Below are 216193 nucleotides of genomic sequence, written 5' to 3' on the forward strand. Positions count from 1 at the left end.
TGCTCTGCTAGCACCTCACCAGGTCCAAGAAACACTGGACAGTTCCACAGAGCCTGGACAGCAGTTAAACAACCGGCTACCCCACAATGTGGCCAGCACCCAGCTGTCTCCGGTCCCCCGCCCTCGGCCCCGCGCTTGCAGGACAGACAGTAAGTACCCTGTCCTTTTAAGAGACAAGCTCCGCCCACTCTCTTCTCTGCCCCCTCCCCCTTTTCTCCCTCTCCCCTCCTCCCCCTCCTCTCCTCTCAATAAATTCCACACTCAAACTCTGTCTGTATGGTGTATTCTATCATCCGCTGTGGCGTTCACCCACCTTGTCATTTCCAGCAAGCTCATGGCCATTGCCACCGTTGTTTGAGAAGGGATATAAACCAATGTCTGGGGTAGGTGGGATGGCTCGCTGGGTAACGGCACTTGCCCCCAACCTGATGAACTGCCCTTAGGACTCACATGATTAAAGGGGAAACACAACTCCTAAGAGCTGCCCTCTCAGGCTCTCTTGTAGCACTTGCTCCCTCAGGCGAATAAAGAGCAAGTGGTGAGGTCAGCGCCTGGGAACTGGTGTGACCGCACCAAAGGTTCAGCTGGGAGATAAAGCTGTAGAGATGACCACAGTGTGCGTGACCTTTAATGCCACTGAACTGTGACCAAATGACTACAATGGCAACTTCTATATTTTATCACAGTAAAAATTAAAAGAGAGCAAAACAATTCTACTTTACTATCAATTCCCTGTGACCATTGCAAGCCTTAATTCAGCAGCTACATATAAGAAGTGAAGTCCAGGCTTCACAGTACACTCCCCTAATCCCAGCACTGGGGAGGCAGAGGTAGGCAGATCTCTTTGGGTTGGAAGCCAGCCTGGTCTACACAAGTTCCAGGCCAGTCAGGGCTGCAAAGTGAAATCTTGTCTCAGAAACAATAAAGGTAGCCCACCTTTAATCCCAGCACCGGGGAGGCAGAGGCAGGCAGACCTCTGAGTTCCAAGACAGCCTGGGCTACACAGAGAAACCCTGTTTTGGAAAAAACAAAAACCAAATAAAAACAAAACAATAAAAGTGAAGTGGGCTGAAGCAGGTCTGATCTGGCCATGATGGCACACACCTGTTATTCCAGTACTAGGGAGGCAGAGTCAGAACTGTATTTGAGGCCAATGTGGGTCACATAGTGAGGCCATTTCAAACAAAACAAAACAACAAAAAGGGGCTGGAGAAATGGCTCAGCAGTTGGAAGGACTCTTCTTCCAGAGGACCCGGGTTCTGAGCACAGACACAATAGCTTATAACTGCTCTCACTCTAGTTCCAGGGGATCCACAGCCTTCTCTGGCCCCTATGGCATCAGCCAGGCATGTGGTGCACAGACACACATGTAGGCAAAATACTCATATTTGTAAGACTGAAAACTAAAAAAAAAAAAAACCAAAAAACAAAAAAACCAAACACCCCAAAACCTAAGGGCTGTGGATGTAGCTTGGTGGTAAAGCATTTGCCTAGTGACATGCACTAGGCCTTAGGGTTAATCCTTAGCACCAAAAACGGTATGTGGGGGGGGGGCAATATGACTAGCCACTGAAGACAAGTGGTTCAATTAAACCCTGCCATAATGTTGGCATTGATGGCAAACACCAGCAGTCTCAGCATTGAGGAGGTTGAGGCAGGAGGATTATCTTAAATTCAAATACCTAAGTCAAAGCAAAACCATGTCTCAAAAAAACCCCAGAAGGCCAGGCGCTGTGATATACACCTTTAATCCTAGCACTCAGGAGACAGAGCAGAGGCAGGAGGATCTCTTTGAGTTGGAAGACAGTCTGGTCTATACAAGAAGTTTCTGGCCAGCCAGACTCCTTAGTGAGATCTTGTATCAGAAAACAACAGAAGTAACTGGAGCGGTGGTGGCGCATGTCTTTAATCCCAGCACTTGGGAGGCAGAGGGGGTGGATCTTTGAGTCTGAGGCCAGCCTGTTCTACAAAGCGAGTTTCAGGACAGCCAGAACTAGAACCCTGTCACAGAGAAACCCTGTCTCGAAACAAACAAAAACCCAAACCAACCAACAACAACAAAGAACATCAATTAAAAAAAAACAAACAAACCCATACACACCCAAAAGCGATGGGGGCTCCTTTTTTTTTAAGTTGAAAGTGCATTTAATACACTTAATTAATTAATTTATTTTCTTTTTATTTTTTTTAAATATTTATTTATTTATTATGTATACAATATTCTGTCTGTGTGTATGCCTGCAGGCCAGAAGAGGGCACCAGATCTCATTACAGATGGTTGTGAGCCACCATGTGGTTGCTGGGAATTGAACTCAGGACCTTTGGAAGAGCAGGCAATGCTCTTAACCACTGAGCCATCTCTCCAGCCCTATTTTCTTTTTTTTAAATTTATTTATTTATTAAAGATTTCTGCCTCCTCCCTGCCACCGCCTCCCATTTCCCTCCCCCTTCCCCGATCAAGTCACGATGGGGCTCCTTACTCTGACAACACAGATGCTGCCACAGTGGACCTTGGAAGACTAAATGTCACATGGCAGGGTCATAGTGTCTTACTCGGTATAGTACAGCGAAGGAGGAGAGCTACCTGTGGTCTGGAATGAATTTATGGAAATTCAGGTGCTGCTAGGGAGGTAGTGATGGTGGGCAAGGAGGCAGCCACCCAGGTTGCCAGATTCTAGCCACAGTCTATGTATTCCCCACTCCAGGAGCTGCGAGGACTTACCTTGCCCCTATAATTGCCCAGCTAGCATCTCCTATGGAGGCAGCTCTAAATGTGGATGAGCAACAGGGCCAGGACACCTTGCTGGTTTAGGAGCAGTGGCTTCAGGGGCTCTGTCCCTCCAGGAGGCAGGGCTCGACTATAAGGTCAGGAGGTCAGATAGATCACACAGGGCGGGCTCAGCATAGCTGCCCATAGCAGGAAGGTCAGACAGATCTTTATTGGGGGTAACCCACTGACAACACAGACATCTAGGACAGGCGTAGATACTGGGGAACTGGGGCGGTACATCTCCATCAGTCTCATTCTGGCCTGGGTGAGGCTCAGGCATGTAGGAAGCGGTTAAAGGCATTGTAAGCTGACTCCAGATCGAAGAGCATCTGGCGAACCTGGGAGTCATCCAGCTCATCAGACGCGGACATTCCGCTCAGGGTCTGCAGCCTAGGGGCACAGGCGCAAGTGCATATGAGCGGTAGGACTATGATGTCACCACGGGGCTGGCTCCACCTGCTCAGGACAGCCACTCACCATTGGCTGACGGTTTGGCGACCCTCAAAGTCTGGAGGCAGGTGGCTCATCCGGTGCATGGTCTCCATTAGCTCCCGTAGGTCCGGCTGAATCTACAGAGACGAGGGCCAGGCTGAGACCCTACCTACCTTGTTCTGTTCCCCTCCATCCAGGCCCAGGTTCCCTGCCCGACTCCTGTACCTCATCCATGGCGCGGATCTCCAGACGCAGCTTGTCCATGATTGTAATGAAGAGCTGGGAACACATGCATTAGGGATCCCATTCAGTAGGGGTGCAGAGATCCTCTGCGGCCTACAGACCTGTCACAAGGGCCACGATCCCATCCATCTTCCTCTCCGCACTGTATACTAGTGGTTCCTTTCTGCCTGAGGACTACACCGAAGACCTGCCTAGGTTACCGACCTTCTGGGTCTACACACATTGGGGACCACAATTGTGAGAGTAGTGTGGGAATCTGGGGTACACAACCCCTTCAATCTGTGGCCCTGCCAGAGTAGATCACGCGTATGTTTCCCTTCCCGGTACGGAACTCAGTCATGGGGGACTCAGGCTCTATGGATGCTTCTCTCCTGAGCCACAGCTGTGGTGACCCCTCCCAGGTTACGGCTTAGCACCAGGAACTCCACGAATACACACTCATGACTGACCCAGGCTGGTAGTTCCTTCCCCATAGACCCCACAGGGCCCTCCCAGGAGCTGTAGGACACACCGAAACTACATCTGCGATGCAGCGGTTGAGATTGCCCTTGTCGTCCTTGATAGTGATGGGTCGGTCCTCCTTGATCCTCTCCATGGCAAGTGGGCAGTCCAGCTAAGGGGCACAGACATGGTCTCAGGGCATCACCGGGCCTCCAGGAGGCCAGGGTATTATTCCCACATCCCACCACACCTTTCCTGTAGGATGGAGGGAAGGACCGGTTCACTCACTCTGAACTTCCGGCAAAACTCGTCAATGGAGCTGATCTCTGAGCCTTGAACCTGTCGAAAGGCAGCTTTGTACTGGACCAGGAGCCTGGAGCAAGCGGCAGTGTATCTAGGGAGAGGAGAGTCTAGCTTGGCTCACTGTTCTCCCCCTCAGCAAGTCTAGATACAGCAGCTTTCATGGAAGGGCCGAGAGGGCCAAAGACTTCCTAATGGGTCTGTAGACAAAGAGAGTTCTGGACAAGAGCAGGGAGGTATGCCATAACTACCACAAAGAATCTGTGTGGGCTGGCCAGGAACTCCACACCAGAGCCCAGATGTCTACTCTATTCACCTCAGACCAAGGTGTCAGAAATCCCTTACCACTGGGCAGCCCCTGGTCCAGCCACACTGGCTTGTCATCTCCAAACAAAGTGCCAGTATCCATGCTGGACAGTGATTCCTTAGACTATGCTGTCCCCAGGCGGCAGCTTATCTCCTGAGGGCAGAACCATACTCACCCTTACAGAATGTCCCTGGCTAACTTGGCCCGAAAGCTGGTAGCCACCAGGACTACCCCATAGCTTAAGTCCTGGACCTACATTTGTGCCGCCTACTGAACCCATGAGCGTCAGGGAAGGGAGAAACATGCTTCTGAGAATTGGTGGCCACCAACACCTGAAGCCAAAGGCTTGCTCACTCATTAGGGGTGACGCAGTCCTTGATGTACGCTTTCTCCAGGGCCTGCATGGTCTTCACCACTGCAAACAGCTCCGCCATGTTGTCATACCTAAGACACAGCCATCCGTCAGGGCACAGCTCCGAGGCCGGGAAGCCTTGGCATCTGGAACCCAGGGCAGCCACCTGCTGCTCTGTAGCAACGGCACAATACAGCCCACCCCTCACTCCATTCCTGGTAGATAATCCTCAGGAACTGTCTCCCTAGCCTGACCCCATTTCCTCCCCAACCACTGGTGTGGTGGCAGCTTTGGGAGGAGACCGCTGGGCCTGCCACGGAGGGAGGCCAGATGGGCGCATGCGTGTGCTCAGATATTTGACTTACTTCTCCCGCTCCCGAGCATTCTTGTACAGCTTTACTTCCTGTTGGGAAAGTGGGCAAGACAGCCAGCATCAGTAGGTGGTGACGGAACCAGCGACTGTCACATGGTGTTTGCAGTGGCTGTGGCCAGTTAAATATCTACTACTTACCTCATACAGCTCCGGCTTGTTCGCAGGGGCTGCAACAGAGCAGGCGGGAGCTGACAGGTGATCACAAGACGACCCCGGGGCTGTCCCATCTCAGCTACTTCCCGTGCCATGTACCAAACAGCTCAGAGGGAGCTACAGAATAGGGGTTCTAGCCTCACCTCCTACCAGTACTGCCTCTAAGAGCCTACAGACTGAACGCTGGGTTTAGCTCTCCACCCACAGCAAGGTGATCATACTTTGTCGATAGAACTATTACATGATACAAATAAAAGTCTGCCACGTGCTTCACAGCCTAGGGTTGGAAACCCAGAGGTACTCAGGATACCAGAGGTTCTGGCCACATTGCAGTTCATTGTCTCCACCCAGCAGGGCACTTCTGGCCCCTCAGAATCCACCATAAAAGGCTCTGGCACTCGCCACCCCCAAGGCCTATGAATATGGGATGGAGGTGGCAGTGTGGTCCCTTCCCCAACAGTCCCTGCAGCAGGGGAAGCCTGGGCCCCTCCGTTTTCCTCCTGCTTAGGCTACACTCACCTCCAACGCCAGGAGTAGCTGGGATTCCGTGAAACATCCTGCAGGCCCTGGCAGCTACAGCACAGAGACCTGGGAAGCAAAGCCAACACTAACTCAAGGGGTCCCTGACACCTCAAGAACAGGGCTCTGGCGGGGGTGTGTCAGTGTCTTGTGAATAGCTTTTCTACTCTCTTAGGAACAACAAAGGATGCTACGGACTGTCATGGGGTAGCCAGGAGAGTCCTTCCTGGAAGCTTGGTTAAGGTAGGGAAGAGCAGCTGATGGAAGAATTGGGGTAGCATCTTGAGCTTCGGAGAAGGGCCTAGTGTTGCAACACCTTTCAATGGAAATTAGAACTGGGTGTCTAGGGCTATGGGGAGTGTGAGTGGAGGAGGGTTTCACTCTAATTCTGTGGGAGCTACTGGAGGAATGAACCAAGGCAAGCTTGTTGGTTGATGCCTTCTAGAAAGGGTGGAAGCAGGGCCCAGGGAAGGTCCTGCCTAATAAGGAAGTTGAGGTCAGTGGCTTAACCAGTTAAAACCCGCCTCAGGTTTTGAAATTGGGCGAAAACAAAAGTTCAAGGAAGGTAGGCAAACTGAGATGGAGTGGCCCGATGAGGAGCCTGAGATACTGAGGTCGCAGGAGCTAGGAACAGCCTGCGGAGTCCCCGGAGAAAGGTGAGCACCCTCACAGTCAGGGAAACCTGAGCTATGAGCCAGTAATGCCACCTGACAGCGCCCACCGACTACTGAGACACGGACCGCGCGGCAAGGGCCGCTGAGCCCAAAGGAGACGGGATCGGGCCTCTTAGTTCAAAGGGCTCCTATGCTGCGGGACCCAGCCATAGCTGCCGCGTACCTGGGGCGTTTGGAATCCCGGAGATGGCGACAGCAGCTGGGTGCTCGCTTTTTCCGCCTGCGCCTGCCGGGAAGCCCGATCGGCAGCTCGGCGCTCATTCTCCCAACTTAAGCCTACGCACAGAGCAAGCCCAATCAGTGGGTCGGCGCTCGTCCTCTGTGCCTGAGCTTGCGCTCTGGGGCAGCAGCGCCTGTTAAGGATTTAAGTCACATCGTCCACCCCTTTCCCAGACAGACACACAAATGGGACAGGCGCTTAGTTTATTAAAGTTTCTTTTTTTTTTGGGGGGGGGGCAGAAACGATAGGGCCAGGATCAGAAGCATTTAAAGAAGAGCTTGGGACCTTGGTCTAGTGAGCAGGCGCTGGCCGGCAGTCTCGCACCCAGGGCGTCTCGGTCCCCTGTGCTCAGGTGTCTGCTGCACAACTGCAGCTCCTGCAGCTGCACGAAGATCTTGTCCCAGAGGTCGGAGCTCAGGGGCCCCTGGATGGTGCAGCCTGTGGGGGCAGGGGGAGGTAGGTTTAACTTGTAGGCGGGCTTTTCCATCTCACACACAGGGGGCATGGTGCTCATGCCGTACCTCAGAGCCTACATTTTGGCTTGCCCCAACGTAAAATGTACCCAACAAGGCTTTGAAATTTGTATATAGTGGGCCCAAGGATCTCTGGAGGCTACTGAATGCCAGGACTCGATCATTAGGCCTGAGATACCAGTAGGCTCAGGGTATCAGGGAGCTGTAGGAAATGGCACAGGTGCCAGAAGTACCAGGGTGCAGGAAGTGGGGAGAAAGGCACAGGAAGATGCTCAGGTTTTTATCAAATTTCAGCTGAACAAGGCAGTGCCCGGCCAGTCCACCGGTACAGCTCTAAGGTGGAGAACGCTTTGGTGGTAGCAAAGCTCATTTATGAGCAGGGAGGGTGTGGGTAACGCCCCCTACCAGGAAGGAGGAAAGAGAGTCCTTTAGTGGAGCTGGTAGCACCTGGATTCCAGTCATCTTCCTGCCCACAAGAACGAGGAAATAATTCCCTGTACTGGACCCTGGTTTGCTACTCTCCTGACCCAGAAAGCCCTGTATTGTCATGCAAATCAAGAGGTTCTAATCTTAGCTTTTTTTTTTTTTTTTTTTTGGTTTTTCGAGACAGGGTTTCTCTGTGGTTTTGGAGCCTGTCCTGGAACTAGCTCTGTAGACCAGGCTGGTCTCGAACTCACAGAGATCCACCTGCCTCTGCCTCCCAAGTGCTGGGATTAAAGGCGTGCGCCACCACTGCCCGGCAAGAGGTTCTAATCTTCCTGTTCACTTTCAGAACACCTGTGAAACTGCCTAGGCAGTCAAGAGTATGCATGCCTATCTGAAAAGTCACCAAGTATCTGGAAGATGGCACCTTAAAAAAACGAGGTGTGGGGGTTGGAGAGATGGTTCAGCGGTTAAGAGCACCGGCTGCTCTTCCAGAGGACCTGGGTTCAATTCCCAGCACCCCACATGGTGGTGGCTCACAATTATCTGTAATAAGATCTGGTGCCCTCTTCTGGCATGCAGGTAGAGCACTGTATACATAAAAAATAAATTAAAGAAAAAAGTATGAACTGCTTTTGTAGAAGCTCTTGGTTGGGTTCCTTGACCCCACAATTATAATCCAATTCCAGGGTTACCAGACATGCGCATGGTGCACATACATACAGGCAAAACACTCATACAAAGAAAACTGAGCAAATCTTTTTGTTTTGAGACAGGTTCTTTGTATAGCCCTAGCTGTCAGCTAATCTAAATTAATCGTGTATATCATTAATCTGGCACACACCACCATGTCTTGCACAAAGTAAGTAAATCTTTTTTTTTTTAAAGCTCTTAAAAATAAATGCAAACAGGGCTGGAGAGACCGCTCAGAGGTTAAGAGCACTGGCTGCTCTTCCAGAGGTCTTGAGTTCAATTCCCAGCAACCACATGGCAGCTCACATCTGTAACTTTAGTTCCTGGGAATCTGATACCTTCACACCAATGCACATAAAATAAAGTTAAATAAATTACTTATTTTTAAAAAAGCATTGGGCCTGGAGCAATGGCTCGGAGGTTAAGAACACTAGCTATTCTTCCAGTGCTCTTAACCACTGAGCCATCTCTCCAGTCCCAATTCTTAATGCTTTTTATTGTTTTGTTAAGGTTTTTCTTTCTTTCTTTCTTTTTTTTTTTTTTTTTTTTTGGTTTTTCGAGATGGTTTCTCTGTAGCTTTGGAGCCTGTCCTGGAACTATCTCCTAGCTCTAGTAGACCAGGCTGTCTTCAAACTTACAAAGATCCATCTACCTCTGCCTCCCAACTGCTGGAATTAAAGGTGTGCACTGTCAATGCCCAGCTAGCAAATCTCTGAGTTTGAGGCCAGCCTGGTCTACAGAGTTCCAGGACAGCCAAAACTACACTGAGAAACCCCACCTCAAAAAAACAAAACAAGCCGGGCGATGGTGGCGCACGCCTTTAATCCCAGCACTCGGGAGGCAGAGGCAGGTGGATCTCTGTGAGTTCGAGACCAGCCTGGTCTATAGAGCTAGTTCCAGGACAGGCTCCAAAGCCACAGAGAAACCCTGTCTCGAAAAAGCAAAACAAAACAAAACAAAACAAAACAATAACAACAACAAAAAACCCTCTCCTACAAAAAGACCAATAAATAAATAAATAATAAATATTTGTTTGTGTGTGTACTGTTGTTTTGTCTGCATGTCCACCTATGTACCATGTGAAATTAGTCTGCCTGCAGAGGCCAGAAGGCAGCTTCACGTCCCCTGGAACTGGAGTTACAGAGGTTGTGAGCTGCCATGTGTGTGCTGAGAACTGGGATTCTCTGGAAGAGTAGCCCTTAACCGCTGACCATCTCCAGAGTCTCCTTTTTGAGACGGGGCTTCACTATGTAGCTCAGGACACTGTTTGAAGTAGTCTGCCTGAGTCTCCCTCGTGCTGGGTTACAGGTATGAGCCATATCTGGTTCTTTCCTGCCATATTCTGAATAACCAGAGACAGTCTCTCACCCCTGGCCCTGTTACACCATAAGCTGCCTTTCACCAGGACAACCTCCTAGAGCCCGGGTGGTAGCAGTGACTGCCCCTTCCTCTGACAGGTCTCTGGAAGGTAAGTCCTGCGTTAGGTGATACATGGTAGGAGACCCTGTAGCTTCCAGCTCTTACCTGACAAGCCAAGGAAACTGAGGCCTTGGGGCCGCTCTTGGAGGGCAGACAAGAGCTCCTCCAGACTGGCACAGCTGACCTCAGGATTGGCAGACAGGTCCAGAGAGACAAGTGAGGGGCAGCAAGGGAGGCATCTGGAATAACATGGGAAGTGAAGGGCTGAGCGTCCAGGGAAAGCCCTAGCTTTATTACCAGGGAAGGCTGACCCAGACGAACCCACAGCTCTGGGAGGCAGGGACCAAGCCTAGCAGAATCCAGACTCCTGGTCCAGCTTGGCACAGCACTAGTTAGAGGCAAGACTACGATGGCCACCTTTGAACAAGCTGACACCGCCCTGAAAGACAGCTGAGCCGCTAGGAGCGTGTTGGGGGGTGGAGGAAGAAACACTTCACCAAGGAAAATAAAGGATAGACCAGAGAAAAGTTCTCGAATGACAGAGACTTAAGGAGGGTAAGGACGCCTGCCAGAGCTATCCCCGGAGACAGCGGAAGTCAGAAAGAGGAGACGCCCTGACCCATCTCTCACATCAGGGTCCTTCACGGGACAGTCGGTGGCTGCGGGAAGGTGTGTTACCTGCTCAGTTCTCTCACAGCCTTGTCACTCAGGTAGTTTGCAGACAGGGTCAGGTGGGCCAGAGCACAGCCTTCCTAGACACAAGCACAGGGCAAAAGGCCATGCTAGTGGGCACCTAGCCACCTTCCTCCCGGCAGAGACCCATACCCGAGAAAGCTGTTTGGAGATGAAAAGGAACCTCTCTTCCAGGCTACAGGTTACAGATAGCTTATAAAGATCATAGAGCTGAGCCGGGCGGTGGTGGCGCACACCTTTGATCCCAACACTTGGGGGGCAGAGGCAGGTGGATCTCCATGAGTTGGAGGCCAGCCTGGGCTATAAAGTGAGTCCCAAGACAGTTAGGACTGTTACACAACCACTGGCTGCTCTTCCAGAGGACCTGAGTTCAATTCCCAGCACCCACATGGCAGCTCGTAACTGTCTGTCTGTAACTCCAGTTCCTGACACCTTCACACCAATGCATATAAAGTTAAAAAAAAAAATCACAGGAGCCTGGTGTATCCTTGTAACTTGTCTGAAGTAATACCATCCCAGGAGCCCATGGGTGTTTCCTCCTCTCCTCAAATTCTGCACAGTACTGCATGGTTTCAGCTGTAGCACCTTGGGTTTGGGGCCTACAATGAACAGAACATTGTGTTCTGGCTTGGCAGTCCCCTCCATACCTCATACCTTGGTCAGGTATTTGATAACAGGCTCCATGAGACTCAGGTTGCTCTTGCTGGCTGCCACAGAGCTAAGCTCCAAACGTAGGAGGGCACGGGCTGGTAAGTTCTGCAGCACCCTTGCCAGGGCAGGAGCGCCGAGCATATTGTAAGACAAGGACAAGGTCTTCAGGTGCTCAGCGTCTGTACAGGGCAAGAACTTTCGTCAAGGCATGCAGATACCCACTGCCCTCTCCCTACCCTAGAGTTCTGACCCCAGAAACCTTGTGAAGCCTTTAAAGAAATTGCTACCCAGCCAGGGAGTGGTGGCACACACCTTTAATCCCAGCACTCGGGAGGCAGAGGCAGGCGGATCTCTGTGGGTTTGAGACCAGCCTGGTCTACAAGAGCTGGTTCCAGGACAGGCTCCAAAGCTACATAGAGAAACCCTGTCTCAAAAAACAAACAAGCAAAAAAGAAACTGCTACCCCTGAATTTTTTTTTAAAAAAGATTTTATTTATTATGTATACAGTATTTTGTTTGCATGTGTGTCTGCAGGCCAGAAGAGGGCGACAGATCCCATCACCATGTGGCATGTGGTTGCTGGGAATTGAACTCATGATCTCTGGAAGAGCAGACAGTGCTCTTAAACTCTGAACCATCTCTCCAACCCCGTTTTTTTTTTTTTTTTTTGAGACAGGGTTTCTCTATAGCTTTGGAGCCTGTCCTGGAACTAGCTCTTGTAGACCAGGCTGGCCTCGAACTCACAGAGATCCGCCTGCTTCTGCCTCCTGAGTGCTGGGATTAAAGGCATGCACCACCACTGCCCGGTGCTACCCCTGAATTTTGTTTTTTTTTTGTTTTTTGTTTTTTTTTGCTTTTTCGAGACAGGGTTTCTCTGTGGCTTTGGAGCCTGTCCTGGAACTCGCTCTGTAGACCAGGCTGGTCTCGAACTCACAGAGATCCACCTGCCTCTGCCTCCCGAGTGCTGGGATTAAAGGCGTGCGCCACCATCGCCCGGCTTACCCCTGAATTTTGTCTGGGAGATTGAGAAGCTAAGGCTTATGTCCAGTCTCCCGAGCCCAGTTTCCCCATTTCCATGGCTGGCTGCTGGGGATGAGGACATCTGTGAATGGAGGTTAGGACAGTGCTCTGACCATGGCCACCTAATCCCAAGCCCCTCCCTCTTCTGGGCTCCTCTGGGTGGTCCCAGTTCCCAGCCCTCTGTACTAGGATGTCACTGAATCAGGTGGCTTCATGATAAAATTGCCTCAGGAAAGCAGAAAGTTTAATCCAGAGGTATAAATGGACTTGAGGGCAGACATGGCCTTTCTGAGACTCATGTGGTGTGTGGGGACCAGGATGGGTCCTGAGAATCCAACGCTGGTTCAGAACCAACTTGTGTTGGAGCCCCTGATAAACCAACATGTATGCCTGCGGTGCTCACAAGAACTGGTCCTTCCCTCAGAAGCTAGGTCCTTGTATCCTGGGTTCCCTCTGCTCAAGGTCCTAATTCTCTCAACTCTGGGCTCAGGGAATACACTTAGCTGGTCATCTTACCTTGGAAGGCACTACCCAGAGCAGCCTGGTGGCTCTGGAAGAAGCTGGGGCTAAAGCCACAGGCTTGCAGGCGCAGGGTGCTGAGCATGGGGCAGGCCCGCAGAAGGGAGGCCAGGGCCTGGCCACAGCCATCTCCCAGTGGATTCATGCTTAAGTCCAGTTCCTCCAAGTTCTATAGAAGACATGGTTTGGGTACTGAGTTCCCAGATACCCATGAGCCCACCTCCCCACAGAGTCTGGTCTCTGCATGGGTCCCATCCAAGGGCCAAGCACCGCCCGGCTCTCCCAGCTCCACCACAGCACCTGTGAACGGCTCAGTGGGAATACTACTGCCTTGCCGGTGTTGGCCCACTGCACCCTGGGTCTTTACCTGTAGAGCGGTTTGGCCCGAGGAGCCTTCAGCAAGCTGGCGCAGACCTTCCTGGCCCAAGTGATTGGAAGAGAGATCAAGGAGGGTCAGGTTAGGCATGGTGCCCAGGGTCGCCAACAGCTCAGGAGTGCAGGCGTCTCCTAGTCGGTTCCCAGCAAGGCGCAGCTCCCGGAGCATCGTATGTAACTTGAGGGCGCGCAGTAGGGGTGTGAGCTGGGCTTGGCACAAAGCCAGGGAACAGGCACTAAATGAAGGGCTTGAACTCTGCTGCTCCACGGCCTGCAGCACTTGCCGGTGCTCCCCTGAGAAGAGAGATAGATACAGGGTAGGCGGGGTCAGAGCTTGAACCTGCCCTGGAGTCTTGCAGGCAAAGCAAGCGGCCCAGGAGGTAATCCTGAGCCCATTCCTACAAGCCTTGGATTTAATACCACACGAGCTTGCATATAAATCTGGAGGGCTCTGATTTCTGTCAGCCACACTCACACTGTCTGGTCTTGGAAACAAGCTTCCTGGTGATCTCCAGCCCCTCCGGACTCCTCCCTTGCCTTTCCCTGTGTCTTAGGTTGCTTCAGAATTCTCATTCCAAGAGTCCATGATCTCAGAGCTGTCTGATCCTGTCACCCACACGTACACATGTAACACGTTTCTCCAGACATGCGTATATGCAGGGAAGTGGGGACTACATGCCCAGCTCCTCATGCCTAGGCAGAGCTACCTCACCTTGCCCCAGGCTCTGGCAGGCCCTGCGGTAGCGGTCAGTCAGTGGGGGAAGGTCCCATGAGGTCACTTCGGCCAGCACCTAGAATGTGTATCTGGTGAGCAGCCCCGCAGAGCCGAGTAAGAGGGGTAGCCTGTGCCCGTGGCCCTGCCCCGCTGCCCACCTCGTCATTACTCTGCAGCACATCGGGGATGGGGTCCTGCGGAGCCAACAGGGCTCCATCCTTCCGTAGGGTGAGCCTTGGAAGTAGCCCACAGGTTTGGTAGTAGCGCTGGGCAGCTTGCTCTGCTAGCCAGGCTACAGAGTGGACGTCACTGCTACAGAGAAGAATGACATGCTGAGCTCAGATGCCCCAGGTCCTACTGTGGTGCTTAGCATCTCCTCCGGATAACTAGCCTCTTATCTGTGCAGCCCAGCGACTACCTGCTCTTCCAGCAATTTCTAAGGCCAACAAAACCTTCTTAGACTGTGCTAGGGATCCCCGCTTGAGCTTGTGGAGGGCTCCCTGGGGCTCAAGGGAGCAGGGTGTCAAGCCAGGAGTCCTTCTCACACACCCATCCTGATAGTCACATGGGGGTGCTGTGTAGCCTACTGCTGACAGCCCAGGCAGAGCTGCGTGGCCGACAGAGGAGTCTGGGAATAGGAGAGGGCACATGTATGCCTTACCTGTGTGGGACAGGAATGAGGAAAAGGTTATCCTGAATTTGAACTCGAATCCGGATGGGAGGAGGCTGGACCAGAAGCTAGCAGGCAAGGACACAGGGAGAGGACAGTCAGAAACCAGAGTTTTCTACCCCCACCTGTCTCAAGTTGGAAAGACGGTGCTATGCACCCACCAAAGGCTGGCCTGCTGTGCAATTTTCCCTGGTGGGTCCTGAGGTCCTAGGCATGCTGGGACTCTCTGGAGGCTCTGCAGCCGGGCTGCCATCTCCTGCTTTAGTCCGTGTGCCCCAATCATCGAGACATGTTAGGCGACTCTGCTTGGCACCAGCCCGGCGCCTGATAGAGCATCGCTCGTAGTCTGACCCTGAAGCACTGGGCCTGCTCCGAAGGCTCACGGGTGTATCTAACTCCAACCAGTCCCCAGCCAGGAATTCCTCCTCGGGAATGAGCGCTGCTTTGGGGGCAGGGACTTCATCTGAGCTCCGAGGCAGTCCAGGTACCAGGCGGCGGTTCTGGGCACTGCCCACTCCTCGGATGGCAGCTTGGTAAGCAGAGCGGCAAGCAATTGCTGTGGCCGTCTCTCTACTTTTGGATGATGGCTCAGGGGTCTGGGCTTCATCCTGCTGTGCTTTGGTGGATGGTCTCAGTCTTTTCTGAGATGGCCTGCAGGGACCCACGCTGTCCTCGTCCTCTGAGCTGCTACTGCTGCTGGTTGGCCTCTGCCTGTTTTTTTGAGGTCTAGACACAGCAGACACAGTTTCCTCCAGAAAGACCTTAGCAGGGGCCGGAGAGACCTCTGGAGGTCTAGGGGTACACAGGGAAAGCTCTGCACAGGGGCTCGAGGGAGGAGAAGTCTCAGGATCAAAGAGATGGTTACTTGGGATGCTCTGGAGGGCAGAGGAGCCATGGGGCGCTAAGGAAGAGAGAAGAGATCATGAGAGAGGACCCCCACCTCTAGGGCAAGAGTCAAGGAGATAGGGGAGGCCCTGCTTACCTTGGCCTGAGGAGGCCAACTGGATCCTCCTCTCCATGGACGCTGCCTTCTGCCTTGTCTCAAGGTCAAGGTCCCTGAAGTACAGCTTCACCCACTGCTGCAGCGTCTCCAGAGGGCTGAGGCCCTGTGTGGCACTCAGTTGAGCAAAAGCAACAACAGAGTCCATTACAGCCCCTGCCTGCCCAGCTCACGCCCAGGCTCACCTTCTTGGTACGGAGAGTTACAGATGCCCCTCGCTTGATGAGCAGTTCAGCTACCTCAAAGTGGCCACAGTTGAGGGCATCATGCAGGGGGGTGATGCCGTCACAACCCTGGCCACCTGGGTCATCTACTGCTGCTCCATGGTCCAGGAGGAAGCGGACGATCTCTGGGGGCAAGACCATATGGACTCAGTTCCCAGAACCATTCTCTCTTGCCTCCTGACTCATATATCCACCATGCGCCCGGCCTGACCCCACTTACCAAGATGCCCATAGTTGCATGCTTCATGTAGAGGTGTCCAGCCACAGTAGTCTCGGGGATTGAGGGGATGGCCCTAGGGACAAAGAAATGTCCTGGCCCTGAGCCTGAAAGGTCTACTCCTTGGTGTAACTGTTTCCCTCTTTAGGTATTACGAAAGAAAAAGAGGAGGATGTACCCTGGCCCTTCCAGTGCCTTGCTGGCTGCACTATCACAATAGATTCCTAGGCCATGTACTATCTTGCGCCTTGGTACAGATAGTGCCTGACTACAGGGCTTGGAACAGGAGGGAGGAAGCCAGAAATCTGTTGTCCCTTCCTGTCCTGACTTGGCCAGCCCATTCACCCACAGCAGGGATGCTACACATCCTGTCTCTTTTTAAAAACAAGCAATAAAGGAGATATTGCCTCGGCCCACAGCTCCCCGAGGAAGCCAGAGCTCAATGATCTCGCTGGGGATTTTGGCCCACCTGCCTCACAAGATCCTGGACGCGGCGCAGTTGGCCTTCAATGCAGGCTCGGTGCAGCAGGGTCTCTCCCATGTCATTGCGCCGGTTCCACTGTAAGTGCAGTCGCCCCGACATGGGGCAGGGGCGTGAGGGGCAGGAGCATAGCCGGGTGCAGTGGTATTGGGCAGCAGGGAGGGGGTAGGGGAGCTGTCCTCACCTTGTTTACCTTCCGCCGGCCCAGACAGCCTTGAAGCTCCTCATCTTCCTCCAGCCGCCGAGACAGACTGTCAGCATCGTCCTCTAGAAGAGTAAGGCCACTGACCTTTAGCCTAAAGCCTGCTATCTCCCCTGACCCCTAGGGCAGAGGAGCCAAAAGCAGGGAAGTATAGCGCTGGGGTCTGTGAGCTGTGTAGCCAGGTAAAGCAAAATGGACTCCCAGCCCAGCCTCACTCCACCAAAAGCCCGCTTCTGTTATGGATTATTTGTTTGTTTGTTGATTTATGTTTTTTTGAGACAGGGTTACTCTGTGTAGCCCTGGCTGTCCTGGAACTCAGAGACCCACCTGCCTCTGCCTCCCGAGTGCTAGGATTAAAGACATGCATTGTCACCACCACCGCTGCCCACTTCTAGCTCACTACTCCACTACACCCAGGGGCTGAAGAACACGAGGCAGCCGCTGGATCACAGCAGTGTTGACTGCTTCTGACTAGTGATTTCCCCAGAGAGCTTGACTACTAGGTCTCCTGTTCCATATAGGCTGTCAGCCTCCTCCAATCGCTTCCACAGAAGCGCTGGTTGCCCTTCCCAACTGCGCTGTTCCACCCCTTTGTGTCCCCAGCAGGCTCCATGAAGACCAAATACACACCAGTCCATCCCAGGCACATCCCAGAGCAGACCCAGGCAGAAGAGGCACGTGCAGCCCCCCCAGCACACGAGGCAGCATTCGGCCCTCACCACTCTCTGAGAGCTCCAGCTCACTGGTCTCCAGGGCCTCACTGGCTTCGTCTTCCTCTTCCTCCTCCTCCTCTTCTTCCTCTGTGTCTTTTGCCATACTCAGTTTCTGCAGTTTAATTTCAGTGCTAGGAGCATCTTGGGGCTGCAACTTTAGTTGCACGGTATAAAGGTGCTGTAAGATCTGTCTCTGAGGAGCAGAGACATCCATTTAGGAACAAATAGCAACACAGAGAGCAATTAGTGCAAACAGTAACACAGAGAGCAATTAGTGCAAGCAAAGACAGACTTGAGGCAGGAGGATTCTAAGTTCAAGGTCAGTTTGGGCAACTTAGTGCGACTCTGCCTCAGAACGAAAATACAAAAAGGGCTGGGGATATATAGGTCACAAGTAAGGTCTTAAATTCAAAAGCTAGGAGCTGGATTTATTTGGGGATCCAATGTTTATACCTGAAGCTGGAAGAGCTGGGCCTGCTGGGCACAGCTCAAAGCCTTCTGGAAGCATGGTGCTAGCAGCTCATACGCATCACCTGCTTCCTCACGTGACAGCGCAATATTGAACCAAGTCTTAGCTTCCTGGAACAGAAAGAGAAGCGCAAAGTTGGTAGCTGCCTAGCGCATCCAGCTGGCCAGCCGTAAGCTAGAAGATGTGCTTTGTCCCTGCCTTATTGCCAACTGACAGACCATGACAGTCTTCAGAAGAAACAACCTTTTCAGGGGCATCTGCTCACACCTGCCACTGGAAAACGGTGGGCTCAAGAAAGAGCCACTGAAAGACACCCGGGAACAAGGACATGTCACCTCCGGGGCATTGCCCTTGCGTAGCCTCAGCTCCTCTTCATAGTGGTGCACAGCCTTGCGGTGATCCTTCATGTCCCACAGCGTGGTGGCCAGGGAGACATGGATGACAGCCAGCTCGACATCTGGTCTGTTCAGCAGCTCGGCGAAGTGCAGCTGGAGAGGCAGCACAGTAAGGCTCAGACCCACACTTCACATATTGCTGGCACTCTCCTCCCGCCCCCGGGGATGGCTCGGGGTGAGGGGGACACTCACCTGCTTCTGGTAAGCCTCTGATGCCTTTGGGAAGTCCCCCGCCTTGGAGAAAAGGTCCCCCAACTGTTCACAGATAGCCATGGCACGTTGAGGATCATTGCCCTCAGCCTCTTCCAGCTGCTGCTGCAGCTGGATCACTGACAATACTGATGGAAAAAGTCTCATGTGAGACAGCAACACAACACGGGGTCCCAACCACACAGCCAACCACCCACCAGCCGCACTCCCTTAGGCAGGGAGCTTGGGAGCAGGGGAAAGTGCCTTCATGGACCATAAGGTATAAGGGGTACCGGGGTACCTGACTGACCACTTGGGACTTTTGAACAGCACTTAGTTTGAAGATCTGAACACTAATGACCATCAGCGTCGGTTTCTGGGCTACAGCATGCCATTGCAGTACCTACTGGCTAATGTGGCTTTGTGATAAAGCCAGTCAGTTTCCCACACACCTTCTTGTGGCCCAGACACACTGCGCAGTGGGCTTGGGCAAAAGTCTACCCTGTATTCAAGTTGCCACTTTCCCCAAAACTTAAGCTTGGGTCTCTCTTGCTGGGAGAGCAGAGTCCTTCTCTCATCCCTGGGGCTCAATTCCAGGCCCTCTTGCAGTCTCACCATGTTTGAGACTCTGACAGACAGCCACTCTCTGGACAGGCTTCTGGGAGCCCAACTTATAGGCCTTCTTCAGGGCTCGCTTTGCAGCTAGGAAGTCCCCCAGATCTTGGAGTACCTGGCAAGAGAAAAAAGTGAGGCCCACAGACTCGCTAAGGCCCATGCCCAGCAGACAAGGACTCGAGAGCTACCTGGGACACTACCACGCAGCATTCACTTTCCATGAATCTCATCTTCATAGCGCGTGCACACTCCCGGGCCCCCTCCAGGCAGCGCATGGCCTGAGAGTGCTGTCCTCCGCGCCAGTGGATAGCACCCAGGTTGTATCGGGCCCGGAAGAGATCTTCGTAGAGATGGTTCTGCCTGTGGAGGATGGGGCGACAGGAACTCAGAGAGCCCAGTGGCCACCAGCTTTGGAACAGTGGACACTGAAACACGTGTGGTGCTGCTGATACCCAGCCAGTCACGGCTATTAACACCACCTAGGCCCCACCCCACCATGCTGCGGTTTCAGGCTGAAACCTGCTTCCCTCAGCCTGCAGCACAGACGTGAATGGAAAGTGGACAACTTAGACAAGCTGTCCTCTTGGAAGGATCCCAGGGAACCACCTGCTCCCTCTTGGGATAGGGATGGTGCCTCACTCAGCGAGAAAGATGCTCTTCTTGAAGTAGTCATGGCACCGGGCTGTCTGCTGCAGACTCTCAAAGGTGAGGCCCAGGTTGAGGTAGAGCCGAGCCCGCATCTCACTCAGCTCTCGCTGGGTTAGTGTCCCTGGAAGACAACAGCTCTAGGAACTCAGCTGCCTCCTCTGGCTATGGGGTTATCAGGTCTACCCAGCCTTTATCCCATCTTGTATTGAGGGAACCAGCAGTCTGCTGCAGAGAGTATACATAGAAATAGCAGATGCTGGGGGCTGGAGAGATGGCTCAGAGGTTAAGAGCATTGCCTGCTCTTCCAAAGGTCCTGAGTTCAATTCCCACCAACAACCATCTGTAATGAGGTTTGGTGCCCTCTTCTGGCCTGCAGATATACACACAGACAGAATATTATATACATAATAAATAAATTAATTAAAAAAAAAAAGAAATAGCAGATGCTACCGGGAAGTGGTGGCGCACGCCTTTAATCCCAGCACTCGGGAGGCAGAGGCAGGCAGATCTCTGTGAGTTTGAGGCCAGCCTGGTCTACAGAAAGAGTTCCAGAGCAGGCGCTGAATCTATAAAGAAACCATGCCTCAAAAAACAAAAAACCAAAACAAACAAACAAAAGCAGGTGCCTGACAGGATCAAGTTGGTAAGCAACAAAGTCCCTGGAAAGTAAGGGCCCAGAAAGCAGGATATGGAAAGAACCCAGGGAAGGGGCACCTACCCTCTAGTTTCTCATCCACAATAGCTAAGCTCTTCTCAAAGGCAGCCTGTGCCTGAAGTAAGGCATCTCTTGCCTGGCAGTGATCATACACATCTAGATGGGTGCGGCCAATGGTGGCCCAGGCTCTCTGCAGCTCAGTGTGGTTGGACAGGGAAGCAGCCAAATCCAGGTAGAGATGCTGGTGCTAGCATAGGAAGAAAAAGTTTTGAAATAATCCCACTTCACGCAAACCCAGAAATCTGACCCTAGGGGAAGCTACCCTTGTACAAGAGAACCTTCTGTTTCCCGAGTTTCCACAGAGTTTAGTTGTACACATTGTCGCATCTTTTCTGTGCCAAGGGCTGTCTATGATGACAGCTGCTCTGCCCTGGAGCCAGCCAGTGCTGTCACGCCAGACCACTAAGGGCAGCCTGGAGTGTTGCTCCCAACAGCAATGGGTCCTGATTCTTCCTCTTCCCACAGAGCAAAAACCACAGTTCCTTAAAAGTTTTAGTTGTCACAAACCCATTCATGCTCCAGTTCCCTACCAAGAGCCAGGCAGCACCCGAAGCAGACATAACGGTGTGGCTGACAACCATGTCAGCTACTGTGAGATGCTTATTTGCGTACCGACCCTCTCTCCACAACAAGAAGACCCACCCCAGAAGTGCAGGCCCTCTACCTTCAGGGCAGCTGAGTAATTCTCCATCTCTGCCAGCCGTTCTCCGATCTTGCGGTGGGCCACTGCGCAGCCTAGGGTGTCCTGGACGCTCTCTAGCAGATGTAGCTCCTGCTGGTGCTCCTCCAAAGCTTCCTTGAAGCGGCCTGCCGGAAGAGGGGAATAGAGTGCTCACGGTGCGACATCATCCAGCCATCCCCAGCCGCCACTCCTTCTCGCCTCTGCGGCTCACCGTGGCCAGCTAGCAGCTCCCCCAGCTGGTGGCAGTAGACCGCCTCCTCGCGCAGTTGCCCATTCCTCTGGGCCCTGGCCTTGGCCTTGTTCAGCTCTGCCGGGAGGAAGAGAGGATCAGGATTAACGCGGGAACCGATCCGCACCCTGTGCTCCGCACGCCCCAAAGTACTCACGGCGAAGCTCCTGCTCCAGGGTCATAGTTACACATCCACCACCGCCGCGGAAATCTGGACTTCCCGCGCTTCCCTGGGACCACGCCCACTTACTTTGCTCCACCCATAACACGCAGGCCCCACCCAGTCTTCTGCGCGCATGTCTAACCCCGCTCCTTTGGTGGTAGACTTTGCAGTAGCGCTTGATGGAACCGGTAGTTCGACCCCAGGCCTCCTGGGAGTTGTAGTCCGACGGGCTCAGGCAAGGTGCCATCAGGTAGCGGAATTTGTGTTGGGCCTTCTAAGCCTTCTAGGCGGCAGGCACAGTGTGGGCACCCAGGCAGTCGGTGCTCTTATTTACAGACCGCTTCGGGTGGGTTCCCAGGACTACAGCCAGTATGTGGCTGCTGGCTGGGAGCACTGGGGCACTTGAGGCACTGACCGTGCTGTCCTGGAGTCTACCTGCCTGTCTATTACAGGTGTTATGTAATGCTGCCCTCACTTCCTCTAGAAATTAAAGCACACACAACCTGTTTATATTTGAAAAACTTTTTTGTTTGTTTTTGTTTTTCAAGACAGGGTTTTCTCTGTAGCTTTGGAGCCTGTCCTGGAACTAGCTCTTGTAGACCAGGTTGGCCTCGAACTCACAGAGATCCGCCTGCCTCTGTCATGCTGAGGTCAAAGACTTATGCACCATACCTAGCTTGTAAGTTTTACCTTAAAATTTTTTAATTATTATATTATGTGTATGGATATTTTGCCTGAGTATCTGTGTACCATATGTATGCCTAGTGTCCATGGATACCAAAAGAAGGCATCACCTAGAACTGGTGGTTAGTGGTTAAGAGCACTAGCTGCTCTTCCAGAGAACCCAGTTCATGCGAGTCCAGAGAACTCGCATGGCAGCTCAAAAGCTATCTAACTCCATTTCCAGGGGATCCAACACTCCCACACAGACATACATGCAAGCAAAACGTCAATGTGCATACAGTAAAAATAAATCATTGCAAAAAAATCTAGCCAGTGATGGCACATACCTTTAATCCCAGCACCCAGGAGACAGAGGCAGGTAGATCTCTCTCGATGTGTTCGAGGCCAGATCTACAGAGTGAGTTCCAGGGCAGCCAGGACTTCACAGAGAAACCCTGTCCTGAAAAACCAAAACACAGCAATACTATACAAAGAAATCGTTGGGAATGAGTACTGTATGGAACTGTCAGATGCCCCGGGGAAAGGACAGAAGGTCTCCGGATTGAGGAAGGGGAGGAATGTGCTTTCTGAACTAAACAGAGTTTCTTTATGTGGGTGTTGGTATTCCCAGAAGATGCAATAAAGACACTTGAAAACTGCATAGCTTTGTACTGGAAGACACTCTAGGCTGGAGAACTGAAACCAATAGATTCTTCACCTGCAAAAGGCCTGGAACTGTCCTTGGAATCCTGTGATTTGGGGTACTCTGTTCCCCATTACGCTGAAGACCCAGCACTTGCTGTGAGATGGAGCTCTCACCCCCGGCTATGAGGCAACCTCAACAGTCAGCATCTACCAGACTGTACACTGAGAGTCCCAGTGAAAACAGTGCAGAGCCCAGAAAGCCATAGGAGTGGGATAGAGAGGAGTCTGTCTGTCTTTCTTTCTTTCTCTCTCTCTCTTTTTTTTTTATTTTGGTTTTTTGAATCAGGGTTTCTTTGTAGCTTACAGAGATCCATCTGCCTCTGCCTCCTGAGTACTGGGATTAAGGCATGTACCACCCAGCTGAGTCCTAGGGTCTTTTTCTTTTTTTGGTTTTTGGGACAGAGTTTCTCTGATTAGCCCTGACTGGCCTTGAACTCAGAGATCTGCCACTTCCCACGGGCGCTGGAATCACAGGCCCGCGTCCACTGTCCACCACACTAGTCAGCAGATAAGTGTGTCTTCTATTGTAATGACAACAGTGGGAGCACACACACCTTTAATCCCAGCATTTGGGAGGCAGAGGCAGGTGATGTCTTTGAGTTCAAGGTCCTGCTGGTCTATACAGTGAGTTCCAGGACAGCCAGGGATACTTAGAGAGACCCTATCTCAGAAAACAAAGCAAACAAACAAAAAAACCAAAACCAAAACAGCAGAGAAAAACCAAAAGAATACCAACCAACCAAACCTCAAAACCATGGAGTATAAGACCCAGCTAGAGGACAGATGGTAACACCTGCTGGGAAGAGAGTGATACTGAGGGCAGATATAGGCCTAAGAAGGGCCCCCTGTCCCAGCACTCGGGAGGCAGAGGCAGGCGGATCTCTGTGAGTTCGAGACCAGCCTGGTCTGCAAGAGCTAGTTCCAGGACAGGCTCCAAAACCACAGAGAAACCCTGTCTCGAAAAAACCAAAAAAAAAAAAAAAAAAAAAGAAGGGCCCCCTGACCCCGCTGACCCTATCAGCCACCTGCTGCAGGCTGGGGCTGGGCAGGTCTGGGCCTTGCTACCTGAAGGCTGCAAGGATGTGGTGAGATCCTTCTTCCAGAGTTGTGTCCGGTGAAAAGGAAAATAGGACACAGGTAGACCTCCTGAAGGGCAGCTGTTAGACTAGGTCGTGATGGGTCTCAGGATGTCAGAAGAGCTACAGAGGTCAGCCCTTTTCCCATCTAAAGCATGCATGCCTCTAAAATTAAGTCTACTGCCTAGCGGGCAGGCTGGTGAGGGACACTGTGAAAGAAGGGTGGAGTGGGAGGAAGGGATAGAATCAAGAGGCTTAAGACATGGAGCGGACCCCAAGGCTGTCGGGAAGACCACGAATTGCTTTCTGTCCAGCCCTAGGATTCATAAAACAGGAGCCTGTTGAGATCCAGCTGCTCTACTGTATGCAGTATTGTGGGAAAGTTTCCTCAGACTGTGCCTTGCCCTGGAAAGCTGTATTTTACAAGCATCTTTAAAAAACTATTATTATTATTTGGGGGGCACACATGCCATGGCACGAGTATAAGTCAGAGACAACTTTGTGAAGTCAGTCTCCCTTTAGAGACAATCCAGCTTCTCTATCTGGGTGCTTCACACGACTGGAGGCCTGGGGATGGGGTACAGGCTGATGAGCAAGGCAGGCTAGCAGAGCACAGGAAGCCCCACCCTGAGGCTGTCTTCTGGTAAGGAAACACAGACAAAACATGGTTTGGAATTATTTTTTTAACTACAGGTACATACAGAAAATACTCAAAGAAAATGCAAACGGCAGAACTGACATGTAAGTCATTTCCAACAATCATAAAAACACTTCTTGCTCTGCTCATTAGAAAATTATTTTTATTGTTTTGTAAATGTCTCACTTTGGGCAAACTGAGGGACGTGGTGCTCACAGGAAGTGGGGATGAGACAGGCGGAGGGGGGAGGCCTGGCTTGGCCTATGCAACCCCCTCTGGCAGCCTCCCCAACACCTACTGAGGCTGAACCCCTCTCCCATCCTCAGAGACAACAGAAAAAGAGCCAGGTTAGGACAGCAAGATAACAAGACTCTGGACACAAGCCTGGAGATATGGTGCTCCCCCCCAAGAGCTCATAGTGATGATTCTGAAGGTCTGTATGCCAGTCCCTAGCAAAGCCAAGAGACATACTAGTCTTCTCCATGGCTGGTTCCTCTAGGTTAGAAGGCTCAACTGCTGCACATGACAGTCATAGTGTAGCGGCCACACCGAGCATGTCACTAGGAGGCTGCTGTAGTCCTCCTGGGAACTCTTGGACAGCCACACCCCTAGGTGGATCTCAGCTGGGCATGGCCCCAGCCCTACCTGTGCCTTGGGGTATGCCTTTCATCTCCACAGATACCCAGAGCTCAACTGTTGTCTCTGAGCCCCTGCCAGCCCAGCTTCACTCTCATGCACAGTGTCCCTGATGGCTTGCGCCCATGGGGGAATAAGCCTCCTATCCTGTTTCTCCCCAGGAGACTTTCAGGCTACCTTCTGTGAATCAGTCTCTCACACATCTAGACATAGGTTATTAGGGCAAGCTGGCCTTGCCCTGCCTTTTCATACTAACACCATAGAATCTAGAGGGACTTCTAGAGGGGCCTCCTCTGTTTTCCAAAGATCCTCTATGCCTGATAGCTGAGCATGCTTGAGAGGCTGCCCCTAAAGGCAGAGAAAATCAAGGAGCTGCATCTGCTCCCATAGATGTGCTGGGATCTGACATGGGGTCCTTCGTAGTAGGCAGAAGCCAAATATTGGCCTTCTTACCCCCCCCCCCCCCAGCCTGGTTACGTTTGCAGGAGAACTCCCACAAGCCCCATGCAGGAAGCCAAACAGGTGTAGAAAACCTCTCAGCCTATGAGAAGGCAGAAGGGCCACACTGGCCGTATTCAGGAAAACAGATGGGACCTATACCCCGCGTCACAGTTCCTTCTCTTCATTTCTCAGCTCTTTGCCCTCTTGAAGGTCAGGGTAGGTGGAACATTAGTACTTGCACCCACAAGGCCAAGACTACCCTGTCCCTTAACTTGGAAGGTACAGAACAGTTCAGGCCCAGGCAGTTTGCATGGGATGGTGGGAACTACTTTGAGGCATGTGGAGGTCTGGTTAGGGCAGAGGAAACCGGTTCTTTGGTATTAAAGCAACAAAAAGCTATGATAGAAGAGCCTCATCTCCTAAGCAAAGACAGAAGGAGGCAAGTCCTACCTTTCTCAGTATCTCTGAGGAACCCAAGGAAGAGAGGATCGGGGCCTAGCCCTATCAAGCATGGCTGCTTCATATTCTGTGAGGCCCTAATACTTGTCCTGCTTACAACCACAACTCAGAGAATCTGTGAATGGCCCAGCAAGGGGAAGGCTGACCTTGCCTAGGCGATAAACCATGCTGCTCTGCCTTGGTCCTGCAGTGCCCCTGCCACCATTAAATGCAGGTCACAGACAAGGGCTGCCTCCTTGGCACCCTGAGGACACCTGGCCCTCTATGCTGAGTTAAGCGAATGGGTTATTTCTCGCCAAAATCACATCACTTAAAGAGCCTGTAGAGTTTCATTTTTTCTTCGAAGAGACAGAATTTCACCCTGCATTCCGAAAACATTTGCTGAGCCCTACTAGCCAAGTCCTGCTTCCTCTGAGTGGCAGCTGGGGAAGCCCAACCCTCTGGCTCACTGGCCAGGCTTTAGTCCCAACCTCTGATAAGACTGTGGGGGAGGCAGTGTCTCTTAAGTCTCTCCTGGGGTGCACACATAGGTGCAGTATCAGGGACAGGACAGGTTCTGACCACCGGGCCAAACCAAATCTCCCATGAGGTCCATTCACAGCCACACCTTCCCCTCCAACAAAACAGAAAGTAGGAAACAAGGCTGCCTTTTTAATTGCAATCAAATATGCTGTCTGAAGTCAGCCAGGGCCCCTGAGCCTGGCCAGAGAACCACCGTGCCACCTCGATGAGAGGATGGGAGCTGGGGTAAGGGTGGTTGGCTTCTTGCCCTCCTCACCACCTGTGCCTGAGGAGCCCAGAGTACTGTTTCCACTGTGGTCAGCCCAGCCTCTGGCTGCCTGCAGGAGGTGGGAGGCAAAGGGGAGGAAGGTGAGCCAGAGGCGGGGACCCCATTGCACACGCATGCAGACTTTCTCAATGTTTGATTTTGTTTGTTCTCCTCCTTTGCTAAAATGATCATAGTTGTGTGAAGCTGCTGCCAAGCCAGGGAGGGGTGGGACAGCACTACTGGACTGCAGCCCTCTGCTCCTCAGGTGTCCTGGGCCCAGCCTACTTCTGTATTTGGAACAGGAAGAGCCGCAGGTTAATGTTCTTGGCAGCCAGCAGCTTGTTGCACTCCACAGAGTCGATGATGGGCAGCGGCACATAGTCCGTCTCGTTGCTCTCATTGGTGAAGACAAAGTGGTAGATGACAGGACTGATCCTCACATCATCATATGGGCCCTTGAGCAGAAGAAAAGAACACTCCAGGGGCGCTGTGACCTTGCTCTTGAGGAGTAGCTGGAAGGAAAGTGTGCGCTTGCACGACAGGTTGGGGTTGCGCTCCGAGTCATTCACACGAGCCTTCAGGACCCATGTCTGGTTCAGTACTGTGAACCGTGGTGTTTCATAGTACAGGCGTGTGATGAAGTCATCAGTGCGATAAGGCCGGAACTGAACCTCTGTGGAGACAGACAGGGCCAGACAGCCAACTGTTAGTGCTGGGGAGGGCCAGGGGGTGGCGCCTTCCCCAACAGGCCAAGGACAGGCTCAGCCAGGGAGGAAGGCAACTTACCCAGATAGCGTGTTCTACTTGTCACAAGGTAAGTCAAACGCAATTATGGCAAATGGAAGTGCACATTTGGGGGAACAACTACAAACAGAATTAACACCAGTTAGCTGGAGAGTCCTGAGGCTGTGGGACATTAGGCCATGTGGCCCAGGAGTGGCCAACCCATAGAGCCACCCTCCTTACCCTCAGTCCCCTGTCCCCGAAGGGGCGGGGTAAGCAGACACACAGACAGGATACAGTTCTGAGAACAAGTGCACTTTATTGGTTCTGATACAAAGCTGCCAGAAAAGCCGGCAGGTGGGCAGATGGTATCTGGTCCTGCCCAAGGGGAGTGCCAAGTCCTTGATGTTGACTGTGATGTGGATTCTGCCCGGCTGTCTGTAGGGCTGTCGCTTAGCAGGCAGACCTGCCTTTGCAGTCCTGTGGCTGGCACGTCCTGCTGTAGATGTATGGGCTCTTAGGCAGCCAGTCCTTTTTTTGGGGACAGGTCTTCCCACCCAGCCTCTGCTGTAGCCACATGGCCTGGCCCACCCAGACCCTACAGGCCATGAGATCAGCCAAGGCTACTCTTAACCAAGGGCCAGAGTTTTCTGCTGATGCAGGCCCCTGGGCCCTTTGCATCTCAGGCCTGTTTGGGCTAGTCTAGGCAGCATGGCATGACTGACTGTCCAGGACTGCCCTGGGTGCTCTGAGCTGGCCACCTGCCGTAGGCTGAGCAGCAGAGGGAATGAAGTTTCCCCGAGTTGCCCCAGTATCAGCAGGTGCTTCTTGTTCTCTGGTACAAGTTGTGGTCTGGCTCCTGCTCCCCGACATGTTCAAAGTTGGTGGCAGATGCCTGGGAGCCATGAGATCCAGTGAGCATAGGCTCAGTCCAGTCTACTCATATGTAGGCATCCACTCCCAGTTCTACAGTCTGAGCTGAGACCCTCAGCTTGTTCTGGAGCCCTGTCCAAGCTTCTTGCCAGTCTTAGGAGGCCATGTGGCCTTCAGTGAACATCTGCAGACAGGACCTGACTTGATGGAATGTTCTTCTTGTTCTGTGCTCCAAAGGTAAGGCCCCCAAGCTCCCAGACTGCCCCAAACATACCCAATTTTCTAGTTAGACCCAACACCCCAAATCTGTGGATCCCCATACAGTGAGGGGGGGTCATCTTGCCGGGGTGGTGGGCAGAGGCAGGGAGGACAGGTGGGAAGGACCTCTGTAAGAGCCATGCAGGTGCATCCCTCCTTCCGCTCAATCTCCAACCTATCTTCTTCCCCAAAACATCTTCCTGCCCATCTGAAGCTTTCCCAGAGCCTGGCCATCGGCGCAGCCTGTGCCCACTGCCCAAAGCCTACTGCCTCCCTGGAGCCTCTAGCCCCAAACAGTACCTGTGTGGCATGCAGGGGAATGTGGGGTGCCTCACCTGTGTAGCCAATCTTCTCAAAGCTGAGCAGGCTGAAGATGCTGTTGTAGAGTTGCATCTCCTTGCGGTGGCTCTGATCCATCTCATCTAGGATCTCCATCAACTCATTGCCTGTCTTGGTTGGGTGAGCACATGCAGCTTCATGCACTGTCAGCTCATGGAAAGGGCCATGCCACGGGCAGCCAATACGCTTGTACTTGCACTGTGTCACCCTGGAAGGAGTTGAGAACAGTGGTCATCTCTGTGGCTGGGGCAAATAGCCATGCCCAGAAGTATTTCATAGGCTACTTCTGTTCAACCACAAGCCCTTCCCTGTAAGACACAATGAATTTTGAGCGCAGCCACTCAGACCACACGTAGGTATGTATGTGAAAGAGGCAGGGAAACTGAAGGAGAGAGAACTCTACAGCTTTTAGCCAACATGCCTCCTGTGTCCAGTACTGATGTCTCTCTGCCTAGAGGTGAGTGGTTCTTGACCATGATACATAGCCTCATTCTAGGAAAGCTCTTGGTGCCAGGGCCTTGCCAGGCAAGTGGTTGTTTCTATGTGCTGGGACTGGGTTGCCAAACAAAAGAGTTTCACTCAAACTTTCCAGAGCTTTCAAACTGATCCTGCTGTACTGGACTTTCTAAGGGTCTAGCCAATAGCCACAGAGAATTCTAGAGGATCACCATATTATCCAGAGAGCAACTAGTGTAGACCCTAACTGTCTTCTATTCAAAGGCATGCTCTCACCACCTGGGCCTACAGGGTTATTTCTGAGCCGTAGCCCACATGTGTGATCACAAGGCCCCACCTTCACCATGGTTACCTGTCCTGGCATTCCTCTTTCTGGTGCCTCTCTAGGAGGGAGCGAGGGAACTGACGCAGACAGAAGCCACACTCTGAAGGCAGTTCGCTCACAGCTTTCTCCACGGCCAGGTTCCGGCAGCAGAGGCTCTTACTGATCTCACAACGACAGTTGGGACATGTGGCCTGCTCCTCCTTCAGCCGGGCATCTGCTAGTAGGTGGATAAAACAGCCAGCGCACATCAAGTGACCGTTAGTACACTGTGGAGAAGGAAAGGGAGGTGAAGCTCACAGTCCTGTGGATCCTTGCACGCACACGTGCCCACCCACACCTGCTGGGCTCAGCCAGAGCAGATGTCCTGAGGGATTTTAGGTAAGGAGAGTAGAGGAGTACCCACTGGGTCCCAAGTCTTGCTGGTATCTAACAAACACTGAGAGCTGCTTGGAGGGTCATGCTAGGATAGAGCTAACTCTGGTTTTGTCAAGAGCAGGTCCTTATCATGTCATGAGGGTCCTGGCTACATCTAAAGCAGGCCTGGATGGAAACTGACTTGACCACATCTGGGCTTGGAACCTGGCTTTTCCAGTTTTCCCATAAAAGCCTGGTTTTTTGCTTGACCTGGCAGATCCCGGATACCTAGCAAGCAGCAGTTCATGGGGGTCATGGTTGCTGCTGAAGCAGGCATGTTTCCCTTGCCTTCCAAAAGGCTGTTCATGTGGGGACTAGGAGTGGCTCAGGTTGAGATCAACCCTGGCCCCTCCATAACCAGCCCTTGCTGATAACACAGGTGAGAACCAGCAGTTGCTAGCACCCAGGGAGGGCGACTACCTACTGGGGTTGCTCTAGAGCCAATGGCACAAAGCCTATGGCAGGCAGGAGGCTAAGTTGGCTCAAGCTAGGTGGGACCTGGTTCTGAGTTGAGCTGATATAAGCGGGATCAGCTGGAGCAGACCTGACAGCTGGAGGTCCTTGCTTACATAGACAAAGACTGTTAGAACCTGGGTCTCTTACAGAGTCAATATACTCTGGGTATCATTTGGTACCATAGAAAATACTGGGTGGGTCGGGTTGGGCATGTGGCTCATTGATAGAATGCCTACCTAGCAAGCTTGAGGTCCTGGGTTCAATCCTCAGTATTGAAAAAAGAAAATTCTAGAAACAAAAAAACTTGGATGGGTCGAGAACCCTATACCAGGGTGGGCTTCCACTATGAGAAAGCCCTCTCACACCATGAGAGACTCAGTGTTAAAGGGGAGACCAATAGCTGGGTATGGTGGTGCACACCTTTAATCCTAGCATTCGGGAGGCAAAGGTAGGCAGATCTCTGTGAGTTTAAGGCTGGTGTGGTCTACAGAGGGAGTTTCAGGACAGCCAGGTCTACACAGAGAAGCCCTGTCTTGAAAAACAAAAGAGAGAGAGAGAGAGAGAAACCAATATATCAGGCTACCATGCTGCGGCTGCTCTGTACAATGTAGTGTGCATTAGGAAAGAGACATAAGTAGTTACTGCCTGGCCACTCCAGGAGGCTCCATCTGCATAACTGCCATGATTAATAAACCTTAGCTACCATCTTATCGCGTGCGTCAACAGGCTGTCTGATGGAACCTACATGCTGAAGACTGATGGTGACAGAAGTCTGCTGCAGAACCCATGCCCACAGGGACACCATATATATCTATAGACAAACATAAGTTTGACTGAAAAATTAAAACATGCAACCATGAAGAGAGTAGCCTGGCTGATCTGGGCCTGGATGAAGAGGACATGGCAGGGGCCAGCCAGAATGTGGGCTATCTAAAATGGAGATGGAACAACCACTCTGCTGTGCCCACTCCAGGTCTGGAGCTGGGTATAGACGTGACAGGCGCTGACCAAGGGCCCAAATCACAGTCCTCTTATACCCCATCTGCCTGGGGACTTCCTGGGACAGTGACTACTGTTCCTTCTGGAAGGCAGGAGCGAATACAACACAAAATTAAATGCTCATCTATTTCAGAGAGGCAATCTCAGGACACCCCCATAGAGCGGGGTACGACCACATAGCATCCTTCAAGAACTCTACCCAGAACTGGGAGTGGTATAAGCTCAGAACTCAGGAGGCAGAGGCAGAACGGTTTAAAGTAAGATTGGAATACAAAATGACTTCTGGGCTACATAAGACCCTCTCTTAAAAATAACAGAAGTTCACCCAGCAAGACACCAGCACTAAGATACCCAAGGACCTTGCAGCCCCACCAATCCATGTGCACAGCTTGAGTCACTTTCTGGCAAGCTGCCTGAACTTAGAGGAAGCTCTGGGCTTCTGCGCTCAGGTCTACAGTCACTTTTAGGGTTTACCAGCCTGAGCAGAGGGGCAACAGCGTTTTTCCTGGCTGCAGCCTGCTCCTCTCAAGGTTTCTAAACCATGCAGTGGATAGCTGCTCTGAATCTCAGTCCAAGCAGACTTGGAAAGGAGTGCTGGGCCCCCTTAATGAGAGGGTAAGGCTGCCAATCCCATCACTGCTCTTCAGTATCACTCCTGCCCCCAACCGTGGAAGCCACCTAAGCCTGGGCTAGGTCTGGCCACAGGGCCTATTCTCCTGGGAATTCCAGACTCAAATCAACTCCATTCCACAGGAAAGTTGTACCTACCCTGCTTTCCTCTGGGTCCCTCTAGGACTCTGGGGAAGTTTGCAAGGTCTGGGAAAAGTGAGGTGCCACAGCCCTGACAGTTGGGCTCTAAGTGGCAAAACAAGTCCCAAGATGTTCTCTGGCATACTGGCCCAACCAAGGTTCAAGGCAAACCCTCTTAGAGCCCCTCACCAGCCATCTTCGGGACGGTGTCTAGGTAAGCTGTACATAATGCACAAGTCTAGCACCTTCCCGTAACTTCCTGAGCAAGACCTAACTTCAAATATATAGGTTCAGGGCAGCCACATTTAGCCTTAGCGGGAGAGATTGTGCCTATCCCCTAACTTGTGCCCACTGCCTATGCAGAAGCTTGACCACAGATGACTCCATAGTGGCAGTTTCAGTGCCTAGGCCCCTCCAGAAACTGCTCCTGCAATGGCCAGGCCAGGCAAACTTTGGACTCACACCCAAGAAAACACTGTAGGTCTTTCCAGGCCCTCTGGTGACAGATACTGACTTGGCGCTCACTTTGAGCTCTGCCCTCATCCTATAGGTCACCAATAGCATGATCCTGGACTTATCATCTTCTCTCTGTTGGTCTCAGTTTCTTCCTGGGCACAGGATGAGGTAGGAGAGGCAATGTGTTGTAGCAAAGCTTGACACTCAGATTACAGCAGCCTCAGAACAAATGCCACCTCGGCAGTTATCCATGTCAAAGCCTAGAGAGCTCCATCTCCATGGGGCTAAGGTTCTAGGCTCCTTTAAATTGTCCAGAAACAGTCATTTGCTGCTCCTATACTTGCAGGCCAGCACCCAGCCCTTCCATCTACTGACCTGCAGGCAATTCACATGTGCTCAGACTGTGCATCTATACAAGGGCAGGAGTGTTCTATTTGAGCTGGGCTCTCCTTTGGGTGAAAGGAGATAGGTGGAATAGCTATGCTCACAGAGAAGCCCTGCCCCTGAGCCATAAGCAGGTCTTAGAAATGGGTTCTCTACAACTTATAGTTGGTTACAAGTTCCTTGTGGTCAGTCAGTCTCTTTCAAGCCTAGAACATAGTCCTCACAAACATAGGGGGCACAAAATATTATGATGGTACCCAGATCCATATGAACAGTCTACCCTCCTGCTTAGGGCATCATGTACTCACAGATGCTTGATGTAAGTTACTGGTACCCAAACGCACTAATACCAAAGTGCTGCTCAGTCACCTGGAGACTCTTTTTCTCTAGAGTCTTCCATGGTGTCTTGGATGCAGGTAAGGAATCAAGGCTAGTGGCACCTTGAGGATTGACCCAGTTTCTTGAACTTCCATAGCCAAGCATGGGCCTGAGCAGAACTGGCTCCTTGTCCATGGGTACACAGCCAGTGCGACAAGACCGTTCTGCTGAGGCTAGAGTTGAAATTCTAGGTTAGCCATATTCATAATTCAGCTGGGCTCCAGCAAAGTGTAGTTTTTACTCAGAAATGAACACCGCTTAGATTTAAAAGTAACTCAAAATAAACTATCAATGCCGGGCGGTGGTGGTGCACGCCTTTAATCCCAGCACTTGGGAGGCAGAGGCAGGCGGATCTCTGTGAGTTCGAGACCAGCCTGGTCTACAAGAGCTAGTTCCAGGACAGGCTCCAAAACCACAGAGAAACCTTGTCTCGAAAAACCAAAAAAATAAAAAAAAAAACAACTATCAAAACACACACACACACACACACCCCAAAATCCAAAACAAAAAGCCTACAGTTCTTCCTTAGATCCTAAGCAAACCTATTCCTGCCTCAAAGAACAAATCAGGGGCCACAGAGTTGGCTCAGCAATTAACAGCACCTGCGGTGGCTCACAGTCATCTATAAGTCCTGTTTCAGAGGATCTGAAGCATTGTTCTGAACTATGTAGGCACCAGGCACATACATGGTACATATATACACATGCGGGCAAAACGCTCATGCACATAAAAATAAAGGAGGAAGAGGGTGAAGGAAGGATCATCATTGCCAGTGCCAGAGGATGCCAGGCCATGTGTGTGATAGCCCCAGACACCAATCAATCTCAGAAGGGGGCCTGGGCAGAGGTGGGACAAATGTTCTCTGGACTTCTTCTCAACCAGTTATTCAGTCTCTCATACTCAGAGGCAAAGGCAAAAGCAGAATATATCAACCATCCTCTGGGGCAGAATAGGAAAGGAAGAGAATCCTTGTCAAAGGGAGAACAGAGGGCCAAAGATGGGTTTTGTTAGTCAGGCCAAAGAAGAAGCAAAGAGGCAGGTAGGGACGTGGAGAAAACAGCTCAAGTGGAAAACATGTAAACTGGGCAGTGGTGTCGCACGCCTTTAATCCCAGCACTCGGGAGGCAAAGGCAGGTGGATCTCTGTGAGTTCGAGGCCAGCCTGATCTACAAGAGCTAGTTCCAGGACAGGAACCAAAAGCTATGGAGAAACCCTGTCTCGAAAATCAAAAAAAAAAAAAGTGGAAAACATGTAGAACAATGAAACAGGTTCCTGGTCACAGAAAGTGTCTGGGCCCCTATCAGATAGAGCTGGATTCACTGTGTTCTATGTCAGAGGCCCACTTAAGTGATCCCTCAACTCAAAGGTTTTTAAAGGGTGGGAAGAAGGAGCAGTATCTTTGCCAGATGCAGCGCAAAGAGGCTGAGCCTGGTTGATACCCAAGGTCAAGGCTGGGTCTATCTTACAAAAGTCCATTCTGAGCTGTATGTGAAGGGCTGTAGGGGGAAAGCTAGGGGAAGTAGGTCAGGGCACAGGCTACAGTTGCAACTTCTCAGGCTGGGACTCCCACAGACAAGGCACTTACAATGTGTAGCTACTGACTGGTTACATTGCCCTCTGGCCTCATGAGTACATCCAGAACAGGGAGACAGCACAAACTGCCTGTCCATCTGCCCAGGTTGGACTAGTCACAAGTTCTTATGTGGGTTTCCCTCCAGCCTTCATGCCACCTACCAGGCACCTGCCATAATGCCTGCCTTACTTTGGAAGGGCCCACCCTAGACTCGGGAAGGTGGCTACACATCTTGCTAGGCCAGTTGCCCAGGATATACCTAACACCCACACAGAGAACATCAAAGCATACACCTATTGTACCTGCTGCAGGACTTGACACAGGCCCCAGGGATAAGAGCTACTTGGTGGACGGCCTTGGTTAGACAACCTGAGCAAATTTTCTAGTCTGTGATATGTCAGCGTATGAGTATGGGCCATGGGAATCGGCCCTGAAGGTCCTAAGGCTATCTTAGGACTAGGTGGATGAGCCCACATACATACCCTGCTCTTGTCAACTTCCCAGTGTTTCCTTGGCAGCACAGGTGGTATATGGATAATGCACTCTCAAGTTACCACACACCCAGCCAACTCCAGTGGCCCATGGGGTTTTCCCCACAGTCCAATGCCTGTCATAGCGTGGTTACCCACTTTCCACTCCAGCAGAGCATCTAAGTCAGCTCCCAGGATGCACAGCATGGATGGGGCCACCTGGAGCCATGTGTTCTGCTGAGGTCAGGCAAATATTGCCAGCGAAAGTTGAAGGTGGAAACTGGTCTAAAGAGATGGACAGCCCATCAACACGGGTTAGACAAGAAGGCTAGCGGAAAACACAAGAGCTAGCCGGGCGGTGGTGGCGCACGCCTTTAATCCCAGCACTTGGGAGGCAGAGGCAGGCGGATCTCTGTGAGTTCGAGACCAGCCTGGTCTACAAGAGCTAATTCCAGGACAGGCTCCAAAACCACAGAGAAACCCTGTCTCGAAAAAAAAAAAAAAAAAAAAAGAAAACACAAGAGCTGAGCTCAGGCGGAGGTGGTGACCAGCAGTGGATCCTGGCCAGGGATACTGACACCTGTGCCCAAATCCTGAGAAGACTAGGGAAGAGCCCTGAAGAGGCCTTCCTGGCACCTTGGTGGGGACAGCAACAGGACCCTCCAGAGCTGTACTGCACTGGCAGGAGACTCTGGCAACACTCGAAGATGCTAGGAAATATCCTTCCTTCCTCTCGCTGAACTCCCATTTTACAGATCTGTGCACAGGCAAAGTTCCAACATTCGCCCCAAGGCTCTTCCAAAATCTCATATTCTAGAGAATTCTCCCAGCCTTTCCAGGTGACAGGGGACCATCTTTGCTCTAGGTTATTTACATACACAGAAAGGAGATGGGAAGGGGGCTAGTGGCAGAGCCTAGAGATCAATGTCAATGCCCACAGCTCCTCTGGGTCACCAAGGGTGCCCACCTTCAGTCTGGGATGGTGCCTCCACTCAGGCCACTCTATTACACTTCCTCAGCAGCCCAAGCCAGAGCAATCCTAACACAGTGTAGACTGGTTTGAACCAGCCAATCTCATTAGTTACTCTGGGCAGAAGCACAACGGTGGCTCTCTGTGTAGACCAATATCATGTGGTCTATCACCATGCCAGGAACAACCAAGAAACCCCCGAGACCCTTGGGACTCCCTTCCACTGGCTCGTCTTGCTGGACTCTCACTCACTCCTAGGTAGGGAAGAGCTCTTTCACTAAGAAGGACCAAGACGCCAAGACAAAAAAAAGAGGTTGTGAGCAGGTTCTGATGGCTCCTAACAGGAGAGGTGACTGGTGCTAGAACCGGCAGCTGTGGAAAGGCATAACACCTAGGAGGGTGAGTGTCCGTTCAGGTCCCTGGAATCCCCCCCAACACACACCAACAACCTCAGGCCAAGACAAGAACGTAGAGATCCAAAAGGTAGGAAAATAGCTACACAGACTAGACCTATGCTGGCTCTCCGCCAGGGGCTCGCTCTAAAGCAAAGCAGGGAAACAGGCCTCACCAGCCACTTTCCGCTACTCTAAGTACAAAGAAAGCTGACAGAAGCCGGGAACTGAGGGGCAAAGAGACCAGGGGAAGGTGGGCAGACACTTCTCACTGAACCGGAGGCCTGCTCTTTTACTTGAGAGAGGGTATGTTAGGCCCACAGACAACAGTACCCTGGGTCCTACTGGCACACTTGGGTCTTCAGATGGGAAAAGCGAGGACAAAGTTCTATGCAAGGACAACGTTGGAGGCCAGTTTGGCATGGGTGAGATGGGCCTGAGTAGGAAAACTGGCTAGGTTGGGGCAGGAGAAAGTACCAAAAAAGCAGGTGGCTTCACCTAGGTTAGGCCTGGGAAGGGATGAGAGGCCCTTCCTTCCTCCAGTTCTTCAGAAGGACACGGGGCTTCACTGGGCAGAAAAGGAGGTATACTTTAGTAGTTCAGGCATGGAAGGATTTTGGGGGGGTGTGGCTGCCAGAATTGGAGCCCTATCTCCACTTAAGCAGCGTCTTCCTCCAGGGGGTCTAGAAGTAAGGGGCAGTGTTGATGAGGAGTAGGAATGGCGGGCGGGCACCTGTTCATAGCTCTCTGCGAGGTCAGCGGAATGGGAGCTGGAATATGTCAAGGGGGACACCCTGGAGGAAGCAGAAGGTGCAAACAAGGAATCTAAGGAGGAGAGCAGAAATTCAGACGGGGAAGTAAAGGGGACCGTAGGACACGGAAAATGAGATTCAGAGCAAGAAAAGGCAGGAGCCTCGAGACGGGAGCGGGGCTTCGCGGGCCTGTTAGGTGGATGTCTGGGTAGAAAAGGGTTCCCGGCCACCGGCCCCAGGCCTCCAGGCGACGCGGCGCCGTGCCGGGCCGGCGGCCCTACCTGGTACACGGAAGCCTTGGGCAGGTCCAGGCACACGGTGCAACACAGCACCGAGTACAGCCGCTCCTCCAGCTTCCCGCTGCCCGCTGCCACCGCCGCCGCCGCCGCCTCGGCCGCCTCGGCCGCCCGCAGCCGCTTCTTGGGCGGCGCGTCAGGGTCGCCGGCCGCCTCTTGCAGCTGCCGAGCGCCGGCCAGGCCCGCCTCGTCCGGGAGCCCGGGCCCCGCCGCCTCGCCTAGAGCCGCCGCAGCCGGCCCCGCGGCAGCCCCAGGCCCGGCCCCTACCCCGACCCCGGCCGGCACGGCACCCGCGGGCCCCGCAGCCGGGCCACCCCCGCCGGCCTCCTCGGCGCCGGACATCGCGTCCGGCCGGCCCGGCGGGCGGGTGCCGGCGCGCTCGCCGGCTGGAAGTTAGGGTCGCCGCGCGCCCCTGCCGGCTTCTCGCTGCCGCGGCGACCCTGCAACCTGCCCGCTGCGCCGCTGCCTCAGTGGGCCTGGCCCGCGCGTCGGCCCGCAGCCGTCCCGGCCACCAACCCCGGCGCGGCCGCCATCTTTGTTTTCGCTGCGGACCCCCCCCCACGCCACCGCCCCCTCGTCCTCCTGGTCACGTGTGCTCAGCGCAACCCAATGGTAGCGCCGCGAGGGGCTAGACGATGAGGTGGCCACCGCCAATGGACGAGCGAGAAGGCCGGAGGGCCCGCCCACTGTAGAAGGTGAACAGAAGGAGGTGGGGTCCAGGAGGCTGGAGGGGCGAGGGGTGACGGGGGCTGAGGGGAGGGTTGCGTCCCTGAAAAGGTACAACCCGCTCTGGGGTTGGGAAAAACACCGAGACTTTTACTCCTTGAGAGTGCAAAGCGCCCCTAGACTCCCATGTCGGGGTGTGCCTGTGCCATTGTCCACCGAAATTCGGGCTTCCGTGCGCCAGGCTCTGGCCTAGCTGCCTAGAGTGGAAGGGCACTAATTGGAAAAACCCACTGACGACCACACTTGCGCGACGGGATAAACGTCGACAAGACACCAAGTACCGGAACAGCGAAGGACTGGGTACACTCTAACCCACCCCTCGGCCCAGCCCCGGGATTGGAGGCTGAAGAAGGGTCCATAGAGGAAAGTGTGGTTCTTAAGTTCTAAGACATGGCTTGTACACACAAGAGGGTGGCAAACAGGTAGTAAGCAAATCAGTCCACAGAAGGGATGTGCAGTTCCCGGGAATCGCTGATGTACAGCCCGCTTCTGCCCTTCACTGCGGCAGCCACCAGCTTGTGAAGGTCACTGCCCCAGAGGGCCACCTGCCAGGTCCACCAAGGATATATGCAAATCTACCATGTCCCAGGAAACCAAGACCCAAAAACTGCTGTGTCTTTTCAGCATGGAGTCTCTCTTTCTTTCTTTCCTTCTTTCTTTTTTTGATACAGGGTCTCACTGTATGTAACACTGGCCATTCTGGAACTCAACTTCTGGAAGCCAGTCTGGCCTAGAACTCACAGACATGCGCTTGTCTCTGCCTCCCAACTGGTATTAAAGGCCTGCACCACCATGCCTAGCACACTGTGGTTCTCTTGGCAAGTCTGCCAGAATGCCAAGGTGAATAATGCCTTCTATTAGTTAAAGCACATTGCCCCTTCTTTACTCGGGGAAATCAGCTGATACCCTAGAGGCCTTAGGAAGCTAGCTCAAGAATAAGCAGATTCCATACTCCTGTACATTCCTAAGGTTTATTGGAAATCTGGCCTCTGACTCACAACCGTGTTCCTCCCAGAATCAGGCCCCAAGTGTGCTGAAGACTTGTTGCATTCTGGTTTAGGGACGCTTCCACACATGCATGACCAGAGAAGGACAAGCACCCAAGCTCTGCCCCTGATTGGTGAAAGTACAGCAGGCTCCCTTCAAGAGGGAGGCAAGCCTGCCCCTAAGGGAGAGGCTCTAGATGTAGGCCAGTAGGAGGGGAAGCAGTGCCTGGAACAGAAGCCCTGCCTTGCTGTCAGCCCCACGGTCTCACTCCCACTGCAGACGCTGTGTGTGCAGGGCCCGGCAATAGGCCCAACTGCCTGCAGCCAGGGCCCAACGACAGACATCCTCCTTTGGCAACAACAGCAGCCTGTCCACTTCCAGACGGCTCAGGAGACCTGCCACGCCCAGCATGGCACCCCCCCACATCCCGTAAGTGTTGGCAGTGAAAACAGCTACGATAAGGATGGTCACTGCCACCACCAACAGTACCGCCTGCCCAGCCACAGAGCACCCTTCAGGTCCAAGGTGGTCACCAGCCACTGCCAACACCATGCCTCCTCCCAGAAGCAGATTGGCAGAGGAGCGGTCCCCATTCACCCAGTGAAAATCGAAGGCCAGGAGAGGCAGACCGATGACTGTGGCAACCCAAGCTCCAGCGAGACAGTCTTCATGTGTGCTCAGCCCCGGGGCCAACATCGTGATGGCAGCGAAGGTCTGCAGCAGGAAGCCAGCAGCAGCTCCTCGACTGGACTGTTGACACGGGGAAGACAGACATGTTAAGGAGTCAGGAGCCACCCTTCTAAAAAGGAAAGAGTTTGAGGCTGTCGAGGAGACCGAGGCTCATATATGCCTCCCACCACCCTCTTTTAGTGCAGGGATCTTTCTACATAGTCTGAGAAAGCAAGACTATTCACCTGTACAGAGCTCACCGCTGCGTGCAGAGACACCGCTGCCAGCACCAGGTGGGACAGGACGGTACTCCACTCGCTCCTGGATTTGGAGACCATGGCACCTTGAACAGCAGTGAGTTTGAGGAGATCGGAAAGGGGGCTTCAGATTTGGAGAGAAGAAAGCACAGAGGCTGGCGACTTGGAGTCCTTAGTGCCGCTCTTCAGGAATCTCAAACTCCAGAGACCTATGAGTAGACATCAGGATAGATTCAGCCCCAAACTTCTTGGAGCTCTGAGGTCACTGTACTCACCTGCAGGGAAGAAAGACTAATTTACTGGGGAAGGGGACTGGGAGGGGAATCCTAGCGCCCAAGCGAGGTACTCGGAACAGCAAGATGCGCAGTCCCGTGCTGTGGCCGGGACCGAGTCCTTAGCGCTTGGAGAGAAACGGTCTTCCACGTCCGGGCAGGGAAGGAGCGGCAGCACAGGCCAGCCCGAGACAGCGGGCAGCACCTGGCGACACCGAGCCGATGGCCGGAACCTGCCCACAACAGTCAGCCCCGCCTCCTAGCCCGCCTCCTAGCCCGCCCTCCCGCGGGGCTGACCCGTGCAGCCCGCTTACCTCCACCAACGAGAGGAGCTCCGGCTAGAGCGGCGGGGCGGGGCCTGCTGAAGGCCGAGGGAGGCTCTGGAGGGGTGGGGCTGGGAGGGTGGAGGTCACTACCAGAAGATGTTCACTGCAGGTTTGTGTTCTACACAGGGTCTCTCTGTGTAGCCCTAGCAGTCTTGGAACTTGCTGTAGAGACCAGGCTGGCCTCCGACTCACAGAGATCCGCCTGCCTCTGCCTCCCGAGTGCGGGGAGTTAAGGTGTGCGCATAGGCTTCAGGACAGGTTTGCTCGTGCACCGGGTTGGTGAAGGGTCCAGAATCCGAGGCGGGGATGTAGGCGGGGCTTCCGAAGAGTAGGTGCGGACTGAGAGGAGAGAGGCGGCGCTTCGAGGGGTCTGGGCGGAGCCGCGAGGCGGGGCGGGGTGAGGCTTCGAAGGAACGTTGCTTGGCTGTGGGCGGGGCGAGGTAATGCTCGAGGGGGAGGTCTGGGCGGGACTGGGTCGGGCTCCGGGGGAGGGGTGGGATCTGGGCTGGGCTACCGGAGGAGGAGAGGTTGTACACCTGTGCACCGAAAGCTGTTGCAAGCGTAGGCGCATACCTTGGTGGCGGTCTCCACGCAGTGCGGGCCAGGATTTCCGAAAGAGGCTAGACAGCCGTTAGACCTCTGTGCGCCCACTATTTTGCGAAATAGGGATTGAAAAACGCTTGACAGTGTCTTAAGGAGAGGTTTTGCAGTTCCCCGCGGTCGCCCGTCAGTGTGCACCCTCCGCCCGCGGAAGATCGTCCGTGGGGGCGGCCGCCGCGAGCATGCGCATGGGCACTGCGGCGGGAGGGTGCGGAGTCCTGGTGCGGGGACGCGGGGCGGCGCGAAGCGGTGCTCTCTGCCGCCCCGCGCCCCCATGTACGCCTTTTACTCTCTGCTCATCTACATCTTCTACAGTCTTTTTCGCAGGGATGGCGGGTCCGCGGCGGCCGCGGACCCCAACGACCCCACCCAGGTGAGCGGAGTGGGCCTGCATCGCGGTTGGTTACCACCATCACCCTGAGATCTGGTCGTGGCCGACCTGTGCAGCTTATGTCCTTAGGCGCCAGCGCTAGGAAAAAGGGCTGTTCCTAGACCAGTTTTTTTCTCTATCTAGGTGTTGGGGTCATAAACATCAGCCCAAACCCCTTAGCCCATATCAGAAGGGAAAGCCCCACATGCTGCCAGCACCCTCACTGACGCCCCATACTCTCTTCCCAGAGGAACAGTGGTAAACCTAGGGGTCGTCGCCGCCCCGATCAGTTCACATCAGAGCTCTGGACCGAGCTGAACAGCCTGGCGGGTAGGTGCATGCAGAGGAGCTGCTGGGGAAGGGTATTGAGGGAGCCCTGAAGTTGGGGTACTGAGAGAGAAATATTAGCCTCCAACTAGTGTTATGGAATGCCTCTTCCTTCCACTACTTGGCCTCGAAGGCTGCTCCAAATCTGAGGATGGTCAGAAAGGAGCCGAGGGTGGAGCACCTGAGGTGTCTCTGGAAGAGGCACTTATGCGCCTTGCTGAGTTCCTTTCCCTCCAGTTGGGGGCAGAAGAGAGCTGTGGGACGCCTCCTGACCCGGGCAAGGTGAGCACTCGGCTCCAGCCTTTCCCCAACTTCTGTGCTTCTCACATCCCCAACTCCTCTGCTGATTTTTACTTCCTGCACAGCCTGGTGAGGTCCCCCCGCTGTTGACAGTGACAAGCCAGCTCTTGGCCCTTCTGGCATGGACACGGAGCCCCAGGGGGAGGCAGGCCCTGCTCCAGGGGACACAGTCAGCCTGCCCAGTGCAGTCTTCCACTCTAGATGGTTTGTAAAGGGTACCACCGTTTGTGGAGGGAGCTGGGTCTATTAGAATCTGCTCTGCTCTCTAGGCCAGAAATTTCTGTACTTGTAACTGGCCTCACTGTGGCTCCTTAGGGTCCCTGTCACAAGAAGAGAGCTCCTCTCAGCCCACTCCCATCCTGGATGAGGTACCAGGGGATGAAACCCAGGAACTGCAGCCTCCCCAGCTGGAGGAGGAACAGAGAGCTTGGCAGCGGCTGGAACAGCTTATTCTTGGACAGGTAAGAGAATCAGGAGCAGCAGGGACTGGGTGGGTGCAAGACCCAAAAAGGAATGGCATCCTGTCCCTGACTCCTCCGCAGCTGGAAGAGCTGAGACAGCAGCTGGAGCAGCAGGAAGAAGAGCTGAGCAGGCTGCGCCTGGGAGTGGTGAGGCTATTGGGGTGGGCTCAGGAGACAGACTGAGAAGTCAAGGGAATGCCAGGTGCATCCTGATGGCATCCCTCTCTGTCAGGGGGCGACAGATTCAGAGAAAAGAGTTCAGCATCTCACACTGGAGAATGAAGCCTTGAAACAGAGTTTGAGCCTTACTCGGGAGCTCCTGCTGCACTGGGGCCCTGGCCCCCTCTCCAGAGCTCCACAGGTACTCCGCTGTTTGGCTGCGTGGTGTCTGCAGTCCAGGCTCCTGTACGCCTGGTATCCAGCCACAGTACTTAAACCTCCTCAGGACTTTGTGTGTGCTTTAGTAGGGGCCCATCTCTAACTACGGAGAAACTCCAGGACAGTCTTTGTAGGGTAGCTGCATCAGTGAGGCTGATGCTCATAGAAGACACCCCCCCACACCCCATTCTTGGTCTCTTTGAATAACCTTAGGAGAACAGAGAGTCTGGGACAGGGAGCCCTGCACGGAGTTGGTTACCATGGCTTTCGTCCTTCTTGCCACTCTTGATCTGGCTTTTCTGTGTGTGAAATGGAGCTATAGGATACCCTTTCCAGAGTTTCCATGTGGCTCCCACTCTCCTATAGGAGGAGGCAGGGGCTCTGTTGGAGCTGCAGGGACAGCTTCAAGAAGCCCAAGACACCACAGAAGCCCTCCGAGTCCAGGTGGGCTAGGGGACCTAGGGATAAGGGGGGCTGTGATGCTGGGAGGTGACGTCTGGGGCAGGGCCTGGTGCCTGTTTCCTCAGTGACTGAAGTGGGGTTGGGAGGGACAGCTGGGAGTCCAGGAGATGCAGCTGCAGGGCCTGCGAGGAGCCCTCCAGCAGCTCCAGCAGGAGACAGAACAGAACTGCAGACAGGAGCTGCAGCAAGTTCATGGACAGCTGGCAGGTAAGGGCTAGGAGAAAATGGTTTGGGAAATGCTCTGGAATCTGTTCTTTTCCTCTCAATGGCCTTCCTCTTCTAGGACTTCGGGCACGGATGGCCAGCCTTCGTCAGGGCTGTGGGGACCTCCGAGGACTGGTCAGCACCTTTACCCAGAGTTGTCAGGGCTCTCTGAGTGAGGCCCAGGGCCAGGTCAGGAACTTTCCTCTCCTAGTACCTTCTCTATGGGGAGCCTCTGTTATTGTTTCCCCCTTTCTGTCCCTCAGAAGCTGTCTGTACTAGTGGGTCAGTTGTAAGCACTTGGATCAAAATAATTTCTTTTTTTTTTGTTTTTTGTTTTGTTTTTGTTTTTTCGAGACAGGGTTTCTCTGTGGTTTTGGAGCCTGTCCTGGAACTAGCTCTTGTAGACCAGGCTGGTCTCAAACTCACAGAGATCCGCCTGCCTCTGCCTCCCGAGTGCTGGGATTAAAAGCATGCGCCACCACCGCCCGGCTTTTTTTTTTTTTTGGTTTTCAAAATAATTTCTGAGTGGCCCAAAATGTCCTCATTTGTCTCTTTCTTTTTTCTTTTTTTAGGGGGTAGAGGGTAGTGGTTGCAAGACAGGGTTTCTATGTTGCCTTGACTGTCCTTAAACTCACTCTGTAGCCCAGGCTGGCCTTGCACTCAGAGATCTGCTGCCTCTGCATCTCGAGTGCTGGGGTTAACGCTGTGTGCAACTGCTGTGTCCTCATGTCTGGGCTGTGAAAACTGGCAGTTGCTGAGAAACCTGGAAGGATAGATGGGAGAATGAATGAATATTTTTGTCTATGGTCCCTAGATTCTATCGCAGATTCACTGAATGATGCCCACAGGAGTCCATACTCACTGAAAGTTGTATGGCACCACAGCTGGTCATATCGCTATCAGCACCCCACTTCACTTGACATTGCCCTGGCAACTGTTCTTGTTTTCCTCACAGGTATCCTGGGCCCTTGGGGCTCTGTCAGCAGGAGGGGCTAGGACTCAGCTTCCAGAGGGGCAGCAGGGCCCCCCAACTGGATGCTCAGGGCGGCTTTTGGAACTCAAGGGTAAGATTGGCTTTGGGAGTGGAACAGCGACGACTACAGGATGGAAGAAGAGGAGCCAATCTGCTGGTGTGGTCCCCAATGCAGGGAATATCCGTGTGCTATGTCGGCTGAGACCAGCTGAAGGAATACCTTCTAGCCTGGTGAGCGTGGAGCCTGGACAAGGGGGGACCATCACCACCTGCTACCGAGGGCGTCAGCACCGCTTTCGCCTGGACTGGGTCTTTCCTCCAGATGCCAGCCAGGAGGAGGTGACAGCCACCTTTGCATCTGTTCTGACCCTTCTTCAGAATCCCCTGGGTCCAAAAGAGGCCCGTTCCCTCTTCCATGACTGGCTAAGTACCTAAAAGGTGGGAGGCTGGGCTCCATCAGGGAAGGGAGCCGGTGAAAGTCCTTAAAGGCAGGAATGGCTTCCAGCTGAGCCTGTCCAAGGTGAGTTACTGTTTGCTTAGAACTGGCCGCAGGCATGGATGGGTACCACAGTGGTGAAGACATGGCTTCACTGACACACACCCTTCTTATGATCCAGGCTCTATCCATCTGTGAAGGCAGAACTTCTTGCTTTGTGGACCTAAGGCAGGTTAGGTGGGAGCATAGGTGATGAGCGAGCAGGGCAACTGCCAGCCCCAGTGCTCTCCCCCACTGCCTGCTCCAATCAATCCTGCTCTTCCCTCTTCTCTGGCCAGAATCAGTGGAAAAGCAGTCTACCCCAATATGCTTCACACATGGTCTCCACTTGCACATAAACTGTGCTGCTGGAGTCTCTGGGGCTGAGGTGGAGACTCAGAGCTGAGAAAGGATTAAGTTAGGGCCAGAGCTGGCAAAGAAGACCCAGACTGCTCTGGTCTCAGAAACGGTATTATGTAGTGGCTGGCAGGGGTAGACCCACCACTGACTGACTTCCCATCTCCTGGCCTCATCTCCCGTCTCAAACTGCAGCCATACACAGCTCCCTTCACTTTTTATTGTACTCTGGGCAGCCTGGACTGGGTCCTCAGTCTAACAGACTGAACCAAAGGTATCTCTCAGGAGGTTCCAACCGGTATTCCTCGTTTTTGTACCACCCAGTTCTGAACTTTTTATCCTCACTCTGGCAATTCTAGAGTTTGTTTATATGATCATCCATCAAGACATCAATCAGAAATGACAGCCACGCCAGGCGATGGTGGAGCACACCTTTAATACCAGCACTTGGAAGGCACAGGCAAGCGGATCTCTGTGAGTTCAAGGCCAGTCTGGTATACAGTGTGAGTTCCAGGACAACTGCACAGAGAAACCCTGTCTCAAAAAGCCAAAAAAGAAAAAAAAAGAAGAAATAGAAATGACAGCCGCTCAATCTCTAGGGACCTTCTAATATGAAAGTTGGCCAAGTGGGTACTCAAGGCTATTAATTGTGTCTACAACAGTTTTGTCCGACACTGTGAATGTTTTAGCCCCATGGCCCTATATCTCTCTCAGTCTCTATTTCTCAGAGCTTGAGTTCCTATAGTCTTGCCTGGTGACTACCCCTGTACTCACAGAGACCCTCTTGACCTTTTAAGTTTTGCTTTTTTGAGACAGGGTTTCTGTGTGTTGCGCTAGCTGTCCTGGAACGCACTCTGTAGATCAGGCTGTGTTTTGGTTGTTGTTGTTTTTTAGATAGGGTCTCACTGTGTGCCTCTGGCGGGCTTGGAACTAGTTCTGTAGACAGGCTGGCCTTGGTGCAGAGATCTGCCTGCCTCTGCTTCTTGAGGGTTGGGATTAAAGGTGTGCGCCACCATTTCCTGTTTAGGTTTATTCTTTTCTTTCAAGTACTACTCAGTTTCTCCAGCACACATTTCCATTAGCTGCTATAGAGGAATGACCTGGAAAAGCGTAGAAAAGATGATTAGTACTTGGCTTCTAGTTGCCTCAGGTTTTAACCTGGAAGTCCAGCCCTGGCATCTGAGCTCTTGACCACTGCCCCCAGGACCTCCTAACTGGTCCCCAGGATTCTACATCCTCTTCCGGAGTATCAGTTTTGTTTGTCCTTACCCCACTAATCCCTAGTGCACCTGCTGTAGAAAGGAAGGGGAGCCACTTCTCAGGGAAGTCACACTTTTCCCACTTTCCGGTCTTGAATAGGGAAACAGGGAAGAGCTAAGGACACTTCTCTCGCCTGTTTTATGTCCCTAGGTCTTCAGGCAGCTAGAGCCAGCAGTGCTGTCTTGCCTCCAGGGGTACAGTGTCTGCATCTTCACTTATGGTCAGACTGGGACTGGAAAAACCTACAGTATGGAGGTGGGTTGGAGTTCACACTTGGGGGTGGGAGGTGGGGGAGCCTCGGGGGTTTGTATGAGAGTCCAATGTGGCAACTGCACACTGTCCTCAGGGCCCACCTGAGGACCCTGGCATAGCTCCTAGGGCACTGCAGTTGCTGTTCCGGGAGATGGGGACTGGAGGGCACCACCATGTGACCCTCAGCATGGTGGAGATCTACAACGAGGCAGTCAGGTCAGGGATGCGTGGGCGGCCTTTTCCTTGCCCTAGGGTTCTGCAGCCACATTTAGAGCCCAGAGACCAAACCCGCCCTTTCTTACCAGGGACCTCCTAGCTACAGGGCCTCCAGAGCGCCTGGTTGTGAGGCAGGGACCTGCAGGGCAGGGGGGAATTCAAGTGGCTGGCCTCACGCACTGGGACGTCCCTAACCTGGAAACCCTGCACCAGGTAAGGCTGCCCTCTTCAGGGCCCCTGTCTGCTTCCACCTGGGGGCAGAGACCCCCCCCCCAGCTGATACACACACACACACACACACACACACACACACACACACACACACACACACACACACACACACACACACACACACACACACACACACACACACACACACACACACACACACACACACACATATATATATATATCTCCAGATGCTGAGTCTGGGGAGGAGCAACCGAGCTACGGCAGCTACTGTCATGAACCAGCACAGCTCACGCTCCCACGCCCTAGTTACGTTGACTTTGCGCTCAGCATCTCCATCTCGTGCCCAGGGTAGCACAGGTACCACTGATTGTGCTTAATTTAAGTCCTGCTGGGTTTCCAGTTAACTAGAGGTCTCCATTCACATCGGTTTCATTTGAACCGGCAGGCACACTGCACCTGGTGGACCTGGCAGGCTCCGAGCGTGTGTGGAAAGCAGGGGTGGCCAGCCCGCTGCCGAGAGATCCCAATGGCGCCCGGCGCCTGCGGGAGGCCCAGGCAATCAACCGCTCTTTGCTGGCGCTAGGAGGAGTGATGGCCGCGCTCCGAGCTCGGCGGCCGCACGTACCTTTTCGAGACTCACAGCTTACACGCCTGCTACAGCCGGCGCTTGGCGCCGGCACCACCGCAGTGCTGCTGCTGCAGGTGGGTTCCCGGGTTGGCTCAAGCCTGAGGCACTGCCCACCAGAGCTATGTATGAGTGTCTCTCTCTTGTAGATCTCAACGAGGACCGAAGATCTTGGGGAGACGATCTGCTCGCTCAAATTCGCCGAGCGAGTGGGTCAAGTGGAACTGGGACCAGCCCGGCGCCGTAGAGCCCCACGCTCCGGAACCCCTTCTTCTCTCAGTACTGACACCCCACTCACTGGGACTTCCTGCACCCCTACACCATCTCCTGGCAGCCCTCCAAGTCCCAGCCCCAACTGCTGTTCTGGCTTGACTCTAGAGCCTCCAGCGGACCTGCCTCCGTAGATCTGGGTCAAAGCCCTTAGGACTGGTCTTGGGATGGGAACAAACCTCTGCTGGCAGAGGCAGCAGTGAAGTTCCTATACCCCATCTTCCAGGTCAACCTCTTTTGTCTTTTCTTCAACTCAGGCCCTAGCTGGCCCCCAGAATCCTACAGTTTCCCCCTTTGCCTTCTTGATCTGGCCAGGGACTGTCGTGCTCGGAGAAAGGATTGCCTCCACCCTTCCACCCCCAGCTGGGCCGCAGGCCCTCAGCTCTCACCTTATCACCATTTGCCCTTATCACCGCCCTCAGCGGGGGATCCGGAGCTGCAGGAACCAGACCCCAGACCAAGTGGTTTCCCAACTCACCACCCTGCCCCCAATATCAGACTTGGAATTAAAGCCTTGTAAATTCTTTTACTGTTAATTTCTCCCCTACTTCCACCACCCCAAATCATGTAGGGTCCAGATTTCATTTCCTAACCCTCCCCCCCAAAAGGTGCTACCTCGTACCCAGGCAGCTGAGGGGTGGGGGAAGACGAGAATGGACCCACTTTTGGCTCGCCCTCCCCCAGCCTGGAGCCAAGAAGGCGCGGTGACAGAGGGATGGCTTAGATGGATGGCATGACAGAGTGGGATAAAGGGGAAGATGCCCCACTCTAGGCTGAGCGCTGCTTCTCCAGACCCCGTCCCTGTGTGTGGGAGAGTGATTGGCCAGACCTGTCGTGTCTAGCAGAGGCAAAACCCTTTCTGGAGTAGCCCAATTAAAGTTATGGGTTTTCAGCAACGCCGTGCCTGGTGTTTTAAAGCTATTGCTGTGGACATGCTCCTAGCTCTGGTCTCCATCAAAATGGTACCCAGGGGTAGAAGGGAGAAGCAGCCCCTGCCTGCCTCTAACGATTACAGGCTGTGCCAGGAGAGCAGCCAGCCGGGGGCAGGAGCAGCCAGGTCCCAAGGATGGCTGGCCCACACATCATAGATGCTCTTGTTGGGTGGTACTCCCTGGAAGAGGGAATCTAGATCACAAAGCAGGTCCGGGGATCCTTGGGATTCAGTACCTACACTCCAGTAGGCTGGGCTGGTTGAAGGCGGGCACTGGGGACAAGAGGTGGGAGGTAGTGTGGCCAAGGGCACTACTACATTGGGAGTGTAGATGGGCAAGTAAGAAGTGGGTAGCTGTCCCCACAGGGAAGCTCTGCACCCCCTGCTGGACATCCCCATGGGATCTTGGGAACCCTGAAGTAAGTGAACTGGCCAGGTGCCTTGCTCTGGGGAAAGAGAAGGCCTGATGACTTCCCCTTGGGAAGTCTCCCCCTCTATTCTTGTGGGCCCAGGAAGGGAGCAGAGGGGCCACAGAGGCTTCCCAGTGGAGTTACGGGACACAGTACACATCTCTTCTTCCCCCTTGGAGCTGGTACCTGCCTGAGCTGAACTGCTCTGTCCAGCTAGCGCAGGCTGCTGGGGCCCTGTCGATCCTTTCCCGGGGTCCGCTAGCAGGGACTGGATGCTGAAACCGTCCCTGGATGGTGGTGGGGGACTGGGCGGCCGGTAAGGCCGGCCGTGGAGCACGAAGGGGCTCAGGTCCTTGACGAAAGCTCTGCGTGTGCCCCGGGTCTGCCATCGCCGGCACAGAGCAGTGTTCTGAAGGCGCAGCGCCTCTGCTGGGATCAGGTTCACATCCACAGCCCAGAAGTTGCCCTTGGCCTGGGGCTTTGCAGGGTCCTTGGGCACCTAGAGAGTAATTGGCTTGGGTGTGACTATCCCACCCAAAGGGTCAGGGTTTCCACGTCCACCCCACACCGCTCCCAGAGTTTGACCATAGACCACCCTACCTTCCGGAAGCACCGGTTAGAGGAAAGGTTGTGGCGGATGGAGTCCTTCCAGCCTTCGTAGTCGTCCCTGAAGAAGGGGAACATTGCCTGGACCTGACGGATGATCTGAAAGTAGGCAGTGTTTGGCGTGATGAGCCAGGGATAGCAGTGCCCTCTCCTTCCCCCCACAGCCGGCAGCAGGGCACCTCTTCTCAGGGAGACAGACCTCTGGGCCCAAGGGCAGCAGAGTGTGTGGGGGTTGTGGAAGAAGGGTCTTGAAAAGAGTCCCCGAGTCACTGGCAAGGATGAGTGGACTAGGTAGAGGCCGCACGCGCGAGCCTGGGATAGGTGTGACCCACCAGCATGAGGGATCCTCTCACCTGGGCCAGCTTCAGCCTGCGGAAAGGTGCTGCCTGAATTACCAGAGCGATCATGGCCAAGTAGGTGTAGGGGGGCTTGTCATGACGCAGGTATCTCTTCTTCCTCCTCTTGGGGGGAGACTCTGCCTTTGGAGACCTCTGATGAGAGGTGTTGCAAGACATCACGCAAGGAAAGCGGCCCTGTGTGGGGGTCTGACCTAACAGGGGGCTCAGGGCAGACCGACTGTAAATCGAGGTGGGGTCCCAGTCTGAGGCCGTGCTGGGACAGGCAGGCCAATCCCTTCTTTATCATTCTGATGGAAGGGGGAGGAGTGAGGAGGAAGAGGCTGTGGGGGAGGGGAACATGTGAAGGGCTTCCACAATTAGCAGGTTTCAGTTAATCTTGGAGGGAAGGGCAGAAAAGATTCCCGTAGGGACTTTTGGTGGCCTCCTGAGGTCAGTCTCCACTCCCTGGTTGCATTTGGGTGCCCGGGCATCCCCTATAACCTGAAGGAAAAGCCCTTGACAAAGGTTTACCCCCCCCCCCCATACCTTATCTGCTTGGTCAGGTCCCTAACCCCCATTTAACAGATGGGAAGTGACTTCCCCAGCCAAATTACCCTGAGGGACGTGGGGAATTCCCGGGAGTTCACGACAAAGTAGTCAAAAGAAGCCACGTCCTAGGTAGGGGGTCTACAACCCGGGACTTGATGGGGGGTGGGGGCGGAAGGATGAGGAGATGGATTGAGGGACGACTTCCTGGGCCAAAAAGGCCTAGAGCTTGTGCCCTTAAATAACGCGAGGAGAGACTTGTTATTTTTCCAGGGGTAAGGAATAGGAGCCCATGTGGGCCCTATCTCTTCCTGGACATCGAACTGGTGGCTCTACCCTTTGGGCTCAGTCACCATTTGTGTTCTAAATGTTACCCAAGTTCTCCTGGCTACTACCCTGGGAGGTTTGCAATGAGGGTCTGAATCACCGCACTGACAGCACACGTTGGTACGGGAACCAATGGTCCCAGACCGACATCAACACTAAACACTTTGAGATTCCACCTTTTGGATAGAGACCTTTGCTGGTGCCGAGGAAGGCACCGTCATGAGTACAGGGGGGAGCCGGGGCACACGTGAAGGATGAACGCAGTGGGACTTCTCTTCTCCCGACTATCCTACCGCTGGCTAAGTTAGGATCTTATCCCAGGCTCTTCTTTCAGCCCTTATCTGCCTTCCCCTGGAATCCTATCACCTCCTGGCCCTCTGTTTTCCGTAGCTGAGGGTTCCTGTGTCTCACCAGGTAAACAACGCTGGCCTCAGCCCTATTCAGCAAAGAAATCGTTCTCTTTTACAAGCCTGAGGTTTCCCCTTCCCACTGGTCCTGCCTTGCTACCAGGCTAAAGCCTGGCTCCCTGGCTGCTCCTCCCTGACCACTGTGTCCTAGGGCCCAACCAACATCCAAACTGCTGCCCGCCCATCCTCTGGGACACGCTGCTCTCTCCTTCGAACAACGACGCTTCTGCTTTGAAGGAAAGACTCCAACCCGTCTTTCAAAGACCAGGATAGAGATCAGCCTTCCGGAACACCTGAACAATTGCCCTTCCCGCCGCACTCGAGACACCAGGATGTTCGTGTCACAGAACAGAGCATAAAAAACATTCCATAGTATCAACCAAGCTACCGGGGCTGGCCCCGCCTCTGGAGGGCGCTCTTTAGGCCCCGCCCTTGTAGAGTGGCTCTGCCCAGGACTCCCACCCGGCACCGCGGCTTCCGCTCCGGACACCTCGGGCCGGAAGTGTCGCGTTGCCATGGCGAGGATGGGCGCGGGGCCCGCCCCCGTGGCGCCTGGAGCAGCGCCGGGTCCCAGGGTCGGCCGGGCCGGGACCGGGAAGCGATTAGCCGGGCTCCAGGTGAGACGGCCGGCGGTTGTAGGTGAGGGTCGGGCCTGTCTGGGAACACAAGAGCGGTCGGGGCGAGGCGAGGCGCGGCGCGGCGGGGCGGGGCATGGCGGGTGAGCCGGAGCTGCTGTCTCTGCGGCCCGGAGTTGGCCCTGCCGGGCAGTGGAATGGGTCGTGAGGGGCCTGCAGAAGGGGCGCCCCTGAGGCGCCAGCGGAGGGGTTATTTCTTTTTGTGTGTGAAACCTAACAGCGAAGGTAGTTCTTGAAACCTGTTGGTCAGGTAGGTCGGCCGACAGTCTTCATTCTGGCTTGAGGACAGCGAAGGGACTTTCCTATATACTTCATGTGAGTTTTGGAGTTCAGTAAAGCACCCTTGAGGCTTCAAGTGCCCTCGCCTGGAGGCTGTGCCTCATGGATTGTGGTTAGGAGAGGAATGTAGACCAGCCTGTGAAAAGCGTTTGGGCTTCTTTGGGTTCCTGGCTGTACCAGTGCCGGAGGCTTGAGGCAAAGAGGATCAATGATTTGGGTACTGAAGAGAGGTAGGTGTGTATTGGATTGCCCCAGACTCGGGAGACAGAGCAAAGCTAGTTGACCCCTAAGCCCTCCTTTCTTCCTGGTCTTTACTTACATGGGGGTGCCGGTGAAAGCGAGGGCATCCATTCCTCAATTAGCCCTCTTTGGTGTCTTTGCTCCCCAGGAATTCCCTTATAGAATTGAGGTTTACTTTGAAGGCTTTGTCTTGCTGCAAGCAGCCTAGCTCTCCAGAAGGCCGCCTGATTCACTTCAAGGAAACCAGAGCTGCCACTGGCCCAGCATGGGAGCTGAGTTCTTTGAGGGACTGTTGGCTTGGTGAAACCTGTCCTGATGCTGCCTTCATGTTGTCATGGTGATGGGACCTTTCGAGCGCTGAGGGGACCACTTGCCTGCCTCTCCTCCAAGTTTTACCCAACCTCTCCTGATGATGCCTGGGTTAGGTTTCTTCCCTATTGGCCTCTCCCTCCTTTTTTGGAATTACTAAGTCTTTCAAATATTATTGTTTGGGATGAGTGCATGCCATGGTGTTCAGGTGGAGGGTAGAGGAAAACTTTATGGAGTCCATTTTCTCTCTCTGATGGATTGATTGATTTGTATGTATGTATGTATGTATTTTTCTTTTTTGAGACAGGGTTTCTGTGTGTAGCTTTGGAGCCTGTCCTGGTACTCACTTTATAGCCGAGGCTGGCCTCGAACTCACAGAGTCTGCCTGCCTCCGCCTCCTCAGTGCTGGGATTAAAAGCATGTGCCACCACCTCCCTACTCTCTTATTACTTATGTATGTATGTATTTGTTTTTGAGACAAGGTATCTCTCCATAACTCTGGCTGTCCTGGAATTCACTGTGTAGATCTGTAGACCAGACCAGCCTTGAACTCACAGAGATCCACCTCTTTCTGCCTCCCAAATGTTGGGATTTTGGAACTATGTCTGAGGGATTCTTGAATGTACGCTAGGGTCTGTTTTGCCAGCTGATCATGGCAGTGCCTTTGCTCCAGGCATCCGAAGTGTCTCAGTCACAGACAGCCAAGCAGACTGCCAGGCCTGAGGTTCCACATGTTCTCTGTCCCAGCCGTGCTCCGCTCCAGTACCTATTCTACATCCACCTAATGGTCAAAGCGAGCTATCGGAGGCAGTCACAGGCTGTTTCCCTACCTCTAGGCTCTCTCGGGACTTCCTTGTGTATGTCCCTTGAACATGCCAGAGTAAAGCCTGTGCTGTGCGTGTCCTGTCCGTGAGCCCCCCCTTCTGTGTTGGACTCTGACATCCAGTGACTGTTTGTTCATTGTTTACTGGTGCTTCCTGTAAGTCAGGCACTGGGCTAAACTCTAAGGGAACGGAAATAAATCCAGAAGAAGAGACGCGTCAAATAAAATACGATGAGATAAGAGAGTTACAAGGTAGCTATGGGAGACTACTGAGGAGGTAATGCGTAAGATCAAGGTGTGATCTAGGTGGTTGAGATGCGGCAGGAGCACTCTCCAGACAGAGGCCACAGTGATCGTGAGGTGGGATGAGGGTAACAATGGTACAGTGGGAGTCCTGGATGAATGCGACAGGCTTGGGCTTAGAGAAGCCCAAAATGTTTCAGATTTGCCAGCCACGTGATTTCCTTCAAGACACTTTAGCTGTTTTGTAGAAAATCAGCCCCAGACCGCATACAATTGAAGTGCTCTTTCAACAAAATTTGCATTTTCTATCAGATATTGAATGGTATTTTTACCTTATTGTTATTATTACCAAAATAATTTTTTATTTTTATTTTTTAAATATTTATTTATTTATTTATTATGTATACAATATTCTGTCTGTGTGTATGCCTGCAGGCCAGAAGAGGGCACCAGACCCCATTACAGATGGTTCTGAGCCACCATGTGGTTGCTGAGAATTGAACTCAGGACCTCTAGGAAGAGAGACAATGCTCTTAACCTCTGAGCCATCTCTCCAGCCCCCCAAAATAAATTTTTTTCTTTTTTTTTTTCTTTTTTTTTTTTTTTTGGTTTTTCAAGACAGGGTTTCTCTGTGGTTTTTGGAGCCTGTCCTGGAACTAGCTCTTGTAGACCAGGCTGATCTCGAACTCACAGAGATCCGCCTGCCTCTGCCTCCCGAGTGCTGGGATTAAAGGCGTGTGCCACCACCGCCTGGCTTCTTTTTTTTTTTGGATTTTTCGAGACAGGGTTTCTCCATAGTTTTTGGTGCCTGTCCTGGAACTAGCTCTTGTAGACCAGGCTGGCCTCGAACTCACAGAGATCCACCTGTCTCTGCCTCCCGAGTGCTGGGATTAAAGGCGTGCGCCACCACCGCCCGGCCCCAAAATAAATTTTTAAAAGATATAGTTTATGGTCACTGGGTTTGGTGGTACACACCTTTAATGTCAGCATTCGGGTGGCAGAGGCAGGCAGATTTCTGCCAGTTTGAGGCCAGCATGGTCTACAGAGCCAGTTCTAGGACAGCCAAGGAAAGGCTACACAGAGAAACCCTGTTCTGAAAAACCAGGAAAAAATTGTTGAAGTAGTCCCTTTTTATCCTTTTGATGGTCTATAGGAGTTGTAGTGTGTTCCTACGTGCACGTGGGTGGGGTGGTGTTGGGGGCGGTTGGTCTGGTTTTGGTGATGCTGTGGATTGAACCCTGGGTAACAAACTCAGGGCATCTCACATGCCTGTTTCCTACGACTCCAGCTTTCCTTCATTTGAGGAAGGCTCTAACTGTATAACAAGGGTGGCCTTGAATTTGTTATGTTTTGACCTGTGCCTCCCTGTTGGGATTGCACACTGCCATTATATCATGCCCCATCACTCAGATCTTTATTTGGTGGGGTCTTGATATGTATATCCCAGGCAGGCCTGGCACTCAGTTTCCCAAATTTCTTTGGTTACAGTTACAGGAGTAGATTGCTATGTCTGGCTTCTGTTTCCAAACTTTTTGAGACAGAAACTTTGTGTTCATTTAATAGGAACTCCTATTCCCCTCCTCTAGTGCTGGAGGGTTGTGCTGTACCCTGTCTCTAGGAGTTTGCCTAGTGTCTCATAGGCTGAATCATAAAACTGTGGCCTTTTATGTCTTACACTTTTGAAGCATGTGTCAGAATTCCATTCCTTTTTATAGCTTGGTAATATTCCACTGTATGACTGTGCCCAGTCTTGTTTGTTCCTGCATTGAAGGGTAGGTGGCTTGGTTATACTTCTTTTCTCTTATGATTATGGCTGTGTAGGTAACCGGCTAAAAGTTTTTCATTTGGGAATGTCCGTTTTTTCCTTTCCTACTGCTGGGGTGATAGAGCTACATTTCATTCTTTCATTGAGGTTCAAAGTCCTATAAAGCAAAAATGGAAGTAACATCGATCGCTCTTTAGCAAATTAGATCGTTTTGTCTGTGGATCTGTTTTCTTACCTCCTGTACCCCATGAGAAGCAGCTCTGTTCAAAGGGAAACTGCTTTCTCACTTGTTCCCAGTCCCCTTTCTGATATCCTGTGAGTTTGTTTGAGATGGGCTCTCACTTTGTAGTCCTGGCTGGTCTTAAACTCAGTATGCGGAGCAGGCTGTCTTTGAACTTGTGAGGATCTTTTGAGTGCTAAGTTTACATCACATTTGGCAATCTTGAGGGATTTTGTTTGTATGGGTGTTTGATTGTTTGTTGTTTTTTTTCAAGACAAGGTTTATCAGTACAACAGCTGTAGTTGTCTTGGAACTCACAGAGATCCTCCTGCCTATGCCTCTGAAGTGCTGGGATTAAAGGCATGTGCCACCCTGCCCTTAGTATGTTATATCTGGTTATTTTGAGACAAGGTTTGTATAGTCTGGGTTGGCTTCAGACTTGCTGAGGCTAACTTTGATCCTCTTTGAAGTACCCCTGTGTGCCACCATGACTGACTTCCTTGAGATAGTTGAACTTGATCATGCTATGTACTGTACCTTTTCTTTCTTCTCGTTAGTGACTTTAGGGCCATATCAGTGTCTTGCTTGTTACCACCATTTTTTCCTCCCATTTTGTTTCCAGGAGTTTGCTAATTATAATTTTTTTCTTTTGCGTGAGAGTGTCTCCGTTGGTCATGCCCTGTGTATAAGGGGAATCTCAGAAGCATGAACATTGTTCATTGTAGGACCCTGCACTCTTTGTTCTAAGTCTGGAACCCTTATGACTGTGTTTCTTCAAACCAGGTGTCACAGCCGGCAATTGGCCCCCAGGCAGGTTTGACCTGCCTCGTGTCATGGTCTCTCTGGGACCAAAGTTTGAGTCAGAACAGTCTTTTGCTTGCTCTTCAGGGCTCACTTCTGTTAGCTTTGTTGCTTTTCTGCCTGACAGACTGTAGTTTCCAATCTACAAGGGGGTCACAGCCCAGGTAGAGACATAAGCAGGACAGGGCATGGGAAGTAGTACCTGTGGCTACTAGATTCTTGTCTGCCTTCCTTTGTCCTCACCTCGTCCTCACTGAGTGTTAAATGCAGATGTTTGCTGCGACATTTAGCCTTTGACATATTGCTTTGGGTTAATCAAACCTAGTTTGGAGCCAGATGGCAAAAGGAAAGGAAGTTAGAGAGAGCTTCCTTTGCTATCTGGGCGGGGCCTTCCCAGATGCTCTACTCAGCTGTGGGTACTGAGCTGGCTGAAAGTGTTACGTGTGCAATTATATGGGTCCTTCCCATGGAACAATTAGCCCTGTCGTTACTGAGCTAAAGAACATTAATTTTGTTTGTTTTTCATGACAGGGTTTCTCTGTGTAACAGCCTTGGCTGTCCTGGAACTCACCAGGCTGGCCTTGAACTCAGAGATCCGCCTCTGCCTCCCGAGTGCTGGCATTAAAGGTCTGTGCCACCATGGCCTGGCTAATGTTCATTTTTGTAGATCAAAAAAAAATAGGGGAAAAATGAATTTCATATGGTTCTCCTGCTTGTGTCAGGGGAGTGGAAGCATTGAAAAAGAACTCAGAGCCTCAGATGAGAACCTGAAGAGCAGCTGAGACCAGAGCGTAAGCAGGTGTGAGTTGCCTATGAAGCAGGATCAGAGAAGAGAGCTAAAAGTCTTTTTTTTTTTTTTTTTAAGACAGTCTTCCATAATCCAGGCTGGCTTCCAATTGGCTGCCATTCAGGGATGGCCTTGAACTACTTACACTCCTACTTCAGCTCCGGAGTGCAGGTTTGTTACGGAAGAAAATGTCAGAGCCTGGACTCTTAACAGTCCCAATAAAGTAGGGTTAGCCACTCCTCCTTACTAAGCCAATTAAAACAAGCAAGCAGTAGTAAAAACTAAAGGAGATGTATTTGTGTGGTTCATTGAGAAGGGGACTTGCTCAGGAGGGGATTAACTCTGGGTCTCTCTGTCTGTCTTCCCAGTGGAGAAAAATTGAATAAATCTCTTTTTTTTTCTTTTTACTCTTAATTTGGTTCTTTGTTGCTTTACTGAATGTGATCAAGGTGCTTGCTGCCCGGCCTGATGGCCTGAGTTCCATCCCAGGGCCTCTGCGGTAGAAAGGAGAGAACCAGCAAGATGTCCTCTGGCTTTATGCGTGCTTCATGGCATGTGTCCTCCCTCGGTAGATGGACAGATTCAGTAACTGGCTTATTGAGGGTAGGTGGCTTGTTAGGGCAGCCAGGCCCCAGGCTCTGACTTTAATTCCAAGTAAGAGGCTTTAGGCATGTGCCATCCTGATTTTGGTTTTGTTTTTGAGACAGGGTTTCTCCGTGTATCCCTGGCTGTCCTAGAACTTGCTCCATAAACCAGGCTAGCCTCGAACTCAGAGATTCACCTGCTTTCTGACTGCTGGGATTAAAGGTGTGTGCCACATGCCCAGCGCCCACTTGGTTTGCACAGTGGTGGGTATGGAACTCATCCATGTTCAGCATAGCAGACAAGCACTCTGCCAGCTAAGCTATGTCCCCAGAGAGGAAACTTCTTTTTTTCTTTTTCCCTGAGACAGGGTTTCTTTGTGTAGCAGCTCTGGCTCTCTTGGAACTTGCTCTGTAGACCAGGCTGGCCTCGAACTCATGGGGGAATCTACCTGCCTCTGTCTCCCTAGTGCTGGGATTAAAGACAAGTTCTTTGTTGTTTTGTTTTGTTTTTGAGATAGGGTTTCATTACATACTACTACTGGCTGGCCTGGAATTTGCTATGGCTATGTTGATCAACCTTTCCTTGAACTCAGAGATCTACTTGGCTAGAGAGGAGACTCTTTTTTTTTTTTTAATTTTTTTTGGTTTTTCGAGACAGGGTTTCTCTGTGGTTTTGGAGCCTGTCCTGGAACTAGCTCTTGTAGACCAGGCTGGTCTCGAACTCACAGAGATCCGCCTGCCTCTGTCTCACAAGTGCTGGGATTAACAGAGAGGAGACTCTTGATAATGTACAGCACACAGGGAGGCTGTAGTTCAGGCTGGTAATTGACTGTGAGCCAGTGGGAAACAATGGAGCCTGGTGGAGACTCACATGGATGTGGGAACATCACAGCAACCTGAGTGGCCACGGTTGAGTTGCCGAGGTGGACAGAGTGCTTTGAAGTCTGGTGTACTCTGGCTAGACACAGATTGCTCCCAAATGTAGTGTTTTTAAATCAACACTGAGCTGGGTGTAGTGGCTCAAGCCTGTAATCCCATTGCTTAGGAGGGTCAGAGAGGAAGATTTCTGTAAATTTGAGGTCAGCCTGGGTTCCACAGTATAGACTAGCCTGGGCTACAGTGAAGGGACTCTGTCTCAAAATCTTGGGGGTGGGGTGGAAGCTGGACACAGTGCTGCATGCCTTTAAATCCAGTACTCTGGAGGCAGAGGTAGGTGGATCTCTGTGAGTTTGAGGGCAGCCTGGGCTACAAAGTGAGACCCTGTCTCAAACAACAACAACAAAAATCTGATTAGTCTGAGGTCTTTGTGGTTAGGGATGTGAGAAACACTCAGTTAGCTGGTCCTGGCTCTGTGTCCATGACCATGGATTGTGGTCATGCTGCCAGCTAGGACTGTGTCATCTAGAGGCTCAGCTGGGGCTGAGGGCCAGCTTTTCAGAGGGTTTTCTCTTAGGTCTGTGAGATGGAGGCTTCAGTGCCTCCAGTGGGTCTTCCCTAGGATCAGGAGTGTCTCTCGGACAGTTGTCCTCATGCAGAGTGAATGGGCTATAGGGAGCACAGAGAAGACATAGTGCCTTTGCCCACCTGACCCTCGATACACTGGCTTCCTTATCTGGTGAGCACATTTTAGCTCTGTGCTTATTCCTTAAATGATGCTGGATCCAGAAAGTATCCACGTCAGAGGAAGAGGCTCCTAGGAGAAGGTTGAGCTCAGAAAGCACGTATGGAGTAAATAAGTGATTGAATGCATGGGATAGGAAGAGCAGAGAGCTCACCTTTCTAGATCCGAGGACTGCCTGGGTGACGGTCACCATGATGGAGTGGCAGAGATACAGTAGAGGGACTCAGGGCAAGGACCCTGATATTGAGGACACTCCCAGCTCTGAGCTCAGTTCCTAAGAGTTTTGTCCATTGCTTGGTGAGTGGTTGAGGCTGAAAATGGAGAGCCACAGGAGCCATGCTCATGAGTGACACAGGAGAACTGCTGCAGGAGTCTAGAGGCAGGCAGGCAGGAGTGGAGCCCTACTGTAGAGGAAGGTGGGGGAAGGGCGGGGATGTTAGACACCAAGTGTCTTGGGTTGTGGATGAAGGGCCTGATTAGGGCTTGAGATACCTGTTGGCCTGCCACAGTGGTTGTGAGTGAAGTTGCCTGAACTCCACAGGGTGAGCCCAGAAACCTAAGCCTCTCTCTTGTGGATTCTCAGCTTTCTCTGCCTTGAAACTGGGATGCTTATTCTTCTGGCCTCCAGGGCCGTCTTCAAGTGCCTTCTGATGGCAGTTTTGTCTGCTCAGGTTCTAGAACGACAAATTGTTTTCCACAGTGCTGCTGCCCAGGTCGCCCTGTTGATTCTTATTGCTAGTGAAAACAGGCTCTCTGGAGGGCCTTATGTCCTTGGTATGTGAGAGGGGCTTTCCACATGCTCTGTGTCAGAACACTGGTGAGCTTCAGGGAGCCGTGTGTGGGAAGCCTGGACCTGTGTTCCTGTAGAGCAGCAGACCCCTGTGGTGGGTGGCTGACTAGGGCGTGTTTCTGTCCCACAGACCTTGTGGTGGGGGCTGGGTCATGTTTCTGTCCCACAGACAGTCCTTCATCCCTCCCATCATCGAGTCTTCGTTGTTTGTTGAGACAAGGTCTTATTGTGGAGCCTTGGCTGGCCTGGAGCTCACAGAGATCCACCCACCTCCAGAGTACTTGGACTAAAGGTGTGCACCACAGGGTCTGACCTAATCCTTTGGTCTTTTAAGTAGTCAGTGTTAATTTTCTCTCTCTCTCTTTTGAAGTCTTGTTTTGTAGCTCAAACTGACCTTGACTACCTGCCTAAGGCTCCCAAGCTGTTGACATTACTTGTGTCTTTTTAAATTTTTGACTTTTTGGTGTATGGGTATTTTGCTGACCATGTCTGGTACCTGCTAAGGTCGGAAGAGGGTACTGGAGCCCCTGGAACTGGAGTTAAAGATCTTTGTGAGTTGCTGTGTGGGTGCGGGGAACTGAACCTGGGTCTTGTGGGAGAGCAGCAAGTACTCTTAAACGCTGAGCCACTTCAGCTCTTGTTCATTCTATGTTGAAGTGGGTTGGACCACATGCAGTAACTAAGAAGTGGTCCATAGAAATCCCTTCCCTAGATTCCCTTTAGTGCTGCTGTGCCTACCTGTGTAATACAGATTTCAAAACAGTGAGATACGCTGCACGACTTTCTGCAGGGTTCACAGCTTCCCTTGAATTTGTGTGTGCTTGCTAGCCCTGTGCAGAAGTGAGACAGTCTAGGCCTTCTACACCCAGCTCCCCACCCTTACTCTGAGAGCCCTGGACAGCTCTCGTCTGTTGTCTAGAACTGTTATGTGTGAGTATGTTAGGACCTGCTTGGAATATTCTACCAATAGTCTCTTTTTGTTCCCTTAGAAACAGAATTTCTCTTTGTAGCCATAGCTGTCCTACAGCTTGTTCCACAGACCAGGCAGACCTCGAACTCAGAGAGATCCGCCTGCCTCTGTCTCCCAAGTGCTGGTATTCAAGGCGTGTGCCACCACCGCCCTGCCCTACTGACACTCTTATAGCATGGCACCTTTTTGCTGTCAGCGTCCATCTAAGCTACACTTGACAGCTGGAGCAGACCACAGTTTTTCTAGCTGTCCACCTCTTCCAGACAGCTTGTTTCTTTCTAACTCTTAGTTATTATAAAGCTTTTTATTATTGTTGTTGTTTATTTATGCATGTGGTGTATATGTGCACATGCATGCCCATGGAAATCAAATGGGAGTTGGATCCCCTGGAACTCAAGTTAGCTGCCCAGTGTAGGTGCTGGGAAAAGTGTGTGCTCCTAACCACTGAGCCTTCTCCCCTGACCTAGATGGTTTTATTTCTTTGAGATTAATATCAAGTATAGTTTTGGGTTAATATCAAGTATAATCTTGGCTGGTCTAGAACTCTCTGTGTAGATAAGACTGACTTCAAATTTATGGTGATACCCCTGCCTCTGTTTTCAGGGTACTGGGAATACTGACATGAGCCACCATGCCTGGTTCTCACTGGTTTGTTTATTTATGGTTGTGATTATAATTATAATTATGATTATTATTTTGTTTCTTGGTTTCTCTCTCTCTCTCTTTTTTTTTTTTTTTTTTTTTGGTTTTTCGAGACAGGGTTTCTCTGTGGTTTTGGAGCCTGTCCTGGAACTAGCTCTTGTAGACCAGGCTGGTCTCGAATTCACCTGACTCTGCCTCCCAAGTGCTGTCTTTTTTTTTTTTTTTGAGACAGGATTTCTCTGTATGGTAGGCCTGGCTGTCCTGAAACTAGTTCTGTAGATCAGATTGGCCTCGAACTCACAGAGATCCTCCTGCCTCTGCCTCCCAAGTGCTGGGATTAAAAGTGTGTGCCACCACCACTTGGCTTTGTTTATTATTTTTTGAAATGGGGTCTTATGTGGTCTGTAATGGCCTCAAACTTGCTATATAGCCCAGGATGACATTTAGCTTCTGATCCTCCTTCCTCTGCCTCCCAAATGCTGAGACTGATAGGCATACAGTACTTCGCTTGATTTTATGACATGCTGGGGGTTGAACTCAGGGCTTTGTGGATGCTGGCCAAGCACTCTACGTTTACTGCTTTGAATGTGCGCATGTGTACATTGGTGTGGACATGTGGGGCAGAGGATATGTGTGCGTGTGCGTGGAAAGGCCAGAGGCTGGCATTAGCCTAAGTGGCTCTCCTGTATTTATTTAACTTATATTATTGACACAACGTTTCACTGTGTAGCCCTGACTGGCCTGGAACTCACTGTGTAGACCAGGCAAGCCTCAGAATTTATAGCAATCTATTTGCCTCTACCTCCTGAGTGCTGGGATTAAAGGTATCTACACCTCCTTGCCAACTCCACCTTATTTTTTGAGGTAGGATCTTTCACTAAAGCTGGAGCTCAGTAGCCAGGTGGTGGTGGCACACGCCTTTAATCCCAGCACTTGGGAGGCAGAGACAGGTGGATTTGAGGTGAGTTTGAGGCCAGCCTGGTCTACAGAGCAAATTCCAGGATAGCCAGAGCTGTACACAGAGAGACCCTGTCTCAAACAACAACAACAACAAAGCTGGAGTCTGTGATTTGGTTACAGTGACTGGCCAGTGAGCTACAGGATGGCTCAGCTCCCCTGGGGTTGCAGACACAAGCCACAGCCTCGGGATTTTCTGTGGATGTTGTGGATATGCTTACACAACAAGCACTTCTCTGACCTAACCTCCTCTCCAGCTCCCTGCTTTATTCCTTTATCCTTAAGCAAACACTCAGGGGCTTAGGTACTGGATTCCATAATAAGCTGGACTATGTAATATAAATATAGCCTAGGTAAGTCAGACTTTCTCGTTCTGACCGTCCTGCTCGTTCATGCACATTTCATGCTGAGCTTCGATGCACTGTCGGGAACGGCACAGTCTGGGATGAGCGGGCGAACACCCACTTTACAGTTTTCACACCCATGAGGGTCTCCCTCTGTTTGCTTAGGTCTCATCTCCTACCTTGCAATATTATTTTATGATTCTCTGTGCAGGCCTTCTGTTAAGTCTCTTAGTATTTGTGTTCTGGGTTTCTCTCATGATAGTAGACAGAGAGCTCCTCTGGTGCTGTCTTCTCAAGATGCAGGTTTCGGTTGAGAGAAGACCAAGGGAAGGAAAACAGGGAGACTTCGGTAGCATCTAGGCTGCAGCATTCAGGACCAGACAGCTCTGTCTGTGTTCGGAGCTTTAGTGGTTCCCTTAGTTACTCTACAGGGTCAGAGAGCTTGGGAACTGATGCTAGTCAGGGTGGAGGGTAGGAAGCAGAGCGAGAACAGGACTGTGTATGTGTGAGTGCTGGAGTGTTGGGGTTGGGTTCCTGGTCATAGGAGCGACAGGAAAGGAATGGGGATTTGCAGTGAGACTATGGGAGAGGGCATCTACTTTGGTGAGCAGGTAGACGGTACAGTTGTGACAGAGGCATTAGCAGGAAGAAGAGGTCAGTGATGTGGCAGAGACCTGCAGAATTCATCCATGAGAATACTCAGATCATCAGGAATTCCGCTACAGTGTAGGACAAGACTCCATGGAGAGGAGACAGTGCTTTGCAAGTGTAGTGATAAAGGCTCTGTGTATATGTGTGTGTGTGTGGGGGTGGGGGATAGGAGCCCACTGAGAGGGCAGCTGGTGGGATGGGAGCTGCACTGAGAAACTGCAGTCCATCAAGAGAGGATGTGGGCTTCCCGGTATCACTGGGCAACCATTAAAGCAGTCTGGAGGTGGTGGTCCACACCTCTAAACCCAGCATGCAGGAGGCAGAAGCAGGCAATCTCCATTGAGTTAGAGACCTGTCTGGTCTACAAAGCAAGTTCCAGGATAGCCTTGGCTGTATGAGAACCTGTTTAGAAACAAAACTAAACAAATTCCAAAACCTATTGTTGGCTTTTGGGTCCTGGGAACATGTGGATCAGAGGTCAAAGCTCCCTTGCCATTTAAGCCAATGCTCTGGTGAGGGGTTCCCTCTGCAAGGGGCTGCTGAGCTGCAGGGATCCACCTCAGCATGTGAGAGCCTTAGGACCTCTGTGTTGCCCGCGCTTGAGTCCTGCGAGTCAGGGCCTGAGAATGAATGTACTCACTCTTTTATATATATATACTCATTATATAAATAAAGGATTTATATAATGTTTCGTAGTAGATATAATGTTCTGGCTGGCCTTGAACTTACTGGGATCCTCGTATCCGAGCCTCCTGAGTTCTGAAATTGCAGGTGTGAGCCACCATACCTTGTGCGCCATGTAGGTTTAATTTCATCTCCTTTTTATAATACAGACTGGTGAAAACTAAGTGTAATCGGATTTGTGGGATTTCCTTTCAGTTTCTGGGTTTTGTGTCTTGTTTATAAAGCTCGCTTTCTCTCTCTCTCTCTCTCTCTCTCTCTCTCTCTCTCTCTCTCTGTGTGTGTATGTGTGTTAGGGTTATGAAACATTTTTGTCCTTTGTCCTTATACTCTTGGATTTTTTTTCTTCACTCTCTAATCTTTTTTTTTTTAGATTTATTTATTTATTATCTATACAGTATTCTGTCTGTATATATGCTTGCAGGCCAGAAGAGGACGCCAGATCTCATTACAGATGGTTGTGAGCCACAATGTGGTTGTTGGGAATTGAAATCAGGAGCTAGCTAGCTCTCTCTCTCTCTTTTCTCTCTTCTCTCTTCTCTCTTCTTTCTGTTTTGTTTGTTTGTTTGGACACAGTATCTCACTATGTGGCCCTGGTTGTTCTGGAACTTGCTTTGTAGACCAGGCTGGCCTGGAACTCACAGAGATCTGCCTGCCTCTGCCTCCTAAGTGCTGTGATTAAAAGCTTGTGCCACACTGCCCAGCTGGCTTTCTTTTTCTTAAGGTCATGTGTGTGCTGCCTGGAGTTTATTTTGGTGTTTCCCAGGCAGCTTGCCACTGCCAGCATTTGAGTCCTCCACAGTGTGGGCCTCTGTGGCCCTCCTGTGTCAGTGTGGGTTCTGAGGGTCCTTCCTGCCACCCAGTTTCCTACAGGGCCATGGGCTCTGTCTATACCCCTGATGACCGCTGCCTTTTGAGCACTTTCTCTGGAGTGTCCTGTCTCTGAAGCTCCTCCATCTGCCCTCTTGGCCCTTTCCTCCCGTGTAGCTCCCTGTTATTCCCAGTCCTGTTCCCCGTAATTGGTCCCGTTTCCCTGGAATGTCTTCCTGCCCACTTCCTGCTGTGGGATCTCTCCTTGCCCTCCCACCTCATTCTCCAGTCTCTGCCACCGGTGTGAAGGCCTTCGCAGCTCCTCCAGGTGCTTCATGCTGGCTTGACCGCCTGCCTTACCTTCATTCCTTGCCCGGTGCCTGGGTGCTGTTCTTTCTCCAGGTGCCACAGTGTACCTGTGCTGTGGCAGTTTACGCTCACCTTGCCAAGTACAGAGCTCTCGACATAGTTTCTACCAGGAGTAATCTTCACGTGGTCTAAGTTCAGCTACATTGTACCAGGCACAAGTACTTCCCCCATACCTGTTCCCATTTCTGCTTCCTTCTGACACAAGTCTTTCTCATGTTTACCATTATAAATGTACATACCATTGTCTGTATATAGCAGTGGGGACTGGACCCGGGCCAGTGTGACTTCTGGACAACTGCAGGTGGCTGTGATTGCCTGCTTGACTGCTGGGACCTGAACCTAGGGAGTTCTCTTAGCACCAAGCTGTCTCTCCAGTCTGATCTTATGTCTTTTTTTGTTTGTTTGTTTTGTTTCTTGAGACAGGGTTTCTCTGTGTAGTCCTGGCTGTCCTGAAACTTACTCTGTAGACCAGGCTGAACTCGAACTCAAAGACCTACCTGCCTCTGTCTCCTGAGTGCTGGGATTAAAGGCGTGTGCAACTACTGCCTAGCATATTTTATTATTTTTTTTAATAGATGAATAAGCACGATTTGTTAGTGCTCTTTTGACCATAGTGTGGTGTTCTAGTTAGGTTTCTGTTGCTATGATAAAACACTGAACAGAAATAGCTTGAGGGAGGGTACAGGCGTCATCTAGGGAATCCTCAGAGGAACACTGCCAGTCACTGGCTTGATTTCCATGGCTTACTTAGCTTCCTTGCTTATAACCCAGGACCACCTGCCCAGGTGCCACTGCCCACGGTGGGCTGAGCCCTCCCACGTCTGTTATTTGAATAAACAAATCCATTTTCATTTCACACTCAGGAAGGCTGCCTGGGAATAGAAATGGCACAAGGGTGTCTCAGTGAGCTGCTGGCTGTACAGAGGGCACAGGTAGGGGTCATCACTCTACTGCTTGGTTTTTATCAACAGGACACAAACTAAAGTCACCTGGGAATTCCAGGAGGAACCTCCCAACAGATAAAATGCCTCTGCACTCTGGCTTCTGGGCCATTGTTTTGACTGCTGATATGTGTTTGTTTATCCAGAGTCTTGTCAGCTTCTACATCCATGTCAGCATCTTGCAGCCGCTTTCAGACACTGATCTGCTTTGACTTGTGGTGGAAATGAACATACAGATATTATTCTACAGAATGACGGAACCTTATTTGCATGCCCATTAGTATGAGTTTCTAAGGAGGCACCTATCTTGCTACAAACCAGATAAACTCTCCAGCTGACTTCCTCTTGTCACGCTCAGCTCAGGGCCTCTTTGATCAGTTTCCCTGTTGCTGCCCCATGTCTTCTTCAGTGCCAGCTTCCTCCATGGTGTGCAGCCTGGGACACAGAAGCTCTCTCCTCTGCCGCCTTGACTTGCTGAATGGGCTTCAGTAATAGGGGTCCTAGGAGACAGGTATCAGAGAAAACATTCTGGGTCTGGAGATGAACCTTCAGAGGGGCACTGTGGGTGCTCGTCTGTGAGCATCCGAGCCTGTGGACAGTGCCCTGGCTGCCCCCTCTAGCTGTCCTCCCAACCTGTGGACAGTGCCCTGGCTGCCCCCTCTAGCTGTCCTCCCAACCTGTGGACAGTGCCCTGCCTGCCCCCTCTAGCTGTCCTCCCAACCTGTGGACAGTGCCCTGCCTGCCCCCTCTAGCTGTCCTCCCAACCTGTGGACAGTGCCCTGGCTGCCCCCTCTAGCTGTCCTCCCAACCTGTGGACAGTGCCCTGCCTGCCCCACTAGCTGTCCTCCCAGCCTTTCCCTCCTTTCCTCTCAGCTCTTTGTCCTTTCTCTGGACACCTCTCCTTTGTCCTTATTTCTGGGTCATCTGCCTCCACCCATACTATTCCTTGTTCCCCAGGTGTTTAGGCTCCTTGTAGCTCTCGGGCTCCAGGCTCACTACAGATACCATGTGGTAGGTTAAAAGGCACTGTGGTTTGGTGATTAACAAGGCAGTGCTGGCTACACATCAGATGGGAAGCTGTCATTGCAGGTCTGTGGGCAACATCTGGGAAGCTGATAAAGGACTTCTTGGTGTGACAGGGCTATCTCAGCAGCCCTTCATTTGGGTCTGGAGCGCTTAGTCCTGCTGGAGTCAGTACCTATAGCTTTCTCAACCAGCGGAATTGGTTTGTCTGTAGCAAAGGCTATCATGGCTTGGTTTTCCTGAGTATAAATTGGGAGTTATAGTAAGTGCTTCCTAAAGGGCCTTATAGTTGGGAAGGGTAGGAAAGCCGTGGGCCCCAAGAGGTTGATTGTGTTCTCATTGGAACTGTAGAGAATGGGGTTGGAGTTAGGGTGCTGATCTCGTGCAGGATGAAGGCCAGCTGCCCATGGGACTCTCTGTAGGCTGGGTCAGTCCAGTGGTGCTCAGGCTGAAGGGTGGGGATTGGGGTCAAAGTCCTGTAGGAGGCTTTCCTGTGCTGGGTCCTACATTCCTGGTTCAGCTCAGCCAGGCTTGAAGCCCAGATCTGGAGTAAATCAACCAAATTATCTCTGTTTGACATTCCAGAGAGGCTCTAGGAAGGATTTGTGGAAGTAGGGCAGGAGCTGCCTTCCTCAGCCCCATTTTGGCCTGGGTGTGATGTTGGGGCCATTTGGTAGAACGGTTGGACTGGCTATCAAGCCTTAGTAGGTTAGCTGTCTTCGTGACTCTGGCAGGCTAGGAAGAGGAACCACGCCTTAGGGTCAGCTGGGTCAGCCAAGGCTCAGCTAGGCAGGAGGTGGCTTTCCTCCTAGAACTTCAGAAGAGCCCACTGGCTCTCAGCTGGCCTGTTCCCTTTGAGGCTGGCTTCTGGAGGAAAGCCAGCCAGCCAGCTCCTGGGATCAGGGGACTGAAAGCTTAGAACTCAGCCTGCTGGGAGTTGAGCTAGAACGCCGTTGGAGTGTGAACTGTCGGTGGACGATATGTGTGGTAGGCCTGGGCTCACTGGGGTCCCCTGGGTCCCCTGTAGTCCTATCCCCTTCACACAGTCTGTCCTCAGGCACGTTCCAGAAAGGTCAGGAAGGTGGGTCCACAGAAGTTGGGGAAGACAGCCTTCTGGGCAGTTTGCTATACTTATCTTCCCTCTGCAGCCTTGCACTGTTTGCAGATATGCATTAGATGAGACACCCAAAAGCCAGCCTGCTTTCTACTTGACACATGGCTGCTGTCCTCGGGTTGTCTTCTCGTCCTTAGGACAAGGGCATGAGGATAGCTTTCCATTTGTCTAATGATGGGGGCAGGGAGATATCTCTTAGTTCCTCTTCCCCGTGGGTCTGGTGTCCCCATGACTTCAGCTGAGTGCCACTCAGGATGGCAGAAATACTGACTGGCCTGAACTGGCTTCGTGATGGGAGCAGGGCAGATGCCAGGCCACAAAGGACTCGGAGCAGAGTCTGTTAAGCCTTTATGCTATCCCTGGAAAGCCAGGGAAGAACCCTTGCCCAGCCAGGACTCTGAACTTGGCCCTGGGGTGGCAATTCTCTTGTTTCTGTTGAACTGTTTAGCCTGCACAGCCTTTCTGGAAAGGATGGATAGGGTCCTGAGAGTCCTTGTCCTACTCTTCCCTCAGTGTATGGGGAGCAAGCCGAGCAAGCCCCAGGACATATTGTTGACTCTGTGTGCTGTGGGCAGAAGGTGGGTCACACACAGGACTCGTCTGGTGCCCTGCTTCTCCCCATGAGATGACTTTGGTGTGTTTCCTTATTCATATTTACTCCTCAGGTGTGTGTGACGGCCGGAAGGGGAGACTCCCCTGAGAAAATATTGGCAGGTTTCCTGTATCCTCGCTGCCTAGAGATTGTTACCCTTGGACACTGGAAGCTGGACCCCCAGGACTGACCATACACCCTGGCCTTTGCTGTTGTACCTCCTGAGACCTAGCTGTGCTGGCTGGACACCAGCCAGAGGACTGAGGGCAGCCAGCATGGAAGAAGAGCAGAGGGTCCCGGGGGCTGCCAGGGGCTTGCTGCTGATTGGCCCTGCCTTCCATTCTCCTAGGCAAGGTGCCAGGAAGCTGGAACTTTGTAATCTGGGTAATTAGCTTCAGACCCTGGACTGAGGCCGGCCAGGTCTTAGGGCTACTTCCCACAGGCTGTGCACCCTGACCCCAAGAGGGAGGCGAGGCGCTGTATACAGAGGCCCTGCCAGCTGAGCAGTTAAATTGTCAGTCCTGCTTGGGGAACGACTGCAGCCACCCCCCCCCCACCTTCCACCCCACCCCCTGCCACACTGCCCTCCCTGCCTAGGCTCTGCCCCTTAGGGCAGCTGGGCCTGGTCATAGTGTGGGGCCTTCCATTTCAGCCTTGTCAGGAACAGAGGGCACCAAGTCTTAGGAAGGGGATGCCCCCAAGGGTGCCAGTTCAGCCAGCTGCCCCACCCTTCAGGCTTGTCCTGTCCCCGCAAATCCAAATTGTGGTGCCCCAATCAACCCTGTGGGCAGACATCCACCACCATGGCCGAGCACCTGGAGCTGCTGGCAGAGATGCCCATGGTAGGCAGGATGAGCACCCAGGAGCGGCTGAAGCATGCCCAGAAGCGACGTGCCCAGCAGGTAAAGATGTGGGCCCAGGCTGAAAAGGAGGCCCTTGGCAAGAAGGGTCACAAGGAGCGACCACGGAAGGAGGTGTCTGACCTAAGGCCTCGGAAGCAGGTCCTCTTCCCTCCCAGCATTGCTCTCCTGGAGGCTGCTGCCCGAAACGACCTGGAGGAAGGTGAGTGTGCCCGAGTCCTAGGGCAGGGCACAGTAGGCACTCCCATCTGTCTGGGTGTGGCCCTGCTGTGTGCTGGCTCAGAACTCGTCCTCTAGCCCCAGTCAACTGTCCTTCATAGGGGCCCATGCAGGAGGTCTTTCTCTGAGAACACCAGAGACAGGATGGTTGGAGCACAGGGTAGACACACGTGGTTGCAGAGAAATAGTACTTGGACTGATAGCCATCACCGCCTCAACAGAGTGCAGGGCTTCCTGCAAATCCATTCCCTTTGTGCATGGCTCCTGGAGAGTGGGCTAGCATTGCTCGCCTCTGGTTAGAGATGGAAAGTAGGTGTTGGCCAGGTCCAGTGTGGGTCCCAGAGCATACGTGGCCTGGCACTACCACACATTTCCCCAGGTCCTGCCTTTGACTTTTATCTTCTTTAACTGGAATCTTCCTAGTATGAAGACAAGCCTAACCTTAGCAGGCCCCCTTTCCTTTCTGCACCCTGTGCTTGTATATAACTTCTGGGGCCTGGAGGAGGAGGCATCTGCTAGCTCTTGAGGACCTAGAGTTAGGTCCTTCCTGCCTTCCTTTTCTTGTAGTTCGCCAGTTCCTTAGTAGTGGGGTTAGCCCCAACCTGGCCAATGAGGATGGCTTGACGGCACTGCACCAGGTGAGCCCTGCAGGAGTGGGGGTGGGCAGGCTGGCCTCTCTGGGGGTCAGGGCATGGGGCTTAGGTTGCTTGTTTGCAGTGCTGCATTGATGACTTCCGAGAGATGGCACAGCAGCTCCTGGAGGCTGGGGCTGACGTCAATGCTCGGGACAGTGAGTGCTGGACACCTCTGCATGCTGCAGCTACCTGCGGCCATCTGCATCTGGTGGAACTCCTCATTTCACGGTAGGACCTGCTGGGTGTCCAGGCAGTGGCTCAGGTGACCCCTCAGGGATGCTTCCTCTGTCTTTACCTCCTCTGTCAACCCTACCTGGGTTCACTGTGCTTTTGGCCTGCTTGGCAGGCTGGATTTCCAACTCTGAACCCAGGGACTCTCCACAGTTTGCATAGGAAAGTGCCATTTGGTCAGTGTTGAGGATGGGCTTGGTAAGGTGGGAAGTGCCAAGGTACAGCTGAAGCCTTTACCCTAACAAGGAAGGTGGAGCAGAGAGGCCAGTGGCTTCTCTAGAGTCAGGCACTTCTCTAGTAGGTTCGCCTATAGAAGCTTGGTCCTATACCTATAGAAGCAGATGAGTTTCTTTCCCACACGTAGGTAATGGACGAGGGCTGTGTAGCTAGCAGCTTCCTTGGACTCCTCTTGGAGCTGGTGATGGACTGCAGGCATTCTTCTGGTTTTGCTTTTCCATAATGCACAGGCACCCCTTCTGTGTTCTGGAGCCCCAGAGTCCTTGTACATCTGTAAGTGCCTCTACCCTGTTTATGGGAGTAGATTGGCATCATAGACCTGAAGCCTAGATGGACAGAAACTGCTAAGTCTAGCTTGAAGACAGGATCTGTGGCTGAAGGGTGGCTTTTCCAGCAGGAGCCAGGAGCTTTGTTTTCTTCTTCCTCAGGACAGTCCTAGCCTGAGGGCCTCTGGTGATGGGGACTGAGGGCTCCTTGAGCAGGAACTGCTATGAAAGCAGGAGGCCAGTGGCTTGTCAATCTTCCTTGTAGAGGCGCAGAGCTCCTTGCAGTCAACACCGACGGGAACATGCCCTACGACCTGTGTGAGGATGAGCAGACACTGGATTGCCTCGAGACTGCCATGGCCAATCACGGTGCGTGTGCTGTGCCTACCCACAGGGGGTGATGCCTGAGGTCATGCCCTCTCTGAGCCAGCTTGCCCCTCAGGTATCACCCAGGACAGCATTGAGGAGGCCCGGGCAGTGCCAGAGCTGTGCATGCTGAATGACCTCCAGAGCCTACTGCGTGCTGGGGCCAACCTCAATGACCCTTTGGACCATGGGGCCACGCTGGTGAGGACTCAGTCACTTGGGGGTGTCTGTCCTGGGGTAGGTACTTGGAAGGAGTGTGGGGCTGGGATTCAGGGCTGAGTGGTCTGTCTGCAGCTGCACATCGCCTCTGCTAATGGGTTCAGTGAGGTGGCTACCCTGCTGCTGGAGCAAGGAGCCAGCCTGAGCGCTAAGGACCATGATGGCTGGGAGCCTCTGCATGCTGCAGCCTACTGGGGCCAGGTGAGTGTCCACAAGAGCAGGGAGAGGGAAGGTTCCTGGCTCTAGTTGGAGCCCTCAGCCAAGCAGCTACTGCTGGCTGCCTGCAGGTGCACCTGGTAGAGTTGCTTGTGGCACATGGGGCTGATCTGAATGGAAAATCCTTGGTGGACGAGACGCCCCTCGGTGAGTGTGGGGTTGCCTGCATCTGGCAGAAGGGACTGGCCATGAAGATGCCTGTGACACCTCTCTCCATCTCTTCTCAGACGTGTGTGGGGATGAGGAGGTGAGAGCCAAATTGCTAGAGCTCAAGCATAAACAAGATGCGCTCCTGAGGGCCCAGGGCCGCCAGCGCTCCCTGCTGCGCAGGCGGACCTCTAGTGCAGGCAGCCGTGGGTAAGCCTCCTGCTGCAGGTCACTGTCTACCTGCTGAGACCTAGGCTCTGCCCCGCACATGTCAGCTGGCAGCAGAACCCCAGTAGGCAGAGATTGTGAGCTGGATGACGAGGTCTCAACTTCCTCCCTCCCCAGAAAGGTGGTGAGGCGGGTGAGCCTGACGCATCGCACCAACCTGTATCGCAAGGAGCATGCCCAGGAGGCCATCGTGTGGCAACAGTCACCACTCACCAGTCCAGAGCCGCTAGAGGATGAGGACAGACAGACAGATGCTGAGCTCCGGCTGCAGCCCCCAGAGGTGAGGATGCAGCCCCTGTCCTGTCCCACATGTGGGGCAGACTTGGCATGCGATCTTGTTATTTAGTATTTAGTCCTCTATCCTTGCTAGCCCCCGGTGTTTCCCTAGTTGGGCTAGGCAGTGTGGGTAAGCTGCAGGTCACTGTCTACCTAAGCTCTCCTAGGTATAGGCCCTGGACCTTCCCACTCTCATGTCTGTCCATCTGCCACTTTCACACAACCTGAAGCCCAAGGCTGGGTGGGATAGGTGAGAAAAAGCACCTCCCGATGGCCTCTGGGGTCCTGCTCTGCCCACAGGAAGACAGCTCTGAGGAGGCCAGGCCACACAATGGCCAAGTAGGGGCCCCACAAGGGAAGCACCTGTACTCGAAGCGTCTAGACCGGAGTGTCTCCTACCAGTTGAGTCCTGCGGAGAGCAACGCCCCTGATGCCCTCGTCCGGGACAAGGCGCACCACACACTGGCAGAACTTAAACGCCAGCGCGCGGCCGCAAAGCTGCAGCGACCGGCCCCTGAAGGACCTGAGACCTTTGAGCCTGGCCTGTCTGTTGACACTGAGACCCCCCAACCGGACTGTGGCTTCAGAACAACTGGGGACCCACCTCTGCTCAAGCTCACTGCCCCCTCGGAGGAGGCTCCTGTGGAGAAGAGGCCGTGCTGTTTGCTCATGTGAAATGTGACCCCTCAGTATGGCAGGGTTCAACCCCATGCCCAGCCAGAGGCTTCCTCATGATCTCTGGCCTGGTGGCCCACTCCAGCACATGCCCCAGTGCTGTAGGGGAGCCAGCACAGAGCCCTGTACCCCCTTCCAGGACACTGGCCACCTTGCTCAGGGATGGACTATGCAGAGCTAGCTGTACCTGTGGGCCTCAGGCCACAGGCTGCTTATCCTGTGACTCTTGATAAAGGCTGTTTGCCACTGAGCCTCCCTGTGTGTCTCGCTGGGGAAGGGGCAGGGAGTGCTGCTGGGTTAGGAGCCACCCATGCCCAGGAGTGCTCAAACCTGTAGATGCATGCTGGGGTTTGCAGGTGGCAGCCCCAGCTCTTGTGGGAGGGAAGCTCAAGGCCGCAGGCAAGAAGCCCTGCCTTTACCTCCACCTCTCCAGGCTGGTTCAGCTTCTTGGAGGCTCCTCTGTAACCCTTTGCTTTCCTGAAGGCAGCAGGAGGCTTTGGAAGAAGATTCTCCATGGAAGTGCAGAGGGTAACCATGCAGAGGGACAGGGACCCTGGCTAGGGGGATACTGTATTGTCTACAGCATTGGGCCAGAGCCAGCAGGGTAGAAGAGGCAGAAGGCTTGCTGTAGGCACTTCCCAGGGTCATGGTCTCGGTTCCTGGCATGCAGCCCTGATCCTGGGGCATATCTGCCAGCTTCCGCCTGTGCTGGTATAGGTGACAAGCACTTGGCCACTCAGGCTGTGCTGGCTAGGCACAATGCATCACAACGAGGGGGGCCCTTTAGGGGCCTCAGGCTGGAGGGAAGAAGGCAATTCTAGATCATGTCCCATTACATTTGGTTTGCATGGCTATCCCTACCAGGTGACATAAGCACTGACCAGGCCAGCTTCATGTCCTTCCGCAGGGCCTGTCCTTCTTCTAGTACCTGTGGTTGGAGGGTTAGTGTCCTTGGACGGGCTTGGGGGAGGGCTGGTGGCTGCTGGTTAAATTTAGAGTAGCACTGTGTGCTGCCTGAAGTCCACCTGCTACCGCTGCTGCTGCTTGGCTACCGCTGCTGCTGCTTGGCGCTGCTGGGAGGAGGCAGGCAGGGGCAGGCTCTGCCTGGGCCAAGCCTATATTAATCTGTGCTCTGGCCTAAGGGCCAGAAAGGCCAGTGAGAGGGAGGCCACTATGTTATCAGGGCCAAGAGATCACAGGTGAGTGCCTCCGCACAGGGCCTCGAGTGGTGTTTCTTCCAGCCTGCAGGGACAGAGGGATCAAGGCTCACCTCAGGCCTTCCTAGCTGCCTGCTGTCTAGCTGAGAAGTCAGGCCCTCAGCCTGAGCCACAGATGTGTCCAGGGGCTTAGATATTCAGTGCTGAGCTTGACCTATAAGGCCAGTGGGAGTGGGACTCTGTGGGCCTATCAGAGCTCACTTCCTGTTCTCTACCAATCAGGAGCAAGAAGGAAGGGGACTTAGTTACCCTTGGCCTGGGTTGTGGCCCTAAGGGCAACCTCAGGCTGATGTGTATAGAGAGGGCATGAGGGCAGCCCAGGGTGAGGCGTCCAGGACGAGATGTCCTGTCTCCAGGCTCTTCCCCTCCCCCCAAACCCTTGCAGTGCTCATCAGGGACCAAGGTCCAACTGTAACACTGACAGTCCCCATGGAACCCAGAGACCGGACACCTCCCTTCCCTCCCTCCGTGCTCCCCAGATATAGGGAGCCTGGCATAGGTACCTAGGAGGAGGAGATACGTCCACTTGCTTAAGTAAAGATGGTGTGTGTGTGTCAGGTCGGAGAGGGCTAGGCCTCAGCTGGCCCTTGCTAGGGGCAGGCTCCAGTAGTTCCTGGCTCTGTTCTTAATAGACCCGGTTGTTGAATGCTCTCTTCCCCTCATTTCCAGTGTGTCAGATCTTGAGCCATCCGTCTGTCCCTACTCCCCAAGTGGGTCTCCTGCTCCCTCACTGGGACATTAGGCGGCACTGGGCCTCGCCCCAAGCCCCGCCTGCCGCCTTACCACCTCCCTCTGCCTCCCTGGGGCAGATCTGTGCCCAGACTGGTGGGGCGGGGCCCAGGGTGCTGCAGCTCCTTCAGTCCTTTCTGCCCCTTTCGGTAGGACCAGAAGGCTGTGGTGCAGAGGGTGGTGTCTTACCTCAGCAGACTTCCCCATTCCCAGCCCTGATTCCACGTCTGGACTGGTCTACTTCCTGAGCCAGTATCCTGCCTGGTCTGAGCAGTCATGGCCTCAAGAGCGAATGATCAAAGCCAGGCTTCAAGGAATGGACTGAAAGGGAAGGTGTTAACACTGGATACCATGAACCCCTGTGTGCGGAGGGTGGAGTATGCCGTTCGAGGACCCATAGTGCATCGCGCCTTGGAGCTGGAGCAGGAGCTGCGTCAGGTATTACCTTGGGCAATCGCTGCCCTTCTGCTAAACTTGGGTTGGTGAATTAGTCCCCAGCCCAGGGAATGTGGGACAACGGCAGGAGGGTAACTGTCAGATCTCACTGCCTGCTCTCCTTTCCCAGGGTGTGAAGAAGCCCTTTACTGAAGTCATCCGTGCCAACATTGGCGATGCACAGGCCATGGGGCAAAGACCCATTACCTTCTTCCGCCAGGTTAGGCTGCTGTACTGCCTGTGGTCACACCTCCTCCCCCACCCCAAAACTGCCCTGGCCTCATTATTTGGTTCCCCCAGGTCCTAGCCCTTTGTGTCTACCCCAAACTTATGAGCAGTCCCGACTTCCCAGAGGATGTCAAGAGAAGGGCAGAACGCATCTTGCAGGCATGCGGGGGCCAGAGCCTGGGTAAGTGCTTGCTCCCGGTGGAGTCCAAGCCTTAGGGAGGGGCAGAGAGAGATAGGTCCCTTGGGAAGCTTGCGGGACTTGCCCCCCCTCACTAGCTTGGCCTCTTTCAGGTGCCTATACCATTAGCTCTGGCATCCAGCTGATCCGGGAAGATGTGGCACAGTACATTGAGAGGCGAGATGGAGGCATCCCTGCAGACCCAAACAACATATTTCTGTCCACTGGGGCCAGCGACGCCATTGTGGTAGAGTGGGCCAGGCCAGAGTAGCCCTATGTGTGAGGCTAGATCAGGCTCAGTCTGGTGCCGCAGCATCGGCTCATGGTAGGGGTGGGGGCGTGCAACCCTGATTGCACTAACACTGTGCTTCCTATCCCACCCACAGACAGTGCTCAAGCTGCTGGTGGCCGGTGAAGGCCGCGCGCGAACAGGTGTGCTCATTCCCATTCCTCAGTACCCACTGTACTCGGCTGCTCTGGCTGAGCTGGACGCCATGCAGGTGGACTACTACCTGGACGAAGAGCGTGCCTGGTCTCTAGACATCGCGGAGCTGCGGCGCGCTCTGTGCCAGGCACGTGACCGCTGCTGCCCTCGCGTTCTGTGCGTCATCAACCCTGGCAACCCGACTGGTACGCCTCCTATCTGCTCCTCCCCATCTAGCTCCGCCTCATTGGACTCCTCCTTCCAGCCCCGCCTCTTCCTCTGGGACCTGCTCCAGCTCTCCTGACCCCAGAGCACCTGGGTTGAGCTTGGTTCTCTGTTGCCCGTGACTGACCCTGTCTGTGCTGCATCTCCACACTCCAGGGCAGGTGCAGACCCGTGAATGCATCGAGGCTGTGATCCGCTTTGCTTTCGAAGAGGGACTTTTCCTGATGGCTGATGAGGTACAGACGACCGGGGGAGGAGAGCACACTTGGCAGTGTGCAGCAGCTCAGCAGCCAGTCTGAATGACACTGCTGCCCCTCCAGGTATACCAGGACAACGTGTACGCCGAGGGCTCTCAGTTCCATTCATTCAAGAAGGTGCTCACGGAGATGGGGCCGCCGTACGCGACGCAGCAGGAGCTTGCTTCCTTCCACTCGGTCTCGAAGGGCTACATGGGCGAGTGCGTACAGGCGCAGGGGGTGGTAGTGGTGAAACCGGAACTAGTAGAGAACTTTTGGGACCACTGCCATGGCTCAGCAGCTCAACACCCTCTTCCCAGACCAGCCTCAACCTGTGCTCTTCCCGGCAGGTGCGGGTTCCGTGGTGGCTATGTGGAAGTGGTAAACATGGATGCGGAGGTGCAGAAACAGATGGCCAAACTGATGAGTGTACGGCTGTGCCCACCAGTGCCGGGCCAGGCCCTGCTGGACATGGTGGTCAGTCCACCAGCACCCTCTGAGCCGTCCTTCAAGCAGTTTCAAGCAGTGAGCAGACCAGACCAGGCCAAAGATGTCTGGTGACCCAGCTTTGGGTGGGACTCCAGGGGGAGACATCGAAACCCTCTTCCATTATTCCCTCCTGTGGCTGCAGGAGAGGCAGGAGGTGCTGGCTGAGCTGGCAGCCAAGGCTAAACTCACCGAGCAGGTCTTCAACGAGGCCCCCGGGATCCGCTGCAACCCAGTGCAGGGCGCAATGTACTCCTTCCCTCGAGTGCAGCTGCCCCCGCGGGCAGTGCAGCGTGCTCAGGTGGGGAACGCAGGGTCACGAGGGGGCTGGGTTGGGTGCTGGCCTGGGAGCTGTGACCTAATCACCCTCCTGACCCTCAGGAACTGGGCCTGGCTCCTGACATGTTCTTCTGCCTGTGCCTCCTGGAGGAGACTGGCATCTGTGTGGTCCCTGGAAGTGGCTTTGGGCAACAGGAAGGCACTTATCACTTCCGGTGAGACCTGGTATAGTGTTGACCCTCCCCACGAATGGGCCTATGCCCCAGGCTTACTGTTTGTCCTTTTCAGGATGACCATTCTGCCCCCCATTGAGAAGCTGCGGCTGCTGTTGGAAAAACTGAGGCATTTCCATGCTAAGTTCACCAAGGAGTACTCCTAGCTCACACTGGACAGCCTGTGACTGAATCAGCTGAGGGTCCTTGGGAGCCTTCAGTATTTGCTGCTTTTGCCTAGGGTCTGGGTACCTGTCTCTGCAGGTCCCTAATAAAGCTGGGTGTCAGCCCGACTTGAAGTGGCTGCCTGGACCCCAGCTTTTGATTTGATTGGCTTTGCGTAGGCAAATGGACGCTGCTTGAGGAACACTAGACACCTCATATAAAGGAGCCGTGAAGGACGGCTCCCAGGAAAGGGCCTCAGGCTGCCATTCATCCATTCATCTTAAGAAACGGATGCATCTGTGGCTAGGTCTTCATTATGGTCTTAATGTGGGGCATGTGGTGACCCGTTCAAATCAACTAACGTGCTAGTGAAGTGTGTGAAGACAAACGTGGGTCACATCTGCCTTTTAGGGCCAGCCCAGGGCCACTTGGGAGGGGATGAGGTTGCAGAGAATTCCAGGGGAAAGAGGTCTTAGAGGCTGCGTCAGAAATAGTAACTTTTCCCTGGGCTACACAAATGCGTCCTTTGTTCTGGCACTTCCCGTGCCAACCACAGGGTGGAGCTGTTAAGCAGGGTTACACCAAGTTGGGAGTGACAGCAAGGGCTTGCGACGACTCCAGTGGAGCAAGGCAGGGGACAGCCTTTAGCGAACCACCTCTAGGCACCCTTGGGGGTGCTAAAGGGAGAAAACATCCTAGGGTGGAGACTCTGGAAGGGATGTGCCCCTATGCACAGCAGGTACTGGTGGGGTGCCCTGGTTGGGTCTTCAGTGGTCCTCTGAGGTAAGCAAGAGCAGTTGTCCTCCCCCTTACCCCCCGGTTATTTGTGCAACTAGGATTGAATTGAGGACCATGGAACTATATCCTGCTGCCACCCTTTCTCAATTTTAAGGCATGGTCTTGCTTGCTAAATTAATCCAAGTCAAACTTAAACACATGATGCTCCTGCCTCAGCCTGAATAGCTGAGATTACAGGTGTTCACAACCATGTCCTAAAGTAGAACCCACTTTGTAGATGTGAAAACCTGGGCCCTGAGACTATTGAAGTTATAGGACAGCAAGCCAATGCCAGGATGCTCAGACCTAGACACAGGGCCATGTGTCGAAATGGGCACAACAGCAGCACCCAGTTGTCCACTATGGACCCAGCTCTTAACCCAAGGTGTCGGGAAGGGATTGGCCACGGGCCTTCCTTGTAGGGCCAGAATCATGTGAGCTGGACTTGCTACCCTCACTGAACACTAAGGGAAGGGGGTATCATGGGCAGTAGCTGACTGGGTCCTGACCTTTCCCACTAAACTCCAGCTTTTGAGGTTAGTGCCTTGAGAGGCTCTGAAGCCACAGTCATAGCAAGGTATGGGGAGCAGCGCCAGAGGCACCATGGGAGCGAAGGATTAGAAATCCCAGCACTCGGGAGGCAGACAGATCTCTGAATTTGAGGCCAGCCTGGGCTACAGAGTGAGTTTCAGGACAACAGAGCTACACAGAGAAACCCTGTCTGGAAAAAAACAAAACAAGAAGAGCTTCTGAACGAATCTAGTAACCATTGAGAACAATGGAAGATACCTTTGAGACCAGCCTGGCGTCCTCCCAGCCGCTTGCAGGCGCTGGGAACACGGGAAGCAGGCTGCTGTGTTCAGGTTTGTCACCAGGGGCGCCAGAGCAGACGTTCTCGGTCTGCGAAGGTTATCTGTAGCCTGCTTGACGTTTGCCGCTGGGGTTTTTGGCCAATTGAGGATGAGAATGCGGAATGAATCGGGAATTGGCTCCACCCTCAGCCAAAGGAGTCCGCCTCCCTTGCCTGACCCCTGCGCAAGGCATGCTGGTAGTAATGGGCTGTGCGCAGGCCCACCTAGCTCAGGTTTATTCCCGTGTTTTCTCCCAACTTCGGTACTTCCGGTATATCGGTGCCCCAGTGTGCGCTTCGGGATCTTGGCCTGATTGTCCCTGAGCTTATGTAGATGGACTAGAGCCTGGCTTTTCCCGCTGAGCCGTCTGATTCACCCCGACCTGGACATGCACGGGAAGCTGCTGCTGCTGGCCGGCCTCTATCTTGTGCAGGGTCTGCCCTACGGACTGCAGTCCAGCTTGCTGCCCATTTTACTGCGGGCCCATGGCCTCTCCCTGACACGTGTGGGCCTGACCAAGGGATTGTATGCACCATGGCTGTTCAAACTGGCGTGGGCGCCACTGGTGGACAGGCAGGGCTCCCCTCGGGTCTGGTTAACACTCAGCACAGTGTCCCTGGGTCTGGTGTGTGGGCTGCTGGCCGTGTTCCCTCCCCCGCAAGCTGGCCAGACAGGGCTCCCCACCATCATGATGGGGCTGCTACTGCTGCTGAATCTGGGTGCAGCAGTGCAGGACGTAGCTCTGGACACGGTCGCTGTGCAGCTCCTGGAGGCAAAGGAGCTGGGGCCTGGCAACACGGTACAGGTGGTGGCGTACAAGCTGGGGTCAGCATTGGCTGGGGGCGGGCTCTTGGTCCTCTTCCCCACCCTCTCTTGGCCACTGCTTTTTCTGCTCTTAGCTGCCACCTACTGGCTGGCTGCTGCCTTAGCCTGGGCTGCACCAGCCTTGGGACAGCTGCCTCGGCCTCAGGTCTCAGAACAAAACCCCCACACATCCTATTTTCTACAAGATTTGCTGGCTGTGCCTGGGACCCTCTGGACAGCAGGCTTTGTTCTCACCTACAAGCTGGGTGAGTGTATCTTTGAGTTCGGCAATGTCAAGCTCGGAGCCCTCGTTTCCCTAGGGCCCTGAAACCCACTTAGCTCTCAGCCCAGCCCTCCCCAGAGCTCTGTAGCTCAGTCTTCTCCCAGCTTCAGCCACAGCCCACGGGTGTTACTGATAGAGCTTCAAATTAGCTGGGCTTCAAGGCCCAGCTTTTTCTAAGACCTGGGACCCATGGGCCTGGCTGGTTGGAGGACGGAGGCCCCAGGAAGGGAGAAAGGAGAAGGGGTCCATCCTTGCTTATGGTCTCCTGTAGGTGAGCAGGGTGCTGGCAGCCTGTTTCCACTTCTCCTGTTGGACCATGGTGTTTCTGCCTCAGACTTGGGGCTATGGAGTGGCTTGGGCGCTATGACCTGCTCCATTGCTGGCTCCTCTCTAGGGGGAGCTCTACTGGCCAGGCACTGGTAAGCACTCCCCAACCCTAATGTGACCCTCATCATCTCCACCATCTCCCAGGGAGTCTTGCCATATTCAGTCTCCCAATTCCCACCCCAGGCAGCCTCTCTCCCTGTTGAGGTCAGTGCTGCAGCTACGCCTTGGGAGTTTGGCCTGCCAGACGGCTCTGCTTTTCTACCTCAGTACCCCAGGGGCCAGTCTGGAGCCTGGTACAATTATGAGAGGTGAGAGGTCAGCCTTGACGAAGGAGGGAGGGAGCAAGAGCCAGGGGCCCCACTGACATTTGCTCTTGTAGGGGCAGCTTTGCTGAGCCTGTGTCTACAGCAGTTTCTGGGCGGTGTGGTCACCACGGCCACATTCACCGTGATGATGCACTGTAGCCAGTTGGCACCCAGGCCCCGGCAGGTAAGAGGGCAGGGCAGGGATGCCCGGGGGCTGCAAGGCTAGGGAGCCACCAGGTCCTGATCTGTACTTCCATCCCCAGGCCACACACTACAGCCTCCTGGCCACTCTGGAACTGTTGGGCAAGCTGCTACCGGGGACCCTGGCTGGAGTGTTGGCTGATGGCCTGGGCCCACGCCTCTGCTTTGCTGCCTTCCTTGTACTCTCAGGTCTGCCCATTCTGGATCTCAGCCTGGCACCCAGTAACCTGACCTGAGCTGCCATGTATGGCCTGGATGGCTGGAACACACGAGATGTAGCCATCCTCAAACTGAGGACTCTGTTGCCAGAAAGGACATAAAATTGCTTTTTATTTGCACTTACATCATTGCCTCGCTAGCACACGAACCCGACACCCTTGGTGTAGCAGCCAGTCTGGCTTGCCCCATGCCCCACCATGTAGCTCTCCCATGGAGGGTAGTCATCGGCTGCTGAGCAGGAGCTCTTCTGTAGCCAAGCGCATCAGGGCATGGAAGTCCAGATGTAGATACTTCCTCCAGAAACGCCGGTCCTGCCCATACACCTGGGCTGGGTAGCAGGGACTTGCTGTGATGGAGCAGAAACGTAGGCCTGAGGACTCAGCCGGCTCTAGCGCCCAGCTCCTCCCTAATGAAGGCAGCCCTGTGGCCCTCACCAATGCCGTGGAAGATGCGGGCCACAGCCCGTCCTGAAAACCTTTCCTCTGGTCGCACGGACAGGAGCTGACGGATATCACGGCGAATATGGTCCTCCCAGTCCTGAAGCTGTGGGGGGTGACATGTGACCTTCCCTGCGCCCCATGGCATCTGTCACATAAAATCACACCCCAAGCAGCCCAAGAAACCTTGAGCCAAGCAGGGGTTGGACTGTGGGGTTGGGTTGTACATGGGCATGTCATTATCCTTGGCTTTAGGAATCACCCATCTTCAGAGGGGTGGCACTTACCTGGTTCTGCCCAGGCTCTGGACCCTGCTCATCCTTCACAGTTTCCTCTTCCTCAAAGTAGTGGCTGAGCAAGGTCTTCAGCTGGCTGCTGCGGTCCTCATCCGACTGCTCTAGGCAGGGTCCACAGCTGGGAAAGGCCACACTGGGGACGATACAAACCTGTCAGGAGTGCCCCTGGGGTCGGAGTGGGTGGCCTGGGCTCTGCCTACCTTCTTCCCACCTGCGAAAGGCCTTAGCTATCTGGCGTAGATGGGCCAGGGCCTTGTGTTCTCGAGCCTGGACTCGGCTGTACAGAAAGTCGCAGATCTGGTCCTTGTCCTCATCTGTCAGGTCACCAGGACTGTGCAGGTGAAAGGCCAACTCGCTGAACTCCACAAGCACCCCTGTGCTCCGGGGTGCGCCTGTCAGCAAGTGTGTCAGTCAGAGGCGGCCAGGGGGCCAGCACAAGCTAGACTGAGGGAGGGCTGGGCATACCTTTCCTTGGTTCTTGGTCCCACTGCAGCTGGAGGAGAGCCTGCCGCACAGAGGCCAGCTCCCAGCCCATCGAGTCTGCCAGCTCCACCATGTTAAACTCTAAGGAGCTGCTGCCCCGACTTGTGTCTTTAGGTGGCCACTTGGCCCAGCATGCAGCCAAAGGGGGACACCTGTGCCCAGGGGACAAAGGAGTATGTGGCCAGCAGCTCCAGTTCTTTGTCTTCATCCTTAGCCGGAGGTGGGATATGCTTACCTGTGGGCCAGAGCTTGCAGCTGGGCAGGGCCCCCAGGGCAGCACAGACGGCAGTGGGCATAGGTATAAGGCAGCAGCTCCAGCCAATGTCGAGGGTGTAGTTCCAGATAGCACAGCAGAGTCTCAATAGCTAGAGGCAGAGGAAGGCTCAGAGGCTGCTGATAGCCTCTCCCTGTACCCCATATCTTCTTGGCTCCTTACCCTCCTCTGTCATGTCCAAAGCCTGTACTGTAGACTGCACTGGGAGTGCCCGCTTATGGCCTTGGCAGGCCTTTCCCAATACAGGGTGTGTTTGTTGGCCGTTGTGCCTCCGGGTGCATGTACAGGGTGGGAAGACACGCTGCACCAGCTTCTTCACAGCCAGGAAGTCAGTGCCATCAGCATGGGCGTGTCTGCGCAGTTCCCAAAGGTCTTCACCCTGTGTTGAGACAGTCATATGCATACGGTTTGGGGCTAGAGTGGCAGCTGCAAGGAAAACAGGATTGCAGCTGGGACCGAAGTGGCATGGCATAGGAAGAGCGTAACCCCTGGGGAGACGGGGTGCCAACCTGCGGCTGCAGGAACAGGTGACAATGGGCGGGCTTCCCATCACGTCCTGCACGACCAATCGCTTGCACATAGCTCTCGAAGTTTGGAGGCAGTCCCAGGTGTAGCACAGCCCGAACATCTGACCTGTCCAGCCCCATCCCAAAGGCTACTGTGGCCACTACCACCCGCAGGTGGCCCTGCATGAAGGCTTGTTGCACTCGTCGCCGTTCCTGGCTGCACATGCCAGCATGGTATGCTTCAGCTACAGCCTTGGGGCCGCAACCTTTAGAGAAGGTGCACAAATGGTGGATGGAACTGAGCAGGCATGCAGAAGAAAGGGTCCCTGGGGGCCCAACCCTATACATGCCTACCTCTGGGCCTTGGCTCTCCCACCGTGGACAGGCAGGTCCGGAGGAGTGCGGCCACCCGTTCTGTATCCTTCTGTCGATGGCAGTAAACGATAATAGAGTCCAGGGTACGAAAACGGTCCCCCTGCAGCAGTGTCACCAGAGCCTAGCAATAAGGAACGATTAACACGGTGGGTCGTGGGCGTCTGCTGGGGCCCCTGGGATGCACATAACTACCTGGTCTGAATCTCGGTCCATGGACACAGAGAGGTGCAGATTGGCAGGGATGGAGGCCAACCCACTGAGCTCAGGCTCTTCCGCTATGCCCAGGTGCTGGGCCACGTCACGTGCAGTGCTCCGTGTGGCCGTGGCTGTGAGACCCAGAAAGCAGCGCACACCCATCCGCTCTCGAAGGACCTGAACCGGGGACAGTGCTGAGTCACTTAGCCCACCTGGGTCCCAGTCCACCTCCACCCTGACCCCAACAAAAGCTCACTTTGCAAACACGCAGGTAGCAGGGCCGGAAGTTGTGTGACCACTGAGACAGGCAGTGGACCTCGTCAATGCAGGCGAAGGCAACTGGAGGCAGCTGAGAGGCGTCGGGGAGGCTGGCAGGGCCCTTAGCCCCACACCTGACCAAGGCCTCAGGGGACACAATCAGCACCTGCACCTGGGCTGCCTTTACCTGAAGGGAAGAGGGCTATGGGCACTGCCCAGAGGGATGCCCACTACCACCCATCCATGGGGCCCTCCTGACCTTTTTCAAGACAGATTCTCGCTGTTTCTTGGTCATACCTGAGTGGAGGCAGGCTGCCTTCAGACATGGAGGCAGGTCAGACACCTGTGAATGCAATGCTGTCACAATCCAGCACAGCTCAGTCTCTGCCCCTACTCAACCCTCTGGAAGGAAAAGCATCAGATGCTGGGTCCTGGGAGAAAAGTTCAGAGCTGGCCACCTATGGACCTGCACACCCTGGAGATAAGGAACTAGGTGAGAACATTGGGCACTAGGCTGTGCTACCCTTAGGAAGGTCGGCTGGCCTCTGGTGTGTTCAGGAAACGAGAAGCATCCAATGGCACCAGAGGTGTCAGTTTGCAGACTTTCCAGGTACTAAGCCTATCCAATACCTGGTCATCCATGAGTGACAGGAGAGGAGAGACCACCAGTGTGAGGCAGGGGCTTCGCTGGGCATACAGCAGTGCAGGAAGCTGGTAGCACAGAGACTTGCCAGCACCCGTGGGCAACACCAACAGAGTGGAGATGCCTGGACAGGACAAGAGGCAGCTGTAAGGCTCAACTTGCCAGACACAGCTTGGTGCAATTCTAGACAGTCACACCTACCCGAAAGAATCCGCCTGACTGCACGTTCCTGACCAGGGCGGAAGGCTTGGTGCCCTAGCTGCTGTAGGGCCTGGAATACCTCAGCAGGGGTTTCTGTGGACACAGATGTGGTGGTTTGAATGAGAATGGCCCCTACAGACCCCCATAGGCTCGTGTATTTGCATGCTTAGTTCCTATCTGGTGAACCATTTGGGAAGAATTAAGAGGTGTGGCCTTGTTAGAAAAAGTGTGTCAGCTGGGCGGTGGTGGCGCACGCCTTTAATCCCAGCACTGGGCAGGCAGATCTCTGTGAGTTCGAGGCCAGCCTGGCCTACAAGAGCTAGTTCCAGGACAGGTCCCAAAGCTACAGAGAAACCCTGTCTCGAGAAAACAAAAACAAAAGTGTGTCACTGGGGGGTTGGCTTTGAGTATTTCAACAGCCCAGGCGAGGTAAAGTGTCTCTGTCTCTGTCTGTCTCTCTGCCGGCCGATCAGGATGCAAAGCTCTCAGCCACTTCTCCAGCACAATGTCTGCCTTTCTGCTTCCCACCAAGATAACAGACTAAGCTGCTGAGATGGTATGCAAGTCCCAGTTCAATGCTTCCTTTTCTAAGAGTTGCCTTGGTCTCGGTGTCTCTTCACAGCAGTAGAACAGCGACTAAGACATGAGTCGGGAAAGACTCTGAACCATTAAATTTCACTCACCTGCTACCTGTCCCAGGAGCCCTGGGGGGTAGAGGGGCAACACTGGGCAGGGAGGACAGGGCATCTGTAGCTTTAGCCCATCGGGTTCTGTGTCCTGACCTGCTTGGATAGGCAAGAGGGTGATGTGGGGGCACCAGAATCCACAGACCACCCTGGCCCAATGGCCTCTGGTCATATCCACCCATCCCCCTCACTTACCAGAGAGGGGACGGGAAGGAGAGGCTGTCGTCTGTGCTGCTACTTCTTCCAAAGCAGAATCGGGCTGTTTGTCTTCCCTGCCACCTTCCTCCTGGAAGGTCAGGGTGGAGCCTGGAGCAGAGTTAAGAGCTGGTGGAACCTTCTGTTCGCATAAGTACTTCTCTAGTCCCCCTTCCCCACGGTTAAATGACCCATCACTCATGGCAGAGGTTTACCTGGCTGGGAGCACTGCGATGCCCAGTGCCCAGACTGCCCGCACCGGAAACAAGTGTCCTTCGCTGTGGCTCTGGGTCCACTTCCCCAAAACTGCTCCCTTTTCTTCTTCCACTTTTGCTTCCATACCTGGGGAAGCCCATAGGGATTACTCAAGAGGGAGGTGGGAGGCGAGGAAAGGCCGGCCTGCTCCATTCAGCACGTCTCACCTGCTTCCGGAGAAGCCTGCCTCGACTGGCCCCAACTCGCACATAGCACTTCTGTTTCATGTTGAGTCGAACGTAGTTCCCCCTGTCCAGGGAAGCTGGTCGAGGGGAGATGTGGATGCGGGCAGTGCCCTTGGCCTTCTCTGTCTTGGCCTGCTTTGAGGGGCGGGGCTGAGGAGCGTTCACTTGTGCAGGTTCTCCTGGAGGCTCTTTCGCGTGTGCTGCAGTCCTGGCTCCCTCAGATAGCTGTCCTGCTGGGCTGCTGTCCTGGGCTTGTGCAAAGTCCTCAGAATCCTTACTCCATTTCCTGTCTTCATCGTTGCTGGGTGTGGGGCTCGGAGGCTGTAGGGCCAGGGCATTGGGGCTCTGTGACTTTTTTTCTGAATGAATACCAGGATCAAGGACATTTGCCTTGCCTGACTTCTGAGGTTGTGACTCCTTTGCATCCAGGTCAAGCCCACAGGCATCGGGAACCTCTAGAAGGTCGGAAACTCTGGCATGACACCGCTCTAACCAGCCAGGGTCTAGGGAACTCAGCCGAAGGCTCAGGGATGCCTGAAGCTGTTGGAGCTGGCCTAGCCTTGGCTGGGGCTCAGGAAGTCGGGGAAGTACATCATTGGTTTCATCTGGACAGGTCCTTGGGCCTGGTGGCCTTAGGGTGGTCGCCGTGGACAAAGATCTCTTCTGAGGCTGGAGTTTTCGGCTCAGGGTTGGCCTAGTCTAGGTTGGGGAAGATAGAACAGCAAGTAGGATCTCAGAACCCTGGGCTCTGCAGACGTTTGGGACAGACAAGAAGCTGACAGTGAGGTCCCTGTGAGCACCTTAGGAGCCGAGTCCCACTTACTGCAGAAGCACACGTGTGTGTGCGTGAGCATGTGTGTGCGATGTAAAGAAGGGTGGACGCAGAAGGGCCCTGGCAAACCACCCCAGAGCCAAAGGCAGTTCTGGGTTCACCTCCACTTCTTACCTGTAGCTTTGCGTTTTTCAGATTGGCTTTGAGCCTTTCCCCATAGTCTTGTACTGAACTCAATGGGCCCTGCCTGGGGACAGGCTGTGTATTCTGGGTTGCAGCTCGATTCAAGTGGGGACCCCAGCAGCTTGGCTTCTGTGCCTGCAGCAGACAGTAGCGGACTAGACCACGTTAAAAGGTGATGATATGGGCACAGAAGTGCCTCCAAAGCTTCCCCTCAACCCCCACGGGAGGGCCTGGCCACCAAACTTGTGGGCTCCACGGAGGCATGGCTGCAATAGCTCTTGGCTCCAGCCGTTTGACCATACACAACGTTGACTGGGATCAAGGGCCAGTATACCTCCTCAGCTGCCTCGGCGAGAGACCGCTCTTGGCTGCGGTATCCGTCGCCAGCTTGGCGCACTGCATGCTTTAGGTTACGGTACTCACGGTAGAGCGCTGAGAAGGCAGGGGTCGGGGGTCAGGGGTCAGGGGTCACCTACTAACCTTAGCCCCGTCCCAGGCCCGCCAGCCCAGCGCTCACCGCGGGTCTCCTCGGGGGCCGCCTCCACGTCCTCCTGGGAGAGAAGCTCGTCAGCCACAGACTGCGCCTGGGTCCCCACTCACCGCCCTGTCCATGCCCCCAACCCCACCTCACCTGCGCTGGCCGTCTCCCGTGCAGCCGTGCGAAAGCGCGTTCCCACTCCTGCAGCCGCGCGCGAACGCTCGCAAGCCGTTCCATGGCTGTCAGATCCTGCGTATTGGGAATCTCCCGCCGCCGCTGGGAAGTGTCGTTCTGCGCCAATGGGAGCTGGCGGCGGGCGACGCCAGGCCGGGCGGCCAATTCGCTGAGCCCTGAAGGGGCGGGCCCTACCGTGTTACGTCATCGCGGCGCGCCACTGCTGCGCGGCGCTGGGCGAGGCTAGCGGAGGGGCTGGAGGCCTTGGTGGTGGGGGCGGATGGGCGGATGAGTTGGGGCCGCTGGGCTGGGATCCGAGCCCGGCCAAGAGACGGCAGCTGTAAGGGTCACGGCACTTGGACGGCCGGGCCGACGGGGCCTGGCACTTGAAGGCCCCGGCTGCAGCGGATTCTCGGGAGGTGCCGCTGCGCGGGGTTGGACCCGGGTGAGCCCCGCCAGCGCAGGGCGACCTAGGGACGGGTGAGGATGTTCTGGACCTTCAGGGGCATGCTCGTCCGGGTTAGTTGAGGTTCCGGGCTTGATTCGTGAAGGATCCGGGCGTGCACATGTATGTGTCTCACCTCAGAGACCGCTCTCTCCTGTGCGCGGCATTATGCCCCCAGAAGCAATCTTTGCTTGGAGGCCAGGCCGACTGCTTTCCTCTTGTGACAGGTGCTCGATCGGTTTGTCCTGTCAGCGAGTCAGTCCTCGCGAGATTACCCTAAGGTACAGCCAGATCGAGGATAGTCATCCGGGATTTCCCAGGGACCTGTCTCTTAAGGACTTGTTCCGGATTCTGCAGTCTTTCTGCTCCCTACCCTTTGTCCCGTGCTATAACTCTGGGCAAGTGTAGGTCTTAGTTTTCCAATCGGTTACAGGGTGAAGGCTGTAATGTGGTTCTGAGGGTAAGGTGACTGTGTGTATCAGGAATCCTTCAACCTCAGGGGTCTTTTGCGTGGAACGCTTTGACGGCCTCTGCCTGGATCTTTTAGAATTCTGTGAATTTAAGACTTGGTGGTTGGTCTCTGTGCAATAATTGCTCAGTGAAGTTGGGATTCCCAAATAGGAGGCAAAGACTACAGACGGTGACAGTTACTTTTCCTCAGGGATTTCTGTGCCTGGTTATATCCTAGAAAACCGTTATCTCTAGCCCGGTGGTGGTGGCGCACGCTTTTAATCCCAGCACTCGGGAGGCAGAGGCAGGTGGATCTCTGTGAGTTCAAGGCCAGCCTGGTCTACAAGAGCTAGTTCCAGGACAGGCACTAAACTTAATGACCTTGATCTCATAGGCTGCACAGCATCTGTGCTCAGGATCCTTTTTGGAAAACTAATCCTGGCACTAGAAGTTGTACTTAGATTTCCTTAAATCCGGGGACATGCCTGTTGTATTGATGGGAAGAGAGGCCCGGGGTTTATTTTACTTTAAAACATTTACTTTCCCTAGTTTTGTACGTCTATGTCTGAGTGTATGTGCACGCACCACGTGCATAAGGAGCCTGTGAGACCAGGAGAGGGCATCCCCATCAGGTCCCTTGGAACTGGAGTTTTAGGTGGCTATGACACACCACGTGGGTTCCGGAAACCAAACCTGGGTCTTTTGCAAGATCAGTAAAATGCTCTTAACCCTTGAGCCATTTCTCTACCCCCAATCTTACAAACAAACGAACAAACACCCAAACCTGTTAAAACTCAAGCATTGGGCCAGCCGGCCAGTGGTCTCCAGGGATCGTCCTGTTTTCTGCTGACTCCAATTCTGGCTGTTTTTACACAGGTTCTGGGATCTGAAGTTTGGTCCTCACTTTTGTTTGGCAAGCATCATACAGAGTTATCCCCCAGTCCCTCCCTCCCTTTTATTTTTGAAGATAGGGTGCTATTGTGTATGGATAAATAGATTAGGTGGACCTTGAACTCACCAAGATCCGCAGGCCTCTTGCTTCCCTTGGTGCTGAAATTGAAGGTGTACAACTAACTCCATGCCTAATAAATGTTTATTTATTTATTGTGGTTTTTCAAAGCAGGGTTTCTCTGTAGCTTTGGAGCCTGTCCAGGAACTCACTCTGTAGACCAGGCTGGCCTCAAACTCACAGAGATCCGCCCGTCTCTGCCTCCCAAATGCTGGGATTAAAGGGGTGCACCACCACCTCCCACCTTTTTTAATGTGCCTTGGTGTTTGTTTGCATGTATGTCTGTGTGAGGGGCTTGGGTCCCCAGGAACTGGAATTACAGACAGTTGTGAGCTGCCACGTGGGTGCTGGGAATTGAACCCTGGAAGAGCAGCCAGTGCTCTTAACAACTGAGCCATCCCTCCAGTGCCTTATTTCACTCTTGAGGAAGGATTCCTGAGTCACACCTGTGACTTGAGAGACCTAAAGTGTCGATGCTGGGCCCCGCAGAGCAGCAGCTGTTTCCAGAAGGCCACACGTGAACGAGCAGGTTAGTGACAGTGTGCCGCTGCTTATGTTCCGCTTGCTGGCTCGGTTTCCCCTAGGGACTTACTAGAAATTACCCCTGCCAGGTAGAATGGCACATGCTTGTAATCCCAGAAGAGACAGGAGGATTGCCACAAGTCCAAGTCAATCCTAGGCTACGAAGTGAGACCCTGTCTCAAGCCAGACAAAGAAGCATTCCTTCTTGCACCTCCTTCCACGAAGTCCCAACTTCATGTCAGATAGCGCGATGGGCTTTTGTACCACGGACAATTTGGAGAGGGTGTGGCCTGATTTGATTTGCCCAGGGTTTCTCTTCCCTAATTAAGGTCCGTCTCCTGCAGGTGGCTGTCTGCCCAGCCCAGCGCCATGCACACGCTTGTGTTCCTCAGCACACGGCAGGTGCTTCAGCGCCAGCCAGCTGCCTGCCAAGCCCTGCCCCTGCTGCCCCGGGAGCTCTTCCCCCTGCTGTTCAAGGTGGCCTTCATGGACAAGAAGACGGTTGTGCTGCGGGAGTTGGTGCACACATGGCCCTTCCCACTGCTGAGCTTCCAGCAGCTGTTGCAGGAGTGTGCCCACTGCAGCCACACCCTGCTGCAGGAGTGTGCCCACTGCAGCCGCACCCTGCTGCAGGAGCGGCTCAGCACAGAAAGTGTGCAGGCTGTGATCTTGGGGTTGACCGCCCGGCTTCATACTCCAGGAAAGGAGGCTGGCACGCAGCCGCTTTGCAGGTACGCATTTGTCTGAGGGGCCCACAGGCTAGGAGTACAGAGAAGATTCACTGGGTTGGCGCCAGGGTGGTCCTGAGGTGAGAAGGAGCGCAGGATCGCAGGGTGGGAATAGCCATATTTGTTGCTTTGGTACAGGCGGCTGGGAGGAAGGTAGGCCTTGCCCCCTCATTCCCTGCCTCGGGCCATCCTTGTTCCCAGGAAACATGCATTGCGGGTACTGGATATGACTGGTCTTCTGGATGATGGCGTGGAGCAGGATCCTGGAACCATGAGCATGTGGGACTGCACAGCCGCTGTCGCCAGAACGTGCATTGCCCAGCAGCAGGGCGGGACTGCTGAGCCAGGGCTGTCCCCGGTCCCCGTGGAAGTTCGTGTAGACCTTCGGGTGAACCGGGCTTCCTACACATTCCTTCGTGAGGCACTCCAAAGTAGTGTGGACAGCCCCCTGCGGCTCTGCTGCCGGGACCTCCGGGCTGAGGATCTGCCCATGCGCAACACTGTAGCCCTGCTGCAGCTTCTAGATGCGGGCTGTCTACGCCGGATAGACCTGCGCTTCAATAACTTGGGCTTGCGAGGCCTGTCTGTCATTATCCCACACGTGGCCCGCTTTCAGCACCTAGCCAGCCTGAGGCTGCACTATGTGCATGGGGACTCGAGGCAGCCTTCCGTGGATGGTGAGGACAACTTTCGCTACTTTCTGGCGCAGATGGGCCGCTTTATCTGCCTTCGGGAGCTCAGCATGGGCTCCTCTCTCCTTTCAGGCCGGCTGGAACAGCTGCTCAGGTGAGTGGTCCCCACCATGGCTCTGTCCCCTCTTTGTATGAGGACTCCTTGGCCTACCCGCCCATGACCCTTCTGTAACCCCTTGTCGCTGCAGCACCCTGCAGAGCCCCCTGGAGAGCCTAGAGCTGGCCTTCTGTGCACTGCTGCCCGAGGACCTGCGCTTCTTGGCTCAGAGCCCTCATGCTGCCCACCTCAAGAAGCTGGATCTCAGTGGCAACGACTTGTCAGGCAACCAGTTGATCCCCTTCCAGGGTCTGCTGCAGGCTGCCGCAGCCACATTGTTGCATCTCGAGCTGACTGAGTGTCAGCTTGCAGATGCCCAGCTGTTGGCCACACTGCCCACCCTGACTCGATGTGCCAGTCTGCGCTACCTTGGTCTCTATGGCAACCCTTTGTCTATGGCTGGACTTAAAGAGCTGCTCCGTGACTCTGTGGTACAGGCCGAGCTGCGCACTGTGGTGCACCCCTTCCCTGTGGATTGCTATGAAGGCCTTCCTTGGCCACCACCCGTCTCTGTCCTTCTGGAAGCCTCCATCAATGAGGAGAAGTTTGCCCGTGTAGAAGCTGAGTTGCACCAGCTGCTGTTAGCTTCAGGCCGTGCCCATGTACTCTGGACCACTGACATCTACGGGCGCCTGGCTGCGGACTATTTCCGCCTGTGATCGCTAGGGTCTTGAGGGGCAGGTCAAGCCCTGTGAGACTCTGCTGGAGGCCTGACTCAGAGGCTTTCCTAGGCCACTGGCTGTACCTCCAGTCTCCGTGCTTTGTATCTGCTCCCAGTAGCTGACTGACTGTTGCTATCTCAGGACGGCACCCCCCTACTCCGAACACTCCCCTACTCCAAACGGCACCTGACTGCCCGCCTGGGATGCTCCCTCTGCAGAAAACAGCAGTCCCTGGGCACATCCCGTGCCCTTAAGAGTGCAGCGCACTGGGGTGGAGGTTAGGATGGTCGACTTCAGGTAGTAGTCTTGGGAATACCCATGCAGTCTGGGGCCTTATGCTGCACATCCCGCCTGGCATCTGAGGCACCCTATAACCTGGTCTGTAGGGTGTGAGCAAGGTACAAACGTTCAGTATCTGGAACTTGAATTCATTTTTTTTGTTTGTTTTGTTTTTTTTGGTGTGTGTGTGTCTGTGTGTCTGTCTGTCTTAATTGGATGGGAAAGACTTCCCTATGTTTCTGGTGTTGCCTCATCACAAGGTGCAAACTATTATCCAAGCAATTGCCCCATTTCCTCACTAGGTTATCCCACTATTCCTACGGTCCAGAGCCAGGGTGAGCCGCCAGAGTTGGCAGCTGGGGACACCTTATCCATGGCCCCTGACATTCACAGATCCATGATTCCCGACCTGACGACCCCAACACCGCCCTGTAGCTCGACTCCCGACCTGAAGGCCCCTACACACAGCGCTGTTGCGCGGCTTCAACTTTACTAATGAACAGGTGCGGGCTGCACCGGCCAATCCCCGGTGCCCACGTCATTGACACGCGCGGCGGACTTAGCAATGGATCTCATAAGCGACACGTGGAGGGAGGCGTAGCCCAGACATGAGCCCTTCGGGAGGGTTTTGTTCCGGCGCCTCCTCAGGCGGTACCTCAGCGAACAGGGGCTTGGAACGGTCGATGACGAACATCTCGTGCCCGCGTTCATCTCGGAGTTCCTCGAGCTGCGCAAAGGTGCAAGGCCCGTCTGAATAGTCGTTGACGAACAGTGTGCCTTCCCCCGGCGGCGCAGGCACCTTTTTCCGCCGGCGTCGGCGTCGGCAGATCATGGCAGCCAACAAGAGCGCAGTGAGCGCCAGCAGCGCGATGGCTGCCGCGATCGCTGTCTGCGTTGCTAGGCCCAGGGCGCGGAAGGCCATGCTACCCGCCTCGTGCCGGGGCTCGTGTCCCACAGGGCGTGTAGCCGGGCCCTGCGGGGCGGGTGGCTGCTGTGACTGCTGCCGGGACGCGTTGACCAGGAGATGGAAGTGCACACGCGCTTTGCCGCCAGCATTGGCGGCCTCGCATTCGTACTTGCCGGCGTGAGCCAGTGTGATGTTGGTGAGGAAGAGCATGCCGCTGCCGGTGTCACGGGTCGCATGCCCACCCAAGCCTGATGTCCCACCTTCCAGCTGGGCTTGGGCTTGAGGTTTGCCATCGCGAGGCTGGGGCACCTTTCTCCAGACCACCAGGGGCTGTGGGTATCCCGATGCCTGGCAGGCTACCTGCAGGTCCTCCCCCAGGTTAGCTGTGAGCTCAGGGGGCTCCACGTTCACAGAGGGAGGGATGCAGATGAGGCTGCCACCAGATACTTCTAGTAGACTCTGAAGCGCCAGGCGTGGGGGCTCTGCACATGTGATCTTCTTGTCTCTGGAGCTCAGCAGCCGGCGGCCCCCCTCTTTGATCCAAGAGCCCAGCCAGTGAAGGGCACAGTCACATCGCCATGGGTTCTCTGTGTAGGCAGAACACAGCCTAGGTAGAGAGATGGTTCTGCTGTGCAGACAGAAGCCCTTTTCCCCTCTTACAGATACCTATGGAGTCCCAGACCCTTACCATCTTCCCTCAGTCCAAGTTCCTAGGAGGGGAGGGGGGGGGGTATGTGTGTGATCCCAGTTCCTGAAAGAGCATCCGCTTCTCTGATGTCCCATTGCAAGTCTCCACGTCCTTGCACATTCCAGCATCACTGAGACGCTGTTGTCAAGGCACTCCAGTTTCTGCCTGCCAGCTCTGATGAGAAGCTGCTCAGCTCTGTTAAGTTACTCTGTGGAACTGGTACTTGTCCTCCTTACCCGGGTACATGAGCTGGTACTCTACCAGTTCTCCCTGGTGGTCCCTTACCAAGGCTGAGGGCTCTGGTGTGACCCTGCAGAGGAGTGCTCAGGGTTGCCATAGTGAAGCAAGACACAAAGGGAGAATTACAGGGGCCCGGAAAGGGAGGCAAGTCTCCGTAGGATCTGGCTGAGCTCACCAGGTGAGATTACAGCACATTAATCTTGGGTCGAAGATTGCCAACATAACAATATTCCTTTTAAATATAGGAGAACGTTAAAATGGCAGCAAGCCATACTTAAGGCCTAAGCATATATAAATATGATCTTCAGGAATGACCTTACTCCTTTTGTAGGTAATTTCTGGGGGAATCACAGGATTAAACCTTTGTTTACAGTAAGGTCACCCATCCAGTGCAGAGGAACCACCCTGTGATCTCACTTAAGTTTTGATTGTTTTCCAGACAGGGTTTCTCTGTGAAGCCCTGCCTGTCCTGGAACTCAATTTGTATACCAGAGCCTTGAACTCAGATTCTCTTGCCTCCATCTCCCGAGTGCTGGGACTAAAGGCTAGCGCCACCATACCCTTTGAGATGTAATTTCCAAAGCCATCAAAACCAGATGTTAACGTCCCCTTTAATAAACTCCAACTCAGTCACATCTTGGCTTATTCTGAATTCTTTTCTGCAGTGAAGTTAAGAACCTGGTTCTGCCTGAGAACTCCCTGGGCTGTTGTGGCCACAGTGTGGAGTGTTCTCTGTTCCTAGCATAGGAACCTCCTGTATAGCTGAGCCTGCTTCTCCCTACTGGTGCTAGAAGAGACCCTTGCCAAAGGAAGAGTTACCTGTGAGGCGCAGGACTTGTAGGCTGCTCAGAGGCTGCAGGGCCTCTCTGCTGATGGTGCCCAGTTGGTTCCTGCTGAGGTCCAGCAGGGCCAAGGAGGAAAGCCCAGCCAGGGCCTGGTCCTCCAGTAACTCAATGCTGTTTTCTTGAAGATGCAGCTCCTGCAGTCGCTGAAGTAGGGACAGCAGATTGTCAGGCAAAAGGGCCCTAGGAAGCTCGACAATATTGATTTCTCTCCCCCAACCACTCCCACCAGAAGTGCGTTTATTGACATCACAGCAAGATCCCGCACTTAGGGCAGTTGTCGCTCACCGGCAGGTGCAAGAAGGTGAAATCCAGCAGCTTCGCCAGCTGGTTTCCAGCCAGGTAAAGCACGCGTAGCTGGACCAAGCCCACAAATGCACCGCCTCGCAATCCCCGAAGCCGGTTGCCGGTGAGCGCCAGTTCAAGCAGGCGCGGCTGTGCACGGAAGGCACCCGATTCCAGCGCCCGCAGGGTATTGTTGTGCAGGTAGAGGTGGCGCAGGGCAGCGAGAGGCGCCAGGGCGCCTTGCTCCAGGTGCGCGATGCTGTTGTCTTGCAGAAACAGCGTCTGAAGGTTGTGGGGACGAGAGGATTACTTCACTGTGGGGCAAGTCCCACTCCCGTGGCGTGTCCCATCCCACTTGCCTACCTCAGCACCCTAGTGACCTTCCACCTCACCTCTGAGGCTCACACAATCTTTTCCATTGCGGTGGGCACTTGTAACCCACTACTCCAATCCAAGACCCTCCAGTCCCACATAGTGCCCACCTGCGTCCCTGGGGGGATTCCCGGTGGGACGACACGCAACCGTAGGGCGCCGCACTCCACAGTGGCGCTGTAGCAGCGGCAGGCAGCGGGACAGCCAGTGGCTCGGGGCGGGTATCCAGGTAGCAGCGGCAGCAACAGCAGTCCCAGCAGAAGCAGCACTGGGGGAGCCCCAGGGGTCATTTCCGACGAGCCCCACCAGGAAGCTGTGGCTTCCCCAAGGCCTGGACCCTGTTGGGATGCGCCTCCTGAAACAGGTTAGCAGGCCAGTGCTAACATTATCCAGCCTGCGCATGAGCAGGAATGGAACGCCTGGCATGGTGGGTCATGCTCTTAATCGCAACATTGGGGAGGCTGAAGCAGCAGGATTGCTGTGAATTCAAGGTTAGGTCTAAGCAATATGTTCCAGGCCGGTCTGGCTGAACTGCGGTGAGACTTTGTCTCAAAATACAAAAGTAAGAAACAACCTATTAACGTGGATGGAAGTCTACATACAATCCTTGTGTAACTTTTGAAAAGTTACAAACAGCACTCAGGAGGCAGGGGAAGGCGGATCTCTCTGAGTTGAGGCCAGTGGATCAAGGCTCCATAGTGAGACTCTGTTTTTTTAAAAAAAAAAGCCTAACGTCTTCTCTTGGTAAAATTTGTATGAGGGGCAGGCAAGATGGCTACACAAGTGAAGCCACCCGCCTGGCCAACCTGGTGGAAGACGAGAACTGACTCCACAAAGATCGCTTTTGACCTCCACTTCTGACCCACGCATGCAAACAATGTTTTTAAAAAGGAAAACAGAACAAACCGAGAATCCTTCCTTGACGGTCTCTGCCTAGCACAGCATTCCTCCCGCGCCTGCACTGTCCTGCTCGTCACTGGCACCACACGGGTTCATCTCCACGCAGATGGGCTCTCCTGGGTTCCCGGATGCAACAGTACATAATTTAGGCTTGGGAACTGCCCGGGTTCCCAAGTCCAGGGTCTAACTAAAAAGAACAGGCTCTGGGCAGACGTGCCCCCTTGGTCTCACTCAGTGGCTGCTGGCATAAAGTTCATCACTGAGCAGAAACCTCTGTGCCCCATCAGAAGAGCAAAGGTACCACACGACCTTGACCCAAATGACCCCACCTTAAGGTTCATTTGTCATGATTGGTGATGCTTGGTGCAGCCCGTGATCCTCCTGTTGTAGAGATGGAGGTGAGTGGAGAGCTTACTTAAGAGTTAGGATTTTCCCTAAGGTAACTCATATGGCTTATTTCCTTTTAAATAAATAGGGTCTAGTGTGTTTCTCTGGTTGGCCTGGAATTCATTATGTGGACCACAATGGCCTCCAAACCCAGAGTGCTGACATTAAAAGCCTGTGTCACTATGCCCAGCTTACTTCTAATTTTTTTTCAATTTTTTTCATTTAAATTTACTTATTTTACATGTATGAATGTTTTACCTGCAAGAATGTGTGTGCAACTCATAAGTGCTTGGTGCCCTCAAGATCCCCTGGAACTGGAGTTGGGATGGTTCTGAGCATGTGGGTGCTGGGAATCAAATCTGGGTCTTCTGGAAGAGCAGCCAGTGCTCTTAACCCCCCCCCCCCCCCCCAGACACAGGGTCTTTCTCTTTATGGCCCTGACTGTCTTGGAACTCTATGTAAACCAGGCTGGCCTTGAACTCATAGAGATCCACCTGCCTCTGCCTCTCTAGTACCTGGCTGCTACTTCTAATTTTTTCCCCCTGGAGTCAGGGTTTCTCTGTGTAACAGGACTGACTGTCCTGGAACTCGCTCTGTGGCCCAGACTGGCACTGAACTGACAGAGATCTGCTTGCCTCTGCCTCCTGGGTGCTGGGATCAAAGGCGTGCGCCACCACCGCCCGGCACTACTTCTAATTTTTTTTGAGTCAGAGTCTTGCTATATAGCCCATGTTATACTTGAACTTGAGATACTATTGCTCATGCTCCCAAAAGGCAAATGAACAGGTGTGCACTATCACGTCTAGCTTCCTCAGGTAATTCTCTAGAGAACTGAGGGATAAGCCAAACAGGAGAATCAGTTCAGAGGCCTAGAGTCTATGCCCCGCCCCCAAGCTGGTTCCAGGGGGCCTCTATCTTTGGAGTATTTGTGTGTACTAGCTGGGATGTGGGAGGAAGCCTTAGGCCACAAACTGCTCCCCCTCTTTCCCTCTTCCTTTTGGGAATTGGCCTTGGTATCTCCTGCACACTAAGCACAGACTTAGCACACAACATCCTAGTGAGTTACACTCCTATTGTACCAACTGGGTATCTAGCTCCCTAAGTAGAATACAGGAGCAGTAACCTCTGAAACTATCAGGAAGGGCATTCTACAGCAGTTTACAAAATGTATCTGTGACCTAGGCGCACAAGGACTAGAGTAGGGTTTTAGGCGCAATGCTCAGTTTTAACGGTAGTGCCCAGGCAGAGAAGCCCGCTTTTCTAAAGTTAAGGAGGACAGGAGCAAGGGCACACTGTCTTCCTCATCTGGCACAGCCTACCGTTTTCGCACCTGCTTATTCTCTAGGTCTCCTTGCTGTGCTCAAGTTGAACTGTACTAAGTGGCCTTGGTGTTTGTTTCAATTTCGCACCAATTGTAAGTTACTTGGTCATTTAAAGTCAATAGAGATGAGGCAGCAGAGCAGTAGTTTTAATGGAATAGCTTTGGCGCAGGCAAAGACAGTTCCTAGATATCTCAGGACACGCGGAGCCCCAAGAAGCTGGGACATCTGCAAGGCTTCTGGGTTTAATTTCCTGGAGCAAGAATGACTGGTTGGTCCCTAGCTCCAGGCCTTGCGCATCTGTCCAGCCTTCAGTAGCACAGCCTTGATCTGTGCACTGGGGATCAGAGCTGCTGCTCATGTGGTCGCTCAGATGAGCATCAGTGCAAGACAGCCACGACAGGAATGAGGGCCCCTTACTAGATACGCCAGAAATCCTTTTATCAGGACACGAACCCCTACACCTAGGCAGGAGGAGTGGGGCGTCAGTCTCCTGAGGGATCATCTAGGCGGGAAGAGGGTGGGTGGAGAGGAGCCCTGGATCCTCCCTCGGGCGCAGCGCGAAGCCCCAGCTGAGGTCTCTGGCAGCCCTCGAGATCAGGCGCTTTAAACCAGCACTACCTCCCCTAACCTACCCCTCCCTCTCCAGTGGGTCAGAGCCTGCTCACAGAGGGCGTGGTTTCCATCCCTCTCCCCGTTGCCAGAGAGCCTGACCTTTCCTTGGTGCAGCAGTCAGAACCTAAAAGGTCCCGATCCCGCCCCCAAGCCTGGTGACCTTGGGCCAGGAACCCCCCCCCCTCACCTGCTCCAGTGGCGAGCGACTCCCCGCGGTGCTTGCGGCTGCTAGACTGGAAAAGCGGCGGGGGTGGCGGTGGGCGCGCACGCGCACCGGCTCACGCGCGCCTTGCGCCTGCCGCCCAGCCTGACGTGACCAGAGCAGGCCAATCCGTGGGATGCTAGACCGGTTGTAAGGGTTAGAGGTGGCGGAGAGGGGACTGCTGTAGAGACCGAGAATAGCGGGACCGCACCAGAACCTTGGACAGCGCCAACCTAACGAGGCCCAAGGCGCACCTCTGCGCGCACGCGCACTCAGTCACCGGCGTGCAGATGACTGGGGACATTTGGGTCGACCTGGAAGTCTGGGACCGAGGGGTAACCTGCGAGTACTACGAAGCCCAGTGTTTGCCCTAACCCTCCCCACCCAGCCCCAACTGGAGGCTCAGGGCGGCGGGGCAGCGAGCAACAGCGGGGCCAGATCCATAGATAGGGCGATGCGGCGACCTTGCCAGTGCACGTGAGAGGGGACCGTGGGTGATTCAGGTCCGTACTCGAAGCAAGCGCTGAGCTCGAAGGCCAGGGCCGAGCGAACTAGGCCCACGCCGCCTGCGCGCTCCGGTGCCGGGTGGTACAGGCGCCCGTTGGCCGCCAGGGGTAGCAAGCGAGCCGGCTCAAAGGGGATGGCCAGGGCCTCGCCGCCGCCGCAGTAGGAGAGGCGAGGGGACTCGCTGTCGGGGGCCAGCAGGTGCGTGAAGACCACGGGCCGATCTTCACAGCGCAGGAAGTTACGCTCTCTGCCGCAGAGAGAGAGGAAGGGGAAGGAAGCCTCATAGCGCCCGCTGTGGTTAGGTCTCAGCCGGGAGAAGAAAGTGACCAGGAACTGCAAGTCTGTGGGAAGAAAAAGGAGCGACTGTTCTCGCTGGTGACCTAGCTCCCCAGACAGGCTCCTCTCCCTGGGGCACACCAGCACTGGCGGGAGACTACCGGCCCCCTTGGGGCTGGGGGCTGCCCGCGGAGTGGGGGAGCTGGAGACCTGGCAGGGCGGAGGGAGAGAGGCTTGAGGGAGCTGTGCAGCAAGCAATACCTTTGAAGCAGGTGATAAAGTTCTTCATTTTGGAGTCATCCAGGAAAAGCTGCGGACAGAAGGGACAGACAGTGGACAGTAAATCCTGAACAGAAAGCCCCAAGCCCAGTGTTGTGTCGCTGTTCTTGCTTTTCTGTATACGGTGTTCGAGGGTGCATGTGTCAGGGCCCCGCAGACTTCGCCCACGCCTACATACAGGTTTCCCGCGCGGCGGCCCCCTCGCCCCCCTTTCTAAAGCAGTCTTGCGGGCCGCTGGGCTCCGGCAGTAGCGAGCCTTCAGCTCTGGGATTGGTGCTTGCCTGCTGGGGGTGGGGCGGGATGGCGATGCCGTGGAGGGGCAGCTTCTGGGCTTCCCGCTCCCAGCCTGGGCTCTGAAAGTCAGGTCCAACACCACCGTAGCACCCGGCCCTAGAACTCTTCCCCGCCCCGAGGCAGCTCCCTCAGACTCCTCCCTGGCACGCGCCAGGCACACCTGGCCCTGGTGATCCACGTAGTAGAAATACTCGCGGGTTCTGGGCTCCGGGCTTTGGCCCTGTGTATAGGAGACACGTTCGTCCCCACTGCAGGCCCGAGCTCCCTGAGATTTCGCCAAGGCTAGAGCCAAGTTACGCAGTGACCTGCAAGGCGGCCACATCCTTCCACACCGGAAACAGGTCACACAGTCGGCGCTGCGCCGGATGCTTTGGGTTCCGCCAGCAGCACGTGCTCAGCGGGGCGGGGCGCCCGGAAGGAGGGCCTGCTATGTGGACCCCGCCCCCCACCCTTCACCGCTTCCGAAGTAACCCGAGGCTCAGGCAACCATAGTGTGCATTTGAACTTTATTCACACGGAGCGCTGTCGCCTCAGTCCACACGTCGGAGAGAGCGCCTGCGGCCGGGCCGCTGGAGAGGTCCAGGACCCGCCCCAGAGGGCTGTGGGCCTCGGCAGGGCGGGACTTTTGTTTTTAATAAATAAAAACAACTCTAAAAATATATATATATATATATAAACGGGAGAAATGAAGTTTGACAACTGTTGGAAGTCAGATTCCAGAATGGAAAATGCGAACGAGTCTAGGTCCCATCCGCACGCCGCCCGGGTGTAGTTTGGTCAGAGGCCGCGAGGTCAAAAGGTGGTGCTAACTTGCTCAGCGCGAGGACGGCAATGGCAGTTCAAGAGATAAATAGCATCTGGTTAAAACTATGTCCTTAGCAAACTTAGTTCTGACATCTGTCGTTCTATTTATATCTTTATACACAAGTAGGCTGGGTGCGGGTTAGATTCTGGACTCACACCAAAAACAACCCCCCCAAAACAAACAAACAAAAGCCTCTCGCCCTCCCCCACCCGCCCCAAGAACGCCTACCTAGCCCTGGCCCCACCCCACAGGGCTTTGGTGTGGGGTCTCCCCTTGCACAAAGACCTTGGGCCATCAGGACCAAAGGCATTGGGACGACAGGACCGTGTCCTAGTGGTGGCTAGCACAGCTCTCTAGAGTGCTCTAAGTCTCCTTCAGGCCCCAGCTAGAGGCCCCTAGACTAGGGTAGGAGGGATCAGGGCAAGAGCCTTAGTGGCAGACTGCCCTGGAGAGGGGACGAGGTCGTGTTGCCCTGAGCAACGCGGCATGTGCTTCGGCCGACCAGGAGGGCAGTGTTGCTCGGCTCCGGCAAACAGAAGGCACTTCTCGGGGCTGGCCTGCGGTCGGATACTGAGCCCGCAGGAACTGGCCGCGAGATATGGCGGGCTGCTTTGCCCAGGAGGGTCTGGGGGCGGGGCAGGGCGGGCGTCTGGCGGGGCTTGGCATGCTGCCTCGCCGCTGGGGCCTTCCCTCCCACCTCCCTGGGTGTCACCCTGGCTGGTGTCCGTAGCCCGAGTGCTATAGCACGCCTTCCATGAAGCTGGTATCTAGATGCTGAATGAGCACTCTCAGAAAGGACATCTCTTTTCGCGTGTTCTCGAAGATGACGCGTGGGTCATCCGACTGACAGCGCAGGCAGTTGGGTGCCATCACCATGGCCAGGTTGCTGACGTCCATTTTGGTGATGGCTACGTTGGCTGGCTGCACGAACACCTAAGTGGGGGGAGCGGAGTAGGGAGAGGAGAGCGAAGTGGAGGGTGGGAGTGGTTATTAAGGGGTTGGTGGGGAAGGTGGATTGGGTAGGATGGAAGGTGGGCATTGGCGTGGCATTAGGTGCAGAGCAAACGTACCTGGAGGAAGCGAATGAGGTAGCACAGCACCATACGATTGATGCGCGGTAGCGCGTGCACCACGGCCACTGCAGCCTCCGGGCTCTCGTAGTGCGCAATGCATTGTTCGTAGAATTCGTGAGGAATCAAGGGCTCCTCCAGCTCCCGATACCACAACTTCAGCAGCGATGCTGAGGATGGGAGTGTCTTAGATGGTCTTGGTCTGGGGGCCCCTAAGCCAAGCATCCACCAGAGACCACATCCAGAGACATAGGGTGTGTGTACTATGTGCGAGGGTATGGAGGAGGCTATTGAGACTGAGCCCAGATCCCAGAGACACTAGCTGATGGAGAACCTGGGATCAATTTTGGTGGTATAGGTGTGTGTCCACAATGACTACAAAACAGAATTTCTCAGAAGGGTTGTGCTCAGAAGGAGTTGTCTAAAAATGCCCCAGGAGCTGTGGGCTGGGCTGCTCTGCAGGGGCAGAACCCTGGGTAGGCCAAGTACACTGGTAGGTCCAGTGGGTGGGAGGATGTCTAGAAGTGATGGGGAGGGGCTGGAGAGATGGCTCAGTGGTTGGGAGCACTGGCTGCTCTTCCGGAGGTCCTGAGTTCAATTCCCAGCGACCACATGATGGCTCACAGCCATCTGTAATGAGATCTGGTGCCCTCTTCTGGCATGTGGGCATACATGGAGGCAGAATGTTGTATACATAATAAATAAATAAAATCTTTAAAAAAAAAAAAAGAAGTGATGGGGAGACATCACTTCATTAAGAAATAGTTTCCAGGGGGTGAAAGAGGATGGTGAGATGTAGCCACAGAAGGACAGAGGAGCAGGGTGATCCTGGGGTGGATGACTGGACAGGGATCCCAGCCTGAATGGTGATCTACTTTCTGGGATATGCATGCAGGCCAACACCTGCCCAGCTGTTAAGTATGTCTGGGGCTCACCAGGGACGTGGGGGTCCTCCAGGCCTGTAGGTACCTTCCACTGATCCACCTGCAACTTCAGGGCATTCACCTCATCAATGTCACCAGGGACCCTAGAGAGTATAGCCAAGACTCAGACTAGAGGAAATCATCTCACCCTAGTGCTGGAGTTTGAAGTGGCAGAAAGCTTCAAGGTCCCACCAACCTGATTCTCTCATGTAGGGTGGGGTGACTTAGGACCTTGTTGCTCTTTTGGGGGCATCCTGCTTCATGCATTTGGGTCAGTGGTGTGGGATTCTCCTGGGGCCATTCTCCCTTCATGGACTCTGCTGACTTCTCTGTGTAGCTATCTCCCTCTGTAGGCCACGAAAGCCCAAATTTGCAGCCCTTGGCTTCCCTACTTATCCTTTGGGGACTTGGGCATCCCTGATCCTGACAGGCAAGTCATTACAATGGTTGATACTGCACGGTCTCGCACATCCCTGTTCACACAGGATGCACTGGTGATGCTGAGCTGTCTGGCCAGCTGCATGCCGTCTCTAAGGCTCTTGTCATAGGTGATGTCCTTGCTGGTATCCTCTGGACCTCTGTTGGCTGTCTCTGGTTGGCCATGCTGCTATTTTGGGGGGTAACAGTCAACTTGCCTCCTCTGGATGGGACACTGTTTTGTCCCTTTTGGCTAAATGGCCTCTAGACTTTATGGTCCCTGATATTAGAGATATATAGTGAACACACACCTGTGCTCCCTTTCCCCACCCACAATCTGGTGTTGGTAAGGCACCTGAAGATGCCCTCCGTCTGGTCACCGTTGAGTGCCAGCACCTCCTCGGAGAGCCGCGTCTGTACCCAGGGCAGCTGCCTGTCAGGATAGCGCTCTTTCTGCATGCTCATCACCTCCTGCAGTGCACTGCCAAACATGGATGGGCTGAACACTGCATTCTTGGCATGTCGGATTTCCTCCACATTAGGCTTCTTCAGGCCCTGTGAAAACAGCTCAGCATTCAGGTTCTGTTGTAGTTCAGCCTCCTTCTTTCATCTCTTCTCCATCACTCTGGGTCCTGGCCCAACAAGAATCAGGGACAACCCAGACGCTAACCCAAGTCACTAAAGGCATCTCCCATTAGGCCATCTGCAACACTCCAAACTACAGATATGCAGAAAGGTGGAGGGGTGAGGGTCTCCAGCACAGGCTTCCATATGGCAATGCCTGCCTGCTGCATTTCACCATGCCAGTTGGAGTTCTTAGGGACAGTGCAGCCAGGATGCTATTCCCAGGCTCTAGGAGGCTGGGTATGGCCAGGTGGGTAGAGCACCTTACTTGGGAAGCCTACCTGATGCCTTGTCTAGTATGTGTACCTGTTTGCATTGGAGGCCCAGGTATGGTCAGGGGCCCTTGAAGGGCAAGAGACTGTGGAAGCACAGGTGCAAGCCTTCCTATCCAGGCTGGGGCTCTCTGCAGCCTGCCAGTGCTCCACTGGTCTCACTGCCCTTCCATCAGGTCTGTGTGTGGACTGCAGGAGAGCCATTCACCCTACCCTACTTCTCCCAGAAGTATTTGTACCTTCTTGGCCCCAGTCAGGGCTGCCTTCTGAAGTTTGTGGTAACAGTACTTCGCATAGGTGCTTATTGCCACCCCTGGAAGAGAAAGGGTGGCAGTCAGCCTGAGGTGGACATGTGGGACACAGGGATTCAGAAAAGCAACTATAAGGGTTTTGGGATGTGGCCAGCTTCTCATCCACCCCTGAGCTACATAGTAGCCCATATTCTCTCATAGGCAGTCCTTTAGAGCAGAGACCCAAGAGGAGAGGCAAGAGACACTCCCCCCACCCCCATCTCTAGAAGCTAGGGTAGGAGAAATCCCTCTGCCAGCCTTTCTAGGAAGAACAGGGGAACAAAGAGCACACCCTGGGTCCCAGGCTTTCAAATGCCACTTCCTTTCCTCCTTAGGTGACCCTAGCAAGACCTTTGGTTTTCCCTGGTCCCAGGGGAAGAGGCTTCTGGATGAAGCATTTGGTGCCTTTGGTCAGCACTTGGGCAAAGGCAGTTCTCCAGCAGCTCTGGCGTCCTTAGGGAGGGAGTGAAGTTAGGAGCAGAGTGTCAGGGAGAGAGAGAGAGTGGCCAAAGTTTGGCTCTTAGTGAAAGACAGCTTGCAGAAGATGCCAATGCTCTGTGCCAGTGCTCTATTTAACCAGCGGGTAAGAAAACGACAGGGCTGAAGGTCTGGCCTCCTCTCTCAAGGTAGGGAGCTTTCTGGAACTCATGCCTTGCAGCAGAGCTAGTGACACTGGAGTGTTGGTAGGTGTCAAGTGTCTCCAACCTGTCCCAGCAAATAAGGATGGTGGCAGATGACAGAACATGCCAAGAAGTGTCATGGACAGACACCAGCTGTGTACTTCTGGAAAATGGACACCCCTTCCCTGGAAGGTTCTGCCTCTACTACCCGCAGCTGTGAAGTCTATGATTGGGAGTACCTTTGCCTTTGAAAGGAGACAGTTCCTTATGGACATCCGAGGTCTTGGAGAGGTCCTTAGATCCCCAACTTTATATACATATGTGTGTGTCATATAGAACACACACATATATGAGACATATACATACAGTTATTATATATAATTATATAAGTATACTCATTCCACAAGTATATTATGGCCCATGAGAACCTTTATCACAAGTTTTATTCACATATGTAAAATGGTTCTTTTCTAACCAAAATAATTGTAAATCTCTCCGACATTTAAGTTTTGGACAATCTGCCCCAGGTTCCAAGTGATCCACAGACTCCGGCAGATCACCGTGGTTTTTGTCCTCAGCCACCTAGAGAGCACTAGAGCTTCTCCCTCAGGCCATCTGCCCTTCATGATTGCCATGAGGCTGCCTTATTTTATAAGGATGGAGAGCGCTTAAGTGCTTTTCACTGCCCTGGCTCAGCTCAGCAGATGGGGTCTGAGAGCAATGGAATGGACTTAAGCCTGTTGCCTCCTGTTCTGCCCACCCAGTGCTGCTTCATCTGATGCTCACTCAGGACCAGAGCAAACCCTACTCCGATCACCTCTCAGCTGGTAGTAGGTATGAAAAACTGTGCTTCAGTGTTTCTGTAGGACAGAGATGGAGATAACGCCTATCTCGCGGAGGCCTGAGAATGGCTGTGCTGGAAGCCTAGAAGCCAGCGGTAAGCAGACAGCTGCTGCTGCGGTGGCGGTAGCTGCTAGCCTAGGCCTGAGGCTGGGGCCACATGAGTCTAGGAAGCTGCAGTGATTTCAGCTCTTGCTAAGTGTCTAGAGCGGATCACACAGTGTCATTGCCACTCCACAGAGACCTTCACTTTTAAGAGGAGGTCAATCTAACCTCGTTGAACCTTGGCCAGAACCCCCACCAGGATGTACGTAACAGTTCTGTGTGATGGATGGCTTACCATAGCCCTAGATGAGTGGCATTCCAGAGTTTTTACTACTGTAGCAGGAATCTGGGCAGGCTGTAAGCCTCAAAGACAGCTGGGTGTACCCGAGGTTTGTTGTGTCTGCTGCTGCTTACTCTGCATGGTCCTGGGAATGAATGCTCCCAGATTCTCTACCTGACAGTCTGAGCTCCAGGGCTCTGCCCAGTTCTGCTTCAAGTTCCACAGACACTCAACCCCTACCTTGTGGCCACAACTCACAGACGGTTGGTATACATGCAGCTCCATGCCCCCGGTGGTTAGGCAAGCAGGGTCTCTTTCTACTACTGTCCCCATGAGCAGTCTGAGCTAGGGCAGCCTGGGAGGCCCTGAGCAAGAACAAATTTCCACTTCTATAGATGTCATCCTGGCCTAGCCTGCAAAGCCCACCATGCTTTGCAGTTTCCTGCTGGCCCAGTTTGTTTGAAACAGACCTCATCTACAGAAAGCTCCCCAGCCTTGTCCCTGGGTTCCAGTGGGTGGCACACAACAGGCAGAGCAAAGAACAGGAGACAGGGGATTCAAATACTGTGAACCACGGCCTGATGGAAGCAGCTCTATACAAAGCTGGTGCAGGAAGACCAGAGCTGAGGTCTTGTGAAGGAGTGGCAGTGCTGAATTGAGAGCTCTAGGTAGCGAGGTCACAGCCTTGCCTGGAGTTCAGCGCAGCAAACAGTCCTGAGACAGGGCTCAGGGGAAGAGATAGAAGGCTGCAGGTGGAAGAAGGCAGAGGAACCCTGAACTGCAGAAGGCTTTGCTGGGGCCACCGTGGGAGAGGGAAGATCCCCTAACCATACTAGGGTGGGCTCCCCTGTCCCAAGACAACCAGCTCCACCTGTGAGCCTCACCCCAGCGTCAGGCCCACTCACTCACCTGGGGGCTGACTCCAGGCCTTTTCAGATTAGTCCACCAAGAAGCAAGTTGTGGATTGTCCTGGGTACTGCCAGAAGAGGTGCAGGCCATGCACCATTTCTCTAGGGTCATTTTGGCACCCTAGACCTCCAGTTTTTGCTTGCTTGGGAGGCCCCAAGCCTGAGGTTAGTGTCCCTCCCCCAGCCCAGAAGCGGTTAGAGAGAGGGCCAGGCGGCCATGGTGGAAGCAGAGCGGTGCAGAGGCAGCGCCCAGGCTGCAGAGGCCCTACCATCTGGCTCTTCAACATAAGGCTTGGCTTTCTTTCTCAGTTTGGACTTCTTCTTACTGTTCCTTTCCAGAAGCTCTTTTATGTGCTGGGTCACTGGGGAGCAAACACAACTGTGAGGACCACAGGACACAGGCCAGAAACCACTGCGCATGTGGTTTCCACGCTTGGTGGCAAGGTCCCTGGCACCGCCGGGGTGTGTCCCTATCAAGCTGATGGCCGCGTGTCTCTGGGGTGAGGTGGCTCTGTGTACACACAGGTCAGAGTGAGGGGCTGGGCCCTTTCTGGAGCTACAAGACCAGAGAGTCTACGGTGGGTAGGAGGGCAGAGGACAGCCAGGGGAGAGAAGATACAGCTGGCTCATACTTCTCTGCTGACAGAAAGTTTGGGCCTGGGCTCCTCAGCTGCTGTTTGGTCCACAGACCCACCTAACTACAAAGCCAACAGGAATGGGTGAATGGCGGTGACTGGACTGCCACCTGGCTGAGGCCGTGCCTGTCAGATTTCTGCACTGTGAAATTACCGTATTTTTCACGTGTTCTTTGGAAGCTAGTCACAAGGACGGAATGTGCTAAGGATATTTATTTTATACTTTGGTTTGAGCTTTGCCACTGGGAAGTTTTCGGTTGGCTCATGTGTTGTCCCCCCCCCCCCCCGCCTCTATTGTCAATACTGGTGATTGAACACACAACTTCAGTGCATGCTAGGCGGGTACTCTAACACTGAGTCATAGGTCTAGCCCTCTTTGACTTTTTTTTTTTTTTTTTTTTTTGGTTTTTCGAGACAGGGTTTCTCTGTGGCTTTGGAGCCTGTCCTGGAACTAGCTCTTGTAGACCAGGCTGGTCTCGAACTCACAGAGATCCGCCTGCCTCTGCCTCCCAAGTGCTGGGATTAAAGGCGTGCGCCATCACCGCCCGGCCACCCTCTTTGACTTTTTAAAATTTGTTTTTGAGACAAAGTTTTTCTGTGTAGGCCTAGTTGTCTTGAAACTCACTCTGTACACCAGACTGGCCTCGAACTCAGAAATTCGCCTGCCTCTGCTTCTCTAGTGCTGGGATTAAAGGCATGAGCCACCACTGCCTAGCCGCTTTTCCTTTTTGAGACAAGATCTTCTTTAGACTGGCACAGCTGGCCTTGAACTCTTGATCTTGCCTTGGCATCCTGAGTAGCTGATCTAAGACTACACTACCAGGCGTGGCTACTTCCTTTTTACTTATTTTGGGTGCTAGGGACTGAACCCGCAGCCTTATTAATACCAGCCAAATGTTCTACACTGAGCTTTAACTGCAGCCCTTGAATCATCTCTGAGGTCTTAAAATTTTGATCCCTTGCTGTAGAGCTCGGGCTGACCGGCCTCAAGCCCTCTCTGTGCTGAGATTACAGACACGTGCCAGCACCCCAGCCACTTTTGATATCTTCCACATCCCTCACACTAGGATATCAGTCATTTCTCAAAAGGACTATGGCTTATTTTCTTTATTTTTAACTATTAGCTTTTATTTTTCTTAAATTTACTCTGTGGTTTCTGGGAATTGAACTTAGGACCCTGGAAGGAAGAACAGTCAGTGCTCTTAACCACTGTCTCACCAGCCCCAGGACTATGGTTTCTTGTGATGGAAAATTATATTTAGAAACCAAAAAAAGGTGTAAGGTGTACTTGCTGCTATTGAGTTATCCTTGCTTCTAAGGGCCTCTCAGCTGACAGAGCAAGCAAATACGTGTCCACTGACCCCTATGTACACATATATTTCTATAAACACTTCTGTAGGTGTCGATCGGTGTTTCTATTAACATATGAGTTCATACAATGATTACACTTTTAACCTGTCACCACAGAGATCAGTCTACACAGCTCTGCTCCTTGTCTGCAGCCCGTATAACTGACTTTTCATTCCTCTTTCAGGGGAAGATGCTGAAGACTGAGCCCCAGATTCCTGGCTCTACCATCGAGCCACACTTAAGCTCCTCGTTATCTCAACACTATCTCATTGGAGATTCACTTCTCATAGTTTAATTTTCCAACAGATAGCGGTTTTGGTATTATGTAAAAGCCACGGCCTAACTCAGGAAGACAAAGGATTTCTCCTGTGTCTGAAGTTTGGGGTTTCATGCTTTGGTTCAAGACTTTCCTTTTTTTTTCTGTTTTGTTTTTCAAGAAAGGGTTTCTCTGTGGCTTTGGAGCCTGTCCTGGAACTAGCTCTGTAGACCAGGCCGGCCTCAACTCACAGAGATCCGCCTGCCTCTGCCTCCCGAGTGCTGGGATTAAAGGCGTGCGCCACCATCGCTCAGCAAGACTTTCCTTTTTTAATTTCTTTTTGGTTTTCAAGACAGGGTTTCTCTGTAGCGTTTGGAGCCTGTTCTAGAACTAGCTTTTGCTAGTCTTGAACTCACAGAGATCCTTCTTTAATTTCTTCCCCCCTTTTTAAAATTGATTTTTATTGAGTTTTATATTTTTATCTGCTTCCCTCCCCTCTTCAACCCTCCCCCAAGGTGCCCATGCTCCCAATTTACTCAGGAGATCTTGTCTTTTTCTACTTCCTACTTCCCATGTAGATTAGATCTATGTAAGTCTCTCTTAGTGTCCTCATTGTTGTCTAAGTTCTCTGAGATTGTGGTTTGTGGCTGGTTTTCTTTTAAAAACCACCTATAAGTGAGTACATGTGATAAGTGAGTACACAGTCTTTCTGTGTCTGGGTTACCTCACTCAAAATAATGCTTTCTAGCTCTATCCATTTTCCTGCAAAATTCACTTTTTAAAATTTCTTTAGACAGCATATCTCTATGTAGTGTTGGCTGTACTGGAATTCCCTCTGTAGACCAGGCTGGACTAGAGATCTATCTCCCTATGCCTCCTGAGTGCTGGGAGTAAAAAGTATGCTACCATGACTGTCTGGTTTATGACCCATTTTGAGTTATGACCAATTCTTCATACAGTGCAAGCAAAGGTTGGGATTAGTTTCTTTTGTGTTTGAAAATCCAGTTCCTCAGCTGGGCAGTGGTGGCGCACGCCTTTAATCCCAGCGCTCAGGAGGCAGACGCAGGCAGATCTCTGTGAGTTGAGGCCGGCCTGGTCTATAAGAGCTAGTTCCAGGACAGGTGCCAAAGCCACAGCACCATTTGAGGAAGGCCTCCCTTTATTCACTGACCTGCTTTTGAGTGGGACTGTTTCTGAACCTCTGTGATGGTCACATGCAGACCAGACTGGATTACTCCAGATCTGTAACAAGCTAGTGGTGGGAAGTCCTCCAGCATGCTGCTCTTCTGCACTAATCACAGTGTCAGAGGTTAGTCATTACCAGTGTGAGAGGGCGCTGGAAATGCTTTCAAGAGTAGCCTTGAGACCAGCCTGGTCTACAAGAGCTAGTTCCAGGACAGGCTCCAAAAAACCACAGAGAAACCCTGTCTCGAAAAACCAAAAAAAAAAAAAAAAAAAAAAAAAAGAGTAGCCTTGGCCATGGTGTTTCTTCACAGCAGAACAATATCTAAGACAAGGTCTAATTTTAAAGACCTTTTTAATAAGCATGTTTGTGCACGAATGTATGTATGTGTGCATGCAAATATGTGTTGTATTTTTATGTGCAAGTGTCCACAGAGGCCAGAGGCTAGAAGCATCAGATTCCCTGGAACTGGAGTTACAGTTGGCTAAGAGCCACCAAATGTGGGTGCTGGGAATCGGACTCGGTACTCCTGCAAGAGCACTATACATTCTTAACCATTGAGCCACCTTTCCAGACCCTGTTCATGTCTTTTGTTCTTGAGATTGTGTCTTGCCATGTAGCTTTTACTAATGTTAGGGTCATCATGTTGAGCTTAAATGTATGCTTCTCCTAATTCAGCCTCCAAGTGCTGAAATTACAGGTGTGTGCCACCATAGATAGCTTTTCACCACCATTAGCTAGACACTGGAAAGTCTTAAAAAATATGGAGTAGGGGGCTGGAGAGATGGCTCAGCGGTTAAGAACATGGAGTGCTCTTCCAGAGGACCCAGGTTCAATTCCCAGCACCCACATGGCAGCTCATAACTGTAACTCCTGTTCCAGAGATCTGACACCCTCACACCGACATTCACACACACACACACACACACACACACACACACACACACACACACACACACACCCCGGGGTGATGGTGGCACACGCCTTTAATCCCAGCACTAGGGAGGCAGAGGCAGGCAGATCTTGGTGAATTTGAAGCCAGCTTGGTCTACAGAGGACCTAGGTTCAATCCCAGGCCTGTAACTCCAAGCTAGTCCAATTCTAGGAGGTTCAGCATAGATCATGCAGACATGCACATAGGCAAAACATCAATGCACATAAAATAAAAATAAACAAATTACTTAAAAAAATATATGGAGTAGCAACGTGGCAGCGGTGTTGCATGCCTTTAATCACAGCCTTGGGAGGCACAAGCAGGCAAATCTCTGAGTTCAAGATTGGCCTGGTCTACACAGTGAGTTCCAGGATGGTGTGGGCTACACAGAGAAACCCTGTCTCAAAAAACCAGAAAACAAACAAATAAACCCCCCCCCCAAAGTTCAATTCTGTATCTGCCTCCTGAGTGCTGGCTTTATAGGTGCCCGGTGAGGACCATATTCTTAAACATGCCTGCTGAAAAGGGACGATCAGCTTGTATGCAGAGGTCTCTTCTGGGCTCCAGGCCAAGCAAAGTTGCACACAGGCAAACTTGAGGCAATCCCGAGATGGAGATGAAGGTTTTGACAGTGAGAGCAGCCCAGGCCCCACGGCCTGGATGCAAGGCACATGTTGGTTGCTTACTATTCAAGCATCCAGAGATAAGGCTTTATGGGCCTTAAATAGGGTGCTGTCAAACCCCAGCCCACAGGCTAAAGCCATCTCCTTATTTTCTGTTAGCCATGACACCATGTGTATTACACACTGGGAAAGAGGCATCCACAGACACTTCCGTGTGAAGGGTAGTATCACAGGAGATCCTACAGAAATAGCTCAGTTACAGTCTTCTTGGGTAGCTGACCTAGGGATTTCTAAGCCTCGGATCATCTCCCACATCTTCAGTGGCTCACGGACTCACTCAAGTATAGTCTTGTGGTATACTATGGGCCTCACACTGTGCTAGGGAGTAGAGGGACATTTTCTTAACCTATAGCTCAAATAAATTTGAAGGCCCCTTAAAAGAGGTCAAGGACGTGATCTATGAGGTCAACAAAACAGCTTCCAGGATTCCCCTGATGCTCAGAAAAGCTTCAGAGGACCAAAGACTGGGGTTCTTGAGTTGCCCACTAAGGCCTATAGTAGACCCAAGCTGCTTGGAACCTGATTTTGGCCCTCAGTGTAGGCAAGGGAACATAGACCATGTGCAAGGCTACACATCTTCCAGGACCTATGGCAAAGAGAGCATGCCTGGGGCAGAAATTCCATGTATTCTGAAATTTCATTCCCAAGTGGCTGAGGTACAACATGGTACCTATGCCCTGCACACCTTCCCCAGGAGCCTGCTCAAGTCACGCAGCTTCAGTCCTGTCCTCATGTGCACACACTTACCCCACAGTATTATGAAGACTGCTTTCCCCATACCTGCTGGGGACAAGGCCTAGAGGCCCTGAACAGGACCTCAGTTTCTAGTCCAAGACAGACTCCTTCTCCTCCTAAGGAGCAATGCGCACTACTGAGTGTGTTTCAACATGTGGGTGTCCATCTGGACATCAGTTCTGTGGCTATACTCCACAGGTACCTGTAACTATTGAGGTAGAAGATGGCCACACAGCTAGCTACCTATATTCTGCCCTGTGCCCACTCTAGCTAGCCTAGGGCTCAGAGCAACTGTCTAGCTGACAGAACCATGGCCTATCTCTGTGGGCCTTGTACTTGGCCCTACGCAGTCACAGGCAAGCAAGAGACCTATGATAGTATACTACCTTCTGCCCTCACAGGGCAACACAGCTCATAATGCCTTGCTGACTGATCTCGTATGATCTTATATGCGATGGGCTTGTGGGTTGGAGCTCGGTGACACATCCTGGTCACCATGTTTTTCCTTGCTTATGTTATTGGCCCAGACCCCACACAGAAGACAGCATGAGCCTCCCTGAACATCTTCTCTAACAACAGGATAACAAAATAGAGTATGGTAAGGATATAGGACCTTGACAATGCCTGTCCTGGTAGGTGTGGAGCAGAGTATATACAAGGCTACATATCCTTATTTCTGCCAGGTCTACCTAGGCTCTTCTCAGAGTTCCAGATAGGATTCTCTGAAGAGGCCTACAAGTCAGAGGAAACACGGGTCTGGGGTCTTCCAGGGGACTGTGTATCTTCTTGGAACTGGCCGGTTTTACCCAGCATGGCTAGGAGCCCTCTCCATAGCCCTTACCTCAGCAATAGCAAAGCTGGGGTGCTGAGGGTCCCACATGCTGGGCCTTACCTTTGGTGTCATTAACGGGGTCCATATGCCGGTAGATATAGCCCTCCAGGTAGGAGTGGAACTTGGGGGTAGGTGGGAAGAAGGCCAGGCAGATGGCCATGAGCTCCCAGCCACGGGCCAGGCTCTCCAGGCGGAAGTTCTCTGTGGTTTGCCGGCATAGCTGGATGTACAGCTCATCCCGTAGGCCCTGTGCACTCCAGCCTTTGGTGGCAATCTCCAGGGCCACATGCAGTGGATCAGCCTTGGCTCGCCTGTCACCCATGTACATTTGGATTAACTTGAAGATTTCACAGGCCTCCTTCTTCACATGCCGGTCACTGGTCACAATCATGGGCTTCTTGATGGATTCGCTGCTCCAGGCCAACATGTTGGCTATGGACACCTTTCGCCGGAAGAGACCCTGGGTGTGCTTGTTGAAGTGCTTGGAGGCCCAGTTCTCGATGTCTGTCTCTGAGGAGGGCTTACGCAGTGTGAAGGTGGGGAAGACACAGCTGGAGCTGGGTACTGCATTGCGGTTCTGCCGGCTGTTCTCAAACTGTGCGCAGGCACCAAGGTCCTCAGACTGGGAAGGACAAATGGGACTGGGCCATCAGAGGGTGGGCTGAGCAGGCAAATAGGCCCAGCTGGACTATAACCCTAAGAGGTGTGAGCCAGTCAGGCAAGTCTCAACTTGACCAAGAGGCTGAGGATAGAGTAACAGCCTTGGTCTTTGTTCTCAGGAAACCTGACTGGGTGAGGGAGGTACAAGGTATCTTAGACGGGGATACAAACTTATCTTGACACCTTTAAGGAAGGCCAGCAACTGCCTCCTACAGGCAAAGCTACCAAGCTGCCAGTTCTATTCCCACTTCTGCATGACCCTGGGACCCTAGTGCTGGAGGACTGGCTCTTTTATCACTTATCTAGGGCTTGACCTGTTGGTCCCTCCCTCTGCCTATACAATCAGAGCCCCTTCTCAAATGGTAACTTTGTCCTTGAAGCCACGTGAGGACCCAAGACAGCTGCTTCCCAAAATTCACTGAAGCCTTCCCCAGTGGGTGGATTTAAACCTGCCACACCATCTCGAGGAGGCCTCTGGGTTCTAACTCCACCTTCTGTGGGCTCTACTGCTGCTGGGCAGATGCAGCAAACTAGCATGGATAATGGAGCCGGAAGCAACAGTGAGACTGTCAGTGTCAAATCTTGGGACCTGGTGGATTCCAGAGGGCAGAGCTGTGAAAACAGACACTCAGACCTTGGTGTGGCAGCCTACAGGTGGACCCTCACTGACAACTGGTACACGAGGTCTGAGACTCGGGTTCTAAAACCTCCAGGTGTCACACTCATGCCATGGATGCCAGGCACACCCAGGCCCCATTCTGCCTGTGCTGCCCTGATGTCTGGTGGCCCAGAGCTCCCTTCCGCCCTCCCCATGCCCTCACCTGTGAGGGGTGGAGGTAAGGCTCCGGCGAGGCCAGGTTGGTCTGCACAGAGATGCTCTTCTCCAGAAGGATCTGGGGGAAGCCAAGCTTTTCAAAGGTGCTCCGCTTCCAATGCTTGTTGTCCTGTTGTGCCAATGCCTCATCCTCACTAAATGCTCGTACCACAGGCCCAGGCATGGGCAGTGGGACAGCGCCATCACTTTCATACCCTGAGCCATCTTGCTGGGAGTCCCAGCTGCCCCTCTGCTTCATGTGGAAGTGGGCTTGTTGTGCCTCCCAGGCCAGTCGGGCCTGTGCCAGGAAGGGCTCAGGTGTGCCTCGTACTAGGTCTGCCTCAGCCTTTATTGGCGTAAGGCTGGACCTGCCTGGAGAATGCTCTTCAGCCAGAGGCTGCTCTTCTAGAAGGTCCCCAGGACCATCAGCGGATGAGGTACTAGGGACTTGGCACAGAGAAGGCTTTCTGTTCTTCCTCTTACGAGTGCCTGGGGAGTAACCTGTGGAAGACATGGTGTCCTGCTGACTGGACCAGGACATGGCATCCTCCTGGGCTTGGGGCAGTGGTGTAGGTGGTTGGCTTGGGCGTGACTCGGGCCCTTCCATGGTGCTATAGTCTCCAGACCTGACCCCCAGGCGCTGGTCTCTCAGTAAGCAGGGGCTGGGCTGCAGGGAGTACGTGCCACCACCTGGGTTGGGTGCATACTTGTGCCTGGGCCCAGCTCTAAGCTTGGGGCTGGAACCTGCCTGCTCCACATACACCAGCTGCCGCACATACTCCTTGCCCACAGGGCTATATTCCAGGCTCAGAAAGCGCTCTGGGCACTTCTGCTTGGTGCGCATCAGCTGTTGGCAAGGTGACGTCGGGGTCTGCTTAGTAGTTTGCAGGAATGGGTGGGGCTTTCGGCCTGGTGACCTCTGTGGCGAGCCAGTCTGGTAGGGGCTGTTGGCCTCAAACTGTACATCCATGGGGGGCTCATCGTAAATGGGGGCTTGGTATTCCACTGGAGGCTCCTCATAGAGTGGGGGCTCATATCCATAACGTGGGGAGGAGGGCTGTGAGTCACTGGAGGGCTTTCGGGGCTGCATCAATAGTGGAGAACAGTTTCCAGAGAGCTCAGCCCTCCTGAGGAAGGGTGAGGGCCGCCTCTCTGGAAAGAAGACAGTGCCATCAGTGTCAGGGACAAAGGTCTGCAGGCTAGGTGAGTGCTGGCTGCCAGAGGGTCTGCGGTGATGCCCTCCCACCTGGCTGTCTGAGGGATAGCCATTGCCTTGGGGAGTGAGGAAGCTGGGTTCACGGTCAGCAACCTTGATGAGCATGCGTTCCTTGTTACCAGAGTTCCATCGCAGTGAGGAGGTCCTGCATGGAGAGTGACACCAGTTATTGGCAGAATTAAGGCTAGCCCCACCATCCAGCCTGAGACTTTCCCAGCATCTTCCTCATGCTTAGGTCCGTTTGGAATGGTCTTGTGCTCTTTCTAGAGCTCTTCCACCTCAGAGCTGTTTCTTGCTCAGTCTAGTACTAGGCAGAGCACTGCTTCTGGAGGTGCCAGTCAATGGCTCAGGTATCAGAAGAGTCCAAACCTATATCTACCATATGAGTACTGCAGGGTCCAGTTTCAAAAGATAGCTCCTGTGGCCTTCCCCTTGCTTTGATCACCACTTTTACCTTGGCAGAAAGATACTTGTTTTTCTCTCAGCTCCCTACTAATACCTCTATCAGGTCAAGGGCACTCACAAATGTCCCTTACCAGGGAGGTTATGGTGGGTATCTGGCATCTTCTGAATGTCTTTTGCTTACTAAGTTGGTGGTACTGCCCCTAAGGACATCAGACACAATGCTTATATATGTCCTGTCCCATAGGCCTGAGGTCAGAAAAAGCCCTGCATCTCATGCTTGAAGTACCAAGAAGCTTGGAACAGTATTCCAAGAAAGATGTTCCTGCTCTCCCCTCAGACCGCTGAAGTGATCCTCTGACTAGGGTTTCCAATACCTTTTGAATTTGGCTGAATAATCTTGCATGAGTTTTCGAAAACCAGCTACTGTGATTTCAAATATCATGTTTACTTTTTTCTTCTCTTCTGGGACTCCAATACAATTCACTGGGCACCATCCAGTTATCAGGAGATGGTCTAAAGTTCTCACTTCTCCATCTCTTCTCATCTGTCTTATATTTACCAGTGTTCTACTTAACTATGCTGTTTGCTTATTTTAGAAAGGCAGTGTGGCTATGTCTGGCTTTGAATGTGAGACTCTCCTGCCTCTGCCTCGAGTGCTAAGATTAGAGGTGTCTACTATCATACTCATTTCTGCTTATTTTTTAAAAGTATATAGGTATTTTGTCTGCATATTTATCTGTACACCATGTGCATGCAGTGGCTGTCAGGGCCAAAAGAATACAGCAGATCTCCTAGTACTGGAGTTACAGACTCTTGCTAGCTGCCATACAGGCAACGAGAACCGAATCCAGATCCTCTGGAAGAGCAGCCAGTGCTCTTAACCACTGAGGTATTTATCCAATCTGTTTTTAAGCAGATTAATCTTGAGACTGGAAAGGTGGAAGTCTTTCCAGTACTTGGAAGTACTTGGAAGCCAACTTGTTCTACAAAGTGAGTTCTAGGCCAATAGAATACTGAGATTCTATCTTGAAAACCAAAGACAAACGTAGTAGGTATGGAGATGTAGCCCAATGAAAAGCACTTGTATGCATATAGCTCTAGGTGTGACTTCTAGCAATCCTCCCTCAACAAATGCAGCAAATAAAATCTATGACATCAGGCATGCATCTCTACACATGAAACTTTACATTTTTCATTTCAAGTGCATAGGTGTTTTGCCTGCATGTATATCTGTGTACATGTACATCCATGCCCGATGAGGCCAGAAGAGGAACCTGATCTCTAGGCACTGGAGTTACAGACAGGTGAGAGCCTCTGGTGTAGGAGGTCCTTCTGTTTGTGTGTTGCTTTAATTGGTTAATGAATAAAGAAACTGCCTTGGCCTAGTTGATAGGGCAAAACTTAGGCAGGCAGGGAAGATGGAACCGAATGCTGGGAGGAAGAAAGGCAGAGTAGGGGAGAGATGCCATGGAGTCGCTAGAGACATGCTGAATCTTTCCCGGCAAGCCACTGCTATGTGGTGATATACTGATTAATAGAAATGGGTTAAATTAAGATATGAGAGTTAGCCAATAAGAGGCTAGAGATAATGGGCCAAGCAGTGATTTAATTAATACACTTTTCTGTGTGGTTATTTCGGGGCTAAGCTAGATGGGCGGCAGGGAAGAACTAGCAGGCCCTCTCCCTATAACAAGCCCCACAATGGTGCTGGGAAGTGAACACAGGTCCTCTAGAAAAAGAGCAAGAGTTCTCAACCACTGAGTTACCTTTTCGGCTCCTCGTGCTTTTGACTGGCTTAAATCTTCATAATTTATCATCATTTTGAAACAGGATCTCTCTTCGTATCCCTGCCTGTCCCAGAATTTGCTATGTAGACTATGCTATAGCCTGGCCTCAAACTCACAGAGATCTGCTTGTCTCTGTCTCTGCCTCCTTTATGCTGGGACCAGAGGTATGAGCCCATGTCTGGCTTTTCATAATTTCTTTAGGTATATCTTTGAATGTTTTGTTCCTTGCAACCTAAGTTAACTTCCTCCTGTGGCAGTCTAGTAGTAAAGATTAGGTGGTAAATCTTCAACCTAGAATGCTAAAGTGTACTGCACAAACATACTACTGACAGTCGAACAGTGGGTTCACAGGGAGGTGACAAGTTGGTCTTCCCCTACTATTTTCTGTTCTAACACAATCCCCCCCCGCTTTTCCTTGAGACAATATTTCATGTAGCCCAGACTGGCCTCAAACTTGCTCTGTAGCTGAAATGACACTAAACTCTTGATCAGCCTGCTTCCATCTCCTGAGTGCTGAGATTATAGGCCTGTACTACTGTAGCCAACTCATTATCAAATTTAGAAGATGTGCTTATGGACTTTGAGAGCAGCACAGTCCCAAATAAAATAACATCTGTCCATTTACCTGCCAGGTACACATGACCCTCATCTTTTTCAAACATTTTTTCTTGCGTCCTCATTCACTCTCAGATGACAAACTGTCTGGAGAATGGGTGCCAGCCTCTCTCTCAGTCACACTTCTTCAGCCACCTCAACCACTCTTCATTTCTGTCTGTCTTTTTTTCCCCTTTGTTTCGCTTTTTCTTGGATTTTCAAGACTGGGTTTTTCTCTGTGGCTTTGGAGCCTGTCCTGGAATCACTCAATAGACCAGGCTGGCCTCAAACTCAGAGATCCACTTTCCTCTGTCTCCTGAGTGTTGGGATTAAAGGCATGTGCTACCAATGCCCAGCTTCTTCCTTTTTTTTTTTTAAAGATTTATTTATTTATTATGTATCCAACATTCTGCCTCTTTGTATGCCTGCCGGCCAGAAGAGGACACCAGATTTCACTACAGATAGCTCTGAGCCATCATGTGATTGCAGGACCTCTAGAAGAGCAGCCAGTGCTCTTAACCTCTGAGTCATCTCTCCAGCCCCAGATCTTCATTTCTTGAGCTACTTTCCTTTTCCAAAGAGTTAAGGCAGAGACCAGTCAGAAAGGGTTTCTATTTACTGAAAAAAAAAAGTTTCTCTGAAGGGTGTGAAAGTTCATGCCTTTAATTCCAGGCAGGAGGATCTCTGTGAGTTCAAGTTCAGCATGGTCTACATAGTAAGTTTCAAGCCAGCAAAGGCTACATGGTAAAACTCTGTTTCAAAAAACTCAACCCAAACCAAAGAAGAAGCTCCTCTGATGAGGGGTGAGAGCTATACTGACCTGTGTGTATACAGTAAGTATTCAGACATTACACTGTTTAGAAAAGTGGTGGTAATACGTTTTCCCCTAGGGTCCCTGACCTTCCAGGCACAGGTTAACACTACCAGGTATGAATCCCTACTATTGACAGACTAGGCCTTAAGTCTAATTAGATGGCTGTTGGTTACCCCCAAGATGTAGTTAGTCCCACTACTGCACTACTGGAGATGTGTTGCCAGGCTGACTAGGCTTGGCAGCTGGGCAGGACTACTGACTGGTTTCTCCCCTGACAGCTGGGCAGGACTACTGACTGGCTTCTCCCCTGACAGCTGGGCAGGACTACTGACTGGCTTCTCCCCTGACAGCTGGGCAGGACTACTGATTGGCTTCTCCCCTGACAGCTGGGCAGGACTACTGACTGGTTTCTCCCCTGACAGCTGGGCAGGACTACTGACTGGCTTCTCCCCTGACAGCTGGGCAGGACTACTGACTGGCTTCTCCCCTGACAGCTGGGCAGGACTACTGACTGGCTTCTCCCCTGACAGCTGGGCAGGACTACTGACTGGCTTCTCCCCTGACAGCTGGGCAGGACTACTGACTGGTTTCTCCCTGGGCAGGACTACTGACTGGTTTCTCCCCTGACAGCTGGGCAGGACTACTGACTGGTTTCTCCCCTGACAGCTGGGCAGGACTACTGACTGGCTTCTCCCCTGACAGCTGGGCAGGACTACTGACTGGCTTCTCCCCTGACAGCTGGGCAGGACTACTGACTGGCTTCTCCCCTGACAGCTGGGCAGGACTACTGACTGGCTTCTCCCCTGACAGCTGGGCAGGACTACTGCCTGGTTTCTCCCCTGACAGCTGGGCAGGACTACTGACTGGTTTCTCCCCTGACAGCTGGGCAGGACTACTGACTGGTTTCTCCCTGGGCAGGACTACTGACTGGCTTCTCCCCTGACAGCTGGGCAGGACTACTGACTGGTTTCTCCCTGGGCAGGACTACTGCCTGGTTTCTCCCCTGACAGCTGGGCAGGACTACTGACTGGTTTCTCCCCTGACAGCTGGGCAGGACTACTGACTGGTTTCTCCCCTGACAGCTGGGCAGGACTACTGACTGGCTTCTCCCCTGACAGCTGGGCAGGACTACTGACTGGTTTCTCCCCTGACAGCTGGGCAGGACTACTGACTGGTTTCTCCCCTGACAGCTGGGCAGGACTACTGACTGGCTTCTCCCCTGACAGCTGGGCAGGACTACTGACTGGTTTCTCCCCTGACAGCTGGGCAGGACTACTGACTGGCTTCTCCCCTGACAGCTGGGCAGGACTACTGACTGGTTTCTCCCCTGACAGCTGGGCAGGACTACTGACTGGTTTCTCCCCTGACAGCTGGGCAGGACTACTGACTGGCTTCTCCCCTGACAGCTGGGCAGGACTACTGACTGGTTTCTCCCCTGACAGCTGGGCAGGACTACTGACTGGTCTCCCCTGACAGCTGGGCAGGACTACTGACTGGCTTCTCCCCTGACAGCTGGGCAGGACTACTGACTGGCTTCTCCCCTGACAGCTGGGCAGGACTACTGACTGGTTTCTCCCCTGACAGCTGGGCAGGACTACTGACTGGTTTCTCCCCTGACAGCTGGGCAGGACTACTGACTGGCTTCTCCCCTGACAGCTGGGCAGGACTACTGACTGGCTTCTCCCCTGACAGCTGGGCAGGACTACTGACTGGTTTCTCCCCTGACAGCTGGGCAGGACTACTGACTGGCTTCTCCCCTGACAGCTGGGCAGGACTACTGACTGGTTTCTCCCTGGGCAGGACTACTGACTGGCTTCTCCCCTGACAGCTGGGCAGGACTACTGACTGGCTTCTCCCCTGACAGCTGGGCAGGACTACTGACTGGTTTCTCCCTGGGCAGGACTACTGACTGGCTTCTCCCCTGACAGCTGGGCAGGACTACTGACTGGTTTCTCCCCTGACAGCTGGGCAGGACTACTGACTGGTCTCCCCTGACAGCTGGGCAGGACTACTGACTGGTTTCTCCCTGGGCAGGACTACTGACTGGCTTCTCCCCTGACAGCTGGGCAGGACTACTGACTGGTTTCTCCCCTGACAGCTGGGCAGGACTACTGACTGGCTTCTCCCCTGACAGCTGGGCAGGACTACTGACTGGTTTCTCCCCTGACAGCTGGGCAGGACTACTGACTGGTCTCCCCTGACAGCTGGGCAGGACTACTGACTGGTTTCTCCCTGGGCAGGACTACTGACTGGCTTCTCCCCTGACAGCTGGGCAGGACTACTGACTGGCTTCTCCCCTGACAGCTGGGCAGGACTACTGACTGGCTTCTCCCCTGACAGCTGGGCAGGACTACTGACTGGCTTCTCCCCTGACAGCTGGGCAGGACTACTGACTGGCTTCTCCCCTGACAGCTGGGCAGGACTACTGACTGGTTTCTCCCCTGACAGCTGGGCAGGACTACTGACTGGCTTCTCCCCTGACAGCTGGGCAGGACTACTGACTGGTTTCTCCCCTGACAGCTGGGCAGGACTACTGACTGGTCTCCCCTGACAGCTGGGCAGGACTACTGACTGGCTTCTCCCCTGACAGCTGGGCAGGACTACTGACTGGCTTCTCCCCTGACAGCTGGGCAGGATTACTGACTGGTTTCTCCCTGACAGCTGGGCAGGACTACTGACTGGCTTCTCCCCTGACAGCTGGGCAGGACTACTGACTGGTTTCTCCCTGGGCAGGACTACTGACTGGCTTCTCCCCTGACAGCTGGGCAGGACTACTGACTGGCTTCTCCCCTGACAGCTGGGCAGGACTACTGACTGGCTTCTCCCCTGACAGCTGGGCAGGACTACTGACTGGCTTCTCCCCTGACAGCTGGGCAGGACTACTGACTGGCTTCTCCCCTGACAGCTGGGCAGGACTACTGACTGGCTTCTCCCCTGACAGCTGGGCAGGACTACTGACTGGCTTCTCCCCTGACAGCTGGGCAGGACTACTGACTGGCTTCTCCCTGACAGCTGGGCAGGACTACTGACTGGCTTCTCCCTGACAGCTGGGCAGGACTACTGACTGGTTTCTCCCCTGACAGCTGGGCAGGACTACTGACTGGCTTCTCCCCTGACAGCTGGGCAGGACTACTGACTGGCTTCTCCCCTGACAGCTGGGCAGGACTACTGACTGGTTTCTCCCTCAGCAGCTTGCACAGCACTTTTGGATTCATGGAGAGATCGTCACCAGGAAGGAGGCTTTCATGTCAATTCCAGCTTCATTCCTTTAAGCCTAGAATCCTGCTTGGGCCTGAGCTGACTGAGGCTGGGCTTGTGCAATGGGGATGTCCTATGCATTGGCTACCCTCTCCTCCTGGGAGAGAGCATGGGCTTCTGTCTTCCAGGGCTATGAGAAACTCAAAGACAGTTATAGTCTTGGTGGCTTAAGCACAGTGAGCATACCCAAAGCCTAGTCCCCAGATCTCATTGCTCAGGACATCTCTGGTGACTCCAGTCTACTCTGTGTATTTGGTCCAGCCTCTCCAGCTATCCTAGGGGTCAGGAAAAGTCAAAGGCAAGTTAGTGTCCTAAGGAAGGGAAAGCCTGTTCTGTGATAAGACCACACCTTCCAGTACAGGCAGGTGAAGAAGGATTTTGCCTATTCGAGAGTGTCAGACACAGGCCCACTCACAAAATCAGGGCACAACTTTGTGGCTGTCCACTTGTGGCCTGATGAGATCTCATGACTGGCTGGCTCAGAAAAGGCTCCCATTCCTATGGTTTCTGCTCTGAGTTGCCAGAGATAGGAACAAATATCAGGAGAATCAAAGGCAGAAGAAAGGTCCAAGGGTTGATAATACATTCCATCCTGATCACCAAATGGTCACGGCATCAGAAAACAAGCAGGCAAAAGTGTGTGTTTGCCTTCTATCAGGTAGGCAGTGCTATGTGCACTGAGCCAAAGAACCTCCATGGAGTCCTGATGCATCCTCAGTATAAGCCCAAGTCCCATGCAAGACTCTAAGTCACAGACAGACGAGGCCTCCTTTAAGAACAGACAATATCTGAATCTCATATACTTTACTCCTGTCCCCAGACCTCACCAAATCCACAGCTTCATGGTCACCCCTGCAGCATTCCTTTTTTTTTATTTTTATTTTTTATTCTTTTTGGTTTTTCGAGACAGGGTTTCTCTGTGGCTTTGGTTCCTGTCCTGGAACTAGCTCTGTAGACCAGGCTGGTCTCAAACTCACAGAGATCCGCCTGCCTCTGCCTCCCAAGTGCTGGGATTAAAGGCGTGCGCCACCATCGCCCGGCTCCTGCAGCATTCCTAAGCTGAGCCCAGTCAGGCCTTTCTGTAGTCCCATGCTCTGCAATCTTCAACCTCATTGCTTTACCTTTCTCAGTCTTGGGCCTTACATCCTAAAGAGGTCCAATTCATCACAATTCTAATCCACCTTCTGACTTTGCTTTCACCTCCTCGAGGCTATTTGAGCATCCCTAATGTCTCTGCTGTACACAGCCCCTGTTCAGGCTTCATAGGATGCAAGGCCTCCCACACAGCATTCACGGTCTCCACCTGAGCTCAGCTAGCCTTCACTTCTGTGGCACAGGTGAACTCTGGCCTTTTTTTTCTTTACCTCGTACCTAGCTCCAGCAATAACTGTGTTGAGTGCAGCTCCTGGGCTTGCGTGCCCTAACTACACAACATGAAATCAGAGCTGAAAGTGCTTCCTTAGTGGATTACCTAAGTGGATACGGCAGTGTGAGGCTCAGACTGAGTGGGGGCAGCGACAAGTGCCAACAGCCTGTGGCCCCAACACCTCATACTATGACTTCAGAGGCAAAATCTGGCACCAAAGTTTCTAACTGTGAAGAAAACACAGGTCTGAAAGCAATACCACTGTCCAGGCCTCCTCTTTTCCAGTGTGGGTTGGCCACCAGGGATCCAAAAGCTGTCTTGCCACAGGTCTCTGGGAGCACCTGAATTTCCCTCCCCGCTGGGGGCTTAGCCCTGGCCCAAGAGGCTAAGACTGCTCCTAGGCAGGTTTCTTCTTTGCAGAACCCAGTACTTCTGCTGCTTCTACACCAGTCCGGTCTATAATTATAGGTTTTCTACTCCAAAGGCTGAACTCCCTGTATACCCACCTTTTCAATGCCCACACTTGAATGTCCATGTTGTAAATGGGTATTGGACTGCAAGATGACATTCCTTCACACTGCCTCCACATTCTAACTTTCCCTTCAGAATTGCTGTTTCCTCTCTCTGTGTGTTCCCCTCTCACTGCAACTTCTCCTCTTCATAAGCTGGTCCCAGGAGGAGGATCAGAAAGACAAGAACCATAAGACTGAGGTGCTAAGCAGCAGGACAGTGGCACACACCGGGCATTTCTAACTGCAACTGCTATTTCTGGGCCAGGAGCAAACTAGTGAGCTTTCTGTACCTGGGCAGCAGAAAATACTGTATTTGCTTTCTCTTGAACTGTGGGGTAGCTTCACTACCTCAGGTCGGTCAGCTCTGATCTCCTTTATAATTTGTTTCACAAGTGCTTTGATTTCCTGTCATTCCAGCTAACATGCTCATCTGTGCTGGGCTCCCTCAGCCACAAGGTAGGGATTCCACAGCCAGAGTGCAGCCCGGCTGGCTCCTGTCTTCGGCACCAACCCTTGCTGCAGGTGATCAGGGTTGGTGCCAGCTGGGTCACTGGTCCTACTCTCACTGCCCAGCCATGTGGGGGGATACCTTGCTCTGGAGGATGCCTTTCTCAGGGGACCTCACCATCCAGGAATCATTTGGACCTTTAGAACTGAGTGGCTCTGCCCATACCTGTGTGTTGTACAGGCTCCAAGGACAGCAAACTCCCTTTCTTGAAGCCAAGATGATCAAATGAGGACAGCATCTGTTCTGGGAGCACATGGGCTGCAGAGTCTCAAGTGCATCTCTGGATGAGGTCTGATCCTTATTCTAGCTTTTGCAAGAAGTATTTAGTCAGCCAAGGACTCAGAGATCCCACTGAAGCAAACCTCTGGCTCTAGGGCTCTTGCAAGCACCAATATCGTCTTGTGATCCCACCTCGTCTCCAGATGTCACTGGTGCTTGTGCCAAGGTCTCAGTAACAAGGGCAACAATGACAAAATGGGTGTTGTGTTGGGGACTATTATTTTCAAGTATGTGACTTTTGTTTATGCTACATTTGCTTGACTCTGTGAAGCTGTTACTGTGCCTGTCTAAATGCCCGATGGTCTAATAAAGAGCTGAATGGCCAATAGTGAGGGAGGAGCAAGGATAGGCGGGGCTGTCAGGCAGAGAGTATTTATTAATAGAAGGAGAAATCTGGGAGAAGGGAGAACAAGGAGCAAGAGAACAAGGAGAGGAAGACATCAAGGGTCAGCCACACAGCCAGTTATGGAGTAAGAAGGTAAGACAGGTATACAGAAATAGATAAAGATAAGCCGGGTGGTGGTGGCGCACGCCTTTAATCCCAGCACTTGGGAGGCAGAGGCAGGCGGATCTCTGTGAGTTCGAGACCAGCCTGGTCTACAAGAGCTAGTTCCAGGACAGGTTCCAAAACTACAGAGAAACCCTGTCTCGAAAAACAAAAAAACAAAAAAAAAATAGAGAAAGATAATAAGCCCAGAGGCAAAAGGTAGGATAATTTAAGAAAAGCTGGCAAGAAACAAGCCAAGCTAAGGCTGGGCATTCACAACTAAGACTAAGCCTCCATGTATGATTTATTTGGGAGCTGGGTGGTGGGCCCCTCAAAAAGCTGAAAGAGTAAAACATCCCACAACAGTGCTGTGGCGTGGTTTTTCCTTGTTGGCACTCACGGTTATCCCATCACTATCTTGGAGTAGAGATCACCTGGCCTGGCAGTCACAGCAATGAAATGGGAACAATACAGTGACAGGTTGATATATGGGAATGATTCGAGAGATCGAGAGATAGATAGATAGATAGATAGATAGATAGATAGATAGATAGATAGATAGATAGAGAGACTGGGTTTCATGTCCATAATAGGACTATTTATACTCCCTATAGGAGGAAAGGGGAGGTCATAGGACTCTGACTGGAATTCTAATCATCCCTTTTTTTTCTTTTGTTTGATTGCAAGGGATCTTGTGAAATGTTAGACTATACAGGATGCGTGTGTGGGGCCCAATAATGCAGCTTCCATGAGGGCATCATCCACGATGTGGAAGGATTTCTCAGTGATGCAGCTGTTCTGGGACCTTACATTCCCGCATGTCAGTCAGTCCCATAAACGCACATGGTCACTGAGTGAGATTTGGGTGGAATCACTCCTGTACATCTGTACAGATGGAAAAGCTATACAACAAGGGGACAGGGGGGGAGGGAAGGGAGATGGGGGAGAGGGGAGGCAAAGGCTGGGATGCCTTGCATGAAGCAGCCTCCAGCCTGTAGCTGAGAGCAGGCATTTTCCCTCCTTTCCAGGTTGTATAAGACATCAATACCCTGGGCTGGTCATTGGAATGCAGCAGAGCCCAGAGGGTGCTCCTGATATAGAAATGCAGCCACTTGCTCTGTGCTGTCCAGGTCCACCCAGGAGACCATATGGGGTTCTAAAAGGAATCTCCAATGGTATCACTGCTAGCAGGTAAAAGGGAGTGACTATCAAAGGCAATGAAAAAAGCAACATAGATAGTAGCTATGGAGAAAGTGGCTATGGCAGGGCTGGAGACCTGGGAGCAATGAGCTTGGGGATTTTGAGGAGTAGTGTAGAAGTTCCTTCTGTTTGTGCGTTGCTTTCATTGGTTAATGAATAAAGAAACTGCCTTGGCCTAACTGATAGGGCAGAATTTAGGAAGGCGGGGAAGACAACTAAATGCTGGGAGGAAGAAAGGCGGAGTAGGAGAGAGATGCCATGGATTCGCCAGAGACAGACGTTGGGACTTTTACCCGGGTAAGCCACTGCCATGTGGCAATATACAAAGATTAATAGAAATGGGTTAAACTGAGATGTAAGAGTTAGCCAATAGGAAATTAAAGCTAGCCGGTTGGTAGTGGCGCACGCCTTTAATCCCAGCACTTGGGAGGCAGAGGCAGGCAGATTTCTGTGAGTTCGAGGCCAGCCTGGTCTACAAGAGCTAGTTCCAGGACAGGCAAAAACTACAGAGAAACCCTGTCTCAAAAATAAAAAAAAAAAAAGAAAGAAAGAACGAAAGAAAGAAAGAAAAAAAAAAGAAAGAAAGTAGAGCTAATGTGCCAAGAAGTGTTTCAATTAATACAGTTTGTGTGTGGTTATTTCGGGTGTAAGCTAGCCAGGATGAACAAGCGGGCCCTCACCTTGCAACAATTGACCCAGAACAAGCGAGCCCTCCTGCAACAGAGGAGGGCCTTTAGGCAGGCCTCTGCAGAGGCTGGTCATGTCAGCTAATGTGGCTGGCATGTTTTTATAGGGCTGAGAGTAGCTGAACTGCTAACATGAGGACTGATGGGTGGAAGGATCCTGGAGTGGGCTTGCTTCTCCCATCTGCCATCCATACCTAAGTTATCTAGAAAGACCTAGAGAGCCTCTTTAGTCTACTGGGACCTGTGCATGTAAGGGGTACCTGTCACCCTGAAAACTTATTAGTGAGCCAGGCTCCTGATTTTGAGGGGTAATAGCTCCCCAGGGCTGGCAGGGTTGTGGCAGTGCTTGCCAACCAAAGACTAGATGGCACATCTGTAAAGAGTACATCTCCTTGGCCCACTATGGTGTTTTAAAAGTCATGGAAAATCTCAAGCCTTGTGGCCAGAGCTGAGGTTTGATTTGTTACCATCTAGACCCATACTGCTGATGAGAAGATGAAGCCTAGGGAGGAACACACCTGGAACACATTTGTAGTTACATAGTACACTAAGGGCCAGGGCAGATGCTGATTCCCTTCTACACCTGTCTCTACTTAGGAAACAAATCCATTTGGCTAAGTAAACTCTCAGGGCCTCTCAAATTTTCAACTTCTTCCCCAGTACCAATGCTGTTGCTGGGTGGTCCGTGATAAGGACCCTGATCACCCTCAGGGATAATACTCTGCTTTCTGCCTATGTTCCCACAGCAAACCAGTTACCAAGAAAGAAGACTGCTACTTTTCTGTTTGAGGACCTTGGGTCAAGAAGCCAGAAGCTGCTTCTTCTCTTTGACTACCTTAGGTTTTCTGACTGGGCCTGGCAAGTGCTCTAAAGTACGTAGCCGGTATTGCCTGAGGGTGGACCACACATTAAGGATCCCTCACACCCTATCCTTCTTCCAGAGGCTGAGGAGAGCACCAAGGATCTTCTGAAATGGAATTCCCAGTGAAGTTAGGGCAATTGTGAGTGTCCTCTGCCCACACCCAAGGGGCTGGTGGTCTTTACAGCCTCTCCTGGTGCTCCTATTGTTTCTTGCTCAACCAGACTCTGCTCCAACTATTCCAACACCAGCCCACCCAGGAACACTCAGATCAGCAGACAGGTGTGTCCAACATCAGGCAGTTTACCTGTAGTGAAGGAGCTGGCCGTCAGCACTGTAATCCCGGTAAACCTCATAGTCCTTCTCCAGGAGCACGCCTGGTGGTGAACAACTGAAACACAGCAGAATGAGAAAGGTACGAGGTCAGTGCAGCACTTCAAGCTTACTGCCCTGGGGATGGCCTTAGTTTATAGACAGGGTCTCATTGTGCAGTGACACTCACAGAGATCCATCGGCTTCTGCCTTGTGAGGGCTGGGATTAAAAGTGTGCACTGCACACTCCTGTGTGCTTTCCTATGGGCTAAGCAAGAACTTCAGCCACAGTGCCCTGCCTAGAGGCCATGGAGCAAGTGGGCCAGGTCTCTCTCCAAACTGCAAACTCCTTTGAGATCCATTACATTCCAAAAATAAACACCCTTCCATTATTTTGTATTCAAACATGTATTTTAAACTATCCTCACAGAGCTCAGTATAGACCTATGGAAAGGACTTGAGCATCTGGGAAGGCCCACTGCCATTTTGTCCTTCACAACTCCTCCTGGTTCAAGGTACTGAAGACTCTGAAAGGAGATCTCCTTACCTGGGCTACCAAATGGCTACACAGGGCAGGTCTGTAGCCAGGCTTTACTTCCTTAAGTACATACCCACCTGTGACTTTTCTGCTTTTGTTTTTGTAGACATAGTTTCTCTGTGTAGCCCTGGCCGTCAGAGTTCGCTTTATAGACCAGGCAGGTCTTGAACTCACAGAAATCCGCCTATCTCTGCCTCCTGAGTACTGGGATAAAAGGCGTGCACCACTGTCCAGCATTTTTTTTCTTTTCAATTGATTGTTTAGCAACCAAGTGCATTTGCATGATGGCAACAGTAACAACAAAAATAAAATAGAAGGCCGAGTAGTGGTGACGCATGTCTTTAATCCCAGCACTCGGGAGGCAGAGGCAGGCAGATCTCTGTGAGTTCGAGGCCAGCCTGGTCTACAAGAGCTAGTTCCAGGACAGGCTTCAAAAACTACAGAGAAACCCTATCTTGAAAAACCAAGAAACAAACAAATAAATACTATAGAAGTCTAGGGTATAAATTAATAATGAAGCTTAAAGGTAGCTCACATATACAAGGCACAGGTTCAATCTCAAAAGCATTTATTCTAATCAAAGCCCCACATTCATCTGGGTTTAGTGGTTCATGTTTGTAATTTTAATAATTAGGAGGCTGAGGTTCAAGACCAGTCTGGGATAAGCATTAAGACCTTCTTCATAAACCAGGCGGTGGTGGTGCACGCTCACACCTTTAATTCTAGCACTCAGGAGGCAGAGGCAGGTGAATCTCTGTGAGTTCAAGGACGCTTGACCTACAGATGAGTTCCAGAATAGTAGAAACCCTGTCTCCAAAAACCAGAAAGACTCTCTTCGCAAACAAATATAAGGACTGTGCTGGATCAAAACAGTAATACTTGGCTATAATACACAGGGCCTAGGGAGATGGCATGGTCGGTGAAGAGCATGAGGATCTGAATGCAGACCCCTGCGTGAAGACATGCACCTGTAACCTTAAGTTGGAGGGGAGACAGAAGGATCCTTGGAGCTGAGGGATCAGCAAATCCAGTCACAATGGCAAGCTCCAAGTTAGCAGGAGATGCTGTCTCAAAAAATAAACTGAGGAGTGACAGAAATAGACACAAGCACATATATAAATAGGCACATCCATTTGCCTAAACACATAAACACAAAAAAAAAATACTGAAAAAAAATGGAGAAATAGCTAAGAGAAAAAGTTCAAAGTACAGAAGAACTCAAGGGCTCCATTACTTAAAGTGGTTGCATAGAGCTCCCTGGTCAAAACAAAGTAGCACTCGAGAGCACAGATTCTGAAACTCACCAGAAAGTGTGATCATCAACCGACACATATGATATGGTTTGTTCACACCAACTCACATTGAAATTTTGTTCCAACCTGAGGAAGGGAAAGGTCTTGAAGAGGGATGAGGGTGCTGCTGAGTTTCTGTGGGGGTGGAGTGCTCTTCAGAGATCTGCGAGGGCAAGGCATTGCAGGGTAGGTCAGCTCCTTTGTCTCTCCCGCCTGCACTTTTTCATGAACCAAAATAAGCCAGTTTCCTCTATGAATCACGCTGCTAAAAATATCTTATTGTGGGAGCAGAAAATGGTCTAAGGCAACATACAAGAATTTAGTAAACAGAATAGAAAATTAGGAAGATAGCAAGATTTCTAGAAAGAAGTCCTATGTCTAAAAGCTAAGAGAGCACCCTGTTTACACTGAGAGTGCAATGCCTAAAATGTCCCAGAACTCGTGATCTCCTGTCTTTGCCTCCACAGCTTATCCTTCCGATGTGTGCCACTACAGCTGACAGAATGCTGGACAATATTTCAAAAGCTGCAAGAATATGTACCTGGAAATCAGTGGCAGATGACATTAAGGCATTTCATTTTTGTTTCTGTATGGACATGAATTTCAAAAGACTGACTGAATAAGTGGCAATCATTAACAAAAGCTAGTAGTCAATATCTTCAAATATAGAATTACGATATAGAGTAGAAAGCTAGAAAATAATAATGACATATGTAAACGTAACTCTAGTATACCTAGTATATCTAGTATAACTCTAGTAGTCCATTTGTTTCAGGCAGGGTATCTAGCGTGTTATGTCCGGTTGGTCATCAAATGCCACAAGACCTTACAGAGCATGGGATTCAGTCATCAGTTACCCTGAAGGTTCCCCAGGCTCACTGCCATGCAACACTGCAGCAGAGCATGCTGGGTATGGCACAGTTAGTTCCTCCTCCTCAGGCTCATGCCCTTTTCTCTCCCGGAATACACATGGAAAAGACATTCCACCTGCCAACTACTTGCATCTCAGAATTCCAGAGGACTCCATGGGTCAGAAGGCTGCTTCTACCATTACACTCATACAACTAAGGACACCTAGGACCTTTAGGGCTTATGCCTCCTTCTACATTCTACTTCCAGCCACCAGTGCCTAGGTAGGAGGAGTCAATATCAACCTGTCCTCTAGACTTTGGGCAAAGGTTGGACATTTATCTTCATTAATCACCGATGCCAGGTTGGCCCTCAGTGGGGCAGGGACATGAGCAGTACCTACTCCATAGAAATATGCAAGATAACAAACCAGATCCTCGGGCATCCATGGGGTTAAGACGGGGAGGAGCATCAAGAAAGGGTCATCAGAGAGGGAGGTTTCGGCAGTAAGTAAAATGGAGTAGGAGGGGAGTCTGGCATAGCCTGCAAATGCAGCTTTATGTTGAGCCAAACAGGAGCTCCCGCCACATCTTGGGACTATGGATTGGCTATTAAAATGGCTGCAGTTTAAATAGGAGGTCAAGAAACTCCAGCCAGTTCTAGCCTGCTTCCTATTTTTATAAGGCCCGTGAGCTAAGAATGGGTTTTGTATGTTTTTTTTGGGGGGGGGGTTGTATGTTTTAAATGGTGGAAAATAGGGCTGGAGAGATGGCTCAGTGGTTAAGAGCATTGCCTGCTCTTCCAAAGGTCCTGAGTTCAATTCCCAGCAACCACATGGTGGCTCACAACCATCTGTAATGGGGTCTGGTGCCCTCTTCTGGCCTGCAGGGATACACACAGACAGAATATTGTATACATAATAAATAAATATTTTAAAAAATGGTGGAAAATATTTTATGATGTGGAAATTGCATGGTACTCAAATTTCTTAGCACAATGACTTATTCCCTATAGTGTGTGGAGCATCTGCACTAGACAGCAGAGCTGAGCAAGCACGAGAGATGCAGCATGGTTCTTATAACTCATGTATTGCCCAATGGCAGAGAATCACGGGGATGCGGCTGTCGCTCAACAGCATTTAGCTCGTCATCATGATGTTTTATTATGTTTAACATCAGAGACTACTTATGACATCAAAACAATGAAAGGAAAATAGATCCTAGATGTCATGTTCTTGAGCACAGTAAACTGTTAGATGGTGAACACCATCTTTATGACATAGTGACATGTCACAGTGCTAAGACAACACATGTCAGCATTACTAGGCACATGCCACATTATTCTCAACTTATATAATGCTCCCAGTGATTTTAAATGGAAGTTGAAGCCTCAAGATGGAATATCTCATTACAGCACATTTACTGGACAAAAAGATAACCATTAGAAAAAAGAAAATTCTCAGTTTCTGTATCTCTGTTTTTCATGAGCATGTATATATAAGACCAGAGGTTGACATTATGTGTCTTGCGGGATTGCCTTCCACTGCAGAGTTTGGGACAGGGTTTCTCTCCAAAGCCAGTGTGCATCACTTAGATAGAATGACTGATCAAAGAGCTCTGCCATCTTCATTTCCACACCAGGGGTACGGATGTATTTTCACCATGCCATAGTTTTTATGTGGGTGCTAGGGATCCGAATTTGGGTCCTCATACCAGGGAAGCAGGCACTTACCGACTTAAGCATCTCCCTAGCCTAAGGGTCTCACTTCTTAGTCAAGCAAGGAAAATTGCTCACTAATGATGAATTAATTAAATTGTATTGATTGCAGCAGCCAAAACAGTATGTCCAGATATAATAAATTTGCCTGAGACCATTAGCCTTTGGCACAGACAGTTTCTTCTGAAGGTGAGGTCCACAAGAGACATATAACAGTCACATAGTTCAATGGCTTTGTTTGGCTCCTGATGACATAACATGTTACTGACACTGATCAATTTTTCAAGAGTCAGAGCTAAGCTGAAATACTAAGGATCTGCCTCCTATAAACTGTCTGTGTAGGAAACTACAGCAGAGAATATGTGCAAATAAGCCCAATAAGTTAGCTATCAATGTGACAAAAATATCAGACATAACAGGAGGGAAGGGTCATTTGGCTCATGACTTGAAATTGCTGTCTGTGAGGAGTTGGTTCTATTGTGCCTGGGCCTATGGTGAGGCAGAACATTACCTCTGAAAGGTTGTAGGGAGAAGAGACTTGTTAGCTCATGGCAGTGGGATGAGGGAGACACGTGTGCAAGGACTAAGAACAGATACATGCTTCACTCTCAGTGACCCGTCAACACCACCACTAGGCGGGGACAAAGACCTCAACACGTGAGCCTGCTAGGAGAAAGAACTTCACACTCCCCACATAATACTGATGGACCACTAATTAAGCACACCTGAAGTAAACACTCCAAAATGTGTGCAAATAACCACGCCAAGAGTAAGTGTGCACTAGAGACTCGGGAGAACAATTTATAAAACTTGGGAAATTGTAAGCTTATGTAAGAATATAAGCCCAAGGTTATTATATTTTTCAGTAGAAGTACTCTGCAGAAAAAAAAATAGAATCTATCATGAACTATAGGAACGCCAGTGTCAACAAGAGATTTCACTCATGCTCATGGACCTAGCTTTAAATAATTCCACTATGGTTTTTTTGGGGAGGATCAGAAGAAATAAGAGCTAAGTATTCTTGACTTGCCCCACCACAGCATACTAAAAGCTTGGAAGGACTAAAATTGTATTATGATTATTTATTTAGGTATTTATTTATTAATTTATTTTAATTTTTCAAGGCAGGGTTTCTCTGTGTAACTCTGGCTGTTCTGGACTTCACTTTGTAGACAAGGCTGGTCTCGAACTCACAGATATCTGCCTGCCTCTGCCTCCTGTGTGCTGGGATTACAGGCGTGCACCACCACTGCCTGGCTGATTAGTTTTTTAGACTAGGGGCAAACAGTGAAATTTTCTGAATGAGAAAAAGTTTTCAGTCATGTAGCCTAGGCTATCCTCAAACTTGTGATTTTTCTGCCCCTGACTCTCAAATGTGATATTAGAGATGTGTACCATCATATCCAGCATTGCTAATGTTTTTCTTTCTTTCTCTTCTTATGTATACAATATTCTGCCTGCATGTGTGCCTATGTTCCAGAAGAGGGCGCTAGATCTCATTACAGATGGTTGTGGGCCACCATGTGTTTGCTGGGAATTGAACTCAGGACCTCTGGAAGAGCAGCCTGTGCTCTTTACCTCTGAGCCATCTCTGCAGCCCCCTTTTTCTTTCGTTTTTTGTTTTTGTTTTTTGATTTTTATTTTTCCAAGACAGGGTTTCTCTGTGTAGGCTTGGCTGTCCTGGAATTTACTCTTTAGACCAGATTGGCCTTGAACTCAGAGATCCACCTGCCTTTGCCTCTTGAGTGCTGGGATTAAAAACGAGTGTCACTACAGACCAGCTTGCAAATGTTTCTTAGTGAATTAAGTCTACAATCCCAAGGCAAATAGCACTTACACACGAATCACTACAGCAGTCACTTTAAGGATGACTGATGTCTCAGTCATAGACGTCTAGCTGCTTTATTTCCCAAGCTGTCAAAATAAAAAGGTATGATCCCACTCCAACACACATCTGTAGCAGATATAACTGCAAGATTTTTAGACAAAATGCAAAGGAAATTAGTTTTAAAATCCATTTAATTGTGTGACTAAGGTGGCCCTATCTAACCATCATTCAAGTGCAGCTAATCTTCAAGGCATGCTAAAAGACAAGTATTGGCTGGGCGTGGTGGTGCATGTTGTAATTACAGCAATAGGGACGATGAGGCAGAAAAACTGTCATTAGTTTGAGGCTACTTTGGGTAACAAAATGAGTTCCATTTTAGCCTGAGCTAACATAATATGAGACAGACTCAAATAAACAAACAAAAATAAAAATATTGGTAAAGAGAAGAGACTAACAGAGCTTGATATTTTTGCCTAAACAATGGTTATGCTCAGTTCAAACTATACACGCATGGAAAAATCTCTTTACTTGGCAACACCCATCTGTATGAAAAGGCAAAAATCTTGTCACAATTCAGAACACATGAATGCCTGCCATTGGTTTTCTTTTGCCACTTTATGTGTATCTGTGTGTATGTGTGTGTGTAGACCAGAGGGTGGCATCTGATGTTGTTCTCGACTAGTGTCTACCTTAACTTTTAGAAGAGGGTCTCTTACTAAGCTGAGCTAGACTTATTGGCCAGCAAACTCTGAAGACATCTGTTTTTGTCTAGATTACATAAGCATGACCATGCCTGATTTTTTTTTTTATTTTTTATTTTTTTGAGATAAGATCTCTCTATGTAGGCTTAGTTGGCCTAGAACCCTCTATATATACCAGGCTGGTCTTGAACTCATAGAAATTCTCCTGTTTCTGCCTCCTGAGTGTGGGGATTAAAGGCATGTACCACTATGCCTGGTTCCTATGCCTGGCTTTTTTATGGGTGCTGGTATCCAAATGCAGGGCCTCATATTTCTATGGCAGGCAGTTTGCTAACTGAGCCATTGACCTAGCCCCTACCATTGGTTTTGATGTCAGGAAATGTCAATGCTCCTGGTCCTTGGAGCAGCCACACTGGTGACCTGCTGCCTGCAAGGTACCTTTAGATCTCTCTCAGAGCACGGCCCTAAGTGCTCTCTGTTGGGGCAGATGCTCTCCTTCATGTGCAGCATGCCTGTCCTCATAGGGCAGTAGCTTACAAAGTGTTCTGCAAAGAGAACACCCAGCCCAGCTGGACTTGGCTCAGAATGAACACAGATGGTGAAGTCAGGAAGGGAGGCACTAAAGAATAATTTAAAGTATATTCCATATTCTGAAAAGGTTAGAAGGGAAAAGAAAGCTGAATAGTTTGAGTGAGATGACTCAGCAGGTAGAGACACTTGCCTGATGACCTGAGTTTGATTCCCAGAACCCAGTGAAAGATGGAGAGAATCAACTCCATAAAAATTGCCTTCTGACATCCACATGCACATTGTAGCACATATATGCTACTCCTACATTATACACACATACACTTCAACAATAATAATAAAGTTTAAAAAAGGAAAAAACCAAACAAGGCAAACAGGCATAAGATATACAAAAACATAAAATGATCCAAGTTAAAGTTCTAGAGATGAGGAGCAAGGGATGCAGCTCTGTTGGTAGAGTACTTGCCTGTGTATAAAGCCCCAGCATCGTGTAAGACAAAGTGGGACAGCACATGCCTATAATCTTAGTATTTAGGAAGCAGAGACAGGAGTGCCACAAATACAAGAGCATCTTTTGGCTACATAATAAGTTGAAGACCAGCCTGGATTACACGAGACTTTGTCACAATCAATCAACCAACCAACCAATCAATCAATCAATAAATAATTAAAAAGTTGGACTGGAGAGATGGCTCATCAGTTAAGAGTGCTTACTGCTCCTGGGTTAAGTTCCTAGCTTACTCTTAGCAGCTCACAATGGTCTGTAGTTCCAGTTCTAGGGAACCTGATGCCCTCTTCTGGTCTCTGAGAATACTAGACACACACACACACACACACACACACACAGGCAAAACATTCATACACATAAAATATTTTTTTAAAAGTTATAGAGATGAAAGCTGGGAGTGGTGGAGCACGTCTTTAATCCCAGCATTCAGGAGGCAGAAGCAGGTGGATTACTGTGAGTTGGAGGTCAGCCTGGTCTAGTTCCAGGGCATTCCAAACTACAGAGAAATCCTGTCTCAAAAAACAAAAAACAAAACAAGACAAAGAAACCAAACCAAACCAAAAAAAAAAATTATAGAGATAAACATTATGAACATTTCAATTTACAAAGTGAAAGATGCACTGGGCAGAATGAAGAAAATAAGCACTAAAGGGTTGGAAGGATGGCTCAGTGGTACAGAGTGCACTAGAGCTGAAGGGGCGGCATACATCTTTAATACCAACACTCAAGAGGTAGAAGTAGGCAGTCTATGAGTTTGAGACTAGCCTAGTCTACATAGTAAAACCCTGCTTTTAAAAAAAAGTGTGTGCTGCTTTTACAGAGGACACAAGTTCAGTTCCCAGCACCCATTCTGGGTGGCTCATTACCACGTATAACTCTGACTCCAAGGGGCTCCTGCGTTCATATGTACATATTCAAACACAGTCACTAATTAAAAAATAATAATAATAATAAAGGAGCTGGAAAGATGGCTCAGTGATTAAGAGCACTTGTTCTTAGTGTAGAGAACCTAGCACCCACATGGTGGGTTACAACCATCTGTAACTCCAGTTCTAGGAAACCTGACACCCTCCTCTCATCTCTGTGGGCAGCACATACACACGGTACACAACATAAACGCCAGACACCCATACACATAAAACAAAGGAAGAAAATAAACCAGAAAATCATGAGCATCAGTGACTTCATGGCAACAGGTTTAGTATAGTTGTAACTGGAATCCCGGGGATAAAGATATATTAAAGCTACAAGAAAAAACTGGCTGAGAATTTTCCAGACTTGATGAAAACTATATAGCCATATGCCCAAGAACTTTGAAGAGTCCCAAGCACAAGAAAACACAAAGAAAATGCTATAACATGAAATCTTATGGCAAAGCTCAGGGGTGATGGCTCACACCTTTAATCCCAGCACTCGAGAGGCAGAGGCAGGTGGATCATTGTGAGTTCGAGGCCAGCCTGGTCTCCAAGAGCTAGTTCCAGGACAAGTTCCTAAAGCTATAGAAAAACCCTATCTTGGGAAAAACAAAATTAAGCAAAAACTTATGGCTTTTAGGGCAGTTAATTGCTTGAGATCCAAAATAGAAAAAAAAATAAACCACAGTAAAAACATAAAATAAAATAAAGGCCCGGGAGGCTGGGTGATGGCAGCACATGCCTTTAATCCCAGCAGTCGGAAGGCAGAGGTAGGCAGATCTCTGTGAGTTCAATGCCAGTATGGTCTACTAGTGAATTCCAGGTCAGCTAGAGGCACACAGGGAGACCCTGTCTCAAACAACAAACAGAAGAAGTAAAGTGGGTTGGAGCCAGATCTGAATATTGCACACACCTGCTATTTCAGCACCGGGGAGGCAGCAGAATCAGGACTGTATCTGAAGCCATTGTGGGCTATGTAGCAAAGACTATCTAAAGCCTACACCAGAGGATACTACTCCAAAGTGTTGATACATGTAACAACATGTTAAAATAATAAAAGGAAGAGAGAAGAGAGGCCAAAGGAGTATACAGGGTTTAGGTTCAGTTAAAATTCTACAAAATAAATTGATTTCTGTACCAGAAGCAGATCCACAGTCCTCTAAATGTGGTGGTGAAGAGGGACAAGGGGAACAAGGGAGTCAGGGTAAGAGACATCATTCCCTTGGTTGTGGTGATGCTCATGGTGCATATGTATGCGTGAGAATTTATCATAATGCATGCACTAGATATGTGGGCTTCTTCCTCTGGATTTTCCATACGGAGGTTACACATGGGGAGAACTTCAAGGCCAGGTAGAAAGAAATAAGGGTACAATGACACCCCCAGGCCGGTAGCACACCATAGCCTCATTTCCACAGACAATGACACCCCCAGGCCGGTAGCACACCATAGCCTCATTTCCACAGACAATGACACCCCCAGCAGAGTCACACCTGGTTATGCTCTGCAGCTGGAGACAGCTGACTCAAGGGCTCCCATTGCAGCCTTATCTGTTTAACCATGCAGACTAAGTCCTCTGCCTGAGCCCCAGTCTCTTCACCTGCTCAAGCAATTAACAGATGCATTTCCTTCCTGGAGGATTCAGGAGAATCAGTTTGGCTCAGATACAAGCAGTGACAGCAACATCATGGTTCCAGATGGATTCCTTCAAAGGAAGGCTGTCCCTCTATCCCTCATGCTGCCAGAATTAGAGGCCACCCATTCAGTCTCCATAAAATTTACTCAGTACCCAAAGCCAGAACTATTAGCAGAAGAAATGTCCCCACTGAAGGTACATCAATGGCCTCCTGGAAAAGGACTGAAGGGGCTCCAAGTGTCTAGTTTCCTCCTTGATGTCTTTCTCTCTCCCTCCTTCCCTCTTGTATTTGAATCAGGGTCTCACTTAATATAGACTGACTGCAAATCCTGATTCTCAGCTGCCTCCACCTCCCAAATGTCGGGATAACAGGTGTGCAACACCACACCTGGCCTTACTTGACCTTCCCTTCTTCCGAGGTTCTGTTCACTTCCACTTGTGACTAATGACACAATCAATAAACTAAAGAGGAAGCGGCTGGCCTGCCTAATAACCCTGGACCAGCAAAGACTTAAAACCCTACTACTGGATAATGAACAGTCTTGCACGCTATATGCAGCCTTTTGCCACCTCAGCCCCATCCTCTTCTCAGTACCCCTACCCCAGCCCCAATTCCCGGCCCTGAGTCCTTACCTGCTACCTTCCTCCTTCGAAGAGACCAAGGTTGTTGCCCGCCCGCTGCGAACTGGCAGTTCCTGTGCCCTTTCCTCAGGCTCTGGCTCCAGTGACGAACCGGTGCTACCATCGCGGCTACCCCTTCCTGGGCTGCTGTCTGCAGAGGCTCGCGGAGACTCGGTGTTCTGCTTCAGCGTCTGCAGTTTAGCCAGAGGGATGATGTCGCAGTTCTGTGGGCGATGCCACACCGTGCGCTGCGAGGCAGCACTGTAGTAGTAGAAGCGCGATGTATTGGGGTCAAAGAGTTCCCACCACTGGTCCTCGCTAGTGCGCTTGATTCGCACGCCGGCTGGCGGGTCCCATACACACTCCCCGGTGACCAGGTTGGCATACATTCGTTCTCGGGTGCGTGGTTCGATGATCTCCACCCACTCCAACCTGCAGGGGACAAGAGCATCAACCAAGACCCTGGCTCTCACCTTACGTACTGGACAGGGGCTTCCACCAGCTGCTGAGTGCTCCTGGTGGTATTTCCTAGGAACCCCCAGGGCAGCAGGACCACAAACTATTGCCCTTGCCTGGTTCTCAGCCTGTAGCCCTGTAATCCTTTTTATTTATAAAAATGTAAAGTACTCCAAGCAAGGCCTTATGTTTGATGTCAGGCTGTAAATGTTTAACGACTGCTTCCAAGTTTTTGTTTATTTAAGGTTTATTTTATGAGTGTGTATGTGCATATGTGTGTAGTGCTCTAACAGGTCAGAAGAGGGCAGAGGACCTCCCAGAGCTGGAATTACAATCTGTAAACCACTCAACATGAGTCCTGGGAGCCAAATTTAGAAGAACATCACTCACTCTTAACCACTGATGCAGTGGCCATGTTTCCACAAAGCAGCTGCACTCGTATTGGAACTGTGAGGCACACCACTGGAGCACTGTTCTGGGGAAGCCCCTTCCTCTTTGATGGAGGTTTGAGTCTGTAGCCCAGAATGGCCTACAATCCTCCTGCCTAAGCTTGCCACGTGGAGAGATGACAAACGTGAAGCTCCAAGCCTGGCTCTGGAAGTGTTTGATATAAAGACAAAGTGAATGTCAGAGAAGGCCTGCCACATCCATAATAAATAAAGCTGTGGAGCCTTGTTTGCAAGGGACACATTTCTGCTGTGTCTATATAGTTCTATAGGAGGTCACCAGACAGGAAAGCAAAAAGAAAAGAGGTTGGAGGCTGGAGGGATGGTTCAGTAGTTAAGAGCACTTGCTGATCTTGCAGAGGACCCAGCCTTGGTTCCCTGGCATCCACATGACAGCTCACAACTGTCTGTACAGTTCCAGGGGATATGATACCCTTTTTTGATCTCTGTGGGCACCAGGCATGTATACCATATACAGATATGCATGCAGGCAAAACACATATACACATAATTTTAAAAAAAAAGATCTTGGCTGGGCAGTGGTGGCCTATGCCTTTAATCCCAGTACTCAGGAGGCAGGCAGATCTCTGTGAGTTCAAGGCCAGCCTGGTCTACAAGAGCTAGTTCCAGAATAGGCTCCAAAGCTACAGAGAAATCCTGTCTTGAAAAAGCAAAAAAAAAAAAAAAAGGTCTTATACACATGGTGGAATTGGTGCAGCTTTCCCACTCCTCCCTCTGCTCTATGTGTGTGCATGCTTACAAATGTATGTATGTATGTATGTTTATGAAGGTATATGCTTATATTGGGATGTTTTCCTCAATCACATCCTCAGCTTACTGGAGACAGAGTATCTCACTGAACCTGGAGTTCACTCTTTTTCCTAGATTGTCCAGTGAGCCCTGCCCCGGGGATCTGCTTATCCCTGCCTCTCCAGTACTGGCTTATATGCACACACTGCTGCACCCAGCTTTTACATGGGTGTAGAGGATTTGAACTCAGGTCCTCGCTTCACCACCAGAGCCAGTTTCTCAGTCCATGCCTCTGTTTCCCTTTTAAAATAATCTGCTCTTTTTTTCAGACTTAATAAAGAAAAATTTCAAATATAAAAATACAGCAATGATTTCTACATGTGTGTTTTATTTATTTATTTTTTGCTATTACTAACATAGTCAAACACTTTTCTCAAATTCCTAAAAAACTCACAAGGAACATAGCTTTTCTTGGTTTCTTAGTGATCCACAGGAGCTTTATTTTAAACACGTGTTCTAAATAGACGCTCAATGATGTGTCAGGAGGACCTACTTTGTGATTTATGTTTTCATTCTCTTTTGTCTTTTGAAAAAAAACAAGTTTTAATCTTAATTAGTTGGATTTATAAATCCTATTTCTTTCTGGTTTAAGAAATCTATACTTGCAGGTCAAGCATATTCTCTTATAAATTGACTTCTCAAAGTTTTATAATGTTGCCATTTATACTGAAGTTGCCATTTATACTGAAGTCTTGCATCTGCCTGGACTGATTTTGCTTCTTGTGGCATTTCATTTTGCTAAACAGTACCACCCCCGGCCCCGTGACGGACAAGAGCAGCACTACCAGGTCCAGGTTTACAGGTGAACGTTTCTGTCTGAGATTGCATCTGGCTCTGTGGATCAGCCTGGCTCTCTGAGCCTTTATTAGAGGAGCTTAGCAAAATCAACAATCTTGTACTATGGTTGATATTTTTTCTCCTATTTTCTTTTCTTTCTATTGTTAGAGATGAACCCGGATCTTTGCATGTAGTAAGCATCTATTTGTTCTGTCTCTGAGCTATGCCTCACCTTCTATTACCAGCCCCCTTTTTATGTTTTGTTTTGTTTTTTGTTTTTTTGAGACAGGGCTTGTCTGTATCTTTGGAGCCTGTCCTGGAACTTGGGCCGAGGATTTGCAGTTTGCCCTAATGTGTGTCTTGTTTTGGTCCAGGATTTGCTCACTATACCCTTCTTTCCTCCCTTTTGGGATGGTTATGTATATTCTATGACATTATATGTTCAAAGTATGTGACCTGGTTTTTATTTTTGATTTGTAGGGGGCTACATTTAAGAGATTGCCTTGAGTCTCAAAAGAAATTTTGAACATTTAAAACTGTTGAGACTGTGAAAGACTATCGAGACTTTTAAAGTTGGACTAAATGCAGTTTCCATTTTGATATGGTTACAAGCCTATGTGGTTCAGGGAGGGAATGTGATGGTTTGGATGGGCATGGCCCCCACAGCCTCATGTCTTTGAATGCTTGGTTCCCAGCAGGTAGAACTATTAGTATTAGGAAGGATTAGGGTGTGGCTCTGTTGAAAGAGGGGTGTTACTGAGGGTAGACTTCAAGGTATCCAAAGTGGGTACCATTCCCAGATCTTTCTTCTCTGTCTCATGCAGATTGAAGTTCAGAATTTTAATGTAGGATTTTGTGACCCACCTTCTCTGCCCAGCTCAACACTGCAAAGAGGGTCAAGGCCTCTGCTGAGTATCTCTGCATCAATGCAGACAAGCTGGGTTCTTGTACATGACATTATACCCTATGTATTTACTCAGTCAGCCATGGTGGTAATACGGGTCTTACAATTATTATTACAATGGTTTCTATGCCAAAGTTCACAGTGGTCCTACCCACTGCCCAGAACCGTCTCTAGCTCCCATAATACACTATGTAAGGCAGGAAGCTCTTTTCAACCTCAAGGGTGCTGTGGGACAATGGTCTTGTACCCTGTAAAGATTTGTCAGTTATACTGGTTTAATAAAATGCTGATTGGCCAGTAGTGAGGCAAAAAGTATATGTGGGGCGACCAGAACAGGAGAATTCTGGGAAGAGGAAAGGCTTAGTCTGCAGTCATCACCCAGACACAGAGGAAGCAACATGAGAATGTCTCACTGATAAAAGATATCAAGCCATGTGGCTAATACAGACAAGAATTATGGGTTAATGTAAGTTACAAGAGTTAATAAGAAAGCCTGAGCTAAGAGGACAATCAGTTTATAATTAATGTAAACCTCTGTGTGTTTCTTTGGGACTGAATGGCTGTGGAACTGGGCAGGACAAAAACATCTATCAACATAGTATGTCTTCTGGTCTGCCTAGTCTGCCTCTCCTATATCAGTGTGAAGATGGAACTAGTGCCAGAGGTTTAGGGCCTCAGATGTAGTCCCAGTTGGAGCCATCTTATTATGCTTATCATAGGGAATTGGGATGGGGATTTCTCAGGCCAGGAAGCAAATATTTCCTTCAACATTGGGCAATGGCTATAAAACTGTAGCTAATATAAATATTAAAAATATTAAAGTCTATGCCGGGCGGTGGTGGCGCATGCCTTTAATCCCAGCACTCGGGAGGCAGAGGCAGGCGGATCTCTGAGTTCGAGACCAGCCTGGTCTACAAGAGCTAGTTCCAGGACAGGCTCCAAAACCACAGAGAAACCCTGTCTTGAAAAACCAAAAAAAAAAACCAAAAAATTAAAGTCTCTTTTTTTTTTGTTTGTTCTTTCTTTTTTCTGGCCTCAAACTCAAAGATCCGCCTGCCTCTGTCTTCGGAGTACTGGGATTAAAGTTGTGCACTACCACCACCCAGCTGGATATTTAAATCTTACACTGAGTTTGTTCCAGATGCCTGGCAATTCCTGACCCATAGGCTGGAGGAGTATAATGCAGGGCCTGCCATGGCACAGGGCAGTAACCACTAGGCAGGCACAAGGTAAGCAGATCAGTTTGGAGACAGCACACATTCTCCCTAGCACGGCTACCATAAAGGACAGCTGCAATTAGCAATTCTACTCATCTCTACAAGGATGGGTATTCAACAAAATCATGAACAATCATGTAGAAGTTAAGAGCTGACCAAAAAGAAGGAGAGAAGAAACGGATTCACAATACAGATCTCCAGATACCTGCAGCATGGTTAGCATGTGCTAACTGTGAGAACCATGGTAAGATGTAGGTTTCTACAGGAAAATATAGAGACGGTTAACTGGAACAACTAAGTTAAAACCAAATTGCTGAAATATCTGTGCATGGTGGCACATACTTGTGGTTTAGCTACTTGGGAGGCTGTGGCTTAAGGAGTACTTAGTTTAAGAGTTCAAGGCCAGTATGGGTAATATGGAGCCACCACCATCAATCCATCAATCAGTCAATCGATCACCAGGATGAACATGCTATATGGGTGGTTTTGTTGTTGTTGTTCTTGGTTTTTGAGACACAGTCTCCCTGTGGAGCTCTGGCTGATCTGGAATATACTATGTAGTCCAGTATACCAGTGCTTGCCTTGCCTCTGCCTCTGCTAGGGATTAAAAGTGTGCTGATAGTTTTACTTGTCAATCGGATACAATCTAGTCACCTGGGGAGAGAGTCTCAATTGTCTGGAGTGGCCTGTGAACATGTCCGGTGTTGGGGATCGTTTTAATTAGTTAACTGATAGAGGAACATTAGCCCACTGTGGGAGGAAGTACCATTTCCTAAGCAGAGCGAGGGTCCTGAACTGTGTACGAGAAGTAAGTAGCTTAGCACAAGCAAAGCAAATGAGCATGCATGCATTAATTTTTCTACCCTGGGCTGTAGATGTAATATATAACTAGCTGTTTCAAGTTCCTGTCTTGACTTCCCCACAAAGGCTTGCCTCTACTGTCTGAGTGCTAGAAATAAAGGCATGGGCTGCCATTCTGGGCCGAAGTTGTTTTCTGTCAGGGTATCTTATCTCTGCAACAGAAAGGGAGCTGCAACAAAGTGCTTATTCATAAAGAAGAAAGAACAGACTCAGAGCAAACCGGCCAGAGGAAATCGCAGCAGCAGGCAGAGAGGGTGGGTAGGTGGCCAGGAACTAACATGTCAGTCAAAACATCTAGAAGAGGAGGGAATGAACAGATATATTTAAAACAGGAGCTGAACTTTCTAGAAAATTACAAATCACTACAAATTCTAAGCACTGAAGTCTCCAGGTAAAAGGTACTTGTCATGGCCAGGAAATGGAACTCAGCAAAACACAAACTCAAATCATGAAAGGTGCCACACATGCCAAAGAGGTGGCAACCATCAAACAGTCCTGGAATCCTGGTGTGGCAAAAGTCCTGGTACCACTGCTCTGCTGTAGGAGATGGTAGCTGAGACAACAGGACATGGGAGTCACTACCAGCTCCTGATGCTCAAGAGCTGACAGTAAGAAGTTGTGAACCCAGTCAGGGCACACAGCACACAGTGGAAGGGTCCTGGGAAAAAGCAGAGGTCATCACAACTGCCATAAAAGGGGCTAGATATGAGAGAGAGCCAGGCGGTGGTGTGCACGCCTTTAAGCCCAGCACTCGGGAGGCAGAGGCAGGCGGACATCTCTATGAGTTTGAGTCCAGCTTGGTCTACAGAGCAAGTTCCAGGACAGCCAGAATTGTTATACAGAGAAACTCTCTCAGAAAAAAACAAACAAACGAACAGGGCTAGACATGAGAGAGAGTAGCTGCTCCCTGTAGGGCTCTTGACATAAAAACTGATGATAAGGCCAGAGACCCTGGTGGCAGGGCATGCCTAAGCTACGCATGCCTCACACAATATACACACCAACTAACTTGACTACCACCCAGGAGGGTAGGCCTCACTCCCAGGATCGGGAGTCCTGAGCATCAATGAGCAGCCTCTAGCTAGGATCTCAGTGGACAGGAACGACTCACAAGCTGCTGCCAGGTTGTGCATGTGGAGTGGGAGGAGGAGCAGTGTTTGGCAAATTTTTAGGTGAAACCTGCCTACAGCCAGATGAAGGGGCTGTAGGACTCTAGCAATGCTAACCCCTGGGCTGGCCAGAGACAGACCAGAGCTGTCCCTTTACAGCTTCAAATAGGGAACAAGGCTGTAATTTCTAGATAGATGAAGAAATTGTTAAAGTAAAGAAACTGACAGGTAAGAGGGGTGGGGAAGGGGAAGTAAGATTTTTGGCCTCAGTGGTTATGAGAATCAGGGCCACATAGATCCAGGGGACAGAACTTGATATACGCACTGACAATGGCTAAGGACAAACAGCAGGTGCACTGTGTCCCACAGTGTCAGCAGTCTTTCTTCAGTGATGCTTTGAAAGGCCTCAGGGCACCTCTTTCCTCTGAGGGATCTCTCCCCACCAACCTTCTTAACCTATACTAGATTTTATCAAAGCTAGGGTACTCTCCAAAGAATCTTCTTGGATGATAAAAGAAAGTTATTAAGCACAGAACAATCTCTTAATCCCTAAAAGAAACAATTAGAAGTCTTGGTTTTGTTTAAAAAGCCCTTTCAAATGAATGCAATTCAATAATCCTCCCTCAACAAAGAATGGGGTTTTATTCCCTTTGCAGTGCACTCCTGTGCATGTGGGCAGAAACCCAGCCCTTTAGGAACATTCCTGGCATCTCCTGGGGGGCAACATTCAATCAAGAACTCAGAAAATAAAAGGTAGATGAGGGTAGGGAGCCCAGGAACAGACATTCAAAGCCAGGCGTGGGTGGGATCTAAAGATGTCCACAGTTCGTGGTTTCAGAAAAAAGGAGAACCCAGTCTGGGAAATCCCATGGACTATGTGGACCCTGAGGAAAGGGAGGGACCCAGCAAGGGGCCACAGATCTGTGTAGGCTTTATGGGCAAGATGGGAGGGGGCACCATGAACTAAGGAAAACAGCCTGCTCACAGGGTTGAAGTCAGGTGTAATAGACATTCTGTAACAAGTTAAGTAGGTAAGGAAAACCTGTTAGCTGTCTGAGCACTGCTGACAGTGCTTCACAGTCAGCGAGGACTCAACCCCATAGGCAACAGGGAGGCACCAATGTTTAAAGCCTCTTACTAACTCAATTGGAGATATAGTGGGCAATGTTTCTTTGGTGATAATGTTTAAAACTGATTGCCATGGAAAAATAAGCCATCTTTTATCTAAGGAGGAATGATAAAGATGGCAATCACAAGTTGGAATAAGGGCAATGAACACCAAAGGTCCTAATGACATAGCGGAGAACAGGCCCCCACTCAGCAGCCCCAGGTATTGGGATGGGAGTATTCTGGCTCTGTGGGTGCAGTATTCTTTAGTTCTTGCCCTAGAGAGGCTTGTAGCAATGATTTGTCCAAACAAGTATCTCCCGAAGGAACAAGAAAGGCTGATGTGGGAGTCCCCTCTGTATGCTGTGAATACCATTGGTTAATAAAGAAACTGTCTTGGCCTGTTGAAAGGGCAGAACTTACGTAGGTGGGGAAAACTAAACTGAATGCTGGGAGAAAGGAGGTAGAGTCAGGAGAAATCATGTAGCCCCACCAGAGACAGACACTGGGAACTTTACCTGGTAAACCACAGCCATGTGGTGATACACAGATTACTAGAAATGGGCTAAATTAAGATATAAATGTTAGCCAATAAGAAGCTAGAGCTAATGGGCCAAGCAGTGTTTTAAATAATAGTTTCTGTGTGATTATTTTGGGTCTGAGCTGCCAGGTGGCCGGGAGTACTACACAGCAGAAAAAAAAAAATGACATCTTGAATTTTGTAGGCAAATGGGTAGAGCTAGAAAACATTTTGAGTGAGGTGACCCAGACAGAAAGACAAATTATCACATGTACACGCTCATAAGTGGTTTTTAAACATAAAGCAAACCAGCCCACAAATCACAATCCTAGAGAACCTAAACAACAATGAGGACCCTAAGAGAGACATACATAGATCTAATCTACGTGGGAAGTAGAAAAAGGCAAGATCTCCTGAGTAAATTGGGAGCATGGGGACCTTGGGAGAGGGCTGAAAGGCAGGGAGAGGCAGGGAGGGGAGCAGAGAAAAATGGTAGAGCTCAATAAGAACCAATGGAAAAAAAAAGAATTAGCCAATAAGAAGCTAGAGCTAATAGGCCAAGCAGTGTTTCAAATAATATAGTTTCTGTGTGATTATTTTGGGTCTTAGCTGCTGAGCAGCCGGGAAACAAACAGGCAACCTCTTATAACAAGAGGCAAGTATACAGAAGGTGAAGTGTACAAGGTGAAAGGGCACTGAGGGTGTAACAGACATCATAAGAGAAAAGGAGAGGTTTTTTTTTTCCAGTGACTTTGCTGTGACAGATACCCACATGCAGAAGAATAAGGCTGGTTTCTTCTTTCTTTCCTTCCTTCCTTCCTTCCTTCCTTCCTTCCTTCCTTTCTTTCTTTCTTTCTTTCTTTCTATCTATCTCTTGGTTTTTCAAGACAGGGTTTCTCAGTAGTTTTGGAGCCTGTCCTGGAACTAGCTCTGTAGACCAGGCTGCCCTAGAACTGAGGCTGGTTTCTACTTGAGGTCAGACAAAAACATTAATTCTATAGGCAGATAAAAAGACCTTGCTGTAAGAGCTGAAATTACAAAATGTTTAGAACAAAAAATAGGGTTAAATTTTTATGATCTTGAGCCAACAGTATATTCTTAAACATCACATCAAAGTATGAGCTGCAAGAAGCAAAAGATAAATTGAATTTCATCAAAGAAAAGAGTTCTCTTTTATCAATAAAAAAAAAGAAAAAAAAGTTTTTAATAAAAATAGAATAAAAAAAAAAAGAGTTCTGTGCCAAAAACAATTCAACTAACAAAGCAAAAACAAAACCACAGAATGGAAGAATACATTTGCAAAACATACATATCTGATAAGAAATTTAAATTCAGGGGGCTGGAGAGATGGCTCAGTGGTTAACAGCATTGCCTGCTCTTCCAAAGGTCCTGAGTTCAATTCCCAGCAACCACATGGTGGCTCACAACCATCTGTAATGAGGTCTGGTGCCCTCTTCTGGCCTGTAGGAATACACACAGACAGAATATTGTATACATAATAAATAAATAAATATTTTAAAAAAAAGAAAGAAATTTAAATTCGGGGGCTGGAGAGATGGCTCAGAGGTTAAGAGCACTGACTGCTCTTCCAGAGGTCCTGAGTTCAATTCCCAGCAACCACATGGTGGCTCACAACCATCTGTAATGAGACCTGGCACTGTATCCTGGAAAGTGTACATATAATAAATAAATAATTAAAAAAAAAAGAAAAAAATTTAAATTCAGAACATAAAAAGAACTCATAATTCACAATAAAAAGATAATTAAAGTATGGGCAATAAGTTGTGTGGTGATGGCACACGCCTTTAATCCCAGCACTCAGGAGGCAGAGGCAGGTAGGTGGATTTCTGAGACTGAGAACCAGCCTGGACAGAGACAGTCCAAGACAGTCGGGGCTATCCAGAGAAACCCTGCCTTGAAAAACAAAACAAAAAAAGAAAGCATATTTCCTAGCTGCTGGGTGTGGTGGTGCACGCCTTTAATCACAGCATTTGGGAGACGAATCTCTGCGAGTTCCAAGCCAGCCTGGTCTAGAATGCAGGCTCCAAGACATCCAGGGCTGTTACACAGAGAAACCCTGTCTAGAAAAACCAAAAAGAAAAAAAGAAAAATGTATGGGCAATAAAGATGGAATTTAGTTCAACAGCAAAGTGCATGTAGCATGTGGCAGGCCAACAGTCCTCACTCTAGCGCCAAGCTGAGTGTGGTGGAACAGGCCTGTGCTCCCAGCACTCCTCAGGCAGGAGAACTGCACATTCCAGGGCATCCTGAGCTATGGAGTGAAAATGTCTCAAAAAACAAAACAAAACAAAAACCCACAACAAACAAGCATCTGAAAGACCCAAACCCAACAATGAGATAGGTAGTTAGGAGATAGCATTATTTCCATAAGGCTGAAGTGACTGAGAGGCTCAAGTTAACCCCACTTTCAGGTAGGGCTCCCTAAAGAACTGCATTTCAGCTGGCGGTACACACTTTTAATCCCAGCACTTCAGAGGCAGAGGCAGGCGGATCTCTGAATTCGAGCTAGTCTGACCTACAAAGTGAATTCCAGGATAGCCAGGGCTACATGGAGAAACCAAAAAAGAAAACAAAACAAAACCAGTAAGAACAACAAGAAAAAGAATTGCATTTCAGTCTACTTCCAGCTAAAATCCCAACAGAACACCTTTTCATAGGGTACATTTAGGCTGGGATTGGGGCAGGTGGATTAATGACGGATCTACAGACTGGAGAGATGGAAGATTTCAGATTAATAAGGCAAGACTCCAGCCAGGATTGCTGGATGTCGGTGGAAAAAAAAATGTAGATCCACATAGATTGATAAGGAATGTAAAAAAGCCTCAAAACCTTCAAAGAAGAGTCATGAAGCAGGAGAGGGCTTCTTCACCAGTACACAAAACTCCAGGGAAAGTGACATGCTATCTAACATATCTGCCAAGAAAACTCCCCCACTAACACAACCTGCACGGGAGCACACGCCCGGATGAGGCAAGCTCTAGGGTGTCTCCAACAGGCACTCTTCTCCACAGTGAGCAGGAGCCTGCACACCAGAAAAGCCAAAGCAGCCTACTTAGCAGGAGAAGACATTGCAGTAGAGCAGACTGAGTGGCGGGAAGCACTTTTTCATCAGGAATATGAAGACAGACAAGAAATCCATGGGAAATGGACCACCTGACTAGGGTGAGTTCTCGGCTAGAGCAGGGTGTCATGTGAGAAGGGACCAATAATGAGCACAACAAAGAATATCTGGTGCCACAGGCAAGCTGGACACACAGACAGTGTAGCCACCAGGAACCCCTGTGGTGTATGAGCATATCCACACTGCATGGCCCAGGTCTAGGGTTCTCAGTGACACTGCTTACTGGCAGGTCCTTCTGTACACTATGTGCAATAGGGACACTTGAAACACTGCTGTGGGACAAACTCTGCCTACCTAGAGAGTCATGTGAGCAAGAGTAAACAGTGAGAACTGGGGAGGGCTGGAAGCAGCAGAACAGCCACCATCATGAAGTGTAGTTGGCACGTGTCAAATGGCGGTGTACACCTTTAGTTCCATCTCTTGGGAGGCACAGGTAGGTAGGCGTCTGTGAGTTCAAGGTCAACCAGGGTTGCACAAAGATAGTCTGTTTCAAAAAAACATCCCAAAAACCAAATAAAGAAGTCAATGGAAGCACATGGGTTAGCTAAAGCATCCCCAGTGCAGTAAAACTCTCAGGACAGGATCACATGGGGTGAAGGCAATCTTTAATAAGGTACCAAGAAACTGGGTCACAGCTGACCATAATGACACACATCATAACTCCAGCACTCCAGAGGTAGAGGCAGGCAGGTCTCCTTCAACTGAAGGTCAGCCTGGTCTACAGAGTGAATTCCAGGACAGCCAGGATTCCACACAGAAACCCTGACTCAAAAGAAAAAGGGGAGGGGGAGGTTGGAGAGATGGCTCAGAAGTCAAGAGCACTGGCTGCACTTCCAGAGGTCCTGAGTTCAATTCCCAGCAACCATATGGTAGCTTACAACCATCTGTAATAAGATTTGGTGCCCTCTTTTGGCAGGGAGGGATATATACAGGCAGAACACTGTATGCAATAAAGAAATAATCTTTTAAAAAGAAAAGAAAAAAAATCGGGGTCAGATGTGGAGTCCTAAAGTCAAATCAACACTTCACACCATATTCAAGAATACACTCCAGATTGAAGCAATCTGTGGGACTGGGGATGACTCACTTGTTTAGCATCCGTAAGGCCCTGCATTTAACTCACAGCACAAACAAAAACAACAAATTCTGGTTTTGGAAAACTAAGTAAAAACTAAAAGAAAGTCTCAAAATCAACTGTGACACATATAGGAGATCATACTGGTCTACTGTCAGAGGCCTAACCTAACCTGCACAAAGATCCAACCTTCTCAGCAGATGCTTGACTGAATCCTGTAAAGGGCTGGTTGATTGTGGTGGGTATACACATTAACCAACAATTTGTTGTTGTTTATTAATTTTATTTTTATGTCTATGGGTATTTTGTTTAAATATGCCTGTGCACTGTCTGTGTGCAGTGCCTGCAGAGCCCAGAAGACAGTTTTGTATCCTCTGGAACTGGAGTCATAGATAGTTGTGAGCAGTCATGTGGGTGCTAGGAATTGACTCGGGAAGAGCAGCCAGTGCGCTTAACTGCTAAGCCATTTCCCATCCCCTGTTTTTTGGGTTGTTTTTTGTTTGTTTGTTTTTTGAGACAGTCTTATGTATCCCAGGCTGGCCTCAAACTTTCCATTTGAAGATGACCTTGACTTTCTGATCCTCCTTTTTCCACTTCCCAAGTACTGGATTACAGGCCTGCGCCACTCTACATAATACTAGTGATTCAATCTAGAGTTCTGTGTATGTTAGGTAACTACTTTAACCAGATGAGTCCAAAGTTACTTTTATTTTGGTTAAGGGAACAAAAGCCATAGAAAGGCTGTGGAAAACAACTACGTTATAAACGTTAAGCAGAGTCAGAAGGCAGAGGCAGGCACAATTGGCTGAGGAATTCTGTGCTATACAGGTGTAGAAAGGGCTATAAATACAATAGGAAATTGGCACTATGGTTCAAGGTGGCAGAGGTAATCAAAGCCTTGGGTCAACATCAGATCTGATCTGTCATGTGTCCTGGTTATGTGACTCACCTGAAAAGCCTAAAGCAGAACACATGTGGCCTGTCCAGAACTAACTCAGAAAAGATGGGCAGCTAACAACTCAGAGCAAGAACCCATGATATTCTTAGGACTAATCTCTCTCTCCTATAAATGTGGAATTACTTCTAAAAATTAAACTAGGCGGTGGTGGTGCACACCTTTAATCCCAGCACTCAGGAGACAGAGGCAGGCGGATCTCTGTGAGTTGAGGCCAGTCTGCTCTATAGAGTGAGCTCCAGGACAGCCAGGACTGTTACAGAGAAACCCTGTCTCAAAAAAAAAAAAAAAAAAAAAAAAAAAAAAAAAAAAAAAAAAAAGAAGAAGAAGAAGAAGAAGAAAGAAAGAAAGAAAGAAAGAAAGAAAGAAAGGAAAAAAGAGAAAAATATAAAATAAATGACTATTAGTGTTCATATGGATTGATGCCCAGAGTGGCAGCAAAATCTGGCCCAGTTCATATGTCCATCGAAGTTTCTGAGGAGGCATGCCCCAGCTTCTACCAAGTGTGCAGGTATGCTGCAGTGAGGGGCTGTGCTGAGACAGAAAGAAGTAAGAGCAAGCACGGGTGAGGCCCTGAGAGAAGGAAGGCGTGTGAAAGCGGGCAGCCCCATAGACGTGAGGGGGAGAACTACCAGGGGTATGCCAAGAGCCATGGAGTCACACTACCTTTTCTGTGAAGGACTGTTCCTTCCCACTTTCCCAGGGACTGGACAATTCATCACGAGTGGACACTGCCTCCTTACCTGGTGCTTGATCCTGGAATCCTGGGCTCCTGCTCATCGACATGGTGGCTTCTGCATTCATAATCCTGTGTCTGTGACATTGCCATCTGCTTCCTTAGTGTTGAGGTGAATAGTTGTCAGAGGACCATCAGGTTGCCTCTTCCAGTATCAGACAGGAAGAGGCCACACTAGGGAGAAAAGAAGTGGCTAAACACTGATGGAAAATTCGGGTATCAGGTGATGGCCCACACCACAAACATGAACTTACAGAAGGCAGCTGGCTCAAATGGAAAGTAATCCCCAAGCTTCAAACCTCCCAGGAAAGTGCTCTTAGTACCCAGTCATCTTCTCTTATAACAGAGGGAGGACCTGCTGGTTAACTCCCATTGCTGAGATTCTACTTGGGCCAGGGTAGGGGCACATGAACCTGAAGAACTGCAAAGCTAGAGGATGCATTGGACTACACAGGCCTCGCTCGCATATGACATCTGGACCCCAAGCTCTGGATGCTACCACATAAGGGGACGTTGTGGAGATGAAGTTGAGTAAAATAGACACAAAACACAGGCTATGTATGCCCCATGCAGAGCAGAGCCTCGGGCATGTAAGACACACATAGATTTCCCATGACATGACAGTGAACAGGCTCTCTCATAGACATGCTGAGCTTACTAGAGACACTTGGAAAGGGACCCTTGACCCTATATTCAAGATATAAAGCAGTCCATGCTGTAAATGTGAATACTGAAAAAATGAGCTTTTAGGAAAAACCAGAGAAAACTAGACATGGTGGCCCATGCCTTAATCCTAGCACTCAGGAGACAGAGAAAAGCAGATCTCTGTGAGTAAGAGGACACCCTGGTATACAAAGTGAGTTTCAGGCCAGCCAGGGCTACAAAGTGAGATCCTAACCAAGATGGGGGGCGGGGGAAGGCTAGTTCAAAATGAGAAGCATTTGCTACAAAGAACATGCACAATATGGCATATCTCATCTGAAAACAGGCACACTAAACATATACAAAAATCCTACAGATAAAGAGATAGTGGAGCATAGATGACACAGCAGAAAGTAGACAGCAATTATGGAAATGGCTCAGTTTCATTCTTGAGAGAGGTGCTCATTAAAGGCATAATATGATATAAGCACCCAGCAAACTCACTAAACAGGAAAGGTAAGAACTGCTAAGTGCTGGCAAGGTGACGGAAAAGAGCACTTAGGTTGTACTGCTAGGTCTGAAGGGGTCACCCACTCCAGAAGGTGGTTCAACAGTATTCTCTCAAGGAGAGTACATGCATCTACCTAAGCCACGGCTTCCTTACAATGGAGGCTAAAACTATTCACAGAGGCCACTGTGACAATGCTAGCAGCCCTGTGCCAACAGACACAAAGGGATACTCCAAGTGCACACCAATTCTCCTGCAGTGAGAATGAACACACGCACACACTAGGGTTTCCTTCCAAAGTTCAGAAACAGTTGCTGCTATTAGAATCGGAACCAACAGGTTCTGGACCAGATAGTGCCAGGACAGGACCAGGCATAGCATGCTGTCTCCAGTCAAGACACTGCTTCCATAGTGCTGGCTGGGGAAGCTCACAGAGTTGTAGGAAGATGCTTCCTCCTTTCTCTACACATGCCCCAGCACACCAAAGCCTACAACCATGAGACAGAGTATCACTGGGGCTTTGTCTTCATACTCTCCACCAAGTCCCAGAAGAACTCAGATAGCCATAGCAGTCCTAAGCAAAAGCACACTGCTGGAGAGCACCGCACCTGATTTCAAGCTGTAATGAAGAGCTATAGTGATAAACCAGCATAGGGCTAACAGAAAACCAGACACTTACAGTGACCAATAGAATAAAATTAAGGACACATACACAAGGCCATGCAACTGCAGCCATCAATTTTACAGATAGGAGAAAAGAATATCTTCAACAAATAGTGCTGGGAAAACTAGACACACGTAGAAGAATGATACCAGGTCTTTCTTTTACTTTGCACAAAAATCAACTCTAAATGGATTAAAGATATCAACATAACACCTAAACTCTGAAACTGCTAGAGAAAAAAGTAGGAAAACACATCAAGATGTGAATAGGTAAGAACTTTCTAAATAGAAGAAATGCAAACTGTTTTTAAAAATATTTATTTTTATTAAATTTTATGTGTGTGTGCATGTGTGTATGCATGTGACTATGTGTATTTTGAAGGTACCTGTGGAGGGCAGAGGTGTTGTATCTCCTGGAGAAGGAATTACAGATAGTTGTACGCCACCTGACATGGGTGTTGGAAACTAAACCCAAGCCTTCTAGAAAATGAGCAAATTCTCTTAAGAGCTAAGCGCATCTCTACAGCCCCAGAAATACAAGTTGTTAGTAAACAGCTATTTACAGGTATTCAATATCCTTATCCATCAGGGAAATGCAAATTAATGATATTTTGAGATTCTATCTGATCTTAGAGTGACTGTCATAAGAAAACAACAGACAAGAAATGCTGGTGAGAGGTGAGTAAAGAGGGATGCTCATCCACAGTTGGTGAGAATTTGAATCACTGTAGCCACTTTGAACATTGTGGAGGCTTCTCAGAAAGCTAAAAGTAGAACTAACATACAACCCAGTTACATCATACCTAAGCATAGACCCAAAAGGCTCTATATCCTACCACCTGCAAGTTCAAGGTCACTGTGGCTCTAATCACAATCTAGAAAATGGAACCAGCCTAAACGCTTGCCGGATAACCAATGACTGGATCATGAAAATGTGGTACACTGTGGAATACAATGCCATTTACTCAGTTGTAAAGAAATATGAAAATATGAAGTTTGTAGAAGGGGAGAATAAAAATATACTGAGTTACGTAGCCCAGGCTCAGAAAGGCATATGCATACGTTCTCCTCATATAAAAATCCCAGCTTTGAATTTTGGATTTGTATGTTTAATTTGGAGTGTCTGTAGAGGTCAAGAAGCCAGAAAGACCCCATGAGATGGGGAGAAGAAGCCTGGGGTGAGGGACATAAAACACACATGATATCAGAGTAGGTGGGAGAAATACAGGAGACAGAAAGGCCTAAATATGAATGTAGGCAAGGGACCAGGGAATAGGAGAGGGTTCAGGGGGAAGGCTAACCAAAACTAAGGATGTATGAAAAGGCCTTATGGTAATCTACTACCTTGTAAGCTAATTTAAAATATATAATTTTTAAAAAGGGAGTTTGAATGGAGACACCCTGCATGAATGAATAATGTTGTCCCAGAAGCCATAGGTTATTGAGTGAAAATCCCAGTGCTCCTAGGGTGAGAAGAGAGACAAAGACAGGAGAATCTTGAGAGACTCAAGGGCCAACTGGCCTGGCATATGCAATGAACAACAGACAGACCTTTTCAAACACATGAAAGGCAAGTACTAACACTTCACGCTTCCATTGACCCCACTGAGGCATGTACACACATACATGGTGTTCTGTATAATCTCAGCACATTGGAGGCAGGAGAAGGAAGATGCTTAGGAGCTCCAAGTAAACCTAGGCTACAAAGAAAGATCTTTTCTTTTCTTTTAAGTCAGCTGTTGGTTCCTTATCAATCCCATGTACTAGGTTGAGGTCATTCCCTTATATATTGGTACTTTTTGAATCAGGAAAGAATCGTGAATTTTGTAAAATATTTTTGTTTATTGATATGATTATTTCTGGATAACAATTGATCCCAGCAATTTATGCACATCTAGGTGAGTGTAAAGGTCAGAAAAGAGCATTTGGAGTCTTCATTATCCTATTCATATTCACCTATTCCTGAGACAGGCTCCATTTTCTCTTCTAGACAGGAAGGCAGCAAGCCCCCGCTATGCTCTTGTCTTTATGCACTTCTAAGCTGGGGTTGCAGAGGGTGTGTGTGGTGGGGAATGCCTGGCTTTCTATGTGGGTACTGACTGGGACCTGAACTCTGGTTCTCACGTTGCACAAGTGCTCTTAACCACTGAGCCATCCCTCCAGTACTACACTAAACATATCATTCTTTGTATAAACCTAAAGTAGTTATGATGTATGTTCTTTAATTTTATATATTCTTGAATTCATTTGCCTAAATTTTTGTTAAGAATTTCATATCTATGTATATGCAGGTCAATGGCCCATGTATAATTTCTTCTTGTAATTTCTGTTTGGCTTGTTTTGTAACAAATTTCTCCTAGATAAACCTCCATCTTGGAGGAAAGCTGATTAAGACACAGGATGAAGGGAGGTGAACCATTCCATCTTGCAGGGAAGTTCCTTAAGTTCAGAGAGTATACTACTCAGAGGCTTCAGAAAGTCCCTGAAACTGACCAGATACACTAGGCCCCTCCCTCAGCAAGTGTATATAAACAGTAAGGACCAGTGAGAATGGTCCTCAGACCAATTAAGCTACCTGAAAGAAACAGACACAAATTGCCCAGGTTCAGACTTGTCTCTGTAGACATTTGTTCACATCTCCCTGGATACTGTCACATAAAAGACAATTGTGTAAGCATGCTACCGGCACAATGAACTGGGAGGAAGTGCCTCTTGCCAGTTTTCTTGGAGAATATGTACAAAAGTGCTGTCATCTTTCCTCAGTAGAATGTGCACTGAAGGCACCTGGGTATGTTTTCTTTGTGGGAAGGCTTTCAGTTACAGATTGAACTTATTTAATACAGAACTATAATGTACATTATATTGGCAAACTGTCATGTGTTATTTGAGCTCACTGATAAGCTGGCTCTGTTAGTGGGGTTGTCTCCCACTCATCTCACACAAAGCATTTTTTCTCAAAGTATACTCTTAAGGCCACCTACTCAGGATGGGCTGACCCCTCCTAAGTCTAGGATAGGAAGAAAATTACAAAACAGCTAAAGAGTAAAAACAGTGTATCCTTAAAAGCCCTAAAGCTAGGCATGGTGGCATATGCATTTGCACTCTGCACCTGTGAGGCAGAAGCACACAGATCTCCAAGAGTTCAAGGGCAACCAGCATTTCTCATCCCCACACCTGGGTCACCCTGAAGCATCCCTGTAGCTGCAGTCTGGAATGGGGACAAAGCCTGTCATCCCAGCACTAGGGAGATGGAGGCAGGAAGATCAGGAGTTTAAGGTTATACTTGACTACATAGCAAGCTTGGGGCCAGCCTGGGCTACATGATGCCCAGTCTTAAAAAGAAAAAAATCAAAATCATAACTAACAAAAAAATAAAAATAAAAAAGAGTTCAAGGGTAACAACAAAAAACAAGAGCTAAAAGTAAATCCTGTCCAACTCATGTTACCATTGTTTATCTCACGATATAAAAGTACCCAGTGGGAAAGTTCAGTCATGCAGAGCTCATTCATAAAGAGAAAGCTCAACTGGGGACTCCAGCTGGTTGTCTTGACTTACCCAGTCAGTGTTTGCAGGATGCTGTGAGCACCTGATCATGTCATCTTTCTGCTGCATTTGTTCTTTCACTTAGACGCCTCACGAGTTAGCGGGTAGACATTGCAGTTGACAGTTTCAATGGGACTTCCCCCATCCATTTCTAATGGGATGTTTTAAACATCTGATGTGATGTTTTGTTATCTTTTTTTTTCTATTCAGGATTTCTCTGTAGCTTTGGAGCCTGTCCTGGAACTAGCTCTTGTAGGCCAGACTGACCTCGAATTCACAGAGATCCGCCTGCCTGTCTCCTGAGTGCTGGTAAAGGTGTGTGCCACCAGTGCCCAGCTGATATTTTGTTATCGATATCGTGTTATTATTCTTTTATGTCAGTTTGCTATGTACTTAATATATTCACTTAAAACCAAAAATATGACTATTGTAGATAATTCTCCAGACTATACAGAAAAAGAATAAAGTGGTTTAAATAGTTTTATTGACATTTATATGTGAACCACATGTACCACGACAGGTATGTGAAGGTCAGAGAACACTTTGCAGGAGTTAGCTCTCTCCCTCTTCACATGAGTTCTGGGGACCAAACTCAGGTCATTAATTTAGTGGCAAGTGCTTTACCCACTGGGCCATATTGGCAGCACTCCCTAAGCACATTTTTTTTTTTCCGAGGCAGGGTTTCTCTGTAGCTTTGGAGCCTGTCCTGGAACTAGCTCTTGTAAACCAGACTGATCTTGAACTCACAAAGATCCACCTGCCTCTGCCTCCTGAGTGTTGGGATTAAAGGTGTGATCCACCACCGCCCGGCTTCCCTAAGCACATTTTAAAAATCCTTTTCAAGTAAGCTCTAATAGTTAATGTCTTTCAAGGACTTATCTACTTATCGATTTATGTACTTCCTAAAAGATACCAGCATTTAAGGCATTAAGTTGCTACACGGTCTCTGCTATTTATGACTCACACACTGTGTGATGTGAATCATATCAATATCAGCTCTACTACTGAAAATTACAGGTTTTCTTTCATCTATCTGGCTAGAAATGGTCTAATTTTATTTAAACTTTTTTCTTTTTTTTTTTGGTTTTTTGAGACAGGGTTTTTCTGTGGCTTTGGAGCCTGTCCTGGAGCTAGCTCGGTAGACCAGGCTGGTCTCGAACTCACAGAGATCCGCCTGCCTCTGCCTCCCGAGTGCTGGGATTAAAGGCGTGCGCCACCATCGCCCGGCTCTTAAACTTTTTTCTTGCATCAATACCATTTTATTTCATTTCTTTTGATGATTTTTAGTCTTTCTCTCTCTCTCTCTCTCTCTCTCTCTCTCTCTCTCTCTCTCTCTCTCTCTCTCTCTCTCTCTCTCTCGCGACAGAGTCTGTCTATATAGCCCAGACTGCACTAGAAAGATCTGTGTGCCTCTGCTTCCCAAGTGTTGGAGTTAAAGGCACGGCCTCTGGAAGAAAAAAGGATGCTCATGTCTATTTTGTTCTTCTGGGCATCAAGATTTCCCCTGCTCCTGCTTGCTTCTATTTTATTTATTTTAAACTTTTATTTACTTGCTTTTATGTGTATGTGTGTTTTTGTCTGTTACCATGTGCCATCACCAGAAGAAGATGCTGGATTCTCTGGAACTAAAATTACAGGTAGTTGTGAGTTGTCATCTGGGTAATGGCACTTGAACCCAGGTCTTTGGAAGAGCAACAAGTACTCTTAACTGTTAAGCCATCTCTTTAGCCTCCCTGCCTGTTTTTAAAACATCTCTTTGGGGCTGGAGAGATGGCTCAGAGGTTAAGAGCATTGCCTGCTCTTCCAAAGGTCCTGAGTTCAATTCCCAGCAACCACATGGTGGCTCACAACCATCTGTAATGAGGTCTGGTGTGCCCTCTTCTGGCCTGTAGGCATACACGCAAAACAGAATATTGTATACATAATAAATAAATAAACATTTAAAAAAAATAAAATAAAACATCTCTTTGTACTGGCATTCAGCAACCTGATTATGAAACAACCTGGGTTAAATTCTCAGCACCCATATGGCAGCTCACAACCATCTGTAATGACAGTTCTAGGGTATCCAACACTCTTTTCTACCTTCCACAGGAACTAGGATAGTGCACAGACATACACAGACATACATGTAGGCAAAACACCCATACACATTAAAAAATGGTACCCTAGTGTTCATAAGGTCTGTCCCTTCTAACCCTTCTCTTCAGACAGCAGAACAAGGAGTGTATGCTGCAATGACATGGTCTCTTCTAGTCACCGGGAAGCAGTTACTGCAATGACCAGCCAAGATGGCAACGGTACCAGGTATCTATTTCCTGTGACAACTTATCATACAAAAAATAACTTAAGGAAGGGTTCGTTTATTTTGGTCCACAGTTCAGTGCTAGGGGAATAGTCTACCATGGCAGTGAAGGGAGATGATTGGTCACATTGTATCCAGTGGGGAAGCGGAGAGAAATGAAAGCTGGTCCTCAGCTTGCTTTCTTTAGTTTTCTTATTCAGTCTAAGACCCCATTCCATGGAATGGTACCACCTATATTTAAGATATGTCTTCCCAATGTAATTACCCTTGTCTATACAATCCCTCTTAGACACACCTGAGATTTGTCTCCATGTTGATTTTACATCTCATCAAGTTGACATTCAAGATTAATTATCACAGCAACAAAATAAGCAGAATATAGCAGATATAGGTCTATGGTAATAGTGAAGCTATTGTTCCCTCTTGTTGTCAGACTCTGAAATTCCAATCATCACTCCCTCTGGCCCAACTGCCCTTTATGCTGAACTTTGTAAGGTAAACCATTTGGGGCTCCAAAGCTACAGAGAAACCCTGTCTTAAAAACAAACAAACAACACCAAACAAACAAACAAAAAAACCAGAGGACCTGAAATCAACTTTCAGCACCTATGTTCGACAGCTCATAAATGTCTGCAACTTCAGCTCCAGGGGATCCAATACCCTCTCTTGACTTCTGTGAACACACACACACAATATACACACTAAAACAAACCTTTAAAAAGGTAAAAACATTAAAAAAGAAGAGAAGAAAATGGTTGGGAATAGGTCTTTTTGGATCTCCCCAGGAAAACCATGAAATTTATGCTGGCCTGGGCATATATACACTCCTAAAAACGTTTCTATACACAGTGATCTGTATCTCCATTATGCTACAAAGGCACTCACACTGATGTCTCCAACTCTAATCTGCTGCCACGCAGATCAATACAGCCTCCTCCACTTGCTGACATCTCCTGTGTCTCTCAAGTTAACTGTAATACCCCCTTCTGCCATTGCTGTGCCTGACTATCCAGTCCCAATGTGCACACATAGCAGCTGACACACATTCCTGTGGAAAATATATTTTCATTAGGGTCCGGGGCTCACACACGACCATACTTATAATTGTTATTTCCTATCTAACAGGCAGGTTCAGAATTAACAGGATCATACTAAGTCATTTTTCTCAAAGTTAAAGTGATCAAAACTTAGCCTTTCACTTTATTCACTTTAGACATCTATCTACGAACACCTGCCTTTGAGAATTGAGGACAGAGACCTTCTATTCCATTCCTTTCAAATGCCAATTTATTAATTTCATAGCATCATTTTAAATCATTATATTCTCTTCTGTAACCATAGCTTTTAGTTTCTCAGTTTCAGAATTCACAGTCTAAGGCTGTATGAGATAGCTCAGTTGGGTGGGGGAGAGAAAAAAAAAGCACTTGCCTCCAATGCTTCCAAGCCTGATGACCTAAATTCAATCTCAGAAACCCACACAGTAAAAGGAGAGACCCACCACCACAGGTTATCTTTGACACAACGTACCCAAACTTATGGGACACAATGAAAGCAGTGCTAAGGGAAAAGTTCATAGTACAAAGTACCTTCATGAAGAATTTAAGAGATCTCATACTAGTGACTTAAAAGCACACCTGAAAGCTCTAGAACAAAAAGAAGCAGCTACAACTAAGAGGAGAAGACAGCAGTAAATAATTAGACTGGGAGCTGAAAAAATGTATTATTTTGTATAATTGTATTAAATAGGAGCAAAGAAAACAACACAAATAATGAAACAAAGAGTTGGTTTTTCGAGAAAAATCACCAAAATAGATAAATCATTATCCAAACTAAAGGCAGAGAGAAAATATCAAAATCAATGCTTTAATCCCAGCACTCGGGAGGCAGAGGCAGGCGGATCTCTGTGAGTTCGAGGCCAGCCTGGTCTACAAGAGCTAGTACCAGGACAGTTTCCAAAACTACAGAGAAACCCTGTCTCCAAAAAAAAAAAAAAAAATCCAAATCAACAAAATCAGAAATGAAAAGGGGAACATAACAACAGACTCTAAGGAAATACTGAGAACCATTAGGTCATATTTCAAAAACTTGTATTCCACAAAATTGGAAAAATCTAAAAGAAATGGATAAATTTCTTGATAGGTACCGCTTACCAAAGTTAAATCATGATCAGATAAACAATTTAAATAGACTGATAAGCCCTAAGAAAACAGAAGCAGTCATTAAAACGACTAGGGCCAGATGGTTTTAGTGCAGAATTCTACAAGACTTTCAAAGAAGAGCTGATACCAATACTCTTCAAATTATTCCACAAAATAGAAACAAAAGGAACATTGTCAAATTCTTTATATGAGGTCACAGTCTGATACCCAAACCACACAAAGACTCAACAAAGAGAATTACAGACCAATTTCACTCATGAACATTAATGCAAAAATACTCAATAAAATACTGGCAAACTGGGCGGTGGTGGCGCACGCCTTTAATCCCAGCACTCGGGAGGCAGAGACAGGTGGATCTCTGTGAGTTCGAGGCCAGCCTGGTCTACAAGAGCTAGTTCCAGGACAGGAATCAAAAGCTACGGAGAAACCCTGTCTCGAAAAATCAAAAAAAAAAAAAATACTGGCAAACTGAATCCAAGAACACATCAAAAAGGTTATGCACCATGACCAAGTAGGCTTCATCCCAGAGATGCAGAGATGGTTCAACACTGACAGATATGAACAAAGAAGAAAAAACACATGATCATCTCGGTCCTGCTCTTTACAAAACACAAACTTACACCTTCTGTGGTGGTTTGAATGAGAATCGTCCTCATAGGCTCACATATTTGCACACTTAGTACCCAGTTGGTGGACTGGAAGGATTAGAAGGTGTGGCCTTGTTGAAGGAAGTGTGGCTCTGGGGATGAGCTCTGAAGTTTCCAAAAGTCACACCAGGCCCACTGTCTCTCTGCCTGCTGCTCTTAGCTACTGTTCTGATGGCATGCCTGTTTGCTTCCCGCCATGATGGACTAATCCTCTGAAACTGTAAGCAAGTCCCAAAATTAAAAGCTTCCTTTTATAGGTTGCCTTGACCCTGGCAGCTCTTCACAACAACAGAACAGCAATAAGACAGCTAGCTCTTGCTTTCATTTTCCCTTACATTAGTGGAAACTCTTTCTTTTCTGGACAGGAACTACTGGATATCAACTAGTACCTTTGCTGTCTTAGCCCTTCTACCCAGCTTTGTTCCCAACCGCTCTTATTTTTCTCCACATAGCAAGCTTTTCCAAGAGCTGGTTCTCCAGGGGACCACTATTTATCTCATTTCTACTAATGGAGGGACTCTCCTGCTATAAAATTTACTATCTACTTTCCTCAGTTCCACCAGCTCGCTTTGTCTATTGACATTGTTTGAACATTTTCTCTCCCTGTTATATATTTGAGTTTTGAAAAGGTTTTAGTACACACTGAAGGTTCTATGTAAAATTCCTTTGTTTCCTGAGTTAACTCTAGATTTTTCTTTAGCTGTGTTCTTTTTCTTTATTCTTCTCCCTCCCTTAGTGTCTACATAAGAGTACTCCTTAGTTCTGAATTATCTCTTTTATATATTATTATTATTTGCAGTCCTGGAGATGGGATCCAGAGCCTTATACATGCTGAACAAATTACTCTATCACTGAACCATACCCCAATTCTATGGGTCCTCCTTTATTTTTTAAAAGATTTATTTGTTTATTATATATACAGTGTTCTGCCTGAATGTATGCCTGCCTGCAGGCCAGAAGAGGGCACCAGATCTCATTATGGCAGGTTGTGAGCCACCACATGGTTGCTGGGAATTCAGGACCTCTAAAAGAATGACCTTTGCTCTTAATTAACTGCTGAGCCATCTTCCCAGCCCTCTCTAGGGCCTCTTAAATAAGGAAGGAGCAGGACTGACCAAGAGTGACCCCAAATTAAATGCTGTTCCAGAACCTTCTCACAGGCTCTGCCTGGAAAGTTAAGTTTCTGGTATTAACCTACACTGTATGACAAAAGCCCAACTCAGGCCAGCAGTGTCTACAGGTTCACCCAGATTATGAAGGTGCAAGGGACCCTAGCCAGGTTCTCATGACCCCCATCTCAAGGCTCTTGTTTTGTTATGGTCTCGGTTTGGCTATGTGACAGTGGCAGTCTTGAGACTCCAAATCTACCACACAGCAACACCTCAAGGACAGTCAAGAAGTTCTTTCCCTGATGGTTCAGGTAAGAAACCCTCCAGGATATTTGTTTCTTTCTCTCATTAATGTGTATGGGTGTTTTCCTTACAAGTGTGCCTGTGCACCACCTGGACATACGCTTGGTGCCCTTGGAGGCCAGGAAAGGAGGCCCCCTTGGACAGTCGTGACTCAAACTGGGTCCTCTGGAAGAACAGCGTTCTTAATCACTGAGCAGCTTATCTCTCTGGCATCGCCTCCATAAGATTTCTGAGCAATTAAGGCAAGGAGATAGGCCAAGAAAACTCCCTTAGGTGAGCCAATCATCTGCTGGGTGTCTAAGGCACTGATGTGCCTGGGCGGGCCCAGTGTATCCACTAGTGACTGCCCACTTGGCCCACTTAGGGAGGGAAGGGAGGACAGCGGCAGTGGTCTAGAGAAAAGATGCCCAGCTCCGCAGCACCAACTTTCTTTTCCTCTCCTTCCCGACTTCATCCTGTGAGAGTATGGACAGCACAGCCCTGCTTCTCACCAGACGCTCCAGTGTACCTTCACAAGGCTCCAGACGAACCAGAGACCCCATTCTTGTAAGCGAATGCTTGCTCGCCAACAGCATTCCCTAAAGTCAGTCCTGCTCCACAAGAGCCTGGCTTTGCAGGCTAAACTGACTGTGCAGCTCCTTCCTCCCCATCTGGCTGACATCCTCTTTGGTCTATGGCTGCTCTCAGATTTACTGCAGAAGAGATCTTGTTCCTGGTTTTCACTCTTTTTGTTCATTTCAGTGAGTTTAAAGGAAGAATTAGAATGAATATGTCTTTGGTTACCCAGCATTTCCAGAAGGCCTGAGGTCCACTCCCAAGGCCATCTGTAAGGCGCTTTCCAAGTCCCACACAAAGAACTAGTTCACAGTTCACATTCTGAAAGCACAACTGTGTGCTGGGCACACAATGCCTCATTCTCCAAATCCTATGCCTGCAACCCAATAGAGCACAGAGCAACCCAGTTAGCAGCAAGGGTGCTCTCAAAGCCTCCTGTAGCTGTTCTTCGTGACTCCTCTCCTCAGATCCAACCACTTAGCAAACCACAAGAACAGTCAGCCAAGACCAGCTTGTTTCTTATTTTTGCTGCCTTTAAAAAAAAAAAAAAAAGGATCTCACTCTACAGACCAGGCTAGCCAAAAACTCACTATCTAGTCCAGGTTGGCCTTAATCTTATAGGATTCCTCCTGTTTCAGTCTTCTGTGCTGGGACTAGAGGTATAAATGACCATCTCTAGCTTCAGGACCTGTCTGTCTGTTTCTCTCTTTCTCTCGCCCTGTGTGTGTGGGGAGGATGACTCAGACTACAGCCAAGCATGAAGACTGCAGGTAGAGCCACTCTGTTGCCATGCATAAGGATTTCTCACTATAGGCCAGACATGTGGATGGCCACTGCTGGGCCTGAGGACAGCAAGAACCATGAGGCTAGTAGCTGAACACCTCACTCCAGTTCTGATTGGGTCTTTGCCAGAGACCCCACTTAGAGCAAAGAGAGAAAGAAAAATCCTCTTCAAAGTACAAAAAGCAAAAAAGAGCAAGGAATGGTGATGCATATTAATTCCAGTGTTCAGTGGGCAAGAGTGGGAAGATCTTTAATTCCAGATCAGCCTGAGTTAGCTGGCGAGACAAAAACAAAAATAAGGCCCAGTGTGATAGCTCACTGGGTAAAGGCATCTGCTGCCAAGCTTAACAACTCAAGTTCAGGGTTCAGTCTCTGGCACTGACTTGGTGGAAGGAGAGAACCTACAAATGGCCCCCTGACTTTCAAATGTGCACTGTGGCACATGCATACCCACACTCACCCAAAACAAAGTAAAACAAAAGCAGAATACACACACACACACACACACACACACACAGTAACAAGAAGAAAGACAGGAGCAGGTGACTCTAGTTTTGTTTCATTTTGCTTTTTTGGTTTTTCGAGACAGGGTCTCTCTGTCTAACAGCCTTGGCTGTCCTGGAACTCGCTCTGTAGATCAGGCTGTCCTCAAACTCATAGAGATCTTGGATGAAAGGTGTGCACCACTCCTGTCCTGCAAACTCTAGTTTTGTAACCCACTATGTACCTTTGCTTTCCTGATGGTGGAACTTCCTCTCACACACAGACTGCTTTTCCAGGACTGCCTGTTCTTTTCTGTAGTTTTACATTCTGTTGTGCCTTCTGTGTAGATTCTAAGTTCTATTTTTCAACAGAGTGGAATGTTTAGATTTGTATTAGTGTTCCAGTGGTACCTATGCTCATTCCATTCACATTTGTTTTCTTGGGAATATCTCACTTTCCTGTTTAAGTGAGTGATCATAGTCTAGGTTCATCCATCCCAGTTGGCCATGGCTTCTGATCCCTGAATTCTTCTGTGGAGCTGAGGGATGGAGGTATCCAGCATCTGCATTAGGCCACTGACATGACTTTGCTCTTTACTCCTTTACAAGCTGCTGCGAGGTAGGAGAAAAGTACTGCCATCCTGTCAGAAGTACCCAAGTGTTTTGATGGATTCCCATCAGAATACTGACTAATGCAATAGCAGGGAGGCATCTTCCTGTGATCAGGGCTTGGCTACTTAATGAACTAGCCCTGAGAAAGTCCAGTTTCCACTAATAACACAGCTGAAAGACCAACCACTGCCAATTTCTCTCTACTGTCAGAAGATGGCCCATCTTGCCAGATAGACCTAAGCTAAGGAGATACCATAAAGGGTCAGGCCTCAGAATGACTCACACAGACCACACAGGGCAATGGACCCAGAGTCCAGCACCTTGTTTCCTGATTAAAGAAATGAGCACTTAGTCAAAGGGTCCCAGAGCTGGGTACTGTTGTCTCTGGGACATCCTGGTATATTATGTCCCTATGCTCCTGTACCTACATGGTTAATTATGGACTTGATGTTTAGGACCTGCAGAACATACAGAAGCTGCCCCCAAAAAGGAAGTAGCTTTGTCTTACAGCTTCCTGTTTCCAAACAGCTACTACTGTTTTTCTTTCTTTCTTTGGACAATGTCTCATGTAGTTCAAGCTGGCCTCAAACTCACTATATACTGGAGGCTAACTTTGAACTCCTGATCCTCCAGCCTCAGCCTCTCCAGTGCTAGTATTATAGATATGCACCACCATGCCTGGCTCTGTCAATCTTCTTTATGGATGCCTGGTATATAGTGGAGGCAATACACAGGTATGTGGCTTGCATCACCTGATAGTAACTGCCCTTTCCTGGGCATTTTAATCATACTTTTTACTACCATGTAGGGCACAGCTGAAGGCAGGCAGGTCTTTTCAGTCTCCATTTGACGTGTTAGCAGAGAGCAACTACAGTTAATGGCCTGTGCTGATGTCAAGACAGCTGGCAGATAAGGGACACATAGCACTCGGAACCAGTATGTCCACTACCCAATTGAAGGGCATAGCACACTCTAAGGCTTGAGACACTTAGGGAGTAGTCCAGACATCACTCACATGACAGCACCAGGGCCTCTGATTGCCATCCCTCCCAGAGCTGGCTGGTCCTCTTCCACCCCTCACTGTGGGAAAGTTCCGGTCATGAGTGGGCGAGAAGGTTCTCAATTCCAACTTCCTACACAGAGTTCTGGAACAGAGGACGCTCTGTGCTAGTTCCTGATGGGGTCTGTTTGGAGAATGAGCCCCGGAAACAGCAATCTGTTCCTAGTGCCAGTAATTACCCTCACATAGCCAGCTCTTCTTCACTGCCTCCAGAAATGGTGGGCTGCACATGAGTACGTGCTCATGTGTCCATGCCTAAGGTGAGTATGCCAGCACTTGGCCTGACACTGAGGGGACAGTGAGCTGATGAGTATTAAGGGCACTTAGAGACCCTCTCACCATCTCCATGTCTGCACAGGGAACGAAGGATCCAATGATAATTGTAAGGTCAGGAAAGGAATCATGGTACTGACCAATTAGGAACCCTGTGGCAAAATTCACTGAGGTAGTCACTGAACCTTGGGGTGGGCTGGGAAGGAAAACAACCAAAGTGATCAACATGATCTTTTCTGTTCTCTGGGAAACTGAGTAGTTTCTGGAAATGCTGGGGGCAAGAGCCATCCCCCAGGAAGAGCTGGTGAGCATCCTCAAGGCCCACTTTGCAGAACAGCTGAAGAAAGAGCTGCTCACCACAGACAGCCCCCAACTGGCCAACCATTGTTCTATGCTGCCCTGGCTGTCACCACAGTGACTTTGGGCCACCTCCTTTGTAGTTACCTTATCCGTCCTCCTGTCTTTGGCTAGGACCACACACTACAACTCTATCCCACTCTGAACTTGCCCACGGTCTCCCTAACCAGTTCTTACACTTACACAGCAAAAACACACCTCCTAATGAAAGTGTACAAATTGTTATAAACAGAAAAATCCATATAAGTCAGCCTAGAAAAGACCCTGAGGGAAGCAGTAGCAAACAATACTAACGAGTACCAAGGTTAACCAGAATAGTTCTCAAAAATTGGAAAGAAAATCATTTCTGGGCTTTCACACAATCAACCACAGAGCTTCAGCCAAGCCTTCCCAGGTCCTTGTTGCTGGAGAAGATGCTGGTCAAGAGTGACTGACCACTACCTAAAAGCTCATTCCTAGTTCTCCTAAGGGATAAAACAACTCTAGTTCTAGGCCAGAAGCATGCTGGGATCAAGTCTAGGGATAGCCTGACTTTGGAAGCATCAATTGAAGACAATTCTGGGAAGAAGACATAGCTAATGTATGAGGGAAGGGTTGTCATGAAAATAATCTACTCATGAGAAAAATACTAGAAAGAAGAAACATCTCTCCTATAGTATGTAGGAAAGAAAAAGATGAAATGAACAATGCAAACAAAGTGGAGACTCACGTACCGACAGCTGTATTCCAACAAGTACCTCTGTACAACATGTGCCCGGGGAGGCTGGGATGATGCTGCCTTCTGTCACCTCTGAGAAAGTCACTATAAGATATTGAATGAAAGTTCTGGAAAATTGATAAACATATCCTTACAACCCATAGTAAACTCTTTTAGGAAATTCATCTGTCAGTCTTTTTTCTGTGATATCTTCAGATAAGCCAGAAGCTGAACTACAGCAAGTAACTAACCCTGCCAACCAACAAGAAGGAACTGGAAAAGGCCAAAGAGCTGTCAGCCCTGGTTATGGAGCCTGCTCTATTTTGAGCCTACAGACTAACTAGGAGGAAACTGGATTAAAAGAACATTTGCACAAGTACTGCTGTTGGACAGAAACCTGTGAGTGGCTAGGAATGCTTGGAGCCCAAGAGACCAAAGACTAAGAAACCAGCTGGATCCTGGAAGAGCAAGGGGACCACTTGCGCTGCCCTCTGAGGGTTCTGGCTGGTAGCTGACCTTGCGCTGTGCTAACCTTACTAAAGAATGGATGTGAAGGAGACCCCAGCCTGGTGGAGTATATATGGTGAGAGAGAAGAATGCTGTCCTGTGTGTGGGCCTACAAAAATCAATGCCATGGCTTGGCCCTCAAAATCAGGAAAATATGCATATGATGGTGTGACTAAGACAGCAGCAAGGACTACCAAGGGTGGGACGAAGGTGGATATTGGTGGACCTGAGAGTTCAAGACTGAGACATTTGGGGAAGACCAAAATGAAGATTAACTTTAGATGTTTGTTTGTTGGAGCAAGATCTCATTCTGTAGTCCAGGCTGGCCTTGAATTCCCGATTCTCCTGCATTAATCTCTGGAGTACCAGGACTATAGACATTTGTTACCATACCCAGTTGAATTCTAAGTTTTGATAAATAAATTCTATATTTTAAAGTATCCATTATGAAAGTTGAATAAATTCTAATTCATAGTTGGGTGAAAATAATCAAAATGGGTCAAGAAAGGAGGAAAAATATAACTCATTCCTAAAATTTCTAGACAGAGTGTAAAGATGGCAAAAAACATGGTGAAACATAGTAAAATTACAATAAATGCAAATGGGCTGATGGCCTAGCTAAGAATAAGGTCACAGGCAAGGTACTTGGAGACGGGATCTCACTATGTAGTCCTGAGGGCCCAGAATTTAGTATGTAGCCCAGGATGCCCTTAAACTTACAGAGCTCCACCTGCCTCTGCATCCAAGTGCTGGAATTAAAAGGGTGTGCTACCATGTCCAGAGTCAGCAATGTTTTTAAAGATGCAGATACAGCTGTACACAGCACAGCAATGGCGGAACTGTAATAGCCCATAGCCTTTTACTACTATAGCTACTGTCATAGAAGTTCACTTTATGTTATTTGCACGGCAAAACAGCCGAATGACATACATCTTTGCAACATATGCCCCTCGTTAAATAATGTGTGACTTCATAAAAGGACAAGAATTCAGATAGCCATGAGCAGAAAGCAGCTGGATAGCTCACTGGTACTGGCAGAATCCCTCCTTACACAGTCAAGGGGACTCCAGAATTAGCCCATGGCCTCACAGAACAGAGAGTAAAGAGCCAGACTTCAAAAGAGAGACAGGATTTACAACTGTGATGGCAGGAGGCTATGACCCAGCTACCCGGGACCCATCTGGGGGTGTACAGAATGCTGTTCTTAGGGAGCAAGACACTGCTTCTTTCAGCAGCTCGTGGAGCATTTCTGAAACTGACCACATACCAGGGTAGAAAGTGAGTTCCCAACAAATGTCAGAAGACTGACGCTACCCCACCAAGTTCCCTCCCAAATGAAAGACAAAAAGAATGAACTCAGCCAAAAAGAAGACAACAAATAAAAGGCCTCCCAGTAAAGAAGCTGACAGCAAACTGAGAAGACAGGGTCTGAATCAGTCATCTGCTAGCAGGGCAGAAAGTCAAATGAAAGACAAGTATTGTACCCAAAAAGCAGCAGCAGTATCAAGCAGACACAGCAGCCATGGGAGTCACTAAGAACTTGGCACAGGGATCACAGGTATGAGTTGGTGGAATAACCTCAGGCTGTGCAGAGATCCTGGTCTCTCTGCTGCCGGTGCTAAGGGGGGGAGAGGGAGAGGAGGGAGGGAGGGAGGGAGGGAGGGAGGGAGGGAGGGAGGGAGGGAGAGAGAGAGAGAGAGAGAGAGAGAGAAACTGGGTCTCTCTCTATGGCCCTGGCTATCCCAGAACTCTGCTCTGAGTGTCTGGCTTTCCCCCTTTCCCTTCAGACAGAGACTGCCTCTCTCTCCCTTACCTTGCATTGCATCCCCCTTCTAGCCAATCACATTTTGGTAAGCTTGCCTTTATTTAAAAGGCTTTACTGACATATAATGGTCTTAAATTCAAAATCCATCCATTTTTAAGTACATAATTCAACGAATATTATGAGTCTGAGTGGGCACTATTACCAATACCAAAAAACTGCAGTGCCTGTGGCCACCACTGGACCACGGTCCTCTCTTGATTGCACTGGAAACACCTGCTATTACTAGAGTTTCCTTTTCTACTTCACCACAACCTGGAGACATGGGTATACCCATGCTGTTTCTTGTCTGGAGCTACAGGTTCCAGCAAGAATGTGGCTTATCCTCCTCTCAGAGAACATGTGGGCTGGGACTGTGGCAAAGCAGAATCTGGGCTGTACAAAAGACCACCAACCATATGCCTCACTCTGGAGGGTTCCAAAGAACTTTGATGGCAGGCACTGCTGTCTCTAGGACAGGGCTATAGGACCCTTACAGCCCAGCTATTCTTTCCCTGGGACTGGCTGCTCAGTTGGCATCTCATCAGCTGTTAGAGAAGGAAGCGGAATGCTGCCTAGACAATTTATGCTTTGCTTAATACTGATTCTAGGTTTCCAAACAGTACTCAGGAGAAGGGCCACTGATATTTTCCTAACTCTCAGGTTTGTTACCCAAGGCTTAGAAATTCAAAGAGAAAAAGGAATACTCCACTGATTGTGTGTTTCACAATCATGTTACTTTAAACTTATTTTTCAAGCCCATTTCAATGCCCTCAATTCCAGTCCTAGAAAGGCAGAGACAGGCAGACATTCAGCATATCTGACCTGGTGGCTGGCTCCATGGCAGCTGCCCGACTCTGCTTCTTTCTCCCACCATTCTGTTCTGTCTACTCCTATGTTCTGACCTATCAGGCCAAGCAGTTTCTTTATGAATTAACCAATGAAAGCAACAGATAGACAGGTGACCCTTCTCCATCAGTCGTGAAATGCCAGCTACTTGTACTCACAGCTGTAACATCTAAGCATACTGTCCTAAACTTCAAGACCCAAGAGTCATCACCAAGTAGCTTCTAAAAATCTACCTACGGTGTAGCTAATCAAGCTCCTCCTTCCTTGTGGCCCTCCCTTGGGAGACACAGTGTCCAGTCCACCACTCAATACAATATGTGATGAATAGCTCACCTGCCACTCAGGCCAGCAGCACCCAGAGAACCTGTGTGAGGCAACTGAGACACAGAGAGTTTACAGGATGTCCCTGTACTGCCTCAATGACCCTCACAGCTGCAGGAAGGTGCTGAGCATTAAGACTGACTGAACTGCTACAAGACTTTGGAACACTGACATAAATTAGTTTAACTGATTACCTTGAACTGGCAAGGTTCAATTGTTTGCAGTGTTTGTTACTGGGGTAATTAAAACTTCCAATATTTAGGAGCAATAACTATATCTGCTTGCAATGTGAAGGAAAGACTAATTCCCTTGCAGAGGTTCAGGAGGCAACTACAGTTACTGCCCTGCCACCATGTCCCTGATGGCCACAGGCTTCATTCTTCAGCATAAGTAAAAGGGACAGTGACTCGGGCAGACTGAAAAGATCAGCTGATGAGCACACTTGCCTAGAACTATATCTTCAGCTCCGTGAAGCCATGCAGCAGAAGCAAACTCATAAAGGCCACAGAGCAAGAACAGTGATGTTGGCAATTCAGACGTACCAAAGGAAAGCTATAAGACACATCCTTTAAATGAAAAGACAAAACAACCAAAAAAATAAAGCCAGATACTGAGATTGCTATAATACATGGTAAAAAATTAATCTTCTATTTGTGAAATTGTAAAGAAAAAAATCTATGCTAGTTTTCCTGTGCATCTCAAACTACAGAAATTATGGCCACAGTATTTGTGTCTGTTAAGATGGAAAGGCATTAGATGTGTGTATACATGCATGTATGTATGTATTTATGTTTATATATTTATGTGCGTACTATACATGCATAGATGTACATGAAAAGCCACTATATATAGGGCTGGCACTATCCATAGTTTTAGGAATCTATAAGTCTTTATATGTGCCATCATGGATAAAGGAACTATAAATTAAATATAAAATTGAGTCTTTTATCAGTTCCATAACTTTTTTCAGCTAATAGCTCATTAAATATTTCATTATTCTGTTCTTTTTTCTTCTTCTCCCAGAATTAAAACCAAATGTGTGGTGTTCTTTTGTGATTGAGTCTTGCTTAGTAGCCCAAGCTGGCTTCAAATTCAGTTTTTCTGACTCTATCTCCACCTCTTGGGTGAATGATTGACATTCAATCCTCCACGCCCTCAATCAACTTCTTTGTCATACCCCCAGTCTTATTAACTGTCTTTGCTGTGTTCTTGATTTTTTTTTCAGTTACTTCACAGTCTTTCTCAACCATAAACAGATTTTTAATCTATCAGTGCAAAGCTTTTACAGTTAATGACCCTGTGACTAACCTGGAATACACTGAGACTATCTTAGAAAGAAGACAGGAAGGATGAGAAGATGGGAGGGAAGAAGATCAAAAGAGAGAAAGAACAAAAATGGCTGATTTCCAAGAATTGATCACCAATATTAAAGAAGAAAAACCATAACATTTGCCCTCTACCACATATATTTCAAGTGCCATGCAGAAAATATAAAAATCTTTTCTGCCAAAATTCAGACTAAAGAATCTATGTCTCATTAGGTTCTCTGGTTGCAGGGATTTTTGCTAAATACTGACAAGCTCCAACAAGCTGTCCTTCCATTTGTGACTGCTAGGATCCTCAGAGCACACCCACAAAGACCACTGTGACATGGACTGGGCAAGAAAATGGAGCACCACAGTAAAGAGTTGTATCCTCCCCTGCTCCCTATCCTACACATGGCGGGAGAGATGAGCATCCACAGGACACCACAGGAACCAGATACTTTTTCATCTTAGAGTGTCATCAACTTCAGTATCCCCAAATGTTCTATTCTCCTTGTTTCCAAATCAAACTTGAGGACAGAAGCTATTCCTTGGCCTACAATGAGTTTATAGCCTTATAAACTCATCCTAAATTGAAATGTGAGTAAGCCAAAATTCACTGAATATATCCACAAGCAGGTCTCTCTGGATCTTGCCCTGCGGTCACACACATACTCAAGTCTTCGCTGAAGAGGCCCATCAGGACACCCAGCTATATAGACAGCAGTTGTTCCTGCACATCTGTGGAAACACCATGCAGACTGCCAAAGCTACTCCTCCCCTCAAACGCCATGCCATCCTCTTGTGTCTTCACCACAATCCCCAGGACTACTGTCTATATCACACACTAACCCATACTGGCCCAGGCTCACTGGTCTATGACCTATGGTCCTTGGCCAGCCATGTCCCCACATCTCTTGTTCTTCAACTTAGACTTGATCTTTGAAAGCAAAGCCCAAAGAGAATTTGGGGTTATATTCAGGAAGTAAACTAGCAAAGAAATGATGATGGTCTGGGTCCAATCTAGCACCTTCCCAGAAGGCCTGCCTTTACAGGGATTTGAGAAGCCCACAAGTGTGTATTCATCACAACCATGTTCCCAGGGACTGTTCTCAGGTATACTCATTCACACACATTTAGGACACTGAACCACAGCTTTAGCCTTGGAAGTGTAATTCTGGTCACAGGCCTCTTCAGTCCTGCTCTCAGTCACAAGCCATAGTCCCCTTCATAACCTATCTCACAGGAGCTACACACACTCAGAGTCTCATCAGTCTACAGAACATGAGGGACAAACCTGCTGTTTCAATCTGTGGCAACTTCATATGACAGGCAGTAGAAATCTTACGCAAATACCGTCCTCATTCCCAGAAAGTTTGTGCTATCAATTATTCCTTGTCTTCCTTAATTCATATTTAAACACCTCTACATTTTCAAAGCAGGAACACTGAGTCATGGTTCCCTCAGTCCTCTGCAACATGATTCTATAGCATCAATAGCATCCCCAACTTAGCCCCTTCTGTTGATGCCTTAACTTTCACACTCTGGACTGTGTACTCTACTCTTTCCAAGTCACCAGTGACTTCTAAGACATTAAATTGAGTACAGAAACTAGCATTCAATACTGTGAAGGATCAAGGTTTTTCAAGATGCAACACCCAAGGCACTTGAGAGGGAAAATGTAAAATAATCTAAAACTTTATGTTTCAAAATGCACCATTAAAAAGGTGAAAAGATAAGGTTAGAGAGATGGCTCCCTGGCTGAGAGCATTTCCGGCTCTTCCAGAGGACCTGAGTTTGGCTCCTAGAACATCATCATGAGACTAATAACTACTGTAACCTAACTACAGGCAATTTGATGCCCTCTTCTGGCCTCTGTAGATACCCAAATATACATGGCATATATATACACAGAATTTTTCTTTTTCTTTTTTTTTAAGATTTATTTATTTATTTATTACACATACAGTGTTCTGTTTGCATGTATACTTGCAGGCCAGAAGAAGGCACCAGATCTCATTACAGATGGTTGTGAGAGACCATGTGGTTGCTGGGAATTGAACTCAGGACCTCTGGAAGAGCAGACAATGCTCTTAACGTCTGAGCCATCTCTCCAGCCCCAGAATTTTTCTTTTCTTTTCTTTTTTTTTTTTTTTAGTTTTGCAACACAGGGTTTCTTCTGGCCTGCAGACATACACACAGACAGAATATTGTATACATAATAAGTAAATAAATAAATATTTTTTTAAAAAAAAGCATGCAGTGCTCTTGCAGAGAACCAGAGTTCAAGCCTCAGTACTCACATCAGGCGACTCACAGGAGATTCAGGAGATCCAACACTCTCTTTTGGCCTCCACAGGCACCGGCACGCAAGTGCACAGACACACACTCAGACACATACAGATACACCAACACAGACACACACACAAATGTAATTAATAATAAAAACTGTTTCTAAAAAGCAAGGGGAGAAAAACCTCTCATGAACTGTGAATGAAATATACAGTGTTTTTCAAATGCCAAACAGAACATCCAATCTACAATTTCAAGTCCACTGAAAACATTCTTGAAAAATTAATCTCAAACACACATTTGAATCTCAAACATCTGTTCCTCTCCCTTCTCTCCTCTTTTCTGTTTTTTGATACATGGTTTTGTTTAATCCAGAGTAGTCTTGAACTATTTCCATTATTCATAGACTTTTTGATTATATACATCATTAGCCAGCGATACTGAATTCTCTTGCATTCTCAATGACTCTCATCAAATTCTCCAGCATTTCATTTTTGTATGTATGCATTTATTAATTATGTAAAAAAATTTGTGGGCCTAGAGAGATATCTCAGTGGTTAAAACACTTGTTCTTGTAGAGGACCTGAGTTCAGTTTCCAGCACTCACATGGTGGCTTAACGGGCTTTAACTCCAGGTCCCAAGGATCCGTGCCCTTTTCTGGCCTGCAGGAATACTGCACTCATACATGTAGCCAAAACATTCATACACAAAAAATAAAAATAGATTTTAAATAAAAATTCCTTGCACTCATACCAGACTCTGGGTAGAGAGTGGTGAACAAAACTAGCATGATCCCTGCCTTTAAATGAGAAGGAGAGACAAATAAGAAGAAAATAAAATTACAAATTCTGGTACTTTTTCTAAAAAAGGGTATGTCCTTTGGAGAAGCACAGCAGGAAAGATCTACACTAAATGCAGTAAGGAAAGACTTCAGCTCCAGGCTAAGACCTTGATTAGAGAAGAGAGTCAGACTCTTGAGAAGGAAAATTGGAGACTGAGGGGGAGTGACCAGTACGTGGAGATGATGGGCAGTATCCAAGTGTTACTGCAGGGCTTAGAAGCCTTAGAGGAAATGTTAAGATTATAAAGTTGGGGTTGGAGAGATAGCTCAGCAGTTAAGAGCACTCTGCCAGAGGTCCCAGGTCTGCCTCCCAGCACCCACGTGGAGCTCACAACCATCTGTAACTCCAGTTCCAGGGCATCTGAGGCCCTCTTGTACCCTTCCAGGGTGATGCACACACGTAATACACAAACATATATGCAAGCAAACCATTCACGCAGAAGAAATAAAAATAAATCCTTTAAAGACAAGACTATAAATTTTGTCCTATGGGAAAAGCCACTAAAGCGTTTATACAGGAGAACTACATGATGTAATTTAAACTAGTCAACAAGGACTGATGAGTATCAGCACTTGGACAGGACAGTCTGCCCAGATTCCACAGATACTGAAATGGAAAGGGTCCACTATACCAAGAAGCCTGGATGTCAGAAATGGCCAAAAGGCAGGCAGGCCTCTAGCCTCTAAGTTGCAGGGCAAGCCAGAGTATAGGGCCCTTGCTCACACCCAACACAGCCCACAAGAGTGAAAGCGCAAGAACAGGATCTGGACGTGCCCAGGACGGCTGCACTTGCACCCGTGACTGGTAGTCTCTTATTCCTTTACCTTCCTCTAGTCTCTTCCCAGCTCTCTGGCTCATCCTGCCACAGACCACTCCCAGGACTTCCTCAGTTTTGCTATCAACACTCAAAGCAGAAATTCCTTCCCTTTCTCAGCCCACAGCCCTTCTTCTCTTAAGGTTTATTCATTTAGAAGGAAAAAGAAAATGGGGATAGCCAACCATCCCACAAAGTCATAACAAACAACAAAAACACTGTTGTCTTGAGCTTTCTTTTTTTTTTAGATTTATTTATTATGTATACAACATTCCTTCCATGTATGCTTGCAGGCCAGAAGAGGGCACCAGATCTCATTATAGATGGCTGTGAGCCACCATGTGGTTGCTGGGAATTGAACTCAGGACCTCTAGAAGAACAGTCAGTGCTCTTAACCTCTGAGCCATCTCTCCAGCCCCTGTCTTGAGCTTTCTTATAGGAAAAAAGTCTACGTTCAAATCTTGACTTGTAAAGGTAGTATTCTTTAAATATATACAAATGCCCTGTTGGGTATGGCAGCACACACTTTAATCCCAGCACTCGACTGGCAGAGGCAAGTAGACTTCTGTGAGTTTGAGGTCAGTCTGCTCTACAAAGTGAGTTCTAGGACAACAGGGCTACACAGAGAAACCCTGTCTTAAAAAAAAAAAGCCCCCAAATGTCCTATCACTCATGCTTTTTATTTTGGGGGATTTTTTAATATTAAATTTTATATTATTAATACAGGGTCTCACTATCTAGTGTTGGCTGAACTGGAACTCACTATATAGACCAAGCTGGTTTTGAACTCACAGAGATCCACTTGCCCGCCTCCTGAGTACTGGGATTAAAGGTGCGCCACCATACCTGGCTCACTCATGTTTTTCAAACCTTCCTTCTACTGTCTTATGTTTTGGTAGGCTCTGCATGAATGAGTGTACCCATCTTGTTTTGATAGCCTCTACAGGAATGGGTCTGAACATCTTGTTTCGGTAGCCTCGCACGAGTGGGTGTAAGCATGCACAGCCACCCGTTAAAGGTCAATTGTGCAGTCTTTTCATGACACAGTTCCTTCTGTGAAACATGGAAATCCATATGCCACTCCAGAAGAAAACATGGCTCTTAATTCAACATAGCCAACCAATCTGCCTTTGTGTCCAGACACAGAAATACTGACACCCCTTAACTGTTCATGCTTGGAGCAACTGCCCAAGACCCTGCAACTCATCTGGAATGAAATTTCTGCCATTCTTCTTGCCAGTAGCACCTTGGGAATAGAACCCTCTACTCTTGAAGTGACACTGACCTATCGTGTGTATCACAGACCCATGGAGTTTCAGGGGCTCTCTTGGCATCACCTTTGCAACATGAGCAAGTTTTAGCTTTCCATCACAATAATGAACTACCCAATATCATTAACTTACATGAAAAGGAGAATTATTGAGGACTGGGGAGATGACCTAGTGGGTAGAGCTACATAAGCATGAGATCCCACGTAAAGCTGGATGCAGCAGTAATCCTCTCTAATCCCAGTGGTCCTGATTACAGATGAGAAGCAAAGACAAGAGATTCTCCAACATTGGGCAGGCTAGTTAGCCTGCTGTACACATCAGCAAGAGAGCCTGTCTCGAAAATAAGGAGGAAGGCATGGAACAACGCTAGAGGTTGTCCTCTGACCTCAACATGCATGCTGTGGTACACATGTGCCCACACTCAAACACATCAAGATTTAAAGAAAAAGAGAAAAAGCCCAGCATGGTGATGCATGCCTTTAATCCCATCAGCACTCAGAAGGCAGAAAGAGCGAGATCACTGTGAGTTTGAGGCCAGCCTAGTCTGTGCAGCAGGTTCCAAGGCAACCCCCACCCTCAGCCACATAGGGAGGTGATGGTTATGGTTCTAGAAAGGTAGACCTATTGCTTCGAGCCTCTGGTGGAGATGCCAGAAGGCAATGGTAGGATGTGTATCAGAGCAAACTGCTCCTACCAGAAGCCAGAAATCAAAAGGCAAAAAAAAAAAAGACAAAAAACAAACAAAACAAAACAACAACAAAAAGCAAGCCAGAAATCAAAAGATAAAACTCCTACAATCCCCTTTGGAGACATGCTCCCAGTGACATAAGGATCTCTTATTTGGTCTTACATGCTAAAAGTCTCCCTTCCAATAATGTCATTCTGAGGATCAAGCCTTTATACAAGAACCCTTGGGTTGGAGAGATGGCTCAGTGGTTAAGAGCATTGTTTGCTCTTCCAAAGGTCCTGAGTTCAATTCCCAGCAACCACATGGTGGCTCACAACCATCTGTAATAAGGTCTGGTGCCCTCTTCTGGCCTTCGTCATACACACAGAGAGACTATTGTATACATAATAAATAATAAATATTTTTTTTTAAAAAAAAGAACCCTTGCAGGACATTCAAGATCCAAACTGCAGTGCCCAGTGTGGCAGAGCAGGCCTTTAATTCCAGCATTTAGGGGAAGCAAAGGCAGGTGGAGCTCTGTAAATTTGAGGCCAGGTTAGTCTATATAGTAAGTTCCAGGACAGCCAGAGCTACAAAGCCAAACTATGTTTCAAAAAAACGAGAAAACATCTCAACTACAGTGCAAACCAAGTGTCAGGGGTCCTACCACGACCTCTCACTCCTGCACCACCCCTTCTTTTCATTGCACATCCACCACCGCAAAGCTTTGCGAGTGAAATCCCACCCACTCCAATACTCCAGCTCCTCCTAACCGTGATCTCCAGACTGGACAACACAAATGCAGCCCGGTGTCCAGTTTCTTGGCATTAGATTGTCACTCCTCTTCCTCATGGTTCTCTGGACCCCTGGCATGCTTATATGTCATAGCAGCATCTCTGGCTAATCCAGAGCTCCCCTTTCTATACTTTACTTGCAGTTAAATACAACCACAGGAAACATGACTGCACCTACCCTCCCAAGCCCCCTTGAATATCCCTCCCTAACCTGACCAGACAAGCCACTGTCCAGTATGAAACCTTGTCACAATAAAAATAAGAAAAATAAACAAAACCAAAGTGATTGGCACCAGAGAAATGATGTCTGAGACTGTCCTCCAGACTACATATGCACTTTCAAACACAGAACCTCAAGCAAACAGGAAACTTTGTCTGTCTGGGAAGAAACCTCAGTTTAAAGGAGGGAACTATTTCAGATGTCAAGAGGCAGCTAGGGACAGCAAGGGCTGCATTCCAGGTACTAGGAAAGGTTTGGTCAGCAAGAGACATAACAACAACAACAAAATTACAAGTCTATGAGACACTTGTCTTGAGCCGCCTTCTTTACAACTCCAAAACCTGGACAATGAACCCCTCGTCAGAACAGCAGCTTTGAACAGTTTGAGACAGCAGGTCTCAGGAGGATTCAAGGCGTCACATAAAGAGACAGGCTGTGCAACGATGACATTAAGAAACATCCCCATCTACAAAGGAAGTAAGCTACAGCATACGGCAACAGTGCTTGAGATACTGCAGCCATGTTATGAGAATGAACAATGGCAGATACCTAAAGATAGCACTGATTGGAGGAGTGCACGGGATAAGGCAAAGAGGAAGGCCCCAAAGTGCGGGATAGACAGCATATAGGAAGACTGCAGAACTTTGGGTATGACAATAACACAAGCATCTAGGACTGCCCAGGAACAGCTGGAGAACCACCATAAATGGGCTACCCATGCATGCTTAAGCATTGTCGGGGCATACATGATGACAACGATACATACATATATTAAACATAAAACATCCCTACTAAGATAAATGACAATTGAAGACAGCTAGCTGCTGCCAGGAGGGGTCCTGGACAGTTATGGTAAAAGGAAAGAAGATTTTTCAGTGCCTACCTTCTCCTTTTCAGAACTTATTTTGTATTTAGATGTGTGCATGTGAAGATCAGGGTGAACTGCTCTTGCTGGAGACAGTTCTCTTTTTCCACCATGGGAAGGATCATCTCAGGTCCTCAGACTTAGCAGCAAGTGTCTTTACCCACTCACCATCTTGCTGGCCTTCCCTTTATGTTTTTAATTTTTATACATTTGCCAAAATACTTAATATTAAAAAGAAAAACCTGAGCTGGGCTGTGGTGGTGCACGTCTTTAATCCCAGCATGCAGGAGGTAAAGGCAGAAACTCTGTGAGTTCGAGGCCAGCCTGGTCTACAGAGTGAGTTCCAAGACAACCAGGGTTACACAGAGAAAGCCTGTTTCAAAAATAAAAAAGAAAGAAAAGAAAAACCTGGTTGATAGTTCAGTTGGCAAAATGCTTGCCTTGCCTTGCAATCATGAGTATTTGACTTTAGTTTCCAGAACCCATGTAAAGAAAGTCAAGTATGGTGGCACACACTTTGTAACCCTAATGCTGGGAGGGCAACCTTGGGGCTGATGGCCAGCCGGGCTAACCTACCTGGCAAACTCCAGGCTAACAAGAGAATGGAAGCTGTAGAGTTGGCTCAGCAGTTAACAGCACTTGTTGATCTTGCAGAGGATTCTGGTTCAGTTACATCCTCTGCACCCACATGACGGCTGACAACCATCCATAACTCCAGTTCCAGGGGACTGATACCCTCTTACAACCTCCAAGGGCACCAAGCACATGTGCAGTGCTCAGAGTATATGCAGACAAAACACTCATACACACAAACTTAAAAAAAAAAATCTAAAAAAACAAGGGGGATGTTACCTGAGGAATGACCCTTGAAGTTCTTCTCCAGTCTACACACACACACACACACACACACACATACACACACGCGCGCGCGCACACACACACACGCGCGCACACACACACAGGTATGCATTCACACAACCATGAACACATACATACACACACACATACACACATAAAAAGAAAAACTTTTAAAAGGATCACTTGGAATGGAAAATTTAAAAACATAATTAGGGAAACAATATATAATATCAAAAGGAATATTTAGGAATAAATTGAATCAGAGTACAAAAACTGAACAATGAAAACTATCAAACATTGTCAAAACAAATCCGAGACAAAAATAATGGTAAGACAGCCCATGTTCATGGACTGAGAGACTAAACAATATTAAATATAAACATCCTGGGCTGGAGAGATAGCTCAGAGGTTAAGAGCACTGGCTGTTCTTCCAGAGGACCAGGGTTTAGTTCCTAGCACCCACATGGCAGCTCACAACCGTTTGTAACTCCTGCTCCAAGGGATCTGATGCCCTCATATAGACATGCCTGCAGGTAAAACACCAATGTACATGAAATAAAAATAAAGAAATTAAAATATAAACATCCCATATTAACCCACATATTCAACAACAGTTCCTGCCAAAGTCAATCCTGTATTATTTGAAAAAATGGCCATGCTGACCCTTAAGGTAATATGGAAATGGTAGGACCCAGAATTGCTAAAACAATCTTGAGAAAGACGAAGTGATAGACTCGGACTTTCTGACTTAGAAGTCTACTGCAAGCTACAGGAGTCAAGACAACATGGCACTGCCATAGGCCAGGTAGAACAACAACAGAGAATTAAGAGTCAGAAAAAAAATAAAACCTCCATTTACAGTCAGGTGATTTCTGACAAGGGTGCCAAGACAATTCAATAGGGAAGTTTTTCTAACAAATGGAGCTAGCAAAGATCAACAGCTATACACAAAAGAGTAACAGTGGACCTGGATCTCAAAATCTATAAAAAATTAACTCTGCCGGCCATTGTGGTGCATGCCTGTTATGTTAGCACTCAGGAAGTAGGAGGATCAGGAGTTCAAGACCAGCCTCAGCTACATAGTGAGTCTGAGGCCAGCTTTGGCTACATAAGACCCTATTTCAACTCTCCCTCAATACATAAGTAAAAAATAACTCAAACGGTTCAAATTCCTAGAGGCATAAGATACAAAACAACATATAAAAATAAAAAATGTCGTGCATGAACTAAAAACCATACAATCCTTAGATGAAAACACAAGAGTAAAGTTTCTGTTATTTGGTTTGTTTTTTGGCTGGAGTTTTGCCATGTATCTCAGACTGCTCCTGAACTCATATACACCCGAACTGGTCTTGCGTTCACAGCAAACCCCTGGCCTCAGCCTTCAGAGGCATGTGTCGCCATTCCTGGCAGGAATAAATCTTTGTGGCCTTAGATTGGGCAATGGTTTCTTAGCTACAATATCAAAATATGAGCAACTAAAGAAAAAATACACTAGATTTCATCAAAATTAACATGTTTATTCTCTCAATGATATTATCAAAAAGTGAAACCCCTCTAGGATGACAACACAATGGACAAAGCACTTGCCATGCAAGAATGAGGATCAGAGTTTAGAGTCCCAGAACCCACATAAAACCCAGAAAAACACAGCAGATGCAAGTTATCCCAGTAATGGGGAGGTAGAGACTGGGGATCCTCTGGACAGGCTGGCTAACAAGAGCTGTGCTCAGCAAGAGACCTTTGCCTCAGTAAATAAAATAAAGAGCGATCAAGGAGTGCATACAACATCAACTTAGGGCCTACACACACACATGCACACACACACACACACACACACCATACACACAGACACAGACACACACATGCATACATATATCACACATGCACACACATACATATATGTACACAATGAAAAATATCTGTATATCATGTATTTGAGCAGAGACTTTTATTCCAAATATATAAAGAACATATAGTTCTATAATAAAGACAACCACCTGAGCTAGGCGGTAGTGGTGCACACCTTTAATCCCAGTACTCAGGAAGCAGAGACGTGCGGATCTTTGTGAGTTCAAGGCCAGTCTGGTCTACAAAAAGAGTTCTAGGACAGGCTCCAAAGCTACAGAGAAGCCTTGTCATGAAAAAAAAAGGGGGGGGGGAAGAGGGCAGGGCTAGGAGTACAGCTCAGGTGTAGAGCATATATTTCACGCAAGCCATGAATTTGATCCCTGGCACTGGAAAAATGAAGAGGTTAGGGGGAAGAGGGGGGAGAATCAGGAGAATTAGAATTCAAGGTCATCCTCCGCTATATAACAAATTCAAAGGCAGTGTTCCTTGATTTTTAGGGTTTTTTTTTCTTTTTCAGTCTTTTTGTTTGTTTTTTTAAGGGGCTGGAGGGTCCAGCACTATTTGGATGGGGTGGCAATTACGTTTCATAGAATCTTTGTCCTACAATACTACTGGTAGTTTCTGTTATAGTGCTCTCTGCCATTCCCTGGGACTCTGGGGGGAAGGCATTTTCCCAACAGTCAGGATTGTGCTCAGACCTAATAGGTTAAATTTCCCCAACCCACAGGGCTCTTGCTATTTGGACATCAGATTGCATGTTGCATGTCCTGTGAGTCACAGTGAAGTAAGCTTCCAGAGTTCTGCATGTTGCTTTTCTATTAATTTGTCATGATGTGGATCTTTTGTTTTATAATCAGTATTTGCCTGTGCTATGAAAACCCTTATCCTTTTCTTGTTTTATAGTTGAGAAGGTTTTTATTGTAGACATGAGGGAGAGAACAGCAGAGGCATCTGGAAGAGCACAGAGCAGGGAGAGAAAGCAGTGGACTGGACACGGCCAGCAGACTGAACCAGGCCATGCATGAGAGGAGAGAAAGGGGAAAAGTGAGAAAGGAAGAGGAGAGAGAAAAAAGAAAAGAGAGGGCAAGAGGACCAGAAGCGAGCCAAGGACCAAGAGGCCAAGAGAGAAAATCCTTGTTCCTTTAGCCAAAAGTACTAGAAGCAGCTCTGGTTTCTAAAAGTTGGATGAGATAATGTGGCGGGTGCCCAAAAATTCTCCTGTGGATACTCTGTAGGGATGTACATCTGCCCCAGCTGACTCCTGGGAAAGCACGGGATTTCCTGCCCAAGGCCACTTTAGCCAAGAACAGTCCTGGTTTGGGAGCAGAACCATTTTCAATGGGTAAGGCAGAGTACTAGTGCCTGGTTCTACGTTTGCCAGGCCTGCTTGCTTTCACTCCAACTTCAGTCTCTCTTGACATGTGATACTCTAGTACCCAGAGGTAAAGGAGACAGTCTAGGTCTCTGTTGGGGCATTTAGGAGGCTGAGGTGGGAGATCTTGAGTTTGAGGCCAGCCTAGACAATATAGCAAAAACCTATTGCAAAAAGCCAAATATACCAGGTGGTGGTGATACACGCCTTTAATCCTAGCACTAAGGAGGCAGAAACAGGTGGATGTCTGTGAGTTCCAGGTCAGCCTGGTCTATAGAGCGAGTGCCAGGACAGCCAAGGATACATAGAAAAATCCTGTCTCAAAAAACCAAAAATTTAAAAAAAGTCAAATAAAATCATACATATGTCTGGCTTCTTTCACTAGGCATAGTATTTTCTTTTTTGTTTGTTTGTTTTTCAACACAGAGTTTCACTCTGTAGCTCTAGCTGTCCTGGAATTCCCTATGTAGACCAGGCTGTCCTCAAACTCACAGAGATCCACTTGCCTCTGCCTCCTGACTGCTGGGATTAAAGATTTGCGCCACCACCCCTGGCTAGGCATATATTTTCAAGGTTCATGTATGTTATAACAGGAATTAATAACTCATTTCTTTTATTGGCAGACAATCCCCTTGCTCTGGATCTATCACATTTTGTCCATCTACCCATTGATGACATTATGGGTTGTGCCACTTTCAGTACCATGACTATTATGGCCACCTTTTGTGCAGGAAGTGTGCTTTCCTCTTTTATTTTTTATCACATTTATTTATTTACTGTATGTGTGTGCATGTTTGCCCACCTGTGTGTACATGCTTTAGCACGTGAGTGCAGGTCAGAAGATACTTTTTGGTTTCTCTCCTTCACTGTGTAGGTTCCAGGGATTATACTCATGTTCTCGGGCTTGGCAGTGTTGGGGACCCCCACCCCACCCCACCCCACCCACTGCAAGCCTCATGGCCCGTAGGGGGACTATCTGGGAGAGGTGCAGACATTGGGTCCTAGCTTTCCAGAGACTGGCCTCATAGTTTACTTTTCTTAAACATTTCAACACAGTGTAACTTGTGACCTCTGACCTTTACAATATGAATGGGTTCCACTGGTTGATAAAACAGAGCTCAGGGCTAGGACCTAGAGGAAGATCTGTGATAAGCATAAGGATCAATTTTATTGGTGGAGAGAACAAAGTATGTGGGACCTCTTTCATAAGGACGTATTCTATTACTTCAGGATAGGGTCTAAACAGTGCTCAGGATATTGGGATTCAGGGGGAGGCTGGCTCCAATAAAATAGCAAAGAATCACCAGATTGTTGGTTATTTTTCGTGCTGGCATTCCAGGTGACAGGGCATTATTCATTTCCTTCTGTTGAAGGAAACAAGCCCACGTGATTGACAATACTGGTTTCTCCAATGCTTACTCTAAGCTGTGCTACCTACAGGGCAGCAAGCATCTTTAACTGCTAAGCCACCTCAACGCCCATGCTTCGCCTTCTTAACCATAAGAAAACACAAAAAGGTGAACTCAATTCCAGTGGAGAAACTCATTTTTCTGATCAACTACAATATTTAAAACATAAAGGGACAGATAATGGGAGAACAAATGTCCAAAAGAAGTACAGAATTGGCCGGGCGATGGTGGCGCAAGGCCGGGCGATGGTGGCGCACGCCTTTAATCCCAGCACTCAGGAGGCAGAGGCAGGCGGATCTCTGTGAGTTCGAGACCAGCCTGGTCTACAGAGCTAGTTCCATGACAGGCTCCAAAGCCACAGAGAAACCCTGTCTCGGAAAAAAAAAAAAAGAAGTACAGAATTGAAGACCTGTGAGATAAAACTGAGCCAGGTAGTGATGGCACACACCATTAATCCCAGCACTCGGGAGACTGATCTGAGTTTGACGCCAGCCTGGACAGCCAGGAATACACTATCTCAGGAAAAACAAACAAACAAACAAAGAGATGATAAAACTAGATCATGATCATAGAATGACTGACTAAAGAAATAAATACTATTTCTCAAGGAGCGTCTCCAGGCACACTCATACATTTGCAAAAGTGCCTAATGCCTTAATTAATTTCCCAATATTCACTAGCAGGAGCTAGTTACATAAATTACATGTCCCCTTACTACAGAATACCACATAGCCATTTCAGCACTGGTAAAAGTACTGATACAGTACAACCTGCCATTACAGATGAAGGAGCAAGGGTTATGTGGTGGTATGAATAAGAATGGCCCCATAGGCTCATATATTTGAATGCTTCATCACCAGGGAATGGCAGTATTTGAAAGGATTATAAGGAATAGAAGGTACGGCCTTGTTGGAGTAGGCGTGGCCTTGTTGGAGGAAGTATGTCCTAGGGGTGGGCTTTGAGGTTTCAAAAGACCATGCCAGGCCCAGGTTCTCTCTTTTGGCTTGCAGATCACAACAGAGCTCTCAGCCACAGGCCCAGCACCATTCATGCCACCATGCTGTAAGCCTCTGAAACTGCAAGCAAGCCCTCAATTAAACACTTTCTTTTAAAAGGAATGCCTTGGACACGATGTCTCTTCACAGCAAAAGAACAGTGACTAAGACAGATCAGAAACATTTTCAAAAAAAAAGGGCAGGAAAAAGATTGCATACACAACAGCACTTTCAAAGTGTCTATAGGAAAGGTTGGTCACCCACCTCCAGGGAACCAGGCTCCAAAAGAAACCAGAAGGTTCCACGAAGTACCTGCATGCTTCTCTACCATGTGACTATATTATCTGTTTTAATTATTAATAAATAAAATTAAAAAGTTTAGGAAGCAAAATAAAGCAAATGTACCGAGAATCAAACAGGCTAAACTTCAGAAAGTAAGAGAAAAGAAAAACCCCAATTAATTGGAAGCAGCCAAGACAGAAGAGATGAGAATCACTCCTTCAATCTCCTAACACTGAGGATAATCACAGCTCCTACTCACCTATCTTTACTGACATTAAAGATCAGATGCAACAAGACATCAAAATGCACGTTTTACTGAGCACACACCTTTAATTCCAGCACTCAGAAGGCAGAGGCAGGTGGATTCTGTGAGTTCCAGGGCAGCCAGAGATATACAGAGAAATCTTGTCTCGGAAAAACCAAAATTAAAAAAAAAAAAAGAACCACAATGCCAAGTAAAGCCTAGACCAGTAGCCAAACAGTTGTTAAGGTGAGAACAACAGACCAGGAGACACTGTAGCAGAGCGCAGCATAGGAGGCACTGGAAATCCAAGAACACAGGGTGACAAAAGGATATAGTTTATCATCATCCCTGTTTTCACAAGTCCCTGGCCATCCCTCTCAGAAGGATAACCAAAAATGGCTCCTGATACTGCCAAATGCCAGAGAGGAATGGGTCAAATCACCACTCGATGATACATAAAAGCAACAATGTGGAAGGGGGGGGGGTCAAGGCCAAGGGAGCCACTAGTAACTAAGCAGACGTGGGGTCCCAAATAACAGAGACAAAGTCTGAAGAAAGGGAGGTGAAGTTATGAGAATCTTAGAGGCTTCTGTGTGCAGATGGACTGACTACCATCCCAGGCTGAGAGAAGCCATCCAAGTCTAGCTACACCTCACTTCCACATCGCAGGGAGCACGGTGACTCAATTTCTAGGGAACCATGATTATGTCTCCAGTCTACATTTTCCCCTCCTACCCTGCTCTGGCCTACAGAAGCGGAGCAACCAGTTCAAGACGAAGCTTGACTAGACACAGTGAGTTCTTACTACCTGACTGTCATAAAAACATGTACCACGGAAGCAGTTGGCCTAGTCTGGAGAAAAAGGTTATAAGCAACTGAAATACGAGCAAGAAGTAAGCTCTTAAAATGGCCTTGAACTCCTGCTCCTCCAGCCTCCCCCATCTCATCCTCACTCTGGGCCCCAGTGCTGGGATACAGATGTGCCACCACACAGCTTTCCTATTTTTTTTTGTTTAGTTTTTTTCAAGACAGGGTTTCTCTGTAGCTTTGGAGCCTGTCCTGGAACTAGCTCTTGTAGACCAGGCTGGTCTCGAACTCACAGAGATCCGCCTGCCTCTGCCTCCCAAGTGCTGGGATTAAAGGCATGCGCCACCACTGCCTGGCTAGCTTTCCTATTCTTTGCACAAACTTTTAAGCCCTATACACCATCTATACCCTATTTTTGTGCCTTTACTTCCAAACTTGAAACTCCTATCTACAATGCTATGCTATCCTTCCTTTCCCCCACTGAACTCTGGCAGAGGCAAAAGCAACCCATGAACTACATCTTTCCTCATCACTATAGTCCATGCAATCGTTTGCCCATGAAATTTCTAGGAAAGCAAGCCAGTTCCGTAAATACACAAGTAGCCTATCACAACGACCAAAACAATACAAAAATGAACAGGATTGGCTAGTATAGATAAAACTTTATTGCCAAAAGAGACCAGGGAAGTGCAGAAAGATAGGAAGTGTCTACAAATAGATTATAACTCCTGATCCCTAGTCTAGAAAACTTGTCTGGCCTTTCACTCATTCTGTTAAGGTTTTGTTGTTGGTTTTGGTTTTTTGACCCTCAGGGTCAACTTTTGATAATCAGTTCTCTCCACCATGTATATATTGAACTCAGGTCATCAGACTTATTAGCAGCAAGCGCCTTTACTTGCTAAACCATCTCACCGGACCTGTTTTAAAGGTTGGTTTTTTTACTGTTGTTGTTTTGTTTTTTGATATTCAAGACAGAGTTTCTCTGTAGCTTTGAAGCCTGTCCTGGAACTAGCTCTTGTAGAACAGGCTGGCCACAAACTCAAAGAGATCCACCTGCCTCTGCCTCCCGAGTGCTGGGATTAAAGGTGTGTGCCACCACCTTCCAGCTTCTTTTTCTATTATATTTTTTATTTATTTAAAAAGAGAAGGCATGGTGACAGATGTCCTTAATCCCAGCACTGAGCAGCAGAGACAGGTGGAGTTCTGTGAGTTTTAGTCCAGCCAGTGCTAGAGTAAAGATCTTTTTTGCTTTTGTTTTTTCCCTGAGACAGGGTCTCTATGTAAACTAGGTTGGCCTCACATTCACAGAGATCCACTGTCTCTGCCTTCAGAGTACTGGGATTAAAGAAGTGTGCTACCATGATTGGCTAAGAACCTGACTTAAAAAAAATACAAACACAGTCAGCAGTGGTAGTGCCTGCCTTTAATCCTGGGGGGGGGGGGGGGGAGATCTCTGAATTCAAGGCCAGCCTGTCTACAGAGTGAGTTCCAGGACAGCCAGTGCTACACAGAGAAACCCTGTCTCTAGCCACACACACACACACACACACACACGATTTATTTTATATATGCACATGTGGGCATGTGCATGCCAAGGCACCCATGTGGAAATCAGAGGACATCTTCTGGGAGTCAGTTCTCTCCTCCCACTGTGTGAGTCCTGGAAATTGAACTTAGATCATCAGGCTTGGTAGCAGGCACTTTTACCCCCTGAGCCATCGCCCCAGTCTTAAATTGTTTTTAATTTATTTAACTTTATTTTATGTGCATTGGCATAAGGGTGCCAAATCCCCTGGAACTAGAGTTAAAAACAGTTGTGAGCTGCCATGTGGGTGCTGGGAATTAAACACAAGTCCTCCGGCCTCTGGAAGAGCAGCCAGTGCTCTTAACCACTGAGCCATCCAACCCCCCAGTCTTAAAATTTTATTTATTTTCTATTATTTATGTGTGTATATGAGGGGGGTAAGGGGGAGAAGGAGATATGCAAACCTTGGCATTAGTAGTCAGAGGGCAACTTTCTAGAGTTGAGTCTCTCCTACCTTTATGTGGGCTCCAAGGATTTGAGCTCTGGTCATAAGCACTGCATCATCCAGACAAGTGACTTTACACCTGGTCTGCTTTTCTTTCTTTATTATTTGTTCGCTCATGTATGTCCACATGTGAATGTGCATCCCACCGCATGCATGTGAATATGAAACAACTTTGCCACGTCATTTTTCGCCTTCTACCAGGTGGGAAGCAGGGATAAATTCAGGTCATCAGGTTTGGTGGTAGATGCCTTAAAGTCAAGCCATCTCTGGCCCTCTTTCTCTTTCTCTGTCTTTTATTGGGCAGGAGGATGGGGGTTTTTTCAAGACAGGGTTTCTCTGTGTAGTCCCGGAATTCACTCTGCAAATCAGGCTGGCCTCAAACTCAGAGATCCGCCTGCTTCTGCTGGGATTAAAGGTGTGCACCACCACTGCTGGCTTATTTCTTTTCTTTACTTGACAAGGTGTATCATACAACCCAATCTTGCCTCAAATTTGTCACGTAACATTGAATAACCTTGAACTTCTGATCCACCCGCCTCCAGCTCCCAGAAGTGCTGAGATTACAGGTGTGTGCCACCACACCTGGTTTTATGGGATGTTAGGGAATCAAACCTCAGGCTTTGTTTATACTAGGCCAACACTCTACAACTGCGCCACATCCTCAACCTATGTCTGGCCTGCCTCCCTTCCAACCTCCATGTTTGTAGCACTAAAATGCATGTAACAAGTAACATAGATTAGTTGTTCAATTTAAAGCAAAGTTGGGGAAAACTTATATGGAATATTGGAAAATATTTCTAATGCTATTATGATTTTGCCACCAAAAACTTTAAAAAAAAAAAAGCTGTACCACAATCAAAAACAACACATGGGCTGGAGAGATGGCTCAGAGGTTAAAAGCATTGCCTGCTCTTCCAAAGGTCCTGAGTTCAATTCCCAGCAACCACATGGTGGCTCACAACCATCTGTAATGAGGTCTGGTGCCCTCTTCTGGCCTGCAAGCATACACACAGACAGAATATTGTATACATAATAAACAAATATTTAAAAAAAAACCACACACACACACAGGAACAAAACAGATGATGCCAGGATCTTCTTAGTACATATACTGCAAAAAGATTAGTATGGATTCATCACAAGACAACAGACACAGGAGAGCAATTCGCATCACCATAACTCACAACAGATGACAATAAAGGTCACCTATGTCAGTATCACACTTCAGAGATGGACAGAACAGTGGGCACAGCTGACCTGCTTGAGCTCAAGAAGACACATCCCGTAACTGTCAGCCACAGGGTTTCAGGTCTTGATTGCTGTAGGAGCAGACACGGGCAGTGCTACAAGCCAGGAGAGGAAAAACTTCCCAGCAGGATGACAAAAGCTGCCCAAGGACAAAACCCAGGTCAGATTCATCACAGGGCACGGGGACATAAAGTTGGGAGTAACTTAAGGGTCAGTGAGAGAAGGAACCAGGTGGCATAGGAACCTCAGGGAGATCAATACTAAGAACAGAGATTTATTTTTGATTTATTTTTTTCTTTCTCTCTCTCTCTTTTTTCCTCCCTTTGGTTTTCCAAGACAAGGTTTCTCTGTGCAACAGCCCTGGCTGTCCTGTAACTTGTTTTGTAGATCAAGCTGGCCTCGAACTTACAGAGATCAACCTGTTTCTGCCCTCTACCCCCACTCCCCAGTGCTGGAATTAATGGTGTGTGCCACCACTACCCTGAAAGGGTAAAAATTTTATCTGGGGAGGCAAGAACGGAAACAATGAAAAAAGGCCTCCTGAGTTGGTAGCTAAGACAGTCTGTCCCTGCATGCGCATGGATGCACATCTAGTCTACGTTAATGAGCAATGCTTTGTGACACTGTGGCATTCTATGTTAACTCCTAATCCATGACCTTTGCCCCAGAACACATATGGCAGAGGCCAGAATGAAACGGGACTACCTTTTTTCTTTTGTTTAAAGACATGGTCTCATATAACTCAAGTGGTTCCTATAACCCAGGTTGGCCTCCTACTTTCCTCTCCCAAATGCTAGACACTCTATTCTAAAAAAATCAAACATCCTCATTGTCAGTGCCTCAAATCTCAAGCCTTTATTTCATTTTTCTATCAGAGTATAACTGAAATTTTACCATTCTCAAGAATAAATCTACTGGGCAGTGGTGGCGCACGCCTTTAATCTCAGCACTCAGGAGGCAAAGGCAGATGTATTTCCATGAGTGTGAGGCCAGCCTGGTCTACCGAGCTAGTTCTAGGATAGCCAAGGCTACAGAGGGAAACTGTCTTGAAACACACACAAAACTGTCTTGAAACACACACACAAAGTAAATCTGAGATAAAGATGGGAAAGTGATAAGGAGATCCTTGGGAAATGTGGTAATCCCCCTCACTTTGTTTCACAACCTGTCTTGTCTTCCAATAACTCACCCACCCACCAAGGCACGTACTGTGCAAGTGACGCCAAGCTCTCACTCTGTGACTGACATCTTGAGTGTCAAAATTCATTTTTAATAAAATTACCTCTCTTAAAGGCAACACCGTTAAGTATACAATGGCCCTGTGGGCCTGACTCACAATATCCAGGAACTGCATACACCTTTTTTTCTGGCAACACCATCTCATCTATCCCAGTCTAGTACTGTGGTAGTCTATGGTAGTTCACAAGATGCTTGCTTACTTTCCAAAAATACTTTTTAAAAAATTCTATGCATTCCGGGTTAGGCACCAAAGCTACAGAGAAACCCTGTCTCGAAAAAAACCAAAAAAAAAAAAAAAAATTCTATGCAATTTATCTAAGTGTATGAAATAGGTTGTTTTACCCTTACAACAATTTGCTTCCAGCCAGCTAGATGGCTCAGTGTGAAAAGGCACTCTGATCTCAGTTCAGTCCCTGGAAACCATATGGTAGGTGGTGAGAAACAACTCCTAAAAGTTACCCTTTGACCTTTATATGCCAGTGTTGGTGCACGCGCGCGCACACACACAACTAAGACAATTAAGATGTTTTAAGTCAAGCATGGCAATGCTTGCCAGACAAGATCATGAGTTTGGAACCTGCCTGAGCTACACAGCAAAACCCTGTCTAAATCAAAATTTAAAAAAAAAAAATGTTTCAGCTTACGCACTCTGTAGCACCCAATCCAACCCACACCTAACCCTGACAGCCTGCAACAGTAGCAAGAACGGTTCCTGACAGACACTCAAACTTCCAGGTGTGAAAATTTTACAAGTCTTAAGTCACAGAGTCCTCACAACAGCATTGTGAGACCAGTACTATTAGTGTACCCCTTTTACAGCCAAGAACCAAAGGCAAAGAGACCTTACCTATTACCACAAAGCCAGTAAAGGAGGAGTCATGACTCAAGGGCGGTCAGTCTGGCTCCAGAACCGGCACTCATTTTCACTCTGCTCCAGCCTCTGGCAAGACAGCTGATTAGACCACAAGCTGGAAGGAGCCACCTCTACACTTCCTCCTAGGCAGTCTGAATCCCTCCCTTAAAGACTGGCTCTCCTGACAACCAGTCACACCTCTCCTCTTTCTAACCCCCATCCCCCTCGTTCGTTGTAAAAGGGGGAGCCGTGGACAAAACCACCTGCTGTTTACAGACTGCGCCCAGGACGCAGTGCTCAATTGCCCTCCCTAGCTCCCAAAGACAAACGTCCGTATTGTCTGCACCACGGGAGGAACTGAAGCCTCGCAACTGTACGTTTTTCTGCAGAGGTCACTGGAGGCCTGGCCAACCCGAACAACACTGAAGGGGGAGGGGGCCCAGCCGCATTTTTGCGGCTGAAGGTTGCGTAGCGCCCACAGCAGCTGCGGTGAGCAGCAGCATGGAACACACCCACAGCTGCCGCGCCCGAAGCGGGCAGCACGTTTTAAAATAAAGACAGCCTGGCCGGGACGCACAGCCTGCCGGCTCGCAGCCCCCACCCACCCCACGCCTGCTAACAGCAGGCGCCCAGGGAGTTGCAAGACCGAAAGGCCGGGTAAAGGTCCACCCGAGCCTGCCGCAGAGGCCCAGCCGCGAAGCCAGGGCGCACCACGCGCAAGCAAGCCATGACCCGACCCAGAGACGCCCACCGACTCCCGGGCTTTGCGGACAAAGCCTGGCCCGCAAGATCCTCGCCCGGCAAGCACCATCGCTCACCACCCCGACTATATAGAGCAAACGGACGGAGCCCAGCGCGCAGGAAGGACAGGAACATGCACACCGGCTCGGGGCCTGGCCACAGAATGCACACCTGTCCTCGGGCTGCCTCCACACACCTGTCTGCAGGCCAGGCACCCTCACACCCCACACCCACCTTCAGGGCCATCACAATCCCAGCCACCTCAAGCAAAGAGCAACTATCTTGGGCAGGGACACACACTCACTCACACCCATCCAAAGGCCGGGCACGCGTGCAGACCATGGCACTCTCACACCCACCCTCCGGTCGGTTCTCTCAGGCAAACCCGCCTTCACACTTCCTGGCCCTCGGCGGCGGCGCCCTCGCGCAGACCCTCCCCGACCGGGTCACCTGGGGCCCCGATTCCTAGCACGACCGTACTGGGGGCCTCCGCCCGGGCCAGGCCGTGGGGCCGCAGCGAGGCCTCTCCGCCATCTTCCCGGCCCGCGCCGCCCACCTCCCGCGCTCTCACCAGCCGGCCCTGCGCCCGGCACGCCGCCGCAGCCCCTCATCACAGACCGCACGCTGCGCCCCAGCTCCCAGCGGCTCCCGGCCGCCGTGGCCGCCGCAGTCTGCGCTCCACGTCCTGGGTCTCTTGCCGCTGGTCCAGTGCGCTGCGGCCGCGCGTCCCCCGTCACCAAGCGCAACCCCCCGCCTCCGGCTCCGCCCCCGCGAGGACGCTGCCGCCGCCAGGGGGCGCCGCCCGCGAGGCTGCAGTGCGCCTGCGCCACCGCGCAGCCCCTCGGGAGCCAAGGGCGAGCCTCGCCTCTGTCGGAGGCCCCGCCCCCAGTGCCGCACTAGCCGGTCGCTTTGCTCTCACCTGTACCCGCCCACTTCGGGCGGTCTGGGTCACCTCAGGTGTGTCCTGGTGTGGGTGTGGCGTGACTTTACTAGTTCTAACCCTGCGGGTGTTTCTGAGCCTGAGCTTTACCTCTTCTTTGACTCTGGAAAGGCAGCCATTGTCTAAAATACCCTGCCGTACTCCATGTTTCTAACTTCCCTTTATGATTTTCCTTCTTTTATCTCCTTAGCTATTTCTTGTGGTAACTCAGACACGGCCTTTAAATGTGCTCCGTTTTCTATTTTTGTTTTGTGTGTGTTGTATATCATGTGTGCGCGCGCACATGCCAATGGTGCCCGTGTGGAAGTCAGAGGACAGCGCCTTCCACGTGGGTTCCAGGGATGGAACTCCCATCCTCAGACTTGCACAGCGAGCCCTTTCACCCACTGAGCCATCTCCTTGGCCCTTTGGAAATTTTTATTACTTATTTTTATTTGAGACATGAGTTTATATAGCCCAGACTGACTTTCAGGATGGCTTTGACATTCTAATCCTCCTGCCTTCATCTCCCCTGCGCTGGGGTTACAGGCATGCGCCACCATATCCGGTTTGTGCAGTGGTAGAGGTGGAACCCAGCGTTTTTGTGCATACGAGTAAAGCGCTTGAGCTACATCCTCAGCTGACTCTTGGGTTCCTTTGTGTTTGTTTCTTTCAGATGAGATATTGCTATGTGTGCAGGCTGGCCTCAAACTTAAGATCTGCCTGCCGTTTACAGATTACAGGTGCATGTTTCTCACCCTGCCAGTCTTTGCTATCTTTTTCTTTTTTCTTTCTTTTTTTTTTTTTTTTTTGCGGGGGTGAGGGGGCCTGTTGGTTTTGGTTTTTCGAGACAGGGTTTCTCCGTGTAGCTTTGGAGCCTTTCCTGGAACTTGCTCTGTAGCCTAGACTGGCCTCTAACTCACAGAGATCCATCTTCCTCTGCCTCCCAAGTGCTGGGATTAAAGGTGCATGCCACCACCGCCTGGCTTGCTATCTTTTTTTTTTCTTTAAATATTACTGGGGCCTGGGATCCATGTCTCTGGCCTTTGCATTCATGTATTCAGGCATAAGTAATTTTTTAATGATAAAAATACACCTGAAAATATTTTACTTACTTATTTTGTATACGTATATGGCTGCAGGTATCAAGGACTACATGTAGATGTCAGAAGACAATTTAAGGGAGTCAGTCGGTTTTCCCCTACTGTTGGGGTCCTGAATCTGGAACTCAGGTCAGCAGACTAGGCACACACACCTTTACCCACTGAGCAATCTCCCCAGCTCATGTCTTCATTTCTGTGAGTTGTACTTAAGTTCCATTTGTAGCTGAATAAAATGGTCCAAAGGTCTTCCAGGACTGCACAGCGTCCCAGCCCCGTCCAGACCCTGCCCTGCCCTTCAACAGGCCACTGCTGCAGGCCCATGCCCTGTGGATCCCCATTATGCTCACACTCAGCACTTCCTTGCTGAGTCATCTCATCATGCTTTGATACGGACAAAGGCTTCTTTCTGTCTCCAGCTCCCTCGGAGGAAGATGCTGTTAAAAACAAACATTCTACATGTTGCGCAAAGAAACACACAAACAGCAAAAGTAGCTCGGCGAGGCAATTCATTTCTGTAAAAATTAAATTAACCAGGTCAGCAAGCACACTAAGGCAGGGAGTTCGCTTTGTTTTCATCCTGAAAGGGGTGGTGACTGTCTTTTTTCTGCTGCCTGGGGTCACTTCATAGTCCTTCCTGATTGGCTAGCTTTTAAACGAACCAGCCCGAAGGAAATGAAGGAAGAAGGTTCGGTGTTGACTGCTACACGTCATTAAGTTAGGGAATTGGAGGAGGGTGGGGGCTTTCTGTAAGAACAATTTTTACGAGGTAAGGGGAGTAAGGATTTGATTTCTTTACATATCAGTTTTCGGAGGTGCAGGAGATTCTGGCCCTTGGTGAGCATTAGTTACCTTTGATAGGAAAAAATATATATTTTTCTCATTTACCTACCTGAAGGAAGCTGACCAGGTTGAAGCTAGAACATGTCCTCCCTGCTGTTGAAACATCACCAGCATGGCTGACTGGATTCTTTTTGAGTGCTTTTTGTTTTGTTTTAATATTTTTGAAATGTTTATTATTTTTATTCCATGTGTATGAATGTTTTCCTGAATGAGTACCGCACCCATACAGTGTCTTTGGAGGTCAGAAGAGGGCATCAGATCCCCTGTGACTGGAGTTACAGATGGTTGTCAGCTGCCATGTGGGTGCTGGGAATTGAACCTGGGTCCTCTGGAAGAGCAACAATGCTCCTGACTGCTGAGCTCTCTCTCCAACACCTGCCACCCCCACTGACACTTCTCTTTGATCACAAACTTAAGATGAGTACTGCACACTCCCAAGGAATCGTGTGGTTTCTTTAGGAAGCTTTTTCCCACTTTTAAAACTGGCTGCTTTGTTACTTCTCAGACTGCTTTAGTTAGGAAACCAAAAATCTGCTATTACCAAACTATAGGGCTGCCCAAATCCATCCTGGCCTCCCACTTTTCCTGTGGAAAGTTTGTAGGCTATTCTGCTCATTGTGAAGATTAGGCTAGAGATCTGGACTCATTTCTGTTCCTTGCAGTATTAACATGTCCATTTCTTTTCTTTTTTCTTTTTTTTTCTTTTGGTGCGGAGCATTGAGACAGGGTTTCTCTGTAGCTTTGGAGCCTGTCCTGGAATTAGCTCTTGAAGAGCAAGTTGCCCTCAAACTCACAGAGATCTGCCTGCCTCTGCCTCTTGAGTGCTGAGATTAAAGGAGTGCGCCCCCACCACCTGGCAACATGTCCATTTCTATTGAACAATTTTCAAGAGCATTCAGATACATTCTAACATTGTTCTTTTTATTTTTTTTACTATTGTGCATGGATGTTTGCCTGCATATATGTCTGTGCACTGTATTTGTGACTGGTGCCTATGGAGGCCAGAAGAGGACATCAGATCGCCAAGGAATGTAGTTACAAATGGCTGTGAGCCCCTGTGGGTGCTGGGAGTCTAACATGGGTCTTCTGGAAGAATTACCAGTGCTCTTTCACAGCTGTCTAGTCCTCTAACGTTACTCTGTGAAAACAAAATGCTTTCTTTGACTCCACCCACTGCTTCCCACAGGATACTCATTCCCTTGGTGACTGCGTGTCCTGGAAAAACTGGCCTACAATTCAATATCATCGGTCTTCCTTGTTTACTAATTCCATGGAAATATTCATATTCAGGTTAATTCTTTTTTAAATATTTATTTATTTATTATGTATACAACATTCTGTCTGTGTGTATGCCTGCAGGTCAGAAGAGAACACCAGACCTCATTACAGATGGTTGTGAGCCACCATGTGGATGCTGGGAATTGAACTCAGGACCTCTGGAAGAACAGGCAATGCTCTTAACCACTGAGCCATCTCTCCAGCCCCAGCTTACTTCTTGAATATAATGCATTCTTCTGCCATCAGCTTTTCGTTTGCCTGGGAGGAATACTCAACACCTTGCTATTGAATTGCCTTTGTTGATGGGGTTTTGGTGCTTACATTGCCAATTGAGTAGGAGTAAGAAATGCAGCAGGATCTCCATGACACAGGACAACAGGATATCCAAGAGGTGAGAACACATTATTGGTGGTGTGGCAGAAACCAGAGGTCTTGAGCCAGGCTTGTGGTAATGAACACTTGCAAATAAAGATGAACAGGCTAAAGGGTAAACCATGTGTCTCCCCAGGCCACACTACAACTTCCACAACAAGAAACAAATCTTTTTTGTTGTTTTTGTTTCCTTGTTTTGCTTGATTTTTGGTTTTTCTTTTAAATTGGTTTTGTTTTTCTTTGGAGGGGGTTCAAGGGCAGAGGGTGGATGCAAGGAGACAGGCAGATAGGTGGAAATAGAATGCATGATGTGAAACTCTACAAAGAATCAATAAAAGTTAAAAAGAAAGAAAAATGCCCCATTGCTGAACATGGAGGGAGGAACGTTCCTGTAATCCCAGCACTTGAGAGGAAGAGAGAGGTGGATTTCACTGAGATCAGCGAGATCTACATGATAAAGTCTAGGCCAGCCAGGACTGCCTAACATGCCTGATTCTGCACGAGAGAGAGAGAGAGAGAGAGAGAGAGAGAGAGAGAGAGAGAGAGAGAGAGAGAGGGAGAGAGAGAGAGAGAGAGAGAGGGAGGGAGGGAGGGAGGGAGGGAGGGGGAGGGAGGAGGAGGAGGAGGAGGAAGGAGGAAGAAGAAGAAGAAGAAGAAGAAGAAGAAGAAGAAGAAGAAGAAGAAGAAGAAGAAGAAGAAGAAGAAGAAGAAGAAGAAGAAGAAGAAGGGAGAGGAGAAAGCCCTTAGGGCTTTGGGGATTTCTGTGAGGGTGTTTCCTAAGATTAAGGAGGGAAAACTGGCCCTGAAAATGGATGGTACCATGCCCTGAGCTGGGCTCTCTGACTTAATAAAAAGGGAGAAAGGAGAACTCTAGATGAGTTCCAGCGAATCCTGTTCCCTGCTTCTTGATCCATGGAAGTGTAAACAAGAAGCCTTAAGCTCCTTCCTTACAACTGCAAGCTGCCCCACCCCTTGTCTTCCCTCTGTACTTTGGAACTGTGAGTAAAAGTCCTCTCTCCCTGAGTGGCTTCTTGTCAGCTATTAGGTCACAGTGACAAGAGAACCAATGCAGAAGCACTGAGTGCAGAGGTCCAGGGCTCCCAGGAATTGACCCTGTCTGTTGTCTTCTTGTGACTCAACACAATATCAGAGTTTGAGCTGAGGGTACAAGTCATCATGTCCTACAGTTTAGGAAAGTGCCACACAAGAGGACTTCTAGTGGCAGGGGATTGTGTGACCGACCACCTTTGCATTTTACCATTGAAAGGACCATAAGTAAGGACTCAGACCCTGGAGTGGGGTTTCTTAGAAGAAGGCATAGATCCACGTCTTCATTAGTGTTTTCGTCACAGTTACAAAACAGTTGATAGGTGTTGAACACCTATAATCCCAACACACTCAGGAGACAAAGGTGGGAGGAATCACAAGATCAAGTCTAGGGTGTTTGTGTCAGGTTTTCTTTCTTTCTTTTTTTTTTTTTTTTTTTTTTTTGGTTTTTTGAGACAGGGTTTCTCTGTGGCTTTGGAGCCTGTCCTGGAACTAGCTCTGTAGACCAGGCTGGTCTCGAACTCCCAGAGATCCGCCTGTCTCTGCCTCCCGAGTGCTGGGACTAAAGGCGTGCGCCACCACCGCCCGGCTCAGGTTTTCTTTCTTTGTTTGAGATGCAGCCTTGTTATGTATCGCTGTCTGGTCTTGAATATACAATATACCCCAAACACCCACCAGTTACTGAGGATTTATAAATACACAAAAAGCAAAATAAAAAGGAGACCAAATTTTTAAAGAAGAGCCAAAGTAGGTGGAGAGATAGATCATCAGGTAAGAGCACTGGCTGCTCTTTCAGGGAACCTGGGTTTGGTTCCCAGTACCCACATGGTAGCTCACAACCATCCATAACTCCAGTTCCAGAGGGTGTGATGCCCCCTTCAGACCAATACTGTACATACATGGTACAAAAATATACATGCAGGGGCTGGAGAGATGGCTCAGCGGTTAAGAGTATTGCCTGCTCTTCCAAAGGTCCTGAGTTCAATTCCCAGCAACCACATGGTGGCTCACAACCATCTGTAATGGGGTCTGGTGCCCTCTTCTGGCCTGCTGGCATATACACAGACAAAATGTTGTATACATAATAAATAAATAAATATAAAAAAAAATATACATGCAGGTAAAATACCCATACATATAAAAATAAACAAATCTAAAAATATTTACTGCCAGGCAGTGGTGGCACACACCTTTAATCCCAGCACTTGGGAGGCAGAGGCAGGAGGATCTCTGTGAATTCCAGGCGGCAAGCATAGTCTACAAGAGCTCGTTCCAGGACTGGCTCCAAAAACTACAGAGAAACACATTCTCAAAAAACCAAAACCAACCCACCAAACAAACAAAACAAAGCAGAACAAAAAGTTTCCCCCACAAAATCCACATATACAAAACACACAAAATTCACACACACATAATCTCACACACACAAAATTCATACACACACATTAAATCCACACACACAAAAAATACAAACACACAAAATACACACACACAGAAAAAACCAAGACATTCCTTTAGTGTTGGCTAACACTGGGCACGGGATTGCCCTAGAGTGTTGTTGATAAACCAGTAACATTCCATTGTAGAAGACCAATTTCCCCTTGGAAATGTTGGCAGGTATCAAATGCAAATACCTTCTTGGTTAGGAGTGAGACTTTTGCGTGCACTTCCTCTTTTCTGTGCTGTGGTTTTGTCTCATCTGAACCTAATCAGACATTGTGCCTGCTATAATAGTCTCTGTGAGTTCAGGGTCTATATCAGTCTGGTTGAGTCTAGTTGTTTCCAAGGTTATCTACCACCTCCTCTTCCCCTGAGCCCTGAGGGTAGAGTTTGATGAAGACATCCCACTCACGACTGAGGACTCCAAAGTCTCTCACTCGCTGCACATTTTTCAGTTATGAGTCTCTGTGTTAATCACCATCTACTACAAAAAGAAGCGACTCTGATGCCGTGTTCCTTTAACAGAATGACAGTTTTCCACTAGGTCCATGAGCTCTCTAGTCTCAGGGTCTTGGCTACTTTAGCTGTGTGAGGTATGGGTTTCACTTCATGGAATCAGCCTGAAGTCCAATCCAAAAGCGGTTGGGTACTCTCATAGCGTTTGTACCACGATTAAACCAGCACACACTGTAGGCCACAGAATTTGTAGCGGGGTGATACTGCCAAGTACTTTTCTCTTCCCTTAGCATGCAGAGCGCCTTCCAGCACTGCGGATGCTAACCAATAGGGTTGAAGACTGTGTGACTATGGGACCTTTCCGCTGAGGTCTCAACAAGATGTGGCTCAGTCCTGGCATTGGTGGTTTTTACTTTGAGATGTTCAGTTGGAGCATTGTCTCCCCATTATATGGTGATTTGATTTAAATTCCTTTCATATATGTGCATATCTTAGGAAGCAGCTACAGCAGTAGATTTCCATGTGGTTTTCCAGAAGGCCTTTGTGGTAGCTGTTCATTCCCCCCCCCCCCCCCGCAAGACAGGATTTCTCTGTGCAACAGTCCTAGCTGTCCTGGAACTCACTCTGTAGAAGACCAGGTTGGCCTCAAACTCACAGAGATCCACCTACCCCTGCCTCCTAAGTGCTGGCATTAAAGGTATGCCCCACCACCATGCCTGGCTAAAATAAATAAGTCTTTTAAAAAATAATAAATTTTGGAGAGGATATGGAGAAAACAAACACTGTTGGCGGGAAATGTAGTGATATTTTGTTTATAATCTAATATATAAAGCTTTCCTAAGAGATCAGAGAAGCAGTGAAGCCAGCCCCTAGAGAGACCTTTTACCTCTACCAAATCCTCAAACTATAAGGATGCTCCTGACCTCAGACGGCCTCCTCAGACTGCATCCTTAGACTGCATCTGAGCTCCTATCTCCTCTTGGATATATTCCTCTCTCTGCCCAGTCATATCACTCCTGTGTCCACCTCCCTAGTGCTGGGATTAAAGGTGTGAGGACACCACTGCCTGACTCTGTTTCTCATAGACTGGATAAATCTAGTATATATAGCCCAGGATGGCCTTGAACTCACAGAGGTCTGTCTGCCTCTGCCTCTTGAGTGCTGGAATTAAAGGTGTGCGCCCTCACTGCCTGGCCTCTATGGCTAATTAGTGGTTTAGCGTTGCACTCTGATCTTCAGGCAAGCTGTATTTGTTAGATCACAAACAAAATATCATTACAGTGGGGTGTAAGCTGATGCAACCACTATGAAAAGTAGTCTGGAGGTTTCTCAAAAAATAAAACTAAACCAGGTGGTGGTGGCACACACCTTTAATCCCAGCATTCAGGAAGTAGAGACAGGTGAATCTCTGCAAATTTAAAGCCAGCCTGGTCTACAGAGCAAATTCCAGGACATCCAGGACTGTATACAGAGAGTCCCTTTCTCAAAAAGCCAAAAAAAAAAAAAAAACAACCTGAAGCAAAACCGCTAAAACTAGAACTACCACATGGCCCAGTCATACCACAACTGGGCATATATCCACAGGACTGTATTTCCCACTGTAGAGCTACTTGCTCATCCATGTCTGTTGTTGCATTATACCCACTAGAAAGAAAATGGATTCTACCTAGAATGTCCATTATCTGAAGAAGAATGGATACTGAAAATAAACTTTATTCAGCCATAAGAAAAATGAAATTTACAGCCTGGTGGTGGTGGTGCACCCCTTTAATCCCAGCACTCAGGAGGCAGAAGTGGGCAGATCTCTGTGAGTTTGAGGCCAGTCTGGTCTACACAGCAAGTTCTAGGACAGGCTCCAAAGCTAAAGAGAAACCTTGTCTTGGAAAAAAAAAAGAAATTTACAAGAACACAGATGGAACTGGTGTCTTAGGCACTGTCCTATCCCTGTGAAAGGACACCATGACCAAGGCAGCTCTGACACAGAAAGCATTTAATTGCGGTTTGCCCACCATTTCAAAGGTTTAGTCCATTATCATCATGCAGGAGAAAGGTGACTGGTGTGCAAATGTGGTGATGGAGAAGTAGCTGAGAGCTACATCCTGGCACAGGGGAGAGGGAGGGAGAGGGAGGGAGAGGGAGGGAGAGGGAGGGAGAGGGAGGGAGAGGGGGGGAGAGGGAGGGAGAGGGGGGGAGAGGGAGGGAGAGGGAGGGAGAGGGGAGGAAGCGGAAAGAGAGAGAGAGAGAGAGAGAGAGAGAGAGAGAGAGAGAGAGAGAGACTGGGCCTGGCACAGGCTTTTAAAACCCAGAGCCCACCATCAATGACACACAGCCTCCCAAGGTCACACCTCCTAATCCTTCTAGTCCTTTCCATTACAGCCACCCCCTGGTGACTAAGCACTCAAGTACCTGAGCCGATAGGGGCCATTTTTATTCAAACCACCACAACTGGAAAATACATATTAAGTGAGGTAACCCAGTCTCAGAAAGACAAACACCAAATGTTCTCTTGCATATGCAAATCTTAGCTTCTGGTTTTTATATATGCACATCTATGTGGGAGGGAATGAGTATAAATGCTAGGAAACTAGAAAAGAACCCATGAGACAGGAAAAAGAAGTTGCCAAGGAGAGAAGCAAAGGGGACAATAAGACATGTGACATGTAAGTGAAAAGGGAAATACTGAGGGTGGGAGAATTTAGGTGGGATGGAGACCTGGAAGATGCAGGGCATGACAGTCTGGGGGAGGAACTTAGTAGGTACCAAAGTGCCATTAAGAAACCTACTGCTGCTGGGCGGTGGTGGCGCAGGCCTTTAATCCCAGCACTCGGGAGGCAGAGGCAGGTGGATCTCTGTGAGTTCGAGACGAGCCTGGTCTACAAGAGCTAGTTCCAGGACAGGCTCCAAAACCACAGAGAAACCCTGTCTCGAAAAACCAAAAAAAAAAAAAAAGAAAAGAAAAGAAAAAAAGAAACCTACTGCTGGGGGGGGGGGGCTGGAGAGATGGCTCAGAGGTTAAGAGCACTGGCTGCTCTTCCAGAGGTCCTGAGTTCAATTCTCAGCAACCACACGGTGGCTCACAAACATCTGTAAAGAGATCTGGCGCCATCTCCTGGCGAGTATATATATATAATAAATAAATTAAAAAAAAAAAAGAAACCTACTGCTGGGGGCTGGAGAGATTGCTCAGAGGTTAAGAGCACTGACTTTCAAGGTCCTGAGTTCAATTCCCAGCAACTACATGGTGGCTCATAACCATCTGTAATGGGTTCTGGTGCCCTCTTCTGACCTGCAGACATACACACAGACAGAAATTTGTATACATAGCCGGGCGATGGTGGCGCACGCCTTTAATCCCAGCACTTGGGAGGCAGAGGCAGGCGGATCTCTGTGAGTTCGAGACCAGCCTGGGCTACAAGAGCTAGTTCCAGGACAGGCTCCAAAGCTACAGAGAAACCCTGTCTCGAAAAACCAAAAAAAAAAAAAAAAAAAAAAAAAAAAAAAAAAAAAAGAAATTTGTATACATAATAAATAAATATTTAAAAAATTTAATCTGAAGCAAGGCATAGTGGCCTTTAATCCCAGCACTCAGGAGGCAGAGGCAGGTGGATCTCTGTGAGTTAGAGGCCAGCCCAGTTTACATAGTGAGTTTCAGCATAGCCAGGCTACATAGAGAGACCCTGTCTCAAAAAGACAAAAGAAAAAGGAATGTGAAGAAAAACGTAAATGAACTTTATCGTTGAGTGGTGGGGAGGATATGTCAAGCCAGGATGCTCAAGCACTCAGTGGAAATAGAAATGGATTAGACGCATCAAACCCAGGCTTACGCATCAAACCCAGGCTGAGAGGAGACAGAAGAATTAAGCATGAAATTCATCCTAGGAGCCTGGAAGTCCTTCCAAGATACATGAACTAGAGAGTTTCTTACACAGGTCCTTGCAGACCGTAAGAAGATAACCATCACAGCCCAGCTCGCGGGAGGAGAGACTTCAAGGCTTCCTGCTTGTCTTCATTAGGGGACAGGTGAAAAAAATGCTGAAGCCTGAGTATGCAGTGATTAGCGACAGAGGACCAGCTGTCAGAGAAGCCAGCCTAAATGGAGGAGTTGCATTAACGCTTCAATAAAATGATCCTCATCAGTGCACTCTATTCTAGAGTGTTCTAGCGGCCCAGGTGTCAAAAGGCTTACTCTGCAGGGTGAGAACAGGGGGGTGTGGCGGGGCCTTCAGCAGGTATGGCCTAGTGGGAGGTCTCCACGTCACTGGGGCTGGGCCTTGGAAAGGCAGTTATAAGACCCTTTCTTTTTCCTCTCTCGCTTTCCAGCCATGAGGCAAACAGCTTCCTCCACCACACACTCCCACCATGAAGTGCCTGCCACCTCACCGCAGGTCCAAAAGCAACGGTACTAACTTACCAATGGTACCAAGTTACCAAAACTTATAAGATTGGGATCTAGAATCTGAATGATGGGGCTGGAGAGATGGATCGGTGAGGAGGAGTGATTACGATTTTACCAGAGGACCGGAGTTCAGCTCCCGGCACCCAGATCAGGGGCTTACAACTGTATGCCACTCCCTCCAGTTTCCAGCTGATTCAACGCCTCTAGATTTTGTGAGCAGCTGCACTCATGTGCACATACCCACATACCCAAGACAGACAGACAGACAGACACACACACACACACAAACACAGGACTAAAAGTAAATAAAGGTAATGGGGCTGGAGAGATGGCTCAGAGATTAAGAGCATTGGCTGCTCTTCTAAAGGTCCTGAGTTTGATTCCCAGCAACCACTGGTGGCTCACAATCTTATCTGTAATGAGATCTGGTGCCCCCTCTTCTGGCCTGCAGGCATGCATGCAGACAGAAAACTGTATACAAATTAAACAAATAGGGGGCTGGAGAGATGGCTCAGTGGTTAAGAGCATTGCCTGCTCTTCCAAAGGTCCTGAGTTCAATTCCCAGCAACCACATGGTGGTTCACAACCATCTGTAATGAGGTCTGGTGCTCTCTTCTGGCCTGCAGACATACACACAGACAGAATATTGTATGCATAATAAATAAATATTTAAAAAACAAATTAAACAAATAAATATTGAAAAACAAGGTAAAATAAACAAAGGTGAGACTGTAGAGGAAGGTCAACAGAAATGAAATGGGTCACTGCTATGATAAACCTACGTGGTTCTTACACCACTTGAACTATTTTACGACGAGGATGTGGAAAAGTTTGGAATGTTGAGCTAAGGATGCTGTTGACTTATGCAGGCAGAGTTTAATGGGCGGTTCTAGAGGGAGCTTGGAAGACTGTGCTGCTTAGAGTCCTGCAGGCCGTGGAGGCCTGGTGCAGGAATTTCACAGGGGAACAAGGACTTTGCTGGGACCTGGGCAGGGGCCATTCATAGGATATTTTAATCAAGAATGTGGCTTTGGCAGTGATGGCACATGCCTATAATCCCAGCAATTGGGAGGCAGAGGCAGAGGGATCTTTGTGAGTTCAAGGCCAGCCGGGTCTACAGAGTGAGTTCTGGGACAATCAGGACTATTATGTAGAGAAATCTTGTCTTGGACAAACAAAAACAAAACAACAAAAAGAATGTGGCTTCATTCCGCATGTGAATTGAGAAATGGTTGACTGGTTTGCTGAGCAAAGGAAACTTCAGGACAAGAGAGCATTCAGGCTGGTGCTGAGAAAGCAACTGGCGTAGATGAAAAGGTCACCACCCTCACAGGGAAGCCGTTTGCACTGTACTGGAGCAATAGCAAAGTATTATTCAGGCTCAGTCCCCAGAGGCTGCTCCAGTTGTGGTCCAAGGGAGCTGGGCTATATCTTGAGCTGGCAGCAGAACCCTGCACTACTGCAAGCATCACCCAAATGGCACTGATTTTGAAGGCAAAGATGCAAGATTTCTGGGGTCAAGGAGAGCAAATGATGCCAGGTGTAGTGATGGGGTCGGAGCTCCTCCAAAGTAAAGGTGAAGGTTAAGCCTCAGCAGCAGTGAAAATCCCGGAATGGTAGAGATGCCAGGACTGTAGGTTGACCACTAAGTACAGCAGCAACTGTGCAGTGGAGCTGGCCTAGGCCTGTAAGAGAAGCTGTGTGGTCTGCAGGTCTATGGGATAGAGAGGTGGGGTTATCCAAGTCCTTTGGAGCCCAAAATGTTTACATTACAAGCCCTAGATGCCAGACATTAAGCTACAGATTTTGGATTTTGCCTGTCTAGACTTTGGTTTGGCTTAAATATAGCTGTTCAGGGGTTGGAGAGATGGCTCAGTGGTTACGAGCTCTGCCTGCTCTTCCAAAGGTCCTGAGTTCAATTCCCAGCAACCACATGGTGGCTCACAACCATCTGTAATGAGATTGGGTGCCCTCTTCTGGCCTGCAGGCATACATGTAGACAGAATATTGTATACATAATAAATATATAAATAGCCAGGTGGTGGTGACACACGCCTTTAATCCCAGCACTCGGGAGACAGAGAAAGGTGGATCTCTGTGACAGGCTCCAAAGCTACACAGAGAAACCCTGTCTCAAAAAACAAAACAAACACCCCCCCCCCAAAAAAAAGTTAATAAGAAGCATAAGAAAATGAAAAAGGAGAAGGAATGGGAATGGTTAAAAGGGGGAGGTGTAGGGCAGAAAAGGGGCTTCCTGCAGTATTAAACTAAGAATTATAGGGGGCTGGAGAGATGGTTCAGTGGTTAAGAGCACATACTTCTCTTCCTGTGACTGTGGTGTGATGTGGTCACCAACATGAAGTTCCCCCTTGCTTGACTTCCCTGCTATGATGGACTGAAAGCTTTATAAACTAAAATAACTCTTTGTCCTGTAAGTTGCCTTTTTGACAGGGTATTTTAGCACAGCAAGAGAAATGAAACTAGGATATGAGTTGTAGGCAGAGGCTACCAGAACAATAGAAATTATTGCCATTGATTGTGGTCACTGGACAGTAAGGCATTATTGCCAGTGACACACTTGAAATACAGCATGCAGATCTATCAAGTTGGAGCTAAGCTACAAACACGCGCCCCATTGGCTAGGGGTTGTAATATCAGAAGGTGCTATCCAAGCAACTGGGTGAGGAAAGGCATCAACAGTCCTAGCCAGTTGTTGGGCCAATGTGCTTACAACAGCATTCCACCAAGCGAGAGATTCCTACTGGTGAAATAGCATGCTTGCTTTGCTTTCTGGTTGGGTCTGAGGTCACTCTATGGGACGAAATACATACCTAGAACAGCAAAACAGGACAGAAACCCATGATGGGAAGTCACAAGTGCTAGAGGAGTACCCGGCTACTCTGCTAATATAAAATCAAATGGATTTGCAGCCAAACTGTCTTTGGTATATTATTTATGTTTATACCCTTA

The 216193-nt window shown here is 49.6% G+C and overlaps 13 protein-coding genes across 49 annotated transcripts; 5 read left to right on the forward strand and 8 right to left on the reverse strand.

Moving 5' to 3' along the window:
* Positions 1-2920: 2920 nt before the first annotated feature.
* Vps28 (VPS28 subunit of ESCRT-I) lies at positions 2921-6852 on the reverse strand. Of its 3 annotated transcripts, none has more exons than XM_075959668.1 (10): positions 6728-6852; positions 5891-5959; positions 5357-5385; positions 5211-5248; positions 4848-4937; positions 4175-4280; positions 3957-4058; positions 3428-3481; positions 3248-3339; positions 2921-3160 (listed from the first exon to the last, which is right to left on the reverse strand). In XM_075959668.1, exons 2-10 carry the CDS (start codon positions 5925-5927, stop codon positions 3043-3045), a joined length of 666 nt encoding a protein of 221 aa, XP_075815783.1. In that variant the 5' UTR covers positions 5928-5959; positions 6728-6852; the 3' UTR covers positions 2921-3042. The 3 variants fall into 3 exon arrangements, with proteins under 3 accessions (XP_075815783.1, XP_075815784.1, XP_075815785.1); XM_075959669.1 differs by having other exon boundaries at positions 5357-5488; positions 6728-6792; XM_075959670.1 differs by lacking the exons at positions 5357-5385; positions 6728-6852.
* A 119-nt stretch (positions 6853-6971) lies between these two features.
* Tonsl (tonsoku like, DNA repair protein) lies at positions 6972-21456 on the reverse strand. The gene is made up of 26 exons (XM_075959671.1): positions 21372-21456; positions 21197-21292; positions 20968-21110; positions 20307-20490; positions 19580-19709; positions 19129-19300; positions 18941-19055; positions 18329-18474; positions 18077-18229; positions 17726-17851; positions 17279-17465; positions 16542-16624; positions 16346-16435; positions 15880-15952; positions 15621-15784; positions 15418-15541; positions 14597-15336; positions 14427-14503; positions 13924-14077; positions 13763-13841; positions 13043-13344; positions 12673-12844; positions 11140-11315; positions 10471-10544; positions 9898-10031; positions 6972-7222 (listed from the first exon to the last, which is right to left on the reverse strand). Exons 1-26 carry the CDS (start codon positions 21394-21396, stop codon positions 7041-7043), a joined length of 4101 nt encoding a protein of 1366 aa, XP_075815786.1. The 5' UTR covers positions 21397-21456; the 3' UTR covers positions 6972-7040.
* Positions 21457-24486: 3030 nt separating this feature from the next.
* On the reverse strand, positions 24487-41987 carry LOC142843007 (zinc finger TRAF-type-containing protein 1). Of its 11 annotated transcripts, XM_075959718.1 has the most exons (5): positions 38013-38601; positions 29765-30003; positions 28953-29164; positions 27550-27627; positions 27305-27436 (listed from the first exon to the last, which is right to left on the reverse strand). In XM_075959718.1, exons 1-4 carry the CDS (start codon positions 38367-38369, stop codon positions 27593-27595), a joined length of 843 nt encoding a protein of 280 aa, XP_075815833.1. In that variant the 5' UTR covers positions 38370-38601; the 3' UTR covers positions 27305-27436; positions 27550-27592. The 11 variants fall into 11 exon arrangements, with proteins under 11 accessions (XP_075815840.1, XP_075815829.1, XP_075815833.1 ...); XM_075959725.1 differs by lacking the exons at positions 27550-27627; positions 38013-38601 and adding an exon at positions 40655-41171 and having other exon boundaries at positions 24487-27436; XM_075959714.1 differs by lacking the exon at positions 27550-27627 and having other exon boundaries at positions 24487-27436.
* Positions 41358-49522, forward strand: Kifc2 (kinesin family member C2). Of its 8 annotated transcripts, none has more exons than XM_075959684.1 (19): positions 41358-41373; positions 42180-42237; positions 42483-42564; positions 42695-42843; positions 42927-43065; positions 43177-43322; positions 43404-43469; positions 43555-43683; positions 44067-44144; positions 44255-44369; positions 44446-44555; positions 45322-45430; positions 45515-45678; positions 47582-47686; positions 47778-47899; positions 47989-48112; positions 48319-48448; positions 48537-48793; positions 48866-49522. In XM_075959684.1, the coding sequence occupies exons 4-19, from the start codon at positions 42769-42771 to the stop codon at positions 49118-49120; spliced, it is 2124 nt and encodes a 707-aa protein (XP_075815799.1). In that variant the 5' UTR covers positions 41358-41373; positions 42180-42237; positions 42483-42564; positions 42695-42768; the 3' UTR covers positions 49121-49522. The 8 variants fall into 8 exon arrangements, with proteins under 8 accessions (XP_075815799.1, XP_075815797.1, XP_075815795.1 ...); XM_075959682.1 differs by lacking the exon at positions 41358-41373 and adding an exon at positions 41482-41498; XM_075959680.1 differs by lacking the exon at positions 41358-41373 and adding an exon at positions 41683-41704 and having other exon boundaries at positions 42643-42843.
* An 11-nt stretch (positions 49523-49533) lies between these two features.
* Foxh1 (forkhead box H1) lies at positions 49534-53816 on the reverse strand. Its single transcript, XM_075959452.1, has 5 exons — positions 53785-53816; positions 52940-53339; positions 51287-51424; positions 50928-51032; positions 49534-50826 (listed from the first exon to the last, which is right to left on the reverse strand). The coding sequence occupies exons 1-5, from the start codon at positions 53814-53816 to the stop codon at positions 49996-49998; spliced, it is 1506 nt and encodes a 501-aa protein (XP_075815567.1). The 3' UTR covers positions 49534-49995.
* Positions 53047-75567, forward strand: Ppp1r16a (protein phosphatase 1 regulatory subunit 16A). 8 transcript variants are annotated; one of them, XM_075959698.1, is made up of 12 exons: positions 68428-68524; positions 70664-70728; positions 70816-71804; positions 72389-72459; positions 72539-72684; positions 73456-73559; positions 73633-73757; positions 73851-73976; positions 74063-74138; positions 74219-74348; positions 74484-74646; positions 74943-75567. In XM_075959698.1, the coding sequence occupies exons 3-12, from the start codon at positions 71546-71548 to the stop codon at positions 75315-75317; spliced, it is 1575 nt and encodes a 524-aa protein (XP_075815813.1). In that variant the 5' UTR covers positions 68428-68524; positions 70664-70728; positions 70816-71545; the 3' UTR covers positions 75318-75567. The 8 variants fall into 8 exon arrangements, with proteins under 8 accessions (XP_075815808.1, XP_075815809.1, XP_075815811.1 ...); XM_075959693.1 differs by lacking the exons at positions 68428-68524; positions 70664-70728 and adding an exon at positions 53047-53168; XM_075959694.1 differs by lacking the exons at positions 68428-68524; positions 70664-70728 and adding an exon at positions 53062-53190.
* An 810-nt stretch (positions 75568-76377) lies between these two features.
* Positions 76378-80296, forward strand: Gpt (glutamic--pyruvic transaminase). 2 transcript variants are annotated; one of them, XM_075959711.1, is made up of 12 exons: positions 76378-76516; positions 77477-77701; positions 77829-77918; positions 77999-78107; positions 78218-78351; positions 78491-78734; positions 78910-78989; positions 79074-79210; positions 79340-79514; positions 79621-79776; positions 79857-79969; positions 80043-80296. In XM_075959711.1, exons 2-12 carry the CDS (start codon positions 77540-77542, stop codon positions 80131-80133), a joined length of 1491 nt encoding a protein of 496 aa, XP_075815826.1. In that variant the 5' UTR covers positions 76378-76516; positions 77477-77539; the 3' UTR covers positions 80134-80296. The 2 variants fall into 2 exon arrangements, with proteins under 2 accessions (XP_075815826.1, XP_075815825.1); XM_075959710.1 differs by lacking the exon at positions 76378-76516 and having other exon boundaries at positions 77269-77701.
* Positions 80297-81329: 1033 nt separating this feature from the next.
* On the forward strand, positions 81330-84017 carry Slc33a2 (solute carrier family 33 member 2). Its single transcript, XM_075959713.1, has 5 exons — positions 81330-82829; positions 83118-83265; positions 83357-83481; positions 83553-83662; positions 83742-84017. The coding sequence occupies exons 1-5, from the start codon at positions 82148-82150 to the stop codon at positions 83913-83915; spliced, it is 1239 nt and encodes a 412-aa protein (XP_075815828.1). The 5' UTR covers positions 81330-82147; the 3' UTR covers positions 83916-84017.
* Recql4 (RecQ like helicase 4) lies at positions 83993-90721 on the reverse strand. Its single transcript, XM_075959672.1, has 22 exons — positions 90474-90721; positions 90360-90393; positions 90177-90274; positions 89834-89977; positions 88870-89586; positions 88663-88789; positions 88448-88558; positions 88250-88348; positions 87567-87659; positions 87353-87489; positions 86982-87065; positions 86721-86909; positions 86462-86641; positions 86249-86390; positions 85898-86160; positions 85551-85767; positions 85350-85479; positions 85097-85266; positions 84843-85023; positions 84623-84764; positions 84333-84441; positions 83993-84244 (listed from the first exon to the last, which is right to left on the reverse strand). Exons 1-22 carry the CDS (start codon positions 90555-90557, stop codon positions 84120-84122), a joined length of 3576 nt encoding a protein of 1191 aa, XP_075815787.1. The 5' UTR covers positions 90558-90721; the 3' UTR covers positions 83993-84119.
* On the forward strand, positions 90691-95526 carry Lrrc14 (leucine rich repeat containing 14). 3 transcript variants are annotated; one of them, XM_075959709.1, is made up of 4 exons: positions 90691-90939; positions 93265-93651; positions 93850-94434; positions 94529-95526. In XM_075959709.1, the coding sequence occupies exons 2-4, from the start codon at positions 93290-93292 to the stop codon at positions 95094-95096; spliced, it is 1515 nt and encodes a 504-aa protein (XP_075815824.1). In that variant the 5' UTR covers positions 90691-90939; positions 93265-93289; the 3' UTR covers positions 95097-95526. The 3 variants fall into 3 exon arrangements, with proteins under 3 accessions (XP_075815824.1, XP_075815823.1, XP_075815822.1); XM_075959708.1 differs by having other exon boundaries at positions 90711-91013; XM_075959707.1 differs by having other exon boundaries at positions 90729-92927.
* A 154-nt stretch (positions 95527-95680) lies between these two features.
* Positions 95681-102256, reverse strand: Lrrc24 (leucine rich repeat containing 24). 5 transcript variants are annotated; one of them, XM_075959703.1, is made up of 6 exons: positions 102121-102201; positions 99619-99728; positions 98823-99067; positions 98344-98622; positions 98033-98201; positions 95681-96872 (listed from the first exon to the last, which is right to left on the reverse strand). In XM_075959703.1, exons 3-6 carry the CDS (start codon positions 99000-99002, stop codon positions 95938-95940), a joined length of 1563 nt encoding a protein of 520 aa, XP_075815818.1. In that variant the 5' UTR covers positions 99003-99067; positions 99619-99728; positions 102121-102201; the 3' UTR covers positions 95681-95937. The 5 variants fall into 5 exon arrangements, with proteins under 5 accessions (XP_075815818.1, XP_075815819.1, XP_075815816.1 ...); XM_075959704.1 differs by having other exon boundaries at positions 99619-99993; positions 102121-102176; XM_075959701.1 differs by lacking the exon at positions 99619-99728 and having other exon boundaries at positions 102121-102256.
* Positions 101441-103837, reverse strand: C2H8orf82 (chromosome 2 C8orf82 homolog). 2 transcript variants are annotated; one of them, XM_075959728.1, is made up of 3 exons: positions 103652-103837; positions 103180-103228; positions 101441-102983 (listed from the first exon to the last, which is right to left on the reverse strand). In XM_075959728.1, the coding sequence occupies exons 1-3, from the start codon at positions 103811-103813 to the stop codon at positions 102538-102540; spliced, it is 657 nt and encodes a 218-aa protein (XP_075815843.1). In that variant the 5' UTR covers positions 103814-103837; the 3' UTR covers positions 101441-102537. The 2 variants fall into 2 exon arrangements, with proteins under 2 accessions (XP_075815843.1, XP_075815842.1); XM_075959727.1 differs by having other exon boundaries at positions 102537-102983; positions 103180-103837.
* A 143-nt stretch (positions 103838-103980) lies between these two features.
* Arhgap39 (Rho GTPase activating protein 39) lies at positions 103981-202133 on the reverse strand. 3 transcript variants are annotated; one of them, XM_075959674.1, is made up of 12 exons: positions 201944-202133; positions 158204-158370; positions 144094-144513; positions 132946-133029; positions 118675-120028; positions 117254-117815; positions 110855-110947; positions 107842-107915; positions 107062-107261; positions 106302-106393; positions 105367-105536; positions 103981-105229 (listed from the first exon to the last, which is right to left on the reverse strand). In XM_075959674.1, the coding sequence occupies exons 2-12, from the start codon at positions 158287-158289 to the stop codon at positions 105035-105037; spliced, it is 3330 nt and encodes a 1109-aa protein (XP_075815789.1). In that variant the 5' UTR covers positions 158290-158370; positions 201944-202133; the 3' UTR covers positions 103981-105034. The 3 variants fall into 3 exon arrangements, with proteins under 3 accessions (XP_075815789.1, XP_075815790.1, XP_075815791.1); XM_075959675.1 differs by lacking the exon at positions 201944-202133 and adding an exon at positions 201823-201843; XM_075959676.1 differs by lacking the exon at positions 110855-110947.
* Between the last annotated feature and the right edge of the window lie 14060 nt (positions 202134-216193).

Source organism: Microtus pennsylvanicus, chromosome 2, assembly GCF_037038515.1.
Source record: "Microtus pennsylvanicus isolate mMicPen1 chromosome 2, mMicPen1.hap1, whole genome shotgun sequence".
In the NCBI taxonomy this organism is placed as follows: domain Eukaryota; kingdom Metazoa; phylum Chordata; class Mammalia; order Rodentia; family Cricetidae; genus Microtus; species Microtus pennsylvanicus.

Bases quoted from the DNA above. Each gene is read 5' to 3' on its own strand.
- Kifc2 (XM_075959677.1), top strand. From the start codon at position 42,139: ATGTACGCCTTTTACTCTCTGCTCATCTACATCTTCTACAGTCTTTTT. The intron at 42,238-42,482 runs GTGAGCGGAGTG...CTCTCTTCCCAG, and splicing joins ACCCCAACGACCCCACCCAG to AGGAACAGTGGTAAACCTAG. The intron at 44,145-44,254 runs GTGGGCTAGGGG...TGGGAGGGACAG, and splicing joins CAGAAGCCCTCCGAGTCCAG to CTGGGAGTCCAGGAGATGCA.
- Lrrc24 (XM_075959701.1), bottom strand. From the start codon at position 99,002: ATGACCCCTGGGGCTCCCCCAGTGCTGCTTCTGCTGGGACTGCTGTTG. The intron at 98,202-98,343 runs GTGAGCGACAAC...TCCCTACTTCAG, and splicing joins TCACCTTCTTGCACCTGCCG to CGACTGCAGGAGCTGCATCT. The intron at 96,873-98,032 runs GTAACTCTTCCT...CTGCCTACACAG, and splicing joins ACAAGTCCTGCGCCTCACAG to AGAACCCATGGCGATGTGAC.
- LOC142843007 (XM_075959714.1), bottom strand. From the start codon at position 38,369: ATGTCCGGCGCCGAGGAGGCCGGCGGGGGTGGCCCGGCTGCGGGGCCC. The intron at 30,004-38,012 runs GTAGGGCCGCCG...CCTTCTCCACAG, and splicing joins CCAAGGCTTCCGTGTACCAG to TGTACTAACGGTCACTTGAT. The intron at 29,165-29,764 runs GTAACCATGGTG...AACTCCTTCCAG, and splicing joins AAAGAGGAATGCCAGGACAG to GGTGACACAGTGCAAGTACA.
- C2H8orf82 (XM_075959727.1), bottom strand. From the start codon at position 103,813: ATGTGGCCGCCTTGCAGGTCACTGCGTAACTTGGCTCTAGCCTTGGCG. The intron at 102,984-103,179 runs GTATTGCTTGCT...TTCTTCCCACAG, and splicing joins CTTTATCACCTGCTTCAAAG to ACTTGCAGTTCCTGGTCACT.
- Arhgap39 (XM_075959674.1), bottom strand. From the start codon at position 158,289: ATGGCAATGTCACAGACACAGGATTATGAATGCAGAAGCCACCATGTC. The intron at 133,030-144,093 runs GTAAGGACTCAG...GCTGTGTTTCAG, and splicing joins TCGAAGGAGGAAGGTAGCAG to TTGTTCACCACCAGGCGTGC. The intron at 120,029-132,945 runs GTAAACTGCCTG...CTCTCCATGCAG, and splicing joins GGCCAGCTCCTTCACTACAG to GACCTCCTCACTGCGATGGA.
- Lrrc14 (XM_075959709.1), top strand. From the start codon at position 93,290: ATGCACACGCTTGTGTTCCTCAGCACACGGCAGGTGCTTCAGCGCCAG. The intron at 93,652-93,849 runs GTACGCATTTGT...CCTTGTTCCCAG, and splicing joins GGCACGCAGCCGCTTTGCAG to GAAACATGCATTGCGGGTAC. The intron at 94,435-94,528 runs GTGAGTGGTCCC...TTGTCGCTGCAG, and splicing joins CGGCTGGAACAGCTGCTCAG to CACCCTGCAGAGCCCCCTGG.
- Ppp1r16a (XM_075959693.1), top strand. From the start codon at position 71,546: ATGGCCGAGCACCTGGAGCTGCTGGCAGAGATGCCCATGGTAGGCAGG. The intron at 73,977-74,062 runs GTGAGTGTCCAC...GGCTGCCTGCAG, and splicing joins CTGCAGCCTACTGGGGCCAG to GTGCACCTGGTAGAGTTGCT. The intron at 74,349-74,483 runs GTAAGCCTCCTG...CTCCCTCCCCAG, and splicing joins TCTAGTGCAGGCAGCCGTGG to AAAGGTGGTGAGGCGGGTGA.
- Foxh1 (XM_075959452.1), bottom strand. From the start codon at position 53,816: ATGGATGCCCTCGCTTTCACCGGCACCCCCAT. The intron at 51,425-52,939 runs GTAGCTTGGTTG...ACCTCTCATCAG, and splicing joins CAGAGGCGGGGCCAGCCCCG to AGGTCTCCAAAGGCAGAGTC. The intron at 50,827-50,927 runs GTAGGGTGGTCT...ATTACTCTCTAG, and splicing joins CTAACCGGTGCTTCCGGAAG to GTGCCCAAGGACCCTGCAAA.
- Slc33a2 (XM_075959713.1), top strand. From the start codon at position 82,148: ATGCACGGGAAGCTGCTGCTGCTGGCCGGCCTCTATCTTGTGCAGGGT. The intron at 83,482-83,552 runs GTGAGAGGTCAG...TTGCTCTTGTAG, and splicing joins GCCTGGTACAATTATGAGAG to GGGCAGCTTTGCTGAGCCTG. The intron at 83,663-83,741 runs GTAAGAGGGCAG...TTCCATCCCCAG, and splicing joins TGGCACCCAGGCCCCGGCAG to GCCACACACTACAGCCTCCT.
- Tonsl (XM_075959671.1), bottom strand. From the start codon at position 21,396: ATGACCCTGGAGCAGGAGCTTCGCC. The intron at 16,625-17,278 runs GTGAGGGCCGAA...TTACTCTTCTAG, and splicing joins GCTGGAGCTCTCAGAGAGTG to AGGACGATGCTGACAGTCTG. The intron at 10,545-11,139 runs GTATGAGGTATG...GCTTGTGTCTAG, and splicing joins TTATCAAATACCTGACCAAG to GAAGGCTGTGCTCTGGCCCA.
- Recql4 (XM_075959672.1), bottom strand. From the start codon at position 90,557: ATGGAACGGCTTGCGAGCGTTCGCGCGCGGCTGCAGGAGTGGGAACGC. The intron at 89,587-89,833 runs GTAAGAAGTGGA...TCCCCAACCTAG, and splicing joins TGAAAAACGCAAAGCTACAG to ACTAGGCCAACCCTGAGCCG. The intron at 86,910-86,981 runs GTCAGGAGGGCC...TCTTCCCTTCAG, and splicing joins GAGAATCTGTCTTGAAAAAG to GTAAAGGCAGCCCAGGTGCA.
- Gpt (XM_075959711.1), top strand. From the start codon at position 77,540: ATGGCCTCAAGAGCGAATGATCAAAGCCAGGCTTCAAGGAATGGACTG. The intron at 77,919-77,998 runs GTTAGGCTGCTG...TGGTTCCCCCAG, and splicing joins CCATTACCTTCTTCCGCCAG to GTCCTAGCCCTTTGTGTCTA. The intron at 78,108-78,217 runs GTAAGTGCTTGC...GGCCTCTTTCAG, and splicing joins ATGCGGGGGCCAGAGCCTGG to GTGCCTATACCATTAGCTCT.
- Vps28 (XM_075959668.1), bottom strand. From the start codon at position 5,927: ATGTTTCACGGAATCCCAGCTACTCCTGGCGTTGGAG. The intron at 5,249-5,356 runs GTAAGTAGTAGA...CTTTCCCAACAG, and splicing joins ACAAGCCGGAGCTGTATGAG to GAAGTAAAGCTGTACAAGAA. The intron at 4,059-4,174 runs GTGAGTGAACCG...TGTGCCCCTTAG, and splicing joins AGTTTTGCCGGAAGTTCAGA to CTGGACTGCCCACTTGCCAT.